The sequence below is a fragment of the Vanellus vanellus genome (assembly GCF_965231255.1).
Source record: "Vanellus vanellus genome assembly, chromosome: 2".
Classification (NCBI taxonomy): Eukaryota; Metazoa; Chordata; class Aves; order Charadriiformes; family Charadriidae; genus Vanellus; species Vanellus vanellus.
In genome coordinates, this window is record NC_138906.1 from 36,550,985 (window position 1) to 36,779,112 (window position 228,128).

The 228,128-nt window shown below is 41.8% G+C and overlaps 5 protein-coding genes across 8 annotated transcripts; 4 read left to right on the top strand and 1 right to left on the bottom strand.

The window, feature by feature from the left end:
- Window positions 1–203: 203 nt before the first annotated feature.
- KLHL7 (kelch like family member 7) lies at window positions 204–25,010 on the top strand. Its single transcript, XM_082499143.1, has 11 exons — window positions 204–509; window positions 4,429–4,531; window positions 5,468–5,561; window positions 6,789–6,913; window positions 8,755–8,930; window positions 11,678–11,852; window positions 13,300–13,442; window positions 18,234–18,474; window positions 21,388–21,589; window positions 21,948–22,045; window positions 23,186–25,010. The coding sequence occupies exons 1-11, from the start codon at window positions 390–392 to the stop codon at window positions 23,467–23,469; spliced, it is 1,761 nt and encodes a 586-aa protein (XP_082355269.1). The 5' UTR covers window positions 204–389; the 3' UTR covers window positions 23,470–25,010.
- A 1,176-nt stretch (window positions 25,011–26,186) lies between these two features.
- Window positions 26,187–33,232, top strand: NUP42 (nucleoporin 42). The gene is made up of 7 exons (XM_082479812.1): window positions 26,187–26,315; window positions 26,845–27,100; window positions 28,429–28,523; window positions 28,842–28,918; window positions 31,004–31,090; window positions 32,301–32,385; window positions 32,521–33,232. The coding sequence occupies exons 1-7, from the start codon at window positions 26,201–26,203 to the stop codon at window positions 33,087–33,089; spliced, it is 1,284 nt and encodes a 427-aa protein (XP_082335938.1). The 5' UTR covers window positions 26,187–26,200; the 3' UTR covers window positions 33,090–33,232.
- A 22,911-nt stretch (window positions 33,233–56,143) lies between these two features.
- Window positions 56,144–72,409, top strand: GPNMB (glycoprotein nmb; the record flags this gene model as incomplete). The annotated part of the gene is made up of 11 exons (XM_082499382.1): window positions 56,144–56,213; window positions 61,111–61,260; window positions 61,976–62,119; window positions 63,403–63,582; window positions 64,679–64,837; window positions 65,306–65,614; window positions 66,821–66,943; window positions 67,685–67,787; window positions 68,692–68,897; window positions 71,351–71,438; window positions 72,256–72,409. The coding sequence occupies 11 exons, from the start codon at window positions 56,144–56,146 to the stop codon at window positions 72,407–72,409; spliced, it is 1,686 nt and encodes a 561-aa protein (XP_082355508.1).
- A 4,099-nt stretch (window positions 72,410–76,508) lies between these two features.
- Window positions 76,509–84,460, top strand: MALSU1 (mitochondrial assembly of ribosomal large subunit 1; the record flags this gene model as incomplete). The annotated part of the gene is made up of 4 exons (XM_082479672.1): window positions 76,509–76,698; window positions 78,689–78,867; window positions 81,818–81,899; window positions 82,988–84,460. 4 exons carry the CDS (start codon window positions 76,509–76,511, stop codon window positions 83,176–83,178), a joined length of 642 nt encoding a protein of 213 aa, XP_082335798.1. The 3' UTR covers window positions 83,179–84,460.
- Window positions 84,461–89,055: 4,595 nt separating this feature from the next.
- IGF2BP3 (insulin like growth factor 2 mRNA binding protein 3) lies at window positions 89,056–203,756 on the bottom strand (the record flags this gene model as incomplete). 4 transcript variants are annotated; one of them, XM_082479405.1, is made up of 15 exons in its annotated part: window positions 89,056–89,565; window positions 90,517–90,630; window positions 91,980–92,111; window positions 95,753–95,827; window positions 100,184–100,297; window positions 115,882–116,007; window positions 117,902–118,037; window positions 120,495–120,617; window positions 121,192–121,326; window positions 123,530–123,814; window positions 132,833–132,896; window positions 132,989–133,040; window positions 178,472–178,520; window positions 202,191–202,251; window positions 203,582–203,756. In XM_082479405.1, 15 exons carry the CDS (start codon window positions 203,754–203,756, stop codon window positions 89,464–89,466), a joined length of 1,743 nt encoding a protein of 580 aa, XP_082335531.1. In that variant the 3' UTR covers window positions 89,056–89,463. The 4 variants fall into 4 exon arrangements, with proteins under 4 accessions (XP_082335531.1, XP_082335530.1, XP_082335529.1 ...); XM_082479404.1 differs by having other exon boundaries at window positions 100,184–100,303; window positions 115,879–116,007; XM_082479403.1 differs by having other exon boundaries at window positions 100,184–100,303; window positions 115,876–116,007.
- Window positions 203,757–228,128: the final 24,372 nt, after the last annotated feature.

The window sequence follows — 228,128 nt, forward strand, 5'->3', positions numbered from 1 at the left end:
ATCACCCCAAAACCGCGCTGGACCAGCCGGGCCCCGCGCACCGCGCCGCCAGCCTCCCCATGCCGTGCGCATGCGCGCCCCTCCGCTCTTTGTTTATCCCGCGTAGTGGAAGGGGGGGAGCCACGCGCCGACCCATGGCGTCAGCGCGCCTGGCCCCGCCCCCCGCTCCGGGAGGCCGCTTCCGCCGCGGCGAGCGTCGGTGCGGTGTCGGCGGTGCGGCTGGGGCGGGCCCTGTCAAGCCCGCCCGTCAGCCCGCTCCCCGGTGCCGAGCGTCGGGAGCCGGTGGTCGCCGCCCGGCAGCTGGCGGGCGTCGCCCCGGCGGCGTGTGTACCTCTGGGGGGGGAGGGTGGCGGGCCCGCCGGTGTCCGCGGCGGTGAGGGTGGGGGAGCATGGCCGCCCCCGGGTCGGAGAAGAGCAGCAAGAAGAAGACGGAGAAGAAGCTCGCCGCCCGCGAGGAGGCGAAGCTGCTGGCGAGCTTCATGGGGGTGATGAACACCATGCGCAAGCAGGTATGGGGCGGATCTGCTCCCTTACCGAGTAACGTGCGGCCCCGTGGTCGGGCATTAGCCCAGCGGCCACCGATGGCCGCCCTCCTCCGGTTGGGGTGTTCGCGCGGCCCTTTTCCAACAGTAACCCGAGGGCAATAGGAAGATGGGGTGCTAAATTTTCACCGGGAGCTCGTCGTCCCAGGGCGCGGCCCGTCGGGCGCCGTGAGCAGCACTCGCGCCGGGAAGCGGCGGGAGGGGGTGGCGGGAGCCGTGGTTTGGTTTCAGTGGCCGCGGTTCTTGTGCGTTGTGCGGAACGCGTCTGGGCCTCTCGCCGGGAAACCGGTGGTGGTACTGGGGGCCGGCCGGTGGCATCTTCTTCACAAATTCGGACCTTTGGGGCTCATCAGATTCCCGGGCCGATAGTCTAACGATTAGTTAAAGATGACTCTTCTGTTTAGCAACAGAGCAAGAGCGGTAACCAAAAATTACACAAGTGTATTTCAGTTGAGCTGTCCAAAAGGAAAGAAATGCTGATTTTTAATTTTTTTTCTTAAAAAGCTTAAACTGCTGGTACAAGAGCAGAAATATAATCTGTATAAGTCCTTGCATATAAGGAAACCTTCCTCTTCCTTGGAGCTGGCTTGATGGTGGTACTACAGTTCATTTAAAAATGGTGATGCGGAGCCAGAATTAAAGCTGCCTCCGAAGCTACCTGTTCAAGAACACTTGGGGGCAGCGTCATGTGTTGTGTCTTCTAGGGTTTAGTTGCTTGTCTCCCAGTCTTAGTCTTGCCAAAGGCTCGGTCCAGCTTTTAGCTCTGTTCGTCTGGGTCTGGGTCCTGGCCTAGCAAGTGATACCAGAGTGCTGATTCTGCTCTTTTCGAGCACTTCAGCCCTGTTCTTCTCTCACTAACGCACAGTCAGTGTGTTGTCTGCATAAACCATTTTACTCAACTAAGCTCCTAGGTATGAAAAACCAAATTGGTTTCAATGATTTCAGGTACTGGAGTTAAGACTTAAAGCCTATGATCTACTTCTTCAATGTAGGCTTTGTTTCTGTTCTACTTGAGTAAACATATTGCAAGGTGTAGCTGAGTTCATCACTGCTTAGCTCATACCTCTGTCATTGTTGACAAGGGGGTGCCAGATGCTGTCATGCTTTGTAAGTAGACAGAGGAAATATTGCCCTCCCTTAAAAGTATGTACAGCCCCTAGCACAGGGAAATGGCAGTATTTCACTGTGTCACTTCTCCAGTATGTGGCACCACGTTGTTGTTCTGTTCAAGTACCTCATCTTTCAGTATAGTAAAGTGCCAGCTCTCACCTAGTTAAGAGTTACTCTAAACAGGGTGAGAGAGGATCAGGATTAAGTGCTGTGAAATCTCTGTGTATTTCCAATTCAAATTTCAAAATCTGTTACGCTCAGAGAGGTGTGACTGAATTTTGCCAGCTATCAGAGTTTCCTGGAAACTTCTAATCTGACCTCAGATGGTAGCTTTGCATATCCTACCCAGTGCTCACTGCTCCAGAAATTCTTGTGTAGTTCATGACACTCATGCTTCTCCTAGGAGTTGTTTGTAAGAGGAGGTTAACTATTCCTGGAGGGAGGGGGGCAGGAGGAGGAGGTGTGATTATATAGGATAAAATTAGGAAGTCACCAGGAGCCAGAGGAAAGTATACTAGTTCAGCTGATTAGTTGTGCTAAAGTTTAAAAGGATTTATAGGCAGCTCTTTCATCTTGTGTTTTGATAAGTCAAGAACTATGCTGTGGTTATAAAATCTAAATAAGATGCGAGATAAAAATTTCCTATGATGGAAACAGCCACATGCATGTGGAGCCCTAGCTATTTATCTGCATGAGTTTAACACTGTAGGAAAATAGGCCTATGGGAAAGCACAGCTAATTTTAAAGAGGCTGCTTTTTGTGTGAGCTGGGATCTAGAGGCAGCCTCCATCAGTATGGGAGTTTGGAGTTAGAACTATAGACGTACCTGCACTTGGTACTGGTAAGATGATGGGGGCAGGTATGTTTAGTGCATGGAGGGCTTCTTGCTCATCTCCAACATGAGATGGCCCATGTCTTTGTGGATTTTACAGAGATATGTGACAGCCTGCATGTAAGTCCTTTGGTGCAACTTTGCCACTGAGTGGAGGTCAGCCAGGAGTGAGGTAATTGAAAATTAAGCTGGGACAGAGTTGCAAGGTCTTGCTGAACCTGTTATTTGAAAGATGAAGCACCCTAATGCAAGCTCATGCTTGGGTGTGTCCTTTGGTTGATGTAACACCAGTCATCTGTTGCCTCATTGAGGCAACTCAGTGACACCCATGAGTCCTTTGGAAAGAAGCACAGAAATCCGCAGAAAAGCGTTAGTAGAAATGGAACAATCACACCCAGAAACATCCTAGGGAAAGAAATTAAAATGGTGGTCGGCTTTGGTTGACGAGTGTTTCTTCCCACACCCAGAGAGGGTTTAGAATATCCGAGATGCTTCAAATGCTGAGCTGAGGCACTGAATGTATCTCAGAAATGCAGCATGGAGTTCAAGCAGCAGTTGCAAGTCTTAGCAAAGCTTGGCCACAGGACTTTATGGTATCTTGTACTGCTAGTTTCTGACACTTGTTTTGAACCAGATATGCTAGGAATTTCAGCTTTAAAGGATTTCCTCTGAAACTTTCTCAAATGGTCTCTTTTTTTTGTTGTTTCAATCCTAAATGGTTTAAAGCTACAGATGTACAAAGGAAGCTGTATGTCACCCCCCATCTAATTTCTAATTAAAACAATTTTTTTAAAAAAATTACATTTTGTCTAACATGTGCTTCTGAGTGTCCTTTCCTTCAAGAAACTAAAAACCAGGTTTATTGGAAGGGGCTGCATATATGGATTATCAGCCTTGTTAGGTGTGCCCTAGATAATATTGTCTGTATGTGGAAAACATTCTTGCGCTGTTCTAAGCGAATATATATTTTCCACAGTACAGATGCTCTTTTTCTGGGGTTAGTATTGGGACGGGTATAGGTAGGTATTCTGAAAGTCATTCTGTGAACTTAAGGTAGTAGCCAAAAATGCATTCTTATTTCTAGGAAGCACTGCTGCTCAGTTTTTCTTTTTTAATAAAGAGGATGTTATAATTAACTGTAGTATGGTGTACGTTTCTCTCAGTCAATACATCCTTAGAAAGGATACCATTTGAGAATCTATTCAAATTATGTATTTTCACCCCAATCCCTTACACTCCTCTTGTGTCTCCTGACAACTTTTACAAGTACTGTCACTTTCCTTTCTCCTTCTAATGCATGACAGTTCACATGTAGGGGAGAAACTAACTGCTTATATACAAATAGCAAACAAATAAGAAATAAAAATATCTTTTTTTCTTTTGTCTGGAAGTCAGTTAGTTGCCGGTCAGGTGTGACCAGTCACACCCTTCCATACAAGTGATATTTTTGGGGTATGTTTTCTTAAAAATGTTCCATTGAATGCTTTGAACTTGTTCATCACTTTCACTCCAGTTGGGCAATATGATGGTAGTCTTCAGATACAAGGTTCCTAAGAGTCCCTTTGAAAGTCAGCAGCTGAGTGGAGAAGAGCTGCTGGTGGATGGAAAGGGTATAATGTAAATGCAGCTTGTGCTAGATGCTGCAGAGCCAATGTTATTGGAGGCTGATGTAAATGCCACAGGAAAAACTTTAATCAGAGTTCATGTGTTATTCATGACCATCCTTAAGGTACAAATTCAAGGTTCAACTGAACTTTGCTAGTTCTCCACATTACTGAACTGAACTTTCAGAAAATCTTTTAATTACATAATACTCTTAAGTTGTGCAGATTAAGAAAAGCAATGAAATTCTATAAGCTGTTTTTAAAGAAATAGTGTTGAAAAATTTTTCAAAAAATTCTAATCTCTGCCGTTTTTTGTTTGTCTGTCTTTCCTCTAATTTAGAAAACTCTATGTGATGTCATTCTTATGGTTCAAGAAAGAAAGATCCCAGCTCACCGTGTTGTGCTTGCTTCAGCCAGTCATTTTTTTAACTTGATGTTTACTAGTAAGTCTTTTCAAAATTGATTGATTATAAGCTTTTGTGATGATATCCTGTTAGACTTGTGGCTGACAAGCTGTTTATTTTATGAAAGTGATTAGTTTCAGGGATAAGTATGTGAAGATTTCCTCATTTTGTGTCCTTCTTCCATTCATCTCAGTTCACCCTTCCCCTCGTTTTCCCTTTAACACTCTTTTGATCCAGTGTTACTTCCTGTGTAAGCTCTTATTAGTTGGGGGCCATACACTGTATTAGAGTTAGTCTCCGTCCCTTAACCTGAAAATTGGGCGTTTTTACTCCCATGACAGAATTTGTCTGCTGCATTGCTTCCCATCATTAGGCACTTCCACATATAAAACAAGCTTTCAGAAGCGTAAACATTCTTGCATTTATGCTGTCTTTACAAATTTAATTAGATAGTGTCTATCTTACATTTGTATGCCCTGCTCATGAATTGTAAAATTACCATGCTATAAAACGTACATTAAAGTCAAATAGAAGTGAAATAACGGTGCCTTGCAATGGTCAGCTTGTAACCGTCTGTGGGCAAACTTACAGTGCTGTCTGGATGTGGGGAGCTCAGAGCTGTCTCTATTGTTATCAGCTTGAATGTGGAAATAGCTTTTGATAGTGCAGCGTATGCTTCCTGATTTTGGTAATGCTAGCTTAGCAGTCTGCACTGCAGTCTATGACCTTGTCTATTTAATGCAGTTTATCATAATTTACATAATACAAGCATGTGCACACACCTGTTAACTTGTTTGTCCCACTGCCTCCTTTCTTTCCTGACTTGCATGAGTAATCCTGGGAAAACAGCAATCAACCGTGTGCAGTTTTTAGCAGGTTCCCACTTTGTATAATCACTTTATTTTCTACTCTTTGCAAAACGTACAATAACTAGAGTGGCTTATTGATGTAGTGTGTCTCTTAATCTATTTGCAGCAAATATGCTTGAATCAAAGTCCTTTGAAGTGGAGCTAAAAGATGCAGAACCTGACATTATTGAACAGCTCGTGGAGTTTGCTTATACGGCAAGGTAGTTTTGTTATTTAAAGCTGACACTTTTTCTAGGAAGTCTTCCAATTGTAAATAATAAAATCTTAAAATAATGCTTTTATGATTCATAGGTTTTGTTACCATTGCAATTCTTTACTTTGTTTAAAGCCTGATGTGACTAGACCTCCTATCCTTCTTCCCTTTTCCTTTTTATTTAATCAGTAGGAAGCCTGACAGACTAAAGAGAGCATTTAGTTGTGTCCAGAAAGCAATTCAAAGCACTTCAAGCTCTTTACTTCAGTGTTGGAGTCAAATGATATTTCCCATTGTTCTGAAATTCAGGCTCTTATAGATACCGGTAGGGTTTCTCTTTATGGCCATGGTAGCTATTGCACAGAACCACTTCCAGGAGTTATACCTTCATTTCAGGACGGGCATGGTGGTAACTGTTCTGTGAACAGCACAGCATTTCCCTTCTATCTCAGGTTGTTCATGCGTTCTGTTTCTTTTGGTTGGTTTTTTTTTTTTTTTTTTTTTTTTTTTTTTTTTTTTTTTTAGACAGAGCTTGTGCAGATGACTAGGATTGTAAACAGTGCTTCTTAATCAGTTAATCAGTTATCATGACCAATGGATCGTAGGCCTTTCATCTTTGTACTAATGGGATTAACTCTCCTTAGAAAGGCTTTCTCCTTTCTTTGAGAGGAATCTTGTATACTCCATCAGTGGTGAGGGAGGGTCAGTGTCAGCACCCGAGCCATATGGCTGCCTCCCCTGGTGCCCAAGCCCTTGTCAGTGGGCTTTGTACCTTCTCTTGAAGCACTGCCAAAACGGTTGTTCTGCTTGTGCACTCTGAGCAAATCAGCCAGAGCAGTCTTGACAATGAGTTTAGACAGATTTTGCTGATGCCTGTTTGGGAGTAGGAGACTGTCAAAACAAAAGTTGTGTTAATTGTCTGTTTTGTGGAGGTGACTAATCACACAAGTCAGACCAAGTGTGATACTGCAGAGGGCCTGTGTTAAAGTTTTATTCTTCAGAATCCAGGACTGTTTACTCTTTGCCCTTCCTCAGTGAAGTAGAGCAAATGAAAGCAATTTGGAAAGACCACAAAGGGAGGTTGTGTCTTCAGACTGTATGTGAAAGATTCTTGGGCAAATAACAGGGAAATAATTTTCCCATTGATGTGGATTGGTGTAAGTTGCTTGGGTTTTTTTACTACATCAAAGTAGGTACTTTTAGTGATCCTAATTTAACGCCTTTTGTTTTGCAGAATCTCAGTTAACAGCAATAATGTCCAGTCTTTACTAGATGCAGCAAACCAATATCAAATTGAACCTGTGAAAAAAATGTGTGTGGACTTTTTAAAAGAGCAAGTTGATGCTTCCAATTGTCTTGGTAAGAGAAATGCAGACTTAAACTTACTCTTTATTTTTTAACTTTGCTGTTCCTGAAAAAATAGATAGTATTGTCTAAAAGACAGTAGTACTTGGCTAAATCCAGGCATGTGAAAATAATTTTGCTCTGAATCTGAAGTGTTGTCCCTTCCCATAGACAAAACAATCTGGTAGCTGTCTTGCCAGTATCAGGTTCCACTGACTGTGCTGGGTTTCATCCCAGCTTGGCAGCACCCTGGAGCTTCTTGTTTTTAGAGAACCTCAGCTGTTTAGTAAGGTGGAGCTTTCAGTTGTTACAGTACTTGGAGACGAATTTGACAGAGTTGTAATTTCTACAAAATTAGCGTATCTTCTAAAAGTATGAACGGGATAAATTTAACTTACTTTTGGTTTTAGTTGCTCTTCATTTTGACTGAAATCCATGAATGTCGTTTGGGCAGGTTTGATATTTAGTATGTTCTGTAGCCCCAATGCAAGCTCAGTGTTACAGAAAAGGTAAACAACAAGTAGAACTAAATGCCTTTTCATGCTTAAGGTTTGGTGCACTTTATTTAATCAGATATTAAAGATAAACTCATTTATAGGGTTTCTTACTGACATTTGTCATGTAGTTCTCCTAGAAACATCTCAATCATATTATAGATGTTTATAATATCAATAGACATGTTTTGCAGAGTATCTGAATTATAACAATTCAACTGACACTTTGGTGCAGTACAGCTGTGGCTCTGAAACAACTGCCTGAAGAAAGACATTATTTTCTAAGGAAGATGCCACTTATGCTTGCTTTGAGGCATGTTCAGTCCTCTGTGTTTTTTGTTAACTAGAGAATTAATTATGGTCTCTAACACTTGCATACTTTATTGCTAATTTATAGCAAAAAGAGAGATAAAGATCAAATCAATTTTTCCTCAAGGCATTGCTTACAAGTTGAAGTGTGTTCTGTGCAGACTTATAGGCAAGTCCACAGTTTGTTTGTTTGTTTATTTATTTAAAGAGTGTATTTGAAAGAAACCGTGGCTTGTTTTGAATCTCTTGAAACTTTGTCAGGAGGTTGGATTTTATCTTTCTAGTTTGCATTTTACTACTTAGAGCAGCTTAGGCTAGTTGCAGCCCATTGGTTGGTGAATTGCTTCTGTCCCACTTGCCATTACCTCCACAGAATGAGGAGGAAGACTTAGCATGATGAGCAACAGTTGCTGCTGAAAAGCTGTATGCTTACCTGGTTTCTAATGGGAAGGTTGGAAACAGCGCTTCTCAGGAGCAGTCTATTTATACCTTTATGCCAACCTCCCCTTGCAGCAGCATCAACTGGACTTTTTTGTGTTGGTCTGCAGCAGATTCTGCTACTTGTATGTAAAAGTCCCAGTTCACTGTGACTCTTGAGGAAATTTGGCTTGGTTGGCAACTGCTGCTGCATAAGCAAGTCGGGGAGGTTATAAAATCTAGATCCAGTTTCTCAAGCTGTTCTGGTTAGACTTTCTTATTGTGATATGGCTCAGACCTGGTTAAGGTACTGTTACCTGCTTCTTAATGGGGAAAGAAACACTGAGGAGATAGTGCTGAAGATACAGTTAATACAGCAAGTGCTTGCAGGTCTGACTGTCCAATTAGTTCAGTGGGGATAGGGATCAGCAGCTTGTGCTTGTCTTAGTTTGTCTTGAGTTGCAGGTGAGCTATGACAGCATGTGTTTTGGGGGGGGGGGGGGGAGCATGGTAGTAAATACTAAATTGGGGTTGCAAGTAGCGCTGAAATTACAGTAATTTTATTCTGTTTTAATATATTGAAGGTAATTGCAGTTCAAGTTTGGAAGGGTTTTTTTCTTAACTTTTCCTTCATAGGTATAAGTGTTTTAGCAGAATGCCTAGACTGTCCAGAACTGAAAGCCACTGCAGATGACTTTATCCATCAGCATTTCACTGAAGTTTACAAGACAGATGAGTTTCTTCAGCTTGATGTTAAGCGTGTGACACATCTCTTGAACCAAGATACGTTGACAGTGAGAGCAGAAGACCAGGTAGGATCCCTGTTTCATACCAGCTAAGAGCATTGAACTTCACTATGTTTTTTTTAATCGAGAACTGGTTTAAAGTATCTCACTCCTGATGTTCCCGTGGACTGATGCACATAGTGCCTGCTAAATTGGAGAATGAAAAGTGCATCCTAGCTTGGTCAAAACCAAATATTAATAAATATCTGCATTTCAAGTGTAGTTATTATATGTGTTGTTACAGCAAACTAGAAAGGAAGAAGTCATAAATGGAATAAGCAAGACAGTTTCCTTCATTGAGATAGCTATAAGGCTTCTGATTCCATAGTACCTGAGCCGAATTAAGCTTGATGTATTATAGCAGTTGTTCCTACATTGGGGTTCATGTGCTGTTGGTGAAAGTGAACTACTTTAAAGTGTGAAGCAAACTGCACCTTAATGGCTGCATGTCTCTACCTGAGTTATGGTCTCCTCTCATTTGAGAGTGTTGCTTCTGATGAAAACATATTACACGAGTTAAGCTTGGAACTGAGGGACTTGGAAGCAAGACGAACAAAACACTGAAAGCTAGAGGCATTGACAGTGATGGATTGATGGAAGGCCCTTATTTAGGGAGTGGACACAAAAATGTTTAGGTGGCTGAAAGGAGCCTGGAGTTTCACTCAATTAAAAGTTGTAACCTGTGGTACAAATTACATTCACAGCTGTCCCCTTTGGAAAGCTTGATTCAGCTTATAGCATAGCCCTGAATGCTTGTTCGCCAGCTTGTTCTTCTTGCTGCAGAAAAATAGGAAAAGTATAGATGTGTCTGCACTGCAGCCCAAAGAGGTGATTGCAGAATGGTTGTAGCTGCTGGGTACTTCTTGTAGCTTCTCAGTCAAATTTATTGAAAGCACACTGAAATCTTGCCTTCCTAGCTATGCTGTTCTGGTGCTTGAACTAGGTAATTTGTTTGGGTATGTCATCATGAGTTGACTCATACCTTTGAAGTGCAACAGAGGGATCTCATAGTCAAGATGGTATGTGTATACACTTAGATAGAAATGGATGTTTTCCTGATTCTGAAGTTTAGCTGTCATAGAATTAGTGCATTTTCTTCAGTGTATCTCTTGCAGTAAAAACCTTCAATGAAAATAAGAATTACTAAGAGTGGGAGATAATGTCAGGTGACTAGAATAGGATAATTGGCTAGTTCTAAGTATAAATATGAGTTTGTAAATATGTCACAGTTCAGCATTCTTTCCATGTGCTGGGAAAAGTTCAAGTCACAGGGTAACTTCTCAAAGCCGGAAGTGGCATTTACCTTGCAGCCAAAATGACACTTTGGAATTTAAATTCTTGAAGTTCTGTTGGTAAGGTAGGGATGGCATGCTTTAACTTGGCAGCAATGTCAGAAATCTTGTGTAGGTAGCATGGCATCATTAAAATTCCTTTAGGAACGTGGCAGTGTGCAGTATGAAACTGCAGAAGTTTGCCAGTGATGCTAAAGGAATCTTATTTCTTAGGAGTACTGCTAGAAAGTTGACGTTATACTTTTAACTTTTGTTTTGGGGTAAAGCATATATACATTTAGCAAAAAAAGGAAGGTAGCTTTAATTACTAGACTTCCTGTTTTTTTTCTGTATGCAAGTAACATTTCTGTTGATGAAGGGCTACAAATGTTCCTGTCCCAGTCATTCTGTTGAATTTCCATAGCTGATGGAATTGACCCTTAAATTTTTATTTTTTTTTTCTTGCTTTACTCTCCCTTGCTCCCTAGTCATTTTGCAGGGTTATAGCTGACATGGTTTAGCAGTCTTTCTGAATAACTCTAATTCTGCTATTATATATCCTTCCACATTATATCTCAGTCACTCACCGCTGATCACTGCGCTCACCAGTTTCAGCTACAGGAGTAGGTATTGACTATGCTATCACATGTAAGGACGTTAGTGCTGACTCTGAAGTAGCAGCACAGTAGATAAGTTTGCTATGTCTGAGAGCAGTATTGAAGTATCTTAGTACTTAGTTAATATTGGATTTTCATTTGTTTCCTTCCTGACCCAGAGGACAACCATAAATAGAGCAGATTTCTTGGTTACCCTCCTTGTTCTGTCTTCCCTGCCCCCTAAGAAAACCTATTATCTTTTCCTGTAAAGAGGAGATAGAGAGGAGGCTCTCTGAATGGTAAATTTACAGCAGTATGCAGCTAAAAAACTTTAATTTAAATGGTCCCCTAAGACATGACAATAGCAATGTATTTGGATCCCCAACCCTATGATTTGGTAACAGAAGCAGTTTGTCAGCTCAGGAGACTGTATCAAGCAGAAGCTATTTCAACATTTCCAGTGAAGTATTACCTGTGTTTGTGACATGGAACTAGAAACATACTAGTCTTAACCTGGTACAGGGGTTATCCACATTAACGTGAATTGCAGATTCATGCTTCCCATTTGGAGAAAAAGAAAGTTAAAAAAAAAAAAAAAGGCTAAATAGCAGTAGTGTTGTGGGTTTTTTTTAAAGTTTGTAGGAGGGTTTTATTCTGTGGTTGTGCATTTGTTTTACAGTCTGAGCACTGTCTTTTTGGTGTTTGTTTGGTTGTTTTGTTGTGGGGTGGTTTTGGGGGGGTTGGGGTTTTGGGGGGGAAAATGGTGATGGATCCCCACATACTAAAATGTTAGTATAAGTTAACCTCCAACAGGCAGAAGAATCAATTTGGAGCATTGAGGTTTCATTATTTGTCTTACTGTGTGGTGATGTGCCTTATCCTTTTCTCTCCTTCTCTCTTGTTTAAGGTTTATGATGCAGCAGTCAGATGGCTGAAGTATGATGAGCCAAATCGCCAGCCGTACATGGTTGACATTCTTGCTAAAGTCCGATTTCCTCTTATATCAAAGAACTTCTTGAGTAAAACAGTTCAGGCTGAACCACTTATTCAGGATAACCCAGAATGCCTTAAAATGGTGATCAGTAAGTTGACCTCTAGCTAAAATCTTTAATGTTCTGTATAATTAAAAAAAAAACCACACTGTGGAATTTTTGAAAATTGTTTGCTTTAAAATGCTCTGACAACATTTTCACATTTAATTCCTGTGACTGTATTCCATCTAGGATGCCGTGTTTAGTTGAAGTTGGATTAGCAGATTATCACGTAAATAAAACCCATCTTATGTAACAGAGTGTGACTTTCATTTCTTTTCTCCTAGCAAATGACATGAACTCCATGATGGGTAACAGAATGGAGATTTTGTCAATGAATCATTAGGGTAATTGGAAGTGTCAGTGTGCCTTTGGGACAGGCTAGTAACTTCAATATTGTTCATGTTCATATGTGAATTAATAAAAGAAATGTTTTGCCTAAAAATTTTGAATATTTCTAATTTGCTTAGGGAACCTTTTTATGTTCAGCATTTGTTGTGCTCTTTTCACCTCTAAGATATGCTGACCGTTCAGCCTACAGACAGTTGCATTCTCAAGGTGCAGATGAGATGGGGAACAAGCTTCACTTTTGGTTTTAGACACCATTTCTGAAATTTTACCTTGTGAGAAAGAAAGGCCTAGATGTTGATAAATATTCTGGAAGGAAATCTTTTCATTTCAGTAGCGGTTAACTAGTTGGCTTCATTTTAGTGCTGATCTAAAAAATGATATGCAACTGTTTTCCTTCAGTCAATGAGCAAGGGTCAAATTAACCTATATGTTGGTAAGTGTTTGCTGACCATCGACATCTCAGTCATACTTCTTGTGTGACATGGAGTCGGGTGCATTATTTAAGAAATAAGGATTTTTGCTTGGCTGACTGTAGTGGCTTGTAATGTCACTAATATTTTTGCATTCTTTCAAATGTTTCTTAGGAGAATGCTTATTTTCTTATACCAATTGTAACTAATATTTTGCATTGTCAAGCTAATAACAAAAGTGAGGGTGTTTTCATGAGGTACTAGAGATGCCTTCCTTATTAATTAGAAATTGGGGGGTGAGGAGGCAGGCAGGGTTGATTCCTCATTGCATTCAAGTCCCTTCTTTCAATGTTAGTATTGTCCTCTTTAGGCTCCCAGTTCTGCCATTCCTTTTCTTTGGGTTTGTTTCCTTCTGCCTGTTTCAGTGCAACAAATTTAGGTGCTTGTTAATAATGGCTAAATGAGCTGACCAATAAATTGCTATACAACATGAGTCCATATCCATGTCCTGTTTTCACACGGAGCAGGCAGTTTGGAGTGTAAATCTGGATGTATGCTCCCATCCTCCTGCACTGCTGTACATTCTTTGCTTTTAAATCAAAGCTGTATAGATGTAATGTAGAAACTTGGTTTCCCCCTTTTTTCCCCTTCCCTCTCTCCCCCATCACTGCCTCTGAAACATCCCTTTCCATGTATGAGCTATGCTGGTTCTGCAAGAGTTGTTGTCTTCCTTCCAGGTGGGATGCGATACCATCTACTCTCTCCAGAAGACAGAGAAGAGTTAGTGGAAGGTACACGACCAAGAAGAAAAAAACATGATTATCGCATTGCTTTGTTTGGAGGCTCACAGCCCCAGTCCTGCAGATATTTTAATCCAAAGGTAATCGTTACCTCAGAATGCATTAAGATACACTGTTTGTAATCTTGCGTGTTTTATTTGCTGATGATATTAACTAAGACATAATGATCTACAAAAAGGTATTAGGAAGGATGTATTCTCTGCTTCTTGGGTATACAGTTGGAAGAGCATGGTTAATTAGGTATTTTCAAATCTGTGTATCTAGATGTAGTATTTAATTTTGAATAGAATTGTTATGTGTTTGTTTATTGGCAGTATTAGATACGGAGTTCTGATAAATCCATCTGAGTTGAAAATTGATTAGTATGTGCATCCGACAGCTGGAAATAAATAAAAAGTCACTGAAACATCAAGCAATTAGGAATATATGAAAGTTTGTATGCATGTGCATGACGTATGTGTTCAGAGAATAACTCAAAGCAATTTTTTTTTTTTTAGCACAAGTAAAATTATTGGCTTGTATGGTAGTGTAGAACCCAGTTTTAGACTGCAAGGTAGTTTTTCAGCGCATTTATTATAAATATGTGACCACTGCTAAATCCCAATGGTTCACAATTTTGTTTGTTCTTAAGAGTATATAAGGACAATTGGGAGCCAAGTACTATGCAAATAGAAGAGTGAGTTCCTACAACAAAAAAATTAGAGATGGCCAATTTAGAACAAGCGAGCTTTGCCTGAAATTTGTTTCCATGTTTCCTTAATAAAATCAAGCCACAGGAATGGTGTGTATTTCAGCTATGCAGACTAGATGGTCTAGAAACATCAGCTGCATGCAGAAGGATTATCCATACTCTGTTTTACCTGGCAAGCACACACAGTAATACAGAAAAAAGTTATTATGTAAGCATCAGGGCGCTCTAAGTTATGAGGTCACGTACATGTAATATTTTGTTGCAGAAATTCTGGGTATTCTAACTCAGCATATTAAATGCTTGTTATAATTTCAAACACTTTTGACTATAAAGTTTGCACAGATAACACACAATGTGAGCCCTGTCAAATCTAATTCAGAATGAATGAGCCCTGGGGATGTGTTTTGAACTCATCAGTCACGGTCCCTTACGTAAGATAAAACTGAAGCCACCTTCTTTGAGCATCACTCAAGTCTGGGGGGAAAAAAAAAAAAACTAAACCAAACCCTACCAGCTTTTCTGACTTAGTTTGAGAGACATTTAATATGTATTTTTAATGGGAATTAAATTCCTAAATAATGACCCACCTTTTTCCATTACATACATACTCAAGTAAGATAAGCGGCATTCCAACTGGGGGTGAGGAGGTGAGGGGGAACAGAGCAGATAACTCTTTCCTTTCCAAGGTCTGAGCCGGGGAAGCCTTTGATCAAGGCATTCATCCTTTTCAAGCAGTTACTTGGTTTTGGCGTTTTAACAAGTTGTCATTCACCCAGTATGCTCTGACCTTTCTTTTATTAGCTTATTTTTTTCATAGACTGTTTGTCCAGGCTTAACACCAAAAAAGAATTGAGTTTGGAAGAAATTTTGCAGAACAGCCTCTTGATCAAGCTTTATGGCCTTGCATGTGGACTAAGGGGAGGGGGGGCACAGGAAAGGAAAAGAAAAAAGTGGGTAATTGGAGATCTTGATTCTAACAAGCATGTCTTCCTTGAATGTTTTCCTAGTGCTTATATGCTTTCTTGGATATTCTCAGCTAGCCTGTCGTGTCTTGTTGAACAGCTTTTACTTACTTCATTTCCAACTCTAAGCTATTTAAAGGTCCTTTTCTGGATGTTTTGCTTGAGTATCTGAGTTTGGTCTTTAACTGTGACAGTAGCTTCTTAAATGCAACAAACCAAAGATACAGAACCCCCATTGAATTAGCATCATGTGCATGCAAAATAAATGTGGGATGTAAGGTTCTGATGCTGCAAAGACTATGTCACATTTAACTCTTAGTCTCATCAAAAGATTATGGAGTGTCACAGAACAGAGAATTAAGGTTGTGTATGTACTTTTGCAAGGTTAGGACCTTGGGAAAGAATTGAAATCTTGTTTGTGAACTGACTGAGTAGTGACCTAGTCCTTCATTTGTGATTTTAACTACATTCAATAATTTAATTAAATTCTTATATGTCAGCTAAAGAAACAGTTCAAAACAAAGGTTATGTTTTTCTTGAAAATACTTTCTCAGTTGTAAGTGATAGAAATTTCAATAATTCTAACACTATAAAACTAGTACAAGAAACTTTAATTTTCACTGATTGCTTTGCATGAAAAATTACTCTCTAATGTTGATCTTCATTTCCTTGTTGTCAAAAAGGGCTCTTTAAATAAGAATGGATTGGATACTGTGTGTTGTTTGTTGACACTGTTAGCAGTATTACTTTGTCTATATTTGTTGTCTTTGCACTGTAACTGATATTTCTATTGATGCATGTACTTCATCAAGAAAGGAAAATGATGCAACAGGACAGATGCAGACAGGCATAAAACTTGTGGAGCAATCTGGCACTATTTTGAGTAGAGATGTTAGTTTTCAGAATACTAGAAATCCTAGATGTCCTATTAATGTTGGTGGGAAGCATTTTTCTTGTTGAATTTTCTACATTATATTTTTTAGAAAGCTGCTGCTTTTTTTCTTTTCCCAAGTTGGAAATAAAATACTTCTTGTTTTATGAATTCTTATAGAAATGTATATAGGACTTTAGGGGATTTTGAGGCAGCAATATGCTTATTCTTTTGAAATTGCCGTCTCTAGTGACCAGAAATGGCTGGAAGTTTTAACTTTTTAACAGTGCAAAATCCAGCAACGACAAGTAAAAAGTAACAGACGCCTGGCAACTCTTATTTCTTGATGATTGAGGGAACCAGCATACCTGCTATGGGGAGACTGAGCTGTAGTCAGTAAGCTATTAGTGGGGAAGTTGTCCGTATTGGGCATGTCTGCAGTTTTCCCTGACAAACTTTGAAGAGGAGGTATCAACGGAAAACAGGGGAAAAGTCTTAAACAAAAGGAGTTACTTCTTCACATGGCCCATAATCACACGTGCCATTCTTGTCATGGGGTCTTGTGGCTGCTAGGAGTTCATATAGTTTTAATAAGTGATTGAATATATTCACGAAAGAGGAAAAAAGCCTTTCAGAACCATTAAATACAAAGGTATAGTTTCTGCCTCTGGTGCCCTGCATCACAAGTTGTTGAAAAAGGTCAGCAGGTAAAGTGTCACCATATATCTGTCTTGATCTTTCTTTCCCTACTCAGCCCCCAGAAATCAGGCTTGCCACTGCCCAGGGCTGTGTGGATCTTGACTGTGGCATAAAGCAACCCTTCCACATAAGTCTTAAATGTGTAAAATGAATAAATTGAAATCAGTTTTATGTGGTACAGACACACTGAAGAGCATTACAAGAGAATGATCTAAATTGCCTCCTGCTGAAAGAGGAGGATACTGCTGAGTATGCTCAGGTTATGACTTTTCGTTTGATAAAGGTGTTGATGAAATGGTAGCTATGAACTGAAGCCATAAAAGTGGGTCAGATCACAGCCCTTTGTAACAGTAAAGGAAAACAACAGGCTTTTTTGTAAAAGTGCCAGAAGTTTGAGCTAGAAAATATGTTGATCTTGCACAATGCACTAAGACGTTTTCTTAAGATTTATGCAGCTATTTATTTTGCCATGCTGTAGTATGGCTTTCCTTTCTAGGATGCCCGAGGACCTGTTTCTCACCATAAAGGGCCACATGCACCTGCCAGCTCTTCTTGATATGGGGGATGCTACAAGAAAAGATTGTAAGATGTTTTGGACTATAACATGCTCTGCCTCTCTTTCTTTGAACCCCCATGTAGGAGTCGCTGTTCTTCCTCATTGACCAAGGTGTTTGAAGTATGTCCTTGCTAAGAAAATGTAATGTAACGTCTTGTGTGAACCATTACAATGAAGGTCATTCAGCAGGTTGAGCTAGACCATCCTGAGGTGGCACAGATAACAGTTAAGGTCCCATACTTTCCTGTTGAGTATAGGATACAAGCTATGCTCATGGAGTAACTGAGATGCTATTACTCAAGAAGTGTTTTCTTGTGCTGTATGCTATCCTGGTCTGCCATCAGTTGCTGAGTTTGGTGTTCTTAAGGCTTTGGGTATCATTACTGCCCATATCTGATACACGCTGATTTTGCCATTCCACGCAAAATCAGTTTCTAGGCAACATGACTACCAGTATTTGTGATGGAGCATTACCCTATTTCTCATGCTATCAACTGTGGATAGCAATAGATCATTTGTGTTTTGTAAATTCTGTAAATAAGCTTCTAGTTGTCATGGTAATAAAGTATGTATCAGAGCTTTTTAACTGAGTTGCTTGTCAATTTGGATATTATCTTCTCCTTTTTCCATCGCCTTTGTTTGGTACATTCTGTATTACTTTTTTTTTTTTTTTTTTAGAAAGAATCTGTTACTATATGTAAGACGTCTTTTTCCATTCCTATAAAAAAAAGTGCAATCCTACTTTATTGATCACATGCATTGTCTCTCACATGATAGCAGCAGGAGGTCAATTCTGTTGGGGGAAAAAAATATCTGTTTTTCAAGGAAGCTATACTGGGTGCACAGAAGGGATGAGAAAATAGAAATTCATAATGTCATGGTTCATTGCAGCTAACTATGTCTGTGTCTAAGAGAATTTTTCAAGAGTACGCCTGAGGAGTATTCTTCAATAAAGAGTATTCATGTTTGTTTTGAAAAGGAACTTTAAAACTGACCCTATCTAAATCTCTATGAAAAGCTCTGTTTGAAAAACACTCGCTGTGCAGGTAAGTGTTATAATCTATTAGACATTACTTGTTCTTTGTAATGCAGGATTACAGCTGGACAGACATCCGATGTCCCTTTGAAAAGCGCAGGGATGCAGCTTGTGTCTTCTGGGACAACGTAGTTTATATTTTGGGTGGTTCCCAGCTCTTCCCTATAAAGCGAATGGACTGCTACAATGTGGTGAAGGATAGCTGGTATTCCAAGCTAGGACCTCCAACACCTCGAGATAGCCTTGCAGCCTGTGCTGCTGAGGGCAAAATTTATACATCTGGTGGTTCAGAAGTGGGTAAGACACTAAAAATCTTTAAAACAAACCAAAAAAAAAAGCTCAAACAAAGATACCTGGAATTTTTTCTGTTTTTTTTTTTTGCATGACTGTTGAAAAGAAACTGCACGTTGCCATGTTAGTCTAATGAGTTTATTTTTCCATATTTAGAATTTTACTCTCCCCACAATCCAACGATCTATTTCTGTTGTGTTTTTAAAATGTTTTCACTGATTGAAATGATTAATTTTTACATTAATTAGAGCATAAAGTACACTGCAACTCTTAAGAGTTAACTAGGGAACAAGCAAGTATGTTTTGGGAGTCCCACTCTGCTCTTGGCTTACTTCTGTAAATCCACAGAACTCACTGTGGTTTAAAATTTTCTGTGATGTACGGCCAGAGTAGCTGCATTTTGACAATGGCATTCCTTGTATACAACATATGTTTGGCCTAATGAGGTTTTTAAGGAAAAGAAGGGGTGAAAAAAAGCTTTTGAAACTACTGCTTTTGGTGGTGATATCATACATGGCCTTTTAAAGGAATTTGTCCAATTTTTCTGTCACATGACAGAAGTTATCTTCTGTTTGTTATTCTGTTGATTTGCTTCAGTAGATAGAGAAATACTACTTTCTTTAGACGCTGTTACTCATCATAGTTAAAAAAAAAAAAAAAAAAAAAAGACCGTTGGGGTTTTTTTTTCTTCTGCCCAAGAAACCTAGTGGGTGACTCATGCTATGTGTTATAGCAACATTTTAAAATTTAATTTTTCTAAATCCGATATGTCATCAGCAAACCAAAAGTGGGAATGTAGGTATGCTATATCCATAAAATATAGAACTTTAAAAAAAGCTGTGTTCTGGAATGAGGGGAAAAAACGCAAAAGAAACCCACCAAACTGTACAGCCAGGGAGAAACTTTCTAGTAGATCCTTTTGATTTCTGCCTTGCTGCAGAGGGCAAGCAGAGAAAAACAGGTCGTAATCAGTGCTTAACATTGATAAGTCACTTAATGAGAAGTTGTGACGTTTAGGTAATGTTATTTGACCTCTCAAATATTTTAAGAGGTCTAATGTAGCAGCAGATTAGACAGTTCCTAGCCGCCACCTAGTGTAGTAAATGTGAAATAGCACCTTTCCTATTACTTGAAACAGGCTTAACTAAGGCTCTACTGGGAAACTTGGAACCCTACAAAATCTCGTAAGTCTTCCAAGTTTCCCACGTGTCAGTACATGAGAGTATGATACAAATTTTGATTGTACAAACTAATACATTGTAATTAGCTAGTTGAAGTGTAATGGAAATTTTAATTTAGTTTTCTTTTAAATCTACCCTCATGTTACTGCACAGTTTCACTTTGCTTTCCATAAATATTACTCAAGACAGAATAGCAAAAGCTAAAAATTAACAACAGCTTTTCTTTTGCCTGTACTTTTTTCTTTGGAATCCAGTGAACACTGTTTGGAAAAGTCTGTCTATCCTGAATCTAGTATTTTCTAATTTGGAGCAGGCAATTATGTGAAACCATTAATTGGAGAAAATACTGCCATGTGTTTAGCTGTAAAGAAATCTAAAAATTGCATGCTTTTTGCATTGATGGAGGAGTTTGGAAAACAAATTACTATGCCAGTCCATTATAGAAAACAGGGCTCATTTCCCCCTTTTGAATTGATGGGACTACTGTTTTATCTGCAATAGCTAGCAGAGTTTGGAAACTAAAGATAGTAAATTCTTGCACGATATTTAGGTGCAGGAAAAATATTTATCTATACTGACAACATATTGAGGATGGAAGCTTTTACCTTTTTAAAAAAGAAAAGGCATTAAAGACAGTTCTTTCCCATGGATGATAATTCATACAACTTCAAAGCAATAAGGATGTGTATTTACATCAAGGAAGAAATATGTCCCACTCTATACAGTTCGTGATGTTGAGAATTACATGGTAGGAGTAAACAAATGCACAGTTTATAGAAGTCTGCTCCTGTATTTTGGGTCTGGAAACATAGTACTGTTTCAAGGGTTCAAATCCCCAGCTGGTAGTGAGCGCTGCTAGCGAGGCACACTTAATTTTTAGAAGTAGAAAGTCAAGGAAAAAGAGGTACAAGAAAAGGCACCTTTGACTGTTTTACGTGAATTTATCTGTTAAAACAAAGGGGAAAAGGATCCTGGTTCTTTTCTGAGAAAGTTGTATCCAGCCTTCTCTGCTTTCGCTGTGGTTCAGCTAGTCATGTAAGCATAAGTCTTTAAGCTCCCGCCTATCTTCTTTAGAAAAATCGCTTTTGATTTCAGGCTCTTGAGGGAGGAGTACACAGACTTTGCACTTCCAGAAAATAAGTATCTGCCAGTCCCCAGGAAGAAAGTAAAATGGCGAGGGGTGGCTGTCTTGGGGTTGCTAATAATTCAGGAGTGTGTTATGAAGTAATCAAGCTATCTAACTCCAAAGGCAACAAGTATTCTGGGAACTGGGCAAGTCACATTGCTTAGAGAAAAAAGACTTGTGAATCTGTACTAAGTTTACAAAGCTGGTTTCGTCTTCACATCTGAAAGTTCAATATATTTCCAACTAGTGAGAGTAGCATGAGCCAATGAGAATGATTTGTAATTTATATATATACATGTCTGATCAGTGTTTATTCCTGCCCTAAAAAAAAAAAATAAATACCCTCATTACTTGTTTTTGTTTTTAATCACAAATAACAATTTTATAAATTTACTTGCATATTTTGGAACAAAAGAGTCAAAAGAGTTACAAGTACTTTCTGAATAGCCCCAAGTTTCAAGTTGGTTACTTCTTTTGGAGGTGGGAAAGCAGCTTTCCCTTTTCAGCTAACAAATAAAGCATCAATTTGATAATTACTGTTAGACTCTTCTCTCGAAAGACAACCATAAAAATTAATGCCACTTTTTGGTGGGTTTCTATTTTTTTTTTAAGGAAATTCTGCACTATATTTATTTGAATGCTATGACACGAGAACAGAAAGCTGGCACACAAAGCCCAGCATGCTGACTCAGCGATGCAGCCATGGAATGGTAGAGGCGAATGGTCTCATTTATGTATGCGGAGGAAGCTTGGGAAACAATGTTTCTGGGAGAGTCCTAAATTCCTGTGAAGTTTATGATCCAGCCACTGAAACGTAAGTGTTGTATCAATTCTGATTATTTTTGGTCATTTGTGGCTTTGCTCGCTCTGTAAATAGCTAAAGTGTAGATGAATAGGAAGAAGCATGTGGCAAGGAATTTTCCTGAGTTAAGCAGTAATAAACTTGTAGTTTTATTTAAAAGGCAGTTTTCCTGAAGCAGCTTTCTTCCATATTTCCATATTTGTGGACCTGCTTTGGCAGGGGGGTTGGACAAGATGATCTCCAAAGGTCCTTCCAACCCCTACCATTCTGTGGCAGTTCATTTTCCTAATGCTAGGATTTATTTACATACTTATTTTCTAGGAACTAAATGGTGAGTTTTCCTGTTTTGTTTGGTTTTCTTTTTCCCCAGGTGGACAGAGCTGTGTCCAATGATTGAAGCCAGGAAGAATCATGGGCTGGTGTTTGTAAAGGACAAAATATTTGCTGTGGGTGGACAAAATGGCTTAGGTACTTTAATTCTGTTAATTCTCTAGCTGGTCACACGAGCTTTCATGGGGGCCTTTTTTCTTTTGCAAAGAACTCATTCGGTTCTGTTCAGCTTACCATAAAACTTGTCCTGTTGTTGTTGTCACATCGTTGTTGCCTTCCTTCTTTCAACTCCCTACTTCACTGTATCTTATTTTTCAAACTCTTTTATTAATGACAGTACTGTCAAATCCAGATATGCACCCATACTGTAGCCCAGTTCTGCAGTAGTTAATAAGGCAAAACCAGTCATCTGAGAAAAGATAATCCTTTTTTTTATTATTATTATTAGTTATTCTTTATGTATTTTGAGACAGATAAAGGTGTAGCCACTATTTTAGGAACTTCAATCTAAAGACTTAAAGCTAGTCAGCTATGTTTAAGAGGTGGAAAAGTGAGAACTTTTTTTGACTGCCCTAGTTTTGAAATACGACTCAACTGTCATGGGCAGGTAATTTATGATCTGACTATCTCCTTGTCTTTAAAACTAGAATAATAGTAATTTATTTCCCAGGAGAATTGAATTTTAATTACACAAGGTTTCTGAAGTGCTTTTCAAAATGGAAAATTCTCAGCTATGAGGTTTATTAATCACTATTTATGGTAACTGGAATATTTGATTTCAGATTAATGCTATCTTAGAATATAGCTTGTATTTTAATTAGCTACTAATTTTTTTCCAGCATGTTTGATTTCTAATGTAAAAACATCAGTAGGTGCATTTTTGCACAAACATTTTTATCAATCAGTTATAGCCAGAGCTGCCATTTTGCAAAATACTAGTGTGTTCACTGAATGCTCATTTTAGAAGTGTGTACTATTGAACCAATAACATTGTTCTTATGTTCATGAAGTAACGTTAGAATCTCTAGAAAGTGTATAATGTGAAATTTGTTAAATCTCACTTTGTCTCCTTTACTTTTCTCTGTTTCTGTATTTATAAAAGGGTAAACTGCTAGCTCAGAAATCTGAGGCCTTTTTTCAAGTGGTTTTTTACTCTAGGATTTATGTTTTAATCTAAACTTTGAAAATAAAGACTAAGTTTAATGAAACTTCATTACATGCTAGTTCAGTCCATACGGTATAATGTAATAAGCAGTTATCTATTTCATTGCTTTGTAGGTGGCCTTGATAATGTAGAATATTACGATATCAAGATGAATGAATGGAAGATGGTGTCTCCAATGCCATGGAAAGGTGTAACAGTGAAGTGTGCTGCTGTGGGATCTATAGTCTATGTCCTGGCTGGTTTTCAGGGTGTTGGTCGATTAGGGCACATTCTTGAATATAATACTGAAACAGACAAGTGGATAGCCAACTCCAAAGTCCGTGCTTTCCCAGTGACAAGTTGTTTAATCTGTGTTGTAGACACTTGTGGGGCAAATGAAGAAACTTTAGAGACCTGAAGACCTGTAGGAGATGCTGAGACATTCTTCAAGGACTTGGGGAAAGATGGCTATTGGTGCTTTGCTTCCACGTTTTACTGAATCTTGTTAAAATGAGTAATAGGAAAACCTGAGATGCGGTCTTTCAATTTGTATATACAGCATATTGTATAACATGGATTTTGTCATGCCCATTTTCTTGTCTGTTTTAAGAGATGGGGATGTGTTTTGAGAATCCACTTACCTAGCTGAGATCATATGGCATCTTCCTTTAAAAGGACTCTGTGCGTGGCCTTGTCAAAAATAGACCCAATCCAATCATTTAAAAGAACTCAAAGCATTTGATGAAGATAAGATTTCTGGTTACCGTGGTTTAACCCCAGCCAGCAACTTGGACCGTGCCGCTGTTCGCTCGCTCCCCTCCCTCTCACCCCCTCGAGTAGGGTTGGAGAAGAGGGAGAAGAAGGGGGAAAAAAACAAAAAAAAAAAAAAAAAAAAACAACAACAACAAAAAAAAAAACACCTCATGGGCTGAGATAAAGACGGTTTAATAGAACAGTAACAGGAGAGTAAACAATAATAGTGGTAAAAGAATATACAAAATAAGTGATGCAATACAGTTGCTGACCACCCAATGATCAATTGCCCAGCCTGTCCTGAGCAGCAATTGCAGATTTCTGGCCCCCCAGCCCCCTGCCAACCCCTATTTATATACTGAGCATGATGTCTGGAGTATTCCTTTGGCCAGCTTGTCCTGTCTATGCTCCTTCTCAGCTTCTATGGGAAGCTGACAAAGTCTTTGACTTAATGTAAGCATTACTTAGCCACAACTAAACCAATATGTATTATTCTCAAACTAAATCCAAAACCAGAGCAGCTACTAGCAAGAAAATTAATTCTATCCCAGCTGAAACCAGGACACTGGTTCAATGACACTTTACTGAGCTCAGTTGCAGAGATTCTTCATTTAATAAAGGTGAGTAAATTTGTAGCTTGGGTCATGAGAAACGTGCAAAAATTTTTCTCATTTATACCTACCTGCAGATTTCTTACTAGGATGCAATGAAGATTTTTCCTCAGGAAAGACCAAGGACAGCAGTATAATGGTCAATGGGGACAAGCTATACAGCTCTCTAGATTATGATAGCTGCCCTCTTCCAGTGACTTTCTTCCATCATTTGCATGACTGCGTATCAATTTTTAAAGTTAGATGGGCCATATATATATAGATTAGAGAAATACTTTGCTAATGACATCTTTGGCATTTTGAGGACCTTTCACAGAAAGACTTTATTTTTATTAACTATGCTGAGGTAGGGGAATGGTGGGGGAAGTCCACAATAATTGTGCACTATAATTAGCAAGTTGGAAACTTGGGACTAATTTTCAATATATCTTCCCAGGCATCAGACTGTACATACTGTGGATGCCAAACCATTAGCAAAGATGGGAATAGGAATGGGAAAGCAAAGTCAATACAACAAATGTATTGATTTTCTTCTTGAAAATGACTGTTTTTAAAATGGCATGAACCAAGTCATTAAAGATACTTTATAGAAGTCTTCTAAAGTTGCACATGGTTATTAATCTCTGGTTTATAAGCATATAGTTCTGTAAATGTTTCCAGCCAACATGATAGTAAATTTCTTCCAGTGTAGAAGTTCAGCTTGTCAAGCTATCAGTGTCAATACTGTGTACATCTTCCAACTATCTGGAAAACTATACAAACGATGTACGTATGTCTGTCCTGCTCCCATGCTAGTTTCTTAATACCCTCATCCTTACTTTGTCACCTCTCTTCTAACTTGCTAATTTTTTCAGATCCGTTTCTATGAGACTATCGAGTTAACCTAAAAAGTTGGTGCTTTGCCTACCTGTACCTTGTGCATCATTGGTGGTGTGGAATTTTAGTCTGTTTTATTTCTGAAGATCCTCCAAGTAGTGTAAATTCCGGTTTTCAAAGTCAGTGCTTCTTTGTAGACTTCCTCCTGGTTTTCTTTCTCATCCTAACAATTCTGCACATACAGAAAGTAGCAGATGCGCTCATGGGCTTAACAGTGGTTCCTGCAACTCAATTCTTTATTCAGTAGTAAGTTAATGCTGTAAAACTTTTTTTTTTTCTTTTTCCCTGTTACCCTTTGCCTTTCCCTTTTTCTGAGCCATGAAACAAACATATCGCTGGTGTCTCCAATCTTTTAATTCTAAAATGCTGTAAAAACTGGAGTGAACTGTGCACTTTTTAGGTTGTAGAGGCTGGTTTGGTTTTTTTTTGTATCCTTTAAAATTGTGAAGCACCTTTTTTTTTTTTTTTTTTTTTTTTTCCTAACTTTATTTTCAAGGGCTCAGAAATTCTTTTTAAAGCCACTGCCAAACTTATAAGCACGACGAAGCGAACAATTTGCAAAAGGCAGCGGGGGGGGGGGGGGGGCGCCATGTTCACGGACGCCTGCTAGTTTGGTTGGGTTTTCTCTCGACTTTTACTTCGCCATCTGCCCCGCTTCGGTATCCTGTCGCCGTCCCTGCCCGTGTATCGCGACGTGCGGTGACAAAGCTGTGATAGCCCGCGCCCTTTTGACCGTTAGGCGGCCGTTTGGCCCGTTGAGGCGGCGGTTGCGCGGCGCTCGAGCCGGCGGCGATAGGCTGAGGCCGAGGCTCCGCCTCCTCCGCGGCCCCGCCCCGCCCTGAAGAGCGGCGCCCGGCTCTGGCGTCAGGGCGCCGGCGTTTGGCGGCGGGGGGCGGCCAGGCGGCCGCCATGGCCATCTGTCAGTTCTTCCTTCAGGGCCGCTGCCGCTTCGGCGAGAGGTGCTGGAACGAGCATCCCCGCGGCGGCGGCGGGCGGTACGGGCCCTCCGCATCTCACTACCCAGGTACCAACGAGTGCGGCGGGGGTGGAGGCGCGGGGCCTGCACGGCGGCCCGTGAGGCCTGTAGCCCGGGGGGGGGGCAGGAAGTGGCCACTTGTTGCCTGCCCCTCTCCCCCCGGTGCCTGTCCCGGTGCCTGCCGTTGCGTCTTGGGACCCCCTAATGTAAGTGTACTGCGAGTTACATTCTAATTATTTTTTCTGCTGGGGTAGTTGCTTTACGAAACAACGTAAGTAAAACTGCAAACAGGCTCTTTTCTGCAGCGCCAGCGAGTTGCGGTTGGCGTGGTGATGCGAAGGGTGGTTACCATTTGTCTGCTGCCCTGGGTAACTCGCTAGGTTAAGCTCACTAAATAATTAGGTTAACTCGTTGGGGGGGGGGGGGGAAACAACAACAACCCAGAGTACGTTTTCTTTTCAAACTTATTATTGCCACTATAAGCACAGTTATATTTACAGCTTTTGTTGATGTGGTGTTGTTTAGTGTCTTAATGATTTTAAATTTTTTGTTGTTTGTTGTTTTCTTGTACTGGAAGGTACTAGCAGAGGAGGAGGTGGTGGCGCATGGGGTACCGGTAACCAAAGATACACTAACGTTATCCAGCCGTCTACCTTTAAGTCTAATACATGGGGTGGCAGCAGAGATCATGGAAGAGGGCTTTTCGGCTCCTCCGATTTTGGATCATCAGGCAGCAACAGCAGAAATGCAGACTTTTCACAGAACAGATTCTCTGCGCTATTGAACAGTCAAAATGTTGCTGATGGCTATAAAGATGAAGAGGAGAGACTTCTGTAAGTTATAGTCCTGTCCAACTGAAAGCATTTAGAATGAGCAGTTTAAAAGCTTACTGACTTACTAGAGGTAATGCAGAGGACGCAATCATGAGGAGGAAGCTGGGACATGTAGTCAGAACCATAGAAAACGCTACTTCATTTGGTTCTCTTGAGTTATGCCAGCATGGGAAGAAAGCAGTCCTTGTTTTGAACCTGGGTTGGGCAGCTAGACAACTGTAATGTTAGTAAGACGGTGTGGTATTTAAGTTGTGGGCAGGAGAATAAGGAAGGAGACAAAGATTTCAGTACTTGAAAATAAGGGGTCAGAGCCCCTTGGACAGCATTTCAACCATTTAAAAAATTCTTTCAGAAGACGGACTGTTTGACTTAGTTTTCCTGACACTTAAGATAACAAATTGTTCTGCCAGTAGCAAAACTATTGAAACCTGGTTTCACATGCATGCAAGTTGGGAGTCAGTTGAGAGCAACCAGCAGTTTCAAGGTGACTACAGGGCAGGTGATTACTACTACTGCAGCAGGCAGTGTGATTTCCTGAAGAAGCAAGGATTTGGAACTACTTTCCTTTTTTTTTTTTTTTTTTTTTTAACAATTAAATTAAGAAAACGCTTAACAGACTATTTATTCAGCTTCTCAAACACGAATGTATATTGTATAATAAGTATCTAAAATACTTAGAATCTTTGGGGTTTTGTTACTATATAGTGATTTGCTTGTCCACTTTAGTTTTTGCCCTTTCACCGTTTGTTTACATTTGGATTTACTTTTGTTGGTGCAGCTTCTATTTCTCTGCTTTTGCCATGTCTGGATTTTTATGCTTTTGATTCTCTTTTCCAAATAACTGATATTGAACGCTTCTTTCTTCTTTTGAATTTTTTTTTTCTCTTTTGTTTTCCCCTGGATTTTGCTATTTAATACTGTGCACATTATACTGTAAAATCGTCTCAAGAAGCTTTTAAATTGTGTTGTGACCTACAGCTTCAGCGAAAATCCGGTGACGGCATATGCCATACAAGGATTAAAAAATACTTTGCCTGGTTTGGGATATTTTTTTTTTTTTTTTTGAGATCTGGTTTGATTTATTTGCAGTTAGAAGATAAAGTAAAATGCTTTGAAGGGAGATGTATGTGTCTTGCAGAATAAGTGCATTTTTTCCGCAGAGAAGGGAGTACTATTCTAGTCAGTACACTCTGATTAGTGTCACACTTTGTTGGTAGCAGGTAATTGAATCTGGCTTTGGCTTCAAACTAGGCAATTGCTTCTGGTGCTTTTGTTTTGACCATATAATTTTCCCTTCACCTGTGTTTTTATTTTGTTTTGTTTTCTAGTGAATGTGTAGTGAAAGACATGGAAATTTGGGAATCTTCAGGACAATGGATATTTTCGTCTTATTCACCAATGAAAGAAAAGCCAAACATCTCAGGTAGGTAATGTTTTTTGTGTTGCTGTGTATTCCTGCTGTTTAGGATGTTTCTTACACTTGTCCACACTGTTGTACCTCTGTGGAACCATTTGCAAGGTGATGATTTGCCTTGTGATGCCACAGAAAGGAATATTGGATTACGGCAAATTTATTTTGGACATTCACGTCTTTGAAGTTCTGTAATGAATCCTTTTTGTGTCTTCAACTGTAACTAACTTACAGATAATGTACCAAGGCCCATTTCTTCATAACTGTAGAGGGCAATTGGAAGTATTAATATATTTTCTTGGAGATTTTTGATTATTTCTTTCCTCACAGGCTTTGCAGATTTCTCACCAGAAGAGTTGCATCTGGAGTATTACAACTGCAGAGCAAACAATGACATTCAGAACTATGTAAGTATTTAAAAAATGCTGACTGTTTCTTCAGGTGGCAACTCTTGACTCGTTTAATTACCAAACTCTCAGAGCCTGTCAGAATGTAAAAATATTTTTAAATAACTGTGCATCAAATAGAATGCAAAAATAGCTGCTAATCTGTATGCTCTACGACCTATTGCTATCTGAGATCACAGGCTACAACTGTCAGATCTGGGCCTCTAAAACTGGTGGCCTTAATGTCTGTAGACACGTCAGCTCCTACAAAAAGTGGTCGTAATGGACTTTTAGCTAGTCTCAGGTAAATGTGTGGTCTTTCTAAACCTAGATGCTCCTTGTTTTAGTCTTGTTCCTGCTCTTGTGTGTTATTTGTAGCAGTTATTTGAATCCGATCTCAAAAGTTTAATACTTTGTATGCTATTAGTCAGTTTGATTGTTATAGCTGGATATATAGTGCTTTAGAACACTGGGGAAGCTTATTTGACCTTGTTCTTTTACATACCTTTGTTGCAGAGACTTAATGCTGAAAATGCCAGATACTTCTAAAGGAGTATATAAATTTCTAGAAAAGAAGTAATTTATATGTTTTTATGTGTATGTGTATATATATAAAAATTTATACGTATTTTCCATCCCTTATAGTCCTATCAATATGAAGGAAGCTAGCACAGTTAAATGTTGTGCCAGGAAAGGAACTAGGCTGTTGGATAGACACAACTGCAAACTAATTCAAGCTACATTGCGCTCTTTCCTCTTCCCCTTGGTTCTGTATTACAGAAGGAATTGCTATTGTTACCACCTTTCCTTTACGTGTTTAAAATTACCAGAATTCTATTTTCAGAGACAGGAGAGAGAATTTTTTTTTAAGAAAATATATTAAGAAAATAAACAGAAATGATTAAACAATAGACTATGCCTGGCTATTAAAAAAAAAAAAAAAAAAAAAAAAACCAAACCAAGAAACACCACACCAAAACCAAACCATTTGTGGCCTCACTGAAGCACTGAATGCAAGTTTATGAAAGTCTCAGTGTATAGATGATAATTGTACGATACAGTTCTCTCAAAATGTTTAGGTACAACATGTCTCTTCCAAAGCATGTTTTTCTATTCTTAAACTGGGTCAAAATCTGAATTTTCCAGTCTGTTGTATAAGAGCTGATACCAAGCAACATGATCTTCCAGCATGTGACTAGACACAAAAGATTATTGATGTTTGTGATGCAAGACCTTTTTGAAAAATTAAGGAATTTATTTACAAAAAGATTATTCATTCCACTCTTGCAGGCATTTGGGACATTACATGTTTTACTTGGTTAGTTTTTAAAGAAAATTCAGTTAGGTCAAGCTTTGGATAAGGTGTGTTGATAAACTTTAAATATAGGAAATTCAGGTTTGAAATTCCTGAAAAGTAAGTTTTGTTAATGACTTTCCAGTTTCTTGTTTAATCACAGTTATCTGATAGACACAGATACTGTTTGTTGCTGTATATGTTCTGTGCAGTAATCTGTTGGATCACATTAAAGGGGCTGATTTAAATTAAGGAAGTTAATTTCTGCAAAGCTAAACATTTTAGGATGATACTATTACAATGTTCTGAATTATAATGTTTTGAAAGTGGGTTGTTTGTTGTTTTTTTTAAATGGGGGAGAAGCTAGGACAAATCTTAGGGCTTCAGCTTAATGAGTGAGCGCATAAATAGACAAGCCAGAAAGTAAACAGAGTTTGTTCTTTTATACTTAAAACTTACCTATGTGGTTTGGTTTTGTTTGTTTGTTTGTTTTTCCCAAGCACCTAATTCAGATTGTGATGGAACTTAGATTTAGAAAGCCCCAGGACATTTTTTTAATCTTATTGTTACATGGAGTTAAAAAAGTTGATTTAAGGGCAGTAGTAAGAGAATTGAAAGGAATTCTGTGTTAATAACAAAAATTTCAGCTTCTCACTAAAGTTTCAGAAAAGCAAAAATCTTGTCTTGGCTTAATAAAGTTTCTTTTCTAATTCTAGAAATCTGTCAGTTTAGTTTTCAGATCACTCTATTCTATTATTTCTTTTAAGTCTTCACCAATAATAAAAACATGCTTTTCTTTTCCCCCTTTTTAGATAAATTCTGTCCAACAGTTAGCAGAACAATGGAAAAATCGGCTGCTTCAGTTGAAAACTTTAAATGCATCGACAAAAGCAGCTTTGGTAGGTGTTAATGAAAGGTAAAATGTTTCTGTTCCTGACGTAATTTTTTTATTAATCTTGGGCAAATGTTTTTCTAAGATTCATGTTTTTTAGACACATCCTACCAAACTGTCCTGCAAGTGCCACCATTCATTTCTGTTACAAAGATTTCTAAGACATGGCAGCTGTAATGTGCTACCTTGTTTTTCATGAAGAGATCTTGCAAGTGTTCCATAGAAACTTCAGCTGTTAAAGTATTTAACTACACTTCTGTTAGCTTTATATGAGTAGGTGATAGGTATTGCTTTGAAGGTCGCAGGATGCTATACTTTACAACCAAATACATGTGATTCTTTTAGGGCATCCTTGTTTGTACCTAAATAGCTGAGACATGATAATGTTTGATTGCTAGATTCATTGGCAATTTTATGGTAAACCTATGAACTGTTCTGAAAATCTCAAATACAATGTGTTATATTCTGGCACTGGAGCCTTGAAAAACATGTGGCGTGAAAGTGTTTGGCTGACTGGCAGCATGAAGACCTTGACAGTAATCTTAGAATGCTCCTGGGAACATTAGAGAGAGTGAAAAGGAGGAATTACAGAAGAGAGTAACAATTGCTGTTTGAAAACTGCCCCATCTCTCTGTGGTTTTTGTAGGCGATAGAAATGTGACTGAATATTGTACTAAGGAAATCAGTGAATCAGGATGGTGCCATGTTAGCAAGGCAGCAGCTGGATCCCAGGTTTGAAATCCTATCTGTGCAAGCCACGTGAAAGTAATGATAGCTTAAGTTTGAGATCCAGTTGAGTACATGTATAGTAAGAGGTGGCTATCCACCCCATGTGCTGATGTTGACTCTTCCAAGGTATAATCAGCAGACGAGACCAGAATTGTCCTCCAGGCCATTTTTGGATAAATAGTGTTTTGGTAATACTAGAATGAGAAATTGATAGATAGGTGGGAGAGAAACTGTTTGGATAAAATTTGAAGGTACAAAGAGTTGTTGTTGTGTTTCTGGAGTGTTTTACAGAGAATGGTGTATAGCCTTAAAGAACTCTTTTCATAGCTGCAGGAGCTTGCAATCGTAATGAAAGTGATCAGGGTCTACCTTAGTCTAAGTTGTATTAAAGTGGACTGGGCAGCTATCTTTTTGCTTCAACTATTTATTGAAAGATATTTCCCTGCTTTGATATCTAGTTTTAATTTACGTATTTGGAATTTTTTAAGCTATCTGAATTAAAGAACATGGTCACTCAACCACTGCCTGCCTTTGGATTTGGAGGACAGCAAACATCAAGCTTTGGGTTGTCAAGTAAGTTCCTGCATTAAGAACCAACAGTTAAACGCTTTCTTGGGGGTTTTTTTCTTCTGCTTTATCAAAACACAGCAATGCCTTATTATCACAGTAGCACATTCTAATGTTTTCTTATAAATTTTATAATTGCAGGCTTTCCTGTGAACAGCAGCAGTAACAGTGCTAGCAGTTTCTCCTTTAAAACAAGTTCCAGTCTTGCCAGTGCGTCATCTGGAAGCACCCCTGCTTTTGGGAGCTCTTCTGCTGGTTGTAATCCTCCCGCATTTGGTGTGACGTCCTCTCCTAGCGTATCCCATTCTGTTGGTTTTGGCAGCCCAGCGGCTCCATCTGCAGCCTCCTTCTCATTTAAAACTTCTGAAACAACTAGTGGTTTTGGAACTTCTGGGTTTTCAGGGTTTGGCAGTTCTTCTACTGTGAACTCTTCAAGCACCACTCCGCTTACAGCCTTTGGAGCTTTTAATGCAGCAGTAGCAGCTTCTTCCTCCCATTCAAGCGGTACTTTATTTGGACAGACTGCCAGTGCCTCTGGACATAACATAACATCAGCGTCTTCTGCAGTCACAAACAATACTACATCAGAAAAGTTATTTACACCAAAGAGCGAATTATCAGCTGAAGAGTTGAAACAATTTGAAGCAAAAAAGTTTACGATGGGAAAGATTCCCCTTAAGCCACCACCATTAGAACTTTTACATGTTTAGGACTTTTAAGTTTATTCTGAACTAACATGTTTTTGTAACTTCTCTGGTACCTCAACTACACAATGAAATAAAATGCTCCCATTTGAGTTAATTTTCATTCCATCTTGAAGTCTTTTGCAATAATAAACTCACAGGTATAAACATTTGAACATTGTATGTTATCATTCTTGGTTATTTTGGAATGGACCTCTTGCATCCAAGAAATGAACTAATGAAAATAAAGTTCCCTTTTATATTCTGTACTGTGAAATTCTGGGCAAAAATGATATTGAAAAGGCTTTGTCAAAAGCAGGAGTGCTTCAGTGAGGTATTCACATCCTGCTGTGAATAGAACACTAGAAAGAAACGGATGCAGTGCAAGACTGCTTTGTTGGACCACCTTGTCTTTTTATTCTTATTTAAAGGGTTTGTGCTGCCTTTGACAGTTGTGTTTGGAGACAGAGGGCTCCTGTGTGGTCTGTACCTAGCTTCTGCACCGGGGAGTCAGTTACCTCTCCCAGTTGATGCAACTCAGCTTTTGTTAGTTGTTTTGCTTGAGGTCATAATGGATGCATTAATGTAATACAGTTGGGGGAGGACAGCCTTGAAAGCTTTCATCATGAATAAGCAGCTTGTGGTTTGCTATTTTGACACCTCTTAGATAAAACTTTGTAAGCAATTGCAAAACTACTTACGTTTACGTGAATTGATAGAATTTTGTTGTCTGGTTCTCAAAACTTGATGGGTGCATGTATTAGCAGTACCTTTTCTGAATTAATGATATTAAGGTATACATTTTGCCAAGATGCTATAAAGCAGGGGTCAGAAATCTAGAGGAGGTCCTAGAGTCAGGTGAAGAGAACACTAGTTCTTGACCGGGTCCTCCCATTAATGGTATAAAATCGCCAAACCTCATATTTAAGAGGAAAGCAGAAGTTTACTCTGGGATATACATAAATAAATCGATTGTTTCTTTAACACTTCATGATAATATTTCAGTTCTTGATATGGACCCCGTGGTCCTCAAAACTTCACTACAGCTGTGTTTCCTACCAAAGGTCTGTAGCATACTGGCTTGCTAAAACAGTGTGAACAAGTTCAAGGTTTAGGCTGATAATCCAGGGGTAGGCACTCTGCAGGCTCGATAGAAATCCAGGGTCCTCAGTCTGCGTGCTCAGTGTGGATGTACCAGAAACTCGCGTATGTTATGTTACAGTACTGGGTTGCTTATATGAATTTTTTGGGGGATTGTTTTGTAGATGAAATAAAGCATCTGGGTTTTGTTATTGTTGTTAATGACCCAGTGCAGGCTTCCTATAACTCACAAACAAAATATTGATACATTGGCCCAGAGTTCTGTTTAATTCTTTGAAATGTGTTTTGCCAAGTGGGGTCTCCAGAGCAGTGCTAAGACTTGTACAAATTGAGACACATACATCTGTCAGGGGTCACTTAGCTCTGGATTGTTTATGCCAGTTACTCAGATTTTGACACAGGAACTGAGGAACATACCAAAATCCCATTATGTCACTGTAGTTCAGAAATCTCCCATCTCTACAGAAGTTGTTAAACTCACTTTTGTAAAAAGTTAGTATTTAACAACAAGCAAACAAAAACATGATTGTGGTTTGTCAGATGCATACCATGACTGCCTGAACTCATCCTATTACATGCTATACCCTTTCATGTGTTTCATTTGTGAAGCCTTAGTGGTTCTCAAACCCAGTCATATCAGAAAGCTACAAGTTTTTTTTTTTAAAGTTACTATACTACTTATTTGTATTAAAGCAGCATGGCCAGAGCATATCTTGGGGTAAAGGTACAGAATTAAGTCCTACTGATAACCTTAAGGATCCCATGGCATGTTTTAGAAGACTGTGGATAGTTCTGTCTTACATTTAAAGTAGTAATTGTTTTGAAGTCACCTCTGCTTTTTTCATGATCTTTTTTCCTAATGCTCATCCTTTTAAATCACTAACAAACAAAACTAGAGAGGAACATTCCAAGTTGCAGTTAAGGATTGGCCATCTCTGATGAATGCCAGAGCTATCTTTACTAAGTTGAAGTGTCTTTATATGTGAGGCCACCACAAGATTTTTGACTGTCTGTATCTCAGGGCCACTGCTGTGCTACATAAGAGTGTAAAGCAGCTTGCTTTTGAACTTAAGTGATGAGCTAAAACCTTTAGTCTTTCTTAGAGTATCTCAGCAGACTGTTGCGGCACTAAGTGCTTGCAAGGCTCAAAAGTGTGCAAGCACTTATTTAAGTGGAAGTGCTTTTGCTTAGGGAAAAAAAAAACATTGTAAAGCCATGAAGAACCTGACTAATCTAATGTATCCACCTAAAAGAACATTGGCTAGATGCACTCAAACGTTACTCTAACCTACAGGGACCTAAGGAGAGAAGGGAATTTTGAAGTCTTGCCGTTTAAAAAATAGAAAGGTTAAATTCCTAATTTGGATGACAATAAAAAAAAAAGTTTGATCAATTTTTTATTAACAAATGCATTTTTGCAGATCATCTCCTCACCCTCAAAGAAAAATTAAAAAAAAAATCATCGTCACAGAGATGCTAAAACTTGGTGTTTCATACCAAATGGGCTTCTGAGCATCTAAAAAGATGGCAGAGAGCAGTGTGACGTGGCTTGGCTAGCAAAAGGCAAACTGCATATTTGGCTGCAGAAGTAGAGATAAGGATTGGACAGAATAAGAAGAACTAGTATTCCTCTAGTGGGCTTACTAAACTGCAGAAAATAAGCAACAATTTGTCAGTAGATCAAAGCAATCTTTCCCAACATTTGCACTGTATTTCTCTTTTTTTTTTTTTTTTTTTTTCTCTGTTCATCCTGTACTGCTTTTGGTACACTTGATATCAAACCTGGTTGCAAGTACAAAGGTGCCTAAATAATACCTCCCTTTTATCTACAATCCTTTCATTTTTCTTAACTTCTCCTTTTTGCAGCTGCTTTTTTGTCTGGTATATGGCTGCTCTCCAGAAAGTCAAAATATTGTGGTGTGGCATATAAAAACACATACAGATCTGGCAGCAAATGCCCAGCTCTCACTTACTGTACCTTGTAGCAGAGCAAGAAACATGAAGTGAATGTCCAAGCAAAGAAGTGCAACATGTCCTGATTAGCAGAACTTGGTCTGTGAAATAGGCTAGAACATTCAAGTTCCGCGTGATATTTTCAAGTACTTCCCTTACTTCGAAATAACAGGATTTATGAGTCACTGAAATTCCTGCGGTGTGGTACAAACAACTAATTTGAAGAATGATTTGAAGTTTTGGTTTCCAAGAGATCATGGATTAATCCTCAGACAGCAGCACTCGAGACTGGCTGTATACAGGAGAAAAAACCCTCTGCTGCCCCAGCAGAGGCAGCAACCCAGCACTTAACAGATGGAATTTTCTCTGCCCTTTTTCCTCCAGGTGATACTGGCAGCACTGGGAGATCTCAAAGTGTGAGCTAGGAGAAGATCAGAGAGGAGAAAAAGTGACCCTCAGAAAGCATTACAATTTTCTCTCTCTCAAGTGAGAGAAACAACTCTGCAGTCACTAAGGTCAGTGAGGAAGGAGCAGGAGGAGGTGCTCCGGGTGCTGGAGCAGAGATTCTCCTGCAGCCCATGCAAGGTCCATGGTGGAGCAGATATCCACCTTCAGCCCATGGAGGACCCCATGCCAGAGCGGGTGGATGCCCAAAGGAGGCTGTGACCCAGTGGAGAGCCTGCAGTGGAGCAGGGTCCTGGCAGGACCTGTGCATCTGCGGAGAGAGGAGCCCACGCTGGAGCAGGTTTGCTGGCAGGGCTTGTGACCCCATGGGGAATCCATGCTGGAGCAGTCTGTTCCTGAAGGACTGCAGCCCATGGAAGGGACCCACGCTGGAGCAATTTGTGAAGAACTGTAGCCTGTGGGAAGGACCCATGTTGGAGAACTTCATGGAGGTCTGTCTCCCATGGGGAGGGACCCCACGCTGGAGCAGGGGAAGAGTGTGAGGAGTCCTCCCCCTGATGATGAAGGAGCAGCAGAGACAACGTGTGATGAAGTGACCACAACCCCCATTCCCTGTCTCCCTGCAGGGAAGTAGAGAAATCGGGAGTGAAGTTGAACCCAGGAAGAAGGGAGGGGTGGGGGGAAGTTGTTTTAAGAATTGGTTTTATTTCTCATTACCCTACTCTGATTTGATTGGTAATAAATTAAATTCACTTCCCCTGAGCCAAGTCTATTTTGCCTGTGACAGTAATCACCAAGTGATCGCCCTGTCCTTATCTCAACCCACGAGCCTTTCGTTATATTTTTCTCTCCTTGTCCAGCTGCGGAGGGGAGTGATAGAGCAGCTTCGGGGGGTACCTGCTGTCCAGCCAGAGTCAACCCACCCCAGCAGCACAAAGCGGTGAGGTCGCCTTACATTGAACGAAGGAAGATGAACTGCAAACAACCAACCGAGTAGGTTTAAGTCTCAGAGAATAAAGCTAAGGGCACCAACAATAATCATTTAACAACAGCCAGAAGGACAAGGCAAGAAGAGCTTTCACAAACAAGTCTGGGGGGGAAAGGAATACAAAAGGCCTATTAACACAGAAGCACTGAAGTGAGATTGATAACTCTGAAACGGTGGAAATCTATTTAAAAATACTTGAAATGAGGGACAGTTGAAAAATCAATGAGGATGTAATGCAGTTACTGATAAAAAGGCACGTAAGAAAATATTTGTGAAATGTGAGCTTACTGCGGCGCAGTGGGAGTCCAGATAATTTGCTGTACTGGTCAGTAAGGGAATCAGCTAATAGACTTGCTGTCGTTCTGATAATTATTCAGATAAGTGATAGAGCACTAGGGATGTGCTAGCAGACTGGGGAAATCGTCTTAGCAAGAAAAGGTACTTATTTTGTTGATGGTTACAAATAATTTGAGGAAATTCTAAAGACAGATCATCTGGCTTTTAGTAAGGCATTTGATATGGGCACTTAAGAGGTGCCAGATGTTTATGTCACAGTGATTAGGGTTAGCGATTAGTCCCAGACATTGACAGGTGAGTGAATGCCTTTTGTTTATAGTCCACCTCCCATGTCCCAGTGTAGAGGATAGAGAGACACTGTAATTTGATATTTACCTGGACTGTAATGGAAGAAAAAAGCCATCGACAATTAGACAATTTAAATAGATATCTAATTGTATTTGACCTAATATAAGCCAGCAGCTAGAGGAAAAAATTATACTACTAGTATTCAGAGAGAGCGAGAAAACCAGAGTTGAAAGTGACAGTGAGTGAGATATGAAGCCCCAGTGGTTTAAAGCAGTAAAACACAGTGTGAGCTGTAGGGATCTCCTTCACTGCGCGACTTGGTGATGCTGCGCTTGGTTCTGCGCAGGCAGTTGCCATAGAGCTGCGTGACAAGTAGAAGGAGATTCAGAGAGCAGCCAAAGTGATTGCCGGTTAGAAACAAGGACTTAGGAGGAAACTTAAGAGCTGAAAAATTACTGCTTGGTGAAAGCAGAGGCTGTGGTATGGAATGACCATCTGATTGCAAGGGCACCCTCTCAGAAGGGAGGAAATGGGAATTTTTTTTTTTTAAGGCATCTTGACTAGTAAGCAGAATATTGCAGTACTTCCTCAGCAATGTCTTCGGAAGTTTCTCAACTACAAAAGTCCTTTTCTTCCTCTGTTAAGATCCGGCCAAGCCAAAACCGAAACACTAGAAAGAAATCCCTACCTGTCAGGCCAAACAGCGCAGGTCCCCAGAGATGCAGCAGTCACCATAAATCGATCTGATCCCTTGCCTTTGAGCCAAAACACACCAGCACTTGTGAAGAGAGTGACCAGAGTGCAACGCTGAGCGTTTGGAGCCGGAGCTGTGGGTGCCTGCCACCTCTCCTGGGGGGCCAGCCAAAAAGAGGGAACCTCTCTCCACTGAGTTTAAAGAGGCGGGTTAGCTCCCGAACACTGGGAGTGAATACGCCTCTTGGTGTTGAAACTCGCGCTCGGAATTGCCAGGTTTTCCTGTTAAGAATAACCAATTCAAAAACCAAAGAGTTGTTCCTGTTGCAAGTTTTCAGTTTGGTCTGCAGAATAAAGCTTAGGCACATTCTTACAACACCGTATCATGCAATGGGCTCCTTGATGGGACTTACCCTCCTGCAAACGAACAAAACCAGACATTAAAATGGAGGGAAGAAGAGCAAGAAGAACAACAAGGTTTCAGTGTTAACTGGCCGATCAAGATTTTTCGCTCGGGTGCGTGGATTGCTTTGTCTTTCCTCCACAGGCAGTGGGGTTTGTTCTTACCACGTCACATGAGAGACATAGGAAACAAGTTTTACATCTTACCCCTTCCAGCAGGCAGATCTGTTATGTTGCTAATTGCATAGTAGTCATCAGAAAAGTGATCTGGCGGTTTTAAAGTCCCTGCAGCAATTATATCCTGTTCCACCTGAATTTCTGTTTCGTTATGGCAGGGCCCTCCTAGCAAACTAAATGCTTTCTAGTCAGCATCGAGTCATGCTTCTCTACGTCTTCTGCGGAGCCTCATCTTTGCAAATCACATGAAATACGCCCATTGCATATGCCCTACAAAGTAATTAGATTAGTTCTAATTATACAAAATAAACACACCTTCCTGTATGAATCAAACACGCAACATTTGCGTGTGTGCGTGTAAAGCCACATGCCACATCACTTTTAAGGGGAGGCTAATGAGGTCCAGTTTTGATCTCTGATAGCTTGGCTTTTCTGTCTAACCAGTGCGGTCCTGTTTTTCTCAGCCTGACCAGTGTCTGTATAGGTCTGGCTTGCGATGCACTTCAGTATTAAAGCACTCCTTATGGTCACATGAGATTTTGTTGTCGTAGTTTACTTCTGCAAGTATGAGTTTCTCTTGAAGTATCTGTATTGATGAAATAGAACTAAACCCATATAAAACTTTAATAGCAGTTTATAACCTGGCATCACTTAGTGTTTCAGTATGATCAATGGGCAGTAGATGAGGTGGAGAAGAACCCCCTGTATTTGGTATACATTAACTCTTTTGGGCAGAAGAGGGCCTTCAGTGTTCTCCCATGGCCCGTGTGCTTGCTCAGCAGCTCCCATGGGGCTGAGGACCAACAGGCCCTTGCAAAGCCAAGCGCTGCTTGAACTTCACTGCAGGAACTTGGCATAGCATAAAAGAGAGACCCAGCCTGCGGGCAGATCTGCCTGCCTTGAGATAAGGCTGTCTCAAATTTCACTGTAGATCCTCCTGCCTGGAGTCTTCTTCAGACATCTCCGTCTCCATCTAACCTACCTGACTCCTTCCTGCAGACTGGTGCCTTTACCCCCTGCCCTGCGTGCCTCCCACTCCCCACCAAGCTCCCTGGTCCCCTGCTTTCGCGTACTGGGGACACGGCTCCCTTGGCCTCCCCATGCAGGTTTTGTGGAGGCAAATGGCCACCAGAAAGGCCTCCTCTCCAGAAGTCTGTGCCTCTTCCTGAAGCCTACATGGGAATTCACATGTGCTTAAAATGCTGATGACCCTGTTGGGACACAATATTCATGAGTTATTTGAGACACCTCCAAGCCAGCCCCAGAACACAGGCAGAGCTATACACCATGGGTGGGTGCTGATACAGCTCCAGGGTGACTTGTCTTTTCAGCTGGTGCTGTTTCAAGCTTCTGTCCCATTAGTGCCCTTCATTCACACATTCAAAATCCTTATCACAGGAGACTTCTAGCAAAATGAATCCCCCTTAACCTTTAATCATCTTCCATAACTGCTGGTCAACTCCTCCCACCTGTTTTTCCCATGTACTCGAAATTCAGAGATACTAAAGGTCCCCCCACCCCTGACAAGAGAGTGCTTCTGGTTCTCCAGACGCTTGTCTGAAACAGGTCAGAAGGTTTCTTTTCTCCTAAAAAAACACGGATATCATGATGAACTTTCCTGTGCGGCTTGTCCTCTCATCCCCCACCCCTTGAGTAGAGAGAGTGCTGCAGGGATGGTCTCTACCCCAAACTGTGCAGTGGAGGCAGAGGCAGCCCCAGCATTTTGGCATCCATCAGATGTACAACCCCGGGAAGGAGCAATCACCTCTGGGCCTCCACACAATAATGACTGTAGTCTGTCTGCTAACAGTTGCTTAATTGTCTGTATCTGCTAACAATCAGATTGACTTTCTCCTATTTTTCCCTTCTGAACAATGCTGTACAGAGGATGAAGAAGAGAGGGGGGAAAAAAAAAGGGGGGCATAAAGTACTCAGGCAAGTTTGCTGAAATCTGTGATGCTTCCAGGGGAAAAAGCCCAGACATCCTAACTTTTAGTTACATGGTTGAAGCACAAGTCCCTCCTTTTCACAGCAAAACTACAGAGCAATGCCTATCAAAGAGCACACATTATACAAGTCACACAAGCAATATAGATTACTCCTTGCAGCAGGAAATACATCTTGTTGCCAATAATAGGTCCATACTGAGATAACCAAGTTATGTTGAACATCTGACAACATATAAGGCTGTCCTATCCATGCTGAAAAAACAGGGTTCTCTCTGACGTTTTCTTCTCTATCTACTTTTGTTTTGGAAAAATATTAGGTAACGTTAGAGAGATTAGCAGAGTGTCTCAATATTAAATACAGTACTGGAGTACAAACAAATAAATGTGCACAAGACACTTCTTGATCACAGCTGCAATAAACTGGTTCTGGCAGCAAAGAGATTTTCTCCTACTTAAGTGGTCACTGGACACATTCCATCCTTATGATGATCTACTCTGAGAAGGTTTATTCTTCCAACAATAACATAACAGAAACAGTCACGACCAGAGGGAGTCCTACAAAGTAACTGAAGAGTACATGAGAACAATATGTTGTGTTTTTTTGTCATTTTTAAAAATCTATTAGTATGTGTGTGGTTGTAATTTATAGCTATACATCCTAGATAATTTACTTAGGAGTCTGCATGTATTACAGTACTTGGTGTACAGGAAGAGGAAATAAATTGCTTTTTACAGCATTCCCACCTCTGATGCAGGGTCCTTGATGATTCACGCAGCCCTGGAGGTCAGCCGGAGGACTTGAGAGCCGAGAAACCCCAGTGCACGCTGGGAGTCTTTCGTGCCCTGCTCAGCTCTCACAGACACATCTCTAGAAAAGATGCCCCAGAGCTGTGATGCTGGCTGTCAGCCATCTAGATATTTCCTATGGAAGCAGGACTTCCAAACAGCAATTTAAGTTTCTGACAGAGCGCGCAGGAGCCAGAAAACTGCCGAGGTCCAATTCATTATGTTTTCTGGTTTATATTCAAATTACTCAATTGTAGCAGGTTTCCTAAGAAAATAACATGGTTTTGATTATACTGTCTGATCATCTGCCTGTGATTCCTTCTGCACCAGTCACTTTTTTTTTTTTTAACCCCATGGCCAATTTCCAGGCACTTAAGTCTTGAAGACGACTATATTCTTGTAGCTGTAGTAAGAACTGGCAGCTGGACGAGGAAGGAGACCAAAATTAGTGTCGCAATTGAAAGAAATACAGGCAAAACTCAGCTGCTGTGAATACTGATAGCAAGTGGTTGGCTGATCAGTACACATGTAAATCTACTATTTAGAGTAGTTTTCCAGCCTTTTGCCCCATTAGGGTATTACGGAGGACAAAGGGCACGAATCTATAGGAAACCAAGTTTCATACGCACATTCTGTTTCACCCAACGTTTCAAATATCAAAGCAAAATTCTTCCATGTTCAAACATGAAATTAGCCCAGAAACAAAGAGCAATGCTATGTTTGTAAGTTCAGATATAGCAAAGAACTGAGGCTCCTAACTTCACAGTGGATTGCTAACTTGCTGACAATTTCGTACTTAATTGAAATCAATGAAATTATCTATGATCTGAGAGCTGTGCTGGTGGACCCCAAGCCTCATCATTCCTAGGATTCTGCCATTGTAGGACTTTCCAGCCTCCCAGAGCTTACGGGGAAAACAGCATCATTGCAGAAGAACTTTTACAATGAAAGAGAAACCATTAACAATCCTTCTCTTAACAGAAAGCAGAAATAACAATCTTACTAAAATAAGACAATTGTTGTAATATTTTTTGCCTTCTGGCCAGTTTCTAGCAATATTCCCTAACCCATTACTGTATCACTAACCCTTCATCCTATCGTGTGACTCACTATATTAATTTGCTTGCTCTTTCCTTTGGCAGAGAATACCATTTCTGACAAAATATATGGGAAATTTTTCAAGACATTTCACATATCCTCAGATTATTTTGAAGAAAGTGCCAGCTATAAATATCAGCTGAAGAGATTTGCAACATATTCATTCATCTTCTAGTCTTAAACCTAACAGAACTCATTCTATAAGGCTTAAGGTACAGGAGAGCCTGAGTGTGAACGAACTCTGATGATTTGAGATGTTTTTGCACCACACCTGGCAGATTCAAGAAGCCCGAACAGCCACTGGCTCCCTCTGTTCAAATTGGAGAGAGAGCTGACTGTGCATCCCTATATGTAGCCTCCTTTACCTTGCAGGGCAACTGCTGGCCCCCAAAAAAGGCTCCAAAACATTCAAGAGAACCCAGGTCTAAGTAAGAATATTCAGACTCACTCTGCTGCGTGGCTCTGATGGGTTTTCTGCTGGAAACGCTGCTGAACCAGTAACCACATCTTCTCTAACTTGACATACCTTCTCCCTGCTCATATACCACCATCTCCAGATCATGATTTCTTACGTGGTTATCATACAAGGCTTGATAAAACTTTTGAAACAGTAAGGCAAGACTTCCCCTGTTCAAGTGTAAAACAAGAAAAACACCGAATTGCATTGGTCCTAGAACACCTGCGCTGCTGGGGGCAGAGCCTCCTTCACGCTTGCTTCAGCTGTGGCCTGTTACAGCCTGGGAGGGTGAAAGCAAGGAGGCAGGTGTTGAGAAGTCCCTTACCATGATAACGAGAAAAAGGTGACTGTAAAAGTTTGCTTGGGTCCCCAGCAGAGGATCGTGTCTCTAGGCACCCTCTCCTCTTTGTGGGCACAGAGGTTCCATGAAGGTTTGTGTCCTGGATCACCACAGCATTACCCTAATCATACAAAACCAGGTGCAACTATGCTACTTATTGTCATTCTCTGCTGTCACACTGTCTTTCTGCCTCCCAAGTGCTGCTACCTGTATTGGCCACGTTGGAAGCCACCAAAGATCACCTGCTGCTCCTATGGCTACCACAGGAGCTTGAGTTAATACAAGAGCAACATTTGTTTACGATCAATGAATTATACCGATAATAGGCAAGTACTAAGTAGGGTTACGTTAATCCAGGGCACCAGATCTGGCATGGTAGAAGACTGGCTGAGCTGAGGCCATACCATAGAACCCCAAGAGCCTATGGAAACACTCCTACAATATGGGCGCTTGGCTGCTTGGATGATCTTTATATGGTCATGAAATGCTTAGCACCAAGCAGTGATAGCTGATTATGCCCGCTAAATACTGCTATGGAACTAAGTGGTTCTATTAGCATAAATAATTCCAAGCACAAATACAGGCTCAGCGGGGAACGGCTGGAGAGCAGCCCTGAGGAGAAGGACCTGGGAGTGCTGACTGACGAGAAGATCAACATGAGCCAGCAATGTGCGACTGCAGCCGAGAAGGCCAACCGTATCCTGGGCTGCATCAAAAGAAGTGTGGCCCGCAGGTCAAAGGAGGTGATTCTGCCCCTCTACTCCACTCTCGTGAGACCCCACCTGGAGTACTGCATCCAGCTCTGGAGTCTCCAATATGAGAAGGACATGGACCTGCTGGAGCGTGTCCAGAGGAGAGCCACGAGGATGATGCGAGGGCTAGAGCACCTCTCCTATGAGGAGAGGCTGAAAGAGTTGGGGCTGTTCAGCCTCGAGAAGAGAAGGCTCCAGGGAGATCTTATTGCGGCCTTCCAGTACCTAAAGGGGGCCTACAGGAGAGCTGGGGAAGGACATTTTACTAGGGCATGTAGTGACAGGACGAGGGCGAATGGCTTTAAACTGGAAGAGGGCAGGTTCAGATTGAACATTAGGAAGAAGTTTTTCACTTTGAGGGTGGTAAGGCACTGGAACAGGTTGCCCAGAGACGTTGCTGAGGCCCCATGCCTGGAGGTGTTCAAAGCCAGGCTGGACGTGGCCTTGGGCAACCTGGTCTAGTGGGAGGTGTCTCTGCCCATGGCAGGGGGTTGGAACCTGATGATCTTCAAGGTCCTTTCCAACCTAAACCATTCTATGGTTCTATGATTAGCAAGTTCACTTTGCCAGTTCTTAATTACAGAGAAACTTGGGAAGGTATAAACATCAAAGGAACCCATTTCCCTAACCAGATAAGTCTTGTCTTTATTCCTATGACATTTTAAAATACCTCACCCTGTTCAGTTTGAAAACCTGCTGTAGGCTGTTAGGATTTAAATCAATATATGTTTATTTGGAGATTTTAAGGGTAAATAAAAGGTTACGTAGACCTTTACACAACTGCTTCCTTTCAATGGTTTGCAGGTACATAAGAAATCGAATTAAATATCCTTCTGGTCTCCCAAACTATCCACTATAGTGGCCATTTTTTGACTGAATTTAAAAGCTCTCCCTAAGGATTGTGATGTATCTTGAAGCACAGACTGCCTGCTTGCAGCATTCTCTCCATAAATTGTTATTAGCAAAAAACTTGGGTCCATCAACTTTTTCTCCACACAACCTGCTGCAAAAGCATTAGAGGACTGACTTACTCACCGAAGGAATTGGGATTCAGAAAGGAACTTAACCAAAGATCACTACTGGGAAACGGATCCTTACAGACAGTACTACAGTCCTTACAACCATTGAAACGGCCCTGTACTGAGGCGAAGCAAAAAAAAAGGACTCGTCCAACGAGAATGCAATGAGAAGGCATGGAGTCTCTTTTAAACTGCCTGCTTTGTCTTAGTCTATATTTGCTCTGATTTACATAGTGAATAGTTCTCATTTATGTTCTAACCAGATGTAGCTCTTGAGAGCCAAAACCTTTCTTGTGTATCAGGGGTGCTTGTTTGAAGGAGAAGCCATCTCAAAGCTCTGGATGACTTGGTGGTCCCCACCCAACAGGAAATGTTTTCTTCTGCTGTAAATAACCTGAAATTTTTTTTTTTTAATTTAAAAATAATGTCTATTACAAATACATTATGAGACAGGGTTCTGAGTAATCTGAAGACATATGAAAAGCATTCAAATACTATAGGAATGAAAACTATAAAACATGTTGTAGACAAATAAAAGACAGAGTTTGCACATCCCTCTGCTTTCAGTACAGAGTTGTGATGAAGAGGTAGGTTCTGCAATTTGAGCAAAAACTTCAAGAAGATTGTATTTTCTGGGACTTTTGACTCCTATCTGCATGAACACACAGTCTTGAAGCTTTCCAACAAATGTCTCCTGATGTCCAAAGCATGTGACTATGGAACAGTGTAAATATCCTCCCTGTGCCTTTCAAGATACTCAAATAACGTCCTTAAGCCTTGCTACAATTGACTTCAAAAATTTCATAATGCAGTTTGTTCCTTACTTGTTTTATTTATAGTTGCTGTAATTCTAAAAGCCTAAATTCTTAATAAAATACTTTGTGATTTTCATACAGTCTTCCACTGAATTTAGATAGCCAGAAATATTTTTAGCTGCTTAAACACAGGAGCAGTTGTCAGTGTAGTGTCCATCCTGGCAAGAGACTGTATTAGCTCCTGGGAAGATGATGCTGGGTTATGCAGAGGGAAGGGGAGCTGGTTTATGACATTTTGGTGGGCTGCTCCACCAAACCAAAATGTCATCATCGATCACTTTCTCTCAGAACCTTCCCATTTTAGGTAAATTAAAGACATAAATCAAAGTTGCCTTCAAATGTTTTCAATCACTGCGAGCACGAGTCCTTAACAGGGTATTAGAGGTGCTGGGGGCATGTATGGGGCCAGGAACATGCTGCCATTCCTCAGCACAGCGGGCAGAGCGCTGATGGTAGTTATTGATAATTACATATACAGCTGCATGGTATTTTTACTTATTGTTATGCTTGCAGCCCTCATTTTACTTAAAGTATTGCTAACCCTCCCACCTCTTGATTTTCCTCCCTTACTCGTAGAAAGTGAAGTTATTTACCCAAAGAGCAGAGTGGCAGTGGAGTCTCCTTCTTCATATTCGTGTATCTTTTTCCCAACTGCAGAAGATGTTCTGAACACCCCACTGCACCATGCTTTCCCTCTCGCTGAGCAGAGAGGATGATGAAGAACCCTGTCTTACAGACTCTCTGCAAAGCACCCCCAGACAGTAACGATGTCTTTAAGATTTTCTTTCTGAAAAATCTCTGTACCTTCTCTCCCCAGTCACATGGCCCTGTGCATTTACTATGAGGCTTTTTATCTCTCTTCAGTGAGACAGGGAGATAAGCATGGTAAGTCACTTTTGTGCTAAGTGTTAAGACACAAGTAAAAAAATTAAAGCAAACAGACTGATCTCACTGTTCTGATGGTTCCACTGTGGTTTAATGAGACAATTTTTAGATGTCTTACAGTTAAAGACATCTACCAGAATCCAGAGCTGGATTTCTTCTGAGGTATTGGTGAAAACCATATCCATGCAAAATACTGATCTGAAAAGTGGCTGCTGCTGCCAGCGCTCCAGCCCAGTGCCCCAGCAATGCTATTTACTCTTCTTACCCAGCTGCCAAGGGGCAACATCACCCCAACTAACAGCATCAGGCGGTGTTCTCACCAGGAGGGAGGTTCATTTGCTCATTTTCACTGATCAGTGACCTCCAGCTGAGTTTTGCTACTCAGCAGATTATTCCTGCCTAAAAATGTAAACATTTGTATATACCAAGTAAAAGTATAGGGGCACAGGAGGGGAAGGGAACACATGCGTAACTGGGTGAAATCCAGCTGCCAAAATAGGTAAGCAGCTTCATCACATTTGCTTCACACTTCTGAATTCCATCCTAGACGACAAGCACCATGACAAGGTAAAGAAGCTCTGACTTACCATTATATTCTAAATAAAATAAATATAGTCATTTGGGCTGTATACTACATTTATTTTTCAACATCTGGATTAAACTTCTTGATTTGAATAAAATTCAAATGCATGGAAATGTATTAGTAATTAATTAGTCTGTCCTCAGCACCCAATCTGATGTAGTTTTTGTTTGTTATCAGAACATTCACAGAAGTTGAACTGTTAAGAAAATTGATGAGTGAAGAATGATTTACAACTTGAGTTTCCTTGGTGTCTATGTTCTTAACAAATGCTGATTTTTCTTGTGTTTTGATTTTTTCATTCTACAAAGCACCATTCAATAACCAGTTTTTCTTGCGGAAAGTTCTTTTGTATTGCGTAATAATAGAAGAACTAAGTACTCAGAAATGTAGCAAACAATCGGTGACTAAGAGATCAAATGATGTCTATTTTCATTTTATCATTTTGTTCTTATTTCGTAAAAACATAACTTTTTACCTTCATCTTAACACAAATGCAGCATGAAAAATCAATGTAAATTTATAGAGGTCTGAATGTACAATCCATTTTCCTTGTCTTCACTTAATGCTTCTCATTTCTTTGTTTTCTTTTCTTCAGGACTATTCCATTTTTTATGCTTCAATATCAGACACAGCACAGGATTAAATTCAGACTACTCAAATTAGATATAATGTCCTTTACTGGGAAGAACTGCAACCATCTTACATTGGATCTGAATTATTTCTTATGACTGTTCAACTTCTTTCCACGTGCAGCAGAACTGCACCATTTGCAGTGAAAATGTAACCCCTTGCGTTAGGCACAGACGAGCTTTCTCTTCTTTCCAGCCCACTGGCACACAGTAGTGCCCCAAGCAACCAGCTGCAATTAAGCAGCATGGCCGAGGGAAGATTTGTTAAGCTATTTTGCTCTTTTAGGGCAGAACATTTAAACTATAGATCTAAAAGAACTGGATTTTTCTGTTACATGATGCACACACACACATTTTCTGTCATGATTCTTATCAAGTCATACAGTATTTCCCGTGCAGAGCTCATAGCTCTGATGATCAGTGCATTACACGTGTTAGACAGAGAGATTTTTACCCGTTGTATTTCACTTAATCCAAGGATTGCAAGTAGGCTGCTGTATTAAATCAATTTTTTGGTTCTCATACAGTAACACAATAAAGTCATGTTAGGTTTTCCAGTACTGGCAAAGAAAGTTGAAATAAAATACCCATATTCCAGTGCAGATTTAAAACAGAATCAGTACAAATTTACTGCTTCTGTCACAGAGAACATAAATAAAAGGATATTGGTGTTTAAGACAAACTCAGAAGACTAACTCCTATACATTTAATATATGTAATGATATATTCCCCTGCCCACGTGTGATCAGAACTGTTAAAGATTATTATGTAATGCGTTTGGGAACAGGGCATTAAAAATAGACTTTTCTCCCAGTGAAAGGGAAACCAGCAGTTCCTGTTAACATTTTTGCAAGCAGGAGCCACTCCAGCGGTGGGTCGGAGGGCTGGGGCAGTAACCCCTGCTGATCAGGGGGCTGCAGACCTGCCTTAGCAGCCTGGATCTCCTCCCCTCCCCTGCCAGTGCCGTATCGCGCCATGAGGGCCTGATCCTGCCACCTGCAGCTCTGCAGCAGCCAAAGACAAATCACTGTGGTGGTGCACGCCGGCACACTGGAACAGGCAAGTTACAGCACAACCAGACGGCTCCTCCTCCACCTCACCGGTTAACCCATGGTCCCAGCAAGCCATGACCATTCTGGGCAAGTGGCAGCAGGTAAACTTGGAAAAACCCAAGCCAAACTAAAACCCATGTGACCTTTTTCCTTCTATTTCCCTCCAGGCCCCCAAACGAGTCCTCCTCAGTGCTGTCAGCCACAGAAGGAGGATCCAGGTGGATTTAAGTCCTCGGGTGACAGCAACGCATCACTAGGAGCCCAACAACTCCACTTGCTCAGAGTTTGCCTTCCTTTTATGTCATAAAAGGTACTATCTAAATTGGGCTTCTAGACAGAAAGCTGGTTGCTATATAATATATTCACTGGCTGGACGGTCACACTCAAAGAGTTGTGGTCAACGGCTCGATGTCCAAGTGGAGAGCAGTGACAAGTGGTGTTCCTCAGGGGTCGGTACTGGGGCCTGTACTGTTCAACATCTTTGTCAGTGACATGGACAGTGGGGTCGAGTGCACCCTCAGCAAGTTTGCCAATGACACCAAGCTCTTTGGCAAGGTAGACATGCTGGAGGGGAGGGATGCCATCCAGAGGGACCTGGACAGGCTGGAGACGTGGGCCCAAGCCAACCTCATGCACTTCAACAGGGCCGAGTGCAAGGTCTTACATCTGGGTCGGGGCAATCCCAAGCACAAATACAGGCTCGGCAGGGGATGGCTGGAGAGCAGCCCTGAGGAGAAGGACCTGGGAGTGCTGACTGACGAGATCAACATGAGCCAGCAGTGTGCGATCGCAGCCCAGAAGGCCAACCGTATCCTGGGCTGCATCAAAAGAAGTGTGGCCAGCAGGTCAAAGGAGGTGATTCTGCCCCTCTACTCCACTCTCGTGAGACCCCACCTGGAGTACTGCATCCAGCTCTGGAGTCCCCAACATAAGAAGGACATGGACCTGCTGGAGTGTGTCCAGAGGAGAGCCACGAGGATGATGCGAGGGCTGGAACACCTCTCCTGTGAGGAGAGGCTGAAAGACTTGGGGCTGTTCAGCCTCGAGAAGAGAAGGCTCCAGGGAGATCTTATTGCGGCCTTCCAGTACCTAAAGGGGGCCTACAGGAGAGCTGGGGAAGGACATTTTACTAGGGCATGTAGTGACAGGACGAGGGGGAATGGCTTTAAACTGGAAGAAGGCAGGTTCAGATTGAACATTAGGAAGAAGTTTTTCACTTTGAGGGTGGTGAGGCACTGGAGCAGGTTGCCCAGAGACGTTGCTGAGGCCCCATGCCTGGAGGTGTTCAAGGCTAGGCTGGACATGGCCTTGGGCAACCTGGTCTAGTGGGAGGTGTCTCTGCCCATGGCAGGGGGTTGGAACCTGATGATCTTCAAGGTCCTTTCCAACCTAAACCATTCTATGATTCTACGATTCTATGATCTTTTTCCCCCTTCTCCATTGCCTGTATATTCAGTGCTGGGTCGAGCCTCTGAGGAAGAGGTTACTGTCTGGATTAATGCCACGAGTCAGGAGGAACACAGTCCAAAAAAAATGCAGAATTTTGCCCGTATTCTTTCTGCTAACACATTAAAGAGTATGTTATGCTAAAGTTCAGCTGCCAGCATTTTCATTTATTCTGATTCCTATTTCAGGGACGTGCTGAGGTTATTTCTTGTGCAGTCAAGGCAATTTCACTGGACCATAAAACAACTGAGCTTCTGTGCTGAACTCTTATCCCCAGCCCATAATAAGTGTAACACAATATAGACAGCGAATAAGGTACAATTGAGTACATTCAGTTTATATTGTTTCTTAGAAAAGCTTTAAAGGCCTAGACTGGCCGTGAGACTACTTCTCCTTCAGTGTCCTCCCTCCAAAATGACTACATAGCAGATGTTCTTGTTAAGTATATTCTTTTTGATACGTCACCTTTTTAGTTGGGCTTTGCTGGTTTGGGTGTTCCTGGATTACTTTTTTTTAAGAATTTTTCTCTTTTTCCTAGCCAAATTATCAATTAGTGTCTCTAAAGAAAACAGAACTTTTCAGCAATAATTTGGTTGCTCTCTCTTGAGCTGAATGATACAAAATCTATCTTTTAAAACCTCTCTGAGCAACAGGGAGGCCTGTATGGATTTCATTATAATATGATGTAAAATATGTCTCACACAGTCATAATCATGCACTTTCACAACAACTATCTGCTCTCCTGATTAGAAAAGGACTGCGCCTTGATGAATCATTGTGAATATAAACCACGTAACTAACACTTCATTAAATCAGTATGAGAAAAGTAGTAGAGTAAAACCAATGTCCAGACTGTAAACGAACTGTGGCAGCTTCAAAACTGAAAGTGGGTCAGCTGAGGTGCACACAGAGCGAGCCAGAAGCTTACAGAAGCCTTTAGAAGACCATGGGCTACAGCAGCAGAGCACTGGGATTAGCAGGATAGCTAAACCTTCTCCTTGCACTGACACTATAGTTAAAAAAAAAAACCAAAACAAAACAAAAACTGCTTAGAGATACTGAATAAACTTGCTTTATTTGTACACCTTTAAAAAAAATGATGTGTGGTGTGGTCTGGAAGGTCAGTATTTGTTATCATGCTTCGTCTTCCACTGCTGGACATCTGCACAAATGAGACAACTCCCACAGGCAGGGTAGCCAAGTCCACCTGGCGGGATGAGTGGACCGGGGTGTTCTGTAGGTCTGTATCTCAAGGCTGAGCTCTCACAAGGATTTGCTCATGTCAAAGCGCTGCAGACAATTTTGGGGGTTCCCCTGCCTTCCCTACAAGCTGCTTTCACTAGGCGCTGTGGGGCGCTCTGTCACACCCAGGGCTGTGATGGAGCAGTGAGGGGAGGGGACCAACAGAGAGACACCCCTACAAAGGTGGAGAGCTGGCATGCTCATTTGAGCCTTCCCTCTAGAGGTAATCTGGCCAAAAATTATCTTTATCACACACACAAAAAAAACCCAACTGCTTTGTTGACAATGCTGTGGTCAAGTGCCAAGCTTGGAAACATCAACCCCACCACAGGAATTTGGAGAAAAGTATGACTATAAGGAAATACCTCCCCGTAAAAAATTGTAAACTGCGTAGCTTTAGCGACAACAAAAGCAAAAAATGAAAACACCGGAATTAATAAAAGCCTGCTTGTCCAGCTGCAAGGGTTAATTTGTTTTTCAGTGATAAACTGAGCTGGATGGTGTCATAAACTGATCAGGAGTTCTTGTAGAGCTTTTTTTTCCCCTGTACAACAAGAAAAACTGCAGATTGCTAACATAGCTTTGTTTACCTGTTCGGTTCAGCCAGCTGATGGCCACTGCCCCATGTGAAGTGAGACATAAATGATTTCTTCCCGGAAAGGGAATTTGTCCAGCCTTAAGCAGAGTTCCTTCGAGAAACCACTTTTAATGGCAGACAGCATTTACCTAAAAGTACCTGGTTGCCCAAATGAGATCGTCTCATTTTCCTTTGCTGGCTTGGCCAAAAGTCAAGTTTAGTCTTCAAATCCCTTCTCCTTTTTTTTTTTTCCTTTTTTTTTTAAGGTTCCTGTGATTAACAATTCCTGTACTCGTGTTGCGGTGATGGTGGTGTGATAGCAGTGCGAGCGTGCCAACTCTGTCACAGTCTAGACATGCAGGTACACATGATGTGCTCACACCCTGTCATCTGACAGGCCTTCAGGTAGCAGAGATGTGTATCTCCTCAATGAACTTTAATAACTGAGGCACTAAAACTGTGAAGTACCATGCACTTCCTACTCACCCACTTCTTTGTCAGATTAAGCCCTAAATCTCTCTGAATGTGTGTTTATTTGCTAGGAGAATATTTAGGATATATTTTAAATCTTTTCTCTTTTACAGCTGCACAATTCAGTTCAGTTTTTTTCAACTGTGAAGCTGTTTCTCAGAGACCAAGAATAATAATGTAAAAGTCTGTAAAGTTAATTTAAGATCTGGTGATGAACAACCAGTTCCAAGCAACTCTTCAGTGTTTCAGATGGACTCATTTTCAGGCAGTCAGCTACGGCTGGGACGCTTGGAGAAGTCAGCTCAGTTTTCAGATGGTCCCATCAGTCTTCCCTTCTCATACTTTTCCTTGGCTTTTTTATTCTTCTCTTCACTCCTTTTACATCTCTGTTCCCCCTAGCTCTTTCTTCCCTTCTTATACGGCTTTCTCCTCTCCTCTTTTCTTGCTAACGCTGTCGGCTGCAGCCACAGCACAAGCCGATCCAAACATTTTCTGTGTCAGCCCTCCAGGAATGTGTAGTTTTAAGGCCCAAGAGCCGAGGAGGGAGAACGCGAAGGACTGGAGCGTCGCAGTACAGCCACCTTTTAGTCATTACCCCAGCCCTGGTGGGTTTGGATGCCTCTGACCACAGGCCTGATCCTCAGTGCCCCTGAAGTAAAAAACACATTTACAACGCGTTTAGTAATTTCCACCAGCTGGCCCTTATTGAGAGTGTCACTCAATATTTATGTAACAATTTCATGTATCAAATAACATGGCAAAAAACTCCATCCTAACCAACTTTATTGTTTTTAGGCTGATAAATTTTTGTTTTTAATTAACAGGCATTTGTTGTCAGCAGTTTTCCTCTGGAGGTTCTCAAAACCCTGTTGGGAACAAGCGTTCAATCCCCCTTTCTCCCCAGCAGACTTTGGATCAGGACCCCAGTGCTGAAACACAGTGTTTGAAGGTCACTTTTCACTTCTAGGATCAACAACCTGGAAACAAAGGAGTGCAATTAAAGTTAATGTCCCACATGGTTTAAAAAATAATTGTGAATGGCTTCGAAACCTGACATTTCCACTGGGAATGTAGTTGATTTAATAACAACAAAAAAGCGACAATCACATGAGGACGCTGCAGTCATATGATTTTTTTTGCATAGTCAGTCACAGCTTCAACTTTGATTTATGCTCCTCCTCCTTTCTGCCAGATAATGAGGGCTTAGTTTAAACAAGCCTGGTATCCCTAAGGCTATCGCCTTCACCCTTTCCCTTGGCTGGCAGTAGGAAGGAGGGTTGGCTCCAGCCAGGAGGGTGCTGAAGCACAGAGTCTACAGATGCAGGATGCACAGGACTGGACATCGGAACCTGCGTTACTGAGAGAAACGCTGGCTGGGGCGCTCCAGGTAGTGACAATAACTTACACAGCTAATAGAAAATGCTAGAAAAATAGAAGAAACTAAGAACAAATAATAAAAAACAAAAGTAGTCACAGTTCTAAAATCTCCTTCCATTGGGCAATCTCTGCATTCTGTTGACAGTGCCTTGGACTTACAGACTTCCACTTGCCCTGCCCCAAATAAAAACGGTTTAGGGTTGCCCAACTTGCTGGTTTCTGGCTAGCCAGTACCTCACTCGCCAGTGCTATACTTTGAGATCACTGAAACCACTACTGAACTCCCGTCTTGAGGACCATACTTGCTTCTATGCCATGCCATTTTACCAAAGCTTGTTCTTTGCTGCAAACAAAAGCAAGAAACTTCACGAGGCTGCCAGGGCTTCAGTTGCTGCACTGCCTGCAAGAGGAACACCTGGGCTGGTGAAGCACCTTGAGCCTGAATTTGAACCACTAAGTGCAGTGTTTGCCAATCTGCCTGTTATTACTCTACTCCTAATGAGCCATTGGTTATACCTCATTATTAGGTTGGGAAGCAAAGTCTATTTTTCCTCTGTCTCTGCACACCATGAAGTATATACGATTAAGTACTTGCCTGTGTGTAGGTCACCCAAGTTGTGAGCTAGATGTTGACTGGCCATCACTGCATATGGTCTGTGATTGCACCTCTAACCATGGGCACATCATATTGTGCAACCGTGGTCGGACGGTACACGCATGTGCCCTCTAAATGTTTAAATAACGTTTTCCTTAACAATCAACTCTGATCAGGAGCCAACTCCAGGGATGTGTTAGAATTGGCCAGTCTCCATTTAGTTTACAGCAGTTGCCCAGCATGTTGGGAGAGACACATGGTTAAGCAGTGATGGGTCCATCAAATGCAGTGAGCTGTTGCAGTAGCACTTGCAAATCAGGCTGGGGCAAGAGTTAATTTGGATCTCTGGAAATAAATGTTCCTAATTTAAAAACAAATTAAGTACAAAAATTGATCATAGTGCAAAACTAGTATAAAAATGCCTGCGAGGTAAATGGTGTGGCTCTAAACAGGTCTCTCAGAAATCCCAGGGAAAGCTGAAAGCAAAGGGAGTGAGTCATAAGCACATGAGCTGAAAGAAGCTGAAGACAAAATCATGCATCTCTGCTTAATTCCATCACATGATGAGTCCTGGGGCCCTTCATTTAATTGGAGAGCAGAGCAGCGGAGAAACTTCATTCTCACTTCTCAGTGGGGACCGGAGGAGTTACCGTGCGCAGGCACCGGGCACTCTCTGCTCCTCTGCACGGAGGGTCTCCAGCACCATGAGTGGTGTTCACCGCCACCTCGGATTCCTGCTCCTGGCCGAAGCGGTGCTTTGTGCTGCCGCCACACGTGAGTGCTTCCTTCACCCCCTCCTCTCTCCCTGCTGCCGCGGGTTCAACATCCTGAGCCAGTGCAGTAAAAACAGCTGCTCGTTGCATGAAGTTGCTGAAGCTGTACTGGGGAACTGGTAGGCAACAGCTTGCTCTACCTCAGGGCTGCCTGGCTCTGGGTAGAAATGTCACCTGAGCTGGAGAAATACGCCAAGGGCTGTTCAGTTACCTATTTCCTGCGCTCCACAGATACATAGAGCTGACCGGGGCTAAGCCTTGGCTCATTTTGACAAATTCCTAACAGCATTTCCCCAGCTCAAGCACGGCTAAAAAGGCAGACGCAGAATGGACTTCTCCCAGTTTGCTCAGCTCAGCTGTGGCTGGGAGAGGCCGGGTCAGAGGCAGCGCTCCCTGCCGGGACACCCAGACCTGTGGACCCCCAACCTTAGGGAGCTCAGTCAAGGAATTAGATCTTCAAGCCACGGTAGGCAAGCACTGGGCTGGTCCTCTGCTGCCTTCCAGGCTCCCAGCTTGGCTCAAGTCTTAGGTTGACTCCCTAAGCTCGGGGCTGGGAACCCAGAAACGGGATTTTAGGCTCAAAATCCAGAATCTACAGTAAGGAAACTGAAGACGTTAAAAGCTGAGGGCTAGCTGAGCATCCATCTAGCCTTGTACCTGTCTCCAGTGGGGAACAGTAATGGATATATAACTGGGCGGTGTATACTGGTATTTACGCAGGACACTTTCCCAGCCTCTGATGATTTATAGCACCAGAACTGCCTCTGTCAGATGCAGAGTCATTGTATTTAACAGTTTTTACTGGACTTTTCTTGCATCTCTTCATGCACTTGGGTTTTGATTGCAACCCGTGCAAATTCTTGGCGCGCACAACATCCTGCCAGCAAGAAATTTCACACCTTAACTGTGCCTTACATGAAGAAATATCTTTTATGCGCTTAGAACCTGCAACCTGCTGGTTTAATTTGATTCTCCTTAACTTTTGCACTTTCAGAAATAGTGACAACTTGCTTCTTCCTCCATGCTCTTCGTGATTCTGGTTTTATATTCTCTTCTGCTACCTCTTCTCCAGGCTCAAGACAGTCTATATAGCTGTTCCTCATATGGAAACAATTCTATCCCTTTGTAACATCCTTGCCACCTTTCTCTGTATTTTTTCAGTTCTCTTATAACCTGCTTGAGCTGCAGAGAACAGAGTAGCATACAGTACCCAAGACACGAACACACATGGAAGTATACAATGCTGTAATGACAGGTTCATCTTCATTCTCCATCTAGCCTTTTCCTAGTTTTTCAACTACCGATGAGCACTGCATTCAAAACTGTAAAGCTACGAGATCTCATTTCCAAGTGGTGATAGCTAGTTTAGAGCCCCTTGTTCTGCAAGTAAAGTTACATTTAACTATGCTGAATTTCCTATAGTTTTATTCTTGAGTCACTGTCATACAGTCCTCTCCTCTGCTACTTTAAGACACTGTCTTCAGCAGATTAAAGAACTTTACTGTTTACCTGTTTTCCAGATTACGAACATTTTAAATTATTTCAACAACTGAGAAAACTGGCCACTTGTCCATAACTTTTGGTTCATATATCCTAACCGATTATTTATTCACGTGAAATCCTTCATTCTTATCCCACAGTAGCTTAGTTCCTTTATGTGCCTTTAGCGAGGGAGCTCATCAAACGCTGTCTGGAAGTCAAGCAGACTGTAACAAGCAGGTTAGCCTTGTTCCCATGCTCTCTGGCTCCCTCAGCAAAACTCAAATATATTTGTGAGGAATGCACTCCTTTTATGGCATATCGTATGAATTGACTGTATCTGCTAATTCTGTTCTTCACTGCTGTTTCTACCAGCTTCTCCAATTTGAGCCTCAAAATTTTTGTAATCCTCCAACTCTTCCCTGGAAGTGTTTTTAAAAACTGTCATCACATTTGCCAACTTTTGTTTCTCAGCCACTGAAGCAAGATGTTACATGCTATGGTTAATAGCTCATTTATTTCACTCTTGAATAACTTCCATACTTTTTGGGCCATCCCATCTAGACAACTTCTTCATTTTGTTGATTTATTCTGTAATATTTTGTTCCAACACTTCATTTTGAGAGAGATTCTCCATCATTGTGGAGAAAAAATTTAGCACAGAAACCTCCCATGCTCCACCTTTGTGAATGAAAATGTAAACTAACACATTTGACTTTTGTGCTATCCCTTTATCTTCCCTGAATGCTTCTTTTGTATCTACATCATCTTTTGGCCCTACAGACTTTCTGGTAAGCTTTCCATTCCTTCTGTATTTGAAAAAAGGATTAACTAGTAGTTTTTATGTTTTAGCAAGTTGTTCCTCAAGTTCTTTTTTTGTCCTGCTTTATTATGTTTCTATATGTAACTTTAGAAAGTTTAAATTCTTCTCTGTCTCCTTAGCTTGGCCATAATGTCAGCCTTTTTACTTCTAATACACTTTTATCCTCTTTAGCTGGGTCATCTTTTTATTGCTGTTGTCCTAACATTGAATTTCATTCTATTTTTCATGGCTAACACACTATCACAGGAAATGCTGAACTTCTTGTCTTTGCTACATTTTTCACCAAAATGTAAACCAGAATGTGAAAGAAGAAAGTCAATCAGAGTATAAGATCTTTTCTCCTATGATCACCTCACCAAAACTACTACAGTAATCATTTCCTTGGAGTGTAATGTTACTCTACTTTGAACAGAATTGCTCTGATTTTGGTTATGACCAACATCTGTTCTTGAGTGTTTTTCATTGTTAAAGAAGAAATGCATTAAAGCTTTTTGTTCCTTTAAATTCAGCAACTGAAAATCTTCAGTTCCAAGTGTTAGAGAAGCTAGTGCTGAAGTCTTTGCTCATCTGAAAAAATGTCTTTGTCTTGTCCTGAAGCTTGTGAAATGTTTTATATTTGATTGGAATAAACAAAGCACATCAGGGAGGCACAGAAATGCCTAAGGAGCTTGTGATTTAGAAGCAGTGACCACAGTTATTACCAAAGCTGGACAAGAAAATTACTTCTGAATTCAAGGATTGTTATTGAAAATTCAAAATTAAAAGCATTTATAAAAATTAGAAGTGTTCCAGCTCTTTTTGATGAATTGAGCATTTGGGAAAAAAACAATGATTGAAATGTTTTGATCTGACAAAATCAAAACATTTTTATTCATTAAATAGTTTTTTGACAAAACGGAAGAGAATGGGGAAAAGAAATTAGGAAAAATCCCTAGCCACTGACTTTCAAATAGGATGACACATTAATTTCTTGACATAAAATGTAATTGAACTTGATAAGCCTTTGTGAAATACTTTTATAGTTACTAATGTGTTTTTTTTCCCTGAGAAAAGTTTCTGAAGGACATTACCCAACTCTTCTTCTGACCAAGACTGAAAACAATACAGCATGTGATACAGGCCATTAAGTAAATACCGGTTATGATGTTATGCTTTGCTCACATCAAAATACATTAAATCTGCAGGAAAGACTTGATTCAAGCAATTTAAGTGAGACTGTGGGGAGTTCCTGTAGGGCAAAAAACTGTGGGAGAATATGCCTCTGAGTGCAAAATCTGTGCTTTCCCTCAAACCTTTCAGTCCTCAAGACTCAAGAGACTGGGGAGAGAGCTACCAGCATCAGTTCAGAGAGACCATTGAGATGGGACTGGCCAAGGGATGTCCTTCTTGCCCAGCAGCAATCTCACTTGGCAATAAAACATCAAGAGAAAGCAGCTCCTGCCTCTTCTTCAGTGCTGTTCCTCTGGTTCTCCCTTGCAGTAAAATTAGGAGTCACATGCCCGTAAAGATCATGCTTAGACTGGCTACACCTGCTGTGTGCCTTTTCCAAAACCCACAGGAATTCCAACACAGTTGGTTACGTTACAGCGCACAGGGCCATTCCTGCCCTCCTTACAGGTCTCTGTATTCTTCTTAAAAACATCCAGCTCTTTGTTGCACTTCGGTATAAACCTCAGAAGCATTCAGCATCAGCTACCTTTAAAATACAGCCACGAAAAGCAGAAGAAATCCTAACTCCCTTGATGTTGTGACACACCCAGCAGTTACCTGATTAACATGACAGAGTTGTTTAAAGCCCCCAGGCTTTAATGGAACTCTGCCTATGAGCCTACTTACGAACATATTTTTATGGCATCCTACAGTGGTTGACATGCTCCTACAGGTTACTTGGATATTTACTTTGCTTTTCATTATGTGTACTTTGTGACAGAAAGGGATCCTAGAAGGCCTGGGAAAAGTTTGAGCCTGTCATTTGTAGTAACATGAGAAGAAAGAGGTTATTAAAATTATTTAGTATCTGAGCCATTTTGGAGTAATAGGCATGAAGCTAATACGTTTTTGTTGTTAGATTATAAACACATTGAATTTACTATTCAGCTCTAAATTTCCTTTTCTGGAAATACCAGCTTCTGTTACAATTGGTTCCACCCCTCCCACCCAAACCACCAACTAACTCACCAAAGAAGCTTCACTGGGTCAAAATTAATTCCTGGCATAACTCCCTCTGGAGCACAACTCAGACACAGAGCTAATTTATCCTGTCAGCCTTTTACTCACAGATTTATTACCAGGCAAGCACAAAGCAGTCAGCAATCAAGCAACCTCTGTACGACCAGCCTGTTTGTTGCAGGGTTATGTCCACGCATACGTAGAAAAATGTCAGTCTGTCAGTGGTAGAATTATCTTTATGTTGGTTATAGTTGATGTAACTGTTTATAGCTGCGATGATAAAACTCCATAACTTTGTACTGGTGAAGAGTTTTCTATTCAGTACAAGAATATAGTCGTATTAAGAAGGCTGTTCAGCACCAGAGCAACGTCTTTATAGGGTGGAAGGGAAAATGCTATTACATCGCACATTTGTTTTTCTCTCCAGGGTTTCAAGATGTGCTGAGCCATGGAAGAACTTCTCCTGTCACATCCTACAAGAAGCTACAAGGCTGGTCTAGTGATCAAAATAAATGGAATGAAAAGCTTTATCCTGTCTGGGAAGAAGGAGATCCCAGGTGGAAGGACTGCTGGAAAGGTAACCGCACATATGTAACCCAAAGACACTGAGAAAATTGGCCAAAAAATCCACCTCATTGCAGTGTGCAGGTGCTATAGTGCTTTTTCTTAGGTGCAATATCCACCACTCCTGCAATGAATAGCAAATTAGGGATGATTGGCTTTGATACCATTCTCACTACATTGTCTGAGAGAGCAGAAAAGTGAGTTTTTACAGTAAATGCTTTCCCATGACTCATAGTCTCAGACATTAATACTTGTTAAGAAGTATTGATGGCCAGGGCTCTAGGACAATCCGTTATTTGAAACATGCCCTAGAAGACAGGTAGCTTCAACTGCTACCTCAGTTGGGCATTGTGGACTTCAGTTTGACAACTTCAGTGAAGATCCTGTTTATTATCACCTGGTCTGAGCTGAGGTTTAAAGGCTGTATCCCTGGGGAGAAACAAAAATATTCTCCTTTGGAATATATTGACCCCCATGGGAAAAACAAAACAAAACAAAACATATTCTTAGAAGAATATTCTAAGAAGAAAATGAATGACAGACCAGTAGTGATGCAGCAGCACATGATTATTCTAAGCTGGGGTTTTGATAAGAGTCTGAGTGACTTCGAAGCACAAACCCCCTTGGAAACAGAGGAATCAATAAGGCATTTCTAATGTAAATAGTGCACAGTTGGAGGTAGCTGATGCATCCTTTACTGCAGTGAAGACCAATTTTCATTTCTACAGGCGGAAGGGTGACAGCCAAATTGGACACTGATAGCCCAGCACTGGTAGGATCCAACGTGACCTTTGTTGTGACTCTCCAGTTTCCCAAGTGCCAGAAAGAAGATAGCGATGGCAACATAATATACGAGAGGAACTGTACCCAGGGTAGGTAACAGCAATCTCCCTGTGCTATACACACACGTCTGACTATGGCGCTGGTGTGAACATGTCATGAATCTTTGAAAACATCATAAGCGCATCCTATGAACAACAGCCATGTTGCTTTTAATTGATAACTATGCTCATGTGTAACCTGTGCCACACCAGTTTCTTTCCTCAGAAGATCACTGTGGCATTTTTACTGTTTTGCAGCCGCTATATATAATGACCACGTAATATAAGATTTGTCTTCGCTATAAAACTGCCTCCCCTAAAACAGTGATGTTAATTTGGCTTCCTAACAAAACTGTTACTGCTTTTCAGCTCAGTCACAAGGTTGCAAAGTCACACTGTTTTCTTCCAAATTTAAAAAGCTGCCAATTTATATAATTGAGATTTTTTTCAGTTAGAAATTGTAGAACTCACTAACCACCATCTGCATCTTGAAAAACCCTCGAGAAAGAGTAAATCTCACATTCCCGCATTTTAATAACCAAAAACAAACAAGAAAATAAATCATTTAAAAATCAAGCTTATTTACTGTTACATGGAACAAAAAACCTATCATAATTCCAATGTTTGAAGCTGCTGAATCTAGAGTGAAACAGGCTGTTGTACCTTTTTTCCTCTGAATTCATAAATGTTCAACAAATTTTTTTACTGATCAAAGCAATTTTCCTTTCAAGGCATATCCGCAAATTTTTTGTCAGTCTGAGTTCTACTTTTTGACTGTCTAATGTTGTGTTAACTGCTGATATCCATTCTCTACTTAACATCTGTTGTGCTGTTTAGGGAAGGAAACTGTCTTTTCATATAATTCAGAAAGGAACTGAAATTCATGTTGAAGTTATTTAAAGGTGCCATAGAAAACTTTTCTGACAAAACAAAGCACTTGCCTGCAGTGCTTTCACGGCTGCTATTTCTACTTAAAATTTTAGATTCTGCTTGCCAATTGTTCAGGTAGCCCCACTAACTCCAGTGATACTGTAGCAACCTGCATAGTCGACAGCAAGTTCTGCGTAAGCAATTTTAAATTGCATCTGGTTCATAAGACAGTAAAATTTTTTTAAGCTTCTAAATAAATCAATCCCAAGCCAGAACAATTTGGTGTTTACATTGAAAACCAAACAAAGCACAATCTTAGAAAAACCTGTCAATCTAAAAATACCCCACTTTTAACCTGCTGTTTAAGTGCAATAGCTGCTGTAATCTGGGGTGTCTGCCTCCTGTTTCCTGACTTTCTGCACATTTCTCACTTGACTGGGAACATGTCCTGTTTCTACACTTAGACCCTCCAGCTTCCCAGGATCAGCAAGTCTATGTCTACAACTGGACTGAATGGATCGACAGCTGTGGCTGGGAAAACTGCACAAGCAACCACAGCCATAACGTATTCCCAGATGGGAGACCTTTCCCTCATTATCCTGGCTGGAGGAGAAGGAATTTTGTCTACGTGTTTCACACGTTTGGTTAGTATTGCAACACATCCTCTGGTTTGGCTGACGCTGCAAAGCTTATATTCACTCTGTACACAAGCTTATTTGTTAAGTATGTTTTAATAAAAGTCCTTTAAAAAGGATTCCACTCTCTTGAGTGGAGATCCCAAATTCATTCCCCGCTTTCCAGAGCAGCCATCAGCTGCTTGGTCTGGAAATCAGGGATTACCAGGAGACTCTCTTTAAATCTGCATTCACAGTACTACCACTGAAGAAATTCCTTTCAGTAGTACTCAAGATCCTTTTCTAGGGAAACAGAGTGTCCGAGCAGGTCAGTCAGATGATTTGTTGACCGCTCACTGCCACTTCAGATTCTTAAATTTAAGAGAGACCACAGCGCTGTATATCTTCAGATCAGTTTAACAGTGCAGCACTTCTTGCCTCTGGGGATGTGAAAACTGCCACTGACTGCGTGGTACCGATCTGGTCACAGATGCTGATTTTCAGCAGTTTTCACCTCCTGGGTATGTAACGGTTGGGCTATTGCTGACATTGTCTACGTACTAAGTCTTAGTATCCTAAGTTAGCTCGGCTAAATCAGTATTATCATCACTATCAGCCTGAGCAATAATAATAATAATGCGCCAAATTTTAGGTAGAGGTTATTTACCTACCTCATTCAGCTGTTACGAAGACAAATAAGCAAATATATACAAAGGGCTCTAGGGTATGAAGCAAGAGGTGGTATGTCTTCTTGCTACACTGAAAGCATACAAGCACAAGATCACTTAAAATGCCTAAGAGGTAACACCATCCGCTACATAATCCTAATGAATTAATGTAATGTAATTGCTTTGGAAAGATGTAGATGCCCAAGCAAATTTTTCTTAGATTAGAGAAATTTGGGACATCTTTCTGACGCCTTCGAAAAAACACAGAAATAATGTGAGTAAACACATTGTAAAAGTTTTCAGTCCTCCAAAAACACTTGCCAGGTAACTGAAAGACAATTCTAAACTATTCATTTTGATTTAGACAATCCAAGATCCACAGAGGTACAGCTTCTCTTAAAACAACTCGTAGCTAGGCTGAAGGGCAAAACATATTGTAAGTTCATGTTCTGTTTCAGGTCAGTACTACCAAACAACTGGAAGATCTTCAGCAGTGTTTTCAGTCAATACGGCAAATATCACTCTGGGCAAACACGTGATGGCGGTATCCATTTACAGGAGAGGGCACTCGGCATACGTTCCAATTGCAAGAGCAAGTGCCGTTTACGTTGTAACAGGTGAGCGTGCTGGAATAAACTGTAATAAAATACTGGGGGGTATTTGTTGTTTAGTGTTAAAAGAATTCAGCACAAGCATCACCTGGCACAAAAAGAAGGCATTGGTCTGAGAAAGGTTTTTTAATATGAATTGGAATCTCTGGTAAATTGCCTTGAGTCGTGTAATTTACCTTTGTATCTAGCTAAGTTGTGATACCTCTACTTTGTAATGAAAAATTATCTACAAGAGGAAATGCAGTCTTCCACAGATGTCTGTGATTCCTCATTTGTTCCCATACTTTTCTGGGAAACTGTTTCCTACTGACATTCACTCCTCAGATCAATAACTCAAATTAAAGTAGAAACCCGTGTTAAAGACATTAATGTCCCGCATTCTGGCTGTTGCAGTCCAGGGACTTGGAGCTCTTTGTTGTTTGCAGCCAGGTATGTATGCTTTATTTATTTACTACTTTTTTTTTTCCCCTCCAGACAAAATTCCAATATTTGTGAGTATGTTCCAAAAGCATGACCGCAACATCTCAGACTCCATTTTTATCAAAGACTCACCAATCACATTTGATGTGAAGATCCACGATCCCAGCTACTACCTTAATAATTCTGCCATCTCCTACAAGTGGAACTTTGGAGATGGAAGTGGCTTATTTGTAGTCAGCAGTTCTACGACATCTCACACCTATGCTCTGCAAGGAAACTTCACTCTGAATTTAACTGTTCAAGCCATTATACCTGTACCTTGCAGGCCAGTAACACCCACTGCACCACTGCCCACCTCAGCAGGTAAGAGTTGATCGAACAGCGGTGACATCAGGAGCAGTGGTAAAACTCTAAATTCTGATATTTTAAGTTCATATATTTAGAAATTTTACTGTCATCAATGAAAGAGCTGCAAGGCTCTGCAAACCCTCTATGAATTGGTTTAGAGACAGAATCAAAAAGCATAAATTCTTCTATGATTCTGTAGTAGGCATCACTTAAACACTGAACACATTATACATCCAGTTCTACCACCACAGTGACAGCACACAGAGGTCTTCAGGTGGACATGCAGTACATATAAATTTGATTTTATACCCTCTACCATGTCAGGTCAAGTGGTTTTAGTCTTGCCTACTCATGGTCATCTTCTGAGGCAAGATGTAAATTTTAAGTGAGAAAAAGGTGTTTCAGAACACTTTTATAGCCAGTTCCTTTCTGATTTGCATTAACTTCCACCCCAAATTAAATGAGATTGGATTGAACTAGAAAAAACTTAAATTATATTCCAAAATACGGGATTGCCACATGGCATTAACCCAGAATGGCTTTTCCACTTTAAGTTTAGGTACTATCATATTTCAGAATAACTTTCATTATGTTCAGCATTGGTTTATCATCTCAGAGGGTTTTAAGCTTTGCAAAAGGCCTGCAGTTTCAGCCTTCGTAGTCATAATACTGCTACTATTAAATTGTAAATGCAGCTATATTTTTCAAATTTCAGAATTTTAATATGCGCTTTTACCAAAATATTGAGTGGGAATGAAAAATTAAAGGAAATATATAATTTTCACCACTTCCCTTCTTCATTTTTCCACTAGCTGTAATGTAGAGCAATGGGAAAATACCTGCTTTTAAAGAGAGCATTTTAAGCCTTTTATTTGCCTTTGGATTTCTTCTATAATCGAATTGGGAATTTTAAGTAAGTGTTTAATTATATCAAACCTTGCAGTCTCACTTTTATTTCACAGAGATGGGTCACCAGCAAGGTGGCTTTTAGAGCGAGGTGACCCAGACCGCTCCGGAGTTCTACAGCTGGGCATGTGTGTTTTCTTTAAGGCTTATTACCATGATCCTGTATAGATACGTACATGACTGCACAGCTGCAAACCAAAGTCACTAATGACCTATATAACAAATGCATTTGAAACATATGGCCATGTTCAGAATACCTCTAAACAGAACTTGTTCTAAAGCTGCATATCTGTTCTTTCTCCCTCAACTCAACAGTAACGACCGGAGCATCTTCCAATTCAGACTTTTCTACCACTGTCGAGTCAATGGAAGATAATCCTGATGGAGGTTGTCATATTTACAGAGATGGATACTATAGAACTGGTATCTCTATTGTAGGTAAGAATGCGGGTCAACACCTGAACCGAGGAACGGGGCTAATGATGTACAACAATGTTTGGTAGAGAGAACTTTTATTTAGGCTGCCTTTCATTAAATATGTGAGACCCACAATAAGATCTTCTCTTGAACCTAGCTGACATTTTTAAAGATTAATGTACAGACAGCTAACTGGCTGACTTTGGTTTCTTTATGTGCTCTGTCAGGACCTAGCGGCAGAGGTTATGGTCCCTTGGTTTCAGACCCTTGAGGCTGGGCCTTGGTCTGGGTGTCTGCTGATGGCTGCCCCATGCTACATGTGGTGTTTCCAGATACTTGGGCTAGGAAATGGCTGTTGGGGATGTGCATCATGTCACCACTTTCTATATCACCAGCTTCCAAACCTGCCACACCTGAAGCATACTGGCCTGGGGGGTGGGGGTGGTATGTATCACGTAAGGTTGAATTGACCTTGGTGCGCACAGAAGTCATAGGTAGTGGGACAGGGAAGTGATTTAGTAATATAAATGAGTAAAAAATAATAATGGGAAAATAAAGCAGAGCAGAAAGGAGCAGCCTCACAGTGAAAGCACTGGAAAATTTCTCAGCTTTCAAACCCTTCAAGAGGACTACTAAGGGAGGGAGGAGGTTATGGAAATCAAAACCTGAACTGAGCATCAGCCAAACACTTGAAGTTCTCTACACACACACACTTCAGACTTTGTCATGTGTCCTACCGTTGACATCTGTTTCCTCTCCCAGAGGGAATCCTTGAGGTAAATATTATTCAGATGACGAGCGTCCAGATGACAGAAAGTCAAGCTGAAAACTCACTGGTTGACTTTGTGGTTACCTGCCAAGGGAGGTAAGCGTGTGAATGAAACTGTCAATCTTCCCTCTTTAAAAATAATTCGGTGCTGGAACGCTGTCTGCACTTAGATGCAGCTGCACGAACAAAAGTTGGGAACTGCAGCGTTTCTATTTCTGAACTGGAACTAATGATAATGCAAGTCTCATTTGTAAACTGTGTCAACAGAGGTTACAGCCAGGCTCTTAGGATTCAGAACAAATGTCAAGCCTCAGTAAAAATATGAGAACTAGATAGTGGGGAGAAACAATTCTATATTTTCCTGGCCAAGACAAGATTTCAGCACTTACTGTAAAATGGGAAGCAGTCTACTGAAATTGGAAAGAAACCTTTTCTTTTTGGCCATGATTTTTGACACTTAGAGTAAACGGGTGTGTGCAAGCAATTTCTTGGATAGGAAGACATTTCACTAATATTCCTAGATCCTAGAAGGGGATTAGAGTTGAGAGGACTGAGAATACAGGAATCATATTTGTAATGCAACTGGAAAAGAATTAACCTCTCTAAATTAGTGTTTACTTTTTCGGCACACGATAGTACATTTAAGAATCTATGTTCCTTTCTTAATGATGAGTATTAAAGGTAACAGACTTTATAAGCTGATTTGAGGCAGGTAGTTCTGTGATCACCATAAAATGTTAAATGATATGAAAAACAAACAGAAAATTTTATAGATTGTATACATGCATTTTATACAAAATCCACATGTATATCTATATATAAAATGGATAGGTATGTATAAAATAGACGTAACATATTAATAAAACACTCTGAAATCACTATAGTGCCACTGATTTCAGTAAAGAGGCACCAGCATAAAACTGGGGCATCAGTGCAATGTGTCTATGAACTGGGCTAACAGGACTCCACAAATGCAACGTGTTCTCTCTTCCCACCCCAGCCTCCCTACGGACGTCTGCACAGTAGTTTCTGACCCCACGTGCCAGGTGTCCAGGAGTGTGGTATGTGACCCCATCACTGTCACCGATGAATGCTTACTCACCATCAGGAGAGCTTTTGAGGAACCTGGAACATACTGTATAAACATCACCTTGGGGGATGACACAAGCCAAGCCCTTGCCAGTGCGCTGATTTCCGTAAATGGCGGTGAGTCCACACAGAGCAGATGTAGGTCATCTGTAAATAGTTTCTCCCTGTGGTTACATCCCTGCAGGAGGGAAGAGCACAGGAATTTGTATGGGGTTTTTATTATACCCGGAGGCCTCAGCTGAGGCTGCGCCAGCTTGTGTGAGAGTCCACGCAAAGATAAAGAGACGGTGCTTTCCCTATGGGAATTTTAGATGTTAGAACTTGGTTTGATTTATGTTTATGATCCAATGGGTACAGTAATTGTACCCATACCCTACCACAGAATACGAACAGTTCTTAAGCCATCATGTTGGGGTTTTTTTCACAGAATAATTCTGTTGGGCAGAAAAGCAGGTGGGGGACATGTCAGCCAGCCTACTGCACACACAGAGAAATAGGAGAAACAGAGAGGAATTCAGCTCACTTGAGACAGAATCAAAGTCTGCAGCTGAGCTGGCTGCCCTGAGCTCTCTTTGTAGCCCATTGACCTTGACCGGGTTTCTATTTCTACACGAGGACAAGATAAATCATGTTCCGGAAAGATCTGTGTAACATTCATTGACTACAGAGTGTGCCCAGGGTGACTACTTCAGACAGTAGGTTTACCTTCGGTGAGATGAGTATCACTGTGTCTCAGTCATGGTTATCCAAGGAGCCTCTGACAGAACCAGGCATTAAACTCAGTCAGAAGTCTAAATGATCACGCTATCTCTCTGCTCCTACTCCACTGACCTCCTGACCTCCCACTACAATGTCCTAATGACCATTTTGAACTCTTTAATTACTATCAGCCAAACCACTGACCCTTTGCGGTCATTTGCCACAGTATTTTTGGCTGATTTTATTTAACCTAGTTATAAATTTAGCTGTACCTAAATCAGTTCATGATGACTAAGGCACAATGCCTGACCTGTAAGTGCATTCTGGCTCCTAAAGATGAAAATAAGCATGCAGTAGGATTTTTCAAAACTGTATTCACAGAGGCTAACTTTAGCCAAAGGCTGGTCTCCCTAGGTTCCCTCCAGAGGGCACAGCTAAGTTGTACTTTGGGGCATCCACCAAATAATCAAAGCAGAATTAGGATCTAAGAGAGGTTGTTTCTTTGAGTCACTTTCTGGAGGAGCCCATCTAATGTTTGCAAACATTCTTCATGTGCCACAATTTTCCACTCATTTCAAGAGAAGGCAAGTATTTATGAATTTCTGAAAATCCCATAATTTGGTGCCTGAGTATCTGGTGCCTAATCATCTGGCCCTTGAAATTTGGCAGGACTGTGCCTGGGTTACATAGGCATTGCACAAAACATCCACTCTTAACTTGCTTAAACTGCTGTTGAATGGGTTGCAGTCCTGTGATGTAGATGCGTCCCATCAGTATGTGTTGCTTTGCAAACTAGTCCAAGGACCTATCTTATTCATAAAATAAGGTAAATCCCTAAAGTCTCAGCAGAAATATTGTGTAAACTAGGAACGAGGTTGAGCCTTCACAAACAATTTTATCAACAAACAGAAATGAGGCACATGTACCAAGTAAATGGGAAATCCTGATTTGACATCTCGATTTGCATAGACAGCAATTATAAATTAATAACTGGAAATGTAAGCCAACGTACACCTCTAGGTCACTTCATTGTATAAACACTGTTGTTTATATCTGAGGACCAAGAATGTGTCTCAGTGTCAGTACACTCAATAAAGGTATAGCCTGTGGACTGGAAAATTAAGATTTTTAACACAAATTTAAAAAAAAAAAAATTAATGATTTGGCTTCTTCCATCAGATACGATGGAATGAGGAGTAGATATGAATGAAATGGTTGATGGCAAACCAGAAGGCAGAGTTCAACGACAGGCAGAGCCTGAATTTTATTTCCCAGAACAAGCACGTTAAAACAGCAGAGCCCTCAGCTCTTGGATAAGGCAAAGAAGCCTAAGTCCATCAAATTCTTAGCCACACTCTACCATCTTTGCATATGGGACTGCAACAAAAAATAACATTTAAGAAACTCTATTTTTATCCCTTCATCCCCTGGCCATCATCCCTAAGAGAAAGCTGAAGGTTATTCTAACATTAAAGCTTATAAAGAGACTGCATCTCTTATACTCTCAGTGTAAACGTTTTCCCAGCATAGCAATTGGTGAGGAACAAATTAGCCTCACCTCATGGGGTGCCAGCAAGACCCTCCGTTCCTTTCCATGCTAGAAGGGCAGCCATGTGTCTCAGGAGCGTGGCTCATATGAGAAAACTGGCAAAGCCCAACTCACACTCCGGTGGAACCGAGAATTAAACCTATTAGGATGTGAAAGCACCACCTCCTGCCAAAGTCATCAACCTCCAATGCTTAGTATATTAGAAGTATTAAGTGTACTTCAATCCGTACAGCAATCAAGTAAAAATTATATTCTCTTTAGAAAAGCTATTTCACTGTAAAAATGAGGCTAACTTTTAATCAAACTACTTTCTGACCTCTAGGATCATCATCAGGAACAACAGAAGGTGTCTTTATCTTCCTTGGTTTGTTGGCAGTGTTTGCCACCATTGGGGCTTTTGTCCTTTACAAGTAAGTTGCTAGTTTCTAGGACTAAAAAAGTTCAAGGAACTGTCAAAAATATTAGTTTAAATTAACAAAACCAACAAATTTGCAGCAGCTATATTTTTGTTTCTTTTTTATTGTTGTTCACAAATATTCTGGCAAATATTCAAGAAAATTAGATTACTGGCTTAAGCCACAAAACCATTGGAAAATATGTAAATGTTGAAGACTTTCATAGAAAATTACATTACGTGCTCATAAGCACAAATAGTAATACTAGAAGGCCTGGGAACTGCATGTAAGCAGCAAGCAAACTCAAGCTGCACAATGTGATTTATATATGCAGTAAAACCTAACAAACAGAAATTTGATTTAGCTCTAAAACTCTTACAAGAAGTGTTTGCAAATGACTGACAGATCAGGAATTAATCAACATTCTTCATTAAACAACTGACAAACAAATTCTTTGGGAAAAAGGTGCTGGATGTGCAGGAAAGTAGTTAGCAGAAGCACATGTTACTGCATTATTAGCTTGGACAGTTCTCGTGAAACTTGTGACTGTACCAAGAGCCACGAGTACACGCACACTGCACAGTCAGTGGTGAGAAAGAAACACCTCCGCAGAGCAAGAGTACTCTGCTACACAACAGAGCCTTCTCGTTAACCAGGCTGTAGTCACCACTACTGACCTACGGCTGTTAACCATTAGATGGGATTGAAGAGAGAGGGAGGAGAGAGAATATATGTTATGAATACACGATTAATTCTCTTATGCACTGGTCATGTGCTGAATGTGGACCTTCCTTTGAATGTCTTTCACAAACTAACTGCGCATTCCTTGCAGGAGATACAAGCAATACAAGCCTATTGAGAGAAGCGCGGGACAAGCAGAGAACCAGGAGGGACTAACTGCTTACTTCAGCAATTTCAAAGCAATTTTCTTCCCTAGTAGCACTGAGAGAAATCCTCTGCTGAAAAGCAAACCAGGCATTGTTTAAATCTTTAGCCTATCCCTGACTATTAGATTACACACAGGACACATACCTAAACTGTACTTTGATGGGGTTTTCTTGTTGTTATAAAAAAAACAGGGTGCAAGGTGAAAGCACATATAGATGGGATGGTAACTTTTGGGGGCTTGGTGCAATTAGAAATATTAAAATAGTCCTTTTTAGAAAACAATAAGGCAGTTTTGAGCACTTGCTGATCTTGCTTGTGATCTAGGGTACACTCTTCTGAACAACAAACACACGCACACCCCTTATCTAGATTTTCTTGCTTCTGGGTTAACTACCTGCATAACTACTCAGATCCACAATCTGGAGGGGAAAAAAAAGGTTTGTTAAAAAAAAAAAAAAAAAAAAACCACAACAAAAACTTGTAAGTACTTAGTCTTAAATAGACACTCCAGTATAGCTGCTTACCGCCTTAGCAGGATTCATGCCTTTGCTAGAAAGACACAGGGGGCAGGCACATGTTATGTCTGTGGAATGGAACGTGCCGTGGCCTATTCCCAGGCATTGGCACTGAACCACTGACACTGTTACCCACCAAGCAAACCCCAGATTCTGGGAAGCCCCTGAGGCACTCTTCCCCACCGGGAGTTTGGCAGCAGCCACCCTGTTTTGCAGGGTTCAATAGCATGGATGCAGCTCATTACACGCCAGTTGGCCCCAGGGCCAGAAAACAGGGCTGGACACATTTAGTTTCCTACTGGACATGGCTACCAGTGCATGAGTCTCACTATAAACTCGACCACAGACACCCGAGCAACAAGATTGATGAGGCCTGCACACTTGGCTTTCCCTGTTGAAGCTTTTACTCTGAGTCCCATGTAGAATTCTTAGATGCAATTGCCGATGCTGTCTTTGTCTCCTCTGTTTCCACTGGTCTTTTAACACTGGATTGGCACCACTGCTCCCCAGAGGGCAGACAGGCGCTCCATGGACAAGGGTCAGCAGAATGGGGGTCGTAGCAAGAAAGGGTAGAGTTTGATTCCCTTTTTCCCTTCTCTTTTCATTCCTCTCTCCCTTGCGGTAAAGACACATTAATTTCTGCTTGCTCTCCCATCCCTCTGTCTTTGGCCACTTAATCAAATAAATGCAAACACCTGTCTAAATAGAGCACTACACTCCAGTTTCTGCTTTTGCATGATGCAGCTTAGAAAGTGTAAACTTCTGCAAGAAAACTGACCAAAAAAATGCTTTAAATGGTTCATTTTCTGTAAGAGCCTTTCTGTTAACGTGGAAGTTTATAAACAAAATGAAATTAACTTTCAACAGGGGGATAAGCAAATGACTTTAGGCAATCCATTTCCAAGCAGTGAATTCTTTGAAAAATCTGTATTTCAATATATTTAGCTTATTTATTGTGTGTTGGAACATCTCTGATACATATTGTTCTCAGTTCCTGATGTGATATATAAGCATAAACGTATTTTCCTTATCACACCTGTCAAATGCTTATCATTCACAGTCTGAATGTAGTCTTCACTACCACTTCCCCAGTGTGCATGGACACCTTTAAATGACTTGAGGATATAAAAAAATGCCGATTTCTACATACCTGTGAGATTAGTTCTTTAGTCATACAATTCAACAGCCTATTTTTTTCTTTTGTTTCCAGGTTATCCAATTGTTTTAATTCTTTTGTGGTCATTTCAATTATATTACTACAAGTACCATATTTGCCATTGTTCCATCTTCCTTATACATAACATCCTATTATCTAACCATAACTGTGCATCTAAAGTGATTCTCTGACTTAAGACAGAAAACACATTTCCTGCAAAAATTGCCATCTGAATGTTATGTACTCTGACTGCTTACAGGAAGAACTGTAATTTGTATTTCTTGCTCTGGCTTGGGGCAGGACAGGGGTTTAGTCAAAAGCTTAAGATGACCTGCAATGCAGCATGAAAAACTAAGGTCTGTCACAGCTATAATGCTTAGGTTCAGTGATGACACAGGCTACCACTGGCTTAGGTCATATGCAGAATGCATCTCGTTTCAGCAAAACGCTGCATGTTAGGAGCTCAGAGACAACTTAGGCGTTTGCATAGAAACCAACTTTTGGGCATATTTTAAGAACTTTTTTTTAATCCTTTAAGCTAAGTATACAGAATAGCTTGCACTATCTTCCTTTAAATATCATGTCAGAATATTCAATTTTTATAATTTGCTTTTGCGTTTTCAGCTGTAACTTCCATTTCATACATCTTTACTTTTATACAATGGAATGTAACTGCTGCATTGACAAATAAACCATCTAATGATTTTAAAGAGTATATTTCCTTTGTCTCAGATACTGTCAGATAAGCAACTTGATGAGCTGCTTAATTACTGACCAAAACAGTATCTACCTCCAGAAAACACAACTGGATTTGCCTTGGTCTTAGTTCACTTATGCACATCTGGTACTACCGTTCATTATCTAGCGGTTTTTGCAGGCTCCCTTCAAGTGCACTCGAACAATGGCACCACAAACCCAAGACGCAAGAATTCCTTAACAATCAGGTGACAGCTGAGGAACTCAATTTCAGAACAGATCAGGACACAAACGAAGTTCATGTCCTTCAAAGGCAAGAACAGCTGACAAACAACAGATCTGTGAATGTCAGCAAATGTTTAGACAGGTTTCAGGCATCCCCTTTGGAGAAGTAACGTCAAAGAATGACCTCAAACATAAATGTACATCATCTTTAGAACCATCATCTTTAGAAACAACATCTTTTCAAATATGTCATCAAGAGAAACGGAAACATTAGTTGGGTAACAAGTTTGTTTAAAATTATTTTTAAAAATGAAGTATTATTTCAAACCGCTTGATTTGTTCCTCCCCCCTTTTCTTCTTGAACACTTATTATAGCACACAATTAAGAGACCCATCAGATGTAACATTTTATTCTTACCAAAAGTAGATCTAGGCTGAAATTAGGCTAAAGCACACCAGCCCCTGAAGGAATTGTAGAGGAATCAAACTAAACTTTGCAAGAGATGTCCAGACACTGCGGTTTATTACTATGACTGACCACCTCCAGCATTGTACAACGTAGTCGAATTTCCTTTAAAGCTAAAGCTTTTAAGTCTTAATACCATTATTATACCACCATATTCAGTGACGAAGGGAAAAACAGTCTGATCAGTAAGTCTTTCATTTTACTGCCAGTGTATGTGCCAGCATCTCCAGGGGAAGGGAGTGGAGGGAAACACGTTTCAGTCACAGGTAAATACAAATGCTTGGAATTACCTAGGTCATAACTTTTTAACCCTTGACAATATTCTCCACAGCAAAACACACATTACACTAGTACCCTGCAGCCATTAACGCTATGTGGGAATTACACAAATCTAAAAAAAAACAAAACCAAACAAACAAAAACGCCCAACAAAAACAACTTTCCCAAGAAAAACGTATTCCTTTCAAACCAGCTGCAGCTTTTTAGGCAAAACAATAGCCTTTGAGAGGGGGCACACGGCTTGAACTGGGGTATGTGATGAGGGCTTACATGGCAGTGCCCACCTGTTGTCTCTGCTCCTTTCGAGCTTCCCAAGGAATCACCGCAGCGGAGCGCGGCGTACCGCTGCCCCGGTCCCGGCCCTTACCCCCGATCCCTTCCCTTTTACCGCCCCGTGGCTCAGACACCCCTCAACAAACACTGACGGGAGGCGCCACACGGGGATGGGGAAGACGAAGCCGCGCCACTGCCCCCCACGGCGGTCCTATCTACACCCAGACATCGGACTCCGGCGGGGGAGCGGGGGCGCCCCGGGGCTGGGCCGTGCGGGGACGGAAGACGACGGCGTCTCCTCAGAGAGGAGCCGCTCCTCGGAGAGCGCCCACTCCCCGCGAGGCTCCTCAGGGCCCAGCACACAGCCGCCCCGCCACCGCCGCGGCGCACCCGGTCCGGCAGAGGTACGGGGACGCCCCGCCAGCAGCCGCCGCCTCGAGACAGCCACTGCGCACGCGCCCATCGGCGCTGCCCGACGGACAGCAGGACGGGCCAGTGAGACGGGAGGGACCCCTCCGCCTCTGGCCAATCGCCGAGCGGCATACCGAGGAGGGGCGGGCCTGGAGTGTCGGAGCGTGGCGGCCGGCATGTGGCGGGCGGTGTCAGTGGGGCGCCGGTTGCTGCGGCCTCTCTCCGCCGTGGCGGGGGGCGCCCTCCGGCCGGAGCCCCTCCCCCGCCTGGCCGGGGCTCCCCGCGGGGGCTGCGCGGCGGCGCGGGGCGCGGGAGGCGGCGTAGCCGGGGCGCTGGGGGCTGTGGCGGAGCGGCGCCAGGCGGCAGGTAGGGCCCAGCGAAGGGTGGCCTAGCCGGGGCGGGGGGGCGAACTGCCCGGGGTAAAACAGCGAGTACTGTCGGTGCGCTGCACCGGTCGTGGTCTTTCTGACTTCCCGCTTGGTCCTTCGGCCTGATTCGCTCGTGGTTGTTAAGCCTAAACGTTCCCGAGGTGTTCTGAGAGGGCTCCTGCAGGCTCGCGGCCCGCAGCGGGTGAGGGAGCGTGTGTGCCGAGCAGGCCCTCCCCTGCTAGCGCGGCGCTGCTCGGGCGCTCGCACAGCTGGTAACTCCGCGGGAGGGAAGCACTGGTTAACGTGGTGTCACGGCCTCTGCGTGAGGTAAGGGACTGGCCTGGCAGGCCCAAGCGTGGTCGTGAGGCGGCACCCCAAGGAGGCCACTGACCCTTCAAGGAGGCCACCGACCTGAAGGCCCTTGGCCCTGTGCTCTCCCGCTCTCTGAAATGGTGCCCTAAGCGAAATGTAACGACTCGGGAAGTAACTGTTTGGGACGTATGAAAGCCCATTCCGCAGCTGCAGGAGGATCCAGGGGGTGCCTAGCGAAATGGAATCACCCTGACCTCGTCTGGGACCACAGGCCTCAGCGTCAGGGTGTTTGTGCTGAACCAGCTTCACCTCCTAAGTCCCACTGTAAAGCGGGGAGTCGGTGGCAAGCATAGACTGAGCCTGTGTGTTGATGCATACAGAAACTTTTGTGAGGATAGTGGTGCCGAGCGTGTGTTTCTCTGATGTACGCTCACAAAGAAATTTCCCTGTATAGATAACAGTTCTAGTAGCACGATGGCTGGTTACGGGTATAAGCGTTGTTGTAGCTGTTCTGCAAATCTTATCTAGCCTAGATCTGACCGTGACATTCAGTGCGGCAGAGCGTGCCTGGGGTTGTTTAGACCATTTGTTCTCTAAGTAGGCACTAGAGACTTTGCATGTGGCTACCAGGCAAATATTTAACTTTTGTAACTGCTGCATCTGGAGGAGCTGTGGCCACTGCTAATTTTCTGCATGTGTGACCACAGCAAAAGTTGAAAGAGTGCGTAAGTCCCTAAGCTCAAAGGCTTTCATTTACAGAGATCTGATCCAATTTCATATCCCCATTCATGCATATAATTATATGTAGCTATTGTTCTTTTGTTTGGCTTTTTCTTTTTATTGGTAAATATAAAGCTTGGCTTTGTGCTGATGCTCGCTCTGCACTAAAGTTAACTTTATAGTGGCAGGCATGCGTTGCTGACAGATTCAAATTATGCCTTAAGTATGCACACAAGTTGCATCTAGCTAATTAGGGCAAATTAGAAATAAACTGATTTCGTGGTGTGAACAGAAGGTAGTTGCACTAATTTACTAGTTTCTAAGCTGGCTTGCTTAAAATGTTGAAGGGCTAAAGCTTTTCTACAGTATCGTAATGCTCTGGCAGAACAGGCTAGGGAAAAAGAAAAAGAAGTGGCTTTACCCAGCATGAAGATAAAAAGTACCTTCACACTGCATCACATCAGCTCCATTTTCAATATATTGATTTCATCTACTTAAGATTTTAGGGTAATTTAATCACCATGTATTATCACAGGCCTGTTGAAAAGTATTGTTCTGAAATGTTTTTAATTTTGTCAGTTGTTTTAATAATGTCTGTTAAAGTACTTAAGTTTCATTCATCTTAATTGACAGATATCTGATGATAGCATTGACTCTTAAGTACTAACAAGAAATAAGTTACCTAAAAGAAACTTTGATGTTTGCTAACTGCTATACCTAGTGATAGTGTGTTATTTACTGGAAAAGTGCTTAGTTCTCTAACTTTGATGGTTTTAAAAATTATTTTTTAAAATCTGCAGTTCGTGTTGCATTATCAGTGTCAAACCAAACTCCATAATGAGTGGCTAGCTTAGCCTATAATTCAGTTCATTGCTATTTTGTGTCTTCTTAAGTGGTTGATTTTTGCAATTAAAAAGATAAATTGCCACTGTATTATTTTTTCCTGTCTGTTCCAGATACTGTTCTTCCAAAGTTCAACATTGATTTTGTTGTAGCTCTGCTGAGGCAAGAAAATGCTAAAGACATCTGTGTCATCCAGCTACCTCCAGAAATAAAATACTGTAATTATTTTATCATTGTCAGCGGATCTTCAACACGACATCTCCATGCAATGGCACATTACATGCTGAAAATGGTAAGCTAGTTCCTGCTGAACCCTCTGGGTTTTGGGGAATTGTTTTAAAAGTCGTGAAAGGAATTTCCCCGGGATTGCGTGTATAGGGTTGTACCAGGCAAGATGAAACTAATTATCCTTATGTCATTTAGTCCTGAATGCATCTAGCAACTAACTGTGCTTTTTTTCTTCAGCGGTACTACTTAAAATGTAGAGAATATATTTTAAAAACAGACCTCTCTACATTTAGAACAGTGATGACATAAGCACAGTTCCGTGGCTAGAACAAGAGTGACGTGAAATGGTGATCACGACCAGTGTCCGCTTTTGTCTTCCATCTAGCAAGCTTTATAGCTACTCCCACTCATTCAAAATAGCTTAATCTAACTGTTCTCCAACTCTAATCCCTAAAATTGCCAGGGTCTCGGGTATATTGTAAGGCTGGAAAAAAGATGGGATGTTATGAGGCACAGGATCCCCTCACGGGCTTGCTAAAGCAAACAGCTAGTTAATAGTCAGTATACAGTGGTGTATGTACAGAAGGAAAGGAGAAGCAGCAGCAGCAGCTCTCCTTGCACAGAAGTCTTGCACTGTTTGGCTTTGGTGGAATGTGAGCTTTTGAGTACAAAAGTAGAGGTCAGAATAAAAATACAGGTAGAGCTTAGGAATAAAGACCAGACTCGGGGAGGGAGAAGCTTTATGGCCAGAAAAGAGCCAGCTGACTGTTAGAAAGTGCAATGTGAGGAATATGACTAGCCTTCCATTTCAATTAGCTGTCTGTACTCAACCTGTAATTTTCTTTCTCTTCACACATTTTCTTTCCCTTCTGACCCCATTTTTCTTTTGGCTTTTGGTTTTACTTTCTTCCTTCCAGTCCCATTGGTTTCAGCTGTAAGACTTGAGGTGGGGGAAGGAGAGGGAGGGATATGGTATTGCTTTTCGGTGCCTTTCTGAGCAGGGGAGGGGAGTTTCTTGTGTTCCCTGCAGGAACTGATGTATCTTTGCAAACTAAATTTTTTCCTCGAGCAAGAAGTTGTATTAGTGTGATTTGGATGTACTAAATTTCAGTGCTTAATATGTACTATATTAACCTGCATAACTTGCTAGTCTTAAATCAATAGGTCTTCATCTCCTCCAGATCAGGAGAGATCAGTGAATACCACCCACCCTGCAAAAACCTGCCTGTGCTACAACTGGCTGCTCCCTCTGGTGGCTGTAAGAGCAGCTCCTTTGCAAGGGCAGAGTGTCTGGGGAAACGTATCCTCCTGGGCATCCTGAGAAACTGGGAAGCCTGGCCAAGTACTCAGGAGTGGCTGAGCTTGCCTAGCATTGAAAGTTTTCTAGGCAAAAAGTAAGCTGAAGCTTAAAATGTAAGGCAGAGCAGGTACTCGGGAGTCATGCTAGGCAGCTGGCTAGCTTTACCGTTACATACCTAAAATGTTATGGTAACGTACAATTTACTCAGACTAAAATGCAGAGGTGCCCCTGTGTAGCATGAGGTCTTCCTGCTTTTCTTCCAAGAGCTTGTAAATGGCAAAGTCCCAACTACTGCTTACCCCTTCCCGTCTGGTTTCGTGTTAGAGGAAGAAACTAACGCTTGGCTTCATTATAATTTGTTTGCCATTACACACCCTTTAAAGGCAAGGGTGAAGGAACCTTAGAGTGGAGATGAGCTTTCACCTCCTCTGTTACATAGCCGATGGCAGAGCACGCTGGGCTTTTTAGTATTTTAAGCAGACTTTCAGAGAGTTTTTGACAATTACCTGCTTTTGAGGATATCTCACAAGCTATCTTAAAGAAAGGAAGGTAGAACTAGTTCTGAATTACATTTTTGAAATGTAACTTGCATTCTGTTTTGCAAACTGGGGCACCAGTTTGCTAGCATTGTATGGGAACGACCAGTTGCATTTTGTGATAATTGCTTTTCCAGTGAAGTGGGACTCATTTGCTAGCCAGCCGTGCTGTTACAATCCGTTATTTTTGTCTTTCATGGCAGAAAAGACTTAACAGCCATTTTGAGCTTGATGAGTATTTTTTGATTGACTGCTTCAACTAGAAATAAAGTAGAAATTTGAATAAAGGAGCTTTGTGAAGATGCAGTTGACTTCACTCCATTTATGTGTTGGGTTTTTTTATTGATGCTTCATGTAAAGAACCAAATAGATTATGGCCAGATCCAAAACTGGCAGTAGTTAAGTCTCTAGTTGTCAATTTTTTTCAGCTCTGGTGGGTGCTTAGGTTCTTTATGTACTAGATGGGAAGAGCTGAGCCTCTCAAGCTGGCATCTATGAAAGCCCCAATATTGTATAGGGAACTAACTGCCTTGTTCTGGCTGAACATTTGCAATCATGATTTGAGCTGCCCTGTCCCCTCTGTCACAGTGGTTCCTAGCTTGGAAACCTGTGTGCCAGTCGTGCTTTCTCCCCGTCTTGTAATGAGCGTTGAGAGTATGCACTCAACAGACAGAAGGCTTGTTTGCATGCCTTTTCTCCCCCAGCCCCTTCCATCTGAGAAGAGGGTAAGTGTGGTGTCTCCATTGCTGCATCCTTAACTAGCCAACGTAAAACAACAATGAAAGAGCTCTGAAAGGAAATCAAACTTAGTGGTAATGGCAGCTACAGGGAACTGGTAACTGAAAGACTACTTTGATACTAAGCAATTGTATTCATTATTCATCTTGAGGAAAAATGGACACCTATAAAATTCATGGATAACTGTATGGGAATTTTGAGTATTAGAATTCCAGATCTGATACTAAATCCCATTGAGAAATCTGTACTTATTTTCTAGTGCTGCAAGTGTATATTAGTCTCTTTTTTTGTGCAGACCCCAGAACCAACATGAAGTAATGTAACCTTACTTAAGATTTAAAAGAACTCTAGACAACTCAGCAGAGTCCAGCTTATCTGTTATGTTGGAGTGCTTTTAAATAAATGCAAAGTATCTAATTTTCTGTCATTGCTCCTTTCAGTACAAGCATCACAAAGAAGAAAGTGATCCTCATACTCAGATTGAAGGGAAAGAGACAGATGACTGGCTGTGCATTGATTTTGGTAAATACTAGTGAATCTGACAAATATGAAGTTTGCAGGAGGTCTTTGTTGAAGGAAGCATCTCACCATGAATCCTGGTTGCTGTGGAGAGTTCACAATACTCTGCTGTTTTGGAATTCCAGTTGTTGTCACTTGAACTCATTGAGATACTACATAAATTTTCACTAAAGATCATTGGCACTGAGAAGAAAGCAGTAACGACACTTCAGTGGCTAAAATAGGTCTTAAATAAATTGAAGATAACAGTAGCAGAAAGAGAAAAGCTACTTCAGTCAGTTTTCTCAGGTTTATATAATCCCTTAATAATATAATATATAAAATATCATAATATATATAATAACTTATATAATCGCTGCTGGCTCTAGAATCTCACCCCCTAACTTTGTGTTTTGGCTTAAAAGAGAGCATGAGTAAGTGAGGAACACTGCAACCAGTGATGTTAAGCCTTGGTTACATTACTATTATTTTGATAGCTATAACTGAAAACAGATTGAAATTTAAGGGCATAACTAGAAAAAAGTGCATTAGAAGTAGAGTGGAATTAACATTCTCTAATAACATTTGCACAGAATTAATGAAAATATGTAAGAAAAAGCTTATTACAGCAAACTTCAGATCTGTTTCATTATAAAAACCACCTGAGAAGCGTCAGCAACACACCTAAGGAAAATGACTTGGGTATAGCCAAATATTGGTAATATGGAAAAGCTGGAAGTCCACTGTAACCTTAGGGAGGGGACTCTTTCAATTTTTTTTTTTTTTTTTTTTTTTTTTTTTTTTACTTCCTTCCTTCTGTCCCCTAGAAGTCATAACTACTCTGGTCTGGGGTCTTGTGATAGTGTTTTAATATAAACCAGAGTATTGTCCATCTCATTCTCCTGGCTGTACTCTTGGAGTTTTTTGAAGGACTGACCAATTCCTAACACTGTTCAAGAACTCGAATCTGCAATTTAACAAGACGTATCCATCAGCTGACCAGTTATATCTAGCCAGAATGGGGGTGGAAGACTGGAACTCTTTGTGCAGCTGGAAATACAGTAGTGCGTCACAGTTCATATTAATTTATTGTGAATTTCTGTTCTGTGCAGGTAGCATAGTGGTGCATTTCATGCTACCAGAGACACGAGAGACTTACGAATTGGAGAAGCTATGGACTCTTGGTTCCTACGATGACCAGTTAGCACAGATGACTCCACAGTCACTGCCAGAAGACTTTATAATTGGACTGAATCCTAACAGCAGCAATCATCTTGAGACAAGAATTGAATGCAGCTGCTGAGTGGAAAGAGAAAACAGTGTGCCTTCACCAATCTGAGAGAGACTTACAGTCTTGATCACTGATGTAACAGTCACTATGGTTGATCAGTACAAAACAGTGTATTTATTAGATGTGCTGAGGTAAAGTTCTGAACAAGCTACAAAAATGGTCAGGCTCATAGAATCATTAAGGTTGGAAAAGACCCTTAAGGTGGAGTCCAACCATAAAATGTCAAAGAAGGAATCCTATCATAGGAGAGTTTCCTAGGGGAGTCACGGTCTCAGTGGAGTTTGCAGTGAGAAGGGCAGTTCAAAGACAGTTGCTGAAGCTACTTAGCCTGAAACTCATGCTCAGCCTCTACAGTCATTGTTTTTCTAGTATCTTTGAAAGACCGGCCTGTAGTGGCAGTGCAAAAAGAGAGACTTTAGTGCTGCAAGGAAAAACTGTGTGAAATAAAACCATTTAGATGAGGCTTCTTGTATTAAGCCATTTGCTTCTGGTGATGGTGAAGCAAATCCTGCTCTGAGTTGAAGGAGGAGAGAAAACCGACTGATGTTACTGAGCAGATAAAAGCCAAGAGCAGCAGTGACAAATAAATGTGTCTTGAGTTAACAGAACAGTAAGTCAGTTTTTCAGCCAAGGCAAATCCGTTTTTAATAATAAGTTAAACATCCAAACCTGAAGAGCTTCAATTCCTTGTCTTCATGTTAAAACATTCAGCTCATTCCAAGTGTGCAGTTGGCTCCTCTCCTAGTTTTCCTCTTGCTATTTTCTGGAAAAGGACACTGAGGCAACATGCTATGGCAGCGTAAACCTTCAGCTCTTTTGCAAGTGGGCGAAAGTAGTTCTAAAGGCAGCCCTTAGTCACTGGGCATTCACTTGCTGCTAATGGACTGTTCAGCACTTTCAGAAGTCATTGTGCAGTGTGTTGTTAGTCTGACTGCTGCATGTCATTTAGAAGAGCTTCAAGATGGTAACAAAACATGGCTATGTAAGACAAGATGGTTTTCTCCGCTACAGGACAGGGCTTTCATCACCAGATTAGGATCTCTTCCTTCTGGAGAAGCTTGTTCTGCCACGCATCAAGAAGCAGGATCCTGAGGGTCATCACCTTTTTCCCCCCCATAGCCCCACAAGCTACTTTAAATCCTTTCTGCATCTCTTTCTTGCACAGCAGCTGCTGTTTGTAATGCTCAAAGAAAGTGACCTTGGGTTTTGTGCCTGTGGTTGTGTTGTTTAGGGGGAAGGAGGTGTGTGTATATTTGATTTTTGTTTGGTGGTTGTTTTTTGTTTTTGTTGTTTTTTTTTTTAAAAAAAAAAAAACACAAAACAAAAAAACAAACACACACACACACCAAAAACCAAAGCTAAAGAACCTCCCTCATTTCAGAATGGTCATGTTTTCCTGCTGTGTCTGCCTCTTTTCTTTCAGGAATAACTGCCCCCGAGTTCACCTGCTCTTTGATACAAGGCAGCAGATAGTTCTGCAAATTAAGTAAGGAACATCTATTAAATGTAGTTAAACTATGCAGATAAAACATCTTTGCCCACAAAATAAAGGTATAGATGGTAAATCTGACTGCAAACAATGATTTTTCAAAATGCTTCATGATACTTGGCAACAAGTAATCCACATGGGGGAAAGATAACCTTGGCTGTCTTACAGAGCGATGGGTTCTAAATCAGGCATTTCCTCCTAGAAGGGATACGTAGGAGTAACTTTGGATCATTCCCTGAAACCATTTGCCTTTTACTGCTGCTGCTGAAGATAAGTAATACTAGATGAATAGAGGCAGGTTCAGCAAACATTCTGCCATTATATAAAACCCACATTTAGTAACCAGAACCGCATACAGTATCCTGTCTCAAAGAGCACAGTAACAAAAAGAGTGCCCAGAAAAGAACAGTAAGAGATAGGGAACAGCTTCCATGGGAACAGACTAGGACTCTCGCAGCTGGAAAGGGGTAATAGTATGTAAGACAAGACAAAAAAACAAACAAAAACCCAAATGAACTGAGGAGATGAAAACCAGAAAATAAATGAAAAAGTGTAACTGAATTTACTGCCAAAGCACATTGCGAAAAGGAGTTATATGAAACATCCACAGGTAACTGCCAGCTCAGGAAAGAGAACTTCCTTATCCAGCAGCAGTCATAGCCTGTACCCAGCCACTGCAGTGCCCCAGCCAGGTTACCCGCCTGCCTCCATGAGCCTTTGGCCTCACCCTCTTAAAAGCTGGGAATGATCAGTACTACGCAACATTAAACCCCTTTTGGAAGGAAAACATTTGGGAATGGTTTCAATTCTACCAATCAGGTGATTTCTGTGCAAAATAAAGATACTGAGCAGCTTGTCCAATGAGTCCATAGATTGATCCTGTACAGAGGTATGTGCAGGATCCCTTGACAATGGGATGAACAGGAGAAACGGTTATCAAGATGAAACTTTTGTCATTTCACTAATTTCCTGCACTACATTTGAGTAACTTCATTATCAAGCAGTGTTCGCATCCATCAGTTGAGCTAATATCTCTGTTACAGCCCAGCTTGAGTGCTTACTCCACATTTTTCATGTTCGTTTAAAAATCCTATGTCCTAGTACCACGTCGAGACCATGCTGTCCTGCACAGCATACATGCTTCATTTAATGGAAACTAATACAAAGAGCGCATGCCTTTGAAATTGCAGTTTAGGAATAAAAGCTGTGGAAGGTTAGAAGCAAATAAAAGCATCATGATTAAGCAAATGCTTAAAACGGGTTTAGCTCTCTCAAATGCAGTGGCGATACAGAGGGAAGTTTTAACTTCTTATGTTGCTCAAATGGTGGGGATGCTGGTTCTGAGAAGATAGTTCAATTATGGGCATGGAAAAACGAGCTTCGAGTTCCCTGTGAAATGCAATACCCTACACAGTGCCTTCTACAGACATCACTGCTTCAATTCCCTCTTTCTGCTGGTTGGTCCCAGTAAATGAGCTGTGAAGACAAGTGGGAGGGTGCAAGAATTTGGAAAACAAGTTTGGTTTTCCACTCCTCTTTAAAAGACACAGAATTATATTATTCATGACACTCCATTCCCCAACCCCTCCCTCACTCTAAAGCATTCACAGTTAAACATCTAGTCTCATTTCTATTCCGAATAATGTTAACAAGGATCTAAATGGAGAGGCGATACCACCTCACTGGCAAGCAGTGTGTGTTTGGGTGGTGGTGGTAGGAGCAAGATACAGGTTGCCATCACATTTGCTTGCTAGTGTGACTCGTTCTGCCTATCCAAACTTCTCAGGCCATGTTCAGTACACAGCTTCATCGTGCTGAAAGCACTAAAATAGACTGGGTAAAAAGCAGTCAGAAAAAACCAAAAACCCAACTGCAATTCCGATTTCAACTCAAACCTGTTAAAGATTCCTTCATGTTTGCCCTGGGTCAAGACTGTTGAGTACACATCCCTTCCACAGCAAGCCAGCCTAAGTGATCTGCACAAGACTGAAACCATGAACTACAGGTTGTAGTACAGACTGTATAGAATTATTATATGAGAGGGAGAAGACGAATTAAGTGCCACAGAAGTCGCTGCTTGTTTCGGGATGTGCAAACATTGTAACCTGGCTGCTGGATGCCCTGTTTGCTATGGAATACCTGTGGGTGACTGCTCATCCTTATCCGGTTATTATTACGATCAAGTTGGTTTTCTGTCCAAAGTACCGCAACTACTTAGAACAATCTGTCCCTATGCCTCATTAATTTAAAAAAACACCACACAACTTTATCTGATGATAGGAGTTAAACTCTTTATTCCATTCAGAGGCATCTGGCAAGTGGAGCTGCATTGGGGGGCACATTACAGATGAAAAATGATCCATACTTTTGTGGATATTGAAATCATTTACAGTATTTACTTTCTAGCTATTCCCAAATCCTCCAAATTACCAAGTCTCAATTGAAAAAGAAAAACATGATTTACCATACTAAGTCTAGAAATTTAAGAGAGATGACAGTATTTAAATCAGCAGATGTAAATGCAGCGCCTACTTGTAAAGTAATTTTTATGGAATATAATGAAGTCAAATCCTTCTCAAATGTTAAGAAAGGAACGTCAGACTGACTTAAGCCTCAACAAAAATTAAAATGCTATGACTTTTCATACTTCAGTAATTTTAAATTCATTGTAAGAAAAAAAAATTATTCTAAAGGCTAGATGAAGGTCACTGTCAAAAAAGGAAAAGAAACTCATTTTTCTTTGCTAAACTACAACATAAGTTTGTGGTTTTTAAACCAATTAGTAAAGAAGAGATGCAGGAAAAACACTTCAGACCATTTTCAAAATTATCTAATCTGTACAACAATGATCTTTGGGAAAATTATCTAGTCTATGTAGTAATGCCTCTATTTCAACATGAACCTAAGAGGTAGATAACAAAATGATGAAACAAATGTTTTTGCTCGTTGTGCCCCTCAAATCAGTGCAGCATGGTGATTCTGATCATCTCATGCACAAAAAACATCACAAAAAAAGGTTCAGAGGTAATAGCATGGCTCTGTCGACCACACACATACAGGCGCGCACGCGCACACACACACACACAGCAGTCTTTATGCACCATGTGTTGCCACATATTTTTTCTTTTTCTTAAACTGAGGTAGACTGAAGTTTATTGTAGAAACTTGAATGTGTCACTATTACCACAATCATCATTCAAATTACATTCGGAAATTAAGAAATTTGGTAACTTTCCTGTTATCCCTGCCTTTTGACATTTTTTTTTTTTTTCTTCTCTAATGGTTGGTTGCAGAACGTGCATAAATCCTGCTGCATCTATTATAAGCCAGGCTAGAGGTTGTTGGTTTGTTTGTTTGTTTTTGTAATAGTTTTTAAAACCTTCAAAGTGGCTTAGTGTGGCCCATAACAGCGGCTGGATATGTAAACTTAGCCTTTCATTATCTTTCAATGTGATCAAAACACTGTTTGACCTTCCCCCATCGTGGTAACTGAAAGCAGTATGATGTGATCTGCAGACAGCAGAGACCCTCGTGGCCTCAAATACACTCTAGCAGATCAAGTGTTCTATCAAACTGAAGATGAAGCTTGCTCTTTGAACAAAATGGCAAAGTCCAAATGGGCTGCAAATGGTTAAATGTAGCATTATTAGGTAGTGATGGTCAAAGGCACAAAGGGTTCATGCATTCAATCAAGTAGCACAAAAAAAAAATTCAGCCTCTTGCAGCCTTCTAAATTTTTCCCCCAACCCCAGCCTCTTGCCATCACTTCCTTGTCCTGTTCCCAAAAAAGTACCGTCACAAACTTTTTCATCCCATCTTAAAAGAAAACTAAACGGCATTGCTGCTATCAGAATGTTGGCATCATTCACTATCTTTTGAACATTCACTGAATTTTTTTTTTTTAAACAAATGATGGTGTTGAAGCCCTCAGAAAATCTGAGGCTATGTTTTTTTTACCCACCTTACTCCCATCAGCCAGCAGCTAGAAGTGCTCTACTATATTTTTTCCCCGATAAGTCTGTAGTACTCCTGGCTGGTGGCTGATCAAATTTTAATTTTTTTTAAAAAAATAAAATGCTCAAGAACTATTAGCTTTATAAAGTATACAAAATACCAAAAAAAAAAGCAAAAAAGGAACAATTTCTCATTGAGGTACTAAATGCCTGAGGTAGTTTAGTAAAATGCATATTTATCTTTTTATGCCCTGGCCAACACCATTCAACACTTCCCTTAGGTTATTCATGGCAGTGTTATGTAAAAATGCAACCAAATTCTTTTTAAAAAATGCCACTTGTTTCAACATTGGGACTAACACTTAAACTCTTGTCAATACCCTTGCTCTAACCCTAACCCACCCGCAATCCCACCCTCCAAATATGTTGTTTCTTTTACAACTGGACCTATAAGAGCAATGCCTTTTCTTTTTTTGTTGTTTTTTTTTCTTTTTTCTTTTCTTTTTTTTTTTTTAAACCAGTGAACTCAGAAGAGAAAGCTTCATTAAACCAAGTTCTAAAATTGTTGGGGAATAATAAGAACAATAAAAAAGACTAACGAGTTTATGTTAAATTGTGAGAATAGAACAAAAGGGAAGTGAAGGGGTCCTTATTTTAAAGCTGGGTTTCAAAAGTTTGAGAGAGCCTAAAGAATACATTCTCAGAGACAGCGTTCAACGGTTGCCTGGTCCTCGAACAGGTGATTGGCTTGGTGGATCTTCTGCATATAACTTCAACAGGTGCTCACCACCCGTCTCTGTCGCACAGTCTGTCTTTGGTCTGGCATCTGTCTCTGATGGGCCATTTCCTAAACCTTTATTTTCGTCTTGGCTGAGGCTGTCCGCTTTGCAATGTTTTTTGCTGTTGCTGCTGCCTTCTTACCTGAGCCAGTATTTCCTGAATTTTTCTCTGAGCAAGCTGAAGGACATAAAGAAGAAACAACCCATTATGATGCCATGCCGTGGTGACTGCTGTTCACAACGGACTGTAGACTCTACTGGGATTAAGGAAATCTGGATTAACTAAATTGCTAGTACTGACAAGATTACTCAGTAGTTAAATACACTTGGGTTAGTCATGGTGTACAACTGAATTTTTAGTTTTTCTTCTTTTTCCACCTACCACAACTACCTGCATAGTCAGTTTTCACATCTGTAATACAGAAAGCATGAGCACAGGAAGATGACTACCAACATTAAGATTATTGAGGTTACATGCTACTTTCATTTTACTCCTCTGGAGATACTAATGTTTTATAAGAACCATTGTTTTAATAGAACAGACTTTTTTTTATATATATATATATATATATATACGCAAGGCAATCCAGAAGGTCAGACTTACAGGACTTACCAGCCCTCCCATCTCCTTTCTGAACTACAAGTCACCTGTAGCAAAGTATCAAAAGGAATTGATCTGAACTAAGACTTAAGTGAGGGAAGGAATCTTGTGATCCTTTTCTTTATGATATTAAATCAACATATCAGGTGATGTGGACAAAATGCATATATAGGTGCAGCTTTTGTCAGGTACTATGAGATGGTTTGTATCTCCCTTCCATCTGAATTTCAGTCTGATCACAACTTGGGTTTTCTTTTGCTTTGAAAGTTTCAGCAGTGCCAGAGCCTACGTATATTGACAGAAGAATTTAAGAAGATTGTTTTACACATGTAAAAGTGCAATATTGTTATAAATCTCTCTCATAGGCTTCAGGAAAGTTTATCACAGCAAGACAATTAGAGGAGCCTAGCAAGCAGTGCTTTCTGTATCCTGAGTAAAAGTCTTCCATCCCTTGGCTCTGCACATGGATATAAAAGACAGACCACGGAAACATCAAGGTAATACAGAAATTCATTCCAGTCTTCCTACCTGGCATGCATAGAAGTGACCAGTTATTTTCACAACCACCTGATCGTTTTCATCAGGTGTCTGGTCACGAGGGACTACAACTTCTGCACTTGTCAAGTTTTGAAGCTCATTTACCTATAAATAGATAGAAGTAGTCAGAAAATCTCAAACAAATATCCCACAACCACCAAGTCTCAAAAGATACTGCTGACCACAGGAACATCATCCCCTAAGTTATGTTCAAAAAAAAAAAAAAGAAACCCACTAACAGAAAGCGTCTTTGTGCAGCAGTGTGCGCTTTGCAAGATGAGCCTCTTATGTTTTTAACATAAATTAGCACCAAGTTCTCTAGGTTTGTAGAAGTGTTTTAAAGACTAAATACAACACACAGAAGGTGTTAAATACATGACTTAAAAAAAGCAAATAGATGCCACAGTGTTTACAGTTGAGTTTACAAGTTTAAGGTCAGAAGACTCATACGATGTATAATGTAGGGAAGAAAAAAATGTCAAAGTATTTATACATTTTTCCTTGAAAAACCTCCACAAGATGGAGAACTCTAAACATAGCAGTGAGAAGTGTCCAAATTATTTTCAGAAGCCTATCAGCTTCCATCGTATTAAGTAGAGGTAAGGTTACAGTCTTTGTCTTGTTTACACTCATTTTATTTTAGAAATGCATAGCATTACTTCATCAAAAATGTTTGAGAGGAATAACTTTTCAGCTGTTTGTCCTTAAACCTCTTACCACTGCAAGCAACAAAAGAGGCCACATTGCCTCCTTAAAACTTCAAGACCCCGCTGCACTCAAGGATGGAGACCCATTTCTTTGCAAATATCATCTAGCTCCTGACTTACAAACATATGAAAATATTACAGTACCAGCACCTTTTCAGGACTGAAAAAAAATCTCAGTGATGTTATTTTATGCAACAAACCGAGCCTAAGAAATGCCATCAATTAAGTTGAACCAAATTTTTTTTTTTTTTTTTTAATAGTGAGGTCTGAACATGTCTTAATTTCCTACCACTAATTTAGAAATTATGCTTTCATTCAGCTTTGGCCAGAGATGCCATCTCTGTACACACTGGATTTGATTTTAATTAAATGAGATTAGTGAAATCTTTTTGCAAAATCTGGCACAAGCCAAGGTTCACAGAAGCAGGTCTTGAGTGGGAACGTATTCATTCTAAACAGAAGAACTGCATTTCTATTAATAAAAGCCCTGCAGGTCTGACTGGGACTATCGATTTTTGTTAGACTTTTTTTTTTAATGAGATAAATCATTCCGAGATCGGCTTCTCTTGACTCCACTCTAGAAGACAGGAGAGCTTCACAAGAACAGCTAAGAAAATAGCACCTGCTTTAACATAACTTCACAGGATTAGATATTAGTTAGTTAAATGTTTAAGCCTTATACATATATACACACTGAAATAAGATACATAACTGAACAACATTAAAAGTTTTATTTCAGCTACTTACTGTTTTGCCTCCTTTACCAATAACTCTACCAGCAGCATAGGATGGCACTTTTATATGAGCCTCAAGTTTCACTTCTTCTTTAGGTCCAAAGAAATTTTCTTCCTTAAGTTTTCCATAGATTCTCCCTTGAGCCTGCAAAAACCCTCTCAGAGAATGAGCTTATTGAAATCTAGTTAACTTCAAGAAATTCCATGGAAAGGAGAATTCTCAGTACACAACGTTGACAACGTGTTTTCCCTAGTAAATACAATAACTATTTTTCTAAAAGAAGTCTTTGTACCAAACTAGGAAGCACCACTGTCCAACTTGGAAGATTGCATGATAAACCAAGAAATCATGGAGCAATTTAACAGAGATTGTTATTATTCTGCTTTTTAGTAGAAATATTGCTTTCAAAAGAAACTATTGCATCTCTGTAGAAGTAAAGAGTGGTGGAGAGAAGACCTGTCTGGCTGAAGCATTTTTTATTACACCCAAAAGCACAAAATGCAATTATTTGGCTCAGAAACCCATTCTTTTAAGGATGCTAAATAAATTAAAAAAAAGCCACCAGAAAAAAAAACAAACATGTCATGGGATAAAGACTCCAATTAAAGCAAACAGCTTACTTTTAAAATCCATTACAACATGTTGTTCAAAAATAAATAAATCTGAGCTTGGTGAATTTTCTGATGTGAAAAATCAAACTGCCTAGATGTAAATAGCACCATGGGAACAGTATGACTCCGACCAGCACATGGTTTCCTTTTCTGGTGAACATGCAAGTGCCAGGTAGCAAGAAGAATGTCCTCCTAGACTAAGCTCATGAATCTTGCTGAGTTTTAAACACATCTATTTCCTTATTCCCTCCCGTTCATCAGTAAATTCTTGAGAAATGGTAACCAGATCTTCTACTCCACATCTTCTGCGGCCATCAAAAGAAGATTTCTATTGAGATACTGAAGAGAGATGCTCTGTAAAGACCATAAACCTAGGACCACAAAGCCTTTCCAGTTCAGATTCTCTATCACCTTCTTTAAATCACACTCACTAGCCCTGTCACTCTGTACACGCTAAACCCAACCATCTTACAGGCCACAACTACAATGGAATAGGAAAAGTCCAAAAAGATCACACGATGTGATAATTATTTTAAGTAGTGGCGGCTTATTTTAGATTATTTCTAGCTCACGTCCTAAAAGTCTACTCAAGTTCATGCTACTCTAGAATGGGTAAGATGTAAGACATTTTGTGACCTTGGAACTGGAAGTACTCAGTAATTTGGGTAAGTCAGACTCCACCTGAAGAGTATGGAAAAATCTGTAGTGCGTGGCTTCGACCTAGGTAGGGTACTGCAGGTCATGGGACCCTGTCACAGAGGACGAAAGCTATCATCTTTCCAGTGAGACAAAAAGACTACACAAAAGCGCCATACAAAACCTCAGTTCAACTACCACATTCTGGCACCATCAACAGCCCTTGAATCAGAGATTCCTGCTCCAGGAAAACTCTTTAAAAAGGTTTGCCAAGAGCAGATAAAATACCGCTCCCAGCCATCACCTTGAGCTGGAGATTTTGAATTTTTTTCCAAATTTATTAGATAGAAGCTGGCATAGATTTTTATTTCAATAGTAATGCTTTTTGTGTGCATAACACCTTGACAGCCTGCACAGGCTTCAGGGCTCAGTGGGAGAGGTACTATAGGAAAAAAGCATGCATTATTGCTGAATTATAAAGCAAGATGGGATGTTCACTTTTTAAAAGAGAGTAGATATATTTCCAACATCCCAAATCTTTCAGCTCTTGCAAAAGTCTTTAAAATAGTGGCTGAAATATGTTGTCTACACTAGATTCCACTTTGCTTGCACATGTCCCAGATCCAAGGCAACATGATCGTCTCTGAATATTGGTGTCACAGGTATGCCTGAACTCCAGGGAGCACTGCAGCAGCAGCTGTAAACAGTGGCATATTCTCTTCCCGTTGCCTCGCTAATAAATAGCCCTGCATACCGCAACGTCCTCGGGCTACTGCAGCTGAGGAAGAAAGGGGTGCAGCCACTGCAGCTACCATGGACATGAATCACAGACAGCAGAACACAATGTAGTAGGGAAAGGATGCCAAAACTCACAGGCTCTGGGATGACGCCGCCTCTCCGAGAGCTGGTTACTCATCTGAGCAGCAGCTATTCCCTCTTCAAGTTGTTAGGCACAAAGAATGTAATCTGGGTGCACAACAAGCAATAGCCTATGCTCAAAGATAAAGTCCCTTCTTAAACAGACCTTAAGGACAGCATTACCGAAGCTTGGCCGTGACTATAAGGCATGCTTCGGGTTAACGGTGGTGATAAAGGACTGAGGACATTGCTCAAAAAGTAGTAAGAGACTACAAGGACTAGAGCTGAAGGAAGCCCCACAGGATAACCCCTCTCCTTCACAAGACCAGCATTCTCAGGAGCATTGGCCGTGCTAGTACATTGATCCTTCTTTGCAAGCAGAAGCCCAAGTGTAGAGAAGTAACTGATAGATGTGGTTTTAACCAAAATAGGGGGTACAGAAAAGGGAGACTTTCATCCTTGCATGATCCAGGTTGGGGAGAAGAGCTGGCAAAAGAATTCTGTGGGACTTCAAGTCTATCTTAGGGACAAAGCCTGAGGACAAGCCTTTGCCCACATGAAAAGTCAGGGTAAGGGACACCCTGACTACTTCAGCCTGCTACTGCTTGAGGGCAAGTTCACTGATACCTGGTAGAAAGAAAAGTTAGCCAGAATCTGACCTTGTGCTGATCCTAGCTTACAAGAGCACCCTATATGTGGAACATGCAGTGGCCAAGCCCACATGCACACAGAAAACATCAAGAGGGCAGAGCTTCTAAATTATGCTTTGCCGCCTTCAATAGCTTCTCAAATGTACATGGCAACTGTGCAATAATCCCAAATGCATCTAGTTTGCAATTACAACTGCAAAATACCTGCCCTGATACTTCTCCAAAACTCCTAAAGGCATTAATGAAACTGATTCTAGATATGCCTGAAGTTTGTGCACGTCTTTCTTGCAAGATGCCCTGAAGCAAAAATACAAAGACAAAAATGAGAACAGGCAAGAGAATGATGCCAGGACATGAACTCTCAAGTGACTTTCTACCTGCTCTGGGTCTCATTTGTGATGAGGCCAGGCTGCTGCACTGAGCTCTCTGCATCACTTAACATGGTCAGCTCCTTTTGAGGTAACTAGATTTATCTCTTGGCACTTAAGGCAGAAGGCCACTCCAGAACTCAATTTGAACATAAATGGAATAATCAGGTTGAGTATCTCCTTGTAGTTGTAGTGGAAATACAATTAGAAATCTTGTGTTTATCTGTAGAACTACCCAAAAAGCATTTTCCATTTGGCACGCCAACAGTAACCTGGGAAGACTCAGTCTCTCATCTTGTCAGCTTTGTTTTTTCAATTAACACACTAAACTTGCATGTATTAAGACAGGCTAGAAAGACCAAACTATTGTGCTTGTAGATAAAAGGGAAAAATTAGGAAAGCAATACGGCCACATTTTCATGCTAGACTTGATTCTAACTTAAACAAAACTCCCACCAGTTTTCAGGTGACCAGAACGTGGCCTCTGATACTACTGCATTACTCATATATTCCTATGACATACCTTTTGGCAAAAGGAAAGCAAAAATCAAGTATTTACTAACATTCTGAGTAAAATTGCTTGGAAGCAAGTGCTTTGTTTTCAATATTGTCCCTTACAGTCCAGAGGCCACTACAGGCTGACAAGTTTTTATATTTCGTACCTTGAACTGAGCTTCTGGAGGTCCAGTGATGATAACCATTCTCAGCTTGGCATCTGGTCCTTCAGCAGGGGCAATCTGGAATGGATAAACATAGCTTTTGGTAGCTGTCTTTTGAAGGAATAGTTTAAAGCCACCTCCTCCCCATTTCAGTCTCACATTCTGTTCAAGAGTGAAAAATTATTCGTTACAGCAGCATCAGCATTACACTTCAGTCATGATGGGTTTGTTCTCTTTAAAATGCATTAATTAGCTATAATGAAATATGGAGAAATTGGCTAAACCATAAGCAAATTTACTTCTGAAAATTAAAGGCATAGTTACTCATCCACATATGGCAAAATCCCACAAGCCATTTTCATGTGGCTATGAGTGATGTAAGACATGCAGCCTTCAAAAAAGACAAGTATGGTTAATAGCCCGAGATTCTCATCCCTACCCACTAACTTAAACAGTCTTTCTAACAAGTTTTGCTCATTAGCAAAAGTTTGCATCCATCCCCCTGAGAGCAGAAGATCACTTTACTGTTGTAACTAATCAGATCCAAAACATTCCTCTATACTGGACAATGAGTTCGCAGTTTCCAAACGGTTTGTATCTACAGGCATTTATTTGTGTGACCCAAATAAAAATTAAGCTCCACCAGAGATGAGACAGAGAAGCCTGTAGGGTCTTTAGCAGTTCATGTCACCACAAAAGTAAGATTTCTGTGGGTGTTGTTCTCAGACTCCAGTGGCATTAAATAATTCAAACTAGCCTCTGACATTCTGGATGAATCTTTTGTTTATCACAACTGACATTTCCATTGTTGCGTCTAGTATTACATAGCCACTGTTGAATGGGCAATATATTAAACACTACAGGATTTCATCTTAGCTGTTGGCATAGGGATGTTATTCATATTTAACAGCTGTAGTTTATTTCAGACAAATTACCAGTCACCATGCATCATTTTCACTAAAGAATTTTGCTAACCAAAGTTTATATAATTATTCATATTGTACCCTAAGATGGAGAAGACGTTACATACTAGTTATCTGGTTTGCATATTTATTTTTCATATGATTTCTGCATTCCGATTGGCTAAAAATACACATTCATTTTACAGCAGTACTTTTATATGACATGACGTTGTGGTAAGGGCAAGCACAGACTAAACCCATTCATTCTTTGGAACACAAGTATTTTAGAGGGGCAAAATTTCAAGGCACATTTGGAGGCAGCTGACTGAACAGAGGTCAGCCTGCTAATTGCCATTCACGTAAAATGGACATTGTAGTTTGCCTCTCAATCACCTCATGTTTTCTTAGTGAACACCAGCACCTTTATAGAAATTTTAGGAAAAATATTTTCCATCAAACCTTCGTTACATCTTACACGCCTTTAAGTGTTCTGGGACATTTCTTGCTTTGCTTTCATCTTAGAATGTCCTCTTCTCCACAGCTGGAGTAAAACATGGGTAAGGGCTGGGAAATAAATTTCTACCAGCTAACGTTTCAATGTCTGACAGGGCAACCTAAGAGATTTTAGTGTTAATTTTGTCTGCCTGCTCTTGGAAGGAGAAGTTATATACAGACAAATAGTATCCACCAAGTGGTGAATTTGTAACTTCTGAGAGAAATAGTTTTACATTCACAGAATCACAGAATTTTCAGAGTTGGAAGGGACCTCTAGAGATCATCTAGTCCAACTCCCCTGCTAAAGCAGGATTGCCCAGAGCACATTACTCAGGACTGCATCCAGGCGGGTCTTGAAAATCTCCAGAGAAGTGGACTCCAAAACCTCCCTGGGCAGCCTGTGCCAGTGCTCTGTCACCCCACTGTAAAGAAGTTTTTCCATGTATTTGAACGGAACTTCCTGTGTACTAACTTGTGCCCGGAAAACAACCAGTCTTCCTTCCACATGCCAAGTCACAAGCTGACAAAGTCACACACCCAAAACCTGCAGTGCTCATCCCGGCTCCCTCAGAGACAGGAAGAGCTACTCTGGGAATAATTTGCAACCAAGGAGACGCCAATGGTCCCCAACAGGTCCCAGCACTGTAATACAGGACGGGCAGCAGACAGCCCAGAAATCTCTGCCTGGCTCCTTCACTGAGTAATTCAGTCTGCTGGGGCCCCACGCCAAGGCTGCATTGCCAAGCAACGACCCCTCACTGGCACAGGGACACAACCTGAACCTGTCAACAGCCACAGGCGCCTCTGAAGCGACCGGCTGGCCACTAAAGCCTTATGCAGAACTCCTGTGCATCTGCAGCTTATTTAGTCTTACTTCGTGGCTAACGAGTTTCATCAGATCTACAAAGCTCGGCACGAGCACAAACAAGATGCATGTGGATGTAAAATGTTTTCATCTGTAACGATCTATAGCAAAACTCCAAACAAGTTCAGAGTGTCATGCACAAGGACTTACTTCCTCCACACACAAAGTACAATTACTGCAGTTTGGCAAGTTAAAAGTTAGTCAGGCAGCACTCCCTCCAACTCTTAGCTAAAAGCACAGATTCCTTCATGATTCACAATTTTTTATTTCGCCCAAAAGTTATGATAAAGGGCAGGTGGTCAACACAAGGGAAGTTCAGAAATTTTGAATAAGTCACCGCTGTCATGTTGAACACTTACTTTCACACAGAAGCCAGTGTGCTGCTCCATGTTGTTCAATCAGATTATAGATGAAGTTGCATTTTTATTTTAATCGATAAGTATACATGCAACTTCCCAATTTAGCAAGCATACCCTATATCTTTGCAGTTCTGTTAAGGTTTAATCTTATTTCCACAAAAATCATTTTTACTTTTTTCCTACTGAAGGAACAAAAGACCTTTAGGAAACTTTTAACTGAATTTCAATTAATAGAGATATGTTAAATGCATTGGGTAGAGGGGTGCCAGCCAGTAGAGGAAGCCTGAGGCCACTGTTAGCCAGATGCGTGAGAAACACAGGAAACTCCCTTTCCACTGAACTGTCTTCCAAGGACCAAGTGAAGAACTAGTTTGGACAGGTTCTTGGAGGTCCAGGTTATTTCACATTTCTCTCTCCACCTATCAGTACCTTCCGTTACCACTTAATTTTTAGATACAAACTATGGGAATGGGGAGAGAAAGAGGAAGTACACAATACATCACATCTCCATGCAAGACAGATTTGATCAAGAAAAATCAACACGTCTCGCTGTCTTCTATTCCATTTTTTCCCCTAAAAATATGATTATTGGTGCTCTACTAATGTAAACCATCTGTGTAGTATAACACGTATTTAATGTACTGCTCAATAAAGGATGGAACTGGGCAGCGTGCCAGTGGGCTGACTGGCCAGTAAACGGATCAGCATCCGGCAAACCACACACAACACTCATTCATCAAGGTTCCCCAATTATTTTGTTCTGCGCACTTTGATGAACACCTTCCAAGCCAAGCCAACCCTTGCTGGCTTCACCGAGCTCAACTCAGCATAGCCAGCGCCTGCCCCTCTGCCCCTGACCTTCAGCACATCCCTGCTCCATTGAACAGGCCACATCTCCTGAGCAAAGAGAACTGAGACCACGATGTTTGCTTCATCTGAGCAGGAAAATGTCACAATCTAACAGCATGTAACAAAGCTACATATTGCACTTTTCTTTTTTAAATTTAGGCCAAGACATTATCCGTACAGCAGAGAATAGCAGAACTGACTATTTACAAGAAAAAAGATCAAGCGTTAGAGAAGATACTTGTTGTTTTAACAGTATTAGTAACAGTAACCCAAGGTCTTCTACAACTGCAACTGGCACTAACCCCTATACACAGCCAAAGAGGATTTCGCCAAATTGGCTAAAATTCAAACTTAAGCTTGCATTAGGTCAACTTCTGCAAACGATCTTGTTCTTAGCTACACTGAGGTGGTCAACACACAGACAGCCAGATGTTAAAAGCAAGCCGTCAAGGTAAGCGTGATGTTAAGGAACCGACCGACCCCAGGAGCTTGGAGTACCTGGGTGATTTTAAAACACGTACGCTTCAGCCTGGAGCCATCTGAGCTTGACAACCCAGACCAATCCATCTGGAACAGAGCAAGAGCAGCCACAGCAGTAGGAGACTTCACCTGTGCTGCTGTTTTTAGAAGGGGAATTCACCTCACCAATTTTCATTTTACCGAAAGCAAGAAGAAAGCCTTTTAGCAGTGCATCATTAAGACTTAAGCCTGTTTCTAAGAAATCGAGACCACCAAAGTAGTTTTCTTTGCAGCTTATATTTCACACCTCAGGAGACGTTTGAAAACATGCTTCTAATTATCTTGTCTCAAGGAAGATTAAAAGATGATTTATAAACAAATGTACCATTTATCACATCACATTCTAAGCACGGAGTGGGGGAGGACGTTCACGAAAACATGGCTTGTGCAAACTTGCTGAAAGTGTCATATAGAATATACAGAAAGTTAGTCAGTGTAATAATACCTTAATAGATGCGCCTGCGAAACGAGAAAGTTGTTTGATGTGCTGTCCCTGCTTGCCAATAATAGCTCCAACTGCCAAGGCTGGGATGAACAGATGAACAGTCTCAGACTCGGGCTGTTGCTGTGGGGAAGAAGGAAATATGCAGTGAATGTTTTTGAACATTACGAATCAGACTGACAGGAAAACGGGTAGGGAACAGGCATGCATGGAAATGAGGGGGAAATCTTATGATGCCCTGTGATGTCTGAATATTAAGGGTCTGGCTTTTTCTGGGAAACACAACATTCACAGAACATGAAAGAACAGGTTGAGCCAGAAGAGGATTCTTTCGTCTTTTTTTAAAATTGCAACTGTTTTATATGTTTAGAGTTTTAAAAAACAATCGGGGTGTTGCTTCTTCACGAGGCTTTCCATTCTTACCTGTCACTGTCCGGATGCTCTTCCGCATGCAGGACTCTGCAGACGAGGCTGCTACAAGTGGAGGGCCTACAGCCTGAGCAAGCAAACTCTTTCTAGTTTTCCCAGGTTTGGTTTTTTTTTTTTTTTAATTTTAGATTGTGCTGAGAGCGGCACAAAAAGCCTCAGAGTTACATATATGCTACAATTTCCTTTGTGTGGGAGTGATCTGGAATGATAGCCAGCTTGAAAACTGCCAGCGATTCCTCCTGTGTAACATTATGCAACAGTTGGAGCCTTGGCAGCAGGCCTCAAGCAAGCTAGTAAATTAAACCCCAGATTAGACATTTTTAAAAGCAAGAGGACCCTAACATTGAGCCCACTGGATATCAGGCACCACTGCAGTTTCCTATTGCTTTCAGCCAGACGCCCCAGCTGGGGAGCACAACATAACACTTGAGATCCTCTGTACGTGCTGCATAACGACGATGGAACCGCAGGGTTACATATGCCACGATAAACCATAACTATTTTATCAGCCTCAAAAGAGCTCATCTCGGACTAACGGAGCACCACCGAACCATTAATCCATCCACTTACGTTAGGGTTACTCCTCAAAAGCATTTCACACAAGCCCTTCTTTGAACTAGGAGGTTTTTTTAAGACACACACCACCACCCCTTTTAAAGCATTTCTTCCTCTATGTAGCCCTTTAATGTATTTTCAAAATTTGTTTTGTTCATCCTCAAGAAAATAAAGGCAACAAGCCCCTTTCTTGCAGAGGTATTTGAAGACAATGCCACCATCCTCATCCTCACTTTCTCAGTGCCCACCATGCAGACCAGCCCGAGCACCAGCGAGCAGAGCACACGGGAGCAACCATGCTTATTTAGCTTTGCTCACTTGCATATTTTGGTAGGGATACAGGCCCACATACAAAAGCTCACCAAAGCAGCTTTTTCTGGGATATTTTCAGAAAAAGAAATGCTGTAAGCAACACAAAGCAAAAAGCAGCTGCAATCCTAAAAAGGCTATCTCCACTTTTTTTTTTTTTTTAAATTTCAATTTCAGTAACTTCTTTCAAGGGGAAGCAAAGTCCCATTGCATTAACCGCAAACAAATCAGAACAAAATGCTTGTTTCCAAGTTTTACCACTTTATTTTTGGTAAACACAAGTCAACTGTAACCTCAGGGGAAACAAATTCCAGGCACAGCTCCATGTACCAGGTGAAGAAACCCCAAAAATAGGATATTGAGAATAGAAACACATTCTGCCAGTTGCTTTAGGTGATTGCAACAGTTACACAATTTACCCTGTGTTTTCACACCTACAAGGCATCAGGATTCACAGTCAGTGTATGTTGATTTAAGCCCACGTTTTCCCTGGACACAGGTTGCTGCCCTCCACGCCCAGCCTCCCCACTCCCCTGCGAGCTTCGTGGCCAGCAGGACTGCAGGTCCAGCTGATTTTTAATGCAGGCCACGAGTCCCTGACTCAGATAACCAGAGAGCCACACAAGCGGCAGTCCTGGAACAAGGGAGGAAGCAACAACAATTAGGTCAGGGCACGGGAAAAGGTGGGAACACCCCTTTTAATCTGCCTACAGATCGGTTTAAAACAATCTCAAAACTACGCCCTGAAACTACGTATTTTTAATGAAAGATACCAGTCACTTCAGTATATATGTTAAACCGCTTTCCAGAAGATTACTCATTTTCTCCTCTTATTATTACAAACATCCTGTGAGTGCACTCACAGTAAGTCCTTTTACACGTTCATCACGAATCCAGCAAGATTTCCAGTAATTTGGAAATGCTACTGTAGGTACTTAGTTGATCTCACCACTGTTTCTGAATGGATACAAATTCATGAGGCATTTGGGTTTGTTTTTTTTCTGGTTTTGTTGCAAAGACCCATACTAACTGCACCGGGTGTAGAGGCAACCTCTTTCCAATCCAGGTGCAGGCAGCTTAGCCACCCCTTGCTCGCTCATCACCTTGACTCCTACCTTCAACCGTTCGCACATGCTCCAACTCCTGCAGAAGTCCACTGCCAAAGTCTTCTCTTCCGCATGCAACTCCAGCCACCCTCTTCCAGCTAAACTTTGAGCTAATGCACACAAACTTTCCAGCTAATTCGTACAGCACTGCTACAAATCAAACACGTATCTTGACTCTGTTTGCAAGAATTTACACAGCTTCTACCTAAATCCACCTCCAGACACATTTCTCTACTGTAGAAACAAATCAAACTTCATTAGTTTTGTTTGCAGATATTTCCTGCCTTCCCTCTGTTGCCCATCTGCCTGCAGCAGTTTTCCCGTCTTCTTCCCAAAGCTTGATATCCAGCCACTTTCTTGGCTAGATTCAATTCACCACTGAAATTCCTTTCTGCTGTCTCACCCTTAAACATGAAACACAGGCAGCAAAGGCAATGAAAGACAGAAGATGTACACGTGTCTTTCCAACTGTAAAGTCAGATTACTGTAGTGCTCCCCCTCCCCATCCCTCCTCCTAATTTTGACTTATTGATACATTTCAAATTTTTTTCCTGAAAGACCTTTTTTTACTCTTCTTGTGTAAGCGAGTGAGGTTCTTTAAACTTCCATTTTGGTGTAATAGTTATATATGGTTATTACAGAACAGTGGAGAATCTGTCAATATTGAACTGTTTCAGATTCTTGTCTGCAGGAGCACATTGGCACATACGTATTACCAAATTCATCTCAAACATCATACTGTTTGACTTGTTTTAAAGCATGAACATCAAACACAACAGCTCTTTCGTCTGGCAGAAATCAAGTCTAGCTAAGACTTTCAAGAGAGTATCATAACACCAAGTTCAATTTATTATCTGTCCACCTCCTTAGCCACAATAATTTTAAAATCTTTTTGTATTTACTGGAAGACTTATCCTCCAAAAGAAACACATCAAAACGTAATGCAATGACTACACCACCCATCAATCTTACAGATGCTTCTGGGGATCTTAGGATGGAAGAAAATCAACTATAATTTGATCTTCCCCATGCTGTGCCACATAAGTCATAGAGCTTTCCAGGAACTTCTAGCATGAGTTATATCAGAAATAGATTCCTAGATCTTAAACATATGTTAGAAGCACTAAATTTAGGAAGCTAATTTCCCACTGTGTGGAATCTGAGCTTCAACATTCGCTCCCTTAAGAAGGCCAAGTTTGTTTAAACATATACTTAAAATTTAAAAACTAAAATATACATGTGTATATATATCTTGGAGAATATCTGTCTGTATTGACTTCAGAGAGCAGCCTGCAGTTCATTTTTTACTTCATAATTAAGAGTCTTAACAGTATATTTATAAATTTAAATACTTTTCAGTCTAAACCTTAAAGTAGCATGAATTCATTACTGAAGTTGTAAAGTTCATGTCATGGAATTAGTCAACAACTAATTTTTGACAACAGTAAGGTCTGCCGTGCACAGAGAATTCTATGCAATTTTCTCTTCTTCCCCATTCATTTTATTTTCCCCTCACATAAGAAAACAGTTTGTTCAAGACCAGTCCGGCCCTAGGAACTGACAGATATGGGGGGCAGGGGGGGAATCTTAAAATAGTAACCTAGGTTTTCCAAGATGTACAGTCCATACATCCACCCTAACTTGTGAGTAACAGCCCTGGAGGTCTGTGATGCACAGATCACCTCTTCTGCCCTGCCAATATTTGTGGGATGGGCTTAGGAGTAGTCCACCCTAACACCGAACAAGTTCAAACAATATAAAGCAAGCTAGATACTCTTCTGGGCAGTGGGGCAGGGGGCCTGCAGACACTTAAGGAATGTGGCTTTGGGGAAAGAAGTTTGTCTCACATAGCCATGGCACACAGACACCACCAGGTTGTTCACTCAGATGGAGAACTTGGCTTCTTAGAATTAAAAAAAAATATATTTTTTTTTAAAAAATAGAGCGCTCCAGAAACCAAGATTCAGAAACAGAGATGTCTCAGTTCCAAGAAACAGATTCTTGAAGACCACAATGACCAGAAACAATTAATTCAGTTCATAAACAGCTGATAATACTTGCTTTGTTTCTACAAAAATCAGTATGCTTTAAACACAAAACAGGCTTAATAAAGAATTTTCATCTATATCCAGCACATTTAACTAATGAAAACAATTTTAAATGCTGGTTTTGTTCATTAATTGGTTTCCAGTTTCCATCCAAATGTAGCCTGATGAAAATCAGAAGTTAAATCTAATCAAGCAAATAAGAAAAGCACCATTCATCATTTTTTAACAGAAAATAGAAAACATATATTAACCAAAACAAATGGTAAACTGCATACTTATTTAAATAGATACATTCACTATATTAGCAAAGGGTAGCTGTGGTGGTACAGACTACACTACAGTTTTCAGAAAGGTAACTAAAGTACAATGTAAAACTTGGTAAGTCAACTTAAATCAGATTTCCTGCTTGCTCATTTAAGTCATGATTGAAAACAGTGATCTAAGAGATGTAAATTGATCTACCCAGTTGGATGAAGCTGAGCAACTGCTTCTGTACACCAGTAGCTCTAATGTTTTAAGACTAGTCCAACTCATTTTTCCTGTAGCAGCTTGGATACACCTCCTTCCATACCTCCTGCAAGTCCCTGAACACCAGCCATCTGTCCCTAGCCCAAGAGCCCATACCGACTATTTCTTTAAAAACAAACAAAAAAATTTTTTTTTTTTTTTTTTTTAATTCTCACCACCTCCATCCAAGATCTAGCCAAATCTGTTCCTAAATCCTGTAACCCCTGGCTGTTTTCCCATTACACTGGGCTTGCCTGGAGCCCCTGCACCACAGGTACCATCAGGATGGTCCCCCTTGTTCCAACCAGACACTGCAGCACTACAGAAGATTTCCCCAGGACAATTGCTTCTCTGCTGCCATCCCTACCATGTTATAGTTTACTCTTAGCAAACTGGCTTAGCAGAGCAGAACTTAGTTTCCAGAGCCTCAGCTGGGGTAAGGTTCTTTCCCTCCTTGGGATATTGCCCCATGCCCTACAGCATGAGGGCTACTTCTCCACACCAGAGCTGGAAGCTGAGGACTCCTGGCCAAGAAAATTTGCAGATTCATTCTTCTTTCTGCAGCTCTTGCTTGCAGAGTTAGAAAGATCTATAGAGCCCAACAGGTTGCTCTTGTGATAAGCTTACTGCAGCCCTTCTTCTGCCAAGGCCTGGTGCATCAGTCCTATAAACAGCCCAAAATCACACAGAAGGACAGCTTTTCCCTCACCTGACAGATCATCAGAAGGAAAAGCATTTGTCCTCATCTTGCACTCGCATAACAGCTAAAGTATGGCCAGGCAAGGATGAAAACTCAGAAAAATAAAGCTATGATTCTTCACATAGATGGTGGTAGGTAAAAAAATTGGTCCCAAACCATCCAAGCTGGGAGTTTGTATTTGGGACATTGTTTTGGGGAATGGTATTTAAAAAAAAAAAAAAAACAAAAACAAAACAAAACAAAAAAAACATACAACACACAAATAAACCAACACACACACAAAGCATGCAAAACACACACAGAAAAGTTTTGCCCCCTCTGTTCTTCCCCAAGATGAACTCCCCCTCTCTTTCTTTTGGCTGATGCTGCTGCTAGGTCAGTCCACAGCTTCCTCAGTCAGTATGAGCATGTGATCCCACCCATTGCGGTGCTAGTAAGGGGACATGTTTGTTATTTATGTCCCTAGTGTTAACTTGAGCATTCATCTCAGTCTTTTTTCAGCAAGCCTGACAACAGTAGAACATTTTTTCCAAGTCATGTTTTTAAGTGTCTCCATAGACCCCTTGCTCCATCAAATGTATGTGCTTGGTAAATCTATGGCAACATTCGGGATAAGGTTGTAAATCTTTAAAAATATTGTACTCACTGAAGTAAATAGGATTTTGTGCCAGACATCAATGGGAGCAGAATCAGATCTTTGCTGGTTTCGAAGCTCCTTATGCATCTCTGGTTTATGTTTTCATTTACTCTAAACGTGTTGCAAATGAATTACCTTAGGATGAGACATTTATTTTAAATCACGAAGTCATCCATTTTAGTTATCCATTTCTAGCCAGTTTTTTTAGCTGTCAGGGAAATAATTAAGAACTATTTTAAGACTGGATGGAACAGTCTCAGCCAATGTTTGGTTACCATCTAGCCTAGTGGGTTATTGGTAGGGTTTTTTGTTTTTAAATAATAAACAAATCTACTTTGTAAAGTAAAAAAATACAACCAGTAGATGACAGCATTAAAGTTCTCTTTCACCATTTTTCCCCTTCCCAATTGCCATGATTACCATCACCAAAGCAAGGCAGATTTACAGATGACCCAGTCTTCAGAATACCCTAAGCTTTGTCAGGAAGTGAGGTATCATTTTATTCAAAGCCTCTACCTGACCCAAAGCCAAAATTTAAACCATGTTTTTGCAATGCACTGTGAAGAATTATACTGGCCTACAGCTATACTAAATGGTCTTATTTATTTAGGAATAAAAACTGGCAGCAAGGGAAAACCAACATTAAGCCAAGTATTTTTGAAGACATTCCAGTAGGATTCAATGCATTAACAAAAACTCAGCTTTTGACACCAGTGAAAGAAATCCTAGTGTATTAATTTTCCAATACTAACACTAAAAGTTTAAGCCTTTGTTGGAAACGAGACTCATTAAGGAAAACTTAAAGTCTTGGTGGATAGGTCTAACGTGATCCATAGTTTTACAATATCCTTCCAAATACCTCTTGGGTCACCATCTTGTACATCAGCTAAAGTGTTGCTGCCAGAGCAGGTTAACAAACTGAAGCCTGAGCTCCCCCCACCCTCCTAGCTTTTCGGGTTTGTTGAGAACAGACTTAAGCCCATGCTATGAGTCTAAAACCTTCTGCCATATTCACTACCTGAAAAGCCAGGACTACACTTAGAAGGTAACAGGACAATTCTTCACTGCTGAGTTCAGTCTGTCAAGAGCTAGCAGAACATAATTTAAAAGAAATGCATATTTTTAACTTTACTCTGGACAGCCTGAAGCATCACTCATTTTCCCATACACAAACTGTACTGCCACCATCCACCCAGGGCTTCACACAAACCCCAGACTGATGCGAGAAGCAGGAGTGGTGGGAAGGATTTCCCAGTACAACACAGAACTCCCCCACAGCAGCTTCTACATCATGCCTGCAACCTTCTCCCAGTGTGGCCAGGAGCTCATGACACCACCTCCCCTCCACCATGCGGGTCTCTGGGCTGGCAACCTGCTGCATTCAGAGCAGAGCTGGCTCCTCTTTACCCTGCAAGCATTACTGCTGCATCAGGTAAGAAACACTGGTGTGTCTAGCTGAACCAAGAGCATGACCCTTTCCAAGGCGATAGACCCACAGCAAGGCCATGCAGCTCCACCTCTCCCCCCTTGTCAGTCCTGAACACCTAAAAAGTATGCCATGTGGGTGGGAGCCCTCTGTCCAGCAAGCTGAGCTGGTCCTCTCCTCTTGGTTGAAAACCTAAGCAACAACCCCTGTCTGCATTTCCAGTCTGGGGACTACTGCATTTCAACACCTGAAACTCACACACAGATGGTTATTACACAACGGTCAGTACCTTAAGTGAGATGCTACTAAAATCATCTCACTTAATACTACTCACTCCATTTCTTGGCTCTCAACTTTAGTACTTTTCATCACCATCGTCTTCTACCTGGCAAACCATGGGGATCTCCTCAGACTACTAGAAGTCACTAACAGGACCGCACCTATCAGAAGTGTTTCCAACATGAAAACCCAGCCAGGAACGAGGGGGTAGAAATCACAGAACCAGAGAAGGAACGTTTTCTGGCAGGCTGGTTGTAAGGCATTGCACAAGCAGGAACAGGTCTGACATATTTCTGAACATGGCATGAACTTTTTGTTTTTGCAAGATCTGATTGGCCACAATGCCAAAAAAAGCAATCTGCCACCTTTTATTCTGAACAGACAGCCAAAAGCAGAAATCAACATAAGGAACAGATTGTGAAACTACGTAAGCAGGAATTTTGCTGGTCATTCACAAGCAGCAAACATAGGTATTTTGTGTTGCAACACTGCACAACCACCAAAACAAAACACTTCCACTTCAAAAATCATGGCTGTGACACACCAGCCACATGGGTACTGGGTACTCCAGACTCCTAGAAGTTGCTCGTGAAATGTGTGGCTTTGAAAGATACAAGTACTCATCAGCTCTGGTTTACAAAGACACTGCTCTCAGATTCCTTGGCAGCTGCAAGAAAAACAGGTTGTGAAAACACAGAGAGGTCACTTATTTTCCCATCATGTTTAATGAACAAACAAACCAGAGATGGAGCCAGCTACACCAGAATGAGGCCTTGACCTATTTTTGTTTCTGGCCTGAAGGAGCTCAGCACACTCTTGAAACAAAAATATTATTTGGCACCCTAAGGAATTAAGTTTCCCATTTAGTTTAACACTCAGAAGATGCTGAGCCTGGTACTTAGAGCTTGGGAGTCTGAAAGTTTGAGGGAACACCAATAAAATCTTCCCGCGACAACAGTCTGGGAGCAGGAGACCAACAAAATTCTTATCTCTTGTCCCAGGGAACTACAAAAGTATTCTCACTGGAGGTTTGGAAGAAGACATTTTTATTTTTAAAAGTGCGCATTACTAGTTAGTGATGCTATTTGCATTATGACAACCTCAGAACTGTAAAAAGAGCTATTAAGAGTAACTGGAGGCTTCAACACCTCTGAAAAAATACCAGCTGTCAACTTGCCAGATCTTTGTACATCACACAGTGCCAATTCCATTTTTGCTTCCCTCACTGGGGGCCAGTCTATCTCCAGAGGCAGAATAGTTTCTGATTACTCCAGACATGGGTCCCTGCCAACACAGCATGGTAGGACCAGGAGACTTCGAGGTGGTGGGAGGACCAACCATTTTCTCCACAGGGTAGAACAATCCCACAGTGTTATGCACCATGGAGCAAGTTTCTTATTTGTCAAAAAGGCATCATTAATGAATTTAAGAAACTAAGCAGCAGGAAAGGTGTATTTCAAGGCACTGAGGCTACAGTCTTCAAAAGAAGGCTAATTATTTGGAAGTGTTTTCTTCAGACAATGCTGTTGTCCTATAGTGCCCTCCTCAAGATTGTGTGTGCTGCATATGTATGGTTTTTATTTCATCAATATAAAACCATTTTGTAAAAAAAAAAATGCCAAATCCTTCTTCATTCCCCAAACCACATCCTCTTTTGGCTGTAGAACAACTCCTCACAAAATCATCTACTGCTTAACAAGCTAGCCAAATTAGGGCAAAGCCACTTACATGTAAACTATCCAGGGGTAGTAATGTATGTACATCTATAATGTGTGTAGTTGTAACAGTTGCATGAGCTAATCCTATCAAAACCAGACATCCAAAGGAGCCCAACTCCACCAAGTAAGAGTCAAAGTACCTGGAAAGATAGGACAGTTTTTCTTCTTCCTTGGCTCTCATCTATGCTCAGGGCATCAAATGAAGGCCCTCAATGAAGCAATTTTTCATTTTAAATTACTTTTCTTTCCTGCCAAAAGCATAATACAGTTATTTCTTCTCTCACGTCTATGCAATATAGAAGATCTCTTTACTATTATTAAGAAAATTACTGGAGAATAAAGAAGGAATCTCTCTTTTGACCACAGCATCTTCTAAGGAGAAAGTTTTCCATTAGCATGTTCCTCACCTGCAACAAAAAGCTTCACGAGATGGCAAAAAGGATAAAGGAAAGCAGCCTATCAGCCTAGCTGTACAAGACTTTTATTGTCATCAGAAAAAGGTGGTTTGATTTAGTAGTTTAGTTTACTGTAGGAAAACATCTTTTTTTTCTTTTTTCCCTTCCTAGAAGCCTCTATGTATATCACATAACCTGAAAATTAACAGTGAAGCTAACGAAAAGGTTAGAAAGAGTGCATTTTGAGGGTAGTAGCTTCTTGAAGCTACAACGGGTGTGCAAAAAGACCAGTAGAGAAAGCAGTCCTGCTGCGAGCAGAGGAGCATCTCTTCACCTTAGATACCTTTCCTACAGCAGAAGTTCAGCCATCTCTTATAGGACCTTACAGATGCAGGAGAGCAGCTGGCTTGAACTCCTCTTGTGGAGGAAAGCTGCCTACTTCTCACCTTCCTATATGCTTGGGTACATCTATTGTGCAACAGGCAGGGACCCTTCAAAGGAGTATTAATTCTACTGCCCTGGTTCAGGATGCTCAAGGATTAACCCTCTACAGGTTATCCCTCCTGCTCCCACCACCTTGGGATGCCAACTTTCAGACCCAAAGGTTACAAAAGAAATGCAATCAAGATGTACAATTAAACACACACAGTTTCAATTACAAAAGGAAGGGTGCAACCTGCTTAAACCCAGTAGATGAGCCAAGTGTATTTAAATACATGACTGTACACAGTTCAACTCTAAGACACAGAATTCTTGTTTGTTTGGAGCTTTAAAAATCTTCAGCCTTGCAGGAGAACAAACTTTTATTCTTGAGACAAGCATGTGCATATTCTCCCCAAAGTTCAGAAGACAGAAGCAACAACTTCATCAAAACAGCTTTGAGCAGTACAACTCTGCATCTGAAGCAGTTTGGCTGGGATACTTTTTAAAACATTTTTTGTGGTAAGGTATCTTGTGGAAAACGTAAGCACAGGGCATATTCACTTTTGCAGAATCTTACTCTCCTCATACAAATTCCAATTCTTCATGCAGGTACTCAGCTCATAATGTTCATTACGAATGACAGTGGGCAGACCAATGAAACTATTTGCAATTCCGTCAGAACTGCAACACACACAAGCATTTAAGTGCAGATTTAAGGTGAAAGTTTTAACAGTAAACAGAAAGTGGTGTTTCTCCAGAACCAAAATCAGCTGGACAAGACATCAACTACAAATAGGCACAGAAAAGCTACTGGCCCTTAGTATGACCACACAAGGGCACACATTCATCAAGAGATTAATTTTATCACCAGTATCATAAGAGTAAAATCATGCCCATTTGACAGTAACAAGAATTTTTAGCTCCTAATATTCTTAACCCAGACATTCCTTAAGTCCTACTTTTTCCTCAAACCTTAAAACATTTCAATGATTCCCATGTGTTCTGATTTAGTTGTCTTTTAGAAGGACAGAGAAAAGTATATAGATCTTGGATTTTTGCAAAACAGACAGGAAAATTCAGGAATCGAAACACAATACGCAATTCCATTGCATACCTTTTGAATGACTACACAAAATGAGTGTTTTAAATGGGCAAACAGAGCTTGGACTTTGCAAATAAATTATACAGTTGCTATACTAAGGATTGTTGCTAGTGATAGGTAAATATAAAAAAAAAGAATTGCTATCCTGCACTAGATGTGGTGCTCAGACACCGTTAGCCACATGTGGCAGACACACGTGCACACGTGTTTATATCTGTAAACAGACAGATACCAAAGACAGCCTGTGCCTTCCTGTACGGACTCTACCTGCCAGGACAAAGGGCAAAGCAACAACCACCTTCTTAGTAAGAAAGAAACTGCATCTCATTTCATTAAATTAGAGGAGGCTCTATGCAATACGACTTTGATGTTCCCCATAATGGTTCACACCAGTGTATACAGACCACAGAGAATGAGGTATCGCAGTCACATCGAAACTGTTCTCCTGAACATGACCCAGTCCAGGGAGCTAAATGTAAACCAGCATTTGATAACATCACCATCTCCTAAGTTTGTGACACTGGCCTATTCCTGAAGCAGCTGGAGAACAGCATTTATGCTCTAGTCAAATACGCCTTAAAGTTTTGCATGAAGAGGGAGAGGATGAAGCATCACACAGTTCACAAACACAGCTAAACCTATCAAATCACTCAGTCCCAAACTCCTGAACGCTCAGTTTTAGGACTAGTTGGCTATGGCTGTATATATTGGTGTTCAGAGCTTAAAGTGACAGGTCTGGCAGCCTAACAAAATCCTAGATCTGTTTACTATGCAGATTTTTCTCTTTTCACCCATACAGAAAAGCAGCATCAGGAATGTGACAGACACTTGTCTCAATAATTAATATGACACCTCAGTTTCTTTGGGACCATGAGGTCACAGCAACACCTTGTCACAAGAAAATAGTACATATGAAGGATCAATTCCATATGGAAACTCTTCTGCAAATGCCCAAAGCTTACCCATCTAACTCTTCTGACCCAAGGGAGAGCCACTTGTGAGTCCATCCCTACAACAAGGTGAAGAAAGGGTCCATACAGCCAAAGATATTCAAACAAAAGCTTTATAACCCTCAGGCACATCATAGTGGGGTCCAAAGACTCACTGTATGGTTTATAAGCACACATTCACAAAAGGTCTTCAAAGACATTAGATGCCAAGAGGTCTCTGATGATGGAGTAGCTGAAACTGCTGAGGAACACACCTTTGCTCAAACAAACAGGAGACAGGTAAGAGTCACCCATGTCCAGTCCTGAGCAGAAGGCAAAATTTGCACTAACAAAAATAAGCAAGACAGCAGCAGGATACGCTTCTTATACCCTGATGCCAGCAGCATTTTCAGAAAGGATTTTCAGCTGCCTGAAAGGGATATCCTCAATGCCAACTAACCAGTGCTCCCCAACATACAAGGACATCCATTCCAAACAAGCTTAAGGGGCTTGGGTCACCCAAACACTTATCAAAACAAGGAACTTGGTAACAAATAGCTCATAGGTAAATGGACATAAAGTCTCCCTGTGATTTCCTCATTAATGCTTCTTCTATGACCTTCTTTCCCCAAAACCTCTTTTACTCACACAGATTTTTATTTCATTTATCCCTTATGAGCTCTCCTAGATCCCCCGCTGTGGTTACCTTTAGCCTTTCAAATTGTTTCCATTTCTTCTTCAAAATACAGCCAGCCCTTTTCTTTTGTTCTTTCTACTTCTACATGACCCAATACCCTATTTAATCAGTGTCTTAAAAATTGTTCTACTGGAGAAAAAAAAATACAGGAGAGGAGTAAAACTCAGAAATTACAGAAACTAATGTCATACACAAACAAGTTTTTTTAAAAAAATAAAATTGAAACTTTGTTTTCTGGAAAACTCCATCCATTAAAAGATAAACTTGCAGTTTTCTTTGTTTTCCTCTCCCCAGAGGAGGACCGCTACTCCAAGTAATCTGAAGGGCTGACTTGCCTGAAGCCCACAGAACCACCTGCTCTTTTGCAGATAAGGTCACATTTAAGTAAGAAAAGGTGATATAGTTTCAATAGTTCGTGTATTTGTTTCAGAAGCCCTCAGTTTCAGGTTCAGGGGCTGTGTTGGTACCACCCCCAACCTCCACAAAAGCCATCAGATGTTATCTTCCGAATCTGTGAGTTCATCCCTTCTTTTTGCATGTTAGCTTGTCGTACATCTAGACTATCTGGAACTAGAGCTTATTGAGAGGACTGAGCAAATAGCATGAACAGGAGCAAGTGAGAGTTCAGACAGTGTGGTCCTTCCAGCTGCAAAGTTCCCACAGTTTTACACCATGACACTTGTTTCTTGATGCCTTTTTACCATATGTTGCCACTACCCTATTTCAAAAAACCTGGAAACTGCCAGAGATCTAGCAGGGAGAAAGGTGCACTAGCAACAGAGGGTCAGACACGAATAAGATTGAAATCAAAGTTCAGCTGCGGTTAGGTGCATATTTAAAGCAAAAGCAAGGAAGAACCACAACAAAAGGAAAAAGTGGGAAAGAAATGAAAATAAGCAAAGCAAGGAACGGAACTGTAGGCTTACAGTGTGAATCTCAAGAACAGCAAAGTACTTTGCAAATCTGGAGTAATAAAAGAAAAGCTACACTTTTCATACACTAAAGCAAAGAAAGTTATATACTGTTAACAAATCACTTCTAATTTCTCTTAAAAAAGAAGAAATAAGTTGAGGTAATCCACTTCCACAGATGGCATTTTATACAATACAAGGAAGTAGAAACCTGTGGGTTTTTAGTTTAGTCTCCCACTCTAATCAAAGTGCAGAGGGACAGGGCTGGGGGATGGAATTTGTTTGTCATAAATAGAGGGACTCATATTAGCAGTAAAATAACTGAGTATAAACATATTTCCGTTGCAGTTTTCATTGGAACACTTTTTCCTGATAAAGCCACTATTATACTCAATATAGTTAATAATACATTCATAACACCCAAGTTGTTCATTCCCACAAACAATGCTAGGAGTGTGGAATTTTTCCTGTTCCTTACAGTGACATTTTCTTGGCTTCTTCCTCTGGGAAAAATATTTAGGCAACAACTTCCCTTTAGTGCAATATATATAGATCCACTTGAGTTATTTGATAGAGTTCAGTGTGCTGTGCTGCATTTTCACTTTTCTAGTTCGTGAAGAGTCTCAGACTCAACTCTCTAGATGTTGAACAAAGAAGAGGACACAGTCAACTGCGTCAGAGCTTGGTAAAGCTCTGTCATCCACTGCTAGAGTTCATTTTAAAAATTCATCTTCCACTGAGTTGCTAACAACTACCAGCAACAGGGAACAGAGATGAAAGATCACCTTCCCTGTGTAATGAGGTTGTCTTTTTTGACTATCAGAGCATCATCTCTTTCCAGAAAAACTCTGGAGCTTTCTGATACACCAAATTATCTTCTGCTCCATAGCAGAAGACCTCATTTATGATTGCCAATCAGCAATGGATTTGAATGAGATTCTGTTGAACTTTTTCATGTATTTCTTAGAGAGCAACGCAGCAAGTAAATCACAGCTTTCTGGAGAGTAATCTATGTAATTTAAATCCTATATATTTAGCCATACTGCATTTATAAATGAACAAGCCCTGTTGAAAACTACTACATTCAAACATTTTAGCTTTAGATCCCCACTTTATGACAAGAGATCATTTTTTTCCCTTCCACATCAACAATGCAACTGCAGACTAGCATTATTAATTACAAATTCCAGCAATTTTTAAATTCCATTTTATATGATATTTCTTTCTATAATAATTCAAGTCCTCTTGAAACTAGGATCTTACCTTTTTTCTTAAGAAATACCATTTTCTGGTAATTCACTAAATGACCAATGAATGTCTGTTCCCAACTATAGCCACATGAGGTGGTTTTATGTGTGCAAGCAGGAAGACAGACAACATTGAGAAAACCGAGAGAACCCAGCTACTAAAACACTGTTCCCAGATCTTTAAGGTAATTTGGCAAAAATACAGCAAACTTATTAGTTTTGAACTGCAGCATTGTACAGATTAGTATCACCATCCACAATCAGAGACTTCCCTTACCCCAAATGGTGGATATGAAGCAGCAGCAGCAGCGGAGGCAACACTCACTGCGGGAGGTGGTATTCCTGAAGAAGAAGGTGGGAACAGACCCAAGGCATTCAGATTTAATCCAGGAATTAAATGTGCTTGAAGCTGCAATGGCAGAAGAGTTAGTTAAGATTTACAATCCTGGTTATTAACTCTAATCAAAATCCTAGTTGGCATAGGCTATTAACCTTTTCAGAAGACGTTGGTATGTTATTTAAAAGAAAATAAAAATTCATCTCCATTACCCCAAGGACTCTGCTTCAAATCTATTTCCCAGATATCTGCACAGACCCATACTATTAAAATCAAAATATGTAGTAGGACAGGCAGCTGGGAATCACTTGCTACAACTTAATCAGCTAAATATATAATAAACTTTATAGCAAGAAATTCAGACAATAGTACAATTTACTTCCAGAGTGAACAAAGTTATCAGAGAAATAATTATTACTTTTGGCTTTATACTAAAAAGACAGCCCTGTGGAAACAGAGAAAGCCCATGCACAAGCCCTTTTCATACACTGGAGGTACACACCACACTATAGCCCCATCTCCCTCCCATATCCTTTCCTTCCCAGGCCTTGCAAAAGACGAAGTAGGATACCCCCAGCAGGTATTTCCCCCCGGGAAAGCATCAACTATAAGGTTGCATGTCCCTTACTTGACCACACACGAGAAAAGCAGCAGCATCATGTGGTAGGAAGCATTGGTTGTCTGTGATACAGAACTTGTCAGTACCCTTTCTCTACTTTTCCAGATTATTGCCCCATAATACGACTATGCTTTAGAAATACTTCAGCTAGAGAGACACCATCTCAGGCCATCAAAAGCCAACCGTGAGACATCAAAAAAAACAACCCCACAAAACTTCACTGACTAAAAGACTACGCTAATGACTACTACAAACTAAACTGGAAATCCATCTGGTAAGAGGTAGGTTTTTTGCTTACCATACCTTTGCCAAACAGCAGAGCAGCCTCAAATTCAACCTCATGTTCCTGCTCACTATATGAAGCAAAAAATGTACCACTAAAAAATACTTTGTGTCCATGTGTGTAGTTTGTGTCCTGCAATTTGCTTATAGTATGGGAGAGACCAGAAGAGCTGGGAGAATATTCTCTCCAGCTGGTAGGGAAACTGTAAAGAGCAGCCATTTCTAGAAAATTAGAGACTACTCTAAACTGAAAAAAATATTTCCAGCCTGATTCTAGACCATAAGATTTGAATACGCCCACAAAAAGCTCTTCATAGCTTATCAAAAATCTCAATCATTTCTCAATATGCATTAGTAATACTTTGGCAAATGAATGAGGTGTGTTGTTTTTATTATATAATCACCAATCATCTTTGATTAGCTAAACGCCATTATCATCTATATCAAAAAAAACTTTAATAAAGCCTTAAATTAAATAATGGAAAGCAGGAGAGATCCTTCTTCCATATGTTGTTACGCTTTTACCATAAAGTAGTGCTTCCCAGTGTCTTCAAGGACCATACAAACCAGGGCACATAAACCACAACAGTACATAGACACATTCCTTTAGGTTTTTGCAAAAGAGAAAAGTGAAATGCTCACTCATTTCCTCAATCTAAATCAATATCTCAGTTCCCCTACTCAAAACAAACCAGAAAAACCCTTCATTAAAACAGCATACATACATAAATTAATAATAAAAAACCTCACTCAAGCTCCGTGAATTAATACATGAGGCAACAGGACAGAAGTCGCAACAGGGAAATTCTGATGTGATATTAGGAAAGAAGTTTTCACCATGAGAACAGTGAGACAGGGCACAGGCTGCCCAGACAGACACTGGACTTTCTACCCATGGAGATGTTCAAGAAGGAACAAGTGCCTACACAGCTTTGTTTAAGTTTGAAGCAGGCCCTATACTGAGCAACCCCCCCCGCTGGGCCAGGTGACCTCCAGAGGTCCCTCACACCTAAATCTTTCCATGGTTCTAGTTCCAGAAAGGGCCCATGCCACCAGACAACTCACATTCATAGCAGCAATATCATTTTCATAGGACTCCCTGATTTTCTTCATAATTTCTTCCTCAGCCTTGGCACAAGTTTCAATACTGCCTTTAACTGTAATGGTCCTTTCCGGATTATAGAGCGTCAAGTCTTGCAATCTGAAAATGAAACAGAAGCACAGTTAATTAGCAAACAGCAGACAGTAATCCAGGTTTACCATTCAAGTGCGATGACATCCGAGTGTGTTGAGTTTGCCTTCCAAAGAGCGCAGTATCAATTCATAGCAGGGCTCAAAACACAGTTCTTTGAGAACCTGGAGAAACTCTGTCCTCACAGCAAACGCAACAAAAACCACCACAGCAAAGTCTGGCATCAGATGGCTGAAATGTGCTTAGGTGCAACACAAGATGGAAACCACCACGCTCTGCAGGAACATGAGCTGCAGAACAGTGCAGCACCATTCAGCTTCACACTCCACACCAGACCTACCAACAAAGAGGGGGGCTTCAGACATTTTAGACATCCCAGAAACATAGACCATAAGAAACTTTCTTTCCTTGAGAACAATAGTGGATTCCTTAAGGAAGGAGGGGGGGGAAAAGCCCAGCCCTCAGGGAAACTGCAAGAGAGCCTTCAAATCCTCACAACAGGAAAACTAAAAGCCGTGTGCAAGTCAACATTTGCTGTGAAACACTAGTAACTCCTCAGGGAAAATGAAAGGGTTACAGCATTAAACTAGCGCTTTGTTGGGTAACAAACACTGACCTACTATGGTAAAATGGAAGAAACTGATTGGGAAGCCATGGCATATCCATGTACTGAGAGAAGGTGAGTTGAAGGGGTGAAGACCAAAAAAAAAAAAAAAAAAAAAAGTCAGAGCAGGATGCAGGAGGGGTGAGTGAGGAAGGCCGTGGTAGGAAGGAGAGAGGAAGAAGCATGCACGGCTTGATTTCTTGCACAGCGGGCAGCGTGGCAGCCTGCACGTCTCGGTAAGCAGCAGCAAGCAGGAAATGCATCCACAAAGCAATCCTTAAGTTTCCAGTGTGCGAGCACTGAGTTACTGTCTCAGGAAGAAAAGTGGTGGAAAACACCCCAAAGAAAAGAAGAAACACTTTCCCAAACCAGCTGCCTTACTTTAACTTTATGGACAAGCTTACCAAAAAGCCTAAATGAAGAGATCAGGAGAAAGACTAATTAGACAAAGCAGAGTCAATGGGCATGTATGCTCTCTTTTATGTACCAATTAAAGCAGAGGCAACTTCATGGGGCTATTTCAGGCATAGCATGACAAGTATAATCTTGAGGCCAAGATTTTAATGCAAATAAACCATTAACTTGCTAAATTAAAAAATATTCTCCAAGTGTTTACAGACAATGTGTTATTTGTGTCATCAGCAATGAAGACAAGTTCATTTCATGGAATGAAGACCATTATCCCCATTTACCCTGTACATTTTTTTTTCCCTTTAAGAAATAGCATTAACAGTCTGTGTACAGTTTGCAAACAAAATGTTTATGCCAACACATTTAAAGAGAGCATGCTGGTCTTACAAAACCTACTCTTGAAGCAGACTTCTTTGGATGAAATCACCTCTCTTCCTCAGATTAATTTTGTAAAGGTTTACGTACCTTCAGGAAGGTCTCAGGTTCTTTTACCCAATTTTGAATTTCCTTTTTTTGAGAAACTTCATTCACTCTTTATTTCCTTTCATTCACTTGAGCTATTTTCTGCAGTACACTTTTTTTTTGTCTCCTGCATGTATTCACACCTTTTCATATGTCTTCATGTGTCTTCCAAACTTTCTCGCTTTCCTGCAGCCTATAAGCCTTATTCTCACCCCTTCTGGCTAAAGCTTAAGTCCAGAATGCCCTCAAATGCTTGGAAGTTCACACCAGAGTATTTGTTATCCAGAACAGAAGGTTCTCTGAAGATATTGCTCCAGGGTAAAACTACTATCAACAGCCAAGCTTCTACAGAGATGTTGATCTAATCAGTGATTTGCAGATTTCCAGTGAAGGTGGAAACTCCTGTTTAATCTCAGCTAAACTTGAACAGGTCTCAGTTACCTTCACAAACTCAGACCAAAAGCTATTCCTTTGAAGCAGACTAGTCGACATGTCCCAGTTTGGCTGCTAGTGGACAAGAGGGACAGAACTGCTACTAAAAATATTTTTTTTAGTATTCATTTGCTTTATTTCCTTCCCTCTTGTCCAAAAAATCTAATCAATACCAGAAACTAAAACATCACTCAATTTCACTCATTTTCACGCATAGCTCAGAACTGATCCAAGCTTATCGTTTAAAACACTCATCATTACATATGGTATAATATGTTAAAACCAGCCAAAACTTAAAACATAGTCTAACATGGGCTCCACGTGCTGTTTTTAGGCTTGGTCTTGACTGACTTTACAATGAATACTCACTGTTTACATTAAATTTAACTAAACTTAAGTAACAGTTTAATCCACATTATGGAAAGTCCTCCGAAAATTGTTATCTCAGGCTTCAAAACACACAAAGTTTTTGTAAGAACTCTGTACCTGAATGTACCGCAGCAGCATTGCTACTATTTGAGACATCTCATCAAAAGTTTAGGCCATCGAAAACTTACGGAGATATCGTGATCTTAGTATCCGTGTCCTGTTCAATTTTCTTCAGGTTTCTTCCTTCTTTGCCAATAAGTCGGCCAACAAAGTTGTTATGTGCCAAAATCTTCAAGGGAATTTCTTCTGTACTGTAATGGAGGTAACACCCAGTGAGACTTTTGGAGACCAGAGTGCAAGGGTTTTATGCTCATTATGGATAAATTTTATTTTCATAGAAATGTCCACAACTCTCCCTTTACTTACACATGTTTATACTAGATGCAGAACAAGTCCAAGTGCAATGCACATTTCAGCACTACCACCTACAGCTTCATTGTAACATCCCTGCTAAATAAAACTCAGACTGAAATAGCAAGAGCTGTTGGGAAGGAAGAAATATACCTTTAAGCTTTTAGTGAGAGCTCACAACTTGTTATGCTCACTCTGATTAAAAGCTATTAGTTGCTCAAGAAACTTCAGTATTTGCTCCAGTTCACCTCAAAGTCACAGCCAGACAACGGCTGAAAATGTAGATGTGTGCTGGGGCTAATTAAGCAAGTAGACTGTCCTGAAAGGAAAAAAGTCTTAGTTCCTTTACCTACTTAAATATGGATAACGGCAAAAATTCACTTGTTAACAATTTTAAAAAGACTGCATCTTTAAATGGAGTCAACAAGAATTCAGAATTTTTAATGCCTCCACAATGAAATGCCTTTTACTCACAATTTAGTATCTTGAGCTTCCTTTTGCATGATCTCCATAATAATTTTACAAGCTGTTGAGCAGCCTTCAGGAGTTGAGTGGATGGTAATTGGTTTCTCAGCAGCACCGGCATTCTCTTTACGATGAATGTCAATTCTTGAAAGAAAGAAAACCACTAAATGTGACCATGTACTGTATAGTAAGCCCTGCATATTTCCAATTCTCATAAAACCAATTTATTTTGAGCTAACATTGACTACATTTAAGTGGTTTAATTTTGCAAAGTATACAACTACTTAAACATCTCCTAAATACTATTTTTTTTTGTATATGTGTTATAAAGAGCCTCTCCTACCCTGATTTTACCAGCTAAACCCCATCTTTGTGGACGCTGGGATCTCCTTTCCTCATTAAACTCCCATAAAGATATTCAGGGGAGCTGTTAGATAGACAATCTGTGGTAAACCACTGGAGATAACATTTCACCCTATCACCAGCCCAGCCGCTTCAATAATAATGACTGTGCAGGTATAGTACAGTCAGGCTTTGTCCCACCTTGTCTTTTATGACCTCAGCAGCAGAGTTTCCTAGCTCTTCTCTGCTAGCAAGTAGCATCATAGTACTTGCTTTCATCCTCAAGATTACTTTTCTGTGCTTTTTAAGCCTAAAATTTGTCCTGATATTACCTTTCCTCTAGCTCCACTCTCTACCACCCTAAAACTCCTAGCCTTTGTCTACACCATGGTTTGTGTAGCACTAGGAATTTAACAAAAACTAATTATGACCTGCATCAAGACGATGCTTTGGGTATTATTTGTCCTCTGCCAATAGCTACAGGTCACATACTGTTTCCACCTCTGCTTTTTGCTTCCTCCCCTCCCCTCTCCCCCAAATCATAGCTGTTTCCAAACTTAACAAACCACCATAAACCCCTTTATTTTTCCTGTTCTTTCTGATATTGAAAATTCATTTTGTTTCATGGTGCAACATTTTCTAAGAAGCCCATGGCAATCCTTGGTGCAACTGGAAGTAGATGACATTTCTGTTTTTATCTCCAAAACAATGAAAGCATCATTCTTGAAGTCATGTATCCGTAAAGTTAGCAACCTGTGATTATTTCTGCTCTGTCCAGCTTTCTTTTAAGAGTTAAAAGCTTTCCCTATGCAAATCTTCCAGGATTTTTATAGTCTGAGAATTAGACGTTTTAGATATCACCTGAGAAATTGGTTATCCATAGGCAAACTACAACCAAGTATTGTCAGGACACCACAAATCTCTTAAATCTATGTCATTAAACACAGCAAATAGCCTCCTGGGTTACAACATGCTAATGAGAGGTTGAAAGAAGCATCATGATAATCCTGTGTTTGAGGGGGGGGGGGGGGGGCTGTTTGTGGGGGTGTAATTAGAGGACTCCCTTATCCTCATTAACTACTCTCAAAACTGAAGCCACTCACCCTCACAGCCCTCACATACAGCTCATTTACAGGTCCTGCCTGCTGTTAACTACAGAGCTGGGGGCTCATATCAGCGTACTGCTGAAGACAGCATCTTTCACTATGTGCTCTGAGGGATATCCTGGAAGAATTCTTTGAATATGATCCCCACCTCGCTCTGCTGAGCTCTTCCTTGTGGGTAGGGATTTATTTAACACGCACTGAAAACAATCTCCTCCAGCGTCTCTAGACCTTAGTGCCCTAAGCTTCTTAGGTCAGCTAGCAGCTTGCTTTTTGCCTCCTGTGCATTTCCCCAACCTGTTTCGGCGTGGCCTGCAACTTGATGGCAAGAAAGGTATTCCCCAGAAATGCATGGGAGTGAGGCATATAAGGAGTAGTGAGGAGGCGTATAAGTGAGAGACAGAAAGTTTGGTGGTTTGTTTGTTTTTTTTGTTTGTTTGTTTTGTTTTTTCCTCCCTCTTGAATTGAAAACATTTATAAATCCTCAGAATGCCCCAAATTAAACTAAAGCTAGCATAAAAACTTAAAGACTTCGATATGTCACCACACTGACTGTGCATCCCACAGATAAACATATTACAGATCTTTCAGTTTCATTTTTTGTGCCAGAACCTTACTAGTACATCTATAAGCAAACTCTCTGGCATCAAGTACCATCCTACTAGTACTGCCTAATTTAATTTTTTTTTAAAAGGGAGAAACAAGTCACCTAGCATTTGAACATGTTTAAGGACTGGATTCTGTCCTTGACACAAGTCTTGCAAAAGATTTCCTGTTCACTGTTATTTTCATTTGCTCTGCGGCCATGCAGGTTAGTTGTGAAGTTTTACAAGTTTCCCTTTACGTGGGAGATGAGGACATAATATTAAAGCTCACAATTACAGTTTTGTAAAATAACTTACTTGGACTGTGTCTGCTTTGTAATGTTTCTGATTGTCGCTCCTTCTTTCCCAATAATGGCTCCTACAAACTGCGTGGGAACCAGCATCCGTAGAGGAACGTCTGACTGTGGTTTCTGCCTTGTGGTTGCGCCGGGTGACCCTTGCCTTGGGGGACCCCTCTGTCCAAATCCACGTCTTCCCTGGGGATGCTGTTGTGGAGGTTGCTGGGCTGCCATTTCATCAGGGATGTATGCAACTTTCAAGGAATAGTTTTCAAGCTGAAACCCATTCAGTTTTTCTATTGCTCTGGTTTATTTGCAAAGGGGAGGAGAGAAGAGAGGAGAAGGAAAAAAAAAAATACACACAACACAATCATATATTGGGCCTTATGAAATGACAAGTTATTCAGATATAGACTTCTGCTCTTTCTAAATCACATGACAAAGCTAAAAACTGGTTCCAAGGTGAAAAGATACATTCAGAATTCTTCAGTCAAGACTTTGATTACACAACTTTTTTTTTTTTTTTTTTTTTTAAAGTCACCATATTAAGGACTACAAGTTAGTTCTTGCTTGCTCTGGGCTTCTGTGCATTTTAAAGGTTTTGCTGGTGCAACCCTATCAGCAAAACCTCACAGGAGACAGAGCTTATACACTCAAAAGCATTCTTTTGCCTGATTTAATTTAAATCAGTTTCCCAAATAGAATTAAAGCTGCACCAGAGGGAAAACTTTTTAGCTGCTATCACAGCACCTTCATTAGGGTTTTTGCCAGCACAGCTATTTGGCTGGAGTTTTTGCAATAACTGACATAGCTATGACGGGGGAGGGGAAGGAAGGTATGAAAGACAGCTCCCAGTTTATTCTCAGTAGGAAAGAAAGCATTCAAAGCCAGTCAATGGCATTTGAAACACCACTTAGGAGACCACAACAGCACCTTGCAACTTACCAACTAGTCATGTCCTAAGCAGCTTTAAAAGTTAACCAGGAAATTAAAGCCAACACGTCTGTTAAGCTCTCCATAGATGCAAAGGTGTTAGAAGGCATTTAAACAGTGTTTCAAGTTCCCTTGTGCTTTTAGGCAAAACGGAGCCCTCTGTTAAATATCACAGTGGGATTTTGCCCAAATGCATACAATGCACTCGCACTGTGGTCCATCACACTGAATAGCCAGTCGCTCAGCTCTCCCTCTGCCCAGCCCCTCTTTCTAACCAAGGTGGGTCAACCTGACCACCAGTCATCTCTTCGCAGATGGAGCAGAACTCTAGACTTAAAAATTACAGCTTTCTGGAGGGCAGATGACCTTCCACTTACAAACTGAGTAGAGTCAATACAATTAATTGATCCAGATCCTATTCCAGTAGGAATAACCAAGCTACACGCAGCACACTGGTAAACTAGTGTTATAAAATTAACACATTTGCCCAAGAAATACATTTCAAGTTTCACTACAGAAGGCATATTATTCAAATTATCAGCAATGTGATATATTTATATCACCGAAATATGCATTGATTTGGAGTAGTTTATAAATGCCACACTCAATCTTGGACCAAAGATTACTGACAGATTTTGCTTAAAGACAAAATTTAAAATAAAAACAGTAGTGGGAGGGAAGAGGTTTCCATCTCATATTAAAGAGCCCACCAACATTTTTGTTAAAAAGCTCTAATAACCGTACACTCTGGAGCAAGGCCTCTGAAATTCAGAAACTTAACTCAGTCCCTCCGTTCACGCACATTTGCAGGTGGTTACTGCCAGTTTACCAAACCCTACCCTCAGCAATGCTTTTACTCCTGCCTCTACTGCAGAGATAAAAGACGATGCTAGCCAATCACCTAAATTTTCAAGGATAGCCAGTGAAAAGTACTATTCAACTCCTGGGTGTCCTATCTGACAGTCCGGGTCTCAAGCAGGTGTTGAAGCCAAGCAGCAGCTTTGCAGGTAAGAAGTGGTATATGGCTACTGAGGATAGCACACCCCTCGTCTCCCAGGGGTTAAACCAGCATCCTCAAATACTCCAGTTGGACTGTAAAGAGCTTATGAGAAAACAACTAATTTGTGTCTTTGGAGCAGCGTTTAATAAGGGCTGGTAATAAATAAGGCCCAAGGCAATGCCAATGAACAACAAGGAAAGCAAAATATTGAATAACTGATCACTGCTCATTAAATACTTCTGTTCACTAAATGAGATGCAGGTCCTTTGGGAAAAGAGCAGGAGTGTAATTGCTCCCATAACAGAAGAATCTCTTACAGCGTATGGCAAAAGACAGCTGGATTAAAATTTGCTGAGGCTATTTCAAAGCTGACATTTCTTAACTTTTACTCCATGGACTTTGAAGAGCACAGTATTACACAGAAAGCCATATTTACAAAACAGTAAGGGCAGTGAGCAGCCAGACTAGTGAAACTTGTGTTCCTATGGATTTGCCTCTCAAGTTTTAGTTTCTGCATAGATTTCCAATGCCTGAAAGGCATTTCGCTGAAGTTTCTCTCCATGGAGATCCTATCTGGGAAAGGGGTATGAGGCCTCTCCTTTTTATGCAACCTGAACATACTAAGTTCTTACTGGCCTCTATTTCTGGGTTGAGTTTTACAGAAATCACCCAAAAAGCTGAATTGCTACCAGGGAGGGAAACAGCATGACCAGACAGTGCAGTTGCACAAGCCCTGTTTCTTTTGGAATCAAACCTCAAGATGTTGGAGATGAGCACCAACAATTTCATGAACATGCTGGTAGGCTCCAGATTGACATCCATCCCAACTCCTTCCCTACCATGCATTCATTTGAGAAGTTCAGACATTGCTTCTTTCCCAACACGCTTCAATCTCCTCTGGCTTTAAAATGTCTTAGACCAGAATCCCCGCACTAATACAAAACCTTACATTAAACCAGTGCACGAGACTTCTCACTCTTCCTTAGAAGTGGTAGGGGAGGAAAAGACTTGGTTTTTCGTTTGCAACCAAACTACATACCTATCACATTTTCACAACAAACTCTATCCAGCAACAACTGGCACATGCATGTACCATAATGGAAAGAAGGTTGTAATTTTTCTACTTAAGAATAATTTATAAATTGCTAAATGGTTCTATATGACTATAAGTACCTTAAATTCAGAGCAAACTGAAAAAAGTTCATTTGCCATTGTGGAAAATTAATTATGTCAGCAGTGAACAATCTCTGGCCACCAAAACCATATGATGACATGGAAAAATAACACACTAAAAAGTATTAGATGAGGTTTTTTTTGAGCAAGTACTTGAAGGCAAACCTGCTTTAAAGTTAATCTCTCCAGTTAGATACTAGAGATACTACAGTATCTCTAGTAATGTATACTAGATTCTCTAGTATACTAGAGATACTATAGTAGTATCACATGTTTAAATTGGTCTAGGTATTTATAAAGAAAACTTTAAAATAATTAATTCACCCTCTGAGTCAGAAAGTTCGCCATATTTTATAGGCTGACTTAGTTCATATTTTGACTTGTTCAAGTCACGAGAAATCAGAAGAAGAGTCGGTAATTTAGCACTAACAATTTTAACACTGCTCTCCTAAGCCTTTTGTGGAACTGATGTTTCATGGGTAGGTGGTCCCACATTCTGCACTGATTTGGGCACACACAGGGGAATGCCAACATAACTAATTTTCAGCAATGCAGCAAATACACACTTCTGGTACATTTCTTACAGAAGAAACAAGCCCACAGCTTTTGAAAGGTCACTTTGGCTGTTGAGCCTGGCCTTCACATTCTGACATTTGACAGTTTTCACTAGGTTTTTAAAGTATTGTCATACACCTTTATTTAACTGTTCTGAATTCATTTTTATCAGTTTTGTGGCACAAATCATAGGGCTGGAATCAGGCAAGGTGATGGCTCAGCAGTCCTTCAGCACCATAACAAGCCCAAAAAGCGGGGGGGTGGGTGGAGAAAACAAGAAGAGATATGAGCAATCAAGAACTGTGTTCTAAAGGATGAAAAAATTCCTGTAAAACAGCATCTAGGAGTGCTCAGGAGAGCCATCCCCACTCCCTGGGAAAACCTGAGCCTCAGAGGAAAGCAAGCGAGACTGGTTCTTCGCTGAAACAGGTGACAGTAGTGCTGTGAAGGCTACCGTCATTGCCGCAGTCTGCCAAATGCATGTTAAAACCAGCTCCTTTCGTAAAGCATATACTCACATTGACTGACCACCTCGGAAACTAAAGTCCAAATGACAGCAACGCCACCTCTGCCCTTCTGCAAAGACCTCTGCCTTCCCAAACAGGGCTGGGGTCTCCTTCCACAACCACAAGTTAAAGGCCATGCAGGTTACCTGTCAGAGGGCACTACTGGTACCTATTGAAACAACCCAGAAACCATCTTCTACACAAGGGCTAAAAGCCTTAGAGTCACTTAATGAGGACAGAGAAAAAAAAAAAAAAAAAAAAAAAATCAGTAAACTTCCTCATTAGGAGGTAGCCTCCTCCCCCAAATCTTCTTTAAGAATTAATATTTAGTGGAAATGGAAAGTGTTTCCACTTCATATACCAGCAAGAGCTGGTACACAGGAATCTCAGTGTAGTTTAGAATTTTGTTATAAAACAAATTCATTAAGAGATTGCAGCAACTACTGCCTATGCTCTGCTAAGATGTACGGCAGTCTGGCTTATGTTCAGGTGACATCTGCTCAGAAGAGGATCCCTACATAAAAATGAAACCTTTAAATAAATATTTTGTAAGTCGATCACCTGAGTTTTTCCCCATCAAAATGACATCTCACTGCTTTCCTCTCATGAGCTCCCTGTGAGCAGATGTTTGCCCAGCCTTCTCCCTTCTGAAGCTAGTGGATGGAGGCTAAGCATCCTAGATAAATGAATACAGTAAAAGCACCGAGTCTTGTGCTGGAAATCATTCATCCATTGATAGTGCGATGACACTAAGCATTAGATAGAGAACATCTTTCACTCCTACATGCAGTTTGTACGTACACCACCTTTCTTTTTTCCTCCCTGATACATTTGCATGCCGAGAAGACAGATATAGCTGGTAATTTTTCTTTGGCATAATGCTTTTTGTTTTTTTTTTTGCATTAAATAAAAATATAGTTTTCATTAGTATTTCTGAAAATAAAAACAAAGAAAAAATAAATCTAAGCTTATAATCATACACCACTGAATTTTCAGTATTATCGTTTCCATGGCAACATTAGCCCTGACCCATGATGGCATGTAAAAAAGTATTAGTTATGTGAACTCTTATTCATTCATCAAGGATACATGTTGTGTGCACACACAGCTTTGTGCTTCATTGAAAGGGTAAAATAAAAACGTTCCTTTTTGCAAGTGTTCTAGTTAAAAGGTGACCACTAATGTCTCCAACACTCAAAGCAAAATACCTACCTATATCTGCAAATACACAGATCCCGAGCTCCTCGCATTGCAGCGCACATTTAAAATACACCATCAGTTACAAGACACAACCGATACATGTACCTCATTCTTGAGCTAAAAAACAAGATAAAAAATAAACACCTAGCCCCACATTAAAACAATATACATCCACTTCATATATGTGAGGCCAGCTTTGCACAAAATTTCCCTTCCAAAATCATCAGTAGAGCTAAATCCTGTAGCATGCGCTAGACACCTACACACTGGAACATTTTGGGGAGGGAAAGAGGAGGTGGTGTACCTTTTGAAGATAACAGCCATAATTTAGGTGGCAGCACATTACAAGGACACAGTCAGCATGTCCTGCTGGTTGCTGTCAGGGATCTATACTGGGAGAAGAAGGGGTGCCCTTTGACAAGCAGGTCCCAAGCTGCCTCAGTATTACAGGCAGCTGGTTGCATTGTTTAAACTGAACCACGGGCTTCAGGCTTTGCTGCTCACCTTCTGAACTCCTCTCTTCCAAATATTCCATAACCCATCATGATGTTCAGTAATTGCATGTGCCACAGAAGTGTGCACATGCTTTAGAATCATAGAATTGTTATGGCTGGAAAAGAGCTTTAAGATCATCAAGTCCAACAGTTATCTAACTCTACCAGGCCCACTTCTAAACCATGTCCCTGAGCACCATAGCTAGGTGGCTTTTAAATACATCCAAGGATGGCGATTCCAACACTTCCCTGGGAAGCCTGTTCCAGTCTTTGAAAACCCTTTCAGTTTAGAAGTTTTTCCTAACACCTAACCTAAACCTCCCCTGGTGCAACTTGACGCCATTTCCTCTAGTTCTATCGGTTGTTACTTGCTAGACAAGACCAACACCCACCTCGCTACAGCCTCCTTTCAGGTAGTTGTAGAGAGCAATAAGGTCTCCCCCTCAGCATCCTTTTCTTCATACTAAACAACCCCAAGTCCCTCAGCCAGTCTTCATAAGACTTATTCTCAAGACCCTTCACCAGCTTCGTTGCCCTTCTCTGGACCTTCTCCAGCACCTCAGTGTCCTTCTTGTACTGCGGCGCCCAAAACTGAACACAGTACTCAAGGTGTGGCCTCATCAGTGCTGAGTACAGTGGGACAATAACTTCTCTAGCCCTGCTGGCTACACTATTCCTGATACAAACCAGGATGCCATTGACCTTCTTGGCCATCTGGGCACACCGCTGGCTCATGTTCAGCCATCTGTCAATCAACACCCCCAGGTCCTTTTCCACCAGGCAGCTTTTCAGCCATTTCTCCCCAAGCCTGTAGCGCTGCATGGGGCTGTTGTGGCCCAAGTGCAGCATTCTTCACCGATTTCAGTTTCCAAGCTAATTTTGGATGCAGCCCTGTATTGAATATGCCGCAACTGCAGTACCAGCCCAGAGAAAAAAAAAAAAAACCTCTGCCACAACAATGAGACTTGCAAGACAGAAGAAGGCTCAGTTTCCCAGCTGGGTGGAACCAAAGGTTTTATTCAGAAGTAACATCCTCCAAGCAATGCATACCACATTTGTTTAAAACTGCCTATCAAAAATATCTCCAGGTTGTGTTACGGCACCTTCACCACACAGCATTGCCGGTACACACTCCAACAGGCACAGTGATGCCATACAGTCCACCCAGTGGGGAAGTAGCCAACTTTGCATGTTTTGTCAGCCAGCACTACTAACTGTGAGGTTAATATGTGCGTTGCAAGACGTGCAGAAAAGACACAATTCGAACCGGGGACCCACTGTATGCAGCAGCGTAGAAAGCTTCATGTCACAGGGTTTGCTCCAAAAGTCACAGCTAAGAGCTTCATTTACCCTGAACAGCTAAATTTCGAAATACAAAGCTTGTTATCAGCTGCTGATTCTCAACAACTCTAAGCAGCTTTCGAGAAAGTCGGTTCTTGTTACTCCTTGTACTGCTCTGGGTGACCAACACTGCCTTTTTCAGCTATCAGCACCCATATACCACTCCGCCTCCACAGCCATCGCTGTCCACCACAGCCAGTTCCAAGAAGCAAAAGGTAGGTCATCTCTGGGAAAACCATCCAACTGAAACACCACCACAGTCACTACAGAAAAGCCACACGTGCACAGATCCTGTAGTGATTCTTCATTGCAATTCCTAACAGGTTTTTTCCTAGAAAAAAAAAAAACCTCTATCTGGCCACTTCTTCTCTTGGGGGTTTCTAAATGTTTGCAAGGTTGCATCCTGAACACAGCCAATCTAAGCTAACTTTTCCTATATGGGAAATGGACTTATGCCCTCAGAAAACCCGTGTCCGTATCAAACCATTCACAAAAGCAAATCAATGCTCCTCCAATTGCTCTACCTGTTCAAGGCAACCAAACTCTATGTCATCATTCGACCTGCATCATTTCAGGTCATCCTCTAACATTCACACTGGATGCTAAGTCACCTGCTCAATGTTTTGATGTTTTCCAGTTACTGTCATGTGATTTCTCATGCAAAACAATATTTTATCTCAGACCTTCTTCACAGTCTTGGCTTATCTCAGCATTTCCTCAGGATTGACCTTAAAATTTAACAAGTATGGTTTGAGGGGGGAGAAACTATGTTTTCAAATTCAAAAGGGAGCACACAAGTCCAAGAACCCACATTACAGATGACAGACAGCTCAAAAATACGCATCATGCTTCTTTCCATGCTATTTTAGGTGCTTCCTTCTTACATTTTCAAAGAAGGAACCATCATGTCTCATTCATTTTTAACATTGCACCATAGGTTTCTTCAGTACTAGACATTCAACATTTTTCTTAATTACTGTGCAACAGAATTAAAAACAACAGAAGGACCTGAAGAAGAACTTGTTGAATGATTCAGGTTTTGAGAAAAGTTAAATAGGGAATTCAGGAAAAACATTGTTTCCTTCAGCTCCAGTGTACAAAGGAGACACCAGTGACACAAGTTTCCCATCACATTTGTTTAGAATACGCTAACAAGTAACCTAACACTTTAAAAGATTAAATACATGTGTTGCATTCAAGTTACACAGAAGTCATAATTACTTAATTATATGTACAAATATTATTTCATTTGTAATTTTGAATTAATGCATACCATAAGCATACTCTGCATCTTAACTGCTGATTTTAGTTAGCCACAAGGTGGCAGAAATTTCAAAGTTAAAATAAAAAGATCATTGTAGGCTATTCCATGGGTTTGGTTTTGTTTAACCTGCTAAGGCTAGAAAGAGAGGAAAAATACGTTTATGTCGTCAGATTAAAAATTCGGGAACACACAAGTCCTTTTCCTACCTGTGGTGGAAAAGCAAAATTAAACCTATAGCATAATATATAATATGGATGTTTAAAGGAAAAGGATTGTATACAACTATTGATTAAGAATGTAAAGCATTATGGTTTTCTAGTTTTAATTTTTAATATCTAGATTAAAAGTTATCAAATACTGAAGGTATTAGCAAGCATAAAACACGTGGCCTAAAGTTCAAAAAACCCAAATAAACTATTTTAGGTATTTAGATTACAATCTTTTGTGTGTTTGGAAGCAGCAAGACAGACACAGAACAAACACTGTAAAAGGACATCACAAAGCTTTTTAAAACATGGCTAAAAATCATTAAGCAATAACTCCCATCCTCTGTCATTGGCAAATCACTAACTTTCTGCCCTTCCAGTCAAATAATTTCACCCAAATTTTCAATTTTCAAAATTTTTAATTTATTTTTAATCAAAATGCAGGAAAAGTTGATGACAAAAAATAGCAAATTAAGATAAAGCACACAAGACTTGGTGAGAGGAGGACCAAGAGACTTTTTTTAAAAGTTAATGTTTACATGATCATTTTATAGATTAATTTATCAGAAGCGAAGTTACATATAAAATTGCAACAACATTAACTCCAAAATGTAAGTTAGACAACAGTAACAAGTAAATAAGGTACTTACTGTCTAGCCTGGTCCTTATTGCCGTATGTTACATTTACAACTGCAGTCTCCGTGTCAGTGTTGACTAGAGAGGAAAACGCAATGAAAAGAGGTTAAGTTCAGCATGCACGCACTTCCCACTACAAATTTAGGAGCAATTTGAAAGTAGAGCCATACCTTGCTCACAGTTCTCCACTGTTCCATACTGAGCTAACAAACTATCCAGCACCTATCAAGAGGTAAAAGAAATGACAGATTTCAATCTCAAAACAGATAAATAAAACAAAAAAGCCTATAAAAACATTAAAATTTGTAGTAACTTTATCAGAACATAGAGCATTCAAGACATCCACTTCAATAAGGAAGAAACATTAGCTATTTGGGGAAGAACAAGCACACATTGCTTGTTTTCCTTCTCACATCAGAAAATCTGCATTTAAAACCTCATGAATGTCAAAATACAGAACATAACTCCAAGGATTCACACTGCACTAAGTCACAAACTTTGAAAATAAACCTCCAAGTCACCTGTTCTCAGAGTAGGCTAAAGCAGAGGCAGGAAGAATTAGAGAAGACAGTGTCTGGAATAAAATCTTTCCATGTATCTCAAGAACATATACATAACTTTGCCACTGTTTGGTTAGGGTTTTTTTCCTCCCAATACACTTAGGTCATATATAAAAGTGTTATTCTCTTACTCAGTGAGGGCTTGTCTACATAGAGAAGTTAAACAGAATAACCAGCACATCAAGAGCTGTTCCGCAATTACTTATGACAGTTTTCCCAAAGACCCATTCCAGAGGAACCACTCACAACAGTATCGTCGCAATTATTTGAAAGTCACAATTAATTTGTCATTTGGTAGAAAGCTAGGGAGGGAAAGCTAAAAACATATGAGAAGGGACAAAAGAAATCCAAATAAAGTAGTTTTATTTGGCATAATTTGTTTCATTCTAGTCAAATGGAGGATGAAGAAGGGGTAAGAAACAATGAGGCTTTTAGGAAAATCAAGGTGTCAGAATATTCCAGTAAAAACATTAAAATACCCACAGCTGTATCACTTCTAAAAATCACATGGTATATACTTTATTTTCTTCCCGGTGAGAAATAATGTTGCAGAAAACGGTGACTGCAGCAGTAACTAGCACAGAACACAAGTACGTCATTGTACACTCTCTCTAAAAACAACTGCTTCCAGCGTGTTTCTGATCAGCCATCAAAAACCTCAACACACTAGACTTGCATCTACTCCAAGAAGCCTGAGAACCAAAAGGCTCCTTTGCTGCTAATGCCCAGGACAGCACAACTCAGCATCCCACTCCTCTTCACCAGGAGTTCCGCACTTAGGCGGCTCCTTAATCCTCTTCCGAGCCGCCTCAGAGACAGTGTCCATCTGGGCTTTAATGCAAGTGAGTTGAGTTCCCCTGCTCTTAAGAGTTGCTTTACCAAACAGATTTATAAGAATATTTCCTCAAAGGATTGGAGCTTTCTTTAAAAGAAACGAGAAACAATCCTCTTTGGTCAAAGACACTTGCTCTCCACAGCACTGTCCTCAGTAGACGCTTGTATTTTCATCACCCTCAGTCTCACGCAGCAAGGTTTTAAGTGTGATCAACACTGCAGGGGTAGCCTTTTACCCAGGTTGTATTTAAAATGCACTCGTAAAAAGGTTTCAGCGGCAGATGGGGTATATGCATGCATGTGAGGAGCAAGCTTCGTGGGTGAGAACACCTAACTGAACCTAACTGATGCAGTTGGGAGAAGTCATTGCAACTGTATTCAAAGCCAGATCCTCTATCGTAGCTCACTTTCAAAACACAGCACTCCTGTATGTGTTTCTTCCTTCACGTGTATTTACTGCAACAGCCAGTTTCTAATCACATCCTTTATTTGTTCATATTTCTCTTCGCACTGTCTTTTCCCTCTACCCAATTTTTTTTTTTTCTCTCTAGCCCAAAGCCTCTAATTCTGCTGCAAAACAAACATGTTTTGTTTAAGCTGCTCTTCCGTAACATTCTTCGTGTACAGCCTTGTTGGGCAATCAGAACAAAATTCAAAGCCAAGTTGGTGGTGCAGCAGCAATTCTGATGAACAGCCGAAAAGAAAAGTTTATTTGTACAAATATTTAATCTAAGCTAGAAAAAAAAAGTATTTCCTTTTCTTGAGCTCTCCTTCTAGCAGTTGTCTAAATTGGGTCTCCTGCTCTTGTTATAGCACAGATGTCTCTCTCACAAAAAGCTGCAGTCTTATACTGTGGACTTTCATTCATCAGGCTCTAAAAGCCAATTCTGACTTCATTATAAACAGCATTACCCTACACCAAGCCCCACAAATCAAGGCTGCTATACAAGGGGAAAAAAAGAAACGAGGAAACATTGCTCTTCAGTAGAGCCAAGAGCTCAAAGCGCACATTAAAATATCCCCGTTCTCATGCAGATTTCACAGGTTTAGAAGTAGCGTCTTTGAACAAACCAGAGCAGTTGTTTCCTGCACTTTCTGAACAGACTATTTCATACACCTCTTCTTATGGTGCTGTAGGATTTCTATGCTATGCCATAAAGCAAATCAGTCTCAAGACACCTGGTCCAGAAGCACAGCTATCCACATTGTTTCTGTCTCATATATGCATTTATCGATGGGAACTCCACAGTGGTGCTGTGGAACCTGAGGTTCTTTTCTCCACTCATGTAGAGGAAAACCATTAGACCACCACCTTTGCCTCCATGACACCTGGTGTGTTGATTGGGAGTTCAAATTAGACAACACAACTGAAATCACAGATAGCAGAGGCAGAAAGAGAGACAGGAGGATTAGGGTCATTCAGTAAAAGACCATGTGGAAGTTTCTGGATGTGGAGACTTGGGTGTTCCAGGTGATTTAACAAAAAAAAAAAAAAAAAAAAAAAGAGGGGGGAGTGACAGTGGGGGAGAAGAGAGTCAGGCAACAATATGAGGAAAAAAAAGTTAATGCAAATGGCTTTTTGATTGAAAAGAGGAGAGGTGGGGTGAAAGGAAACAAAAGAGCCAGGTAAGAAAAGGAGAGGGTGAGGGGCGCAGAGCAATGCTGATATCACTCCCAATATCAAGCCTGGCTGAACCACTAATGCCATCATATATTTAAGTCCAGAAAAAATTGCAATTTTTGTTCAATTGTATTAATGTAGCACAGCTAGCCTGATGTGACTCCCACCGAGTCCCTGGTGTGCTTAAATTTGCAGCGCAGCGCGAGCAGAGTTGGCATCAAGTGACTTCGATGTGTGAAACAGGACCTCGGCAGAGCCACCACTGCTCTCGCAGCCTCAGCAGCTGCCAACGACTGACAATGGCAAAAAGGGTCTTCAAAGTGACATTTTTCAGTTTGGCTTAATATTCTTGCTGTTAAGAGACCTACATCCCCAACAGAAGGCCAAGCTAGCACGTCTTTACAAGGAAAATTAAAGATGAAAACCCTAATAAAACCCTGAGGAAGCAGTAATTTTTGAAAGATGTAATTAGATAATGCTGCATCACCTGTGTGGAGACTGGGGTGGACAGGTGAGTTTGGCACCAGGTCTCAGCACACCTCCTAGCCCAGGCAGCCTGCCTGGACCACTACCGCCAGCCAGAGCCCAAGCACAGGAACTTCACCCGTTTTTACCAAAAAGAAGGTTTTTCATAAAGGGTGAGTAGCATGGAGCACCCAAACCAGCATGTGGTCTGCCAGGACAAAGCTGTTCCTCCAAAGCCTTATGAAGGCACTTGAATAGGCAACGCCAGTTTGCAATGGCTCAACGCATTGCAACATGTGGTGATGGTGTTTTTCATCTTGTAGGCCCTCCAATACCCAGTTTACTGTCTCATGAAACCATGACCATAGTCTGGAAGAATCAGAAAAATAAGTCTGGAAGCTGCTGAAGTCATTGTTTGCACACACCAGAAAGGCAGCGCCTGAAAACAATAACTCTGGCTTATTTACCACATCCCATACAAACCCTGGAGTGAATTCTTCTCCTGGGAACTTACAGTTATATCCAAATGTTCAAAACTATTAATAAGTTTACCCTATAATACAACTCTGTTTAGGTGGCATTACCAGGGTTTTAAGAATCTAAAGCTGAACCACAGAGAACAAAGCCAAAATTGTCAAAAGGAACTACTAATTGAGTGACCAATTTGGACACCGAGGGCTTGATTTTCCACAGCGCTCAGCACGTCTGCATGTTCAAAGCCCACCTTCAAAGCCGCTTTGGGTAGCAAGGAGAACACGGCATTTCTGCGAGAGACCTGAGGCTCGTCACATGAGACAAACCAAAGAGAAGGCACACTCTTAGCCACTAATGGCAACTTCTGCTTAAATAGTTTGCCCAGCATCGGAGACCAGAACGTGCCATGGCAGCATTCAATTCCCCTAACCAAAGGGGTTTGTCTTCCTGAAAGTCGTCAGCTTGCTGCAAAATTAAGAGAGTGTGTGGTGGTACAACTCTTATAGACAAGTCATCTTCAGTGCACACGCTGGACTTCTTGACAGCAGTGCCAGCCCCCTGCCCAAGTCAACATCCCTCCCTATAGTGCTACGAGTAAACGCTATGTCCCTATTTACCTTGCTCATTACAGAACACCTCAAATGCTTGATTAAAAAGAACAAACACACAAGGTAAGAGATCATGTGGACTATTTCAACTTCAGTGTTTCAAATTAAGCAAAAGATATAAGCAACTGAAAATAGTTCTCAGGTAGAACATCATATGCAACCATGACTACAGTCATTGTAACCAACTCTACATACCTCGTGTTTATAAGTAATTCAAGATAATCCTGTTGGACCATTTATATTTTTATATGTACACACATCCTTATGTATATAAAATCAAAAGGTAATGGAAAGACAGGACCAAATGCTTTAAAACCACACTAGTATTCAAGAACAACATTTAAAAGCAGATGTCTTAAATCTGCTAAGTCAAAAATCACATAAAGGACAATTAGCATAATCTACAGACGGAAGGTTAGCTTCCAAAGAAAAAAATTAAAGAGGAATCCAACAAGTGTAAGCAACATGGTAAACCATTACAGATGAAGATCAGCATCAGAACTCCCCCTCCCTCCTTTTTTTAAATAAAAATTCATCCAACGGAAAAATTCACCCAACAGAAAAATTCACTGAGCGAGTATTCTAATGAAGCTCTGAAAACAGAAGAATGTGAAAGAAATTTTTGGGCTACAAAGTTAGCTCAGGTACAGAATGTAGCAGGAAAAAAGTTCTTGCATGTTTTCACGTTCCCACATTACACCCTAAGCTGGAAGCAGTCTCTTGAACGTGTGACAGGGAAGAAAGATTAGTGTGCATTACACTAAGGAGGTATGGGATGCAAATAAAAAAAAAAAAAAAAAAAAAAAAAAAAGAGAAAGATCATAGTATCAAGGCTGACAAATGGCATTAAATGGTCTCCAAGGTTAAAAAAAAAAAAAAAAAGTACTTGCGAAATGTTTAGAGAAAGACAAAAAAAAACCCTTGTTAGATGCATGGGTGGCCTCCTTCACAAAGAGATTAAAGAGAGCAGGATAATTCAGTTTGGAAAGGAGCAAGAGGGAATATGATACAGGTATTATGAAATAACGAATCATGTAGAGATGGCCAAATTGGCAGCTTCTATTCACCCTTCATCTAAATTAAATGAAAACAAGTTTGAAAACACAGAGAATTAAGTATTTATGCAACATTATCTGAATGCAATTAAGCACCGCACAATATTTGCTACAATACTTTATTAATCTCCCCTCTCCTGACACTGAAGGTGCTACTCCAAGAGCCGTTTCAGATAACACTGGAGTTTTTGGACCAGGTCAGCAACTCATGCAAACGCTCCCGATTCAGTACCCATCCTGGTTTCCAGAAAATGAAAAAGCACCGTCATGCAGATCGGTCCTTCAAGGCAGCAACTGCTGTTTTACACAGCTAATCCCCATTCCCAGGACCTCCTTGTGGGCACTGCTGGGGCCCCCTTCTCCTCCTCCTCCCCAGGCAGACGGGCTACCAGGACATTTCTGTGGCTCAGCGTGAGGGATGGATCACATGCCGGGCTGGCAGATGGGTGTTGTGAAACGTAGTGGGAAGCAGCAGCAACACTAGCTCGTGTTCATCTGCCTCCTCTCACATTGAGGCGGCCAGTTTAAGTGGAAACACTCTCCACTACTTCTACAATCTCATTTGTAGTTTGCCAAAGGGAAGGAAAAAAAAAAAAAAAAAAAAAAAAGCTATAAAAGCATTACTATCCAGTGAGCATCCCTTGCCCAACTTTGATTAAATGATAGACTACACAAAAGCAAGGGAGCCAGCAAATTTTAGAAGAATGTTTGGAAAACACACTGGGATAAAGGATTAATTTTCTGCTTTACTCACTGCACTATATTGGAATACAATTGGTGCTTTATTCAACACCTTCCCATGGAGATATCCAGCACTGGGCTCTGTCAGGAAGACTGCTGCTCAGCCCCACGCTGCCAGTTGCAATGTCCTGCTCAGAGCCACGAAAACCAGAGAGGAAACAGTTACGTTTCTCATTTCCCCCCCTCAATCTTTCAGTCCTCTCAGTTTCGTTAACTCCATATCATTGCAGAAAATGCGTTCCTTTGAACTGGAAGATTTATCAGGGAGAACTGTATTTCTCCTATACACTTTACTCCCTGCATGGGCACACGTATGTGTGTAAAAAAGGGCACTTTTGAAAGCTATTTTCTGTATCTATTAAAAAGTCTCGATGCCACTTCATTACTGCTCTACAAGGATAGTGCTAGCCTGCTATTTTTAGTTTCAGCATAATAAGAGTTTGTTCACTTAAAAAAAAAAAAAACACCTTCTGTAAAGTTGGAAACCTGCAACTATACCAAAAATCTTTCAGACAAAAATCAATTTTTGAATCATTTTTTGGAACCGATCAACAGTTACAAGTTCCAAGAAATCTCTTGACAAGAGCACAGGGATAATTTCATGAAGAGGCCACGCTTACGAAAAATACTTTCTGGTACAGGTATGCTGGCGCATTGTAGAAACAGAGCCAAGTCAGTGCTTGACACCAGGGAAATCTTTCCTGGCAAGATTGTCCCATATTTTAACATTAAGCATTTCTTCTAGGATCTGCTTATAACCATCTAAAAATGATAGAGGGAATCATAGAGGAAAATCCTGTAAAATGGATTTAGTTCACAGATTAGCGCAGATAAAAATAAAGTATATTAGAACTCAGATGGAGATTGCATCTGAGACATTCCCTCTATTGTGCACAAGACTCAAGATGACAAGCTTTCAGGAAAAAGATAAGTCCTTAACAACCACTTCATGAATATCTTAAATCTCTTTATAACCAGGAAAAACTATAAAAAGATTGAAGCATTTTACTTGAGGTATATTTACAGGATTCCCCATCCCCCTTTTTAAATTGGTCATCCATAAGATGCACGCCATGCCTTGGGCTTTCCAGCAGCCCTACCAAGGGACAGCACTACTCTGGACCAGACATTTAAGAGAAGGTTTGGCCTCTAAGCAACGAGTCTCTAAAATACAAGAGAACTACTGAAGGGAGGGAACTATTATCTGCATTTACAGAGGCTTACAGACGCATGGGCTGGAGTTGCTGGATATTCTCATACAAAAAACTTTCCCTCGGGTTGTCAGTGCATGTCACCTACCTCACCCTCCCTTGTTATCTTCCTGGCATGGCAAAACTCCTGCACCTGAATGCAGACCATCAGTAGCAGTCTCATAACACACAGGGCAGCTCAGTCACTTGAGTGGTTGTAACAGTTACACCTGAAATCACTAAAGTCATCCCAACAGCTGGAGAAAACAAGTTTTTCTTAACCCACTTTTCCTGTTTTGTACAACTGTTTTCAGGGAGAGAGGAGGAAAGGGGACAACCTCATTTACTCCCCACTGTGGGGACTGAGCACTGAAAGAAGTAGAGGAGGTTGGAGCAGGAAATCAAGGATTCAAGCCTACGGTCAGACAAAAATACAAGTTACATACACTTTCCAAAAAGGAGAGATCTTGGTAGAGCAAGAAAACCATCTTCAAGTATATGAATTACTTTGAGCTGCAGAATCAGATTAAAATAAAATCCACAGTGAAGGTCTCTACAGTGCTAATGCAGAGACAAGAGCTTTGCAAACAACAATTAAGTGCTGTCAAAGCCTTCAAGCTGCAGAAACATGAACCTTGGAGCAAAGGGGAAGCACAGGGGGTTTGAGTGTAGAAAGTTTCTGTGGTAAAACACATTATCTAGCAGCTACCTAATCATTCATAGTCATAAAAATAAAAGTATACATATTTAAAACACTCAAAAACAAGTTATTAAAAAAAACCTAAAGTTTAAAGAGATATCATGAAATTCTGTTAAACACAGATTTACCAAGATCTATGAGATCCCCAAGCCTATCTTAAAGTATCCCAGCATTGTGGCCAACCCGTACACTAATCTGAAAGGTAGAGTTTAAGAGGATGCTTACAAAAACCCACAAACTTTGAATGTGATTATCTAAACTAGAAATTGAGATTGCAAGAGATGCACTATGCTAATACCATTTGACCTACATATACCCAAACAAAACAATTCTGAGTGTGAATTCTGAGTGCTAGCTGACAGCTTGCAGACTATAAATTACTTTTAAGTGTTAATTTTGAAGGAGCGATCGAATGACAAGTAAGATGACTGGAACAATTCAAGGAGAACAGCCATAGTTAAATGAGTTAACTATGCCTAATATCATTTAAGAGCGATCTCTGCTTCCACCTACTTGCATTTGGATCCCTCTACCAAGAGAGGTAGAAGAGTTTTCCCGTTTGCAGCCTTGCAGGATGCGTTCAGTCACCAGCAAGCTCTCCAACTCTGAAGTTTATTCTACAGCCTCATTATTAATAAAATTAGAATATGTTTTCCCTTCTTACAAAGGGAAAACAAAAAGAGGTGCAATCACGAAGGAGGCAAGTTTACACTGTTCCACTTGCTTTGTAGCAATTAATACTCTATAGCTGCATAGACCTGAAAACTGAAATACACTTATTCCTCACAAGAACTGGAACTCACAGAGGAAAAAGGTACTACCAACTAACATGGAAGATATGTTTTTGAACTGTTTGTTGTTCTTTTATTCGAAGAGAATTGTTTGCCTGGAACACGGTTAAATCGCCTGCTATTCCTCAGGCCTACTTACGAAAAGCACAAGAAATCAAATACAACGCAGCAGTCTTCTCTATTCTTACTGGCTCCAATGGCCCCACAGGAAAGTTTAGACCTAAGTTTCTGCCTTATATTGTACAGCCAAGTTTTCAATTCAACCAAATAATCAGCTCTGCCCAAGACATCAGGCTTTAGCAGCTAAAAAAGCCATGAGAGCTGTCCTTTAAAGAAGTCACCCTTGTGCAAGCATCTGAGCAGTTTGGTAACACCAGGTATTAGACTGATACACTTTGGTGTTCTTTGGTTGTTTTTGTTCATTTGTTTTTAAGCAAAATCCAACCTGCTATTTTCCAGAAAACTGGACACTCCATTTCAATGCAACTTCTTTCTTACCCTCTGAAACAGGCACTGCGAGCATTCACATAAGTGGCTCCAGTCCTGTTTCACTGCTGCTCCATAAGTAGCTCCACAAGCAATCCTCAACTAGAAGTACTTTAATGTGAACCAAAAACATCTGTAGTAGTAATAAATTAAGAGTAAAGGTGAACAATACTGCAGGGCATCGAGAAGTGTATGCCATTTACCAGTTTCACATTTACTATACAATAAACTACCTCCTCCTGTCAAAACAACTCATTCTCCTCAAAATGCTTAAAATTTAAATTTTTTGACATTTAAAAAGCCAACACTTTAAAATAAGGGAAGTGGGAGTGTAAATCCCTGGTATAAGCCTGTATGAATGTACACTTCATTCTGATTTTTCACTGATTCATAGCAGAATATTCAGCCCAACAGAAGGGGAACTAGATTTTTTAGGCATAGAGGGAAAGAGTACTTCAGTGCTTTGCTATTGACATGAGAAGAAAGAGGAGGCGGTGTAAGAGGAACTAAGAAATCCTGGTTATTCGCCTGCTGAATATTTAGGGAGCCACTGCTCTTAAATCCCTGCTCATGGCATCTGGATGAGAATGCAACGTGCTATTCAGAGCCGAGCATAGCAAGGAGATGCAGACAGCGGTAGTAGAGGACTGCTAGAGCAGTAGAAAAATTCATTTCAAACCATTGGCGGCATACACCTCTTGCATTAAGCAGCAGCCGTGCATGACAAAAGCAGCAACAAACCAGGGTGGCCCCTGCCTCAAAGAGCTTGCAAGGCGTAGGCAAGGGGACCAACAGCTACATGGGGAAAGGAGGGGAATGGAAACATCCACCTGATCTTTTGGTTGAAATTCAAGGTTGTCCTCAGCCCGCCTGGCCTGTTCCAAAAGCCTGGAGTTGGGCCTCCTTACTGCCTGGCCATAGAAATGAAGAACGGGCAGCCCAAGCACTGAAGAAAGCAAAGCCCAGCTAGGCAGCCAGGGGAGGTCATGGCTGAGACCCAAGGACCGGTGGCCCAGCTGCTGCCTGGGTTTCTGGGGATGGGGGTGAAGGCATGAGCGTCTAGGAGAGAGTTCACAGCGAACTGGACCTACCCCCGTGTAGGAAAGAATATGGGGGGGATTGACCAGCTACTGTGGAAGTAATAAGGATGGGAGGTGCATCTAAAATGTGAGGGGCATCACAAAAGAAAGCTCTCCAAAGAACACAAACAGAGTCTAGGGACAAGCTGCATCGCATCCAGGTCAGAGAAGGGAGCAGATAAGATCAGGATCCCAGGTCAGTGACCACACAAGAGCAACTTCTGGGTGTAAGGGAATGGAGGATAAGTGTAAGTGAGAGATGGAGACCAGCAGTAGCAGAAGCCTCAGAAATCAACTACTACACACTGTCTTAATAACCACATACCACACACCCCCCAATGCTAGGTTTCAGGGGGATGGAAACAGCTCAGCATACAAAAGCAGCCACATACAGGAAGCTTGAAGCCAGAAAGCATGAGACAAAACAGTGACAACATAATTTTCATTGCCCAGATACTCTAAAGGAGAAAAAAAAATTAACAGAAACCCTCTTAAAGTGTGACAGAGTTGTGCTCAGCACAGAGATACTCCAAGACGCTCTTCAGACAAGAGTCAACTGAATAAAGATGGGCCTGTAGCACACGTTCTGCTATAAAGACAGGTTCTTAAATTATGAATAATGAACACAAGATGCATACAGCACAGCATCCCAGAGGAGACAAGAAGTGTTTAAAATGCCAAGAAAACAAACACGAAAACCCAAACCACCCGCTCCCTAAGTGAAGCTAGAAGCAAACTTCCCAATAAGCAATGAGAATGTGTCAGTAGCTCTAAATAAAATATGGACACTGAATGAGAAGAACAAGCATTTGTGCCAGCACAGCTCCTGCAAGCACTACAAACAGCACCTTTCTGCAGAATTACTGCTCCTAACTGCAAGGCAGGAGGAGAAGCTGAGAACATCCCACCTCCAGATGCTTTTTTTTTTTTTTTTTACTTTAAAAGAGGAAAAAGTCCCACTGCTTTGAGGACCTTTTACCAATATTTTCTAAGGTCTTTGACTTTAAATGGATTTGAGAGGTTCAGACTAAGAGGCTGCCATATCGTCCCCTCCAGGACATCACCATGTCCCTGGCAGCAGGGACTACAACACTCGAAAGAGCTGCTGCCAGCCCCGGAGGCTGGCTTAGAAACCTGAACACCCTCTGCTAAAATTTAAAGCCTAAACACTCTGTACCACCCCAAAAATACATGAGCATTTGGCCATTCTTCCACATAGCAACAGTAAAATCACTTTTCCCTCTGCTTACCCAAGAGCATGTTTAAGTTTCAAGCAAGCATAAATAGTAAGCTCAGCTATGGCAGAGGGGAAAAAAAAAAAAAAAATTATGGGATGGGGTAACATGGCCGAGTGTGCTGCAGCAGCCTGTGGAAAGCAATACCCCTACGAGGTCTGGCAGCAGATCAAGGGCAGTCGCTTCAGTTGCTTTTCAGATTATATAGCTTTGTGAAATTATTTTGGTAATATTCAGCCTTCTAAAAACCTCTCCGTGGAAAGCGGTCTTTTCCATTCCCTTATTGTTGAGCTCTTACCCACCAGTGCACAATGTGCTACTGTAGTTGTGCTGGCTACCATGCCAGCAGCGCAGTAGTGGTACATGCTGTTGAACCAATGAGACCAGCCCAGAACATGAGGAATGTCTCCCTTTCCAGCCTCCTCTTTAATTTTAGCGCGCGCCCAGCTCTGCTGCCAGGGCAGGCCATGCCAGGCCGATATTTGATTTGTAAACAGACACTCCAACATGCTCATCTTAGCTGCAGGCTCCAAGTTATCTGCCGTTACTCCCAACCAGCATGCGGGAAGACTTCTGGATGTAACCTTATCCACAACAGTGAGATTTCACAAGAGAGGCAGATAGTTAAATATATTTTGATGATGATATTAGTCTTTTCCTAGAAGAAGGGGGGGGAAGAAAAAACCAGCCCAGACGTTCCCTTTGTTACCCTCCAGCCCGGGTTCTGGGGGGTTCAGGAACAAAAGCACAATTAAGACAGACACGCTTTGCCTCTGCACACTACAACATGCACAGGGTGTGTCCTCTTTATGTTTAATAAAGCCTCTCATGCTTTCCAATATGATAAAGGAATCACCCCAGGGTTAACGCTCCAAAAACACAAATAGATGGTGACAAGGAGACATTATCAGCTTTGTTCCTTATACTGTCTTCCACCAATACAATGCAGAGCCTGCCTTGACCTGGATCAGCAGTGGCTATCACAGAGAAGCTCCTGAAGAGCACACCAGACATTACCACAGATAAACTTAACTTTTAAAAATTAGTTTGGAGCCTCCTTTTTCTGTCAGCCATTTGGATACACAGTCTTTGATATCCAATTTCAGTCAATTGGAGTTTTCTGAGGTTAAGCTTATAAAAAGGATTAATTTTATGTTCATTTCTGTGTGCTCAGATTTCACTTTCACAGATTTCACTTTCAGTTTGTCTGGGTTTTTTTTTCTTGCCTCTTTCAGAGAGATCACCACAGGGATGGACACACACAAAAATGGCAGAACTCTATTTCTAGGTGGGACCAGCCTTTTGGTGACTGATGGACCACCTGCTCCACTCAGGCAATCATTCCCTTGAAATGACCTCAATACTAACTTTTGATTATGGTTTTTTATTTATTTCCTTTCTCTGACACTTGCCTAAAACTTAGACACAAGCTTTTTCCTCTGTACATTTACAAGAACAGGGTCTAGGACTTGCAGGGATCTAATATGAGCTAACCCAAGCAATAACAAGCAGCTCAAAGGGAGCAATGGGCTTTTGGGAAGGCAGGGAGAAGAATCATAAATCACTCACCTCCACCCACCCCAGTAAAAAAGCAAAGTTAGCTCAGTAAGTCAGGTTTTTTTCCCACTATCTAGCTAGAAAAGACATGAAGAAATGCTCACATACCACTGATAGAGAACTTGAGCCTCTGAACAATATTGTCTGTATGAGATTATGTTAGTCGCTGTTTTGGATGCATTAAAACTACCATTAAAAGTTTCAGTGCTTGTGGCATTTTTATACCTTAAGACAAAAAAAAAAAATAAAAAAAAAAAAAACAGGAAACAATAACTCAAGAGGTCTCTGTCCAAATTCTGGAAAACGGAAGCCCGATTTATCTGTACTTTGACTACATCTGTGACTACATGTTACATAAATAATCAGTCCTTAATTTTAAAAAAAGCCAAACAAACAAGCATTACCCACTTTCTCTCATCTGCTTCTCGTTATGGTGCAGGTACCAATGCCTTCAGCTGGATTTTCATCACAAGAGAAATGCTAAAAGCAGGCTTTAACAAGAAGAATATGAAGATAGTGGTTTGCTCACCTCCAGTTGTACCGTGTGAGAAAGAAAACAGAAATACTTCACAAGTACAAATGTAGTTGTCATATTAACTATATTAGTACATTCTCCTAGAAAGCTCTTAGAAAAACATTCAAGCTGGTTTCTGCAGTTGACAGGCATAAGTCTTAGCAAATCCATCCACGGGATGACTTAAAAGATTTGTTCACAAAGGTGGTCCAGCCCCGCATTTCTCTCCACGCTCCTGCACAAGTCTTCACTACTGCTGCTACAGATGTGGATTACCACTGCTTGTGCTTGAATACGTGCAGCTGACTATTACTTCTTTTCAAAGTTTAAATACCTTTCTTTTACATATATTTCTGTGTATATATGCATATATATATACACACACAATGTATTATACATATTCATTCATATCCCGCCCACTTGCAAGATAGCAGGACTCAGAGCATGGAAGAGCAAGCTGATATGAGAAGCTGCTTCAGGCACAAAAATATAGGTTGTGGGATGCATGCACAGTGCACACATCTCAAAGAGCTCTGTGTAGCATTAGCGTAAGATGAATAATGTTCACTCATGATTGGCTCATTTAAAAAGCTACATCTCAAAGTCTGGTAGGACATATGGAACATTGTTTACTGAATTCAGCATCTTGTCATAGGCTTAAACTATTTGACAAATACAGCTCAAGCTGGCCTCCTAAAGATATTCCATATTAAATACTCCTCAGTCAAAGTGGAAGAAACATTACTAGAACTCACATCAGCAATTGAGAGCAGGTCTACCAGGAAAAGTTTTACAGCATGATAGAAACACCAAGAATGACTAATTTAGAGCCAGATGTACAAATAGCCCCATGCACTGGCAGGCTCCATGTGCATCTTACCATGAGACATAGAAACCGTGTATGCTGAGACCTGGTCTCTGTACTTCATACACATACACACCCTGTACATGTGTTCCCTTATCCTGGTATTGAGGCACCTGCCGTGTTTTTTCCCCCCCACTACTTCAAAGAGGATGATGTCAATATAGACATACTGAAAGTTGTATGCAAAGAGCATTGACTCAAAGCCCAAGTGCTTTTAATGACCTTCTGTATTCCCTGAAGTCCAGTCAATCCAGCCAGCAGTGTTTATGCCATGGTAAGACTGCAGCTGGAAGAGCAGGTCTAGAACTTGTCCCATGACAGCCACAGCTACCCGGTTTCAGAACTAAGATTGGTCTGATGAATTATATCCCTGACTGACGCTGGTTTTGACTTTTGGTGTCATCCCCCCCAAATTCTGAAAACAGGCAGCTCTATGAATCACTATCACCAAAGCTATTCAAGATCTAAACAAGTCACTTTACCCAGCATGAGGTACAATCAGCTACACCACAGTAATTTCAAGCTAGTGTCTGAACCTGTACCACTGGAGATTTTATGGATGACTTAAACACCCCCCACTAGAGATACCCTTCCCATACCACCACAGATTTTATACTGACTTCTACCGTTTCACTTGTTTACAACAGATATTAAAAGGTTTTATGCACTTGAAGACTGTCTTCTGTGGAGATGAAAGTAGAAAGACATAATGACCTCAGGTCTTCTTTGGAGGTTAAGTTTTAGTTGGGTTTTACTTCCCCTGCTGGAGATACCCTCAAAGTGGTCAACATACTTCCTACAATGGCACACAAAGAGCAAACCCACAGTTCCAGAGAGACTTGATTAAAGAGACTAACGTGACAAGACTAGCCGAGAGGAGGATATTCATCTCAAAGGAGGTGGCAGTGTGAAGCAAAGGGAAATACCTACAGACATTCCACTCAACGCTGGGAAAATATCATCTGCTAGAACTCTTGTCTTTACAAATATAATTTGATATATCAGTAACTGGTTTAGAGTAAGCCTATATCCATCAAATCCTTGAATAAATTTCACTTTAAAGTCATCCAAGATACTTCAGAAAGTGAATGTTTAGACTCTGCACTTCATCATTCTTTATTGCTTTAGACACAGTACTAAGGTGTTTGCAGGCTCCTTAGTTTCACTCCCAGTTTGAGCCAACTATAAAGTGCAAATTACGTAGCATTAAAAGTCAAACTGGGACGTAAAGCAAAACATGATTTGTTCATATAAATCTGTATGTGAGTGCACAGGCACAAAACATTATCATCCATCTATTACACAGTTCACATACTAGAGGAGCACATGAATGCAGGCAGCTGTGTAAACACACTTGCAGTTAAAATACAAAATATGTAAGAAAAAAAGCGGTGTTACAAGAAGTTAGACTTTCCCTCCCTTTTAGTTTTTCAAAATCTTTCTATTGCGCTCCGAAATGGAGCTGAAAAGTACTATAGAAAAAGTATCAAGTAGGTATGCAGTGGTTAGAAGAAAATGGGAAAACAAAGCTCTAGGTCTGGGGAACGCTGTTAGATGGAGCTTAGAGCCATACATAATAAAGGTTAGTGAAGGTTTGGATTAGGGGTTTGGAGGTTGGCTTTTTTGTGCATTTAAATTAATTTTTTGTATTGATTTTTTTTTTAAAGTCTATAAACATGGCAATGGGAATTGACCATATAAAGCTGAGCAGTCAGAGCACTGCAGAACAGCAAGTGACAACATGAGAACACTTTACCATTTGTGCCAATGCCATAAATGCAACAGGAGACAACCTGACTTTGTAACAGAGATGCACTGAGATACGCTAGCAGGGAGTACAAAATCCCTTATGCTTAACTGTAATTAGCTTTGAAAAATAAAGTTGTTATTAAATTTGCTTAGAGAAGTTTGGAAAGAGATTGCAATTCCACCTTTAAAGATACAAAAAGCTTAAACAGCAATATATAAGCACACGTCACCAGCCCATCACCCCCACGTGCTATGAGCATACCAGGGAGGAAATTATCTGTATATGTTTGTCCTTCATTTGTTACACCATGAGGAAAGAGCAGACATTGGTCACTATAAACCATTCAATTAAACACTCATTTTCTAACCATTAGAGAGAAGACAAATGGTTTAAGTTCTGGAGTTACCAACTGCAAGCTTAACTAGAACCATAATTACAAAATTCCAACTGGTAAACTATGCATGGAGAGGATGAAATACTATGTTTTCTCATCTAAAATACAATCACCTCTGCACCCTGGCCAATAATAATAAAAACTGAATAAATGTTCCATTGTGTATACTTCTCAACTACCCCATGCAAGTATAAGTTGTGCTGTGACAGTGGTTACGAACCACCAAACTATCAGACTAAAAAAATGCATAGCTTTCTGACTTGGATGTCAAAAGTTAAATTCCAGAACAAGTCAGCAGAAGAGCTCAGCACCCCTGCCCCTCTCAGCAGAAACAGCAAATGCTCCACATCTCCAAAAGTGGGTCCAATCTTGCTTGTTTGGCTTTAGAAAACTTAAGCCCCCTTCAACAAGTATATTGGGGTTTGGTTTGGGGGTAGGGTTTTTTTTTGTTGTTCTTTTTTTCAAGTGTCAGATGCTAGATAAAGAAAGCTGCTCCCTACTAGACACTACCAGGAAGAATTGTATCTCTGTAACCTTTAAATATGCGGGCAACTACACAAACACCACTCGCGCACAGCTCCGAGTCTAATAATGAACACGCAGTTGTAAATCTGGTATGAAACAGACCACGTGAGGATACAGCCATCTGTATAACGACTGCAATGCACATTACTTGTGTAGCGTGTAATGTTCTTCCCTCATTAAAAACACCAGCACAAAACCATATATGTGAAGCACATGCCTGTTTACAACAATAACTTCCCCAGAAAAGCTAGAAAGACCACAAAGCTGGCGACAAGATACAGCAGTTGAGCCTGGCGCAGCTGTGTGAAGCGCGATGAAAATGAGCTCATGCCCTGCAACGTTCATCCGTGCCGAGGAAGGCTGCGCTTGCAGCACACCAGCACGAAAACAGACCTCAAGGCTCCCCACACAGGATCTCCTGGTAGTGGTGGTTACAGAGGGCAGGCAGAGCTTCGTTTCCCCCACACACACACGCACCTCGGAGGGAAGCGGCCAGCAGGTATGTGAGCGGCAAGAAAGGAGAGGCTGTGTCACAACCAGGAGAGAAGAGGGAGGAAAATCAGAGGCAAGAGCCACACGTGTGCCTGGAGCAGCCCGCGCTGCCCTGCACCGCAGCTCCACACCACAGCCCCGTCCAAGCCCGCGGTGGCCCATCCCAAGAGTCATGGCAGACAGCGCCCTTGGGGCGAGCGGCTGGAGGGGGCAGCTGGCCCCAAGTCTCACCAAGCGAGCCCAACCACCGCTTACAAAGCGGCTGCGCAGCCAGCCCAGTAAAGCGCCAACCTGTTGGCTCCCAACAGAGGAAGATCTTTCACCTGTGGATTCTTGGGGTTTTTTTTCCCAAGCTGTGTTTCTTCTCCTTTTAAATTGTTGCTTATGAGCAGTGAAATAGTGCAGCAAAATATATTTTCATGCACCACGAGTAACGTTCTCCTTCCCTTTTTCTTTGTCCCAGCCATACACTCTTTCTGTGTCCGATTCAAAAATGCCAGAACAAGGACACGCATTTCTCTTGTACAACGGGGTTTTAAGAATTATTCATTATTTAGAAACGCACAGCTTAATTTGGGCTGCTTTACAGCCTGGTCTCTGTCTTCTGTCTTTTAATGCTGTGTAACTTGTACTTTATATTGGCTCAAGCTGGGAAGGAAACTAAGCGCAGCTTGCAAACTCCTCAGTTCTGCTTCTAAAGCAATAGAGAATGATGAAGTGCAGAGACTAAACAGTCATTTTTCTCAAGGATCTTGGATTATTTTAAAGTGAAATTCACTCAAGAGTTTGATGGATATAGGTGTCAAGGAATCCTGTGCAACACTAACAGTTGGTATAAGGCAGGCTACAGCGCAAGCACGGAGAGATATTTTGTTTGTGAGGGCAATCAGTTTGGAGTAAGCCAGATTATATTTGCAGAGACAAGACTCTGCTTCCCAGCACTGAACCTGCAATGGCTTCTTCCCTCGAGACCTGCACCCTCTCCCCAGTTTGTCCTGTCAGGTCTTTCCCTGCAGCCCTGGTTGCTCACCATGTGCCACCACTTGGAGAAACACACAACCTGCTTTGAAGGTATCTGCAGCACAGGAGCGAGAACCCTCCCAAAGCCTACAAAACACGACCTCCAAGAAACAACCAAAAGACTTGCGGTCGTATCAGCTACAAAAGAGAAGCCTGAGGGAAACCTCCAGTCTGTGGATGTACGCGAGGGAACAGAGAGAGGGGGCACAGGGAATTTCTCCACCTGAGCAATGGATCTGCTGAGCAGTAAAGAGGTTACAACTGTCCCGAGGGAGCAGAAGGTTGAACAGCGGGGCAACGAAGGAGGCCACGAGATCGCCACCGCCGCGCTCTCGTCAGCGACAACAGCACGCATGGCACCAACTGAGCAAAATGAAGCCTTTCCCCACTTGCTCTCATCTCCCTGTGCTTTCACAGCCTGGCCCTGGCCCAGGGATGCCATTGCTCAGCCTGGCCCCCTCCTCACATTTCCGCTGCCTTCAAAGTGTCACAGCTGCCGGACCCCTCTCCCTCTGGGCTGGGGGTGAAGGCAGAGTCCTCACTCAGCTCCTTGCATGGTGGCTGCCCCAGCGCTCTCCCCTGCCCAGAGCCGGCCCACACGTGTGCCATCCAGACACCAATGCCACACCACATGTCATGGGCACCCTGGGGACAATTTTGGGGGGGGGGGGGGGGGGGGGAAGACCCACTCCTGTTGGGCAGCAGTGATAACTTTTTTTTTTTTTTTAAAGCCACACAGACTCTTGGTATGCTCTTACCGTAAAGGTAAATCAGGGGGCAGAGGAAGCAAGGAAGGAAGGAAGCTACAAAGCTTACAGTTAGTTAAAATAAATCTCTCTTCCCCTTCTTCCCCCCCCTCCCAGGCCCTTCCCACCATCCAAACATCCCCCTTCCCGCTCCAAGCACAGCAAGGTGTCCCACTGGTTCAGGCCCTAACGAGGGATTTGTACTTAAATGAGTCCCGGGGTCCCGGGCTGCGCTTTGAAGGATTGCTTCCTGTGCCATCAGGGGAAACGCCGTTCGGGAACGCAACAAACCGTGTGGGTCCGAACCACAAGTCCTGAGGAGTGCATCTGAGGGAGGTATGGCAACCTTCACATGATGCACATGGTGTCACACCAGTAAAAAAAAAAACAACAGTGTGAAATGCTTTCATGGGCTTAACTAGTTCAGCTCTTTCTTCCAAAAGTTGTGACAAGAGTACAGTCATAAAAATAGCCAAGCGTTGGCTAATATAACTGATTATTCTTCTAACAAGGTCTCAACTAGGTAGCTGAGGTCTCATCTGAAGTAGTTTCAGTCACAGTGACAATAACCTGAGTGACAGACAACAGCATGACATTGTGAGTGGAATCACAGTGCTTAAAAATGCTCAGGAAAGCACCAACATCATAAAGAAAGAGCACAGATGCCTTAAAAAGACTGAAACCCACCTCTGCCCTCTCCCAGTGAGATTATGAAAAGTTAATGAGAACATTATGAACAGATATGCCACCTAACTTTGTCCATATATTGAAGAAATAAATTCAGGAGCTCTATGTATTAGAGCTGAATAAAAAAAAAAAAACCACACCACACCCACAAAACCACATCTCTCAGTACTTTAGAGTATCTACTCACTATCAGGAAAAAAAAGGTAGCCATTCAAATGATTGCTTAAATAAGGGAGCATCTTTTTAGACAACTAGGAAGCCTGCGAGTTTGTAGCGATGTCAAGCTGCCCTATTTTTAGCATTGTGTGTCAACGGCACATGCCTCGAAAGCGCTTTCACTGCTTCAGCAGTTTACAGGAAAAACAAGGTAGACAAGCACATGCTTATTTACAGATAGATGAGCCTGAATCTCGTGCGTGAATAATCACATGGGACCGTTTCGGTTTTACCGGGTGACTCACCGGGGCAGCGTCAGTGTTCCTGACGCAGCCCCAGAGCTCAACACCACTCCGATAGTATCGGAAGGAAACGACTGCAGAGCACTCAAAATTCTGAAGCAGCGTAAGAGGGCTGGGGCAGTACAAACTGAAAGCAAATGGACTAAATTAATTCTTTCAACTGAAAAGTAAATATTTCAGATGGGGAAGAATGATAAAGGGTCTGCAAAAATAAAAACCCATTGTGAACCACTATAAAAAGCCTTGCATTCCCCACTTACTCCCTACTTCAGGTTCCGCATATGACTTTTTTTTTTTTTCCCCCAAACTTTTCAGTACCTCTAACATCAGCTGTTCAACAAATCCAGAAAAATCTGTCACCTGTGGATGAGAGTCTGTACAGAGTCATCTACAGGAAGCAAGAAGTCTTATCTTAACCACTATTTCTAATATTATTCAATACTTCCAAAACTAGACCATAGTGGATAGTACTGCAAAGTTATGCATTATCTGGTAGCTCTCACTTGTTAAATAGAGATAGTTATCAAGCAAAAGGTGTTACCAATACATATATCATAACCTTCTACTTTCAAGTAATATCTATTCACCTTCAACCATCTCAAATTACTCTCCCAGGCAAGTTTGCTGCATTTTTCATTAGCAAGTGTCCTTTATTTTAAATATAATCTGAATAGTTTTGAGCAAATTCTTTACTCTGCGGCACTGAGCACCCTTACACTTAGCTAATAAGGTACGCAGCAAGGGAGACAACAAGGACTAACTAAAAGATGTACAAGGGCACTATGAAAGTATGGAAAACTGAATATAAATTCTTTTTTCCTCCATTCTAGTGGCACAGGGGTGCCAGAAGAGCTGTGCTTAGACCATCTACAAGATGTTAAACAAATGCTTTGTCCAGAGGCAAGGTCAGATAGCCAAATGCTCACTGGTTTAATTGGAAAGCTAACAAAAGGATATGCCATATGTAAGTGAACAGAACAACTGTGAAGCACTAATCCACCTGAAACATGGCAATAAACACAAAATAAGCTTTTAATAGGACAAAGGTACAAGCTAGAAAAGTAGCATTCTACACTTAAGGGTACTAAAAGGTTTCTGTACCCAAAAGTTGGTTTGTTAAAGTCACGTCAGTGCCTATTCCACCAAGAAACCTTACAATTTAGTAAGTATATGCTTTGCAGCATCCTCAACATGTTTGCAAGGAACAGAAATACCACAGGAAGTAATAAGTAATAGCCCACGGTATACTCTGCTCATTCTGAACACAAAGATCAAGTTAGCAGCTACCAAGACTAGCTGCCACATGTTCTCCAGAGCCCTAATAGAAGAAGTTGTTCAGCTGTTATGAGGACTGAAGTCAGAAGACAATTTTGAAGGAAAAAAAGAAAAACTTAACTAGTCAGTTTACTTGAATTTTCTACTCGCATAGAAACTCTTCACAACAACACTGACTTCATTATCTGTTTTCACTAGTTCGAGATATTACCTCAAGTTTTGTTTTAGGAAACTTTACACAGTTTATCTTTACAATTTGTTTTTCATTTTAAACTGTAGTTGATAATGACTCATTTATGTGTTGTGTACTGACCAGCACAGTCCCCGGACTTATAGATACTCCAACAGCAGGTACCAATGACAACAACATCCAGTGCCATACATACAAAGATCAGGAAGACGTGGTCAACCAGCAAGGAGGTTAGAAGGCAGGAGTGGACAGTACAAGATCTGGACAGACATGGCTCTAAAGGGTTACCAGAATGACAGTGTCGCTTAAACGGCTTCATATGGCCTTGTTTGCTGTGACTTACCTGCGTACTGTGCTGTTCTTAGGACAGTGTATATATATATACACACACATATAGGGACAGCACAGCACCCAGCATGTAAAATTACTGTTGCCAGCAAAGCAAGCAAACAAGCACAACTTGGGGGGAGGGTGCGCGGGCAGGGGGAAGAGTAGGGAGATATTTGCATCCCCTTTTTGACTACATTAGTAAATAAGCTGCTGAGCAATGTAAATCCCATTAATTTTCCATAGGAACAGATGTTTGCCTAACAACATCTCAGTTTCAACACCTGCTTGTAGAGAACGATACACAGAATATGCTACTAAAAGAATAAAGGAAAACAGAATAAAACAAAAACTAGCACCAACTCACAAGACATTTCTGTGCCTGTTTAAACTAAGTGAGATATAGACCCTATCCCTATACTACAGCTCCTCTCTGGAGAGACCTAACCATAGTCAGACTCCTGTGCTAATCATTACTCAGGTCATCTGTACAAATGGTGGGTTACGTTTTAACAAACTAGTCTGGCACAGCTATTTGGTGAGCATCCACGTGGCTGCGGTTTGGAGAGCCCAACTCTTAAGCTTTTGGATGTACTACTGCTGAAAAAGCCACCCAGCTAAAGCCTGCAGCCCAGGGCTGAGGGGTACGGGTAACCCACCCTCCGTGCCCAAGCTGCTACTAATTGCATTGCTGCTTGTTCACCTAAAACCTTGATCTCAAGCACTGCATGTGGTTACCTTTGCCTGTCTCCCCCAGTCATGCAAAGCACAAAGCATGTCACCCCAGGCCACCTTTTACCCTCGGTTCCAGCCTCACAGCTACTCCCCTGCCAGCAGCAATGCTCTGGCTCTGCCCCTCTGGAACCACCTTGAGATAGGGGGTTTGCACATGGGAGCCACGCTGGTCAGTGCTGCGCTCTGCTGGGAAGGGGGACCAGGGAGCACAGGTGAGATTCGGGGAAGAGAAGCAGCAGCAGCAAAGGGGAAAAGCAGCAGGGAAGTACAAAAGCTATGGGGAAATAGGTATATAGTTGCATAAAGCTGAAAGAATCAAGGTTACGCCTACAGTTGTTATTTTTCCACTTTCCCTCAAATTATTAAGTAATTCAAAAGGTAAATTCTTAACTCTGAATTAATTTGCCTAGGAAAAGAAAGCAAATATTGATTTAAAAGGACCACCTGTCTTAATACAAAATGCACCAACTTCTCAGTGGCATCTGTTAAAACCGTATCAAACAGACGAAGTGTCCAACAAGTCAATAGGTTCCTTATAAATTGTCTGTGTTTCTAATCTAACAGCAGTAAAATATTAGTCTTATACAAGGCAAGTGTTTTAATTTAAACTTCAATTAATTCTCAAAATCTTCATTAGAAGTGTTCTGAAAAATGTGGTAGGTTTTTTTTTTTCAGATGAGCAGAGGGTCTGACAGAAGTTTCACCCAAAACCATTTACGTTTTTTTAGATAGTGGAAAAGCACTATGGATTTGAAGACCTGATTATACACACATGAAGAGGCAAGGCTGAGAAAAGCAGACTGGTTTAGAACCTCCCACGAGTCACTGAATTTGGAGTCCCTGTTACTTTAAGCCCAGCCTAAATGACTGTCTTTAGACTTAAGTTCTGCTAATTGGAAGGTGTGAAGGACACAATACTCCTAAGAGAGGCATTGCTTGAGTGCAGAACCCAGCCTCTATTAACTGTTTCTTCTGCAACTGCATGCATAGACAACCCTTTGTAGAAGAATGGACAGGTAGTGACACTTCTCTGAAATTTAATTTTTTTTTTTTTAATCAGCGTAACTTAGTTCCTATATTGATGCAAATTTTAAAAGGTACACGTACTGCTTTTAAGTCCAATAGCCTCAGTAAATTGCCAAATAAACCAGAATGATTTATATAACTAATCATAAAAGGAAACCTCACACTGAAGAACTGGTATTACAGCAAATACAAGAAAAGATACAGAGCTTTAACTTTTCAAGCTTAATGACAGATGAACTTTTTTTTTTCCCCTTGTTGAGATCACTACCAATATTCAACGAGAAGAATTTTCCGGCGTATAGTAGAATTGGTCAGCCAAAGATCACTGAAACATAGAGGGAAGGAAAACTATATGCGTTAAGTCATACAAGCCAATAACCTCACTCACTGAGATTACTTACAAGAATTTAGAATTACACTGGCTTTTAATCTTGATTTCAATGCAGTAACAGGATATGATCTAGTACTGCAACAAATAACAAAAGTTACCACAACTTTAAGACCGGCTTCATTCTAGACCTTCCTTCAAGTTGTACATTTGCCCATACTTTACTTTCCTGATATCAACGTTTCCCAGTTTGCTGCTACTTCGTTAAAGGCAAAGAGAAAACCAGCGAGGTAGGCAGTAACAGTTACGCCATAGGGAACTGTTAGAAGGATTCCACCAAAAGTAACTCTCAAAATAACTTTAAAAAAAAAAAAAAAAAAACCACAAAAATAGCTCTCACACACAACCAAGTTTCATTTTTACTATGCTGCTTTTAAACCATTAATGAGTCATCTCTTAAATCACTAGCTATATTTATAAGGAATTATTCACACAGTAAACTAGGCTTCAATAAAATGAAACTGTATACATTTCCAATCCAAACTACTTTCCCCCCTTAAACTAGAGCCACACAGTAATCCACTGACTTAAAGGGTTTTTGCTTGTTTGGGTTTTTGGGTGGGTTGTTGTTTTTGTTGGGGTGTTTTGGTTTGTTGTTTTTTTTGGGGGGGGGGGCGGGGGGAGGGGTTGGTTGGTGGGGGTTTGTTTCTGGTTTTTTGTGGGTTTTTTTTTTTTTGAGGGGGCAGGGTGGGGTTGTTAAAAATTTACTCACTAATGGTAATTTTAAAATGCATTTACCATAGAGGTCTTTTTCACCTCACAGCAAAAACTTAATGTCTCCTACTACGTACTTAGCCTACACAAAATTTTCCTCTTTACCAGAAGGGCTTTCCACCAAAATAAATGAGACCAAAAGAGATTGTGGCACAGCAGAAGAACATAAAAAGCAATTAGTGGTGAAGTTTTTGTAGGTTGTGTCATTTCATGTTCTTTCCGTGCCTTCATGGGGCAGCAAAGACTTCATTAGAACAAACTCCAAGCAAAGACCAACTCCTGCAATCACTGCCCACTTTGATTAGTCTTAATCTTAGTGGAAGCACAGCAATTTTCACTGATTGCTTGTTTGAGGGACACATGATTTGCGCAATGTTTATTTTGGGCCGTCGCTGAGGGAGGGAGGGAGGGGTGCAGCCAAATGGGCAGTCGCCCAATCCAGATCACACAAAATACAGCATTCGCACTCTAGGAACATCTCAGCCTCAGCCGAACCCAGGGGAGCCTGCCCGCGGCGGGGAGGGTTGCGCGTCTCAGGACCCACCCAGAAGACTCCTGCAAGATGGAAACCACATCTCTACTCCCTGGAAAGCCCCAACAACCGCAGCACAGCCCCGAGAAAGGAGGGGAGGATGACATGGACGACCTTTGTAATGAAGTGTCCCAGGTTACAACACAAGGAGCACAGATATCCTTCAAGTATTGTAGAAGGAGCTATGAAGAGCTGCAAAACATGAAGTGGACCTCTTCATGAGAAGCAGGGGACACATGCAAGAATCTCTAAATGCACAACACACTTCAGGAATATTTAAAAAATTGCATTCCTCACTTAAACCAAACCAGGAAGCTACGACAACAAATACCTTTACTCATGGAGAGTCTTGCATCCACACACAACCCCAGATTCCACTAAAAACATTGAAATACCACCCTTTTTCAGGACACCCATTAATGAACAAACACCCTGCTCATTCAAACTACTTTTTGATGAACCCAAAATATGGACTTTATGTGGATCACACCACTTCAGTGCAACCTGTATGCTCCATAGTATCCGCAGCCTACAGAGTGCTGGCTCTGTGGGTCGTGTATGTTGGTGACAGCACATGTACTCACAGCACATGCTGATCATTTTGATGAAGTAACCATTAGGACTAAGAAACAAATTTAACATTCATGTGCACTCCAAAGTTACTGTATATACCCTATGTCCCAAGAAAACAGTAAGGAGGAAGATACCTGTTTTAGTTTCCCACAGTTCCTCCCCATTTTTTTTGGTCGTCTTGCTGCCAGGAATAAAGCTCTTCTCACTGATAAGCTGTGATGGGGTGGGCTGCTTAAGAGATACACAACAGAGGACAAACAGCACAGGGCAGCAGAAAGGAGCAAAGACCACATTAATGACCCCCTTATAGCTGCAGCCGGAGTCAAGCGGCAGGATTTCCTTAGACAGCATTGCTACATCTGGATGCCTCTCAGAAGGAAATGAAAAGCAACACTTCTGCAAGATATACTGTTAGATACGCCAAAGCCACAAAAGCATGCAAGAGGCAGCTATGAGATGAATTAAATTGCTAACAGAAATAAAGGAGAAGTTAATACACATTACCACAACAGTTACCTCTGTTCAAGTGATCAACATACCTTGGCAAGAAAAAAAAAAAAAAAAAAAAAAAAAAACAACCCACAAGCATCGCATAACATTGATCACGAGAAATTAGTTATGACCAGCTGATGGGTAGTTAAGCAACAACACACACAGTGGGGTGAGAAAAGGAGTTTTTGGAACACGACAAAGTAAGGTAGACATTGAAAAGCCTAAACAAGGGAAGTGTTGCTTGTGTTTTTTCTGAACAGATAGGTAATCTGCAGAACTGCAAGAAATCCTGCTAGAATTTGATTCCAAAAGTGGTTTGTAGAACAGTAACACCACAATCAGTTCTGTAGGAAGTATTTGTAGTGCTGATGATTCCTGTCCTCCCCGAATTCAACTGATACTCTTCTAAAACCATAGGAGACTGTGACTTTATAGTAATGGATAGGGAATTAGGAGCTGTAAGCTTACTTATAGTCACTTCCCTCCTCCATATTCAACTTTGTAGACTTTTGCATTCTTAATGCACCACAAAGAGTTGATGGAGGCTGAATATTATATAGGTTATAGCTTTATTCACAAGACAGCCACAACATATTAAGTCTTAATAATCTAGGATCTTGTGTGCAGCTGATCTACATCCTGACATCTATCAAAGGTGCAAAGATTCCTGTTGTGGGTTAGCACAGAATAAGAAGGCTTTGTATTAAAAATACCTCTTTTGACCAGCACAAAATAAGATTTCCTTGCAATTCTGGTTATACAGAAAATATTTTTTTTTGTACTTAGAAACTTAATTCCAGTTTTCCTTAAGATGAGGTAGAAGCAGGAATTTTAAACTGAATCCATAGAAAGCATCCACTAAGTTGCTAGTGAAGTAACCTATTAAGTCTAAAGTAATGTTTGCAGCATTGTCCAGAAGTATTTCATAAGAAAATAAGCCTACAAACTACAGTGTTTTTATAACTTTTTAAGTCATGTTCTTAACAGAACGAGAGACCAAAGGGATCTGAAAAACTACCTATTTTTGTGGAATAAAGACTCACTTATGTAGTTCCAGCTGCTTAATCCCCATGCTCACAAAACAAATAGTAAGTTTAAGATCCTGCCCCTGTCTGCCGCCCCCCCCCCCCCAATGCATCTTCAATCTCTGTATCCTCCAGCTTTTCTGCTATCAGATGATCTGGAAAGCACTACACCTTTAGCATCAGAGTATCACAAAAACTAGAAAATCCACACACACAGTTCCAAAACTCCTTAGTTTAAGCTTATAAAACATCTTCCCCATACCAATGTGACTGTACACTGGTCCCCAGCAAACAGGGCAAGGATAAGAGATGTCCTCTGCCCCCACCCCTGCCCTGGTCCTTGATGGAAGCAAGAGCCCCAGGAAAGCTGCATGTCCTACAAATCCCAGGGGACTCTGTAGCATCCAGGGAATACAGCATAAGGATGTTTCTATGTAGCTGCTGCAATTGGAGAATAGACAGGGAAAAGAAGAAAGCCGCTTCCTTCCACAGTGAGTTGAAATGAAAGTAAAACGGGAACTAGAGCGGACTCTTACCCATGAAAAAGAACAGGACCTTGGCTCACAGACCAAGGGGCAGAAAGCCTTCAAGTATGAAGAATCATCCAATAGTTTGAGACGGTTTGAAAGTCCAGAAACCATAGTCCAAATTGCCTGCTGATAAAACAAACTCAAGTGCGCAACAGGAGTGTGCATCACCTCCACTTGCTTTTCTAGTAATAGCAACATCAGAAAGGTTAGAAAACAGGTAAGCTAATGGAAGCTTATTATTTGGCTTGCTTTTTGTTCAGCTTAGAGAAAGAAACTGAGCTGGTGAATAGCAAATACTTTGCAAGGAGGAAGGCAGGGGCTTCAAGTGAGAGAATAATCCATGGTCAAGGACAATTATTTTGGTTTGGATGTTATTAAAATTATTAGCAGGCTTAAAGACAAGCAGAGAAGGGGGTTTTGTTTGTTTGTTTGGGGGGGGGGGGGATGGAGGTGTTTTGGTTTTTTTTTTTTTTAAAAGTTTTCTTTGCAGACAAAATTTGAGCGTCGTCTCATGGTAAAATTCTTTTGCTGATTTATAGAAATACCCCTTAACTGCTTATCTGGCACCAGACTAACAGTCTGGGAAGATCTATTTAAAAGCATTTTTTAAAGTTTAAGTAACTGTGCATGAGATGTTGGAACTCAACTAGAGACTCTAATTTTCAATCTTTTTATAATCTACATTTTTCTTTTGCCAAGTTTAAGATGTCAAAAAGAAAAGCAGAACTAATATACAGTATCTATAATTAACTTGTTAGTCACAATTTGAATGTGATGGTATCACTGCCCTGAAACTTATTATTAAAATGATCCCTCACTTGGTTATAAACTTACCATTGCCTGAATGAGAGAAAACTCATGAGAAAGTTGGTACCTCTGTTTGCTCCAATTAAATCACAAAAGATAAATACTCAAGAAGTATTTCTTTTTCAACCTTTCAAAAAAATTCAAACTCTTCACTTTTACAGTTAAAGCGATGACCCAGACGAGCAACAGTGAACCAAGCCAACACACTGCAGAAGTCAGTAGGGTTTTTTTTAAGGGGTTTCCCCACACACACACGCAGCTCTTTGGCAGAAAAGTCAGCAGTGCCCACTCTTACATTTTACGCACTAGCTCTGTCATTACTCATTGAAAATTTCCCATTGAGACTGAAGGCAACTGTTTATATTCCTTGCAAAATGGAAATTTCCTCTGTCCCAAACCCAACCACCTGAATTTGGTTAGATGTAAGAAGACTGGAGAGACCATATTTCCCTACCACATAGGCATTTGGAAGTAGTGAAAGTGCTGGTAGAACAGCTGTTGATCACTTCTGGTTGCCTTTACTTCCACTAAAATGAGAAATCCAAAGAGCAGAAGTGTCAAATGCCACTGCAGCTTGAAGATTTGTCACTCCACTAGTTACAGTACAGTCTACAATCTGCTCACTCCCCAAACACTTTTTTTTTTTTTATTGTGTCAGTACAGAAAACAGCATATAACTTCCACTCCACCATTTCACACAACCTGTACCACCTGCTTCTCTGAAAGGGGCAAATTCTGCTGAAAGTCAGAAGCTCTGTGGTTTTTTTCATTTATATATTTGATTCAGTGGCGTTCATGTTTATTAAATGCATTTTTCAAGAGGCCTTAAAAATACTTGGAGATATGCATATGCTGCAGAAGTGCACATCTGTGACCACGCTAACAGGGCAATGCACGTGCAACGTGGTGACCCTTCCTGGCACAGGGCACTGTGAGGGTTGGCTTTCCAGAGCGGCAGCAGCAATCTCCAACAGGAGAGCACACCAGACACTTCTGTGCTCTGCCATCAGAGATCTGTCACCCCTCAGCACAGGATATCGCCTCTTGCCTTGCAGGAGCCTAGGGTCAGCTCCCAAGCTTTGCATCAGCAGCCTGGCATCGCCCAGGAGCAAGTTTTCAGGTTTGCCACTATCCCAGCATAGGAAAGCACATATGGCCAGGTAGACCTGATGAGCTTTTTCCCTAATTCTCAAGGCCAGAAGGCCTCTTGTGCATTTGTGAAGCTCCCATCAACTGCTAAAACAGCTGGTGTCGCCGCAACAAAAATGCAAAAGACAGTGTTATACCTTCTTTGTTGTCAAGAAGAAGACAGACATCCAACAAGCTACTTGTAGTAGGGCAGTGCTTTTAACCCCACAAAGCTCAGAAGCTAATACTACGCAGAAGGATTGGGAGCGATGCAGAGCAGCCAGCACAGTCCAAGGATACCAGAGGCTACAGCTCTAATATCCATTATGCATTACAGTCTCAATGACCGGTTGCTTAGCCCACCTCTGTGAGGCTACATTAATACACCGTCTGAACGGTGGAGAAATTAATAGCAGTTTCACAATTGGAAATGTGAATAACCAAACCAAAGGGTGTCCACTAAACAGGTTGATCCTGGCAAGTTAATGGGAACTGTTGACATGCAGATATACGTGATCTCAGAAAATCCAGTATTCTTACTATAAGAAGAAAATAAGTCATTCCAGTCTGCTTTGAAAGAGACAGCAACTTCTCAAAAGGATAGAGGAGAGGATTGTCTGCCAACTTTAAACAGCAAGGCACAAAGGGCAGTTGCCTCACACAACCCAGGGAAGCTGCAAGACCACGGTTTGGCAAGCTGAAACAGAGTATTGCATAGCTTATATATATTTTGTAAATAAAACCACACTTCCACTTTGAAGCAGGTTAACATATTTCACTAGTCAGGTAAGGATACCACCTTGAGAGCTCTCCTCTCTGTTTCATAAAGACAGAAGCTACTTTCCTAACATACAGCCACACAAAACAAATCACCAACGTGCATTTCTACAGAGTCCAAAGGCACGACTGGCTTAGACCAGAAGTTGTCATGTAGCAAAGCAGTGGAAGTCACAGGCACTTCTCTCTAACACTTCACAGCAACACCAGATTTTGGGGTTTTTTTTCCTCCTCAACTCCTGAGCTCAAAAAAAGTGCAGGTGCTCTTCTGATACATTTTGTAGTCCTTCCACTCTCCTCCTAGATCCCGCAATGAAATTCACAGCTGTGGACCACAGAGATCTGATGGCTGGTTGTAGAGGCTATATACAGCATATCTAAGAGAAGTTAATATCTGCTATACAGCCATCTGCATGCATTCCTAAAGGTGTTTATAACACGTCACAACTCATTGGAGATCACACAGTCGGGAAAGTCCCAATCACTAATCTAGCATGAATTCCCTCTACACACTCCCACTGCAGTCCCAGACACGAAGGCTCTTCAAGTCTTCAGTATCCCCCCATTGCACTTTCTTCCACTTGTTTAAAAAACAGGATGTTACCAGGAACAGATGCCTCCTGGATATGAAACCCAAACCCACTGATGAATGACAGCTCACACTAATTACGGAGCATTAGTAAGAGGCTGATACAAAGGGGAAATGAGAAAGTTTCCTACAACGATGCAGTAACTCAAGTACATAACAAGTCATCCCAGTTCGCAATAGTAACCTGAACCAGCAACCATTTGGGGTGCAACAACCAATACCCACAAATCATAAAGTTTAAGGATAATGAGCTGATGCCACACTGCCTGTAAAAGTGCTTTAGGCCCACAGAAGTCTCATACTCAAAAAGACAAAAAAAAGAGTCCTGTAGTTAGGATGTAATAAGTATTGCTTTGGTGTAAGCTCCTGTGAACGGTGACTAGATTTCCACACATTTGGACAGAGAAACAGTTACCAAAAAACAACATGCCAAGAAGAAGAAAGGTGTGCTGAGAAGGCAGCATATGAAAGTTTCCCAGACCAAAAGCTTGTTGAATCTACACAAGGACACTAGCACACACTAACATCAACAGCAGATTTGCAACTCAGACCACATCCAAAAGGACAACAGCTGCTATACGCAGTCAGATGAAGGCCTACAGGTTTATTTGTACATCCAATGCAACAAAGGACTGAGGAACACCTACCTAGAAGCCACTGGCACATCATTATAACCCTCCACTTCAGAGTACATAGTTGAGGTTGGCCTCTTGGTTGCTGCTCACACTGGGTAACTATGAGATCAGTAAGGGAACTACGTGAGCAAATAAGAAAGTGTTGCATGAATAGCTATCTGCTACTCACGTAACAGCCTGCCTCTATTACTAAGAGCAACAAAAGAAACCAACACCCAATAAAAGGTGATCCAAGAAATGTTTGGATCCATTCCTTACACGTGCATTCAGTCCTTTATTAGGCTTTATAACAAGGTGGCTGTTTGCAAGGATAGTTTTAATATATCTTCCCTCCCCTCCAAGTTAATGGTGGGCTACAGTTTGAGTGATTTCCTGTTTCCATTATATTCCAAAATCCTGCTCATTTGCTCCACTAAAAGGCATGTGCTTGGAAGTGGTTTTGATGGCTTTTAGTCACATCCCCCCCCCTTGATTGCCACAACATCCAAAGCGTCTGAAAATAAGGGAGCTATTTCAAGTTACATTCCCTTCCTTCCCTGCCCACATGTACTTGGCTACCAGTTTGAGACACAGGATTAGAGGGAGCTTCAGGGTTTAGAATAACACAAAAAACCTTAAAAAGGCAGTACATTAACACAACTTCATCTCCCTTCCCCCTGCTCAGCAGCTTTTGGCTCGGTTGGTGTTCACCTAGATCTTTAAGATCTCCTACCTATCCTTCATGTCCTCATTGCTGCTTTCCAAGGCCTCAACCCAGCAGCCAGTACCCTGACCCACCATGGCACCCAGACTCTTGGAGCGAGCACTAGCTGCTGGATGAAATGGCAGTACGCAGGTGCAGACCGTGTTGTCATCTCTTGCCTTCCCGTAAGCGTGTGGTATTTCCCCTTGCTTGGTACAACAGCTTCACTTCTTGCCCCGGCCATGCTTCTCCCTCTTTCTGCAAGAGACTGCAGCTGAGGTCACGTTCTTTATTGGATGTGTAGGGAAAAGGAACAACAAGATTTTTCTGTAGCAGGAGATGAAAGCAAGTAAGAGCTGCGAGAAGAGACACGGCTAGGACCTCAGTCTTGAATGGCCAAGTTCAAGAATGCAACCGTAACACTGTGAAAGGGGATCGCTGAGGCAATGAAGCGGTGTGCTTGTATGGGTTAGCAACGAAGGAGGCGGCTCGTAGCAGTAGCAGCACCACAGCCTTTGCAACAGCCTAGCAGAGATGCTCATCAGAGAGGTAGCCTGAGAGCCACTTTCTACTCAGCTAGTGAACAAGACAAGAACACCCAAGATGCCTAAGCACAAGCATGAAGAGAGATGTGCTGACTACCATTGCTTTATGGAATCCCCTGGGCTGGAACTAGCCAGCCCCTTGGAAAGCAGCACATTTAGTTTCCCTCCCTCCACACGAGAGCCAGTTGCATGAAGTTAGGTCAACATGTGGTACGCATATGATTCAAATGTAACATTTCCTGCCAACCAGCAGCAAGCCCAGAGGAGGATCTGCACTACTGATAATGTCGATTTTTCCCATGGCTGTCATAAAAACGAAAAGTCTGCTGATCTCTCGAGACATAAGGAGCAAACCCCATTCCACTGATTAGCTTTCTGCCAGTTTCACTTCAGCTTTTTTTTTTTTTAAAAAAAAAAAAAAAAAAAAGGAGCAAAACCCAAGACATACACAGAGGTATCTGACAGCAGCTACCTTCATAAAGAGAAATAACCTAAAATGAATGATATAACTGTGTGCAGATTTGGTCCCTTAACTCCAAATCACTTAATAGAATTTCCAAGATTAGGACAAAGAAAATAAAAGGATGGGGAACAACTTCGACACAAAAACAACTAAGACAGGCTACGGCTCTTCAGCCTGGAGAAGAAATGGCTGATGAATAAAGGTCCTGAAAATAATAAGGGAAACAGAGAGGAAGAAAAAGGTCATCGAGCTACTACTATTCACTGTTGCCTCCAACACAGGAGCTGGGAGGCAGGTGGAAGTTCAAAGCATGTGAGATGAGATGGTTCTTCCTGCAACGTGCCCTAAAACCATGCAACTCTTCACTGCAGTGTATTGTGGATGCTAGGAGTTTGCACTGGTTCAAGAACACATTCGCAGAAACTATAGATGTATTTCTCAAATACAAAGGCACCATTTCTGGGTCAGTAGGTTACAGGGCTGCAAAACACTGAGAGCCAGGAAACTGCTCTAGTGAACTATCACTAACTCCTTGCCCTTATTCTCATACCCTTCCCAAGGCACAGCAAAGATCGGATATGGGACGATACATAAACCTTCCTTCTGACCCAGTGTTGCTGGTTTTACGTTCTTTATGCACAAACCACATAAGCGGGTTACGAAAAGAATCATTAAGGCCACTTGAAATTAACATTTTTCTATTCCTTTGGCTACCATGAGCAAGAGCTCATAACATTTGTCCTATTATTGCTTGAGGAACAATTCATTTATGCATTTCCTTCAATTCTTTTCAAATTATACGACTGGTAAGTCTGAAGAGACAATCCCTGCTAATGACATCCTCTTTTGAGGCAGGTAACTGAAATTAACTCAGAACTTCTCCAAGAACAGGACAGAAGTAACTAGTTTCTTAATTACACCAGTTTTACAACATTTGAAGGGCATCTTGGTTTATAAAAGCACATAGCTTTACCAGCAGCTTCACACATGCCAACAAAAAAGGTACTGACATCTAATTTCATCAGGAATTTTTGGGCTGCACTCTCAGCATCTAAAATCAGCACCTCCACAGAAGAGCCAACACCAGTAAGAACAACTGGTTCCTCATTTCACAGATAAAAACTGAAGCGAGCAAGATTTAAGGTATCAGGCAGCACAAGTAATTAGGAGAGACTAAGTTTACATGCAAAAGACACAGAAAAGCTACGCCAATAGCTTTGACAGGGATAACAGTACATTTTTCTTATCAAAAAACTATATTCTTTCACAAGTCAAAAGTCATACTTTGGGACTTTCATTACAACTTGCTAAGCTGAGGTTGCATTCAAAATGGAAAGAGTTTTCAGGAGCTACAATTTTCACCCAGTAGTCCCTTGGCAGTTTGTTTTTTATGCTATTAAACTACCAGTGAGAAACAAGATCATGGGATTACATGTGAAATCAAGAAAGCAGCAGTGTGTTGGTGCTGCTTATTTCACTTCTAGGCTGTCTCACTTAAGGTTGATTTGAGCAATGGGTTAACTTATCACTACGTTTAAGGAAATTTAGCCAGCAGTGGCATGCAGCCTAAATTCTATCTGCAGAGATGCAATACCATTCCCAGGCATGTTCCGCCTCCTATGCGTGCAGGTGACAGTCTTGCAGAGATTCCACATCCAGCTTAATTTCCAATAATAATGCCATAATGAATAACAATTGGGCTCAGAGCATGGTACTCTCCCTGGCCACATTCTACCTGGAGGCCAGTAACAAGTGGTTCGTCCTAGGGCCTGTCCTGCTTAACATCTTTGTCAATGACCTGGAGGAGGTGTTGCAGCACACCCTCCTCAAGTTTGGGAGCAAGACTAAACTAAGGGCAACAGTCAACATGCCAGTGGGCAGGACTGTCACCCAGAGAGACGTAGGCAGGGTAGAGGAATGGGCCAATAGCAACCTGATGAAATTTAACAAGGACAGATGCAAAGTCCTACACCAGGGAAGGAATAATCCCCCGCACATTGGTACAGGCTAAGGACTGCCTGGTGGGAGAGCAGCTCTGCTGAAAAGACCACGCGGGGTGTTGAAGTGCAGCAAGCTGAACAGGAGCTACACCTGTGTCCTGGCAGCAGAGGACGTCAACAACAACCTGGACTGTATTAACAGGCACACAGGCAACTGATGGAGGAAAGTCAATGAATGCTGAATAAAAGGAGATAATCACATGTAGATACTACATCCAATTTTGGGGCCTTCAGCACAAGACAGACATTGGGAACCTGAAAAAGAGTCCAGTGAAGGGCCACCAAAATGGTTGGGGGCTGGAGTACCTCTCCAGTTAGGAGAGGCTGAGGGAACTGGGCTTGTTAAGCCCCAGAACAGAGAGCTTTGAGGGGAACAGACAGCAGTCTGTCCCAGAGGTCATGGAGAAGATAGAGCCAGACTCTTCCCAGAAGTGCAGGGTGGGAGGACAAGAGACAACAGGCTTAAGTTGACACAACTAATGTCCTCACTAAGGAAAACAATTCTCACTAATAAAATAATTAATCCTTAGAACTGGTCACCCAGAGAGGTGGTGCAAACTGTATTCCTAGAGGTTTCCAAGACTGGACAAAACCCTAAGCAACGTGGTTTGAATTCAATACAGGCCTCGCTTTGAGTGGCAAGTTGGACTATAGATCTCCTGAGATCCCTTCCAACCTGAATGGTTTTGTAATTCTATAAAAGGACATGTCACAACACTAGATAAAGAGGTTGTACCATGATTAAAGTGACCCCATAAATAAAAATTTTAGCTAGGGGTGCAAGACTTTGGCAACCGAGCCCTTGAACAAAGGTCTTTACAGACACCTCTCTAGAATTGCAAATAAAAAGTAAGATTTGGTAGCTGGTTTCCCAAAAAGTGTTTTGAACCAAGCAAGCTTTTTGTGTCTTTTAAGATTTCTTACATTTTGGAGTCCCTGTTAGTGACAGGGTAAACAAGTAGCCATATTATTCTAGGCTTGTGAGCAACATATTGTTCTAACAGTACCAAGCAACCCCATGGCGATAATGCCAAAATTCTTGCACACTAACAGCTGTTTTAAGTATTAGAACATTTCTGAAAAGTTAAGGGATCACAGGTTGTGCCTTCCTTTATCCTAGAAGATCAAAAACTAGTCACAAAAAGAGAATTTTTCTCATCTTAGTCACAGGACAATAGAACAAATTTGGATGGGGGAAAAGTTTGGATCAAACAGTTGCACTGATCAAACAGTTGCACTGAATCATTCAATTTATTTTTTTTTTTTTTTTAAAGCCCTTCACTTAGCTATTTTTCCAGTGAATATTGGAAGGAAAATAAGATATAGTCCCATAAATGCAGCCTCCAAAGACATAAAGCTTCTGCATGTCTCGGTTGGAATGGCCACATTTAACACTTACTGTTTTCTGTGCTTTGACATTAATGCCTCTCACAGCCAAAAGCAGTTCATACTCCAACACAGAGATCTAGACAACTCAGTGAATCACAAAGCTGTGTGACTCAGATGTGACAACAGATTAAAAGTTTCAGGTCCAAGCAGTTGCTTCCCTCCACTCCTTGTCCTGCCCCCTCCACAACAGGGTTAGCCAACAGCTCACAACACAAGCCCCCAAGTCACTGCAGCTTACTACTCAGCATATTCACAGAAGCCAGCAGTTCTTCCAGCTTGCTCAATATACTGGCCAAAAAGCTGTGGCAGGTCAGCATCTTCTGAAGAAGTTGCTCAGCCAGCCTTCATGCCTCTGCCATATGAGTCAAAGTAGTCGCCTGACCAACCACCCAGCATCCCATTTCCTGCAGCATGAGCCCAAAGTCTTCCACTTCCTATTCTTTCAGCTTATCACCTTGGCCACCTTCTTCCAAGAAGAGTGACTTTCATACTTCTAGACTGTCCATCAACTCAGCTATGACCTGTTGAGTCTTCCGATTTCTTTGAAAGAATACTAGCATTATGTCTAGTTCATGTGGTTGGAAGACCACCTTCTGTATCTTCTAGGTGTTTAGTACAACAGAGCTCTAACTTCTCTATTCCTTGCTTAAGCTACTGCAATACAAGCTCCCTAAAGAAAAAAGTTGTGTTAACTAACACAATGCTACTTTTCTACAACTAAGCACAGCACAAAAAAGCACAGCAGAGTATCTTCAGTGGTGGCATCTGGGGTATTAACTCTTAAATAGAGGCAGTTGATAAAAGTATCACTACCAAGGACTCTTAATAAGATCCAGAAATTATTTTTTCAAAGTAAAAAATGCTGTAGTCCAATTCTCAAAGAAAATTATTTTTCCCCGTCAGATTTTTCCCTTGTTTACAACAACTGAAAGATGATTATCAGCACCACTGTAGCCAACACACTCATATGAATAAATCATTCCAAGCAAGAAATATGTTTATTGTATGTTTGCCCAAGGACCTTCACTCCCACACTCTGTATTTTAAACACCTGCAAAAGGTGTTTATTACCTCTCATATACCTGTAAGTATCACCCACTACAATTAAGCCAGGCAATTAAAATCCCAACATAAGCCAGTATGCTGTCCTAAGTGCAAAATTGGGTGGTCTGCCACAGATGTGGTCACCTTCCTATATCAGATTGCCTCACCTGCTGCTAAACCCAGTTAGACAATGGGAAATAATGTTCAGCTCAGGCAAAATAGTTAATTCACAGTGTGGGCCCCAGGGCAGATAGCAGAAAGGAAAGAAAACCCATCCTCTCTTTTCCCTTTGGTAGGAGAGGAGCAGAGGCAGCCCTCATGCTCCCCTGGGTATAGATCCAAGACCAGGAGGAAGCAGTGCTGCCCAGGGGGTCGGCATTGCCCCAGGGGCCGCTTGAGCCTCTCTCCTCTAGTTAGAAATCAAAATAAACAGGTGATCAACATTCAGCCTTTGTTTGATGTGCATAATTCTTCAGACATCTCTCCAGTTTCTCATTATAACAGAATTAACAGTCTATGCGTGAGGGGGGGGGGAGGAAATCTCTCTTCAGAAGGCTTTTGTCACAGTCCCCTAGAAAAGATTCATAAGGTAAACACAGCCAACACTACAACAGCAGGTGAGAAGTTGACCTTGTGATCGCTGCCAGGTAATAGTCATTAGTTTGATGGTAGGCTGGTAAAGAGCTCTATTTCAATAGGGTTTGCAGGGACCACCACATCTAGTGTTGTATCAGGTTTGTGTTCATTGCATTTGAAGACAGCACAAGCCCGAAATGGAATGCAAACATACCAGAGGACAAGATAAGAGCTCCGAGTGATCTTCAACTACAGGAACTACTCTGGAGAAGGCTTGTGGGACATTCCCAGGTGAGAGACTTAAGAACAATCAATTCCCTAGAAATAAGAGTCCTGAGAGGAGACTGAAAGAACTTAAACTCTCTCCTTAATCCCCCCGAAACAACATCGGTCTTCAACTATGTAAAAGACTGCTGCAGAGAACAGACTAACACGTTCTCCATTCTCCTGTTGAATAAGACTAGTAGTAACTGGCAAGAAGTACATCTTAGTGCACACTGAGGAAGAAACAGAAAACAAAGATCCCTACCAGAGATTCCCACACCTAGCAGGCAGCAGCGGATAATTTGTGCATGCTTAGCATTCTGCTAGCATTTTTATAGCTATACATTATTTTTATAGCACTACATTAAGTTAGGATTCTTGGAGGAGGCTTGAGGTGAAAGATCATATTTCAATACATTTTAAACCTCTTTACTGTTGATTCATCTTTCTTCTAGAATTCTTTTTATCATAGCTCAGCTCATTCCTGCATCTCTCCTTTACATCTTGCTTTATGAGAAGTATCTGCTTTGCATAATCCTAATTTATTCTTAATTTCAATGGTTTCATATTTTTCTTTTCCTTTCGTAAAACCCACAAGTTCCCCCCCGTCCTCTTCATACCCTTGGTATTCTAGAATAAGCTGCATCATAAACAGGTACCATTCAGTGAGATTAGTTTTCACACTGCACCTCTAGATTAAAAAAAAGCAAACAAACATCCACACACAACGTAGCTGTTTTAATCAAAGAAGAAACACAAGCTGCTACAGATCCTCAGGACAAACAGTTATGTGCACTGTAAAGAGTTACTAACATTTACTCACAATCAGAATCAGTCTCCATTCCTTTAAAGAAACTGAAAGTTTTCTTACAAAATAGGCAGATGGGTGGAGATGGCTCAAACCTTTCCTGCATTGACAGAAATCTCAATGCAGAACTTGCACTCACATTGCACCTCTGATCCAGAAATCCTTTTCCATTACTACTTCTGCTTGGAAAATCTAAAATATCAGAGGTCTCAGCATAACTATGAGACTTCGTTTTTCGTTTCCATGAAGAAGCGAGGAAAAGCAAACCCTGTTTAGTAACATGCTTTTTGCCTTTGGAAGAGCTAAATCAGACCTCCCTTCCCACACATTTCTGTCCCCGAAAGCAACCTGCAAGTCTCACAGCAAAGCTAGGAATACACATTCACAGTGTTTTTCTTGGTTCTCTGCTCACTCAACAGGTTCACACTCCACAGGCTCAGCTTTTAGTCTACCTTTTTTTGTTACGAAGTTCATCAACACTGTATCTGTTTATCTGTTCCATACAAACCGATAAGGAAATAAGCCCACAGAAGACAAGTGGGAACTCTTCAACAGCTACCTTCCTGCTGAGCCAGCAAGTGCTGATTCTGGCACCATCTGTGTCCTGAAAGTCTGTTCTCTAGCGCTTTATTCACTAAACATGGAAAAAATATTTGGAAAGAAAATGTCTTGAAGCATCTTCTACACTGAGGAAGCTGGTTTTAAAATGTTTTATTTTTTTTCTTTCTTTCAAAGGTGACATTTAACATAACGGTTCCTTCTCAGAAGGACTCTTACTTGGATCCCCACCGTGTTGAATCAGAAACAAACTCCAGGTTTTAAATCACTACACCTAGAGCTCCTTTCTAGACGGAATACTCACAAGCTAAGTGAGAGATTACTTGCGGTTACAAATTAGGAGTCAAAACAGTACGTTACTCTTTCCTGAACCACAGTCTGTAATAGAGATCTATTTACTTTTTCTGCAGAAACCATAGAGCCAGGGTGCTTGCTTCCAATAAGAAAGAGATGAGACTGGTATGTGTGGAGAATGGGAGAAGGTGGTGTGCCAAATCCTTCACTTACCATGATTCTTAGCATCAATCTGGGATTTGTATTTGATGAGTAAGGCAGGGAGGGCGAGAATTATACCCACCTACTAGCACTAAAAAAGGTGCACTAATTGTTTGAGTGTTTGTTTCACCAAAACAAACTTTAACAAGTGAAACTGATTTATTTAAAAAATAAAATCTGGTCATCCGCATGCCATTCAAATTACTGAATTGATACAATAACCTCTATATGCAATTTATATGCCAGCAGACTAAAAGGAAGATGCATTCCAGAAGTGATGATGCTTTTATGGAACATGGGCACTGATCCAGAGTCCTCAAACCTAGACAGCCCAGTGAGGGACGGGGGGAAAATGCAAATGAGTAGAGAATATGATCCTGGATAAGCCCCTACCAGTCCAGACTCTGATTTCGTTCTAAGGCAAGTCCCAAGTTTCCTCAGTTCAGACAGAGATGCTGCCTTCCCTCCACCTCCAGTTTCTCCTAGCTGGGCAAGGAGTACAAGAATACCCAACCCACGGATACAGAAACCTGTAGAACCTTGCCAAAAATCTTTTTGTGAAGTTCAAATTAATTACCAGGCAAGCTTTGTACAAACTTAACCTTGAATGCCTTGGAATACATTAGAATTTTATCTTTTACAGCTGCACTTTAAGAGTGAGCGCTTCAGGATAGCAACCTTGCGGTTTTGTTTCAATGTAGTAACCCAGCAGATTATAGCAGGTCATAATCTGCCCTTCTACCACTTAGCCCTGAATATGGTCTAAAAGGGTTATCTTACCATTTTTACTTATACCATGATGATCTGATAAGTACACAATGAACCCTTACATTACCCAGGGGAAACAACTACAAGGCCGATTGCTAGGGCTTGTTGTAAGAGTCGGTATTTTGTTCAGTAACTTTAACCTAAGTGAAGGAAAACACACAGCTGGAACATTTTTCTCCAAGAAGGCAGCCATAAAAAGCAAATAGTTAATCTGAATTTGTGTACTTGGTTTATGAAAAGTCTTATCAATAAATGCTCGTTACTCTGCGGCCATTTACACCCACTGTTGATCTCCCACTCTGTATGGAATAACTATGGGTCAAGTGTATAACCTCACATTAGTCTTCAGGATACCCAGGTTTCTTCCAAGGGGTTCATTTTCTTCCTCTCTTCCATGCTACTAAAGGCATTAGATTTTACTAAATAGGCATACACGCCTCTTAGAAATGTAAGTACGTACACTAGTGAAACAGTTTCAAGGTTTTCCACAGGAAACTCATTTACTCCAGCATTTTATGAATCTTAAGAGCCAGCTCCCTCCTGCATGGAGAACAAACCACCTTCCTCAGCTGATGTATCACAAAACATTCTCAATTCAGATGAAGCTTCAATTTATTCCCCAAACGTTTTTCTGGTTTTGAAAGCCAGGAGGCAATACTATTCTCCAGGGTGCTCAGGAGTGGGAACTACTACCAAACTCTGTTACACTTCACATTACAAACACTTCAGCTACATTCCTGTGGGACCAGCATCCCTACCGCTCTTCCAGACCTGCTTTCCCCAAACCCAACAAGCTTCATTTGAGGACATTATGGATGCCTTCCTTATAATATGAGGTTTTATGGGTAATTTGTTATAAGCCCAGGATCATCTCTTGTTGAGTTTGGGTGTGCACAGAGACCCTCACTGGGTCCCAGTCCTGCGTGGCCCAGGACTTACAGGTACCACTGCATGACAAACTGGCAACGACAGCAGCACCACGACAGTGAACTAGAGTCATGCACACTGACTGCTAGGGGCACACCTGTAGGTTTCCCGTGTAAAATGCTCTTTCTTTCTAGAAAGAACAAAATTAAAACACAACAATTATTTACACAGAGCTTAAGAAAATATTTTTGCAGAGTGACAAGGTAACCTTCCTAATAATGGTTATACTAGGGAAAAAAAATTGCCACAAGAACATTAGTTTTTCTTCTGTTATTTTCACATATCCCTATGTCACTGTAAAAAGAAAGATGTTGCTGGGTAGTAAGTGTGGTTTGTACTTCGATAGTGAACACACATGAGGGCTGCCAGACTGAACTAACCTAGAGACCTCTTTCATCAGTTGGTTTTGGTTTGGTTTTAAGGATTTCACACCCATTAGAAGTCAGTCTTGATTCAAGCAATTAACAAAGGAGTGATGAGGCAAGCAGATTGGCACAGAGAGACTATAAGAAATAATGTAAGTAAAATTGCTCCACTTGCCACACACACACACACCCCATCCCCTCAGAAAACATTATGCAAGAACATTGCTTCAATATGAATCCTCTGTACGTATAAACTTTTACTCTCCCTACCAAGCAACTGGTTGCAAGAAAGACTTGTTTTAAGGAGGAATCATCCAAGGCTTTCTTACAGAGCTCAAAGGAAGTTTTTGCAAGGTCTTTTAGCGCCAAAAAAGAGCTACCAGAGCCCAAGGTAAGCTTGACATAAGACAATTCTCTGATTAACTTAATTACGAGTTGCTGTATTTTGTCGTCACTGATATTTTGAGAGCATGCAAAACTTACCTGCTTAGCACAGAAGTGACGGGCCACCAGCACTTACAAAGAATAACTTTAGGAAGTTTGGGAACAAACTATACTTGGCAAGCAGCCCTGATGTTCCAAGGGGGTGCAAAAGTATTGTACAAAATTATTCTGGGGCCTTGTCCCTCTAAGCTGCCTGGGTCTACACAAGCAGCTTCAGGACATCTAGGCGAGGTTGAAATTATGTTAATAGGGGCAATTTTAATTCTTCCTTGGGAAATTTAGGAAGACAGTGTTTTAAAAAGACACGGCAGAAGGAACATCTGTCTGGGACCAGATGTCACCACAGAAACTGCAGCAATGGAGGAGGACAGGGAAATTTTTGTTTAAAATAAAATAAATCGGGAAGCAGATGGGAAACGGGGTAGATACCTGTAACATACAAGCAGGAACAGCTACATACGTGTAAGGAGGGACGAGCAGGTAGAAGCCTTTTGAGGTACTCTGCTCAACAGTGCTTACATCCATGTTTATTCACATTTTTCTGAATCGTATGCCTCTGCTCTGATACTCACTATTCCTACACAAAATCCTCAGAGGAAGTTTGTACCAAAAAATAAGTTAATCCTCAAATCCGTCACCCTCAACCACTTCTATTACTACTCTTCCCAAAAGCTTGAACAAACAAAAAAAAAAAAACCACCACGCAGTTATGAATTTGAAATAAAAGCTACCAGGTGGATACAGTTCAACTGAGGGGAGCACAAGGTTTGAGAAGTGCGGAGGAAATGCTCGTATGGGCAGCACACACACAAGAAGGACAGACTGAAGCAACGAGAGGTGGCGTGTGTTGGCATCTTACAGAAACCCTGTGGTTGACAGCCTAGGAGCCTAGGTTGGACGGAGCAATGCTTCCGTTCTTCTCCAAAGCTAGGAAGCAATCGGGAAGTGCAAACAAAGAAGTAGCTGCAGATGGAAAGTGAGATGAAGAAGGCAGACCAAACCTGCTCAGAGAACAGTGCTACCGGAGCTTTATCCTCAAACCCTTCACTCTCCCTCAGGCAAAAGGATGACTTACCACCAGTACAATGTGAAAACCACGTTTTAAACACATACAAGGTAGAAAAAAAAAAAAATAGTAAAAAAAAAGAACCACACAAATCTGTTCTCACAGTAGCCCATCTACTGCAAAAATTATAACACTTCGTGGAGTGTAAACAGCAAGTATACAATATATTGGTGAGAGCCAATAACTGTAATAGCACAAGCAAAAAGTTTGCCATAATGCCACTATAGAGGAGCAAGGGGGGGTGAGGGTGGGGGATGGGGAAGAAATCAAAGAAAAAGAATCAGCACTAAATTTCTGCTTTTGTAAAGGCTTTAGCCAAATATTTAAATATGAACTTGTATTAAGTTTACTGAACTCACACACCAGCAAGGTCCAAAACGGACCAGCTTTCAGTCAAAGAGAGTGACTGCATCAGGAAGTCAGCATTCACCAAAAGAATCCATTTCAACATTTTTTATGGTTAACTCGGAGAGCAGAAATGAAGGCAGTTATCTGAATTGCTTAGAAGGCTCTATTGTTCCCTCTTCCAAAGGATTTTTCCCCAGAACAGAATGGGTGGTGTGTGCAAAGCAAGTGAAAGGTGGGGGAAGGGGAAAATTCTTGTGGATAAAGAGAGAAACAGAAACACAGTTTTAAGCACAGATATCAAATTTTAAAGTGACTTCCTACCTCCCACTGCAAGTGAGGCGGGATATTTCTGATCTGAAGCTTCCGACTCCTGCAGATAAATTAAAGAAAATAGGTTTTTTTAGAAAAAAAAAAAAAGAGAGAAAACATCATTGCAAGATAGACTATACATAGCAGTGTCTGCATTTAAGTATCTGTCATAATAAGAGGACCAAAACCAAATACACAACTCAAAAAATCCCAACAGATCGCTGGGGGGGAATGTCAGGTCAAAATCATTTCAAGTCCAAAGAGCTGTTACAGAAATACTTGTTACACATTTGACAGCTGTTACATTTCATGGAGTCTCCACTTTTCTTGAAGACTATTTCTATTTCAGCTTTAAGGCCTTCAGTATCTAACTCCCTCTGTTATAAATGGGTGTGATAATCCCATGTATTTGTACTGGGCTCCCCTCCACACAGTAAGAATTACTTTCTTTTTTTTTTTTTTAAATTCACCAAGAAGAAACTTTAGGATTCTGCTTCTCTTCAAGGAAGAGAATATAAATTTGAATAAGTACTTCTGCTTTAATATTAAGCTTTTTGTTAGCCTAAGGACTGACTATATTCTAACATTGATATGACTGACATTCTCCATCTCTTATCAGGAGGAGGGGGTAACAATCAGTAAATTCATTGTACCCCAAATTTACATCAGTTTTCGCTTATCTAGTAAACAAAACATTCACTTTGAAGTGCTACAGCAACGCCTGGCAGTGTGCTGGCTGCCTTCACAGCCAAGTCCTTTGTCTCCTCCCTTCCCCCAAAGGGAGAGAACAAATAAATGCCAGAGATGCCACAAAACCCTTGGGATTTACAAGAATGCGTAGATTAACACAGTTTCAGCTGAGCTCAGGTAGGGCATGCTGGTTGGATCAGTCTGGATAGCCTGGGAAGATCTGGGGAAGGGAGAGGGGACAACACAGAGCAGTCTAGCTTAGAGGGTCTCCACTGCATTTTGGTTCGCCAAAGCAGCTGAAATAAGAGTCTCATGTTCAAACACACAGTTTTAATTGCTCAATACTGACCTCTCACAGAAAAACCCTTCACACTTTAAAGACTTGTTATAATAGAATAGAAGGTTGTTAAACTAACACAGGCCAGTAAAATCTTGCGACAAAACAAGTTTTAGGGATGTTCCTATCTAGATAGGAAAATCTAAAGCTTTCTTTTTCCCCTTCAGATCCTTTTAAAATTCACTCCTTAACACCACCGCCACCCACCCACCCAGGCCTGCAGTGAGCATTTTACATCTTGAAATGCTCTTCTCAACAGGCTTTGTTTGGGACACAGGGAGAGCTTACAGCGCAGAGCACCTTGCCCAAAACTTCTCCTCACGCGGAGGTGTCACCCCCAACAGGACAGCGACCATGAGATCAAGTGACAAGCATGCTTTCTCCAGAAAAGATGAACAGGTCTCAGTTGCGCAGCATTTCTCAGCTATTTTCACTTCTTCCCAAGCAAGCAAGAGCCAACTTCAGCATTTTATCATATAAATAGGCAAGGAAGGGAGAACGAAAACCCAAACCGCACACAGCGCCCTTTAAGCTTTCATTTCCAATACAGCAAAGAGCGAGTCAGGAGCTGCTTCACTGTAATAGGGATGGGGAGAAAGGGTCCTCGAAGTCCGCAAAGGTTTCCTTAAACTGTAATCTCAGCTAGCGATACTGCTATAAAAACAATCACCCTGAAGTAATGATATACCGCTCTGAAATATCAAAATAATCTCACACAGCAACCTGAAACTTGAAAGTCGGGTCCTCAAGTAGAACATAAAAGGGGATGTTCATTCAATAATATTAAAAATACTGGGAAATTTTAATGCAGAAAAATCCCAAACCACAAAATTGGCAGCCAATACGCTATTCAATGTGCTTCAAACTGTGTCGTGCCATTAGTCTCTCACACTTGTACATTCAAATTAAAATTCATGAGAGTTTCGTAGCAAGGAGTGCCACTCGCAGAAGGATGTGAGCACGCAACAGCCCAGTCAGCACACCAACAACATGCTCACGCTGAGCAGTGAATACCCACTGGTGGGAAGGAGAAGGGGGAAAAGTCCTTTCCAGAAGCACATGTGAGGTGGCAGTTGTGTGCAACTTGTACATTTCATTTTGTAAGGAAAACCTACATATCTTCTCCTTTACTACCCAACACCTGAAAGATGGACACCACCACCCCCCCCAAAAAAGCAATCTCTACATTTACTCAACAATAAAGGACATAACACAAGCTTTGGAGGTGGTGTGGTTTTTTTCCCCCCTCTTCCCACATGACTTCAAGTGACTGAAGAGTTTGATGCAATTTAAAACTTTTGCCAGCCAACATTTGTAGAACAGAAATAACCTGAACATCCTAAAAGGAAGGAAGAGGGAGAGGAGCAAAGAGAAATGCCACCTTAAAATTACCAGTTCCTCTACCGCATTCATAAAGAGCCAAAGGAAATGGCAAGCCAAGTACAAAACGGGTACAGTCCCGCTGTGCACCTCAATTTATGGCAATAGTGAGACACCTATTGTACGAAAGTGAAAGGTCACTTCAAAAATAGAAAAATAGCTATATGAACCATTTAATTTGAAACTATTTACACCTTCATCAGTCGCTTGGCTGCGCTGCAAGTAATTTTAACTTGTCACCCAATGCACAAGTTTGAAGGCTAGTGTTTATTGACACATGTGAAAATTTAATTTTTTTTTTTTTTTTACATTGCTATATCACAATTAGCAATTGGGAAAAAAAAAAAAAAAAAGAATAAAGCTTTGCATGGCCAAGAGAGGAATCACACAGAACCAGCGTAAGATAAAAGGACACAAGCACCTTTGAGACATCTCCATTTCAGTTACTATCAGCTCCTATTAAAAAAAAAAATAAAATCTAAATGTATTTCTTAAAATTACCTAAAAACACATAAAGCTTGCAACCCCTTTCCCCCTCTGCCCTTCTCCCCAGATGGAAAGAATAGATAGAAGTGACAGAGCTGGTTTTGTGTTCCCAGGACCAGAATAAGCACTGAATTAGCAGCGAGCAGAGAGATAACGAATCCCTCACACGCTGCCATAACCTCCGCAGCTCCTGCTCCGAGACATCACTACTCCTGCACTTTGCCAGCCCCATACAGGTCCTTGCTGCAGGGCGGCACGAGTGATCTGCAGTCACCTCTAATGCATGCATGCAAACCCACAGAGAATCAGCTCCCAACTTCCTCCGGAAAAATCCCAAGCCAAATGCAAACGTGCATCAGAGAGTGAGGGACAAAGCTAGGTCTGACTGAATTTACTGGAGCGGGAACAGCTTCCATGAGGATGAGTTCCGACTTCAGAAAGCACGCTTTTGCACGGGGACAAAACTCTACACAATAGGTGGGGAAAACAATATAGGAGCATCTTTCTGGAAATGCTCACCCATCTCAGACAATGTCAGTTCTTTCAGGGCGTTTTCCATCTTCCTCATAACCCTATTTTCTTCATCGAAGTACAGATTATGCAAAGCTCCTACAGCTATTCACACCCCAGGCAGCATAAACCCAGAGGGTTTTATCTTGTTTTGAAATAATTTTAAGTTTTGTTACTTTACAACTACTTGCAGTCATACCAGGTGTGCGAGACAAGAAATACTTTCAAACTCCACAAAGGTATTTTATTACAATAGTTTCATTTATACATAGCTCACCTAGTCTTAATAAACCCGTAGTAAACATTGCCAGCATATCTCAATGTTACTCATGTAAGCCCCATGTATGTGCTTTTTCCAGTTTAGGCAGATTTCTTAATTCATTCAATTCTAAATAGGCATTGCAAATAGATGCAAACTGAAAAAATAGTTTGGGTAAGTTTTGTTTGTGCTCTGTATCCTATGAAGGTTTTTAAAAGCTTCACAGCAAGTGAACAGGTGTTCCCACTTGTGTCTCTTTTTAAAGACACCCAAAACACCTTTTATTGGGTAAGAAGAAAACAGACTTCTCTGGTTTCTGTATAAGGTTAGTCCATAAGCAATTATTTGGCAATAATTTACTTTTAAGAGCAATTGCACACATTTTAGTTCTTCTTTTCAGGTATTATGCAGGTGGCTGGATTCAGTTACTTCAAGCCACAGCTGATGACCTTATGTCAACGTATTTATTCTGAGGATGTTGAGATACGGACTCTTGTGTTTGGGGGACACGAATATCTCTGCAACACTGAAAGCGGAGAAAACAAAAATATGTCATTCTGCCCCTTCACAAGGAAAGCAGCATATTTGTGCTACATGTGTGTACGGAGACAGAAAGGGCTAAGTACCATAAAGACAGATAATTTACTAAAAGCCCTCTTAACGATCTCCAAAGAGGTAGTCTCTCGTACGTAAATACAGAGAACACATATGCAGTGACGCCCAGTGCTCCTGACCCACAAGAACCCTTCACACATATGAAACAATACTAAACATGTCTTAGAGAAAAGGTGGTGGGAGGAGGCAAGAAAAAAACCCACAATTTCATCATTCCCTTTCTTTTATATGTACTCTTTCCTTCTGTCTCTGCCCTCTCTTATTTACATCACTTTTTTCTTCAGCCTATCAAAATCCTCTTGGGTTAAAAAGGTCTTGAAAATTGTCTATTTTTGCATCCTTGCATTAAATAAAATCTCACTATATGCTTTTGCTCACTAATACAATCTCACTGTATGCTTTATGTGACATTTAGCAAAGGCAAATCACATAAGACCCACACCTCCCCTTAAGGGAGAATAACTTTAAAAAACAGAAGATAGGCAATTATAAAGCAAAGAACAATAAAAATGCTTCTGCTCACAGCCCTGATTTTTTGTAACTCATGGTATATTTCATAAGTGTGTCAAAATTTGACTGTTTCAGAGGGGAGCATTACACACAAGTATCAAAGCAATTGCACTTCCACGCTGTCATTGTAACCACACTCTTACCAGACCCTGATCCCCATCCTCCCTCCCCCTGGAGACCTACTGCCTCCTGCTCCTTAATTCCCATTTCTCAACAATAATGCCACGTAATGCTCTCTTATTTCAGCAGCCATATGAACTACGCAGAAAATTAATGCCTTAAGCCCGCACAGCGCAAACCTACTCTTTTTAAACAAGAATCGGGGGGGGGGAGTTAAACATGTTTGACAGGAGATCAAGTGAACATCAACAACGTTAGTCCATTCAATTGTTTGAACTCAATACCTACGGGATAGAAAGTAAACGGTCTACCTTTTCTACTCTTTGGAACGTGCAAAGAGCAAGCGCTTACTCATTTCATCCATTCTAGGTAGGCACTGCTACACTGGTTACACCTGGAAAAAGTATTGGCACCTCACGCCAACAGCACAGACGCAGACAGAGTGTGCCAATACCCACCAGCACCACGTGCTGTTACTCCCCAGTGCTGCCTCCAAGTTCGTGGTCCCCCGGCTCTGACAGCTACATGGGACACCCCTGCAAACCCACTCACCAAAACCACCCTTTTTCTCCCTGAGCTCCAAAGAGCCGTGTGAAGACACAACCCATCACTTCTCAAGCTTACTTCACTGACAACACAAACAACATAGACGTGCGGAGATGAAATATTAAAAAAAAAAAAAAAAAAAACACACACACACACACACACCCCAACAAGAATAAACACCACTATGGACTGCAGCTAGTGTCATACAGCAAGAAACAACTTCTGTATAAAAAGTCCTGAGATGAACAGCCATAGAAGCAAAGTTAGTGACTCCTATAGCCAAATGGAAAACTGCTGGTAAGCAACTGAATTTATAGGAGAAGGGGAAGAGGTGTCTGATTGTTTACAGCCAGCAAAATAAAAACAGGCAAGAAAAAGCCAACACAAAAAGCTACCCCCCCCACACACAGAATTCATTAGTTTCTCCCCCTCAGGTTGCTTCAAGTAGCTGATGCTTGATCACAGAGTGAATCACTGTTTTTAATGCTCTTCTAGTGAAGGCGGGGGGGGCAGATTTACAGGACAAAATACAAAATAAAACATCCTTAATTCTCAATTCATATTAGTGTGGTTAGGGAAAAAAGCAGCAGCAGTTCTTCAGTTACAAGGTGATAAGGAGAAACCCCCCCCCCTTTCCTCATCTTCTTCATGATAAATGTAGGTAACGATACAGATTAAGGCACTGCAGCAGCTGTCCTGGGAGAGGTGCTGCAGTCTCTGCCCGCCTCCCAACTTCACACTGAAACTCCGTGGGTTTAAGCAAGCTTTTCAGTCTTTTTAAGTTGTTCACACTTGATTCCCAAAAGCACCTAACAAACAGTAATAAGTTCACCCAAACAAAGCTTATTGAATGTGCGTTCTAAATCATCTTTGTATATACAAAATATAGGTATACACACATATATCTATAAAATAGATGTATATACACACACAATTATATCTCAGTTTGATTATTCCTAAGCAGTAGTTCTGATAAATTACAAAAGCAAAGGGTCACACTCTCTACCTAAAAAGGCATACTGAATTTCTGTTAAAAAAACAGTTATATCACCTCTATTAAAAGGTAATTAATTTCTAGTGTATCTTACAAGGCACACTGATGACACAGTTGCTGTATTTTATCAAATCAAGCCATTAGCTTGTGAACCAGAAAGTTCATATTGATGCCTTACCTACAGAAGCAAGAAAGGAGAATGGTTTCAAATACTGACTTGTTAACAAACGTCACCACTTTTCATTTTTACCCACTGATCTGGACAGCAGAATACTTGAGGAGGAAATGTTATTGCTCCAATTTCAGACCCAATCCAGCAATTCAAGCAGACAAAGCTTGGCTAAGCCACAGGCAAACTGCAGCAATACTTCTCTTTGTGTTGCCTCATTATTTAATCCCAGACCTGGATTTAAATGCACTCTGTACTACCGCTCAGAATAAGGTTTTTCCACAAAACTTAGACAAAGAAATTTTTTTTCTTGCTTGGCTCCTAACTAATTTTCCCCTTTCATCTTGCACACCCAAACCACCAAAGCAGCCGCTTTGGAGGGGTGTATTATCTCGGCATTCAAGATGAAAATCTGGCCACTGGATTACCTCACAGATCCCTCTGTGCTGATGATCAAATTTCCTCTCAGTGCCTGCGAAACATCAGCTTTGCTTACTACCTTTCACCAGGACAAGTGATTGAGAAGACGTCCACGGGGCCAGTACACCACCCAGCTCCACTCCCTAAAGCCACCAGCCTGACAACTGGGCACAGGGCTGCGCTCTCCGTGCCGGGCAAACTCAAAATACTCTGAAAGAGACTGGATTATTTGTGGTCAGGATATGATAGCTCAAGAAGCACAAACAGAAGGTTTGTATCGCCACATCCATGTTACATCATACAAAATAGGTAAATCAACCAACATAAGCCAGACTGTAGTTCATATGTTTATGTAGATTAGCCGGGTAGAAGGCTTTCACCTATTACCATTTGCCTCAAGATTTCAGTTCCACAATTCTTCACATCGCTAATTAGACTAAAAGCTTATACTCATTATTTGTAAATTCCCTTGAGTGGTCTATAAAGACATTTTAAAAAGAAAATTCTAAAGATTCTGCCATTACCATATTAATGTTGAATTTCTCATTTAAAAAAAAAAAATTCATTTTCCAGGTGTTGTTCATAAGAGAAGGCTGTTGAGGTTTTTTTTTTAAATTAAAGAATTAAGCACTGCTTTAAATTTAATGGGACCTTCCAGTATCCTCTAGGAAAATGGGCTTTCACCTACCTTCGTGGCTTCTGACATTTCAGGCCTTTTCTCTTCCCCCATGCAGAAGCTCTCTGGAGAAACTAAAGTGGTGGGTCTTTTTCATTTGGGTTGGTTTGGGTTTTTTTGTTTGGGTGGGTTTTTTTACCCTGTTTGTTAGATAGGGGTTGTTCTGTTTTGGGTTGTGGTTGTTTTTTTTTTTTTTTCCTAAATACCACAGTTTCTATTTCCCTCCTCCTCAAAGCAGGGGTCTGTATTCCTTAAACAATTGTACTACTGAGCTGATTTTGTTGACCAAACATTTTAGAGGTATGGTCATTTGTCATTTGTTCTCCTGCCCCACCACTACCTGGCAATTAACTGGTATGTGGATAACAGTGAAAACACTCAGGAGGTATATGAAAGACTGAAATAACATCTTTAAATGCAAAAGTGCTTCTAAACATAAAAAAAGTCTATTTAAAATCCTAAACCAGTATGAACTAGTAATACCCTAATGATGGGACACCCCTCCTTTTCCTTCAGCCACCAAAATAGCTAAAGGCTTCTTCTCTCCCTTCACCCATTTTCCTAGTGCCCACAGGGGCTGCTAGTTGATGTAGTCAATATTTCCATTATGGACTAACTGTGAAGTTTTACATCAGCTGTAAGAAACAGCTCTAAACTGACACTTGCATATGATGTCCCTGAAATACATGACCAAGTTAGGGGCTGGGGAGCTCTAGATAGGGAAATGAAGTTTTTTGTTTGGGTTTCTTTGGTTCAGGTTTTTGTTTGTTTATTTAAAAAAAAAAAAAAAAAAAAAAATCAGTGAATTCAGCTTCTTTTACAGAGCCCAAGAAGGAGAAATAAATGGTGTAGGATACTTCAGTGTCATTTCTGAAGCAAAAACAAAAGGGTATGAAGATTTGAATAGTTAAAAAGCCAACAAGATACTTTGTTTCACAAAGCAGCGGCTGGATATACCCTCAAGGGGCTTTTATTTTGCACAGTCTTCCCTACTACCATCACTTACCCCACAGAAGTTCGCACATCAGTTCGAAACCCAACAGAAATAAGTGACACAGATATCACATACGATGTAAGAGTTTTAGCAACTTTTTCTGGTACAGGAGGTCTGGCACCAGGTTAGATCTCGTCTTAACAATAGCTCAGTGATTCACCCTTCTCAGATTGAAATATCTAAATAAAATTAGCAGCATTCATAGATGAACTCAGTAGCCACCACGCTCCCGAGACCAACTTGCTAAACCATGAGACTGTCCTTGCAGAGAACGTCAGAAATGCTTTCCAGATTCCTTACACCACAGCTATAGACAGGGAATCTAACCCATTTTGGTCTCTTTCAGGTCAGGCTCAAGTGAAACAAAGGTTGTTCATACTCAGTTTAAGTTCACCATATGCTCCAAATTAACCAGTCAAATTCAGTTCTGGTTTGGTGGGGTACAAGGGAAGCAAAATACGGCTTGCCTCCGCCTATACACTTAGAGCACGTTATTGCAATACCTCTGTTACATAGGCTCAGAGAGCAGGGAACTTCTATTTGCTACTTTTTTGCTATTGAATATCCGATTTAAAGCTTTCGGTTTGAGAGCAAGCTACCTCAGAGGTTAAACTGAACGAGGTGTTCAGGTGGTTAGGTCAGGGACCCATCCCAGGGCATAATTTTCGGATGCCTCACTGTTTCACCCCCCACACAGACTTTTTTTTTTTTTTTTTTTTTTTTTTTTTTTTTTTTTTTTAAGAGAAGCCTGTTTGCTGCCCCTTTGGCTACTTTAACTTCTGTCGGGTTTTTTTTTGGTAATGTCCAATTGCTAAAATGATCTCAGTAAACAAAGATTATTCCTGTGGGGTCTGGGAAATGGAAACACACTGAAACACTCTTGCTGCTGAAAACACCATCTAACTTCAAAAAGCTTGTATGCTATAGCTAGAATGAATGAAAAAAATCTTGCTTAGTCTGATTTTAAGTGTATATGTAAACTTCACCTAACAGACAGGCTGGCTAGCATTTTCAAGTCTCTTCCATGACATAAAAAGATCTTAACAAGGGCAAACTACTTCATTTAGGCAACTGTCTATATATCTAAAAATATCAATAAAGTCCTAGTGGTTAAAAGAATAAAATAAACTAAAAGCAGAGTTAACAAGAGCACAGGGTAAATCAACACTTTCAAATGTATAGCCACACGTTTCAGGCTCTTTCCAGTGTTTAAAGCCACTCTTAAAAAATGTAGCGCATGTGTGTGTGCACATGCATGCCTGGCTTTCACTCCACATTCATCCTGGCCAAAGCTTCCATTTTTATTACTTTTTTCATAAATACATATCTTACTCAACTTTACAAGAGGACAGCTTTATACTGACACAATAATTGACCATTTAAAAGATATACTATGCTCATCACTTGATGTTCCAGCAAAGCCTAACAAAGACCTGCAGGTAACCTGCTCACGTGACTAGCATTTTTTCTTTTAAAATTAAAAATAAAGTTAAAGAAAAAAAATCTCTCCTCATTACTACTTTCCACCCTTCAACCTCAAGACAAACCAAGGAAAGTTTAAAAAGCACTGGCAAGACAAATAGCTTCTTTTAAATCTTCTAGACCACACCAACAGGAATAGGTTAAGTAGAATACTACACCAATTTTACAACAGAAGAAATGTCAAATTTACTGTACATTTCCTATTTTTTATGCTTTAAAAATAAAAAAAAAAAAGTTCTTCCATCTCAAAGGATTCAGTACAATAAACCTGATTCACACAAGTTTAAAAAGAAACTTTTTAAGTGTAAACTGATGCACGCAATAACTGAGACACTGCAGATACCAATTCTCACTTTGATGTTCTAGCAATTATTTTACTAGTACACTTTGTTGAACTAATTGAATACCAACAAGAAGAAATAGCACTCAGGCACTGGCCCTTACTAATGGCAACTCCACGTGGCCTTAAACTGATTAAGTGACCTAAAGCAGATGAGATGTAACGCCTCTACCAGAGGAGTGCTAGAATGTGTGGGTTTTGCACTACTACTACCAAATAGTTTTCCCTCTTTCTCTTGCCCTGTCAAAACCGAAAAGTCATAGAAAGTGACCACACTGCTGTTTGGCTTTGCCATTTTTATGCTGAATGTCACCAAATGCAGAATTAAAATAATAATAATAATGCCATAGGCTTCTCTATACTTAAATTACTTGCAAAGATAAACAAATCAGGCTTCTGGTTTTCTGACATTACTGTCATTTCTTTTAAGTAATTTTCTCTGAAGAGTTCTCCCCCAAAACCGAAATCCTATTCAATTACACAAAAATTGTGTGGACAGAACCGCATCAAATAAAATTATTTCATAGCTGTACTTACAGCAAAAAGTTACATGTTATTTAGAACAAGTACATACTCTCCCCTCAAAAAATTTTACACCCTCAAAGTGTGGAATGCACCATCTTTCAGTGGGGATGTAGCGCTAAATAATATACACACTTTGCGCACATACACAATATTTTCTACATTAAGTTTTGATCTAAAAACAGGTTCCTGGGAAAAAAAAATTAACTTTTTGATTAACATGTTTTAAGAAGTTAAATTTATGAAGTAATAACACCCATGCAAGGTTTTCTATTGTCTACAAAGCTTATTTTCTCTCTCTCTCTTTTTTTTTTTTTTTACAGGGCATTAATTTTGGTCAGGGTAAGTACATCTACACTAGTAAATCCACATCCATAGTTAATATTTTATACTGGCAGAGTTAAAGCATCACAGCTTGTGCATAAAGAGTCTTTTGCATTTATTTTTTTTTACATTTACGCAATAGAAATATTGTTAATTGTATCTTTCACTAAACTTTACTTTTAAGAATTACTAAAACAATATTCTGTGCTTTTGTCATAGCAGCTTTGATTAATGCACACAGGCTTACATAGTATAATATACGAAAGCAATCCCTGAGCTTTCATACAAGGCCTTCATGAAAGCCTTAGAGCATCATTTTGTTCTGTTCAATTGGAAAAGTCAACAACTAAAATTCAACTGTTCACGAATTCTAAATTACACAACATTTCAATTTTACAATTTCTTTCAAAGGTAAGTTATGTTGAAAAATCGCTTGTATACAAGAGGTGTAAATGTATTTTCTTTAGTAACCTTTACAGTTAATATTTAATAACTTCCCCCTGCTTCCATAATACTATAAAAAAACTGCCATGTCTTCAAGAAGTGGCATATAAAGCAATTATAGGATAGCCACTATCACCTTTTAAATAACTCCATTATTTTTAATTTCCTTTTTCACAGAAAACAGCGTATAGCACGTGTTTTGAGGATGAAGACCACAGCAGGCATTGACTTTTTCACTATTACTGTAAATTTAAATACACTTTTATGATCAGAGAACAAAAAATAGAGTTTACATTTCTGCACTAAAACCACACTCCGTATATAGCACAGCATTTAACATTTACACTAATTTAGTTCATTTTGCATTCAACTAAGGAAAATTGTACATTTTGTAAAAAATTGTAAAAAAGCAGAGAAAAGGCCTATATCATGCTACAGCTAACCAGTTAATTCATAAGTGTAATTTACAAGCTAATCATCATTAATGTCAAGGTTATTTGCATTTAGTAACTTGTTTCCAAATGCATAGCATTTTGCTAGATATTTAAATTAAGATTAGGAACAAAGTTCATAGGAATGATGATTATAATTTTGACCAAGTTTGATAAATTATTTAGCAGTTAATTGCTTCAAAATTAGTTTGTATACAGATGTGCAAGCTTATCACAGCAATACAGTAATTACTATCTTCTTTTTACAATCACACAGTACTGATTTGTTAACAAAGATACCTAAATTAGGTGGTACCTGCCCCCACGAGTAGACCAAGTTGCTTTTACCTGAAAGCATAGTTTAAATACAACTTCCAAAGTATTGAAATTCAACTATGCTATCTGCATATAGATATGCCCAACAATTGAAGATTTAAGAAGATCATTTTAAAGAAATAAAGACTAGGAGAAAACTAAAAATACAGATGACAAAAAAGAGTCAGCGTAAGGGGCACTATGATGTTACAAGATAAATATTCAGCCACAGGAAAAAAAAAAAAAAAAAAACCACACATCCTTCTTTAGCAGTGACTGATCATTTTCTGCTAACACCACTGTTTGTATGCCTTCTTCATTCATCTCCGCCACCATCACACCCCAAAAATTCAGCTCATTTCAAACTATGCTGGCACCAGCTTCGTCCCTAGTCCTGGGCTACACAATAAGAGACAACCACCAGTAACAACCAGAACTGGGGCCACCAAAAGCCTCAAAACAAAGCAATCGCTCCCTCCCTCTCCTCCCCCAAACCTCAAAGACATGCTTTAATAGTTTGTAACCACACGCACGTTGTCCACAGAGTGCAAGGCAAGTTCATAGGGCTGGATGTTAGAGGGAAAAGAAACAGGTCAGGGCACCTGCTCAGCACCCCCGACCCAGGCAAAGCTCTCCCCTTCTAGCCCAAGTCTCATCAGGTAGGACGTGCACCACAGCCATCTCCAGAAAACTATCACTGCTCTAACGCCATTTCTTCCCTGGGAACTTGCCGGGCTTCATCGTGGTAAAACATGACTAAGTTTTGGACAGACTTTTCCATGCCTTGCCTTTTTCTCCTTTTTTTCCTTTTTCTTTTTTTTTTTTTTTTTCTTAATAAAAGGGTAGCACCCAAAATGATACACCCAGTGACACAAGTCAGAACTACGTCAGAGTGGCTTTCTGGGATACAGAACCACATGTGATTTGCACCAATATCAAATAGCCAAAAAGTTAAGACAGCTTGAAGTTTCATTTGAAAAGCCATTTTGAGGAGCTGCAGTACAACACACAGCACTGCCATACAGAGCAGGAGACTGACGTAACCACACGTGCAACGCTGGGTCTGTACTGCCGTTCATGCATTCAGAAGCAGCATTTTCATGTTAAGATGCTGAACTTAATCCAATGTATGCAAAACCAGTAACAGTCGTAGTAAGTGAACTGTGTGGACCAGGTGATGTGAGCGAAAGGACAAGGAAGAAAAGCAACGTACGTAAGTTCATTATGTGCCACAGAGGCAGGCAAAAGCCAACCACAGCAAGCGAATGCAATTTTGTGATCTTACTGAAGTTAGTCAAACACAGAAGTAAGGCAATCTAACTCAATCTAAAAGCTTGAAGGGCTCTACAAATTGTAATAAATCTTCTAAATCTTTTCCCATGATTACTTTCAAGGAGCGATGCGTAACATCAACTCTATATGGGTTAAGCACACGCTGCATACCTGAAAGGATGCTTTTGCTCATGATTTGAGTTTAACTGAACAACTGTCATCAAGCCCAGTTGTACAAAGGGTGTATACTCCACAACTTTAGGTAAAAGTTCACAGTTCTATGTAAAATGCAGATTGTGGGGTATATTTATATGTCCACAGTCACTTCTCAATTAAGGGTAGAAGAAGGGGTAGAAATCACATCATTTATAAAAATTCCCTCCCATTTATAAAAAAATCCCTCATAACAGAAAAAATGAAAACTTCGAAGTAGAGATATATAACTCACTCTAAGCAAACATAACGTTAATGCAAACAAAATAAGCAACAATGCAAAACAAGTTACCAAATAGAACAGGACCTCATCATTTGCTATTAGGACTCAGATCATCACTGAGAAACAAACTTAGTATTTCATAAATAAATTAAGAGTCACCCACTTTTTGACTATCGTAACTTAATGTAGGGTGTTTGGGTGTTGGGTTGTTGGTTGGGGTTTTTTTTTTGGGGGGGGGGAGGCAGGTTTAAGAAAAATAGTTTAATAGACTAAGCATTCTGATGTATCTTTGAATGAACCACTATTAGTCGTATGATAAAATTTTACACCACTGCTACTGAGCACCAGCATTAAACTCTGAAAAGAAATTTAACGATGAGTACACAGTATTTAAAAAAAAATCTGCTCTGACTTTAAGAGCTGTTCATCTCTCATGTATTTTGTACAGTTTATTTAGAATCAACTGAAATAGCTGTGCTGTACCCTACAATCCTCCAGTTCCTTCATTAAGTGTTAGTAAATCTACAGACCACACCTTAAATTACATGCTTACCATCTCTTAGCATGTATTTGAAATTGAAAGAGAATCCAAATTTGTACACAGTTTTAAATGCCTACCAACCATGGAAGTTGCACATTTCTTAAAAAGTATCCCACTTTTCTGTGCGGGTGCAAAGTTCATACGATGAAATAACAAACAAGTATTGAGATATTCCAGCATTTCTATTAAGATCAAAAAGAACATCTCCCGATTAGCAATGGCAGTTTTTAGCTCTCCGTCACCAAGTTACACTACTGCCCACCACCACCTCTAACTTGCTAAAATAACCGAACCTCTATTAACGCAAAGCTCACCGTGTAAGAACTCTTGTTGTTGATCAGCACCAGCACCCACTGTAATCAATACCACTAAAAGACACTTAGCATTGAATCCCCCTCACTTGACCCTGGCAAATAGCTCCCCCTCCGCACACCAGAGCGCTGGTTTCCCACAAAGAAAGAGGTGGTTCACTCAGGGATCCAGTTCCCTCGGTAGGAACAGACCCATCTGCTCTTTACAGCGCAGCAGTACGCATCTGTAACGGACCAGCGCCTGGATGGCGAGGGGAACCTGTGCGAGCTGGTACACAATTAGCGAACTCGTCTGAAAAATTACTTCAAAATTAGCAACAATGTTCCAAGACACAGACAAATTTTTATATTTTTTTTTCCTAACTTTTACCTACTTAAGGTTGCCACAAAAAACTTTCAGTGACAATAACTTAAAGTGTGTTTATCAGAATTTTAATTCACATCAGGAAAAAGAAAAGATATGGTTTACATTATAAGTTTAGTCTATTATCTTGGATTAAGCTACTACCTAAATTCCTCCAATGTCCTACAGACTGTTTTTCAATCCCTGTCCTAAAGAGACACTGTTTTGAAATTTTCACTCTAGATGTAGGAGGAAAAATTGAACTATTCCTCCATGATAACCAGGAAGCCACCAGCACACAGAGAATCTCCCCTATGTGTATAATCCAAATAATCCACTCTATCGCCAAAAATAAAGTTCTGGATGATCTGTTCTGTAACTGTTTTAAAACTACTGGGCCTTTTAGGGTGGGGTTGGTTTTTTGGTTTTTTTTTGTTTGTTTGTTTTTGGTTGTTTTTTTTTTTGGGGGGGGGGGGTGTTTTTGTAAAAAAAAAAAAAAAAACAACACACAAACACACACAGCTTATATCTTTTGCCTTTGCATGATGATATATGCATTTTCCCTGTCAAAGCTAGAGCAGTTTTGCAAACTGGGTTTCCCAAGAGGCTGCCGCAGCACGCCGAGTGCTTCCTCCGAGGGCAGGGAAGAAGGGGCCGAGAGCGCGCAGGATCAGGCCCCAGGATGAAAGCTGTGTGGAGCAACTGCATATTACAACTCACGAGGTTGGTTTGCTGGTTGGGGTTGTTTTTTTTCCACCCCCTTCTCATAGCTAGCCCTCCTGCCCTGCTTATTCCTAGAAAATTAGAGTCCCACCTTCATCCACGCATGCTAGATATTTAATAGACAATTCCAAATCCAAAGATGACAAGCTTTTTACTTCATGCCTAACCGCTATCTAACGTGATGTTTCAGGAAAATAAGTATTTGTGAACCCAACTGATACTTTAAGATTTTTCCAACAGAAATTTTTGTTCACACGGACCAGAGTTCCCTGTAACTGAAATTTTGACTTCTGCACTACAATATTTAAGGCTCCGTTAAGGTGAAGCGTGCTCCATTTTTGAGGAAAAACCTACAGGACCTGTACATTTAACATTTAAAAATAAAATCAATTTACCAAAACAATAAAGCACTGCCATTTTCACTAAGGGGAAAAATTTATTAGACACATGGTGTAGACTACATATTTTAAAATAGCATTCCTAAAGTTCAGTTGAGCATGAAAGTTAATCTTTCAAAAGTGAACACTCAGCTCCAGTTGTGTTCAAGTGTACTAGTACTAGCAAAAAAAAAAACACACACAAAAAAAACAACCAACCTTACTATTTTTGTAAGTTCTCCAGATATTTTTAGCTGGTCTCTTCTTAAACTACAAATTATTTTATGGTAATATAATCTTTACAAATGCAAGTCTGTGTGTGTATCTATATATACACACACGTACACATTCTCTTTGAAACACTTCTCTGCATTATTTCTCACCATTCAGACTACAGTCACAAAATGATCGAGATACTAAAAAAGTTAAAATGGAGTAAGGCCCTTCCCAGCAAAGGCCTTCCATTTCAGGACAGTTTCTTTTCAATACTTAGTCCCATACCCAAGAAGAGTCAGATCCCTCTTTGACTCATTGTTATTTGTGCTCTTATCCAAATTTGAACTTAATTAAAAATACAGAGTGCCTCATTTTACCTGTTAGGGGCACCTTTCCACCCAGATTTGCAAAAGGACAGTTTTAGCTGATGCTGATTCTCCTGCACCATGAAGAGACAGGCAACAGGGGAGGCACATTGCTGCTAAGTTTGTGTTGCACAGGAGACAGCTTTTATACTACAGGCTTCTCTTGTGCTGGCTGCCATGCTAAAATGGCAAAACTTCAGCAAAATAACAATTATTACAATTTAATAAAATTTTCTGTTTTGAAATTTCAATGCATTTGCAGAAAAGAAATAGAAAACACCTTTTTTGGCCCCACTCTTTTAACATTTACCCTAATATTGACCCTAGTAACACACTTTATTTGCTAAGTATCCAACTACAAACATCACAAGATTTCCTTCTTGGTTAAATATATGCATCTTCCAACACATACTCATAAACTAACGTTGCAGCTCTAGAAAGAAGCAAAACAAGGAGAATACAAAAATGTAATATTTTTTGTTAATTACCTGAAAGATGCCCAAACACACAAGAGCTTTTGCTCCCATACAGCAACTTTTCAAAGCCAAATTACTTATTGCAGGTGAGGAGAAAGAACTGCCTCTGAAGTACCCACACGGATAAATGTGTCCAGAGAGGCTGGGCAGCACCAGTAAGCACTGGGTTTACTGACTTCCCCCAGCACACCCGGGGAGACTTTTGGACACCACATTCAACAATATTTTCTTTAATTGGACATCAAATGTAAGACTCTTACAGCAAAGATGCAGGATGGAAAGGGATACAAGTGCACACACTTGACATGTCCAGGAAAAAAAAAAAAAAGCATAGAAGCCTCAGACTAAAAATATAAAATAACACACAAGTATTCCTGGTAACAATGTCACATTTCTAGACTAAAAAAGGAAAATCTAAGGTTATATCTTCACTTTCAACAATAATTAGCATATAACATCATATAATTCTATACTCTGCATCATTCAAGATAAAGAATGGACTGACATGCAAATAAACATTTTGCATATGAAAACAAAATGAGAGAACACACATTAAAAAAGAATCATACCGAAGCGCTCTGGAACTACATAAAGCACCTCAATATTGCTAAGTGCATCAATCCTACTCAAACTTTTCCGCCTATCCCTCTCCCTCTATAAAACATGAAAAGTTCTCCATGGATTTTACAGGATTTAATTTTTGCACCCATTCTCCATCTATTTACTGATTCTGAATAATCAAATTCCAGGAATAAATTTGACTCTTAAGTTACAAGAGGAAAAAAAAAAAAAAGAAAATCCCACATCATTATTGCCCCATGCTTGTCTCACTGGGCTCACGTAAGGATGAATTCACCAGAAAAAGTGTCTTTAACTGTGCTCCATGGCACCGTGTATTGGTTAACAAAATCCCAGGAGGATAAAATCCTAAAAGCTAAGATGACATTAAGGAGAGGAGCAGGTTTAAGGAGCAAAGAATCTTTTTTGTGAGGTTCCCTGAAGAGCTAGCCCTGTCTGTGGTTAAGTATAAGGTGTATATTAATTCCACCTGGGTCCCTCGCTCACGGCCATTATGGGAAGCTTCACATTTTCTGGTAGGTAGGTAAATCCCAGGCCATTTAAGAATTTTTCAGGTCAAAACTAAGCATTTGAAGTCCACCCAATAGCTAGTCAGAAGCCATGAAAGCACTCCAGCACTGTAGAGTCCTATGCTCCACACTTAAAAGAGCAATTGAAATGAACACAGCCCTATTTTACAAAATACCACCTTCAAGGTCTCAAAAATGTGGAAAATGTTATTACCCCATGCTTGAGGGGGGAAAAAAAAAAAGAAATAAAAAAATTTAAACATTTCCTGATTATATTTTATTGCCTTGAATTACACTTCCAAAATGTTATTTTTTTTATTCCACCCCTTCAAAATTTACCATATCTACACACAATTTTGCGTCCACCACAAATATGTTCTCAGGGTACCTTCTCTAAAGGGAAGGCAGCAAAAAGAGCTGGACCAACCTTTCAGGACACATGTTTAGAGCTGTATTTCATGTACTCCTGCTTATATTTAAGAACTGTAACAAGAAGAGATTTTTTTTTTTATTAATGTTCAAACATTACGAGCAGTTATAAAAATTAAACTTCCAACAACATAACAGTTACCATGGTTAGCGAAGAACTACCTGTTCTTGCCATAACGACTCATTGTCTATGTAGGAATCACCACAACTATCCAGGTTTGTTTCCACTCTAATTGTAAGCTTTCAAAGATTAAAAAAAAAAAAAAAAAAAGAAAAAATCAATTTCCTGTTCACATCTACAAAAATCAGTGTGGAAACAGAATAAAACCCCAGAATCACTATGCAAAGTTTTGGCCCTTCACTCTTAAAAACAATTTAGTTTAGACCCAGGCGTGATCCTCCGTTTCTGTCCACAGAAAAGAGCATGAATACAGCTAATAAATCGCATATTTTCTATCATATCTTCTTACATTCAGCACCTTTCTCCCTGACAGATATTTACAGAAGCAAAACTAAAAAAAAAAAAATCAATGCCACTAAATTATTTTTTTAATAACTGTGACCATTGTAGCCACCATACATACTTTAGCCTGGCGAAGCAGTTTCCCACCGCCTTGTGCGCAAGATACAAACCCTCATTATACTGAAAATTAGCAACACAATCCCACGCCCATCCAACAGCGTAATGCTCCCGCCTGGAACAGAGATGGCTGCATGAGCGATTTTGGGCCTGTTTTCCTCAAATCAGCCTTCAGATGCCTCAGCATTAGAGGTGAAGCAGGGCCGGCAGGTCATCGCGCTCCCCGTAGCGCAGCTCATTAAGAGGCAGCATTACCTACAAGATGCACCTTTGCTACCCTCTTCTCCTGCTCCTCTCCCAACAAAACCCCCAGAAGAAACATAGTGAATTTATTTTCTCAACAAAAAGCCCTCAAGTTGAAGGGGGGGGGGGGGGATTAACCTTCTAATTGGAAAAACACCTTGTCATTATCACAACTGAGGCAGTGTGAGCATTTTAGGCACCTGAAGGCCCCAGGAGAAGCCGTGGTGGACCAGGCCTGGGTGGGAAGCCCACCTGGAGGTGGGAGCCAGGGCCAGGAGGCCATGCCAGGCACATCCCCAGGTGCCCAGAGTTAGCGCCTGCCCTTCCCCCTCGTCACGCACAAGTGACATCAGGGCTATTTGAATAATCAGATTGCAGCATACATCGCCTTGCGAGATACCAGCTGCTCTTGGATCGCAGCAAGGTAGTACCCAAAGCCTTGCGCCACAAGTTTCATGGGCAGGGGCGCACGTATGCTATGGGCTGCCACCATCCTCCTCCCGCACTGCTGCTTTGCGAGAAGAAAACCCATGGAAGTCGTGATCGCGACTAACAGTGCCCTGCCTTCCCTCGCAGAGCACGACCAGCAGTCAGAATCATTACAATGCCTTCTCCAACTTTCGCATAGAGTGACCTAAACCTTTAAATATTGCAATAGCCTTCCTACACACCGAGGGGTCTGAATGCAGAAATGCTGCATTCCTTTGGCATTCCCCCGAGACTTCAATAGTAAGTCAGGAATCTACTCCGAGCTTATTAAATACTTTGCACCTCCCCCAAAATAATTCTCCACCCTTCCATCAAGGAAACCTTGACCAGGCCCCTTCTTTCAACCGCAGCGTATCCCCTTGTCTGTTTGTAAATGCTTCCAGCAGGGGAGAGGAGGGACAAAGCCACACAGGGGCTCTCTCCTTCCTTCCACAGCAGGTAGGAAGGTAATTTTGCAAACCTGGGTGTGCCCACTTCAAATCTGAAGATCCAGCAAGGCCTGGAATGCAGTGACTACTGGGCCCAAGAATTTCACTCTGAATAACAAGCCAGGCACACTCCACCATCTTCTGGGTTCAGCTCAACTTTATGGCAACCCTAACTGACACCACCTCTTGACCTTCCTTTATGTGACGAGGATATGGATTACCAAACCCTTACCCTTTCTCCTCCCGTGCACCTCAGCAGCCTCTGGAGAAAGATACCCACAAACTTCCTTTGCAAGTGACAATATACATGCTCCACAAAAAAAAAAAAAATAAAAATAAAAGTCATATTTAAGGAGGTTGCAAGGAGGGGAGCCAGGACTCTCCATGAAGCAGCCTCACAGCAGCAGAGGTCAATACAATGTATTGAATAATTTCAGCACACTAGAAAACAACTTTTGCTCTTATGAAGTAATCATTTGACCAAACTATTAATCCTACGCTCATGCTGAAAGACAGACTTGATATATCTACTTTTTTTTTTTTTTAAATGGCGTCACTGCTCTAACCGTATCTCACAGACCTCTCTGGAAAGCGCTCCCCGGCCTTGCGGCATGCAAACACACTGGGTGGGCAACACACACCACCACCCCCTCCCTCCAGCTGCATCTGACACCTTTCCCTTGTGTAAAAAGATACAAAGACTTCAAATAAGTTACTTCGAAAGCACCTTAATAACTAGTTTCACCAAAGCACTCAACACTTGAAAACTCTGGTTTCACACGCACCTAACAACTCTAAATAGACGCCCAGTAAGCAATGTTTAGAGACATGGAAAAAATCTCAAACTTTTGGACCCACCCCCAAAAAAGAAAAGTATCAGACATCTATAAAAGGAACAAGAGAGTCACTTTTACATATGGAGGCCACTGAATGAATTTTAAGTGGCTTTCTATATTTGATTTTGGGAGAGGGGGAGCGGAAACAAAGGGGAAGGAAGTGCAGTTCTGACAAATGCAATTTAATTTTCTGTTAAACAGCAGCATAAATCTGGACTATATCTGATGCATTCCAACATGATACTGCACAATGAAACAGTGTTTTAACAAATAAGGGCTTTGGGAGAAGCAATACGGGTAGGCTGATACAATTACATTTGCAATTTTTTTCAATACTATGCCTATATGTAGGCAACGCGTGCCTAAAAAAGTGCCTAAGTTCAGTGCAGAATCTTTTCAACAAGTTACAGATAGATGCATGTTTCTGATAATTACCAGTTCACGTACAACTAGGAAGACGTGCTATCCAATATGAAGAATGAACTTTTACACCATTTCAGCTGACAGCTGAAAGAATGGGAAAATACTTTTAAACACATTAAACAGCAATTAAAAAAAAAGTTGGGAGGGCCACCAGTTATTTTAAATTTACCTTAATATGAGTGAAATCACTTTGTTTTCAACAGTATAAATAGAATACTACTTGTGCAAGCTTAAGATTAGTAAACATGGTAATACATACATTTATTACAGAGACTATTATAAGAATTGATGATTTCCTATGTCCCATGGAATTTCCTCCTTAAATCTAAGAATGTATTCCATTTACAACAATATTTTTGTATACAAAAGATCTAAAATATAGGCTGCTGTAAATCAAAGCCTATACCTTGCATATTAAATGAGAAAGACCACATACAGCATATTAATTTCCAATGAAAAGTATCACATAAATAGAACCATAAAGATCAGCATGCTATGAATTGGTCCAGAGAGGGGCTTTCCCCCCACCTTAACTAGAGCAGAAATCCTCCATACTTTCTCAAGTGACACCTTCCTCTTACGCTACATAGTGATTAAACTTCTAATTCTCGAAATACCAAGATACAATGCCCATCAAGACAGCCAATTCACCTTTTCAAATCAACTATTTTAAAAAGACTGTACTTTTAAAAATAACCCTGAAATAGTAGAAGCCTCTTTTAACAAAGTTATACAGACAGACATACTTCCCAGATTGAATAATGGAGTACAGGAACAAGCACGTGGAAAGTTTGATCTATTTTGCTTTTACTCTCTAGTGCACGCCAGGTTTTCTATAACCTAAGTATTTGTGAAAGAAGCAGGCTGAATTGCTGTAGGCAGTATAAAAATACTACCCTGCTTTATTGCAAGTATTGCTTCTTTACATGAGGCCCAAGAAAATTACTACCTTGCAAAAATTAAACATACGTTTAGAAATTAAGGATGCATAAATCCTGTCCTTATTGGGAAGAAGTCATTCTCCTGCTGCTTCTATAGACCAGCTCAAATAGTGATGAAAAATCCTCTCAAATACAGACGAGATTTCTACTACGCCCCTATAAAATGCTGCAAACTCCAACATGGCAGGATCAAAAAAAATATGTATACCAGCATATTTACAAGATGCTTTCTGTTGCTGGAGCAAAGCTCATGTGCTTGCCCATCACACAGTTCACAACACCACATTTCATTTCCTGCTAACACCCAGATTTTAACTCTTCTCATGGAACTTTAAATTTTAAAATCTTCACAATCATTTGCCATCAGACCATAATAACTTGCTTCTCCCACAAAAAGGCTTTTTAAAAAAAAAAAAAAAAAAAATTAAATACCACCACTGTTGCCCGGTCAAGACACTACATTAGAAATACACGGGGTGATTCTAGAAAACCTCTAGGACAGCACAGAGTGCACGCCTGTGGGTTTGAGAAAGCGGTCCATTTATCTCCAAGGCAGAGAAACGCAAACCTAAGCATTTTTCAAATTGCTTCTCACTGGGAAACTGAGGGCAAGGGGGGGGGGGGGGGGGGGAATAAATAAAATAAATTACCTTTGTCTTTTAGGGACTGAATGTTCAACTTCTATGAGTTTCCCATGCAGCTCCACTTTACCTGCAGAGATAAACAGAAAGGGGGAAAATATATTTGAGCGCGGCTATGCGTCGTCCCCGTTCCCCGGCGCGGGTTTGCAGGGCTGTACGGCAGGAAACGGGAGCGCAACACGTTAGCCCATTCACCGGCAACCCGGGCACCGGCGGATAGGGCACCGGGAGCCCGGGAAGGCGTCACAGCCCGACTCCCGGGGCTGAGCCGCCGCCGCCGCCGCGGGGGGAGCCGGGGCTGCCCTCGGCGGGGCCCCTTCCTCCGCCCCAGCCCCGATCTGCCGGTGAAACGCCGTGAGCGGGGAGCCCGGCTCGGCCACGTCTCGGGGAGGGAGAGCGGGGGGTTCCGCCGACCCCCGCGCCGCCGCCGCCGGGCCTCCGACTTCGGGCGGTTCTCTGCGCGGAAGCGGGCGGGAAGGGAGCCGAAACGAGACACCGAGCCTAGCCCGAGCCCATCTTTTCCGAGGGAGCCTCTCCCAGCAGACCTCCGCAAAGCCGCTTCACGCAAAAAAAAAAAAAAAAAAAAAGGAAAGAAATAAAAAAGAATTTATTTTAATTTTTTTTTTTTTTAAGCACACAAAAACAGGATGTCGGGGCCAGGAGCCGTCGCGCTGCTGGAGGCGGTGATGGGTGCGTGAGAGCAGCGAAAAGAAACCGAAATAAATAGCAGGGCAGCGCGGGGAGGGGGGGGGGGGGCAGGGCTCCCCCCCCCAAGTTTGGGGCAATTCGGCGACTCGCCCCCAGCCCTGCGGCCTGCGCCAAGCCGCGGGGAGCCCCAGCCCTTGCGAGGGGCTGCGGGGAGGGGAAAAGCGGGGGGGGTGTTCCAGCTGTGTCCCAACGCGGGGGACGACGACACACGACTGTGCAGCCTCTGCCCCGCGGAGCGGAGCGCAGCCCGCCCCCTCCTCACCGCGCCCGCCGCCCCCTCCCCAATGCAGCGAGGGCCCCCGGCCGGGCATGGCTGGCCGTGGGGTGTGGAAAAAACATGGGAGCCGCCGCGCCGCGGGTCTGTGGGCCCGGGCTCCCGCCCCTCCCCGGCCCCACTCCCCCGCCACGCCGGGCTGGCTCCTCCCGGGGGGCCGCCACCGCGCAAAACCTCCGCGGAAAGGCCAGGCGTCTCCGGCCGCGCTAGGAAAACAACAGTTTGCACCTCACCTGGGGGCGAGGGGGGAACAGGGACATACACACACAACACCACCCCCCCTCCCCTCCCCCCAGGCCGGCGGCGCGGCCCAGCCAGCCGCTGCAGCGGCTCCGCGGGCGCGGAGGAGCGCGGGCAGCGGGAGCCGTCGGGGCTGCGGTGAGGCGGGGGGGGGGGGGGGGGCGGAGGGGCCGCTCACCTGAAAGTGCCTCGATGGCCTTCATGGCCCAGCTCTCGTCGGGGCAGTCCACGAAGGCATACCCCGTCTTCACCAGGAACTGGCCCGAGAAGGGGATCTTGGAGTCTTTAAAGAGACTTTCCAGGTCGAGGGCGCTGACGTTCTCGCCGAGGTTGCCGATGTAGAGCTTGTTCATCTTCCTGGCGGCTCGGGGAGGCGCGCACCGCGGGCTGCAACCCTCGTCTTGCGAGAGGAGGTGGGGAGGAAGGGGGAAATAAAACAAAATGCGGTGGAGGAAGGAGAGAGAGAGAGGGAGAGAGAGAGAGAGAGGACAGGGGAGGGAAAAAAAAAAAAAAAATCAGATCTGCAGCTTGTGTCCCTCCCTCTCTCTCTCAAGGGGGAAAAAAAAAAAAAAGAAAAAAAAAGCGGAGCCAAACGGGAGCCCTAAGTGCCTGCCGTGCTACCCGGGCGCACGGGGGGCGCGGGGGAAACACCCAGCGCCGGGGCCGCGGATGGCGGGCTGAGGAGAGGGAAAAGGAGGAGGGGAGGGAGGAAAAAAAAAAAAAAAAAAAAAAAAGGAAAGGAAAAAAAAACTACTTTTTTTGTCTTGCCCCCAAGCCCCTTTGGCAGCAGCAGGCGGACTATGAAAATGTCACACTACGTGCGTGCAGGCGCCGCCTCTCAGTATAAAAAAAAAAAAAAAAAGAAAAAAACAGAGAAGGGGAGGGGGGAGGGAAGGAGGGAGGGAGAGAGAAAAAAAAATTACTTGAATATTCCGGCTTTTTGAATGAGCCACGTGTTCAAACTACAAATCAACTTCTCACGTGAGGAATCCCAGCTCTTCAATTAGCGAGTGGATGGGGCGCGCGCGCGCGCACACACACACACACACGCACACACACACACACACACACACACACTCACCGAAGAGGAGGAGGAGGGCCGGGGTGAAGGACAGGGAGGAGAGGGTGGGGGGAGGCTGGACAGGACAGGACAAGTTTAGAGAGAGCCGGAGGGCGGGGGAAGGGGAAACCGGAGCTGGGTGGGCGCCGGTCCTGCTCCAGTCCGCGCCGCCTCTGCCCTTCCGCCGGGGGAGTCCGCTCCGCGCGCCCCCGCCGCCCAAAAACGGCTGGGCGGGCGTACCTCCCCCCGTGCGAGCGGGGTGTGATCCCAGGGAGGGAGGGGAAAAGGCACCGCAATGCCCGCCCCCACCCCCCCCCCCGCCCCGCTCCTCTCCGCTCCTCCCCCGCCGTGCCAGGCTGTGGGGATTATTCATTGGGGTCGTGCCTGGGCGATCCCGCTCCCCGGCACCGTGGGGCGGGGGGAGGAGGAGGAGGAGGAGGGGGAGGAAGAAGGGGGGAGGGGGTGCGGGGGGAGGGAGAGAGAGCGGGGATCCGCTCCTGCCGCCGCGGCTGCGTGTTGGGGGGCTGCGGGGGCGGAGGGTCCCTCCAGCCTCGGAGGAGCCCCGTATGGTAATGTGTCTGCATCACTCGCAGTGCCCCTTGCGCTGAGCCGTACGGAAAGGAAGGGGGGGCGAGGAGGAAGGGGGGGGGGACGACTAAGAAAAGACAAAGGGGTGGAGGAGAGTTGGGGGATGATGAAGAAAGGGAGAGAGTCCTGGGGCGAGAGGGAGCTGCCTGGCCGGGGAGGGGCGGGGGGACCGCTCTCCCTTCCCAGCTGGGTAATGGTGGACGGCGCGGAGGGGGGCGGGGGGGAAGCGAAGGCACCGTTGCCCTCGGCTGGTAACGGCACACAAAGGGATTTGGCGACCCCCCTCCTCCACCCCTCACCACCCTCCCACCCCCCCATCCCCCGGCCCGGTTTAAGGAACCATTCATAATTCCCCACATTCGTACGGATACAATGGTGGGCTTGTGGGGGGAGGGGTTTGGGGGGTGTGGAGCCTTTCCAGTGCAAACAAAATGTTGCCTGAAGATGAAGAAAGGATACGGAAATGAAAGCCAGCGCTGTGTTTAATATAGCGATCTAGTAGGTTTTGTTTAATAATTCAACGCACTTTAGCCGGAGGTTTCATTTATTCTGTGGTAGGCTCCTTGCGGCACGTTTTAATAGGTAGATCCAAGGAAAACGGTTAAATACTTTTATTAGCGGGCGGTGAACGCATTTCCACATGTCCTGTAGTACGTCTGGAAATCCGTAGTAAACAGGAACGCTTCATACTTTTCGTGCCTAACTTCTACCAAGTGCAAAATTAAAGAGGGGCGAGTGAAAATCTCCTCGGAAGCGGCGCCGGGGGCAGGTTTTTGTCGTGTGTCGTGTCCTTCCGTCCGTCCGTCCGTGTCCCCCCCCCCCCCCCGCCCTGCGACCGCTGCTGCTGGGCTGCGGTGGTGGCCCAGGGGGGCTCGGAGGGGCCGCGGGGAGGGGGGGGGGGAGCGGGTGGCTGAAGGGTTTCGGCCGCGGTGAACGATGGAAGGAGGGAGGCATGTCGTGCCACGAGGGCTGGAGCCCCCAACCATTGTGAAAAGAATTATCGGGGGCCGGGGTGGGTGTTGCAGTAAGTTGGGGAGACGGCCCTTTTGTTGGGTGCGTCCGAGCGCCTGGTTTTTAGCGAGGGACTAATATGTGTCATTTCAAGCCCAATTGTTTCATCTCGGTGTCATTTTTACGAACTTTTTAATCGTCAGCTTGTGGTTGAGGAAAGCGGGTGCTTTGTGTTCCACTCACCAGAATTTAATCACAACTTCCATTTTGTAGAAAATTAGCAAACAATTATCTTGGGGACAGAGAGATTTTTTGTTGTTGTTGTTCCTACAGTATTAACCCTGTTTATGACTCTTCGATGCTGAATGTGGCATTTTTTTCCTAAATGAATTTGTATTTCAGAACCCCATCCTGCGTTAGTCTGGCTAAAATAAACAGTTGCCTGTCCAAGTTCTGAAGAGCCCCCTCCAAACTACTGAATTCTTAGTCAAACTTGTGAAAGGAATTAGTCGCTGTTCTTGCAGATTAATTGCATTCTTTATAAATTTGATTTGTACTGAATCTATAAAGCAGTCTGCACGCGCTCATTTCTACGTGGTTGGTCTATAGTGTTATCTGGTATTTCCTCTTAAAACTGCTAAACAGGGTGCACATATTTCATTTCATATTCTAGTTTGATAATCTTTTTTGCTGGAAGATTTTTTTTTAAGAAATGAAGATTGAGAGTTCATGATAACAATATCCATCAGTTGTCCAATAACATCATAAACCGCTTTGTAATCAGATGATTGAAAAAAAGCCCCTTGCTTATTAGCAATCCCCTTTTTTAAAATTTTTTTTTGATACTCTGAAAACATCTTGCTAATAAGCTGAAATATTTTCTGTAAAGCTAAATAATGTATAGCTTTGTTTGTCAAGAAGTGTGGGTTGGTTTAGTGGTTTCTAGAGTAAATCCAAATCCTGAATGCCAAAAAAAAAAGGCAAATCAACAACAAAAACTTGCTCCTGCTGCCTGACAAATCTCCTCTTCCCTGTACAGATGAACACAGTTCAGATGAGTTGGGCACTCCCAAATCTTAACGTTATTGAGAATATAGTTTTCGAATTTTAGCTGTAATTTATTTTGGCAGTCACAAATCAAACGCTTGAGCACACATCAGCGTATTATTCTCTCACAAATGATGTATTTTTTGAGCCACCTCTGTACAAAAAGGCATTATAAAATTATTAGATTTTTTTTTTACTGTACTTCAAATGTTGGTGTTTATCGCCCACACAAACTAAGAAGTTAAAATACTTACATAAACATTCTACAGAAGGAAGCAAAGCCCATCTTTAATTAGCAAGGGCTTTTATGACAGTCTGCCATTTAGTATTAAAACTCAACCATGTGCTTCTTCCCACCTCCGGGGTGAGACACCGAAAGCCTCCGCCGTGTCTGTCCCCCTCCCCTTCCACGGTCACGGGCGGGCAGGACGATCCCTCCCTCCCCTCTCCCGAGGCCAAAAGCCCCCCCCGCTCCCGCGGGGCTCCCCCCTCGGCGCACGGCGGGCGGGTAGCACGTTGCACCGCCCGCAGCCTCAATATTTACCATTAAATATGTTTTTTATTGGGGTTTTGGGTGGGTTTTTATTTTTCATACTACCGCCGCCCACGGAAGGATCCTGCGTGGGTGTGCGGCGGCGGTGCGGCCGCCCCCGCGATGGGCAGCGGGGGCCGGGCAGCCACCGCGGGGCGCAGGGGCGGCGGGCGCCTTCCGCGGGGCCTAACGGCCGCCGGGGGGGTGGGGAGGAGGAGGGGGCGGTGGCCGCCGCGCTCCCGCCCGCCGCTACCACGGCACCCCCCCGCCGTGGCATCTCCGCACGGCGCCGCAGGCGCGGAGCCGCCGCTCCTCTCGGGGCGGCCACCCCCGCCGACGGGACGGGACAACCGCACTGTCGTCGTGTCGTGTCGTCCCATCCAACACCCCCCCCCCCCAGCTCCGCGCGGAGGGCCTCGCCCCATCCCTCACGCCGAGGCCGCGAGGCGCCGCCAGCCCCGGGGGCGCGGAGCCGCCCCTCGCGCCCAGCCGCGGGCGGCCATAGTAACTCGTAGTAAGCGGCGCGGGGCGTGGCGCGGCGCCGGCTCCCATTGGCTGAGCCCTCCGCCTACCAGCGCCGCCCGCCGCCGCGGCGCGGGCGCCACTGGCTGCCGGGCGGGTGGGCGCGGCCGCCCATTGGCTTCCGCGCCGGCCCCTGCGGCGCGTGGCGCGAAAAGCGGCGGCGGCGGCCGTGCGGCGGGGGTCGGCTGCCCGCGCGGCGGGGCGGGGCTGGCGAGGGGAGGGGGGCGCGGCGGCACCGGCCGGGGGAGGGCAGGGACGGGAGAGTCAGCCCGCCCGCTCCCTCCCTCTCTCCCTCCCTGCCGGCGGCGGGTTGGGGCTTTGTCAAGCGGTAAGTGGGTGCCACGCCGCAGAGGTGCCGGTTCCGGCGGCCTCCAGCTGCAGCGTCGGGCCAGGGCGCCGCGCCGCCCCACAGCCGACAGCTGTGCCGGGAGGGCGGGCGAACAAAGGAGCGGCGGGGTGCGGGCGCCTAGCGGGAACGGGGAGAGCGGCCGGTTCGGCGGGATGCCCGGACCGGGATGGGTGTCCGGGGTCTGGCGGGGGGCGGCGGCGGTAGGCGGTCCCTCGCAGCCGGCGGGGCCGCCATCCAGGGGTGCTGGAGCGGGGCTACCGGCGGGTCCGGCCGCCCTTCCTGAAACGCGCCCCGCCAGGCAGGTCGGTGAGGCGGCGGCGGCTCGGTGCCGGCGGCCGGTTAGGCTGCCGGGGCTGGGAGCGGGCTGTGCTGGGCTTCCCGGGGCTGCCGGGGCAGGCAGAGCGCTCCCGGGGACCGGGGACCTGCTCCGCCCCGACCTGAGAGCAGTGGGTGCAAAATACGGCGAAACCGGGTGAAGGAGCGAGCGGGAGCGGGCGGGCGGCGGCGCCGCTGGGAGCGGGAACGAATAAATTACACGGCCGCATCGGAAGTTTTAGGGCTTGAGAGAAAATACTGTAGTCAGCTCTGTTCGGGTTTGGGTTCGTTTGTTTGGGTTTTGTTGATTTGGGTTTCTCTTTTTCCCCCAATAATAATAAAAACAATTGTAACGAGCTTAGCTGTCCGTGCTGTTTTGCTCACCGGAAAGTTACAGGAATTCTTTATTTTGTAATGCCATGTTATCACGGTATTATTGTATTAAAATAATACAAACAATTGCTAAACAAGCGTTCCGGTATATAAAACTTTGTGACTGTGGAATGAATGTCTGCGTGCTGATTGGAAAGTAAGTAATTTCTTAATCTTTTTTTTTTTTTTTTCCATTTTGCCCAAGGTTCTCTTTATTCAAGTACTGATTGTTCAGTTTACCTTATTTTCAGCTTTCAAATATTTGCAAACAGATCTTGCAAAACAAAAATCTTATCACATACATTTGAATTATGTGAAAATAGCTTACAGACTTGTTTGAATATATATACACACACACATAAACTTTTCATCAGTGTACCCTTTGCTTGGCACAGCTGGATTTAAAATGGGACTTTCAAAATAGAACTTATCATATTTCAGTTTGATATCTGAAACCTGAGATCTTTGCAATTGTGGTGGCAAGAGAATGTAGAGAAAATATAAATATATCATGTATAATACAGCCAGACAAATTCAGAAGTTTATTTGATCAAGTGACAGGAAGAATTGCCAATATGGCTTCCTCTAGCTACAAAATATTTTGTGGAGCTTTTACAAGGAGTGGAGAACTGAAAATGAAGGCATTATTTCAGAAGTAAAAGTGTTTCTCACTAGTGAAGTGTATTTTAACTCAGTTCAGATGGGTTTAGGTTTTGGTTTTGTTTTGGTTTATTTTCTTACATTTTAGAGATATCAGAATATATTTTTTGTTTGCTCCTCCTTTGATCGAGGACATCTTTTGCCAAGGGGGAGGGGGGGAAATGGAGTAAGGGAGTAAAATGGGGCAGCAACCCAAGCATGAAATCCCTTTGGCGAGAACAATGAGACCCTCCTCTCCAGAATCTGTTTTGCCTTACTTGTACGATTGTGGTGTTTTCAGCTAGCAGTATCACAGGTCTATGGTGAATTCAGCCTCAGGACCTTGTGTATCTTAAAGTTATAGGGAAGGAGCATTAAATTTGCTTTTTAATACCTGGTACTGGTTAGATTTTGATGCCCAGAGTTCCTTCCAAGTAGCCATTACTTATTAATAAGAAAAAAAATCTCCCTCTCTTTTTCTCTAAAAATTCTGGTGTAATGCTGGCCTTTGAAGAAATTCTGCAACATTTTGGTTTTAATATTAAAAAAAAAAATCTTATTTTGGATATAAATTAGTTAATTTGTTATACTAAAGCAAAATCTGAGCTTCTAGCTGCTGAAGTTTCACCATTTACAATTATTTTTTTGTTGTTGTTTTAATTTGGTTGACTATCTTAAAATATATTTATTCTGTTGCCTGAGGTTGATAAGAATTCATTGCCTTCCAGTTCAGGCAATAGTTTGTTTTAGATTTTGATTAGTTCTTTTGCAAATTTCATCGGGAATAAGTGTTCAAATTTCAATGTAACATTCCTGAAAATAGCTGTTTAAATTGGCCATTAATACACGTGTCCTTTGAAGAATGTGATCACAAACGTTTGTATTTAAAATGTGTTTTCCCAACACAGTATATATTTTATTATTTGCTACTTACTATTTTTCCCAAGATCAGAAAGCAACCTAATGTTAAATACAGTCAAGTTTTTGTTTCTGCTCAGTTTCTTAAGCAGCATGAATAGTTGAGTCTGTGAATTATAGAGTATATGGCAATTTTAAACTACCTGTGAGGCTGAAGGCTGAGCTGCAGGATTGTTGGCTCCTCCTGCAGACATTAGTGCTTATATCTGAATAATTTCATTACGTTGTTTCAGTTATTCTTTATCTGGTTTAAAATAAATTAGGCTTAATCTTTTGTGTTTCTTATGAAAGCCATACCATAACACTGTTACATTAGTATATTGTATGTATTTTTAGGTATAAAGTGTTAGGGAACTTTGATTAGAATAGATCTGTTTGAGTAGGTATTGTCAGCATAAAATGGCTGGCATAATTTTTTATATAAGGAACTACCTATATTTTTTCCCCCCGAGTTATGGTTCTCTCACAGTTAATTAGTCAATCAAGTTTGACCCTATTTTTTGTAAAACATTTTCTGTACAGCCTCGTTATTGCCGAAAGTAACAAAGTCAAGTAACTAAAACTTCTACAAAAGTAAGTATTTAAGTAGGAGAAGAGAGATCTGTAAAACAAAAATCCCCTGCATCCCCATAAGGCATAGCCTGTGAAAATAAATAAAAGTCTCAGTCTGAGAAAATTAAAGTGCATACATATAGCGTTACTTTCATGCTAATTAGTTCCTGTTTTAAAGCTCAATTTACATCTCAATTGAGCAATCCTTGATACAACTGGAGACACACAAATATATCTTTGGCTAAGGAGTAGTTTCTACAAATTTCAGATTCAAGTTTTTCTTCAATAAATATTTTTGGTTTCTGTAAAGTTTTGCAACAGTAAACAGTTTATCTGAGCTTTTAAATGCCTTTAAAGTACTACTTAAACCAAAGTTAAAAAATCGAGCAGGAAAACATGAAACAAAGTCTATATTTAGGTAAACCTAAGTTTGCAAGTCCAGTTTGAAGCTATTTTTTTGCAAGTCTGTTTTGAGTCCATTGTTTGAACGTATAGTTGTGCTGTAGGAGTGAGGCTGAGCTCGCAGAACACACACTAACAAAGTACCATAATGGGGTCACAGAGGCCAGAGAAAAAATTCAGCTTTCTTGCATCAGACCTGTGATAAAGCCCCAGCCTATATGTAAACAGTCAGTGAAACATTCTCATAGGCAACAGCCAGAGGAAAGGCTAATACCCACCTTATTTGCCAGAAGTTAACAATGTAAAAATATAGTCAAAGTTGTGTTAGCAAAGAAATGCCAAATTTGTTTATTTTCGTTCTTTGGTTAAAAAAAAAATGTTAATTGTATGCTTCAATCTAATCTCTTGCTTTAAAGGATCGATCCAGAAAAAATCAGAAGTGTTTCGTTCCCCTTTGTTTTAGCTTTGTGGGGGTTTCTAATGTTAATACTCAATGCTGAAATCTTAATTTTGAACTGAAATATGGTTCTAGTCAGAATATGATCTTAATTTTTTTTTTTTAAACAAAAGAATTCAAATATCAGATCTGGTGGTAGCAAAACAGATGTAAAGTAACTTGCTTGAATTGAGTGTTCAAGTTGCTTAATTGAACCCTGAAATTCAGGAAATTCTAGTTAAATTTCCTGGAGCACTGGCAAATTAATAAAACTGCAAACCTTTCTTTCTTAAAGTGAAAAAGAAAAAAAATCAAAATAATTGAATCTGTATTTCTCAGACAATAGGAATAAATGGAGATGTTTCATATCGGCAGCACAGTCTAATTATTTGATTGAATATAACTTTTTTAATATCCTGACATTTTAGTTTTAATTGCACGCTTTTAATGCTGCCTTAATCTTTAGGAAGCTAAAACTAGCCCAAATACTGCTAGTTTTGAATGTGCATATGTTTTCAGCGAATTGTGGTTATCTACCTTGAGAAAAGTGTGAGCAGAGGGAGTTGAGCAGTGGAAAGAGTAAGACAAAAGCGTTTCCTGGCTCCGCTAAGTCAAAGGCCAACAGGTGCCCGCTCAGTTTCTTAGGAAATCGCTCCCTGGCCTGGCTAAAAGGTTATGCTCGGGAGCTGCAAATGGGATTTTCAAATGCTCGCTTTTGAAGAAACAGGACAAACCAGATCAGCTTTCTGGATGCAAATGCTGTCAACCTTATTTATGGTTTTCCCCATGTCCTGTAAGTAACTTGCAGAGGTTCAAAACTAACTTCGAAGTGGTTCATGGGTGTATTCCAACGAGAAGCAGGAAAATGTCAAGTTTCAAAGTTCAGTTGTCTTAATTATTAGGAAAGAGGGAACAACCCTTTCTTTTCCAATAAGAAAAATATATTTTGCCCCATATGTGCTTCCAGACAGCTTAGAAACTGTTTTGAGCAGGAAAAAAAAAAAAAGAAAAAAAAAAAAAAGAAAAACTTGACAAACTGTAGCCTAAGGGAAGATTTTGTTTTCACTATAAATTATGAGTGAAAAAGGGAGTGAAAAAGATATGAGGTTTTATACCTGAAATCCCCACAAGAACCCTATTGTACAGATGTGCACTGTTTCCATCTGCTGCAAATAAAGTTGTAATTGATTAGTTTTATTCTTATACAAAATATGGGATTTGTTTCCTTTTTTCTTTTTTTTTTTTTTTTTTTTAAATGTTGGACATCTTATTGCAAACCTATAGCATAAGACATTGTATCTGTGCACACGTAGTCTCATCTTAAAACTTCTGCAGAGCCTGGTGAAGAGGTAAAACAAGCCAGGACTTGCTCTGCAGTTCTGAAGTTGTAGGTCAAGCAGTGGAAAACTCTGAACACCTTTGAGATCTGGTTATCAAATGACTATTTCTGGTTGTAAACATCGTACATGCCGAACCCATACGTGAAATTTAAGAATATGTACTAAACCCGGGGTTTATTTTCAAAACTGTTGAATTTCTAAATTAATAAAGCTAATATTTTCGTTTGAATCTGCATTGTATTTCATAAGTGTGTAGTTTTTCTCCTGTGTTAATTTATTCTTGCTAAAGTGTTAATTTACTAACATTTTTTACTAACACATTTTTATGATAACTTTTTAAAAAATATTTTGTAATCTCAAAACCAACTTTATATATTACATCTTTATTATTACTATTCATCTTCTTTTTATACATTTTAACGACACAAACCTTTAAATCCTGAACAAGTACATCTAAAATTAAGAAACAATCTGAAAAATCAAGAAATAGTAACAACAGAGTAAAACAGAAGGGGTGTTTTGTTGTTTTCTGTGAGAGGTGAAGCGTTTCTTGCAGTAAAATACTGAATATAGCACTTAGCCTCTCCAGGAAATCCATTCTTTTCCATAACTCTTCTTACATGATCCCTGAAATAAATTGGGCATAAGTTTTAGATATGGCAAAATGATGTATTCCTGACTTTGTCAGAAATCCCCATCAACGACTACTCAGATGAAATCCTTTCCTTGTCTTGGAGTGAGAACCCACATTATGGTTGGTTGCTGTTATAAACTCTGATCTACATGTAACCAAATTAAACAGAAAACAACACCAAGAGAGAATGCGTTAACACAAAATCTTAAGCCCCTTTCAGCTGTGGCCAATGTTCTCCCTTAACAGTAAGGAGTTGCCCTAAAAGAAGAATGGGTTCGTTTCTAGCAAATTTCTTCTTTGAAGAAGTTGTTCAACACTTCTCAGCGAAAAAAAAAACCTCAACAGCAGAATGTTGTAGGACATAATCCTGGAGAGAGGTGGTTGGGGCTGCCTTTGACTGGAGCCACCAAGTCTTTCCTAGAGGAAAAATAGAGCAACAGTGGCCAGTGCAGCTCATTAGCATCACAGATGAAATGGTGCCTTTTCTCTGACACGTCCCAGAACACCTGCCTGTGGGCATGGAGAGCTGCCCTTTGGGAATGGGTGAAATTACCCTTTTTCCACTCATGGTGTGGTATTTTTTTTTAGAAAGAACAGCCATGCCCCACCAATGGAGTCAAATCTACACTGCTACCGCAGGCGATGGGTGGCTCCTGATACACCATTTTAACTCCAAAATGTAAATTTTTCTGTATTCCCATTTTACTATGGCAGTCCCTGAATAGAGACTGGATAGAAACGCGCACTACCTGCTAAACCCCAACAGATTTAATGGCATTTACAAGCCCATAAAACAGGTTCCGCAGACACATGGCCAATCTAACAGATAATTTAAGGGCAGTAGTGGAGCTTGGGTTTATATAGGCACCGTCCCCCCCACAGCCGGGGCGTTCGAAGAGAAGACTCTTCGGGGTGAATTGAGCCCACCTACATCCAGTTGAGAAGCTGGGGGTGTTGACTGCAAGGACCCCTACAATGCACCCCAAAAATGAGCGGGGAGGCTTTTAAAATTAATAGATGATGCTTTCCCCTCTCTTGTTCCCCTTGGAGAGCGACGGTGGCCGCCTAACGAGTAATTAAGAAACCTGCCAAAGGGTTCGGGGACCGGCTTTCTTGGGGCATTTGAGCAGGGAAGACATCTTTGTGCCTTGGGAAGGGGAGGGCTGGGGGAGGGAGAGCTGCACCAGCAAATGTCGGGGGTTGACGCCGCTCTGGATTCCTTGGGAAAGCGGGAGCGGTGGGTGTCCCCTGCGGGGCTGCTGGGGACAAAGATGGCTTTAGGGGGTTCGTCGGACACTTCATGGGATCACCTGCGGGCTCCCTTCCCCTCCAACAACAGTCAGATGCTTTATGGGGAAGGGCGGAGGGGGAAGGGAGGGTGGGGTGTTTCATGCGCTGAAATAGCGTGTGAGGTTCAGCCCGCAGGCATGGATGTGCAGAAAAACCTAAGGAGGAGGTGAAGCCCCCCGCACCCTCCTCCCCTGCCGCCCCCCGGCCCCCCCATAGCTCTGGTTCTCTCGCAGCCTCAAACCCCACATGGCCGAGGAGCGCGGGGCGCGCCACCCTCCCGCCCCGCCACCCTGACAAAGCCGAGGGAGACCTCCCTCCCCCCCACCCCCCCTCCCAAAAAAAAAAATATGGCCGGTGGGGCTTCGGGTGGCCCCCCGCGGGCTGCCGGCGGCCCCGGGGGTGGCTGCTGGCCGGCCGGGGGCGGGGGGCAGCGGCGGGAGCGTTGGCAAGGGGAACCCCTCCCGGAGGCGGCAGCGTGGCCCCCCGAAGACCGCCCCGGCGCCGCCCCCCCCCCCCCTTTCCCCAGCTGCCTGCTGCTCTCCCATCCCCCCGGTGTCCCTTCACACCCCACCGAAATCCTTCCCCAGCCCCTGCTCCCCCCCTCCCCCGCGGCCCCCAGCCCCTGCCCATGCCGCCTGCCCCCGCCGGGGCCGGGGAGGGCTGGCGGATTGCGGCGGGGGGCCCCCGGCTGGAAAAGGGCCGGGAGGGCGGCAGCCACGGGAGAACAAGCACACGGTGCCTTCTGGACGATGCTCCTTTGCAGTAGCCACAGAAGACCAGGAATAAAACCAACAAGAGATCCTGGTTTCAAAGCAGCGGGAGAAGGGAGGACACCAATATTTTCCTTTGCGTTGACCTCACGGAAGGTGCCTTAACCTCGTCAAGGGAAAGCCAAACCACCCCAAAATGGTTTAGCATGTGCGTGCTTTACATTAACAATTGACAATTGGCTCTATACATATTTAAATAGGGACATTATTAAGCTTGTGCCTATTCAGACATATGCCCCTAGCAGGGGTGCTGGCTTCTCTTATTTTCTTTGGCTCTGGTCTTGACGAGAAGATAGCGGAGCCAGAGGAAGACTGTGTACATGTGTGGTTCCCAAGAAAGTGTATTTTACATCCCTGCATAGATAAAACACACCATCCTTCCCAAATGCTACAGGTAAATGTGATCTCAGAAAGACTGGTGTCCCAGCCAATGATTTTCAGACTGTTTCCTTTTTCTCCAGCAAAAGCCAAAGGGAAAAGGGTAGCAAGCACTAAACCAGAAAGCGAGTCACCCCGTGGGAGCTGTACCCCACAGACAGGCTGGATTCAACACACCCAAGGTACTGTCACAGTCACTGCAGATCCATTTATCATCTCTATTTTTCATAAAATAGAGTCCTATCTTTCCTGATGCCTTCACGTTCAAGTTTTCAGGGCGATAGTATCCTTGCTGCTCAACACGGGTGGCTAGTTGCAAACTTTAACGTGTATTTACACAGAAAAAGTGTGACAAACCTCTGGTGCTGCTTATTTTCATACCCAGCCTCTGCTCTCCTTTGCCCAACTCGTAGCCATGTCGTTCCTGTTTCATCTGTTTTTTCCACCCTGCTTCCCTTTTCAACTGCTGACCTTAAGCTCCCACCCAATTTCCTTCCCCAGCTGTTGTTCCCTGTCTCCCGTTCTCTCTACCTGCCTCCCTCCCCTCTCCTCTTTACTGACCAGTATTTTGTGCCTCCATCCCTCTGCTCCTTAAGGGGTGGGGGGGTATTTCAGTCCTGCTGTGCGTGGGTACCCATGTCCTGTGGCAGGAGTTTTATCCTATTGCCATCTTGATCCATGCCAGAAGGCTAAAGTTAGAAAGTTTAGTCTTTTATCAGGATATCTGTAGATGATTCATGCCTGGGGACCCCTGTGCGGGGCACTGCCTTCTACCTTGCACCCCAGATTTAGACTTCCCTACACAGTAGCTGGTGCAACACTTGTTCCCATCAGCACAAATACGATTGTGCTTTGGGCAATGAACTATGGGGAAAAGCACTCCTCGTGCCTCTGTAGGTTTCCTCGTTTGCAGGGCTCCCGCTTGCCTCTGAGAACAGATTTGGTGAAAGTCAGGGTTTGCTGGAGCTTTACTGCTGCTCTAGTGAAACCTTGTGTGTTCAAATCGGGTTTTGGAGAGGGCAGAGAAGCAGCAGCACGAGGGGTAGTGAAAGACCGGTTCAATATAACATGCTTGAGCAGTCCCTTCAGGGGATTGTTCTTCAAAAACAGCGCTCAGATATTTTACAGCTCTGTTTTGATGACTGATCTCCTGTGAGTAGGACTCCAGTGGTGGTAACATCTCACCAGAGGTTTGGGTGAAGCAGCTGTGGGCTCAAGGAGCTGCCACCGACGGAAAAGCTGGGATCAGTGTGCTCTCAAGCTCAGGCAGATGCTAACTACAGCAGAGCTGGTTTCTGGCAAGAAATTGGCATTACGCTGGAGAAGAAGCAGTGCAGACCCTGAGCCGAGAGGAGGAAGTTAAAAGCAGATGAGATCTTTGTGGGTTTGCAGTAACCGATGTCTGACAGGAAGAGCGACTTCATGCCAGCATAAAGGAAAGGAAAAAAAGGAGGGCAGTAGTGAAAAATCCATATTGTTCACTCGGTAACTAAAGAGTCGTCTGACTCCAGAAGAAAGACAGTGTATTGGTTGCAAGAAGAAAAATAAGGCTATTTCTGGAGCTCTCCCTTAAACTGAAGATTTGCTTCTTTATTACTGGTAACCCTTTAGGACAGTAAACATCACCTTCTCCTCTCTGCAAACCTCTCTGCTATTTTGAAATTTTACAAGTTCCATGGTTATTGATTCAAATGTTAACAGTTTGTAGTCAGCAAAATGCCATGCAAATGGATTCATCACAAAACGACTTTCTGTGATAAGAAACTTCATTGTAGAGGAAGGCAAGGAGGTGACTCAGTGCTCAGTGCTGCAGAGAGACGAGGGGACACAGAGTTTGGCAGATAGGGACACTGGTTGTGGAAAATGCTGTGATCAAGCAGAAAGGTCCAGGTAGTGTCATCCACCGCCAGGGGTGAGTTCTTGGACAAGCGTAACATCTGCATCTTCATCTGGCTCAGTCCCACGCTCTTCCACAGACAGGGGTCACAAAATTTCCGCAGCCACCTGCTCTCACCAGAGTGCGATCATCCCCTGGCATTTCCAAAAAATTTCCTCTCTCTGCAAAACTGTTGCTCTCCAGATTCTTCTGTTCCCTGCATCCCCCTCATACCTTTCCTTTCCTTTCTCCTTCCTGCTTCTTCAGTAAGTTCCTGAGCTACTTCTGAACTTTCCAGTTTGCACTGCTGTCTTCAGCCCTGCAGCTTGTTTTCCCCTCTCCCTACCTGTGTCTTCATGCGGTTTAGCAAAGCAATGACAAATTCCCTCCTTACACCTCCTTTCTCTCTTGACTTCTGGAGCATTTGCTATTCTGCCCATCGCTGAAGCTTGTGAATGCTGTTCAGCTTTTGCCACGCACCCAGACGACCAGCAAATCTTGCCTGTCTAATGTTACCCCTTCTACATGACACTTTTTCTCTTCCATCTTTGCTGAGGACGAACTGTATTTCGAGTATAAAGGTGATACTGATTCAGTTAACGCTCTCCCTTGTTAGAGAGGAAGACTAGTCTCCTGGCAAAGGAAGAGAATCCAAGTGGAGCCTTGCCCGATTAAGCCTAATCTAACGCACCTGGTGAAATTTTGGAAACACTTGGGTAGCTCTTCAGAGTCCCACTCGCATTCCTCATGATTAGTAGAAGATTATAGGAAGTTTTTGCATGGATATCACAGTCAAAAAAGTAAGCTGGCAGCATCCTTCAATGAGCAGTTGTCATCATGATATTTAAGAAGCCAACTCATAAAATTATCGCTATAGCCACGGAGGCTCATCTTTCTCACCCAGAAGTTAGAGAGGAGACTGTGAAAAAAAGTCCTTGGTAGCGTTTGGAGCCGTCAGAGTTTTGGGGCTGCTTCTTCCCCGGGGCTGTTATTCAGCGGGGACCCGACGCTGGTCCGTGCTGCTTTTCAGCTGCAAACGGGTCAAACAGCTGCTCAGATGCATTTAGTTGCCTCTAGTGCGCCTTCGGTAAAAGGCAGTGAGACAGCACAGTGTAGTCGCGGTGGAACTAATGAGCTAAAAGTAGAAAACAGGAGGAGACAACAGCAGGTGGCTTTAACAGGCGGGAAAATGAAGGTTTATATTTCCACATGCCGCAGAGGAGGATTTTAACTATTCGTGTAGGTATTCGAGTGGAAATCCTCCCTGCCGCTCTCCAGGCTCAGCAGGAGATGAGCAGAGATGCTGCTTTTAGACCCCGGTTACCTCCCCGTATCCATTTCACCAGTCCCGCTGGGGTAGGTGGGTGGTGAAGCCCAGAGCTGGATCCGCTGACAGCTGCTCTCAGTTCAACCAGAGACGATACCAGCCCTCTCCCTCCATTTTGCTAAGCTTCCCCATGCGGCACGCTGCGACGGAAGCAGCAGCCAGGGGTTGCTTTTTCCTCCAGAAGCTGTAAAAGGGAGTGGGTTTCATCTCTGGGACACAGACTTTGCAGGAGACAGCCATCATTTTATCACCTGTAGCCTATGTTCATCTGGGGGTGACACATGGAGGTGGCTCACCAGCTCGTGCTAGCGGGGAGCACCGCTCCTCCCTCGGCACCGTGTGACCAGAGGAGCTGGGAGGGCAGAAGCCATGTGCTCCTCCTGAGTGGGACAGGGATCGTTGCAACACACACAACAGGCATTGGAGGGTTGCGGCTGTAGGTCTGTCCCAGCGAACAGGGAGCCCATCAGGGCAGGAGGCACCGGCTACCTGCAGCGCTTCCAGGGACACATTCCCTGAGCTCCCTCCCTCCATCCCTTCGTGTGCCTTACAGGACAAGGGGAGAAGAGATGAGAAAACAGGAGGTGTTGCAGGAAGATTCACGCAGACCAGTCCCCAAAAGGGAGCAAGCTCTTGAAGAAGCTGGAGAGGTTTTTAATATTGTCCTTGTCATATGCATAATTTTCCTGTCCATCAAACACCTGAGTAACTTTGTGCTCATAAGCCACCCCAGTTACACCGCTGGAACCACGCCGTTCCTGTAAAAGGGCGTGCAAACTTTGCCATGATGTTACTAAAGAGGGACTCCTGTACTCAAATCATCTGCAAGCAACAGGTATGCTTCCAACCTTGTGGGGGTAGCGATGGCACCTTCATAGCACTCAAACACCACACAGAGTACTCCTGAGACACTTCTCCACTTCTTCATCCTTCTACCAAAAAAAAAAGGACCACAGGGACTGGGTCTTATTCATGTAAAAATACACACCTTACAAAGGGGATATCTTAAATGCTTGGAGTGTCAGCAGTTTTGCTTAACATCATGTAGTGCAGTGGCTGATCAGGGTGCAGAAGCCCTGGAGCAAAACAGTGTCTCTATTGGGAGACAAAGCGGGGAGGTGGGAAGCCATCAGTCCTGTTCTGCTCATCCTTCCCTAACTCAGACTGGCTCATCCTCAGGGTAATACAGACTATCTGTGGGGAGAGACAGAGTGACACTGTCTGAAAGGGGATATTTGGTAATTTGAACTGCTTTTTTAAAGAAGGTGACACCTACGACAGCTTGGAAGCTGGCTGGTTACAAATACTGTTCAGTGCTTTTTTTCAGGGCAGGGCAGGGACAGGCAGAGGGGAGATGACTCTCTAAGAGTGATTACTTCAGGCAATGTGGACTTGGAACCCAGCGTTGTCGTTAGGAGGGTTACTACATTTTGTATGAAAAAAACCCCTCTGCTGACGATGGCTGAAATTCATCGGTTTTGCTTAAAAATAAGAACATAAATACTACACTCTGTTTTGCCACACTTCCCAGTCTATCGCTCTAGTGAGCCAGAAGAAGCTGCAGTTGTTTCCAGGAAGTGAGTGGTGGGATACATTCCTGCTCCCATCTTCCGCCTCCTCCTTTCCCTTCGCAGCACCTCTGTTTCAGCAGACTAACCACTGTCACAGGGATTTACAGAAACTGCACATATTGCAGAAGACAGGGAGTCATCACTAACATTTCCTTAAAGGACAGCTATCAACAGACCTTCCGGTCAAGAAAAAGCCAAAATGCCTTTTAAAAAAGATCAGAGAGGTTGAACTCTGCTGGAGCAGAATTTGGTCCTACTCGAAAGGGAAAAGCTGCATTTTGACACCGGTGCCACACAAAGTGCCGGGCAGCAGCTCAAATCACAGCCACGCTCCCCCACTCACTCCTGCTGTCTCCTGCCTGGAAGGACAAGTCCCGATTGCCGTGGACCGTCAGCGGGTTTCTGACTACAGGGCAGGGGAGAGGAGCCACTGGTTTGCTTCTTGTGTCACAATGGAGCGATAAGAAATGTGTTTGAGTGACATATGTCACTGAGGGCAGGACATGACAGTTCCTATTTGGCTGCCGTTAACCTACCCCTCATCCCTAGCCATATTGCAGGAGTCTTCTTCGTGATGATGCCTGAAGGATGCCTGAAGATCTGCCTCCTCCCAATCTCTGTGGTGCCCATCTCATTAAAATACCTTCTCTCACATTTGCTTTCTTTCCCGGGCAAGCTCCAAAGCTCTCCACCTCCCCAAAGGTACATTTCTGCATGGGAATCCTCGTGCTCTGAGGCAGGTCAGCGCAAAGCCATCAGCTCTTCTGCTCTCTCTTCCACAGCACTTGGGCTCAGGACCCCTCGCAGAGGGACAGGTGCATGGGTAGAAAATAAAGATTTTGCTTTTAGATAAGTTTTGACCTGCCCATTTTGCAGCAAACTTCAGTTAAGTCTTCATTTAGCTGGTTCTTCCACACTTCCCCCAACCTGGATACCCCAGCCCTATTATCTACTTAATTCTCATTATTTTTGCTTACTTACTCCTCCTGGGCATTAAGGATGCCTCACACACTCCCCTGTTTTCTTCACAGCTTACAATACCCCAGAAAGTGGGACACTAGTGGCTACAGCAAGGACCGTAACAAGGGAGAACTCTACAATGCCCACAGTGGAAAAATATTTTGAAGAAGGTAAAAGAGGAAACAATTAAGCAAGGATCTGCCTGTTGTGGAGAGTTCATTTAAAAAACAGGCATGTACTTCATGGGTCTAGCAATTTCCCAGCTACCTGCCTCTATTAGTTAATTACATTGATTAATGATATTCTTAGCCAAAGAAGACTTGCAACAGCCCCAAAGAAAAAGCTGAAGCAGCTGGGGGTTGGTAGCCTTTGCATCCCTCTTTGTGCCATTCCCACAGGTGATGAAGATTTCCTCTCTGTGAGTAGCTGGAAATCACCTATTGTCCAGAGAAGCTGTTTCTTTTTTTTTTTTTTTTGCCATTTGGGAACTCGGGTAGAATGACTTAATCCAAAGTTTTTCCAGTTTGAAGTTCTGATACATCCTAGTTGGGTATCAGCCTCCTGTTTTCAGCGTTCTCATCTCTTCCCCAGCCAGGGCTCAGGATTTCACCTGTCCTCTCTGAAGGTGGTTTGACCTGCCCGTGTCACCGTCCCAGGATCTGAGGGAAAGCCCACGCTCTTCTGCTTTTGGAGACAGCTGAGGTGCACACGGGCACAGAGGGCCAGTGACACTGTGTTTATCCCCGGAGGTAGATCCAGTACATGCCAAACCATCACTTGGTGTTTTCACTGGAGGCTCCCCAGAGGGTCTGGCAGCAAAGCCCGGGTGTGGGGTGCCTGGCTGTGGTGTCTGAGCCCCCCTGGAGCTCACCCACCATGCAGGCTGGCCACCAGCCCTGGGATGCTGCACGGCCATGCCTTGGATGAAGGCTCCGCTGACTCTTCCTCATGGTGCAATACAGAAATCTCTTTCTCAGCCCGAAAAGAAAAGAAGGTGGCAGCCTGGAAGGTGAGGACAGGTGGTGTGTGGCGGGGCAAGGGTTAAGCAGGGAGGGAGAGGGGCTGGCTGGCAGGAGGCAGAAGCAGACACAGATGCTGGGGTGGCTTTTCCTCTGCGCTCCCCTGCCAAAGGCAGGCACCGGGGACTCCCAGGAGGAACAAACTCCTTTTTTTTATCCATTCATCTCTGGACTCCACCAGAAAGAAATAAAAATCAGGAGCACAAGTAGTACCTTCTTCCCACAGGACTTGGACAACGAAATATGATGGCCACAATTTAAGCTTTCTAAACACTTCCCCTCCCCACAACCCAAACACACCACACCAGTTTCTCCCAGTCCTACCTGCCCAGGCAGCCACTGGGGCAGCTGGGCTCGCAGCACAGCTGGGACGGTGGGTTGGGAGCTGCCCCAGAGCGGGGGACGGAGCTGCGGAGGCCTCGGCGGGCCCAGGGCCACAGCTCTTGCTGCCCCTTTCCCTGCCAGAGGCCGGCAGAGGGTGAGGGTCCCTGCAGTGCTCCCACCGGGGGTCTCCCCATGCTCAGCTGCGTGAGTGCTTCAAGCTTAGAAATGCTCGAGCCCTGCGTTTCAGCTGAGGGAGCAGAGAAATGAGAGTGTTTTGTCTTTTCCGGGGCTGCGGAGGAGACGAGCCCCCAGGTGTTGCCCACAGCAACCCCCCAGCTTGGGAGGGGAGGGATGACTGCTGCCCCGGGGATCCCCGCTCGGCAGCGGGCAGCTGAGTTGGGCCGTTAGCAGGGACAGATCAAACCTAAGTTCACCTGTGGGTGCTACCAGTGGGAGGTTTGTGGGACAGACTGTATGGTCACCCTCCAGACTGGGCTCTACAACCGCTTTTTGATTAACCCAGGGATAACCACCACCCCGTGCGACCCTGGTTGCTGTAGCAAAGATCCCGGGTTTCTCTGGCTTTGGAGAACTTAACTAACTGTGCGATATGATCAAAGACACACCAAATCCCAGAAGTTTGAGGGAATATTAAAACATGGACTCTGTAACATTTTTAAAAGGTGTTGGCGTTTGGGCATGCCTTTCCAACTGCTCGGCCAAGTGCAGCTTGCAGGTGCTGCACGGGCGCTCAGCGAGGAGGGGCCCTCCCCGCCAGCACTAGGGTGGACTGGGATAAACACGGGCTGAGAAATGGGGCTCAGCCCCTTCCCGGGGCTGAAGCAAGTTTTCTTCCTCATCTGTGCCCACATGAGGAAGAAAGTGCTTGGTGTTTTAGTGCCAGAACTGGACTCACTGAAAACATGTCTTTTTCTGCAGTGTCTGCTTGGGACCAGGTAGACCAGTCCTTAAAGTTATCCCTGTGCACGTGTGGCTACTCTTATATGTTCTGCATCTGTCAGTACTGCTATAGACTTTATAAACTCTTTTATAGATTTATATAAAGTTGTTTAATCGTCTTTCACAGATCCTCTTGCAAATTGACCACTGTCTTCCAAAGCTGGAACAAACCAAATTAAAACAAAATGATGGAAGAAGAGTATTTATTAACCTCATCTTCATACATGGAAAGCTGAGATTAAATATTCTGTCCAAGGTTACCCACGCAGGCTGAGGTAGGAACCGAATCCAGACCTCCTACGTTCCCACACATCAGGTGACTTTATCCCAACGTGAATTTTCTTTTCCAGGGAATATTCTCACATACATCAATATCTACACCAGTTGTTAACTCCCACAAGGTTTTGTCTTTTTATATTTTGAAGGTGTATTATTCTTGTCTCCTTCCTATGAAATCCTCCGACGGGTTGCTGCATGGGTTCCATTCTGACCTCCAGCAGATGGAAATTAAACACACTGTAGATAAGACTGCCCGGCAATCTAGACTTTGAAAGGATGTTTTATTTTAAAACAAGAAAAAATCCCTACACTTTATGTTCCACTGTGAACGTGAGCCCAGCACTGGATTTTGGGGTTTTAAAGAAGCTTTGCTCTTGCTGCCTTTTCCCCTGGGTGCTGGCAGCTAATGCAATGGTATCAAACACCCCCTGGGAGAGGAGGGCCAGGGCCACGCCAGCTGTGGAGTGACAGCCACGGCGGTCACTTGTGCTGCCATTGCACTCAAGCAGTTTTGGCATCGGCCACTTTAATTATTACTTGTATTTGTTGTAAACTTACGAAGGACACCTTGACACAAGCGAGAAGCTTGTCTTCAGCTTGGCAAATAACTCTTCCTTACCTGCCCTAAAGAGAGAGCAAGCCTGCCAGATGTTCCTTTGGACATGGTCCACCGGGACGAGGCTGGCATCTTCTGTGTTCAGACATCCACTGATACCTGAGGAGGAAAGGTTTTGGGAAGTGAAATGCTGGTTAGGACCTGTTTTCTCTGCTTTTTTTTTTTTTTTCCCCTCTCTCTTCTGGCTGAGGAGAGCAGAGCATTTGGTGCACTATCCTCCTGCAATGTAGGAAGAAGAAAGCCTGTGAGAACAAAGGGTGCCGAGTGGCAACTCCGTACCAGGCTAGGGCCAGCAGCCAGCAAAGTCAGTGTTCTGCTAATAGGAAGTTCGACTACCTGTAATTAACCTTCCTCTAAAGTGAATTAATTGCTCTGAATGAAGAAAAACTGTTAGAGGTGTTCATGCCCTGTGGAATTACACAAATAATTCAGTCACACTGAAGATGTATTTGATGCACTGTTAAAATCTTGAGGGTTTGGGGTTTTTTTTCGGTTGTTTTTTTTGTTTGTGTGTTTGCTTTCTTAAGAGACCAGCCTCTGAGCGTTTGCTACACAATACCGTTAAAGCCGCAACCTCTAGAAATCCAAATTGGCAATTCCCATTGAGATGATCCTCAACTAGGAGGAATTCAGCTGCAAAGTAACCATGGCTTCTGGGAATTTTCAGTGTGAAACAGATCACCTTTCTGTTCTCTAGGCATTGTTCCTCTCTGCCCAGTCCTGCACCGAATCCAGTCGCCTGGAGAAAGGGAAAAAACCTTGACATCTAGAGCAAGGAGTGGAAGAGAAATAGGAGCATTAGGAAAGCATGCGAGGCTGTGAAAGTGGACAAGTAGGAGAGAGCAGCTGCCGACAAAGCCCTCCATTCTGTTGTCATCCTGCCGCAGTCCCGATCACGCCGAAACATCCCAGCAGTGCACAAGAGAGATGCCATCCAGTTGAATGTTCCCCGATGAAGGCATTGCATGCATTTGTTGTGAGATTAGGTACTAGACAATATCTGTAAAGATCTGGGTGCCTTGCCACTGTAGTGGAATCACATATCATCAACAGTGAGTTAATAATCAAACATTCAGTGGATCCACAAACGAAAGCAGTAGAAGACCAGCTAGTTATCATCATGCTGAGAACAGGAGCAAAAACGGAGCAGTGAAAACGAGGGGTCCAAAGAGTCCATGATTCCTCCATCTAGAGATTTGCAAGACCAGATTCTACATGGCACTCATCCGTTGCTCCATCCCAACGAGTTTACATACGCATTTCTGCTTGGGATTTTTGCAGTTTTCTTTTTTTCTGCCCCCCCCGCCCCGCCTTCATTTAAAGCAAATATAAAGACCTACACAAGCTCCTGTGGTACATCTGTATGCAACTTAAGGAGTTCTCTGTCAGTACCATCCTTTGGGGTGAATCTTGGAAGACAAAGATACTGAAGCATCTTGGAGAGTCATCTTGTGCCCGCGCTGCTTACTGCTGATGTTTTACTCCGTGTATCATGGGACTAGGTTAGCATGAAAAAATTCAGCCTGGAAGTTTTGGCAGATCATAAATTACTGAATTTGAGATGCTGCACGGAGAAGATACATCCTGGTCTTAATGCAGTACTGGGAGGAGGATGATGATGTAATCACAGATCGGGCTGGTGGAACAGTTATATCAATATTGGTTCTTGGTGACCACAATTCTCCATTCTTGATCCCTAATGTATCAGACACTTTCACAGTTGGAAAGCTCCACCAAAACCATTTTTTTTTTTTTAAAGGGAACAACAGAGAAATAACTACTTTCTAAGTTTAAAAAGTAGTCTTAACACAGGAAGCACCATTAGCCTTTTTCAAAGTGGGAAACATTTCCACTATAGCTGCTTGTTCTTCAAGAATGGTTTGCAGATCTTAGCTAATGAAGATCTTCTTTAATGTTTTGCCAAATAAATTTGGTTGTTATTTAGAATGTGAAAGATATCAGTTATTAGATACTTAAGATGTAACCTTCAGTAGCTACCACAAGGGTTAAGAAACCATTTTATGTAGGGTGGTCTCTCGCTCCCTCATGAAATTCAGCAACAGCCCTGCTCCGGTGGCTCATAGTCTTTTCCAGGCCACTAGTGTATCTGCCAAATTTTTTAATGAATGTTTAAACTTGTACATCCAAAGCAGCAGAAGGAAAAGTATTAAGGCTTATTTGTTCTGGTCAAATAACAAGTTTAACCCAAACTGAGGAAGTGTGATGATGGTATTTTTTGCGCTGTCTGGACATACTACAGACCTATTTAAGGGAAACTGCTTTTCACCTAAACTTTGATCAAGTGTTGCACGTACAGCTTCATTGAGAGATACAGAAAAGCAGCCCCCTCCTGAACCTAACCTTACCTGTCTGTAGACAGAGGTAGTCCTACCTGAAATACTTTATGCAAAAGTAAAATGTAAGCAAAGCAAGAAACGGCACCTACAGACCCTGCAGATGGCATGGCTTGAGCCTGCATTTCATGTTCTCCCTCACCCCGCTGTTTTAGACGAGGGTGCTGACTGTGCGCACGAGGAAAATTTGTTCCCATCATTTGCCCAACCAAAAAAATAAAAGTTGCTTTTGTAGGAAAGCAATAGAAAAACTGGTTATCCCAGATTGGTTTCCTTCTCTGGTCCAGAGTATCGACATTAGTTCTAGAGGACTGCAGCCACCAGAGTGGACCAACAGCGAGGGG

Bases quoted from the DNA above. Each gene is read 5' to 3' on its own strand.
- KLHL7 (XM_082499143.1), top strand. From the start codon at position 390: ATGGCCGCCCCCGGGTCGGAGAAGAGCAGCAAGAAGAAGACGGAGAAG. The intron at 5,562-6,788 runs GTAGTTTTGTTA...TTTGTTTTGCAG, and splicing joins GAGTTTGCTTATACGGCAAG to AATCTCAGTTAACAGCAATA. The intron at 21,590-21,947 runs GTAAGTGTTGTA...CTTTTTCCCCAG, and splicing joins TATGATCCAGCCACTGAAAC to GTGGACAGAGCTGTGTCCAA.
- NUP42 (XM_082479812.1), top strand. From the start codon at position 26,201: ATGGCCATCTGTCAGTTCTTCCTTCAGGGCCGCTGCCGCTTCGGCGAG. The intron at 26,316-26,844 runs GTACCAACGAGT...TTGTACTGGAAG, and splicing joins CTCCGCATCTCACTACCCAG to GTACTAGCAGAGGAGGAGGT. The intron at 28,524-28,841 runs GTAGGTAATGTT...CTTTCCTCACAG, and splicing joins AGAAAAGCCAAACATCTCAG to GCTTTGCAGATTTCTCACCA.